The sequence below is a fragment of the Bos grunniens genome, chromosome 12 (assembly GCF_055505025.1).
Source record: "Bos grunniens cultivar Pamir isolate PY7600 chromosome 12, Bosgru_T2T1.0, whole genome shotgun sequence".
Classification (NCBI taxonomy): Eukaryota; Metazoa; Chordata; class Mammalia; order Artiodactyla; family Bovidae; genus Bos; species Bos grunniens.
In genome coordinates this window covers 41,817,437-42,105,794 of record NC_141176.1, presented here as the reverse complement: position 1 = coordinate 42,105,794, position 288,358 = coordinate 41,817,437, and positions in this window count along the sequence as shown.

Genomic DNA, 288,358 nt, shown 5'->3' with positions numbered 1-288,358 from the left:
CATTAATACCTTTTAATTCATATAATAAATTTAATATAAATAACAATTCATTCCAATTAAGCTATGAATTTGTCAGTGTCAGTTTAGTTATCTCTGACAATGCTGAGTGATTAATTAATTGATTAATTAATTAAATATCCATTCTTGCTACATGAAGTATTTGAAGCAGCATATAGCCTATATTCTAGTAATACAATTTCATAATGGAGGATTATAGATCATCTGGCTTCATGTCTCATGTGCAAAATTGAGGGAAAAAAAACAAAACATTGGCTCAGAGATTTTAATTGTTTTTTTCAGGTTTAGTTAGTAACAGAATGTCATTCGGAACCTAAGTCTTCTAACTTAAATCGGTGACATTTCAACACTGAATATTAAAAAAAAAATGACAATAGCAAATGGCAACAACAACAACAACAACAACTTTACTGTTATACACTCAACAAAACACATTAATGTGAAAATAAAAAATTTCAGAAGTATTTCCTGATGATGATGCTTAGTCATTTTTTTTTTTTATTTAATATGAGGTGGTGAAGAGTCATAAAACTATTTTTAATTCACTAGACGGTCTTTCTGTACTTATTTGTTTCCTTGAACGTTGTCCTGTGTACATATTAATATAGAGACAGTATAAATCTTTGGCCTAAAAGTAATGTCTACAAGATATATAAATGTTCTACTTTCATACTTCTGGACTTATTTTTCACCTAAGTGCTTTTTCAATGATTGTTGGAAATTAATATTATTCAATTTGAATATACATCGACTAGTTAATTAAGTGTTTCCCCTAGATTATAGTTCTATTAAATTCTGGGGAGGATTACATGTGGTCAAGATGTTGGTGAGCGACACAAAGTACTTTATAATCCACTGTTCATGCTTGGTATATAACCCACTTGTTTATGTTTGATGGTATTTGTAATTATAACTCATTTCTGCTGGTTTTATGGCATCTACTCACCCATGACTTTTTGGAAATCACTTGTGCAGTCCATATAGTTTTTGAGTTTGTGAGAAGTTTCAAAATCTGCTACAGGGATCTTTTTCTAATTGATACACCATATTCATTTTTGTGTCTGCTTTTCCACCTCAATTTCCAGTAAAACAAGGAATTTGCCTGTTTGCTTTATTAAAGGGACAAAAAATGTTTAGATATATTTTCTTTTCCCATTCTCTTTATCACACCAAATTTTATAGCTTTTATTAAAGAAATATTTACATGCCATAATATTCACCCATTGCAAGTGTGCAAGTCTATGACTTTTAGTAAATACTTTGATTAGTACAGTAAAAACCACAATAAAAAATTAGAATATTTTTATCACTCCAACAGATCTGTGTGTGTGGATTGGGGTGTGGATTCAAAGTTCAGGCAATTTTCAAGTTTTTCCCAGATTTGGTTTTCTGCATGACTCACGTCTCCTCTGCACAAGTCTTTAGGGTTCACAGAAAGCCAGGAAGGTGTGGAGACCTCCTCACAGCCTTTGATGGATTTCTCACTTCCTCACTTTTAAGTATTTGTATCAAGATTACAGCCTAAAGCTAGCTGAGTCACTTGTCATCCCTGTTTGTTAGGTACTGAAATCTTGGTGGCTATTCTTCTTCAATCTAAGTCAAGTAAACTCCATCCATCAGCAAAGTGGCTGGTTTTTCTAGCTTCTCTCACCAAGCTGTGGGAGGATGTTTAGCCAAGAATGCCGTGAGCACCCACTGATAAACCGTTTAGTAGATTTTTCAGAATAACATGCCTCAACCACTGTAAATTTTCCATCAACTTCAGAGCCCTGAAATTGTTCTTATTGACAGCTTTGTCTAAATTTATAGTTAATTTGGGGGGAGAAGTTTTGCTGAGATCCTCACTCTGCCATATGGGAAGTCTCAACTCTGAAAATATCTGCTGCAATTCAAAATCTGAGAATAGACACTTTGTTTTATTCTTATTGACCTTTACCTTGGTCAAGATTTAGGACATCCTGAGTATTGCCTGGATAGGGCAGAGGCACTAAGGTTGGGATTAGAATTCTAGAATTTAAGGAAATGGAGATTTAAAAAAAATTTCTGCCATGAACCTAACACTGAAACATCTGATGTTCCCTCTTTTGTGCATAGAGTCTTTTTCATTGTATTTGGTTGTATAACAAGTCTCACACTTGGTACCAATACATATCGGTGACCTAAATAGTGGAATTTCCCACTAGATGATGATTTTCACCTGACAATGAAACACCACCACACATTTGCCTCAGTCAGCATGGCCAACACACAGAAAGGAAAGAAAGTGAAGTCCCTCAGTCGTGTTCGACTCTTTGCGATCCCATGGACTGTAGCCTACCAGCTTCCTCCATCCATGGGATTTTCCAGGCAAGAGTACTGGAGTGGGTTGCCGTCTTCTTCAGGAGATCTTCCCAACCCAGGGATTGAACCTGGGTCTCCCGCATAGTAGGCAGACACTTTACCATTTGATCCACCAGGGAAGAGAAGACCCCTAGTCAAAGAAAAAAGAGTCAAGGAAAAAAGAGTTGTTTATAATTCGAGTGAAAATATTAAACAAGGAGGATAGGGGCAAGGGACTTCCCTGGTGGTTCATATGGTAAAAAGTCTGTCTGCAATGAAGGAGACTCAGGTTTGATCCCTGGGTCACGAAGAGCCCCTGAAGAAGGAAATGGCAACCCACTCCAGTACACTTTCCTGGTAAATCCCATGGGCAGAGGAGCCTGGTAGGCTACAGTCCATGGGGTCGCAGAGTCAGACATGATTGAGCGACTTCTCTTTCACTTTCATAAGGGTGCAGGTGGTCCTGATTTAATTTATTATGATAAATGTGAAAATTGACTTCAAAAATCTTTTAGCTTTATGTGCTTTTTGCATGTAATCCTTTAAAATATACTGGAAAAATATAAAAATACATTTTAACAAAATTAAAATTACAGGAAAGGCAGTAATACATGTAAAACAAGTGAACTCATGAATTAAACATCATTCAAATTTATTCTTCAGTTTCATAGTTCAATGAATCTGAACTTTCAGAAAGAATTTCAGAGAAATACTTTTGATAGAAATATTAATAGTGAATGAACTTTTTCTTAATAGTACATCAGGATATAAATGAGCATGGTGACCGTTTTATAGCTTTGTTTTACAAATATGCTTTTATGTTGTTACTAAATATTTTTAAGGACTGCAAATGGTAATACATTTTTCTATTTTAGATTTTAAGTTATCTAATCACCTAAAATTGTCTGTTTCCCAAATACATTGAAACAATATTTTCTAGAGTCTAAATGGGAAATGATGAATGTTTAGAAAATCATGCTGCTAGTCAAAAAATCTGGAGTTCTTTACAAACTCTCTCAAAGACTGCTGGGGCAAAGTCACAGCATCAGTTGGTTGGCAAAAACCTTTGTTTCATTCTTTTAGATAGTTTTAGATTAAGAAGTTCTATCAAAAAGCCCATGCTGTTTTATATTATAGATCATAGGAACAACAACAACAGCAACAAAAACAACAAAAAAACTTGATTTCTCTTTCTATTTTCCATTTATAGAAGAAAATTCTATAGTCTCTTATATACTTAGTTGCAGATATCACAGTAAATTTCTGAATAGCTTGCTAGCTTGTGTCACTAAACTGTTTTTTCTCACATTCTGACTTTTAAGTAGTTAAGCAGATAGCACAGCATTTGATGAATAAAAGAAATTTCTCCTTAGATTTTCTGTATTAGAAAAACAGCTTCATGCATATATTTAATTCAAAGGCCAATTTAGGCCCATTCAAAACCATTAGGTATTTTGAGCTGACATTTAGCTAAATAGAATAAATGAGCCTCTTTCCAAGTGAAAAGCACCTTTCTTTGCTTTTAAAAATCATCTAAGCAAAATTCACAGAAACTGAATTTTTTTAAATACATAGGAATTGCTTCATTGTTTTGTTTGCTTTTCTAATAAATATGAGAAGTACCCTGACACTTGTGTTACAACAGTACTAAACCTCTTTAAACTACCAATGTCCTTTGGTCTTGAAAGGCCATAAATGTTTATCTGTAATTGTACAGAACTGTTCTATAAGCATATAATATATGCATACACACACACACACACACACAAAATGCCCTGCCTTCAACCAATAGCCTATTTATTTTCATTGTTTCTGCTAGTATTAGAGTTGCCATGTGCACAAGACTGTTAGATTTTATTTTTGTTGGGTGGGAGAGTGCTCAACTTTTTTAAAAAATTTATTTATTTTTAACTAGAGGATAATTGTTTTACAATATTGTGTTGGTCTCTGCCATACATCGACATCAATCAGCCATAGGTATACATATGTCCCCTCCCTCCTGAATCTCCCTCCCACCTCCCACCTTCTCTCACCCCTCTAGGTTGTCATAGAGCACCTGATTTGAGGTCCCTGTGTTTTTTTATATATTGAGTAGGATAGTGATTTTTATCATTTGGGAAACATCTAAAAACCATAATTGCTTGGGCCCTATCCTCAGAAAGCTGGTTTAGGTTGGTCTGTGGGGGGACTCAGGAATTGGTAAAGAATATTTTTAAGACAGATTCTCAATGATTTGGGCCTTAGGAAAGCACCACTACAAGTGGGCCTGAGGAAGCATCACTATGAACAAAGCTAGTGGAGGTGATGGAATTCCAGTTGAACTATTTAAAATCCAAAAAGATGATGATATTAAAGTGCTGCACTCAATATGCCAGCAAATTTGGAAAACTCAACAGTGACCACAGGACTGGAAAAGGTGAGCTTTCCTTCCAATCACAAAGAAAGGCAATGCCAAAGGATGTTCAAACTACCACACAGATGCACTCATCTCACACGCTGTAAAGTAATGCTCAAAATTCTCCAAGCCAGGCTTCAACAGCACATGAACCATGCATTTCCAGATGTTCAAGCTGGATTTAGAAAAGGCAGAGGAACCAGAGATCAAATTGAAAGCATCCATTGGATCATCAAAAAAGCAAGAGAGTTCCAGAAAAACATCTATTTCTGCTTTATTGACTATGCCAAAGCCTTTGACTGTGTGGACCACAACGAACTGGAAAATTCTGAAAGAGATGGGAATACCAGACCACCAGACCTGCCTCTTGAGAAAACTGTATGAGGTCAGGAAGCAACAGTTAGAACTGGACATGGAACAACAGACTGGTTCCAAATAGGAAACGGAGTACACCAAGGCTGTATATTGCCATTCTGCTTATTTAACTTATATGGAGAGAACACCATGAGAAATGCTGGCTGGATGAACCACAAGCTGGAATCAAGATTGCTGGGAGAAATATCAAGAACCTCAGATATGCAGATGACACCACCTTTATGGCAGAAAGGGAAGAAGAACTAAAGAGCTTCTTGATGAAAGTGAAAAGAGGAGTATGAAGAAGTTGGCTTAAAACTCAATATTCAGAAAACTAAGATCATGGCATCTGGTCCTATCACTTCATGGCAAATAGATGGGGAAGCAATGGAAACAGTGAAATGCTTTATTTTGGGGGGCTCCAAAATCACCACAGATGGTGACTATAGCCATGAAATTAAAAAAAAAAAAAAACTTTCTCCTTGGAAGAAAAGTTATGATCAATCTATACAGCATATTAAAAAGCAGAGGCATTACATTGTCAAAAAAGGTCCATCTAATCAAAGCTATGGTTTTCCCAGTAGTCTTGTATGGGTGTGGGAGTTGGACTATAAAAAAGCTGAATGCCAAATAATTGATGCTTTTGAACTGCGGTGTTGAAGAACAGTCCATCCTAAAGGAATTCAGTGCAGAATATTCATTGGAAGGACTGATGCTGAAGCTGAAACTCCAATACTTTGGCCACCTGATGCGAAGAGCAGACTCTTTTGAAAAGACCCTAATGCTGGGAAAGATTGAAGGCAGGAGGAGAAGGGGACAACAGAAGATGAGGTGGTTGGATGTCATCACTGACTCAATGGACATGAATTTGAGTAAACTCTGGGAGTTGGTGATGGACAGGGAGGCCTGGTGTGCTGCAGTCCATGGGGTTGCAAGGAGTCAGACACAACTGAGCGACTGACCAGAACTAACTGATCAATGATTTTAATGTGGAGCCAGGTTGGAAACCATCAGTCTAGATTTTAGCTTGTTACAAATCCTAATTTCCTAACTACTTAATATTAGAATTGTATTTAAGGATAAGGAACCTGTTTTGTTACTTAGTTTGGCTTCATTCTAGAAACTTTCCTTTATATCCTTAGTAAAATAATTTGAATAATGTGTGGAGCTTAAAGCTAGCCTTTTTTTTTTTTTTTTTAATCACTTGAGTTTAATTCAGTGACCAGGACAGTACCAAAAAGAATGTTTCCCTTTCTTTGGCCTCTAATCTTGCTGCCATGTGATCCTTATTTCCCAAGCAAAAAACTACCCTAAATCTTTCCAAAGGAAGGAAGTGAAGTAAAAATCAGATAATTTATTCTACTTATTCCAGGCCCACTAAAAAACCCAGATACAATCCAAAAGGAAATGTATAGAAATTTCATTTTTAAGACAAGAATAACATTTACATTTCCTATCCTACCAAAGAAGAAATTACATGAGTAACTTATTAATCATATTACAATGAACATGGATTAGCAACATAAGATGTGTTTGAGTCAAAACTAACATGTGGAAATGTAACCAAATGATGAAAATTAGTAAAGTGGAAGTAACTGCCAGCTCTTAATGTGCATATACACATTCATGAAGTTACAAATAACGATCAGTAACTAACATTAAAACTTTGTTTATGCACATAATCAGCATTTAATAAATATTCATGATGTGAATGAACATAAACTTGAATATTAATCATCAGAATATCAATTCAGCAGTAAGCAGGAATAGCAAACTGGAACATGCATTTACTTCAGATATATTCATCAGATTCTAACTCTAGCACTTTTTAGGTGAGGAACTATAAGAAAATACTGAAATCACCAGCTTCTTCCAACTAGCCTTTCCAAACTGAGTATTGTTGTGCAGCTTAAGTAAAATCCAGAAATACAAGTAAAACCATTTTTGTGAATTGAAAAGTATTACAACCTTAAGATATTATTAATTTGCAGTAAAATGAATGCCTCAGTAATAATGAGTTTCAGAGATTTGTTCTCTTCTACATTCTCAACAGAAACTCTACCAATGGGGCAGTTACTCTCTTGAAACTTTTTTTAACCTGGGTTAAGAACATCAAATTTTAATGTTCACGTTTCTTTTATTTAGGTTATAAACTGTGTTGATTGTTATTTTTTTAAAGTATTTTGAAAATGTAAGTAAATAAAAGCTTATATTGAACTGTCATATTATATAGATCATAATCATAATAATAATGTTTAAAATCATGAATGAAAGTACAAGATTTGTGAAAAACAACAAATGAACACATAACTTTCATTCTCATCAAACTTACAATAATGATAATACACTGTTCTGTGCTGTGCTAAGACGCTTCAACTGTGTCAGACTCATTGCAACCCTATGGACTGTAACCGTCCAGGCTACTCTGTACATGGGATTCTTCAGGCAAGAATACTGGAGTGAGTTGCCATGACCTCCTCCAAGGGATCTTCCTGACCCAAGGATTGAGCCCGCACTTGTTACAGTTCTTGCATTGGCAGGCAGGTTCTTTACTAGTGCCACTGGGAAGCCCCAATGGTAATATAAAACCCGTTAAATAATAAGTATTATGGTAAAAAGTGCTTAGGCATTTTTCATAAATGACTACTTTGGTATCACTTCCAAATAGTGATACTTTTAAAATTTTTTTCTTCTTGATTTTCAATTCTTTTTCATTTTTCTATATCAGTAACTATCAGATATGTTATTGGTATTCACTGACAATATTTTCTGATAATAAATCAGATCATTATGATTTGTTCTCCATTACTGAATATAATAAAGAAAAAAAATACAAAACAGAAAAAACTACACCCTGTGTATTGATACACAAATAATCACTAATGATACAAAACATCAACAGATTTTATGAGTTTAAATCACTTCAGATAGTCTCTCTAAACGTAGTATAATTAAACTAGTAAAAATGTTGAAAAGATAACTAAAATTTTCAACCATCAGGTAATTAAAAAAGTATTTAAAACAATCAGAAAATATTTTAACATGATTAAAGATGCAAAGTATCAAAGCTTGGACAAATATAGCTAAACATCAAGGAAATGCATAGCCTTAAATATTACGGATAAAAAAGAAACACTGAAATATAATGAACTAATTTATATCTCAAAGATATCCTGAAAAAAAGGATAGCCTTAAACTCAAATAAACAAAATCAAAGTAGCAGCAGAAACTATCTAGATCTTCATAGTTTCACTAATAATTTCTTCTGAATATCTATGGAAGAATAACATCAGTTCAGCTCACTTTAGTTGCTCAGTTGTGTCTGAATCTTTGTGACTCCATAAGCTGCAGCTTGCCAGGCTTCCCTATAGATCAACAAATCCTGGAGTTTGTTCAAACTCATGTCCACTGAGTCAGTGATGCCATCCAACCATCTCATCTGCTGTCGTCCCCTTCTCCTCCTGCCTTCAATCTTTCCCAGCATCAGAATCTTTTCTAAGGAGTCAGTTCTTCACATCAGGTGGCCAGAATATTGGAGCTCCAGCTTTAGCATCAGTCCTTCCAATGAATATTCAGGACTGATTTCCATGGTTTCACCTTTTTTCACTGGTTTCACTCTCAATTCAAAAGCATCAATTCTTTGTCACTCAGCTTTCTTTATAGTCCAACTTTCACATCCATACATGACTACTGGAAAAGCAATAGCTTTGACTAGATGGATCTTTGTCAATAATGTCTCTGGTTTTTAATATGCTATCTAGGTTGGTTATAGTTTTCTTCTTCCAAGGAGCAAGCATCTTTTAATTTTATGACTGCAGTCACCATCTGCAGTGATTTTGGAGCCCAAAAATATAAAGTCAGTCACTGTTTACCCATCTGTCTGCCATGAATTGATAAGACTGGATGCCATGATATTAATTTTTTGAATGTTGAGTTTTAAGCCGGACTTTTCACTCTCCTCTCTCGCTATCATCAAGAGACTCTTCAGTTCCTCTTCACTTTCTGCCATAAGGGTGATATCATCTGCATATCTGAAGTTACTAATATTTCTGTTGGCAGTCTTGATTCCAGCTTGTGTTTCATCCACCCTGGCATTTTGCAGAGTGTACTCTCCATATAATTTAAATAAGCAAGATGATAATATACAGCCTTGATGTACTCCTTTCCCAATTTGGAACTAATCCATTGCTCCATGTCTGGTTTAAACGGTTGCTTCTTGACCTGTATGCAGATTTCTCAGGAAGTAGGTCAGGTGGTTTGGTATTCCCGTCTCTTGAAGAATTCTCCACACTTTGTTGTGATCCACATAGTCAAAGGTTTTGCAAAGTCAATGAAGCAGAAGAAAATGTTTTTCTGGACTTCTCTTGCTTTTCCTATGATCCAATGGATGTTGACAATTTGGTCTTTGGTTCTTCTGCCTTTTCTAAATCCAGCTTGAACATCTGGAAGATCTCAAACATCTGAATTAAATTCACCCATTCTGGTCCATTAGAGTTCACTGATTCCTAAAATGTCCATGTTCACTCTTTTCATCTCCTGTATGACCACTCCCAATTTATCTTGATTCATGGACCTAATATTCCATGTTACTATGGCAATATTGTTCTTTACAGCATCGAATTTTACTTCCATCACCATTATTGTTGCTTTGGCTCTGTCTCTTTATTCTTTCTGGAGCTAAATTTCCCATTGTTTCCAGTAGCATATTGGACACCTACATATTTTGGGAGTTCATCTTTCAGTGTCATATCGTTTTGGCATTTCCTACTGTTCATGGGGTTCTCAAGGAAAGAATACTGAGGTGGCTTGTCATTCTCTTCTCTAGTGGAGAATAGCATCAGTCTTACATGAACTCATCCAGAAACTATTAACAGAAGCAACATTTCCCAGATGCTCTTCAGAGTCCATCACATCCTTGAATAATAATAATAATGATAATAATAATAATATACACAAAAGTGTCACAAGAAAAGAAAATTGGAGTCTCTAATTGATGGCATATAGATATCTTAAACAAAATATAAACTCATTAAATCTGGCAATATATAAAATAATGTTGACCAAGGGGGGTTTATTGTAGAAATTCAAGTGTAGTTAACATTCAAATATTAACGGACAGTATTAATTATTATATTCTCAAATAAATTTGGAAACAATATGAATTTAAAGATGAAAACAAAAATATTTGATTTTTTAAAAGTTTATTCATTGTGTTTCTTTATTTACTTTGGCTGTGCTGGGTCTTCACTGCTGCACTTTGGTTGTTCTCTAGTTGTGGCAAGCAAAGTCTACTCTCTAGTTGTGGTGCATGGGCTTCTCATTGCACTGGTTCTTTTGCAGAGCACAGGCTGTATAACATGGGCTCAGAAATTAGGGTGCATAGCCTTAGTTATCCCATGGCATGTTGAATCTTTCTGGACCAGGGATCAAACTTATGTCCTGTGCATTGGCATCTGGATTCTTTACCACTAGAACACCAAGGAAGTCCAAAAAGATACTTAATTTAACAAAGTTTAACACTCATTTGGGCCTTCCTTGCTGGCTCAGCTGTATAGAATCTCCCTATAGTGCAGGAACCATGGGAGATGAGGGTTCAATCCATGGGTCTGGAGGATCCCCTGAATCAGGGAATGTCAACTCACTCCAGTATCCTTGCCTGAAGAATCTCATGGACAGAGGAACCTGGCAATCTACAGTCCATAGGGTCGCAAACATCAGACATAACTGAAGAGACTTAGCACACACACACCTCTCATTTATGATATATAAATCCTTAACAAATGAAAAATAAAAAGTACCTCATGAAAACACATGAAAAAATAACTCTAAAAGTCTTACAGCAAGCATCATACTATATGGTGAAATATTAAACACTTTTCTCAGATGATAAATGAGAAAATTATGCCCCTCCTATTAAATATTATACAGGAAGTCTAAAGCAGTGCAATAAGGGAAGAAAATCCTTTTAAAAGTGTCAGACTGAAATAGAAGAAATAAAACTCTGTGTAAAAAGAAAATCTAAAAGCAAATCTATAGCTATACCTCTTGAGGTTCAATGTAAATTCTTCCAAGTCTTCTCATGGTCAGAACTTTCAGAGCAAAATTACTGACTACATGGCTTAAAGGACACTTGAATGGGAAAATAAACCTTGGGTAATAGAGACAGTGAATAAAGTCAGAAAAATTTGCAGGTTAATCTCCCCTGGAGCCATTTATTTACATTTCAAAGGGTAATTGATTAAAGCTTGTGTGTGTGTGTGTGTGTGTGTGTGTGTTTCTTTCCTATTCTTAGAGAGACCCTGTAGATCTTGGAAAGATGAGTGACCATGATCCCTTGCAAGCTCACTCTTTCTCAGTCTCTCTTTCTCTCTCCTTTTCTCTTTAGGGGAGAAGGTGTAGCTGTACAAGCTGTCATATATTCATAATTATGAGCTTCAGCTTTCATAATACTGAGGTTCCTCTCCCATACAGCTTTCAGTTCAGTCACTCAGTTGTGTCTGATTCTTTGTGACTGCATGGACTGCAGCACACCAGGCTTCCCAGTCCATGACCAACTGCAGGAGCCTACTCAAACTCATGTCCATCTTGGTGATGCCATCCAACCATCTCATTTTCTATAGTCTCCTTCTTCTCCCACCTTCAATCTTTGCCAGCATCAGGGTCTTTTCAAATGAGTTGGTTCTTCGCATCATGCGGCCGAAGTATTGGAGTTTCAGCTTCAGCAACAATGCTTCCAATGAATATTCAGGACTTATTTCCTTTAGGATTGACTGGTTGGATCTCCTTGCAGTCCAAGGGACTCTCAAGAGTCTTCTCCAACACCACAATTCAAAAGCATCAATTCTTTGGCGCTCAGCTTTCTGAGATATAGTCCAAATCTCACATCCATACATGACTTCTGGAAAAACCATAGCTTTGACTAGATGGACCTTTGTTGGCAAAGTAATGTCTCTGCTTTTCAATATGCTATCTAGGTTGGTCATAACTTTCCTTCCAAGGAGTAAGAGTCTTTTAATTTCATGGCTGCAGTCATCATCTGCAGTGATTTCGGAGCCCAAAAAATAAAGTCTGACACTGTTTCCACTATTTCCCCATATATTTGCCATGGATTGATGGGACCAGATGCCACGACCATAGATTTCTGAATGTTCAGTTTTTTAAACCAACTTTTTCACACTCCTCTTTCATTTTCCTCAAGAAGGCTCTTTAGTTCTTCTTCACTTTCTGTCATAAGGGTGGTGCATCTGTGTATCTGAAGTTATTGATATTTCTTCCAGCAATCCTGATTCCAGCTTGTGCTTCATCCAGCCTGGAATTTCACAGGATGTACTCTGCAGATAAGTTAAATAAGCAGGGTGACAATATGCAGCCCTGATCTACTCCTTTCCCGATTTGGAGCCGGTCTGTTCTTTCATGACCAGTTTTAACTATTGTTTCTTGACCTACATTCAGACTTCTCAGGAGGCAGGTCAGGTGGTCTGATAGTCCCATCTCTTGAAGAATTTTTTGCAGTTTATTGTGAGCCACGCAGTCAAAGGCTTTGGTGAAGTCAATAATGCAAAAGTGTTTTTCTGGAACTCTCTTGCTTTTTTGATGATCCAGTGGATAATGGTAATTTGATCTCCGGTTCCCTGTTTCTTCTAAATCCAACTTGAACATCTGTAAGTTCATGGTTCACATGCTGTTGAAGCCTGTTTTGGAGAATTTTGATCATTAGTCTTTGCTAGTGTGTGAGATGAGTGCAATTGTGCAGTAGTATGAACATTTTTGTCATTGCCTTTCTTTGTGATTGGAATGAAAACTCACCTTTTCCACTCCCATGGCCACTGCTGAGTTTTCCAGATTTTCTGGCATATTGAGTGCAGCCCTTTCACAGCATCATCTTTTAGCATACTGACCCTGAACATGCACAGCTCAACTGATTCATACCAGGTCAACATTTGAGGTAAAATGGGCATGAATAATTGACAATAAAATATGCTGTAAGTAGAAAATTACCTGTTTCTGATCCAGAACACTCATATTTATTGTCAGAAATAGATTGAATGAGAGAGAAAGAAACCAAGTTGTATAAAAAAGTGAATTCAGCTATACTGTTAAATGCATGCACGCTAAACCACTTCAGAGGTGTGTCTCACTCTGTGCAACCCTATGTACTCATGGGTTCCTCTGTCCATGGGATTCTTCAGGCAAGAATAATGGAATAGTTTGCCATGACTCCACCAGAGGAACTTCCTGACCCAGGGATTGAACTCACATCTCCTATGTCTCATGCATTGGTAGATACATAATCAATAACTACAAATCAATTGTGCCTCTACATACCAATGATAAACTTCAGGTAGAATTTTAATCATATGTAGCATTAAAGTTACATGCGGAAGAGAGGAACTACCCCACATTCGAGGTCAGGGGCAGTGGCCAAGAGGAGCTAACCCACGTCCAGGGAGTGGCAGGTGCATGGGCGCAGGAGGACCGAGAGGAGTTAATCCACGTTCAAGGTCAGGAGGGGCGGCTGTGAGGAGATACCCCTCATTTGAGGTAAGAGAAACCCAAGTAAGATGGTATGTATTGCTAGAGGGCATCAGAGGGCAGACACACTGAAACCATAATCATAGATAACTAGTCAACCTGATCACACGGACGACAGCCTTGTCTAACTCAATGAAACTAAGCCATGACATGTGGGGCCACCCAAGATGGATGGGTCATGAGAGGTCTGACAGAATGTGGTCCACTGGAGAAGGTAATGGCAAATCACTTCAGTATTCTTGCCTTGAGAACCCCATGAATAGTATGAAAAGGCAAAATGATAGAATACTGAAATAGGAACTCCCCAGGTCGGTAAGTGCCCAATATGCTACTGGAGACCAGTGGAGAAATAACTCCAGAAAGAATGAAGGGATGGAGCCAAATTGTGGATATGACTGGTGATAGAAGCAAGGTCCGATGCTATAAAGAGCAATATTGCATAGGAACCTGGAATGTTAGGTCCATGAATCAAGGCAAATGAAAGTGGTCAAACAGATGGCAAGAGTGAATGTCGACATACTAGGAATCAGTGAAATAAAATGGACTGGAATGGGTGAGTTTAACTCAGATGACCATTATATCTACTACTGTGGGCAGGAATCCCTTAGGAGAAACGGAGCAGCCATCATGGTCAACAAAAGAGTTTGAAATGCAGTACTTGGATGCAATCTCAAAAACGACAGAATGATCTCTGTTCATTTCCAAGGCAAACCATTCAATATCACAGCAATCCAATCATATGCCCCAACCAGTAATGCTGAAGAAGCTGAAGTTGAATGGTGCTATGAAGACCTACAACACCTTTTAGAACTAGCACCCAAAAAAGATATACTTTTCATTATAGGGAACTGGAATGCAAAAGTGGGAAGTCAAGAAACACCTGGAGTAACAGGCAAATTTGGTCTTAGAATATGAAATGAAGCAGGGGAAAGACTAATAGAGTTTTGCCAAGAAAATGCACTGATCATAGCAAACACCCTCTCCCAACAACACAAGAGAAGACTCTACACATGGACATCACCAGATGGTCAACACTGAAATCAGACTGATTATAATCTTTGCAGCCAAAAATGGAGAAGCTCTATACAGTCAGCAAAAACAAGACAAAGAGATGACTGTGGCTCAGATCATGAACTCCTTATTGCCAAATTCAGACTTAAATTGAACAAAGTGGGGAAAACCACTAGGCCATTCAGGTATGACCTAAATCAAATCCCTTATGATTATACAGTGGAAATGATAAATAGATTTAAGGGCCTAGATCTGATAGACAGAGTTCCTGATGAACTATGGATAGAGGTTTGTGACATTGCACAGGAGACAGGGATCAAGACCATCCCATCTCTAAGAAAAAGAAATGCAAAAAAGCAAAATGGCTGTCTGAGGAGGCCTTAAAGATAGCTGTGAAAAGAAGAGAAGTGATAAGAAAAGGAGAAAAGGAAAGATATAAGCATGTGAATGCAGAGTTCCAAAGAATAGCAAGAAGAGATAAGAAAGCCTTCCTCAGTGATCAATGCCAAGAACTAGAGGAAAACTACAGAATGGGAAAGACTAGAGATCTCTTCAAGAAAATTAGAGTTACCAAGGGAACATTTCATGCAAAGTTGGGCTTGATAAGGACAAAAATGGTATGAACTTAACAGAAGCAGAAGATATTAAGAAGAGGTGGCAAGAATACACAGAAGAACTGTACAAAAAAGATCTTCATGACCAAGGTAATCAAGATGGTGTGATCACTGACCTAGAGCCAGACATCCTGGAATGTGAAGTCAAGTGGGCCTTAGAAAGTGTCACTACAAATAAAGCTAGTGGAGGTGATGGAATTCCAGTTGAGCTATTTCAAATCCTGAAAGATGATGCTGTGAAAGTGCTGCACTCAATATGTGGGGAAATTGGAAAACTCAGCAGTGGCCACAGGACTGGAAAAGGTCAGTTTTCATTCCAATGCCAACGAAAGGCAATGCCAAAGAATGCTCAAACTACTGCACAGTTGCACTCATCTCACACACTAGTAAAGTAATGCTCAAAATTCTCCAAGCCAGGCTTCAGCAATACATGAACCGTGAACTTCCAGATGTTCAAGCTGGTGTTAGAAAAAGCAGAGGAACCAGAGTCTGAAATGCAAACATCCACTGGATCATCAAAAAGGCAAGAGAGTTCCAGAAAAACATCTATTTCTGCTTTATTGACTATGCCAAAGCCTTTGACTGTGTGGATCACAATAAACTGTGGAAAATTCTGAAAGAGATGGGAATACCAGACCACCTGACCTTCCTCTTGAGAAACCTTATGCAGGTCAGGAAGCAACAGTTAGAACTGGACCTGGAACAACAGACTGTTGCAAATAGGAAAAGGAATACATCAAGGCTGTATATTGTCACCCTGCTTATTTAATGTATATGCAGAGTACATCATGGGAAACGCTGGGCTGGAAGAAGCACAAGCTGGAATCAAGATTGCCGGGAGAAATATCAATAACCTCAGATATGCAGATGACGCTACCCTTATGGCAGAAAGTGAAGAGGAACTAAAAAGCCTCTTAATGAAAGTGAAAGAGGAGAGTGAAAATGTTGACTTAAAGCTCAATATTCAGAAAACTAAGGTCATGGCACCTGGTCCCATTTTTCATGAGAAATAGATGGAGAAACAGTGGAAACAGTGACAGACTTTAATTTTTTGGACTCCAAAAATCACTGCAGACGGTGATTGCAGCCATGAAATTAAAAGACGCTTACTCCTTGGAAGGAAAGTTATGACCAACCTAGATAGCATATTCAAAAGCAGAGACATTTGCCAACAAAGGTCCGTCTAGTCAAGGCTATGGTTTTTCCAGTGGTAATGTTTGGATGTGAGAGTTGGATTGTGAAGAAAGCTGAGCGCCAAAGAATTGATGCTTTTGAACTGTGGTGTTGGAGAAGACTCTTGAGAAGTCCCTTGGACTGCAAGGAGATTCATCCAGGCCATTCTAAAAGAGTTCAGTCCTGGGTGTTCATTGGAAGCATTGTTGCTGAAGCTGAAACTCCAATACTTTGGCCACCTCATGCGAAGAGTTGACTCATTGGAAAAAACTCTGATGCTGGGAGGGATTGGGGGTAGGAGGAGAAGGGGATGACAGAGGATGAGATGGCTGGATGCCATCACCGACTCAATGGACATGAATTTGAGTAAACTCCAGGAGTTGGTGATGGACAGGGAGGCCTGGTGTGCTGATATTAATGGGGTCACAAAGAGTCAGACACAACTGAGCGACTGAACTGAAGCATGAAAATTGTAATGGTTAGGAATATATCTAACAAAAGGTATACCACTTTTTTGTACTGAAAACTATAAAATGTTTGTGATAGAACAATTGTAACACTCAAATGAAGGAACAGAGGTATAATGTTTCATGTTCTGAGAAACTAATAGTAAATATCTCATTTCTCTCAATCTACAGATTTACTTCAGTCTTAGTCAAAATTCAAGAAATTTTAATCAAATTTGATAAATGGATTTTAAATTTACATGGAAATTTGAGGTCCAAACGTCTAGATACCTTTGAAGAGTAAGAAGAAAACCTCACTTACATCATTTACCATATTAAGACCTTGAATGACTAAAAATTTCAATTGCAGGAATACAAAGTATAAAGTCTGCAATAAATATTGCAGTAATATTTAATTATTGCAGTAAAAAATAAATATTAAGTATAGCATAAAGTAGAAGTGAACAATGCAGGTTCTGGAAAACAGTGCCTAGATTTTGAATTCAGATTCTGTCATTTACTAATATTACGACCTTGGACAAATTCTTAACCCCTCAAAGCCTCAAATTCACTTTGCATAAAGTGCTGCCAGTAATAGTAGCTACCTTATTAGATTAGATTGTTGTGAGAAATGAATGAATTAAATCATACAAAGTGTTTTGAGCAGTGTCTGGAATATATTTAGCACCCAGTAAACATTAGATACCATTACTTAAGAATAGAGGAAATAAGAGCAGTAAGGAAGACGATTTTGATAGGAAAACTGTGGTAAAGGTAAGAGTGGGACAAGATAATGCAGTGGAGGAAGCCAGACACAGGGCAATGAGTGGTCCTGTTGAGCATGATGAATCTTTTGTAAATTAACCTAATTGTAATTGTGAACTAATGTGGGCAAAAAATGTCACCACCCATATCAGTAAACAAAAGACAATGTGGACATCAACCGTCCATCAGTGCAGCCACCCTTAACTGTGTACCCTGAAGGAATACAGGATGAAGAAAAGCAGAATACTGTGTTTATGCACCTACATATTCAAGGTGCATGTCAAAGACATGATTTCAAAAGTCCAGACTCCTATATCTTCCCATATACAGAAAAATGCCACATTCATTAACTTGAGATTCCTGGTTTCTTTAGCAGTAATATTTTGATGTTCCAACTATCTGGGTTTGTTTGTTTTTGCATAAACCCCTATATATCCTGGCTCCTGCCTTACATTTTCAGTCCCTAAGAACTATTTGAGAGATTGTCTCTCAGACTTAAGTCCTCAGTATGTCTTCAAAATAAAACATAATTCTCAAATGTTACATTGTGTATTTTTTTTCAGTCAACACTAATGGAGAGATTCAAGAAGGCAATGGCACACTAAAATGTACATTTTAGAAAATTCTCTGGCTTCTGCTGGAGAACAAAATGTAGCTGAGAAAAACTGCAAAGAATGATACTGGGTATAAAGTTGTTGCATGCACCGATGTGATATAGGCCTGGGTTAAAGGTTTTCTGTTGGAATAGTGAAATTTGATTTTAAATAGACTGTGTTTTGGCACCAGAGCTGATAGGATTTGCTGATAGATTAGATGTGGGTAATGAGAAAAAGGAAGCTCAAGGATCCCCCTGAGGTTCTGGTGTTAGCAAAATATGGAAATGATAGTGTCGTTCAGAAAAATGGGAAAAAGGAAGGAGATGAAAATAAGACAGGAATTGAAATATAATATGTAGAATATCTTCATAAGAATTATGCATTTTATACCCAAGTGGGCATGTTTGAAAAGACACTTGGATATTAAATTCTATATATAACTCAAGGGGCTTTTCCCAGTGACTCAGTGGTAATGGACTTGCCTGCCAATGGTTGGGAAGATCGTCTGGAGAAGAAAATACAAACCCATTCCAGTATTCTTGCCTGGATAATCCCATGGACAGGGGAGACTGGCAGGCTGCAATCCATTGGATCACAAAGAGTTAAACACAACTGAGCACATATGCACAATCACATACCTCAAAGGAGATATTAATAGTAGAGATAGAGATCTGTGTGTCAGAGGGATGAATGATATTCAAAATACTAATAATGTCAATTATGATTATAGATGTTTAGATATGTATAACTTCTTCTGGCCAATCTCCATGCTGGAAACCTTTAATGCATTATTTCATCCATCAATCAGAAATTATTTGAAGGTATAGGTCCTATTTACTGTCCATTTTACAATGAGAAAATTAAACCTGGAGCTGGAGTAATCAGCACATGATCACAAAAAATTAAGGAACAGAGCTATGATTCAAACAAGTGACAGTCTGACTAAAATTTTCTTTTCCAATTATGTTACAATTTTTTTAATGTCAAATTTCTTCCCTCTCATGACAGAATTAAAAACATGGGTTTCTAATAACATATAATTGTTTAAGTTTTTCACTTATGTGTTGTCTCTCATACATTTAACTCATGCCATATTATGCTAAAAACAGGTAACTCAGTTTGAGGCTTGAATCCACTTGGCCAGGACTAGAACCTGGCCAAAACCCACAGTCTTACAACTGAGATTACACATTTGGTTTCAGGACTTAAATTTAGGTTCCTGAAGCTCCAATACTTTGGCACCTGATGCAAAGGGTTGACTCATTGGAGAAGACTTTGACGTTGGGAAAGATTGAAGACGAAAGAAGGGAGCAGCAGAGGATGGGATGCTTAGATGGCATCACAGACTCAATGGACATGAACTGGAACAATAATGGAAAATAGTGTAAACTAGAGGAGCCTGGCATACTAGAGTCTATGGGGTTGCAAAGAGTTTGACATGTTAACAACTGAACAGAAACAACAAAATTCTTGTTGTCTCACTGAAGAAAGAATTAAGTGAGAGACAAAGTAGTAGGTAAGAAGTGGATTTATTTAGAGACAAACACTTCACAGACAGAATGTGGGCCATCTCAGAAAGAGAGAGCAGCCTCAAAGTATGATGTGGTTAGTTTTTATGGGCTGTGTAATTTCATAGGCTAATGAGTGGGAAGATTCTTTCAACTATTTTGGGGAAAGAGGGGAGATTTCTAGGAATTGAGCCACAGCCTACTTTTTGGTCTTTGAGAGTTGATCTTGGAGCCAACATGGTGCCTATGGGTGTATCATTTAGCTAGCTTATGTGTTACAATGAGTGTATACTGAGGTTCAAAGTCTAGTGGAAGTTGACTTGTTTACCACCTTGTACCTATTTGATTCTAATCAGTTTATGTTGTATCCTCAAGCTATGTCATTTTTTAAAAGTTTGTGCCATTTTGATATATGGTAAAACTAATACAATATTGTAAAGTTAAAAAATAAAATAAAATAAAAAGAATAAAAAAAAAAAGTTTATGCCCTGCCCTCTTCCCTTCTGTTTCAATACAGGAATATAAACATTTCTTTGAATTATTTTGTACTAAGATAACAATAGTGCCTCCCCATATAAGTTTATATTATGATACTACATTGATATTTTACAACATTATAATGCAGTGGCCATGATTTCTGTGTCTTTGAAGAAGAAAAGTGAATGAAACTGTATTTTTTGTTAAGGAGTCTATTGTAAGGAATGACAAAATAGCACCAATTGGGGGGGGGGCATTTATTACACTTACTGAAAGTTTTCTTCCTATGTTATGAAGCATTTAAGATTTTAGCTGGTTGTGAAATGTATAAGAATTTCCTCCTGTGAATTTCTCACCCTCTCACTTTAAAGTCATCTACTCCCTTTGCAGATTCTCCTTTGTAGTTTCTTTGGCACACATTTTTACTTTATCTGAATCTCTCCTGCAATTTATTTTTCCTGTGCATAACTGAACTTTATCTCAACTCTCCTTAAAATTAAATCAATAGTCGACTATACTTTCTACCAAAAATATTGACCAACCCTAATAAGCTGCAAACAGTTTGGAAAAAAATAAACTTCATACAGCACAACTGTAAGGCCAAAGACTGTCCTTTTCTTTGCCTCTTTACTCTCATCCTCTTCACCTTCTTCCCTGATTTTCGCCCTCCCCCTCCCCCCTTTCTCTAGTCATTCAGGAAAAAAAGAGTTTAATCCATGTCTTGGAAGTGAGAGCATGCAGCCAGAGCAAGGTCTGTTGAATAATCAGTTATCTATGCAGGGCTTTTCTGGTACTGAAAGATCCCACCGGGAGCAGAGGAATATAAGCTGATAGGCTGCTGTTAGCCTGGAGAAATGATTGTAACCTGGATACAAGCCTGAAGTTCTATATCTTAAATCCTTTAGATAAATACTCTTTCAAGGAGAAGTAACCAGAACACAAACCCCTGTAGACACAATACTTTTCTTTTTAAATCAGAAGGAACGCTGTGTCTCCCAGGTTTGAATCCCTTATCTAAGCAGGTTTGTTGATTTTATGGAATAATTTCTAGTATATCTTCATGGGCCTGATATACTCAGTACTTGGCAGGTCTTACACATACTAAACAGAGTAAATGGTACATTTTCTACAGTAAAATTTTATTTATTTTATTAACAAAATATTATGAAATAAATAAATATTTATTTGAGATTAAAGGGTTACTTTCAAATAGAAAGATATGTCAAAAATAGTTTCCATTTATGATATTGCAGAGCAATTGTTTTTATTTCAGTTTATCTAGGAAAAAAGTATTTCAGCTCAACTTTTGAATGCTATCATGCAATTGACTTTTATAGAGCTTTGTTAAACAGTGCATAGGTTAATGGGTTGTTTTCAGAGGTATTATATTACAAGTTGTTAATTGTAGAGGAGGAAATTTTTTTAAAAAATCACCATTCATTTGTGTCCTGCTTCAGAGTGTGAGAAATAAGCCTAATGTTGGGAAAATATTGTAGGCTTATAGTAAGAGATACCTGAGATGAAATTTTATGTCATTTATTAAGTGTATAGTTCTAGGTAAGTCACGCAACTCTAAATAATAAAAACATATATTTAAAAAATTTTGATTGATAAGGGTAAATCAGTTCAGTTCAGTTGCTCAGTCACGTCCAACTCTTTGTGACCCCATGAATTGCAATACGCCAGGCCTCCCTGCCCATCACCAACTCCAGGAGTTCACTCAAACTCACATCCATCGAGTTGGTGATGCCATCCAGACATCTCATCCTCTGTCATCCCTTTTTCTTCCTGCTCCCAATCCCTCCCAACATCAGAGTCTTTTCCAATGAGTCAACTCTTCGCATGAGGTGGCCAAAGTACTGGAGTTTCAGCTTTAGCATCATTCCTTCCAAAGAACACCCAGGGCTGATCTCCTTTAGAATGAACTGGTTGGAACTCCTTGCAGTCCAATGGACTCTCAAGAGTCTTCTCCAACACCACAGTTCAAAAGCATCTATTCTTCAGTGCTCAGCTTTCTTCACAGTTCAACTCTCACATCCATACATGAGCACTGGAAAAACCATAGCCTTGACTAGACAGACCTTTGTTGGCAAAGTAATGTCTCTGCTTTTGAATATGCTATCTAGGTTGGTCATAACTTTCCTTCCAAGGAGTAAGCATCTTTTAATTTCATGGCTGCAATCACTATCTGTAGTGATTTTGGAGCCCAAAAAAACAAAGTCTGACACTGTTTCCACTGTTTCCCCATCTATCTGCCATGAAGTGATGGGACCAGATGCCATGATCTTCATTTTCTGAATGTTGAGCTTTAAGTCAACATTTTCACTCTCCTCTTTCACTTTCATCATGAGGCTTTTTAGTTCCTCTTCACTTTCTGCCATAAGGGTGGTGTCATCTGCATATCTGAGGTTCTTGATATTTCTCCCAGCAATCTTGATTCCAGCTTGTGCTTCTTCCAGCCCAGCGTTTCTCATGATGTACTCTGCATATACATTAAATAAGCAGGGTGACAATATACAGCCTTGACGTACTCCTTTTCCTATTTGGAACCAGTCTGTTGTTCCATGTCCAGTATTAACTGTTGCTTCCTGACCTGCATATAGGTTTCACAAGAGGCAGGTCAGGTGGTCTGGTATTCCCATCTGTTTCAGAATTTTCCACAGTTTATTGTGATCCACACAGTCAAAGGCTTTGGCATAGTCAATAAAGCAGAAATAGATGTTTTTCTGGAACTCTCTTGCTTTTTCGGTGATCCATCAGATGTTGGCAATTTGATCTCTGGTTCCTCTGCCTTTTCTAAAACCAATTGGAACATCTGGAAGTGATGGACTAAATATTTGTGTCCCCTCAAAATTTGTATTTGTGAAATCTTCCATAATGAGATGATATCTGGGAGATTTGGAAGGTGATTAGGGTAATGAGGACACAGTTCTCAGGAATGAGTTTAGAATTTTCAAAATAGAAGCTTCAGAGAGTTCCTTTATCCCTTCTATCATGGGAGTTCTCACTAACTATCCTTTCTAACTAGGAACTGGGGTACCCTCACCAAACTCTTCCAGGACTTTGATCTTTAACTTCCCAGTCTCTAGGACTGTGAAAAACATTTTATTGTTTATAAGTCACTCAGTCTATGATAGTATCTTACAACAGCCCAAACAGACCAAGACAGAGATTGGTACCAGAAGTGGGTGCTTCTCTAAAAAAAGCCTAAATATGTGGAGGAGCTCTGGAACTGGGTAATGGGTAGAGAGTGAAAAATTTTGGAGGTGGATGCTAGCAAAAGCCTACATTGCTATGAATGAACCATTAAGAGATTCTGGTGAGAGTTCATTTGGAAAACAAAGAGCTATAGAGACAGCATTAATCTTTGAGAATATCTAAGGAATTCTGGGGGAAAAAAGGCTTGTAGGAATTTGAATAGTAAAGGGCATTTAAATGAGCTCTCAGATGGAAATGAGAGAAATGTTATTCAATGATGGAGGGAAGGTCATTTTTCTTATAAAGTGACAAAGAACTTGAATAGATTGCCATGCCCTAGGGTAGTGAGCAATGAAACTGGATAGTTAGCAAAAAAAATTCTAAACAAAATGTCTAGAAATTTAGACGGGGTGGCCTGTTTCTTCTGCAATGCTTATAGTAAAATGAGAGGAAAGAAAGTACTTAGAGATTGAACTGTTCATCAATAAGGAAGTAAAAATTAAAGATTTGGAAAATTATCCATTTATTCATATTGCAAAAACTGAGGGTATGTCCAAACAACTGTTTGATAAAGAGACTAGTCAGCCATCTCAACTGAAGCCAGCAGCTGTTGCTCAAGACAATTTTTGTTAGTTATAAGCTATCCAGTATAGAGCGGTTTGTTATAGCAACCTGAACTGATTAAGATAGTAATATATCTATCATATGGCATACAGCAATCATTCAATATATGGTTTCTCTCTTATCATTACCATTACCATATAGCAGTAACTATATTCACACATTACTTGCCCAAATGCTTTTCATCACGTATCAAAATATATATTATGATATTATGACACAGTTCTCAGAATATTTTGAAACAGGGCTTTTCAGTAAGATATTGAAATCAACAAATCTCCATACAATCCCCCGTTTAAAAATCAGGAAAAGACACATTAATAAAAATAAGGTAAGTGTCTGGCAAACCAGACTATGAATCCCAATGGCGTAGTCAGCCCTGGAAGTTTAGGTGCTTAGGACTTTCTCCCAAATGAGTCACTGCCTTGAGCAGATGAATATTGTATCAGTTCAGTTCAGTCGCTCAGTCATGTCTGACTCTTTGCGACCCCATAAACTGCAGCACACCAGGCTTCCCTAACCATCACCAACTCCCAGAGCTTACTCAAACTCATGTCCATCGAGTCGGTGATGCCATCCAATCATCTCATCCTCTGTTGTCCCCTTCTCCTCCCATATTCAGTCTTTCCCAGCACCAGGGTCTTTTCTAAAGAGTCAGTTCATTGTATCAGGTTGCCAAATATTGGAGTTTCAGCTTTAGCATCAGTCCTCCCAATGAACATTCAGGACTGATTTCCTTTAGGATGGACTGGTTGGATCTCCTTGCAGTCCAAGGGACTCTCAAGAGTCTTCTCCAGCGCCATAGTTCAAAAACATCAATTATTTAGCACTCAGCTTTCTTTAGTCCAACTCTCACACATGGTATTAGAAAAACCATAGCTTAGACTAGTCAGAACTTTGTTAGCAAAGAAATGTCTCTGCGTTTTAATATGCTGCCTAGGTTGGTTATAGCTTTTCTTAGCTTTTGTTCCAAGGAGCAAGCGTATGGACTGATACAATTTTTTGAACTGATAGACTTTGTTGACATACCTATGCCTTGCTTAATTTAGGCTCTGTCAGCAGTAGTAGTAACTGGACAAATAGCTTTATGAATGGCATTGATTTTTGGCCTAAGTGATCCAGTCTGGTTAGTGTAAAATATGTAGTACCTATAAGTAACATAATTCATGACACAAAAGTTTCTTAAAACTTTCAGAACAACAAAACTCTGAAAACTGATTAGATATGTAGCAACTTAATATAGTTGATTTTCTGTACCTCAAGTAAAAGCACTGTGACTTTGAGATATATGTAGATCTCTTTACACCATATCCAGTGGATTATTACACTTGATGATGTTAACCTATTATGATACTTGAAATAAGTGAAAATTCAGGAATAGGAAAACCCTGTAGCTTTCCACTCAGTAAGTCCCAGATACTATGATACATTAGGAAGTGGAAATTTAAGATAGTAAAAAGAAGGAAAAAAGGAAAAATTTTCACTGGTCTTTAGTATCTAAATATCTGTTGGGGTTTTAGGAGCTTTTTAGGCTCATTTCAGTGTGAGAGACATTTTATTAGTAAACATAAAATTTCATCATTATTAAAACCATCATAATGTCAAATCAAACATTTCTAATGAATTTTTTAGTGACTAGACTAGAAGGGTACCAATCTGCTCCTTACCTTCAAAATGATGCTTTTCTCGAACACCTGCCATCCAAGCCTGGCTTCTCATAATTCTCTGGTCAACCTTCTTATCATCAAGCATCATTTGAAAAAAATTTTGTGACTTTTTTTCTTCTTATCCCATCTATGCATCACATCATGATAAGCAAAATACTAAACCATTTATAGATTAATATGTGCAGGTCTTTGGCTTGGCAATAATTTGGCAGTTTAGCATGTTTAATAATCTAACTTCAAGAAGGCAGGCTTTGAAGGAGGAAAGGTTTTGAAAAAGAAAGCCAATATCAAATTTTTTGTTTTCTCTAACTAAGGCTTTTGGAGATATTAATATAATTTACCAAATCATTTCTACTTATTATTTGTCATCATCAATATCATTGCCATCCTCTTTCTCCTCATTATCTTTCCTTTTGTCTATATAGTTTTTGAGAAATTACCATTTTTAACATCTGTTTTCATTGACTTTTGCAATGGCACAAAAAATAACCATCTTACATAGAGCAAGAAAAGTGCAAGGAAATTTTAAAAAATTTGCAAGATAATATAACTAGTAACTAACTATGTTGTGTTTCAAGATCATGATTTCTAACTTTAAGTAGACAATATATTTCACACTGTTAGCTTTTTAATATCTATATTTATTATTAGTATCCTAAACATATGTACAAAATTTCTGGGGGCAAAGCAGATTGTCTACTTACAGTAAATAATTACCATGTGATTCCTCTGTGCCCCGTTTTTTATTAATGCAGTCGTATGATGAAACCAGATGTCATCCTATAAATACAGCTTCAGTATTGTAGGTGAAGGACCAAGTACACAAATCTGGACTTTTTACAGGAAAGTCTCCCATCTCCTTTAAAGAATCTTTTGAGAAATGTAAGAGGAAGGATGCTAAACCCTCACCCTTTGGAACGTAAGGAATAATAAATCTGTCCAGGGAAATAAAAGATCAGTGTCTCCAACTTTAGGGCTTCTCAGTTGGAACTAGTGGTAAAGAACCCGTCTGCCAATTCAAAAGAGTCAGATTTGATCCCTTGGTGGGGAAGATCTCCTGGAGGAGGGCAGAGCAACCCATACCAGTATTCTTGCCAGGACACCCAGTGGACAGAGGAGCCCGGTGGGGTACAGTCCCTAGGGTTGCAAAGAATGGGGCCCAAAAGAAGCAACTAAATATGCACCCATGTTCCAACTTTACAATCCAGGGACTGTCTCCTTCTTCCATGATACATCTTCCTTTGAAATACAGACTTATGAAGAAGTAAATCTCTCTCTCTTACTGCATAATGTGTTATAAATTAACTTCTAATGTGTTTTTTAGCCTAAGAAAATTCATCTAGCATTATTTCTTGTTAGCAATAATCTGATTTCTTGCCACTGGGATTAGTTTTTACATTTATTACATTTTTCGTGTTACATGAGCTCAGGCTGCATGGTTTTACTTTATGTGGCATAAGTGATTGAGAGAGGCATTTTCTCTTCTAAGTGTAAACCTTTTAGCCTACATACATAAAAACAAACAGAACAACAATAATAAAACAGAGTTTCTGATAACCTTTTAAACAGCCACAGGAGAAATCTTCCAAAACTAATGTTGAAAACATTTCAGAATGTTTGTCTATTTTTGTAAACATTTATTCATCTTCATATGTAATCTGGTGAATGAAATTTATTATGATACTTTGTTATTTAAAAAAAATAATTTTTGGGTTTCCATAAATGTCTCTTGGTTTCAAAGCATTTCTAGAATATCTATTGCTATTAAATCATACAGAATTATGTTCAGAAAGATATGTTTTTTAAAAAGTATCCATGGAATTAATTTTAAAATTCTGAGAAAAATTTATTTTACTAAAGCCTAAGATTTTCTAAAAATTGTTCATTACATTATTTCTTTAATCCAAGATTTGCATAATTATATGTCATTTTTCTGCTATGTGGTTTTACCTCTTTCAGGGAAATGGAACTTACCTTTTTGACTTAGGAATTCCTTTAGACTATATTTCTTATCCAAATGATCACAGCCTGATTTCTGTAAAGGTGTAAACTACTATTGTTTTATCTCCAAAATGCTACCAATTTTAAAACATCTTATTTAGCAAATACTCAATATAATCTATTTCACTTAATCTAATTCCTTTTCAAATGAAGTTGGAAAGTAGTAATTTATTCATCTTAATTGAGAATGAAATACTGTCTTTTTAGCAGCAAAATGAATTATAAGCAAAATTCAAAGACTCCAGTTCTGACTCTGATGGCCTGGGGTAGGTTGATTGCCCTAAGCAGAGATATATGTGTGATGACTCTTTTGACCATTTAACTTGAAAGTTTAAAAGTGGTAGAGCTTAACTGTCTCTCTCATTTAAATTCTAAGATCTCATTACTTACAAAAGTGCCTCATCAAAATGTGTAGCTGCTCCATTTTCTACTGGCAACATTTTGTAACTAAAAAAGAAGATAAAATTGCTGATAACTATTCCCAACCTATCTCTACTGTCTTCTGTTTAAAAATATTTCAGTTAAGTCCACTTTGGGTCACTTGAATTTTGCAATGAAGCAGGGTGGATTAATTTCCTTGACTTCACTTAATAGTGCCAAATGTGTGAGAAATTGATTGAAGAGCCAACATTTATAATGGGAGAAATCAGAGGGACAAGAGGTGTCAGAAGAAGAAGCTGCCTCTGCCAGCAGTACAGATTTATTAGATATCAGTGAACATGTTCCACTCATAATGAACTGCAAGTAAGCCGGGGAAAGGACTCTGGCTAGCAGTCTAACTGGCAACCAAAGTCACAAAGAAGAACAAGATTTGGCCCAAGGATGCATAACATAACAGGAAAGAAAATTTAGACAGGGCACAGTAGGTAGTACAGGAGAATCCTCTAAATTCATTAAGAAATAGAAACAGACTGTGTAACAATTGAGCTTAATAAGAAGAAATATTTTAAATGCAAGACAAAGAATATTTAAAAGGCAAGATATAATTATGAATGAATGAGGCAATAAAATGCATTTTAGTGGCACAACCTTAGAATGGCTGTCTGCCACATGAATTTGGCTGCACATAAGTGTATTCAGATTGACCCTCACAGTGTTAAAAAGAAAAAAAAAAAATGCCAACTTTTAAAAACTTGTGATTTCACATGAAAAAAAAAAAAAAAAAAAAAACACTATTCAGTGGATCCCCACTTCATTCAGAAACAAATTTCCTTACAGTGCTGTATGGGAATCTAAAATTGCCCACATCTTAACCTTACCTCTCTGAAAGTGAAAGTTGCTCAGTCATGTCTGACTTTTTGTGACCCCATGGACTATACAGTCATGGAATTCTCCAAGCCAGAATCCTGAAGTGGATAGCCTTTCCCTTCACCAGAGGATCTTCCCAATTCACTGCCTATTTCTCTTCCTCTGCTATAGCCACGTTGGCTTCCTTGTCTTTTCAGCAGACCATTTTGTACAATAACAGCTTCTACCTGCAGCTGTTATCCCCAGATACCAACATGACTTGTTCCTTCATATCCTGAAGTTATCATCACACTGACTACTCTCTTTAAAATTACAGCCCCACTGATTATCCTTTATCTATTTTACTGTCTCTTATTCTTTCTCCAGAGCTGTTATCATATTTTAAAAGATTATATAATTTGCTCATTTAGTAGGCATATTGCTGGTACTTTCCCCAGTACACTGAATTCTATGAGGTATGACTTTCTATCTGTATTGTTACTTAATCCCAAGTGCCTAAGACTATCCCTTTCCTCTCTATATGTTTCTAAAGTTTGAGAAGATCCTATAACACCAGACCCATATTCTCTCATAACAAATTGTTTCTGAATCTTGGGAGCACACACATCATTTATATGAAGCATTCATTCTGATGTTTAATATAGTATCCAATATTCCCTTCTGTGTCCCTGACGAAAAAGCTTGGAATCATCATTTATCACCAACCTTGCTCTGATCTCTTCTATTAATATTTTCTTTTTCAAACACTGAAGTTAAGAGGAAACTGAAGTATATTTTGTATCAATATATGGAAACATTAGTAAGAAAAAAAAAAAGAAGACATATTACTTCAGAGCAGTAAAATATATTTCTCTTTCTTCAGCTTTAATAAACACTTGAATCACCATTATGAAACAAACGTATGATTCACTTGTTAGATTACTTACTAACCTTGTGGGAATTTGCATTTGAGGTCTCTGAAGGTAAGTTAAATAAATAGAGTACCAGAAATTTCAATTGGCTTGTATATGAAGAGCTAATAATAATAATAATAAAACATACATACTGTATTAAGTTTACAATTGTTGGGGAGCAAGAAATTTTCCTCTGTTCTTCTACGTCCTTCTTGCTGGCTTAAGAATTAAATTGACATGAGACAAGTTGGGGGCTTCCCAGATGGCCCTAGAGGTAAAGAACTAGCCTGCCAATGGAGGAGACTTACATAAGAGACTCAGATTTGATCCCTGGGTGGGAAAGATCCCCTGGAGGAGTACATGGCAACCAACTCCAGTATTCTTGCCTGCAGAATCTCATGGACAGAGGAGCTTGGTGGGCTACCATCCATAGGGTCACAAAGGGTCTGACATGACTAAACTGACTCAGAACACAAGCATACATGGGAGAGACCCAGGAGAACTGAGTAACTCTCCAAAACAGCCATGGCAAATACCTCTCTGAGGTTTTTTCAGTTCAGTTCATTTCAATCACCCAGTCATGTCTGATTCTTTGTTAGCATATGGACTGCAGTAAGCCAGGCTTCCCTGTCCATCACCAACTCCTGGAGCTTGCTCAAACTCAAGTCCATTGAGTCAGTGATTTCATCGAGCCATCTCATCCTCTGACGTCCCCTTCTCCTCCTGTTTTCAATCTTTCCCACCATCAGGGTCTTTTCCAATGAGTCAGTTCCTTGCATCAGGTGGCCAAAGTATTGGCGTTTCAGCATCAGTCCTCCAGTGAATATTCAGGACTGATTTCCTTTAGGATTGACTGACTTAATCTCCTTGCCATCCAATTAGTCTCAAGAGTCTTCTCCAACACCAAAAGCATCAATTCTTCCAGCACTCAGCTTTCTTTATGGTCTAACACTCACATCCATACATAACTACTAGAAAAAACAGAGCTTTGATTAGATGGACCTGTGTCAGTAATGTCTTTGCTTTTTAACATGCTGTCTAGGTTTGTCATAGCTTTTCTTTCAAGGAGCAAGCATCTTTTAATTTCATGGTCTATGGTCACCATATGCAGTGATTTTGTAGCCAAGAAAATGAAGTCTGTCACTGTTTCCATTGTTTCCCCATCTGTTTGTTATAATGTGATGGGACCAGATGACATGGTCTTCATTTTTATGAATGCTGGGTTTTAAGAGAGCTTTTTCACTCTCCTCTTTCACTTTCATCAAGAGGCTCTTTAGTTCCTTTTCACTTTCTGCCATAAGGGTGGTGTCCTCTGCATATACGAGGTTATTAATATTTCTCTTGGCAATCTTGATTCCAGCTTGTGCTTCATCCAGCCTGGCATTTAATATGATGTATTCTGTTTATAAGTTATATCAGTTCAGTACAGTTCAGTCACTCAGTGGTGTCCGACTCTTTGCGACCCCATGAATCACAGCACACCAGGCCTCCTTATCCATCACCAATTCCTGGAGTTCACTCAAACTCATGTCCATCGAGTCGCTGATGCCATCCAGCCATCTCATCTTCTATCTCCTCTTCTCCTCCTGCCCCCAATCCCTCCTGGCATCGGAGTCTTTTCCAATGAGTCAACTTTTTGCATGAGGTGGCCAAAGTATTGGAGTTTCAGCTTTATTATCAGTCCTTCCAAAGAACACCCAGGACTGATCTCCTTTAGGATGGACTGGTTGGATGGCCTTGGAGTCCAAGGGACTTTCAAGAGTCTTCTCCAACACCACAGTTCAAAAACATCAATTCTTCAGCACTCAGTTTTCTTCACAGTCTAACTCTCACATCCATACATGACCACTGGAAAAACCATAGCCTTGACTAGATGGACTTTGTTGGCAAAGTAATATCTCTGCTTTTGAATATGCTATCTAGGTTGGTCATAACTTTCCTTCCAAGGAGTAAGCATCTTTTATTTCATGGCTGCAATCACCATCTGCAGTGATTTTGGAGCCCCCCAAAAATAAAGTCTTACTGTTTCCACTGTTTCCTCATCTATCTGTCATGAAGTGATGGGACTGGATGCCATGGTATTTGTTTTCTGAATGTTGAGCTTTAAGCCAACTTTTTCACTCTCCTCTTTCACTTTCATCAAGAAGCTATTTAGTTCCTCTTCACTTTCTGCCATAAGGGTGGTGTCATCTGCATATCTGAGATTATTGATATTTCTCCCTGCAATCTTGATTCCAGCTTGTGTTTCTTCCAGCCCAGAGTTTTTCATGATGTACTCTACATATAAGGTAAATAAGCAGGATGACAATATACAGCCTTGATGAACTCCTTTTCCTAATTGCAACAGTCTGTTGTTCCATGTCCAGTTCTAACTGTTGCTTCCTGACCTGCATAAGGTTTGTCAAGAGGCAAGTCAGGTGGCCTGGGATTCCCATCTCTTGAAGAATTTTCCACAGTTTATTGTGATCCACACAGTCAAAGGCTTTGGCATAGTCAATAAAGCAGAAATAGATGTTTTTCTGGAACTGTCTTGCTTTTTCGATGATCCAGCAAATGTTGGAAATTTGATCTCTGGTTTCTCTGCCTTTTCTAAAACCAGCTTGAATATCTGGAAGTTCATGGTTCAGGTATTGCTGAAGCCTGGCTTGGAGAATTTTGAGTACTACTTTACTAGCTTGTGAGATGAGTGCAATTGTGCAGTTTGAGCATTCTTTGGCATTGCCTTTCTTTGGGATTGGAATGAAAACTGACTTTTCCAGTCCTGTGGCCACTGCTGAGTTTTCCAAATTTGCTGGCATATTGAGTGCAGTACTTTTACAGCATCATCTTTCAGGATTTGAAGTAGATCAACCGGAATTCCATCATTTCCACTAGCTTTGTTCATAGTGATGCTTTCTAAGGCCCACTGAACTTCACATTCCATCATGACTGGCACCATCATGATTATTTGGGTCATAAAGATCTTTCTTGTACAGTTCTTTTGTGTATTCTTGCAACCTGTTCTTAATATCTTCTGCTTCTGTTAGGTCCATACCATTTCTGTCATTTATTGAGCTCATCTTTTCATGAAATGTTCCCTGGTATGTCTAATTTTCTGGAAGACATCTCTAGTCTTTCCCATTCTGTTGTTTTCCTCTATTTCTTTGCATTGATCACTGAGGAAGGCTTTCTTATCTCTTCTTGCTATTCTTTGGAACTCTGCATTCAGTTGCTTATATCTTTCCTTTTCTCCTTTGCTTTTCACTTCTCTTCTTTTCACAGCTATCTGTAAGGCCTCCTCAGACAGTCATTTTGCTTTTTTGCATTTCTTTTTCTTAGGGATGGTCTTGATCCCTGTCTCCTGTACAATGTCATGAACCTCTGTCCATAGTTCATCAGGCACTTTGTCATATCTAGTCCCTTAAATCTATTTCTCACTTCCACTGTATAATCATAAGGGATTTGATTTAGGTCATACCTGAATGGCCTAGTGGTTTCCCCCCACTTTCTTAAATTTAGGTCTGAATTTGGCAATAAAGAGTTCATGATCTGAGTCACAGTCAGCTCCTGGTCTTGTTTTTGCTGACTGTATAGAGCTTCTCCATCTTTGGCTGCAAAGAATATAATCAATCTGATTTCCGTGTTGACCATCTGATGATGTCCATGTGTAAAGTCTTCTCTTGTGTTGTTGGAAGAGGGTGTTTGTTATGACCAGTGCATTTTCTTGGCAAAACTCTATTAGTCTTTGCCCTGCTTCTTTTCATATTCCAAGACCAAATTTGCCTTTTATTCCAGGTGTTTCTTGACTTCCTACTTTTGCATTCCAGTCCCTTATAATGAAAAGGACATCTTTTTGGGGTGTTAGCTCTAAAATATATTGGAAATTTTCATAGAACTGTTCAACTCAGCTTCTTCAGCATTACTGGTTGGGGCATAGGCTTGGATTACCATGATATTAAATGGTTTGCCTTGGAAATGAACAGAGATCCTTTTGTCATTTTTGAGATTGCATCCAAGTACTGTATTTTGAACTCTTTTGTTGACCATGATGGCTACTCCATTTTTTTCTAGGAGATTCCCACTCACAGTAGTAGATATAATGGTCATCTGAATTAAATTCACCCTTTCCAGTCCATTTTGGTTTGCTGATTCCTAGAATGTCAGCGTTCACTCTTGCCATCTCCTGTTTGACCACTTCCAATGTGCCTTGATTCATGGACCTAACATTCCAGGTTCCTATGCAATATTGCTCTTTACAGCATCAGACCTTGCTTCTATCACCAGTCACATCCACAACTGGGTATTGTTTCTGCTTTGACTCCATCCCTTCATTCTTTCTGGAGTTATTTCTCCACTGATCTCCAGTAGCGTATTGGGCACCTACTGACCCGGGGAGTTCCCCTTTTAGTATCCTATCATTTTGTCTTTTTGTACTGTTAATGGGGTTCTCAAGGCAAGAATACTGAAGTGGTTTGCCATTCCCTTCTCCAGTGGACCACATTCTGTCAGACCTGTGCACCATGACCCTCCAGTCTTGGGTGGCCCCACAAGGCATGGCTTAGTTTCATTGAGTTAGACAAGGCTGTAGTCTGTGTATTCAGATTGGCTAGTTTTCTGTTATTATGGTTTCAGTGTGTCTGCCCTCTGATGCCTCTTGCAACACTTACCGTCTTAATTGGGTTTCTCTTACCCTGGACATGGGATATCTCTTCATGGCTGCTCCAGCAAAGCACAGCCACTGCTCCTTACCTTGGACGAGGGGTATCTCCTCACCGCCTCCCCTCCTGACCTGTAAGGTGGAGTAGCTCCTCTCGGCCCTCCTGAGTCCATGCAGCTGCTGCTCCTTGGATGTAGGGTTGCTCCTCTCGGCTGCTTCCCCTGACCTCAGGCATGTGGTAGCTCCTCTAGGCCGCCGCCCTTTACCACAACAATTTTAGACCCAAGGAGATCTAAAGGAGGAAAATTAATGATCTATCTCTTTACAATTCACCAAAAAGTGTTCCTCAAATTAGAAAAGCACTACAGAGCAAGTTTCCCAATCCTACAGCACAATATTGAACTGACTGCTGGGTTTTTCAACCCCTGAAATATCTCACTGACCATGATTTCATCACCATCTTGTTCTTGCTGATATATCTATCAGAAACAGCAAGGCTTCCATACAAAACATATGCCAACATTCCCTGATGTTTTTCCTGCTCTGGTTCCACATGCACCTGTCAGAGCACAGATGGATGAAGTCACTAGAGATGTGGACAAACAAAGTTAGGCCCACTGAGGGCTCCTGGATGGATATTGGTTCATGGCTTTCACATGCACAGTTAACTCCCCAGTTGTGGCTTAGAAGTTCCTTCAGAGAACAGCTTCAGGACCAGAGCTGTCTCCTTCTGGGGACATTGCAGCACTGTGACTGACTGGAAGGTTGAGGAGCCCAGTAGCACTAGGACTGAGTGATAGATGGTGTGAGCGGAGTTCCCTACTTATGAGTCCAAGAGAATAGGCCTTTCAGTGTGAGGGAACACAACTGCTGGTCCCTGTAGATAGAGGTCAGACTTCCTCTGGCAAGTATGGTTGTGGCAACAGTGTCTCTGACTTGATTCTGCCATTCTCTGAGTCTTCCCCGAGTTTCAGCACATCCTAGCTCATCCTCTCCCTGTCTCTCCATCAGGATCCACACTTAACAATGAAATCATGGGCTTGGCTTAGACGTTTAAGATTAATTCTCATTCCTGAAATTAAGTTGGAACCCCTATCAATCTATGTCTTCAAATGATACAGATCACACTTGAAAAGCTCTAAGAATTAAAGATACATGACTTCTTTTCAGAGTGATCATGTGCACAGTCAGGATGAATGTTTCGTATAAAACACAAGATATTAATTTGCCTTCCTGTTGGAAACATGATGATTTACTCCCTGGGTTGTAAAGATTTTGGTAAATAGTACGAGCAGATCATCAAGCCTTCAGATGACTGAAGAGACCTCTCCAAAATGAAGCTATTTATGGCAATTTAGTCAGTGTTCCTGGAAGGACAGCTAACGAATTATTAATGTGCAGTCTATGTAAAGGTATTCCTGTAGTGAGAGTCAACCAATTAAAAAGGTGTAATGGAATTTGTCCCTGACTTTAGATGGAATTTTAAGTATTAGGACTTTTGAACTGGAAGGGATTTAAGTCAGTCTCAACTCATTATCCAGGATTGTTATGAATGATGGAATTATCCCTCTTTTCTCTTTTCCAGATCAAGGTGGAGTCCAGGCATTTGCTAAAACAACCTTCTAAATGTGGATTAATGCCATGGGGAAGGTGGAAAGATCAGCACATAAACTCAACAAGAAGTCACATGATTTTTTAAAGATACACTGTGATGTTTTATAGAATTTATTCAGTTGATTTTGTTCAGAATGTTGAGGGGATGGTTGATGTCGTTACTTAAGTTGACCTAATCCTACTATTTGGGGACTGCTGATAGTAGCTTGTTACTCCAGGTGTTTCCTGACTTCCTACTTTGGCATTCCAGTCCCCTATAATGAAAAAGACATTTTTGGGGGGTGTTAGTTCTAAAAGGTCTTGTAGGCCTTCATAGAACCATTCAACTTCAGCTTCTTCAGTGTTACTGGTTGGGGCATAGACTTGGATTACTGTGATATTGAATGGTTTGCCTTGGAAACAAACAGAGATCATTCTGTCGTTTTTGAGATTGCATCCAAGTACTGCATTTCGAACTCTTTTGTTGACCATGATGGCTACTCCATTTCTTCAAAGGGATTTCTGCTTGCAGTAGTAGATATGGTCATCTGAGTTAAATTCACCCATTCCAGCCCATAAAGCTCAGGCGGCTGCTACGGGTGCCCTAAAGCTCAGGCGGCTGCGACGGGCTCGCTAAATTGCAGGCGCTAAAGATCAAGGGGGGGCTGCCAAGAGGAGATACCCAACATCCGAGGTCAGGGGTGGCCACGAGAGGAGTTACCTTGCGTCTGAGGTCAGGGGTGGTGGCCGGGAGGAGATACCCCATGACCCCACGCCCCCACACCCGAGGCCAAGGGCGGTGGCCAGGAGGAGCAACCTCACACCTGAGGCCAGGGGCGGTGGCTGGGAGGACCAACCCCAAGGAGCCATGGCTGCGTGGGCGCAGGAGGGCCTAGAGGAGCTATCCCATGTTGAAGGTCAGGAAGGGTGGCAGTGAGGAGATACCCCCTTGTCCAAGGTAAGGAGCAATGGCTGCACTTTGCTGGAGCAGCCGTGAAGAGATACCCCCACCCAAAGTAAGAGAAACCCAAATAAGACAGTAGGTGTTGCAAGAGGGCATCAGAGGGCAAACACACTGAAACCATACTCACAGAAAACTGGTCAATCTAATCACACTAGCACCACAGCCTTGTCTAACTCAATGAAACTAAGCCATGCCTGTGGGGCAACCCAAGATGGGCGGGTCATGGTGGAGAGATCTAACAGAATGTGGTCCACTGGAGAAGAGAATGGCAAACCACTTCAGTATTGCCTTAAGAACCCCATGAACAGTATGAAAAGGCAAAATGATAGGATACTGAAAGAGGACCTCCGCAGGTCAGTAGGTGCCCAATATGCTACTGGAGATCAGTGGAGAAATAACTCCAGAAAGAATGAAGGGATGGAGCCAAAGCAAAAACAATGCCCAGCTGTGGATGTGACTGGTGATAGAAGCAAGGTCCAATGCTGTAAAGAGCAATATTGCATAGGAACCTGAAATGTCAGGTCCATGAATCAAGACACATTGGAAGTGGTCAAATAAGAGATGGCAAGAGTGAATGTCGACATTCTAGGAATCAGCGAACTGAAATGGACTGGAATGGGTGAATTTAACTCATATAACCATTATATCTACTACTGCGGGCAGGAATATCTCAGAAGAAATGGAGTGGCCATCATGGTCAACAAAAGAGTCCGAAATGCAGTACTTGGATGCAATCTCAAAAACGACAGAATGATCTCTGTTCATTTCCAAGGCAAACCATTCATATCACAGTAATCCAAGTCTATGCCCCAACCAGTAATGCTGAAGAAGCTGAAGTTGAATGGTTCTATGAAGACCTACAAGACCTTTTAGAACTAACACCCAAAAAGGATGTCCTTTTCATTATAGGGGACGGGAATGTAAAAGTAGGAAGTCAAGAAACACCTGGAGTAACAGGCAAATTTGGCCTTGGAATATGGAATGAAGGAAGGCAAAGACTAATAGAGTTTTGCCAAGAAAATGCATTGATCATAACAAACACTCTCTTCCAACAACACAAGAGAAAACTCTATACACAGACATCACCAGATGGTCAACACGGAAATCAGATTGATTATATTCTTTGCAGCCAAAGATGGAAATGCTCTAGACAGTCCGCAAAAACAAGACCAGGAGCTGACTGTGGCTCAGACCATGAACTCCTTATTGCCAAATTCAGAATTAAATTGAAGAAAGTAGGGAAAACCACTAGACCATTCAGGTATGACCTAAATCAAATCCCTTATGATTATAAGGTGGAATTGAGAAATAGATTTAAGGACCTAGATCTGATAGATAGAATGCCTGGTGAACTATGGAATGAGATATGTGACAATGTACGGGAGACAGGGATCAAGACCATCCCCATGGAAAAGAAATGCAAAAAAGCAAAATGGCTGTCTGGGGATGCCTTAAAGATAGCTGTGAAAAGAAGAGAAGTGAAAAGCAAAGGAGAAAAGGAAAGATAGAAGCATCTGAATGCAGAGTTCCAAAGAATAGCAAGAAGAGATAAGAAAGCCTTCTTCAGTGGGCAATGCAAAGAAATAGAGGAAAACAACAGAATGGGAAAGACTAGAGATCTCTTCAAGAAAATGAGAGATACCAAAGGAATATTTCATGCGAAGACTGGCTCGATAAAGGACAGAAATGGTATGGACCTAACAGAAGCAGAAGATATTAAGAAGGGATGGCAAGAATACACAGAAGAACTGTACAAAAAAGATCTTCACGACCCAGATAATCACGATGGTGTGATCACTGACCTAGAGCCAGACATCCTGGAATGTGAAGTCAAGTGGGCCTTAGAAAGCATCACTACGAACAAAGCTAGTGGAGGTGATGGAATTCCAGTGGAGCTATTTCAAATCCTGAAAGATGATGCTGTGAAAGTGCTGCAATAATATGCCAGCAAATTTGAAAAACTCAGCAGTGGCCACAGGACTGGAAAAGGTTAGTTTTCATTCCAATCCCAAAGAAAGGCAATGCCAAAGAATGCTCAAACTACTGCACAATTGCACTCATCTCACACACTAGTAAAGTAAGGCTCAAAATTCTCCAAGCCAGGCTTCAGCAATATGTGAACCATGAACTTCCTGATGTTCAAGCTGGTTTTAGAAAAGACAGAGCAACCAGAAATCAAATTGCCAACATTCGCTGGCTCATCAAAAAAGCAAGAGAGTTCCAGAAAAACATCTATTTCTTCTTTATTGACTATGCCAAAGCCTTTGACTGTGTGGATCATAATAAACTATGGAAAAGTCTGAAATAGATGGGAATACCAGACCACCTGATCTGCCTCTTGAGAAACTTATATGCAGGTCAGGAAGCAACAGTTAGAACTGGACACGGAACAACAGATTGGTTCCAAATTGGAAAAGGAGTACGTCAAGGATGTATACTGTCACCCTGTTTATTTAACTTATATGCAGAGTACAGCATGAGAAACACTGGACTGGAAGAAACACAAGCTGGAATCAAGATTGTGGGGAGAAATATCAATAATCTCAGATATGCAGATGACACCACCCTTATGGCAGAAAGTTAGGAGGAACTAAAAAGTCTCTTGATGAAAGTGAAAGTGGAGAGTGAAAAAGTTGGCTTCAAGCTCAACATTCAGAAAATGAGGATCATGGCATCCGGTCCCATCACTTCATGGGAAATAGATGGGGAAACAATGGAAACAATGTCAGACTATTTTTTTGGTCTCCAAAATCACTGCAGATGGTGACTGAAGCCATGAAATTAAAAGACACTTACTCCTTGGAAGGAAAGTTATGACCAACCTAGATAGCATATTCAAAAGCAGAGACATTACTTTGCCAACAAAGGTCCGTCTAGTCAAGGCTATGGCTTTTCCTGTGGTCATGTATGGATGTGAGAGTTGGACTGTGAAGAAGGCTGAGTTCCGAAGAATTGATGCTTTTGAACTGTGGTGTTGGAGAAGCCTCTTGAGAGTCCCTTGGACTGCAAGGAGATCCAACCAGTCCATTCTGAAGGAGATCAGCCCTGGGTATTCTTTTGAAGGAATGATGCTAAAGCTGGAACTCCAGTATTTTGGCCCCCTCATGCGAAGAGTTGACTCATTGGAAAAGACTCTGATGTTGTGAGGGATTGGGGCAGGAGGAGAAGGGGACGACAGAGGATGAGATGACTGGATGGCATCACTGACTCAATGAATGTGAGTCTCACGTGAGTTCACATGAGTGAACTCCAGGAGTTGGTGATGGACAGGGAAGCCTGGCGTGCTGCAATTAATGAGGTCGCAAAGAGTCAGACACAACTGAGCTACTGAACTGAACTGAACTGATAGTAGGCTTAATTAAAGGTTAGATGAGGCAATTGGACAAATACGGTCCCAGTAGCTGTTGTTGTTCAGTCTCTCCATTTTGTTTGACTCTTTGCAACCCCATGAAATGCAGCATGCTAGTCTTCCCTGTCCTTCCCTATCTCCGAGAGTTTGCTCAAACTTATGTCCATTTAGTCAACAATGCCATCCAACCATCTCATTCTCTGTTGCCCCCCTTCTCCTCCTGCACTCAATCTTTCCCAGTACCCGTCTCTTTGCATGCATGCATGCAAAGTCACTTCAGTCATGCTGAACTCTGTGACCCTATGGATTGTAGCCCATCAGGCTCCTCTGTCCATAGGAATGATTCTTAGGGCAAGAATTTTAGCGTGGGTTTCCATGCCCTCCTTCAGGGGATTCCTGATCAGGGATTGAACCAACGTCGCTTATGTCTCCTGCATTGGCAGGTGGGTTCTTTACCACTAGTGCCACCTGGGAAGCCCACCTGTCTCTTTAGGACAGATTAATTAGAATGATTGACCAACCTGCAGGCTCATGAGAAAATGCTCCCTGTTTACCATGCTTCATGTTTATTCATTTCTTGTGCATAAGACATTAACTAATAATCTCCATTTTTTAGACTATCTTTTCAACAATGTTTGCAAAATGCAAAGCCTTAGAAGATACATCATCTCCCTTCAGAGGAAAAGACAAGTGTGCTTATTCTCTAGCTGATGATGTTGATGTCCTTCTTTAGAGAAGGAGGTAAGCATACTTGTGTGTGCGTGTGTGTCTGTGTGTGTATTAGTCACATTAGACTCCTTTCAACCCCATGTGCTGTAGCCTGCCAGGCTCCTCTGACCATGGAATTCTCCAGGCAGAAATACTAGAGTGGGTTGCCATTCCCTTTTTCAGGGGATCTTCCCAACCCAGGGATCAAACCCAGGCCTCTTTCATTGCAGGCAGATTCTTTACTACACACTAAAAGAAAACAGGTCCCCTAAGTTTATTATGCCTTTCTTGTAACACAGTCCAATATATGGGTTAGCATCCATCTGTGCCCCTCTCTTTGCCCCTTCAGGACGTGGGGAGAAGCTGAACTCATGCAAATATGCTTATGCTGCTTTCTGTGTCATGAGTAAGAAAGTCTTTGATCTCAGATCAGGAGTCTTATGTTTTCAGCCAACATCCATGAAAATGTTGCAGACAAAGATGATAGATGTAAGCATGGTAAATCCTCAGGCCCTTCATAATTCTTGACACTCTGAGGTCATTTATAGAGTATATGTTAAAATAACATGATTAAATCAAGTCTTTACTGAATATACAAATACATTTTGTGCTGAATATCTCTTACAACTCTGTATATGTGTGTGCATAAATATAAAAAAAAATGGTAAGATTGTCGGACTGAGTTATAAAGTTACAGAAGGCTTTCAAAATTCTAAGTCCATCAATCAGCAATAACAAAAAGACATGCTTCACCCTTATGCGGTGACACAATATTTAGTTACCTTGTTAAGACTGAATGTTAATAATAATCTTTCCCCAGGCAACTTCATTTAATATTAGGAGCCTTCTCTAGTTAAAACTTCAACTTGGTGGAAATTCCCAAGAAAGGGATAAAGTTGGTATTAACACAGGTCTATTAAAATGAAGGTCAAGTTTTAAGCCAGCCAAAGATTCATTAGGTACAGGCTGTGAGGGCCTGGAAACCTTCACTGCCTCGAACCCATTATGAAACTGATTAGTAGCAGGAACTCTAGGTAATGAGTCTCATTACCCCTATCTGCAGTATACCCTCCTACTTCACCTCCCCACAGTCCACATGTTTTGTTTCATAGAAATTGTCATTTTTGTTGGTTGACTGCCAATTTGCTACAGTAATTAAATTGTTCCAAATTAAATGCTACTACCAGGACAGGATGCCCAGATAAAAGATAGTGACTGTAGATTCTATCAGGTAGTTGGACAGCAGAACTAACAAAGGCATGCATTTCTAGGATTTCAGTGATTAAATTATTGTAGAGTGAAAGACAGTTTCATCCCTTCAGATGTCTTAGAAGGGAAAATTTACTGGAGCAGGGGATGGGGGGGGGTGTTTTGTTGTCAAGTTTTCACTTTTCCTAAATTACTATTCCTTGGAAGATCATGAAATATCAACATACACAAAAGTCTTCTTGTACTTCTAGGATTATAAATGAAAAGTGACTTTTATACTGTGTACATTTTCATGATATCTGGTCCATCATCCAATCCAAAGAAAACACTTTACTGTGTTGTAATTTATGTACTTATTGCTTTGCTGTCCTTGACAGAAATTGTCTTGAAACAAGACAGTATATGATTTTTTTTTTTGCATTTTTACTTCAAGTTTGATTAGAAATGCCAGGAATGATTTTTAAATGAATGAAGTCTTGAATTTAGAGACCTATAACTTGTTTACCCTTAGAGATTCTACTGCCACTGTACAGTTTCTGTCCAGGAGGCCAGCTGCAACAATGAGGAATGTTGTACGTTAAAATGAAAACAGAGTCTCAATACCTGTGTTGAGCTGAAAACAGTGCACCCCAGATTTGTTGTGGATACACAAAGCCATAATCAAAGGGAAAGACTGACAACAATAGCAACAACAAAAAGACAAAGGCAAACCAACCAGCAAGCAAATACAAACAACAGAGGAAACCAGTCTTTTTCTGTTCCCACTCAATCAAAAAATTTAAAACCAGGAGCCACAGGAATCAAAATTTAAACTGGAGAGAATGGAGGTGATACAAAGCAGTTAATATTTGTTAGCTGAGCTTTCAAGAAGGCTATATTTTTTCCAGTAGTCATGTATGGATGTGAGAGTTGGACTGTGAAGAAGGCTGAGCGCCGAAGAATTGATGCTTTTGAACTGTGGTGTTGGAGAAGACTCTTGAGAGTCCCTTGGACTTCAAGGAGATCCAACCAGTCCATTCTAAAGGTGATCAGTCCTGGGTGTTTTTGGAAGGAATGATGTTAAAGCTGAAACTCCAGTACTTTGGCCACCTTGTGCAAAGAGTTGACTCTTTGGAAAATACTCTGATGCTGGGAGGGGTTGGGGGCAGGAGGAGAAGGGGACGACAGAGGATGAGATGGCTGGATGGCATCACCGACTCGATGGACGTGAGTTTGAGTGAACTCCGGGAGTTGGTGATGGACAGAGAGGCCTGGCATGCTGCAATTCATGGGGTAGCAAAGAGTCGGACATGATTGAGCAACTGAACTGAACATCTTCTATTTATAGAAAGCTTTAGTGGAGCCTATCTTAGAGTGATCAAAATTAACCAATACCTATCCCTAGGTTCAACCAAAGACCTAGTAGGTTAACAATTAGTTTCTTCCAGCTCATTTAGCAGGCAGGATTCAAAAAACTCTTTGCTCTTGACAAAGAAAACTATGTTTGAGGGAACCTTAAAGAATATGAAGCAAAAATTAATAAGTATATTCAATTTTTTGTTAAACTTCCATAGTAAATGTTCAAAAAAAACTTTAAAAACTGAACTAAACATTGAAGGTTATGAATGAAATGTAATTTATAATTATTCATTTATCATAATCCCCTGATTCCTAAAATCCTTTCATATGCACAGATCATGGGATTCAGTGACTAAAATAACTTGTTAGGTTTGAATTAGGAAGTAAGATGGCTGTAGCACATACTAATTTTTCTAATAATAAAATTTCATAGTTTTGAAAAGCTAAAACCTACTACTTTAATTTTATAAGAACTTAAATCTATAAAAACTTGTATATTTTAATACCTTAAGTTATTTTTGTGCATATTCCCTAAACATTATTTTATAGTATACTATAATATGCATATTATAGTATATTTGTAACATATATGTAAATGTATGTAAATATCTGTATATGTTTACACTGTTATATGTAACGTATAATCACGTATATTATATATATAACATACATATATCTATATGTTCTTATTTTTCTTATTTCCACTTTTATTATTCTTTGATTTATTTTAAAAGACTAAATCTTAGGATGAAAATATTTAGATGAATTAGGAGTCTTGGTAGTTTTAGCCCAAAGTTATCAAAATGTACAAGAGATATTCTCAATTACATACATTTTTTATTACATAAATTGTTTTCTCTTGTCTTCCCAGAAATTTAAGATGGAAAATTTAAGGTTCCTGAATGACATATCCTATGAGGGTCAGAGCATGTAAATAAATTTATTTACTTTAAAGCTTAAATAAACAATATAAAAAGAATGTGAGGCAAAGTAAGGTAAAAATATCAATAGTGTTAAAAGAGAAAGTTGTTTTTAATAGTTAAATATCATTTATTTATTATTATTTAAAAGAAAGACATTAATCACAAACAATTATAACTAGGAACAAAATAGTCCTTCTGGAATTTCAAGTATACAGATTAAACTTTACACTGTTAACATCTATGTCTCATGCTCATATTTTCCACTCTCCTCTCTCTGTGGTTTAGTGCACCTGTTAACCTATTTTCCAGTTTACTTGTTCCTATTAGTTTTCATTTTAAATGAATCTGCTATTAAATACATCCATTGAGTTTTAAGTATTTCTCAGGTCTAGAATGTCCATTTGGTTATGTAGCATTGATTCCTGTTTACTGAAGAAAATCTCAAACTAGTCATCATTTCCTTGAAGACAGTAAACAATCATCTTAAAATCAATAAAAGTGAAGTCACTCAGTCATGTCCGACTCTTTGACACTATGGACTGAAGGCTACCAGGTTCCTCCATCCATGAGATTTTCCAGGCAGGAGTACTGGAGTGGGTTGCCACTACCTTCTCCAGAGGATCTTCCTGATCCAGGGATTAAATCTGGATCTCTGTAGGCAGGATCGAACCTGCCTACAATCTTCTGCATTGTAGGGAGATGCTTTACTGTCTGAGCCATGAGGGAAGTCTAAAAAAATCAATAAACCTATATATAGGTTGGAATCTTAGACAGGGCTTTCAGTCTCCAAAGAAGACACATGTCTGATTTCTAGTAGGTATCTAAGGGCTGTAGCAATACTGAATCCAATGAATGCTCAAATTATATCACAAATTAAAGAGGTTTAAGCCTCAGCCTTGGTTTCTGCAAAGCTGATTATTTCCAGTTCACCCTCACATTCATTTTATAACTTTTCAGGGTTAAAATTACAATTGTGTGAATGTGCGTGGGTGCACGTATCAAGAGTGGTCACTAGGCCTCTTGTTGGCAGTCTCTTCCTAACCCAGGTTAACATTAAAACTCTGCCCAGCAGCTCTATTTCTCCACTGTCTCTTAGCATATCTGCAGATGTGTATGGTGCAGAAGTGCCCTTCAAATCAGAGCTTATGCCTCTGAGTTTCTACCTTCTCCTGGATCCTATCTAATATTTCTTCATTGGCCTATGAGGTGAAGCTTTCCAAAATTGTCAGAGGGATTTTTAATTCCTGGTCTACTCATAGTTTTCCTCAGAATTATCTAAAGTGATATTAGCAAAAGTCCTGAATTAGACTTTAAAGCTAACTCCAAAAGAATAAATTGAAAATTTATAAATCTTATTATATACAATTACAAATAGTATTCTCTTTGAAAGTGAAAGTGATTTCCCTCAATCATGTCCGACTCCTTGTGACCCCATGGACTGTAGCCTACCAGGCTCCTCTGTGCATGGGATTTTCCAGGCAAGTATACTAGAGTGGGTTGCCATTTCCTTTTCCAGGAGATTTTCCTGATCCAGGGCTTGAAGCTGGATCACTTCAATGAAGCTCCCACATTGTAGGCAGACGGTTTACTGTCTGAGCCACCAGGGAAGTACAAAGTGTTCTCTTTGTTATATCATAAATGTTTAGATAAAACTGGACAATGAACTATATGATGGTGCAGTAATTTTCACTTGTGGCATAAGCATTCAACATTTCACAGGGCACACAAAGAAGGTGGCTTGGAGCAAGATGAATGGATAGGGTTTCCTTGATTCAATAAGAACAGTAGTTCCTTTATATGTTCATATATATAAAACTACCATTGAAGAAAGTGTTATTCTGTTTAAAAATATAAAAATAAGTGGTATTTGCAGAGGTGTTAAGAATTTCTAACTTGGATAATGACAAGAAAATGTCTATTTTATTGTTCTAATATCACTGTAGAAACTGACATGTTATAGGTTCTCAATCAATATTCATTAAGTCAATGAGTGGATTACTCAGAAAATTTGTAATCACATTGTTGTATCCAAAACTCAATATTGAAATAATTTACAGTATTTAATTGCTTTCCTATTACAATTTATTTAATTTTTAAAAATCTTATTTTTATATACTTTACTGATGTATATCTTAAATACCATAAGACCTTGCATCCCTTTGCCAACTCCTTTGCCAACCCCTTTGCCAACACTCCCTTCTCCCTCCATCAGCACCTACCCCTCTCCCAAACATAGTCAATCAGAAACCACTTTTTTTGTCACCTAGATTAGCTACTTGGGCATTTTATATAAATGGCACCCTACACTATATGGCCTTTTATGGTTGGCTTCTTTCTTCCACTTACTCTATACATTTATGGTTCACCCAAATTGTGGCATTACTTCATTCCTTTTTTGTATTGCTGAATAATTTCCCATATTATATGGATCTACTGCATTTCATTTATCCATTCCTCAGTTGATGGATATTTGAGATATACAAAAATCAAACTATAATTAGATGATTCATCGGAATACCCATAATGAAAAAGAATAACATGTTTTGATGAGAATGTGCAGAAATTAGACACCTCATAGGTTGCTGGTTTGTAATGATGCTTCCTGAGGCCCACTTGACTTCACATTCCAGGATGGCTGGCTCTAAGTAAGTGATCACACCATCATGATTAATGGTCATGAAGATATTTTTGTATAGTTCCGTGGATTCTTGCCACCTCTTCTCAATATCGTCTGCTTCTTTTAGGACCATACCATTTCTGTTCTTTATTGTGCTCATCTTTGCATGAAAATTTCATTTAGTATCTCTAGTTTTCTGACCTGCCTCTTGAGAAATCTGTATGCAGGCCAAGAAGCAACAGTTAGAACTGGACATGGAAAAACAGACTAGTTGCAAATCGGGAAAGGAGTATGTCACGGCTGTATATTGTCACCCTGCTTATTTAACTTATATTCAGAGTACATCATGAGAAACGTTGGGCTGGAAGAAACACAAGCTGGAATCAAGATTGCTGGGAGAAATATCAATAACCTCAGATATGAAGATGACACCACCCTTATGGCAGAAAGTGAAGAGGAATTAAAAAGCCTCTTGATGAAAGTGAAAGAGGAGAGTGAAAAAGTTGGCTTAAAGTTCAACATTCAGAAAGCTAAGATCATGGCATCTGGCCCCATCACTTCTTGACAAATAGATGGGGAAACAGTGACAGACTTTATTTTTGGGGGCTCCAAAATCACTGGAGATGGTGACTGCAGCCATGAAATTAAAAGATACTTGCTCCCTGAAAGAAAATTATGACCAACCTAGATAGCATATTAAAAAGCAGAGATATTACTTTGCCCACAAAGGTCCTTCTGGTTAAAATTATGGTTTTTCCAGTAGTCATGTGTGGATGTGAGAGTTGGACTATAAAGAAAGCTGAGCAATGCAGAATTGATACTTTTGAACTGTAATGTTGGAGAAGACTCATGAGAGACCCTTGGACAGTAAGGAGATTCAACCAGTCCATCCTAAAGGAAATCAGTCCTGAATATATATTGGAAGGACTGATGCTGAAGCTGAAACTCCAATACTTTGGCCACCTGATGTGAATAACTCACTCATTTGAAAAGACCCTGATGCTGGGGAAGATTGATGGTGGGAGAAGAAGAGGATGATAAAGGATGAGTTGGTTGGATAGCATCACCCACTCAATGGGCGTGACTTTGAGTATACTCCAGGAATTGATGATGGACAGGGAGGCCTAGCGTGCTGCAGTCCATGGGGTCACAAAGAGTTGGATAAGACTGAGCGACTGAACTGAACTGAACTGACAGGTTGCTGGTTGGTTTATACAATGATGTAGACTCTTTGGAAAACAGTTCTGCTGTTCTTCAAAATGTTACACGTAGGGTAGCTCTATTATTCGACAAATATATGCCTAGGTATCTACTCAGAAGAAATAAAAATGTCAATTCAAAGGTTATGCACAAATGTTCACTGCACTATTATTGAACAATCTGTTTGGTCTTTTACTTTGCATAATATTTAAGTTTTCATACTTTTCTAGATCTATATTCTTTAACATACAGACTTACTATTAATTATTTTTGTATTTTATGTATATATATATATATATATATATTTTACCATAAAGTAATTTTTGCTGATAATTGATCTACTATGACAATGTTGGATTTTCTGTTTTTTAAATTTCAGTCTACCACATCACCTTTACTCATTGGTGGCCATCACAAATATTTGCTGAGTATCTGCTATTCATCAAGACATGTGGCAGTTATAGTGGTTTCAAAATAAATCTAAAATTCTATTAAATCATCTATTAAGATGTCAGGTACATAGTGGGCACCTAATGAATGTTTATTAAATTTATAAATGTTACATGTATAGATGTTTAGTTCACATCTTAAAGAATTAAACAAAGATTTAGAAAGCAACTATACATATTAAATCTGCCTGCAATTGGGGAGACCTGGGTTTGATCCCTGGGTTGGGATGGTCCTCTGGAGAAGAGAAAGACTACCCATTCCGGTATTCTTGCCTGGAGAATTCCATGGACTGTAGAGTCCATGGGGTCGCAAAGTCAGACACAACGAGTGAATTTCACTTTCATACATATTACACTAAGGAATGTGTGCTATATAGTCACAGACATTTTCACTGTGATATTTTCTAAATCTCATTTCATTCTTAGTAGTGAGTATGCTATTTCACAGTTGGAGATTCTTTTTCAGTTTCAGTGTGATTCAAAACTCACTTAATTACTATTTTTGTAGGTTTTTATACTTTGCTTATTTCTGCTGCTGTGGCTAAGTCGCTTCAGTCGTGTCCGACTCTGTGTGACCCCATAGACCGCAGGCCACTGGACTTCCCCGTCCCTGGGATTCTCCAGGCAAGAATACTGGAGTGGGTTGCCATTTCCTTCTCCAATGCATGAAAGTGAAAAGTGAAAGGGAAGTCGCTCAGTCGTGTCCGACTGTTCGAGACCTCATGGACTGCAGCCCACCAGGCTCCTCTGTCCATGGGATTTTTCAGGCAAGAGTAGTGGAGTGGGTTGCTGTTGCCTTCTGTGACTTTGCTTATTATCTTAATGTATATGTTCATCTGGTAGTATCAACTCTGAAGTCTGATAATCAATATTTAATCAAAACATAATTCCTGTGCATATAACACTATTTTTGTTAAAATGTACCTATATTCTTATGTAGGGCATGGTAAATGGTTTGTTTTCTCTTTTATTTATGCTTTTGATCTTTTTATTTAGTTTAAACACTGACTGAATTTTTCCACATAACTGACATATATTGCAAAATATGATATTTCAAAACTGCAGTTGGCTCAGAGATTAAAAGGCAGTTCATTTATGAGGATCACACTGGTGGGATAAGCTGTATATTTTAACTTAAAAAAAAGAAGCATAATTAAAAGTAAGTTTTTATTCACAAATTGAGGTTTCAGTTTATAATCAGCCTATAGTATATTACATGGAAAATAGCTTATTAAATAATTTTGCTGGCATTGTAAATTTTTGAGTTGAGAGCTTAATATTAGTAATAGTGTTGCCTTTGTTTCCAGCACTGTACTCCATATGTTAATGGATCATATAATTTCATTTCAACGATCCTGTGAGATATTATTAGCTTCTTTTTACCAATAAGAAAATCAAAGCCTAAAGGAGCTTTATAAGTTTTCTGGTCACATAACAGTGAGAGGCATAGGCCAAAGCTGATGTTTCAAAGCACAGTGTTACACAGGGCTAGATTTGATGCTTTTGTTGAAGTAGCAAAAAAACAAAACAAAACAAAACAAAACAGATTCTTCTCCTATGCATACACTTTCTTAATTATTCTAATATCAATCACCATCAAATAAATTAAACTTAATTGAATGCCTGAAGATAAAGACTGTACTTTTCCCCTGTTTTTAGCTTCAGATTCCAGCACAATGTGTGCGTCTATTTATTACTCAAAACAATTTAATTGAATACATTTTAGATACAAATCATTTAGCTCCTTTTTAATATGGGATTTTGTAGCCAATCATAAATATCTCTTTTGAAAACAGCTCATGATTACTTTGAAAATAAGGAAATATCATGAGAACATTTTTCCAAACATTAGTTCTTCTATATTCACATATCATTTAATAGATTCTTGGTAATTAACTTTGCCTGAGGGGAAAGATCAGGATGAGGAAGTGGCTTATGAGAAAACTGTGCTTATTCTTATAATCTAATGTTTCCCCTAATATTACATTTTGTTACTTCAAATTTTCTAAAGGCTGGATTTATTTTCTAGATTCATAAAAATTTAAGTTGCTTTTGATAGGATTCCTCAGTGCAGGTATTAAATGTTTTAATTAGCATGGAAATTACATTTGAAATTAAATAGTAATGATGAACCAAAGGTCTTTAAAATTAACTGGAAACAAGTGTTTATTGCTTTTAGAGAACTTTACATCACAGCAAATGCCTAGTAACTAATTGCCTATCTTAAAACTGTAATTATTGTTTTCTGCTGAAATCATCTTCATTAAAATAATCTTCAAAGAAACAAAAAATAGCCATGATATTCAATATTTTACTTTCTAGTTTTTTAATACTACAAGATAATAGAAGCACTCAGACTTTACCCTCATTTTTTTTCTACATCTAATTACCAGAGTAAATTTGATATTTAGCATTTCCTTGTATGCTTTATACTATTTCTGCATGTGAATATTTTTTAAAAACTGAATTTTGCTGATTACTTATCACTGGTATAATTTTTCATCACTATCATGCTTTTTTAGAATTTGTCTATTCTGATCTATATTGCATATCATTTAATTTCTACATATGATTTATTATAAAGTGTATAATTTGGTCATCAATTAGTTTTTATTGTACTAAATTATTTATCACTTTTGATGTTACAGACAATGCCATGATGTCAATTTGGGTAGGTGACTGAGAATTTCTTTAGGGTTTTAACTCAGAAGGAGATATGTCTATTCAACATCATCCAGCATTAAAAACTCCTAGTTTTCTACCCAAAATAAGCTATACAAATTCTGAGTTCCACTGGTATTATTTAAGTGTGTTTCAAATACTTATTTTTATCATTAATTTTAAAGATTGTTAATTAAAAGTATGTGGAACAATATCTCAAGATTTTGATTTATGTTTTTCTAATTATTTGTGAGGCTGTGTATCTTTTCACATAAATCTTTCTCTTTGGGGAGAATTGTTTGTTTATTTCTTTACTTATCAGTAACTTGGATTGTTTGCCTTTTTGCTTGAATTTACATGTGAAAAAGTAAATTGTCAAATTCTGAGGCTTGTAATTTCTCTTTTCTTATGTGAAAAAAAAATAGTATATTCAAACTAAACTATTCTCACCTCATTGAGGTGCATTTTTCTCTATACTATTATTGAGGATATAAGGTGGTCTTCTATAAATTTTATGTTTCCAAGATTTGATCTTCATACTTAAGGCTCTTTCTATTTGTGTAGGGCATATGTTTAATGTAATCCTTGTCTATAGAGTCAATTGTACCAGTATTATATTTTTTAAAAAGCTATCCTTTCTCCACTGATTTTAAAAAACTCTGATACACTCATTGATTCATGCTGGGTAGTAGATTTATTAGAAAGCTTTTATGGACAATCATGTTGCTGTCTTTTCATATTACTCTTCTGTTTTGATTTCTTAAGAGGAGAAGTATCTGTAATCTGTTTCAACCTAAATGTTCTCTCCCAGATAATTTTCTTTCTCATTGTATTTATCAGAATATTTTTGGAAAAAAAAAAGAATATTTTTGTTAAAATAGCAGTCATAGAAGGCATCTACACTTTTTCACTATTTTGATGTGAAAGCTTACATAGTGTCATTATTAAGCATTAAAACTAATCTACTTTTTAAAAAAATATCTTATTTTGGTAAAAATACTTAAACATGAGCTCTACCCTTTTAGCTTTTTTAAAGTTTACATTATAGTTGACCATAAATGAAATATTGTTCAACAACTCTCTAGGGTTTCTTCATCCTGGGCAACTGAAATTTTATGGTCATTTTCCCCTGTCCTCAGCCCTTTGAAACCACCATTCAACTCTTTTAATCTATGGATTTGGTTATTTTAATTAGCTCAGATAAGTAGAATCATGAAATTATGTCTTTCTATGGACTGGTTTATTTCTCTAAGCATAATATCCTCAATGTTTATATGTAATGCCATGCATTGTAGAATTTTCTTTCTTTCTTTTTTTTTTTTAGGGCTGAATGATATTCTGCTGTTATGTATATTCTACATTTTCTTTATCCTTTCATCTGTTGGTGAACATTTTGGTTGTTTCCACATCTCGGCTATTGTGAATAGTGCTTCAGTGAACATAAGTATGCAAATATCTCACTGAAGCCTGCTTGCAATCTGGACAAGTAATTAGAAGTGGGATTGCTAGAGCATGTGATAATTCTATTTTTTAAAGTTTTTGTGGAACTCCCATGCTGTTTTCCATAATGGTTGCACCATTTTACATTCAGTGGTGTATAAGCATACTGATTTCTCCACATTCTTCTTAACACTTGTTAACACATTATTTAACAGATTTCTTCTCAAATGTCTTGTAAAATCTTATGACTTTGATTTTCATTTTTCTGACAATTAGTACTGTTTAACTTTAACTATATATATATATATATATATATATATATGGTAGTCATTTGTAAATCTTATTTTGAAAAAGCTTTATTCAAGTTATTAGTTGAATTTTATATCAGTTTATTATTTTTTGTGATATTCAGTTGTCAGACTTCTTTATATTTTGGAGGTTAACCTTTTACCAAATGCTTTTGATATCTGGCAGGTAATTATTTCTCTTTTATTCTTATTTTCCTAAGAGATTTTTTAAAAGCAACCTAACTAACCTGGAAATGAAGAGCTGAATATGACAAAGCCTAAATACACATACACATACATATACACACAGATGCACACACACACACACACGCACACACATATACAAGTCAAATAGTGGAAGAGAAAGAATTCTTCTTAATGAGGAATTAGGAAATAGTTGGATTATTTATTAACACTGGAAAAATAAAGACCACTGATAAGAGTACAGGAGATGTTCAGTATTGTTTTGTTATCACTGAAACTAGTTGAGTATAGTTATAACTAAATCTATATTATATTTTCTTTTGCCTAGTGAAACAAATTAGACTATCTTTTCTATATATTTGGGTTAATTTTACTGTCATGTAGATAGATTAAATTTAATTAAATTAATGAAGTAAAAAGAAAATATATTCAACCTCCAATGAGAGGTATATGCCAACCTATTTCTCTAGCTATAAAAAACTTAAATGACAGGATAATGCTGTACGTACGCTATGAGCACAAGTTCAATGAGAGAAAGAGAAATCACTGTTGGCATTTTGAGCAAAAAGCGATTTTTAGGAAATAGATGGGGAAACAGTGGAAACAGTGTCAGACTTTACTTTTCTGGGCTCCAAAATCACTGTAGATGGCAACTGCAACCATGAAATTAAAAAACGCTTACTACTTGGAAGGAAAGTTATGACCAACCTAGATAGCATATTGAAAATCAGAGACATTACTTTGCCAACAAAAGTCCGTCTAGTCAAGGCTATGGTTTTTCCAGTGGTCATGTATGGATGTGAGAGTTGAACTGTGAAGAAAGCTAAGCACCGAAGAATTGATGCTTTTGAACTGCGGTATTGGAGAAGACTCTTGAGAGTCCCTTGGACTGCAAGGAGATCCAACCAGTACATTCTGAAGGAGATCAGCCCTGGGTGTTCTTTGGAAGGAATGATGCTAAAGCTGAAACTCCAGTACTTTGGCCACCTCATGCGAAGAGTTGACTCATCGGAAAAGACTCTGACGCTGGGAAAGATTTAAGGTAGGAGGAGAAGGGGACGACAGAGGATGAGATGGCTGGATGGCATCACTGACTCGATGGACTTGAGTCTGAGTGAACTCCGGGAGTTGGTGATGGACAGGGAAGCCTGGTGTGCTGTGATTCATGGGGTCGCAAAGAGTCGGACACGACTGAGCCACTGAACTGACTAGATTCTAATAAAATTGTTTCAATGTTTCTAAGAACAGCAAAAACTATGTATGCAGGATAAATTCTGTAAAATCAAAACAACAGATCGACCTCAGAATCTATGATGCATGAAACTGCAACACAAGTTATGAAATCAGGAACATATACCTTTAACTGAAATCCCAAAGCTGGAATTAAGAATCTTTCCTTCTGATCCCAAACAGGATCAACTCAAAAAGAACCACACCAAATTACATTGTGATTAAAATGGAGAAAAAAAAATTAAAGATAAAATGTGAATACTAAAGGCAGCAAAGGAAAAACAAGAACTTACATACAGGGGAACTTCCATAAAGCTATCACTTGACTTTTCAGCACAAAGTCTGCAGCCAGAAGGGAATGGCATAATAAGTAATAAAGGGATACACAAATAAATATATAAAATATGATTTAAAAAGAGTAAACAGTGAGGGTGAGGAATTTAAAATGCAGGGCTGTTAAAATATGTTTGAACTTAATAAGTCAGCAACTTAAAATAATTACTTTACATATAGATTGCTATAAGCAGTGTGAGGAGTACAGTCAATAGATATGTAATATCTTTGATGACATGTTGTAACTAAATGTATCATGGTAATTAGTTTGAAATGTATAAGAGATAAAATAACTCTGTTTTGTAAAAAAAAAAAAAAAAGAACTAAGTGTTATAAATCAAAAACAAAAACAGAAAGATCAGATTTGTAGTTATTAGAGGTGGGGTGGGGCAGGAGAAATTGGATGGAGGTAAACAAAGGTACACATGTCCACTTCTAAGATAAATAGGTACTGGGAATGTACTCTGTGTGTGTGTGTATGTGTGTGTGTATGTGTGTGCTCAGTTGTGTCTGACTCTTGCAACCCCATGAACTACATGTAGCCCTCCAGGCTTCTCTGTTCATAGAATTTTCCCAGCAAGAATTCTGGCATGGGTAGCCATTTCTTACTCTGGAAGGGTAGTACTACACAATATGATAAATATGATTAACACGGTTTTATGTTATATATGAAAATTGTTAACAGAGTAAATCCTAAGAGTTTTCATCACAATAAAATTTTCTTTCTATTTTCTTTATTTTGTATCTATATGAGATGATGGAAGTTCACTAATAGTGGCATGCACTTCATAATGTATATAAGTCAAATTATTATATGTACATCTTACTTATACAGTGTTGGATGTCAATTATATCTCAATAAAATTAGAAGGAAAAAAGGAATATTTCTTTCTGCTGTTGCAATTGTCTCTCAACATCCAATTTTGAACTCAAATTCTGTAGAAAAACTTTCAACTTTCTTAACAGAAGAAAAAGAGCTAAAAAAAGAAGAGAACAGAAGATGGCTTTCATTTTATTTCTGATTCAAAATCTCATGAAAGTTCATCTAAGCAGAACACATTAGTTTTCACCTAGAATCCTAGCTACAGAGAGCATATAGCATATGGTTTTTAATATTTTAGCCTTTGCAATATGTGAAATACCTTAGAAAATAACTGAATAAGAGATCTACAAGAATGCAGTTAATTTTTCACTAGAATGTAAAGGGCATAAGGGTAGAAATATTTGCCTATTTTGTACATTCCATGTTCTCAACCTCAAGAACACTTAGGCACATGGTAGACACTCAATAAGTACTTGCTTAATTAGTGATTATTTCATCGAATCCCCAATGTCTAGTACATTATGTGGCGCATGTGACCCCAAGGACTGTAGCCAACCAGGCTGCTCTGTGCATGGAATTCTCCAGGCAAGAATACTGGAGTAGGTAGCCATTCCCTTCTTCAGGGGATCTTCCCACTCCAGGGATCGAATCCAGGTCTCCTACAATCCAGGTGACCTCTTTATCATCTGACCCACCAGGGAAGCCCTTTATGGTACATCCTCACTAGGTATTCAGTATTAATATTTCTCTTTGGGCTTTGTTGGTGACTCAGATGATAAAGAATCCCCCTGCAATGCAAGAGATCTGGGTTCAATCCCTGGAGTGGGAACATCCCCTGGAGAAGTGAATGGCTACCCATTAGAGTATTCTTGCATGAAGAATCCAAAGGACAGAGGAGTCTGGCAGGTTACAGTACAGGGGATTGCAAAGAGTTGGACATGACTGAGCAACTAAAAATAGGTGTTACTCTTTTACTAAATTTTATGTGAATTTCCCATAATCCATAACAAAAACACATAGCACATATATACACACAATTTTAAAACTAAACTGGGAATATCATTCTATTACTTATGGATGTACTGACTGGTCCTTTTATTTAACATCTATGATGTGTCAAAATCAATTTCTCATATCTCTTATGTTCACAATACCTTTATCTATTTCTTTCCCTGCCTGTGATACAGTGTTCCTGGAATATTTAATATGCCTCTCCACCTCTAAATTTTCATTTTCCTGCTTCTCTCCGCGTCTGTTCTTCTAAAATCTTAAAAGATCATGCTGTTAAAGTACTGCTCTCAATATGCCAGCAAATTTGGAAAGCTCAGCAGTGGCCACGGGCCTGGAAAAGGTCAGTTTTCATTCCAGTTTCAAAGAAAGGCAATGCCAAAGAATGCCCAAATTACCACACAATTGCACTCATCTCACGTGCTAGCAAAGTAATGCTCAAAATTCTCCAAGCCAGGCTTCAGCAATACATGAACCATGAACTTCCAGATGTTCAAGCTTGTTTTAAAAAAGGCAGAGGAACCAGAGATCAAATTGCCAACATCTGTTCGATCATCAAAAAAAGCAAGAGAGTTCCAGAAAAACACCCATTTCTGCTTTATTGACTATGCCAAAGCCTTTGACTGTGTGGATCACAATAAACAGTGGAAAATTCTGAAAGAGATGGGTATACCAGACCACCTGACCTGCCTCTTGAGAAACCTATATGCAGGTCAGGAAGCAACAGTTAGAACTGGACATGGAACAACAGACTGGTTCCAAATAGGAAAAGGAGTAATTCAAGGCTGTATATTGTCACCCTGCTTATTTAACTTATATGCAGAGTACATCATGAGAAACGCTGGGGTAGAGGAAGCACAAATTGGAATCAAGATTGCTGGGAGAAATATCAAGAACCTCAGATATGCAGATGACACACCCTTATGGCAGAAAGTGAAGAAGAACTAAAAAGCTTCTTGATGAAAGTGAAAGAGGAGAGTGAAAAAGTTGGCTTAAAGCTCAACATTCAGAAAACTAAGATCATGGCATCTGGTCCCATCACTTCATGGCAAATAGATGGGGGAAACAGTGGCTGATTTTATTATTTTGTGCTCCAAAATCATTGTAGTTACTGCAGCCATAAAATTAAAAGACACTTACTCCTTGGAAGGAAAGTTATGACCAACCTAGACAACATGGTAAAAACCAGAGACATTACTTTGACAACAAAGGTCAGTCTAGTCAAGGCTATGGTTTTTCCAGTGGTCATGTATGGATGTGAGAGCTGGACTGTAAAGAAAGCTGAGTGCCAAAAAATTGATGCTTTTGAACTGTGGTTTTGGAGAAGACTCTTGAGAGTCCCTTGGACTGCAAGGATATCCAACCATTCCATTCTAAAGGAGACCAGTCCTGGGTGTTCATTGGAAGGACTGATGCTGAGGCTGAAACTCCAATACTTTGGCCACTGATGCGAAGAGGTGACTCATTTGAAAAGACCTTGATACAGGGAAAGATTGAGGGCATGAGAAGGGGAACACAGAGGATGAAATGGTTGGATGTTATCACCGACTCACTGGACATGAGTTTGGGTAAACTCCAAGAGTTGGTGATGGACAGGGAGGCCTGGCATGCTGCAGTCCATGGGGTTGCAAAGAACTGGACACGACTGAGCGACTGAACTGAACTCCACTTCTGAATTCTTCTCTTCTCTGATAATGATATTACTTTCATTTTTAGATATGGTTATCCCACACAACCCTCTGATGATGCATTTTTGCTTTGTACCACCTCAAAATTTCAGATCACCAATGAGGCCCTACCTGAAACCTGTCATTAAGTGTTGATACTTCATTAAAGTGATACTGATCAGATAGAATACGTTCTAGAAATAGGTACCCTGCGGTTGTAGCCTCCTATTTTCACATCAGTAGTAGTTAGCAGTGTTTTAAGGAAAGACCTAGCAGTCAAAAATCTACTTTTATGTTAAATATAGTATGGAATATATGGTGTAGTGGATTCTTTCATGTCATATCTTCAGTATGGTACTTTTAGATTAAACTTTCCTTACTCATTTGCAGTGCTTTCTCAGACATATCCAAGTGTTCCAGGAAGTTGAAAAGAAGCAACAAGCCATATTTTCATTTTCTGTGCACAGGAAGCCATCTATATACTATTAAATTAGTATTTGAGATGCAGATTATCAAACAGGAATTTTATTTAGGATTTTGTTCTTGGGAAATGTATGTAAGAGAAGGAAAATAAAAAGATCTAGGCAGATAAAGAAGTTGGGCTGTAGCCTAGTCACTCTCATAATCCCATGGAAAACTCTGAAGACAGAATGATTCTACAGTATCATTCTGCTTTGCAGAGGGGCACATATAGATCCATTTTACATCTTCTATTTATTTGGGTATAGTTTCCCACAGCATAATATTCTGTCTTCAAAATTGGTACATTTAACTGTTATTTCCTGACTTTTTTCTTTTTTCCAATATTTATTTGAGGACATACAGTAAGTTATTGCTACATGCCACCTAAATCTCTATGCAAACCTGAAGGACTTAATTATGCAGTTGTTGGTACTGTCAGCAGACAATACTGCTGACAACTTTCATAAACTGGTCTTCACTAGTGAGAACTGCCTCCCTTACCTTCCCTGGATAACCTACTCTCTGTTCAGTGACAGAACGTACAGACTTACCTCTTGTTCCAACGTAAGACACTTCTAAACAGTCATCCCAAATTCAGAGCTCCCTGTGGGGTTATATGGGATCACTGTGAGACTAAATCTCACCGTTATTATTTTTTCCCTCCAATCTACCTCCCTCCTCTTCCACAGACATTTATCCTAAAATAGATGTTTCTAGTAAATACTCCTTATGATAATCTCTGAATCTGAGTTTGCTTTCCAGGGAATTCAACATACAAAAGATCAAAATATTTTCAGGCTTGAGAAGGTCAGATAATTTGGCATGAACTGCTATTATGCTAAACAAGACTATAGCACTATAAAAGAACTTGTAAGCAAAATTCATGATGAAATGCTAAATAAGATCATGAGAACTAGAATGGACATAGAAGTTTAGAAAAGGGAAAAAAATGTATTGAAGGTTGTCAGATTCAGAGAAATTTTTATGGAAAAGAAATATTGAGTTCAACCTTGGTAAGTGGACAGGATTTTGATAGATGAAAAGAATGAAGAGCATTCCAACCAAGGAATAAATTGATGAAATGATCAGTGGGCCAGGTGAATTTCTGGTATTCATTATCCTTCAGTCTAAGAGTAACTTGGTGATACTTGGAAAGATGGCAATCAAATAGCTCTTATTCAGTTGTTTTAAAGTATACTTTTATGATTTTTTTCCCCCTGAAAAGCTCTTAAGTTGATTGGGTCTCTTATCACAGTTTCTGTGAAATCTTTAGATTTAATGAGCTTATTACTGGTTTAAGTAAGCTGCCACTGGAGAGCTGTCAACCTAAAATAATCTCACATGTTCTCATTTGAGGAACTCTCCCAGGAAATAGATGATCAAGGAAATGATTACCCTTAAAATAAAAGTGTTTAGTGAAATTCTAAAGGGAGATTGTTTTCATAGCCCTTTATCAGTGTAATTTTCTCAGACTAGACTGTGTCTTGAGCAATTAAGCCATAACTAAATATATTCAGATTGACATTAATACACAGGTAATAACCAGAATAAGTTTTGACACAGTCTTTATAGATAAAACTTCAGTTTTGTGGGGAGTCCATATTTTCAGAAGAAAATCAGTGAAGCCAGTTCTATCTACAGGTACAGATAAAGGGAACAAATGGACCAATTCAATATTTGACATTTTTTAAATTATTTATCCCACCAGTTAAACAATCAATTTTAAGATCCATAAAATAAAAGGCATTATAGTTACCCTTTTTATAATTTAGGACATATGTAAAAAAAAAAAAAAAAAAAAAAAAAAACACCTGAGAAATTCTCAATCAAGAATGGTGTGATTATGACAAGCTTTCTTCAAAAGGACAAAAGAAATAAGTAGTTGCTGTGATAAGGCTTTTACATAATTCTTTAAGACCTTTATCATTTACTCAGTTTCTTCTTTGAACAGATGGTTAAAACATGACAGCCAAAATAAAGTTGAGCCCTGGTCCAAAATAAGTCATTACCACCTCATATATGATCAGCCAATACATACAAAAGAATTAAGAGAATCTTAGCCTAAGAATACAAAGCAAAGAATGACAGCTATTTATACTCCATTCTTTTTGTCAACTCCTCTGAAACAGCCTTTTGGCACTGCCCCTGCTTTGTTGAAGCCAAGTATGTGAATTAGGTAAGTATGAGAGTATGAGGTAACTATCCCTTATTATCCAATTTATCTAGCTAAATTTCAAGACCCCTGTATACCTTTGTTTGTCAAAACACATAAATGCAATCATCGTCTAACTTAACATAGGAATTTTAATTTCACTGAAGCCCATGTGGTACAATAAAAATTAATATGTATTCACAGTGTGCTACTGTTTGCACAGCATTCTCTAGGTATCATAGAGGGGGAAAAAAAGTAGAAATAAATGGAACATTTATAAAAAATTAAGACATTGTTTTATCCATACAATTCCATACTTTAGGCCTTCTGAAATGAAAAACAAACAAACAAACAAACAAAAAAACTAATTATGTACAGGTCTACTTCTGTGAAACCATATTGAAAATTGTCTTCAAATTATAACTATTTAAGACAACAAAAGTATTTTTTTAGGTAGTTCTTATAAATGTGGGGGAAAATGTATATAGTAATCATAGAAACAATGCTTAGAGTAAACTCCAAAATGCTCTTATCATATACTACCTACATCAATACTGTGAGCTAAATGTATTTGATGTTTTTTTTCCTTCACAGATGAGAAAACTCTAAGAACAGAATTTTAATAGCTTTCTCAATAGGACAGAACTAATAAGATACAGAGTTGGGATTCAAAACTCCTTTCCCCAGCTCCCTAAGTACACGCTCTTAACCTCTACTCTGTGTTGTCATTTTAGAATCTCTATATCATATAAATAAAGCTACAATATTAAGAAAGGAAGCTATGATTCTTTTGTTAAATGTAACTCTTTTTTGGGGACTGCAAATGATTAAATTCATTTAATAATTCTATTCAGCTAGATATAGGTATTTTAAAGCCTTAAAAGATGGTCTTATTTAACAATTATTTAGTGATCTATACATGTTGTAAGTTATCTGGTAAAAGAATCACTAATTTATAAAATACTAAAGAAATTTTAAAATGAACTAATGCATTTATATGCTATGCTATGCTAAGTCACTTCAGTCGTGTCTGACTCTATTCGACCCCATAGATGGCAGCCCAACAGGCTCCCCCGTCCCCGGGATTATCCAGGCAAGAACACTGGAGTGGGTTGCCATTTCCTTCTCCAATGCATGAAAGTGAAAAGTGAAAGTGAAGTCACTCAGTCGTGTCTGACTCCTAGAGACCCCTTGGACTGCAGCCTACCATGCTCCTCTGTCCATGGGATTTTCCAGGCAAGAGTACTGGAGTGGGGTGCCATTGTCTTCTCCGAATGCATTTATAGACTGTCCAAATAAATTAAGTGATTTACCAGAAGCTATGGTGTTTGTTAGTAGAATTGTTACTAGTTTTAGGTTGATTAACTCAATGATTTTTCTAGTTTGTTATGATAGTGCCATTAATATAGAAGCAATAAAAATTCAAAATATTCCTACATGTGTAAATTGACATTTAATGATGTTTGTTGTGATGAAGAAATGATAAGCAATGTTTCATGCCTTCTCTAATTTGCTTCTTGGGAGTCTATATCTCATGGCTGGAATTTTAAAGAAAAATTTTGAATACAAATTACTACTGCCAATGGCTTATCTTCTACGTGGATGGGTTATATTGATATGCTCAAGAACTGGGGTATCACTATTGAAATATGAGGAGAACAATTTTGATTATCTTGGCATAGAAGCCATTAATCATTTATATGAACATAAATCAGGTAACTATGTAGTTAGATATTATGTAACTTATCATCTCAGCAATATAATGATTTCTATACTATTGAAAATTCCCAGAGAAAAATCTAAGATTATTATCACTTAAATATGTGTTCAGAATAAAGATTATCCTGCAGTATTTAAATATTAGTTTCACTTGGTTTAACTTAAAGCATCTCTGAGTTTTCAAAATTTATTTAGTTTTGTTTACCTACTTCCAAAATTAACTTGTACATTGTTGTTGTTCAGACACCCAGTTGTGTCCGACTCTTTGGGACCTGATAGACTCAGCATGACAGCCTCCCTGTCCCTTAGCAAGTCCCAGAGTTTGCCCAAGTTCATGTTCATTGCATCGGTAGTAGTACTGTCCAGCCATCTCATTCTCTGATCCCCTCTTTTCTTCTGCCCTCAATCGTTCCCAGCATCTGGGACCTTTCCAATGAGGCATCTGTTCACATCAGATGACCAAAATACTGGAGCTTCAGCTTCAGCATCAGTCCTTCCAGTGAATATTCAGGTTTGATTTCCCTTAAGATTGACTGGTTTGATCTCCCTGCTGTCCAGGGGACTCTCAGGAGTCTTCTCCAGCATCACGGTCTGAAGGCATCAATTCTTTAGCATTCTGCCTTCATGGTCCAGTTCTCACAACCATATGGGACCACTGGGAAAACGATTGCCTTGACTATACATACCTTTGTTGGCAGAGTAATGTCTTTGCTTTTCAAAACACTAGGTTTCTGTATTTTAGTGTATTTTATTTGATAATAAAATTGAATTCTTTAGTTGCTAATTAAAATTTCAAATATCAATTTTTAATATGAAAACCTATGTGTTTCCCTTGATACAATTCTTTATCTGCAATCAATCCATGAATTCTAATATTTTGTGTAATATAGGACAATGTCACTTTATTTGGAAATAAACTTATTTTAATTTTCAAAGGTATCATTGAGACACATCCCCATTTCCTTTAAATATCAATCTTGATCTTGGATATAAAATATTATCATCATCTTTTGCCAGTCATAGCCTAGAAAATAACATCATCACAGTCTCAATGTTGTCTTAAATAGTGAAGGCCTATTGCATTTATTCTTATACTTTCACTGAGAAAGAACTATTGACCTTTTAACTTAATAACAAAAATTATTTCTTAAGCGAGTCAGAGAAATACATGTGAATATTTGAGTTTTGTAGATGAGCATCATTTTTGAAGTTGTAGGTCAGAAAAGCATTTTGGATTAGTTTCTTTCCTGAAAATTGATATAAACAGATGGCAGAAAACAAGCACTCTGTTTTATTTTGTTTGTTTGTTTGTTTGTTTTTTAAAAGACGGCAACTGATGTTTAAAATTAAACTCCACATCAAAATATCCTTCAAGAAAATGATAGATGACACATGATCCACAAGTTACCCCTCAGCCATCTTTTTGTTTCACAGCAAAGTTCAGTTCTCTTGGTCCCTTTCTCTTAGGTATATGCATAGCATTTACAAATATTCTGTAAACTAGGTTAAATATCATTCCTTTCTTCTCCCTTAAATTTCTTAGAAGATCATTTCTACTTTATATACCAGCATAGAATTATTGTACGGATACATTTTTGTGGAATGTGTAATACTTTTACAACTCAAATTTCCTAACATGATAATGTATACAATATTTGCAAGATTATTATATAGTACCATAATAAAGGGAATCTTTCATCTCTCACTAAAAACAAATATAATATTTTTTCTTTGAGAGTTTTTTTCTTGTCTCAATTGCAATGATGGCATTTTAAAATGAGATTTAAAAATGTATTGAATATACTTAAATATACTGACTTTACCATTAGTAAAATAATGAAACACCACTTTTGCAAAATCACTAGTGTTGGAAATTGTTCTCCAGATAATTTATAAAAAAAGAAATTTTTTTTTAAGTATAACGAATGCATATTTTGGTGATAATAGCCGTGTCTCCTAACTCTTGCTAACTTTCCATTTATATCATCGAAGTTTTGGTATTTTACTTATGCAGCTGGCAGCACTTTCACAATGTTTTTTTAACTATTACTCTGATATCTCAAGAATTCCTTGTATTTCACATGTATTTGTGACTCTGAGGTTGTATCTTTCTTTTTTTTTTTATTTTTACAAATAGCTTTTATTTATTTATTTGGAGGCTAATTACTTTACAATATTATATTGGTTTTGCCATACATTGACATGAATCCACCACAGGTGTACATGAACCCCCCTCCCACGGCCCTCCCTATCCTATCCCTCTGGGTCATTCCAGTACACCAGCCCTGAGCATCCTGTCTCATGCATCGAACCTTGACTGGCGATCTGTTTCACATATGATAATATACATGTTTCAATGCCATTCTCCCAAATCATCCCACCCTCACCCTCTCCCACAGAGTCCAAAAGACTGTTCTATACATCTGTGTCTCTTTTGCTGTCTCACATACAGGGTCATCATTACCATCTTTCTAAATTCCATATATATGCATTAGTATACTGTATTGGTATTTTTCTTTCTGGCTTACTTCACTCTGTATAATAGGTTCCAGTTTCATCCACCTCATTAGAACTGATTCAAATGTATTTTTCTAATGGCTGAGTAATATTCCATTGTATATATGTATCACAGCTTTCTTATCCATTCGTCTGCTGATGGACATCTAGGTTGCTTCCATGTCCTGGATATTACAAACAGTGCTGCAATGAACATTGGGATACACGTGTCTCTTTCAATTCTGGGTTTCTTGGTGTGTATGCCCAGCAGTGGGATTGCTGGGTCACATGGCAGTTATATTTCCAGTTTTTTAAGGAATCTCCACACTGTTCTACATAGTAGCTGTACTAGTTTGCATTCCAACAACAGTGTAAGAGGGTTCCCTTTTCTCCACACCCTCTCCAGCATTTAGTGCTTGTAGACTTTTGGATAGCGGCCATTCTGACTGTGAAATGGTACTTCATTGTGGTTTTGATTTGCATTTCCCTAATAATGAGTGATGTTGAGCATCTTTTCGTGTGTTTGTTAGCCATCTGTATGTCCTCTTTGGAAAAATGTCTGTTTAGTTCTTTGGCCCATGTTTTGATTGGGTCGTTTATTTTTCTGGAATTGAGCTGCAGGAGTTGCTTGTATATTTTTGAGATGAATTCTTTGTCAGTTGCTTCATTTGCTATTATTTTGTCCCATTCTGAAGGCTGTCTTTTCACCTTGCTTATAGTTTCGTTTGTTGTGCAAAAGTTTTTAATTTTAATTAGGTCCGATTTGTTTATTTTTGTTTTTATTTCCAATATTCTGGGAGGTGAGTCATAGAGGATCCTGCTGTGATTTATGTCAGAGAGCGTTTTGCCTGTTTTCCTCTAGGTGTTTTATAGTTTCTGGTCTTACATTTAGATATTTAATCCATTTTGAATAACAGCTAATCTTTCAATAGAAACTCTTCAGGCCAGAAAGGAATGGCAAGACATACTTAAAGTGATGAAAGAAAATAACCTACAGCTCAGATTACTGTACCCAGCAAGGATCTCATTGTAATATGAAGGAGAAATCAAAAGGTTTATAGACAAGCAAAAGCTGAGAGAATTCAGCACCACCAAACCAGCTCTCCAACAAATGCCTAAGGATCTTCTCTAGATAGGAGACACAGAAAGGGTGTATAAACTCAAACCCAAAACAATAAAGTAAATGGCAACGGGATCATACTTATCAATAAACCTTAAATGTAAATGGGTTGAGTGCCCCAACAAAAAGACAAAGACTGGCTGAATGGATACAAAAACAAGACCCCTATATATGTTGTCTACAAGAGACCCACCTGGAGACAAGGGACACATACAGACTGAAGGTGAAGGGCTGGAAAAAGATATTCTATGCAAATAGAGGCCAAAAGAAAGCAGGAGTCGCGATACTCATATCATACAAAATAGACTTTAAAACAAAGGCTATGAAAAGTGACAAAGAAGGACACTACATAATGATCAAAGGATCAGTCCAAGAAGAAGATACAACAACTATAAATATATATGCACCCAACATAGGAGCAACGCAATATGAAGACAAATGCTAACAAGTATGAAAGGGGAAATTAACAATAACACAATAATAGTAGGAGACTTTAATACCCCACTCACACCTATGGATAGATCAACTAAACAGAAAATTAACAAGGAAGCAAAAACTTTGTATGATGCAATAGACCAGTTAGACCTGATTGATATCTATAGGACATTTCACCCCCAAACAATGAATTTCACTTTTTTCTCAAGCTCACATGGAATCTTCTCCAGGATAAATCACATCCTGGGCCATAAATCTAGCCTTGGTAAATTCAAAAAAATAAATCATTCCAAGCATATTTTCTGACCACAATGCAGTAAGATTAGATATCAATTACAGGAGAAAAACTTATGAGTCTCTTTCATAAGCTCTTTAGCCTTCTGTTCTAGAACATTTTCTTTCTTTCTTTCTTTCTTTTTTAAATCTTCCTTCAAACTTATTTCTTTCATTTTTTTTTTTTTTTCCTTTTGTGCTACATGGCATGTGGGATTTTATTTCCTCAACCAGGAATCCAACTTGTGCCCCTTGCAATGAGCCATGGGACCACCATGGTAGTAACCTATGTTTATCTTTTTTTTTTTTTTTTTTTACTTTCTCCTTGAATCTAAGAAATACCTTACAATCAATTTAGTCAATAATCAGTTTACCTTGCATCTTTGAATACAGCTGCTTTATCTTTTATTTTCCTGCATTTCTTTCATAAGTGAAATGCTGTGGCAATCATTTATAGTTCTCAACAATGATCATGTACTCATCTATATTTCTCAGACTCCTTGCTTTTAGGTTGATCCCAAAAGACAAAATTTTGGCCCATTAAATTTGAGTGGGAGTAATTAAAGCCACTTCTAGCCATGGCTCTTAACCACTTATCTTAATGATAAGATTGCATCATATCATGCAATCTTTTTGTCTTCACTTTCTCTGCTAGAGATATCTTGGAAACAGCTTATTTTAGAAGGCAGAGTTAGAAGAAAGAAGACAGCCTAATCTGTATTGTGTGTGATAAGTCACTTTAGTTCTGTCCAACTCTTTGTGTCCCTATGGACTGTAGCCTGCCAGGCTCCTCTGTCCATGGTATTATCCAGGCAAGGATACTGGAGTCAGTTGTCATGCTTTCCTCTAAGGGTTCTTCCCAATCCAGGGATAAAACTTATGTCTCATGTCTCCTGAATTGTCAGGCAGGTTCTTTACTACTAGTGCCACCTGGGAAGCCCCAACTTGCATTAGACTTTATATTTTTCCCTCTGGGGTGGGGGATAATAAGCTGAAAATTATTATTTTTTTTAATTTGGTAATGCTGCTGCTGCTAAGTCGCTTCAGTCATGTCCAACTCTGTGCGACCCCATGGATGGCAGCCCACTGGGGTTACCCCCGTCCCTGGGATTCTCCAGGCAAGAACACTGGAGTGGGTTGCCATTTCCTTCTCCAATGCATGAAAGGCAAAAGTGAAAAGTGAAGTCGCTCAGTCGTGCCCGACTCTTAGTGACCCCATGGACTGCAGCCTACCAGGCTCCTCCATCCATGGGATTTTCCAGGCAAGAGTACCAGAGTGGGTTGCCATTGCCTTCTCCGTTGGTAATGCTAGCATTATGTAAAACAAAAATTGGTATCAGAAGAAAGATATAGTTATAGGAAAACTCTAAAAATATTTCTTATTTAATTGGGAGAGAAATATTAGGCAGTGAATAATCAATATTAGGGGCTAGAAAGATCATGACACATGTTGTATAGTGGAACACACACTTGGTAAAAGGGAAAACTGCAATCACTTGTGAGGCAGACAACATGCTTACTTTAACTTTAGAGAAAATGTTTCAAAAGCATGTTCCTAGTGTATTGTATTATTACTGGCTACATTCTCCAAGGTTGACAAGATAGAAATGAGCCAATCGGCAAGCAAAAATGCAAAAAATAACATATAGATTCAGAATTTTGCAGCTTTGGGAAAACTCACTGCTTTTTTGATAGAGTTTTAAACATCTTTTCAGTGATAAAGACCCAATAATATATTTTAGTTAGAAAACTGACAGGAGTCAAATAAAATATAACCTTATAATGCAAGACTCTTAGTTGCAAGGCAGCCACATCAAGATAGGAGAGAAACACATGGATGGTAAAGAAAGGAATCAAATGCTTTTGAGAACCACAGCAAAAGAACATTTGAGAATGATTAGTTGTTCGAGGAGCTGACTGAGAGTAAATAAATCAGAAGCCAATTATAAACCCATATTACCTAAGAAGCAATAAGTAAAGACTAAAAAGATAGTAGCTTTTTAGTAGCTTTCGGGCCACCAAACTATGGGACTGAGAGTTAACTTAGGCATGTTGATAGGAGTCTAAGCTGAAGGCCCCTTTAAGGAGGAGGTAGACATTTTCTCATTCTTTTGCCTTAGACAAGTAGACCTCAAAGGCAGCAATATCTCTTGTTCAAAGACATGCCATGCCTTTTTTTTTTTTTTTTTTTTTTTAGCTTTGAATGAATGTTATGGGAGAAGGCAGGAGTAAAACTTCCACAACCTGAAGCTCTGGGTTAACCTGTTCCTTCTGGCTAATCTTGTGCTGAGGTCATCCATCCCAGGATGTATGTTACCGGGAAAGGGTTTGGGTGAAGTTCTCACGGACTTGAGGTACTTTTTATCTACTCTCAGCAGCTAGTTGAGAAGTATATAAGGCACTGCCATGTCTATGTTAGAAGCTTTTTCTGTCACATCCACTTTAAATAAAATACACAAAGGTCTTAGTGACTGAGACTGTCTTTGGTTCTGGAGTTAAATCTTCTCCTTTGGAGACCATGATCTGGTGGCACCATTCAACATCAGCTATCAGGAGAGAAACAGTCTTCATTCAAAGACAGATGAGGTATTCTGTGTGAACCATTCCACATGTAGGTATATTTTTGATATATTTGTGACAGGAAGGTGAGCTCCATGTCCTATTACTTTACCATCTTGATTATTCTCCTACAAGGAGAGTGTGTTTTCCAACAGCTTTTCAGATGAGCCCAAATATAAGAACAAAGAAAAATCTCAAAGCATTGATCCAGAGCACTAAGGAAAACTATATAACAAAGTTCAGGAGAGGAGAATCAGGATCTGTTCAAGAAAACTCCTCAGTGAAAACCTGCTTTTATTTTTAGTATTTAGATCCAGTGAAAAGTTAAGGTTTAAATAAATAATCTTTTAAGCTCTCATTTGGTTTTATTTAGTTGATACTATAGGTATCCCTTCAGGTTATGACAGTTATAAGGTAGTAGTCATAATTTTTTTTATTGAAGGAAACATGAAATTCCTTGTTGTTTATCATTCTGAAATTTTTTACACTAAGCCTCTGATATGTTCCTCACCAAAATCACAATTTTTAGAAATGGACTCTTCAATTTTTTATGTATAAGCCAAATTGCTATGTATAAGAATATGAATTAATATCAGCATTAATGAAAATAAAGATGAGAAGATGAGCTAAAGCTATCACAAAGGTTTTCATCAGAAGACCCATCGCTTTTGAGGTGGCATTCTATACTGTGTAGTGAGATGACCCCATCACTTTGAGAACTGCTAAGAAAGACAAAAAAAAAAAAAGAGTCCTTGCTCAAGTTTACACTAATTTTATTCTTTTACATTATGAAATTAGCTGAACATATCAATCTTTGGTGGCACCCAAAGTGACAGCATAACTCAGACAACACCCCTTGATACTTCAGGTTCTAGAATAATTTATAATTAATATTGCAAGAACTGTATGGTAGACAAAACACTTTCATTATCATTGCACAAATGTATCAGCATTTTTGAAGGCCTTGGGAAGGCACTCGATGGTGAAAAATTGATATAACTTGATTCTTAAAGACAATCAAAAGCTAACTTTCTTCCTATAAATGTATGGCATCTGGGTGGAAATAGGGTCTGAAGAGATTCTAAATAAAATGTGTCACAATTTAATCTGTGGTAAAGGGAGCAGGACTATGGAATGAATTCTGTATCAAAGGCCATCTAGGGGTCAACAGAAGAAGACATCCCAAAGTTTTCTGTTTTTTGTTTGTTTGTTTTGACACAGATACTACAGGTTTTCACTTTATAAAACACAATTTTTAAGGGAATGATTAGTTATACTTGAATGTTCCTTTATTTACATCTTAATCACTGCATTTATAAGGTACTTCTCAGAAACACATTTGTAACATACTGAAAAAGAAGCATAGGATGTGTTCATCTGCTCATTAAAAACTACTTGGTATCACACACATTATGCCAGTGAGCTGAGTATTCTGGAGACAAAATTTATGAGAAGCAAATATAATAATCTAGAGTAATTTATGGGTAAAGAAACCTTTTTGAAAGAAAATATGCCTTCACATAAAACTCTGGTTTCTCTTCAGATAATTTTTACATCTAGGGATTAAGTTGGTTTAAAAGTGAAGAAGTTGCCCTAACTCAACCTAAGGTTGTTTTAAAAGCAATTATTAAATCCAGTAGTTATGGCATCCCATCATTAAGCAATAATTTCACTCATTTATTGAACAAATCTCATTCATTAATTAAATACCAATCGTATGCTAAGCATCATTCCAGGTGCTACAGGAACATGAATAAGTAGCATGGACAGAATTCTTGCCTTTAGTGTAATAATAAAAGCAGACAAAGCTATCAGCCACATTAGTATTATGCAGAAAAATGCAGTGATTAATGGGTAAAGGCATGCTCTGTGCTAGGTTGCAATGGATTGCTGTTTTATTTTGTGTTGTCAAGGAAGGATTTCTCTTTAAGGTAATATACGAATAGAGACACAAAGGATGTGAATGAGTGAGACTGGTGGATGAGGTACATGTGCAAACAGTTTCATAGCAGGTATAAAGCCTGTGAGGGAGGAATGTGTTTACAGAGGTCTAAGAAGAAGATTAGTAAAACTGAAGCAGAATGCACAAGGCAGGGGTAGCAGTGTTGGGTGAGCTGGTAGGAAAGTCAGAAAAAATTACAGGTGTGAAGTTCCTTGGCAGAAAAGGCCATGGTAATACAGGCCACAGTAAAATCTTTGCTCTTACACTCATGATGGTGGGAGATGGTGGTAGTTACCTGCACACAGAAGCAATACTGTCTGGTTTATGTTTAAAAAGAATCCCTCTGGTTGCTTAGTTTGAGAATACATTAGATAGGGACAGGAACAATGGCCTGAAAACAGTTTTGAGGCTATTCTAATAATCCAGGCTAAATATAGCAGTGGCTTGGACCTGGATGTGGCAGCACTAGTGGCAAAATATCAGATTCTGGATATGTTTTGACATATGGACAAATATTTTGTTGATAATATGAATATATACTACTCAAAAATGTCTTCAGAATTATATTCCTTTATCTATAAGATAGAATTCATCTATCCTCATTTATTTTCAAATTATAGTTCAGAAAAATGGGGAAACAGATAGGACATATCATCTATGAACAGCAGAACTTGTGTCATAGGAGAACACTCCCATCTCTAGCACCAGCGGTTTGTGCAAGAAGGAAAATAGAAGGAGATGGAGGTAATATAATGTGTGAGAAGATACTTCCTTACTGAAGCATTGATAGACAAATCTGAAAATCTTCATCTCAGTATATGTGATTCCATTAAAAAATATCCCACAACAGTTTGCATTAGTTGGTCATTCATTTCTGGGTCACGTGACTATTATAACTAAGTAGTGTTAGTCACTCAGTCAGTCATGTCAAACTCTTTGGGACCCCATGAACTGTAGCTTGCCAGGACCCTCTTTCCATAGAATTCTCTAGGCAAGAATACTGGACTGGGTAGTCATTCCCTTCTCCAGGGGATCGTCCTGACCTAGGGTTCAAACCCAGGTCTGCATTGCAGGGAGATTCTTTACCATGTGAGCTGCCAGGGAAGCCCCTTAGTAAGTGTACTCTACTGAATTAAAAGATTTAGCAGTGGATTCTCAGCCATTCTAGATTAGAATGGCCTGTATCTGGGAGATTCTTGAATTCATCATGCTTCTAAAACCTCACAAGGCTGAACAACATGAATTACATAATCTAGGTTTTCTACTATGTATTCATAATGTCAGTGGCCAGTCGTTTAGATGCAGTCTTGGATTCAGGCCACACTGACCTATTAGCTGTCATAAACGATTCATAGTTGTTCTGCTTTGGTTACAGTCTGAACTGGGGCAGGGTGTGTGTGGCAAATACATAGGAGAGTTTCTGATTCCTAAGCAAAAAATTATTGAGAAACTTCAAGAGCTAGATAGGACTTAAGACATTGTAGTAGGCAAAACAAACAGGGATGTAGATGTTTATTCAGAAAGGGCTAATTGTATTAATTCTATGTTGCAGAGAAATAAAGTTTCAAATAATACCCAAATACAATGATCAGTTTGGCACCAGTGAAAACAAAGTTTGGTCTTTCACTAACTGATATTGGGTTTACATTAGAAACTAGATTTCTCTCATGCTAAGCCAACATGCAGAGCTGTACCAATGAAATCTCTGAAATTGGTCCCATTGGGCAATATTGCTAACACAGGATGACAGCTTAGACTTATATCTAAGATAGGAACATTACTTCTACCAAGATGCATGAATTATGAGGTTGAGGAATTTATTTATTATGCATATTAAAAGAAACTCATTTCAAGAAAATTCTCATAAACTCTCTTCAATAAGTGTAAATGGTGGCCATAGATTTGTTTTAATCAAGTTCTGAGCTGCCAAAATAATTCCTGGCCCCTTGATATAACTATGTGTTTGCAATTGTATATATCATTAGAATGTAGAAGTTTTCAAAACTTTGTCATATTTCATATTTTTTCATATTGGTCTACAGGACCTTTTGTCCTATATCTGGCCTAACCTACTTCTCTGCCTAGCTTGTCAGTGGGCTCATAAATTGTAATCAGGTCATTATCAAGATCATTATGAAGTGTTACCTTATCTTCTACTAGTTTTTACCACATCAAGTAAAATGGGAAGTCCACAAATATACCTGGAGTCTTTCTTCAGACTTTTTTAGGATTTCAGTCTTGGTCTCAGAGAAGTTAGGATACAGTATACAAGCAGCTAATAGTAATATGACTTGAAATCTCTGAGAAAATTATCCTACATTTGCCTAGATGAAATGCTGCCAACTATAGCAATACATGCCATAAATGGCAACCTGCTGTTTGTGGTAAAGTTAAGTAATATTGGAGATTTTTCCAAGATTAACTCAATCACAGAATGAACATAGGTGATAGGAACACAAGAGCTGAAATTGTTTAAACATCAATTGAGGTCACTAGAGGAAAAATGAGTTTTAAAAATAAAGTAAAAGTGATTCATATCAGGAATGACTAACAAGTAAGTGTTGATCTGAGCATAGAAATTAAGCAGACAAAACAATTTCAATTTGAGGAACTTTTGATACTGTAAGAAATGCAAATAAGCAGAAAAGAATGGTACTCACCAGAAGCCATGGTGCTTTTTCAGATGCTATAACCACTCAGAATGCTGGCATCTCTTCTTCAGGACAATTTCAAATTCCAAAATTCAAATAAACTTCAGAGGAAGGACAGTCAGTAGAGATAGTATTGTGCATACATGTGTGTTAAGTTGCTTCAGTCATGTCCAACTGTTTGCAATTTTATGGACTGTGGCCCACCAGGCTCCTTTGTCCATGGGATACTCCAAGCAAGATTTACCACTAGCACCATCTGGAAAGCCCCAGAGATAGCTTTTCAATGTCCAAATGAAAGGCTTGATTTATTGAATTAGTTTCCCCTGGCTTACGCTTCAGAAGTAACAAGGTTCACTGTAAGAGCCTTTATCACTGACAAGATAGAATGTTTTTTGTGTTCCTTATTTATTTTGTTTTGTTTTGCTATTCCTGTTTTCTCAGAGAAAGAACTCTCATGTTTTCACTGAAATTGCTCTCTTTACAGAAGGTCTCTGACAGCATGAAATGAACATGAATTATTTTTCCATCTAGTTCTCACAAAAGGGAATTGCTATTTTCTTTTCCCAAACGTGAAAATAGAGCCCCCTCAAAAATTCTCCCTAGTTTCACATTTGCATAACCTCTTAATTACTTCACTTCTACTTTCTTAGATGTATTTTGGCAAATATTTCTTAACTACATCTTTACCTACCTTTTTCACTCCCAGTTTTTCCAATCAACTTTGCTAGTTTTCTCCCAAGGAATACTCTGCTGCTGCTGCAGCTAAGTCGCTTCAGTCATGTCCGACTCTATGCAACCCCAGAGAGGGCAGCCCATCAGGCTCCACCGTCCCTGGGATTCTCCAGGCAAGAACGCTGGAGTGGGTTGCCATTTCCTTCTCCAATGCATGAAAGTGAAAAGTAAAAGTGAAGTCACTCAATCGTGTCCGACTCTTCCCGACCCCATGGACTGCAGCCTACCAGGCTTCCCTGTCCATGGGATTTTCCAGGCAAGAGTACTGGAGTAGGGCGCCATCGCCTTCTCCGAAGAAATACTCAGATCATCCAAAATTAGCATTTTAAAATATCTATGCTTAAATTTATCCTACAAGGGCAATAGTAAGTTGTATTTGACAAGAATCTCCACTTTTAAGGAGCAGCACTTGCTCTTTCTGTAATATCACTTATTTTTTAAGACCCAGAACTACTAGCTATTTTTATGTACGGTTGAATTAATTCACATAATAGCAAAATATGATCAGTTTTGGTTTGCAATCTCATATAAATTGACCACTCTTAAAGCTTTGACACCTGATGACCTTGAGTATTCTAATTACTTTATGTGATCGATCTTATTTATAATGCTTTTAGTAAAGCAAAATCACAGAGAAAGAATAGCCAACAGTTTATGTCTTAGGAGACTAAAGTTATGGCAATTAGCTAACTTTCTGTAAAGATTGCCTGTGAGTTTCCAAAAAGCTATTTCTAGAAATCTATTCTTCAGAGTCTGGGTTTCACTTCCAGGAGAGAAAAAAAGCATGTCAATTTCTGATAACTGAGCTTTCTTGATAAATCAGTTCTTGGTAAAACTAAAAATGATGTTGAGAGACAAACAAGATGAATCAGAACCTAATTATTATTCATTAACTCTGCTAAAAGTCAAAAACTTTTAGATCCTTTTAAAAGGTTTTTGGTAAATAGCTGTGTTTTTCAGCTCACGTACACAAATTTTTCTCAACTCTGATTGCAAAGAGTTAAATGTGCATGAAGACCTAATTTTTACTGTTCGTACTTATCTTATGCATCTCAACCATTTCAGCTTCAAATTCTCCATGAACATATAATAGTGATGTCAGACTAGATGTTGATATGTTCAGTGCATTAAATCCAGGTGTAATGAACAATTGTTTTCCCTCACCTCACCTGTGAGAGTAAATAAAGTCTTATAATCAATGTTCCAAAGAGAACTCTAATACATTCATTTCTCTTCAGTTCCTCATTAACCTCTGGCTTTGAATTTTTGAAAATTTTCTTAACTTATTTTGCTGTCTCCATTCTTTATACGAAACCAATCTTTCCTAAATTTAAGCTGATTTTCTAAAATATGACACTAGTCCCAGTATACCACTACTGTGGAAATTGTCATGATCCTTCATGTCACAGATGAAAACTGCAGTGTATTTCTATGTAAAGAGTGCTTCCCATTCTGGTCACAGTTCTGTGTCCCTAGGCTCATCCCCTGCTGCTTTACCCCTCAGATTGTCTGCTTTAGTCAAGATATTCATGACATTTCCAGAAAGTGCCAGGAATCTTCACATTTCTGAATTTCTGTACATATTGTTGATTTCTATCTTTCTTTATTTTTTGTTGAAATATAAGAGATTTTATAATGTGTTAGCTTCAGGTGTACACCAAAGTGATTCAGTTTTATATATATATATATATATATATATATATATATATAATTTTCTTACATTTTTTCAATTAGAGGTTTTCAAGATGTTTAGTTCCCTTTGCCATACAGTAGATCCTTATTGGTTATCTATTTTATATATATATATATATATATATTTATATATATATCTCAGAGAAGGCGATGTACATATATTAATTCCAAACTCAAAATTTATCCCTCCCTACACGTCTCCCCAGTTTTCTTTCCAATCCCAAAGAAAGGCAATGCCAAGGACTGCTCAAACTACCGCACAGTTGCACCCATCTCACACACTAGCAAAGTAATGCTCAAAATTCTCCATGTTAGGCTTCAACAGTATGTGATCTGTGAACTTCCAGAGGTTCAAGCTGGATTTAGAAAAGGCAGAGGAACCAGAGATCAAATTGATCATTGAAAAAGCAAGAGTTCCAGAAAAACAGCTGCTGCTGCTAAATGGCTTCAGTCCTGTCCAACTCTGTGTGACCCCATAGACGGCAGCCCACCAGGCTCCGCCATCCCTGGGATTCTCCAGGCAAGAACACTGGAGTGGGTTGCCATTTCCTTCTCCAATGCATGAAAGTGAAAAATGAAAGTGAAGTCACTCAGTCGTGTCCGACTCTCAGCGACCCCATGGACCGCAGCCCACCAGGCTCCTCCGTCCATGGGATTTTCCAGGCAAGAGTATTGGAGTGGGTTGCCATTGCCTTCTCCAGAGAAAAACATCTACTTCTGCTTTATTGATTATGCCAAAGCCTTCAACTGTGTGGATCACAACAAACTGTGGGAAATTCTGAAAGAGATGTGAATACCAGTCCACCTGATGTGCCTCCTGAGAAATTTGTATGCAGGTCCAGAAGCAACAGCTAGAACTGGACATGGAACAACAGACTGGTTCCATATCAGGAAAGGAGTATGCCAAAGCTCTATATTATCACCCTGCTTATTTAATTTATATGCAGAGTACATCATGAGACATGCCAGGCTGGATGAAGCATACGCTGGAATCAAGATTGCTGGGAGAAATATCAATAACCTCAGATATGCAGACGACACCACCCTTATAGCAGAAAGTGAAGAAGAACTAAAGAGGCTTTTGATGAAAGTGAAAGAGGAGAGTGAAAAAGTTGACTTAAAACTCAATATTCAGAAAACTAAGATAATGGCATCTGGCACCATCAGTTCATGACAAATAGATGGGGAAACAATGGAAACAGTGACAGAATTTATTTTTTGGGGCTCCAAAATCATGAGATTAAAAGACGTTTGCTCCTTGGAAGAAAAGCTATGACCAACCTGCTACTGCTGCTGCTGCTAAGTCACTTCAGTCGTGTCCGACTCGGTGCGACCCCATGTAGTGCAGCCCAACAGGCTATTCTGTCCATGGGATTCTCCAGGCAAGAACACTGGAGTGGGTTGCCATTCCTTCTCCAGTGCATGAAAGTGGAAAGTGAAAGTGAAGTCACTCAGTCATCTCCAACTCTTAGCGACCCCATGGACTGCAGCCTACCAGGCTCCTCCATCCATGGGATTTTCCGGGCAACAGAACTGGAGTGGGGTGCCATTGCCTTCTCCCATGACCAACCTAGTTAGCATATTAAAAAGCAGAGACATAACTTTGCCAAAAAGGTCCGTCAACTCAAAGCTATGGTTTTTCCAATAGTCATGTATGGATGTGAGAGTTGGACTATACAGAAAGCTGAGTGCCAAATAATTGATGCTTTTTGTAATGTGGTGTTGGAGAAGACTCTTGAGAGTCCCTTGGACTGCAAGGAGATCCAACCAGTCCATTCTAAGGGAAATCAGTCCTGAATATTCATTGGAAGAACTGATGCTAAAGCTGAAACTGCAATACTCTGGCCCCCTGATGAGGATAACTGACTCACTGGAAAAGACCCTGATGCTGGAAAAGATTTAAGGTGGGATGAGAAGGGGATGACAGAGGATGAGATAGTTGCATGGCATCACCAAATCGGTGGACATGAGCTTGTGTAAGCTCCGGGGTTTGATGATGGACAGGGAAGCCTGGTGTACTGCAGTCTGTGGGGTCACAAAGAATCAAACACAACTGAGTGACTGAACTGAACTGAACTGAACTGCCACATCTCCCACCTTTGGTAATCATAAATTCATATTCTATGTCTCTGGGATTGTTTCTGTCTTGCATATAAGTTCATTTGCATCATTTCTTAAGATTCCACATAAAAGTGATCTCATATAATACTTGTGTTTGGTTTACTTCACTTACTGTCATAATCTCTAGGTCCATATATTTTGCTGCAAATAACATTATTTTATTCTTTTTTATGGCTGAGTAATATTTCATTGTATATATGGACTGCCCCTTCTTTATACATTCTGTCAATGGACATTTTGTTTCCATGCCTTTGTTATTGTGTCATAAATTAGTGCTGCAATAAAGAACCCATTTGAAATTATAATTTTCTCCAGATCTTTAAGTGTTTTTGGCAAATCCTTCACCACAATCATCCAGAGAATCCCTGAAAATCACGTAAGAGTAAAGATTTAACACATATCTGAAGCTCTCTGTGTCTTGGTAATATACTCAACACTCTAGCTTTTTGTTGTCTCTTAACACTTTAGGTAGACTTCAATTATAACAGACATCACACTGTACCATACTTTCATCTAGTACCAGTATTACTCTTACTTGAGAGAAGAAGCATGCCTTATTTATCTTTGTATGTAAATGCTCAGTTGCTTCAGTCGTGACTGGCTCTTTGTGACCATATGAACTGCAACCCACTAGGCTCCTCTGTCCATAGGATTCTCCAGACAAGAATAATAGAGGAGGGCTGCCATGCCCTCCTCCAGGGGATCTTTCTGACCCAGGGATTGAACCCATGTCTCTTGCATGGGTGAAATTTTTTTTAAGGCAATTTTTTTTACTGCTAAGCCATGGAGGAAGCCCATTTAGCTTTGTACACACAGCTCCTAAAATTATTACTGGAAATCTCTTAAAATTAAAATTGTGTTTGATGAATTAATAGAAGGATAAGAAAGTTTTTCTATAACTGAGTCCTTGCCTTACAATCTAGTTCTAATAATTGAGACATTTTTTAATCCCATAGCTGAGTGTTTTCCTTGTAACCTGTTCAATATTCCATTTTCTTCAATTCTGGGGCCCTTTTACTCCAATATTCCTTATAAATAAAGTTAATTTTGTATTCCCAGTATCTATGAACAGAATTATGTCTTCACATACTTATATATTTGCCTGTCATTACCTTTAGTGAGATTTTATTTTTATACTGGATGTCAGTGATACCCAGTTGTACACCTGCATGAATCTTCTTGTTGGAAGTCATTTCACGCCTGAAAACTTATGCAATACCTCAGTCATGGACTGTATTGTTTATGCTTTTTTTTTTTTTTTGCCATTTATGATGTGTATATTATTTAGTGAGTTGTGAGGAAGGATATGTGAGTAAATACTTCAGATGTGTATCTACATATATATTTACATAAGAAAAACCAAGTACTACACAATCAGATTGTTATAATGTTTTACAGTTTTGAGTTCTTTTGAAAGAAATTTGCCTTTAGTAACAAGATGATAGCTCTTAAGCAACAGCTACTTTATTTTGCTTAAATCACTTTGATTACTATGAAAACTTTATTATTCAATGTTAGTCAAACACATATATTTCAATTTAATTCTTCATTTTATGTCAGAAGATGAAGAGCAACAGTATTATCAGTTTATATAGTATCACATTTTATATTTCAAATTAGGGAAAAAATGGAGGGGATCAAATTGACAGTTTGAAATATTTAGCTAAAGAAAATTGTGTGATTGAGAACTGATATTTTTATTTATGATATGATTGATATAGTTGCAGTAGCTTTTAAAAACTAGCAAGCATTGATTAAAGAATTTATTATTTTTTGTTCTAATAGACAATTCAAGATGTACATTAAAATTGTATATCTTTAAAACAAGACCATTAGAATACCTTCTTCATAGAATCCAACAGTGGACATTTAGTTTTATTTATCATATAGTTCTTTAAATTTCTGCTAGTGAAATTTTGCTTAAACTGCAAAAGAATCACAGCATTTAAGTCCACCAAGAGATAATTCCTCTTTGAGAATTTAGGGAAGGTAGAAGAGAAAAATAAAAGTTGAAATTTCTTTCTAAACTTAACTCTGTGATTATGTTTATGATTTGTACATTATTATCATACCTAATTTTGTTTAACAATTAAATTTAAGTGATAGATGATAAAATTATATCATATAATCTGATATTTGGAAAGAATTTTAATGATATTGATACTATAAGATGTAAACATTCTATTAATATGCCCTAATTTATAAAGCATCTTGGTGTTTGATCTAGAAACTCCTAGACCAGTATTTTTATATTAATCTTAATGTCATGGAATGGAAAATATAAAATTAACTCTATGGAGCTTATTTTGCATTTACTATGTCTTGATTTAGACAAGCCCTTTATACTGAACCTTTCTTCTTTATTTTATGTTGATGTCTTATATTATTTCTAGCTTAATTAAAACCATAGAATATTTCTTAGTCACATATGAACCAACATATTTAACATCTACCACAAACTAGAATTTTCAATATATATAGCTGATGTCTGTGATTGTTTAACAATATATGATTTGTTGGATAGTTGAACAAAACTAGAGCCTGGGTATTAGCTCAAACCTCTTGAATATGTGGAAAGATGCAGAATTGACTATATTGGAAAGAAAATCATACATAAAATATTCTAATTTATGTGTGAGCATATTAGGTGGAGTATGCAAGGGGGGGTTTTAAAACTAGTTGAAAATTGAAGATAATTTCCTGTTTAGGGCTTTTTACTGTTCATGGAGTTCTCAAGGCAAGAATACTGAAGTGCTTTGCCATTCCCTTCTTCAGTGGACCACATTCTGTCAGACCTCTCGATCATGACGTGCCCATCTTGGGTGGCCCCACACAGCATGGCTTAGTTTCATTGAGTTAGACAAGGCTGTGGTCCATGTGATTAGATTGACTAGTTTTCTGTGATTATGGTTTCAGTGTGTCTGCCCTCTGATGCCTTCTAGCAACACCTACCGTCTTACTTGGGTTTCTCTTACCTTGGACATGGGGTATCTCTTCACGGCTGCTCCAGCAAAGCCCAGCCACTGCTCCTTACCTTGGATGAAGGGTATCTTCTCACTGCCGCCCTCACGTCCTGACCTTGAATGTGGAGTAGCTCCTCTCAGCCCTCCTGTGCCCGCGCAGCCACTACTCCTCGGACATGGGGTTGATCCTCTTGGCCGCCGCCCCTGACTTTACTTTTCTGGGCTCCAAAATCACTGCAGATGGTGATTACAGCCATGAAATTAAAAGACACTTACTCCTTAGAAGGAAAGGTGTGACCAACTTAGACAGCATATTAAAAAGCAGAGACATTACATTGCCAACAAAGGCCCTTCTAGTTAAGGCTATGGTTTTTCCAGTAGTCACGTATGGATGTGAGAGTTGGACTGTGAAGAGGGCTGAGCATCGAAGAATTGATGCTTTTGAACTGCGGTGTTGGAGAAGACTCTTGAGAGTCCCTTGGACTGCAAAGAGATCCAACCAGTCCATTCTGAAGGAGATCAGTCCTGGGTGTTTTTTGGAAGGAATGATGCTAAAGATGACACTCCAGTACTTTGGTCACCTCATGCAAAGAGTTGATTCATTGGAAAAGACTCTGATGCTGTGAGGGATTGAGGGCAGGAGGAGAAGGGAACGACAGAGGATGAGATGGCTGGATGGCTACTGACTCACTGACTCGATGGACGTGAGTTTGAGTGAACTCACTGACTCACTGACTCGATGGACTTGAGTTTGAGTGATCTCCGGGAGTTGGTGATGGACAGGGAGGCCTGGTGTGCCGCGATTCATGGGGTCACAAAGAGTCGGACATGACCAAGAGACTGAACTGAACTGAACTGAACTGAGGGCTTTTTAAGATGGTGCTTCCTAACATGTATTCACTTTTTCACTATTCAACTTCACTTTCACTTTTCACTTTCATGCATTGGAGAAGGAAATGGCAACTCACTCCAGTGTTCTTGCCTGGAGAATCCCAGGGACGGGGGAGACTGGTGGGCTGCTGTCTCTGGGGTCACACAGAGTCGGACAGGACTGAAGTGACACAGAAGCAGCATGTATTCTACTAAACTCCCTTATTATAGGTAGCTCTAAAGAAAAGGAATTCAGAATTGAGAACAATAACATAAAGATCTACATCTCATATCTCAATGTTTAGAATTCACAGTACATGTGAAAATTTTAAATGTGTCTCTGAAATCCTATATTAAAATAACCTATTTGGTTTTTTGAAACATGCTCTCCCAAATATTTTCTAACCAAGTTTTTGTGGAAGTAATAAATAGCTCTTGTATAATGGTTTTCATGGATCATAAATTGTTCATATATTTATGAAATTCATATAAATTCATATGATATAAATTTCATATATTTTAACATAATCTTATAAAAGTACATTTAATACTGTTAAAATCTAATTATGTGAATTCTGTATGTTTATATCTAAATTAGCATCAATAAAATCATGAGTTGAGTGCCATGCTCATAAATTTTATTCACTAATTATGTAACATAAACATGAGAAGTGAAAAAGAGAATTAAGGATTTTCCCTGACTTATGTATGTATGACCTAGAAATACTTATGAAAAATATTGAAAAGTCAATATAAATATAGAAATGAAATCCTAGAAAATAAAAAAGCTATATCTTCATTCAATAAACCTTGTTAGAATATCTATGTATGCCTGGCACAGAGTACAAAGATAATAAAATATATATATATATATTTATATATACAGCCCTTGAAGAACTGCAGTATGTATATTATGGTCTACATAATATACATTACATGTTTTAAGGTTAAATAGTTAAAATATATTTGTATCATGTGATAGGGAGATTTAGTATTTTTGCACATTTTGGCATTTGATCAGTCCATCCTTGCTTAGCGTCAACTGATCTGATGAGTCTAAGTACTTAAAATATTCTCAGTGTGTGGAGAGATGTATCACAAAACACTAGTGGCTGGAATCTGATCTGCTTATTGGTCATATAACTCTTCTGTGCTCTTGTTCTAAGGTATAGATGCTTTTCTTTAAATATAATCTTAAAGGCAAAAGAAAAAAAAAGGATGAGTCATAGATTGAGTATCAGTACAGTTCAGTTCAGTCACTCAGTAGTGTCTGATTCTTTGTGACCCCATGGACTGCAGCATGCCAGACCTCCCTGTCCATCAACCACTCCTGGAGTTTACTCAAACTCATGTCCATTGAGTCAGTGATGCCATTCAACAATCTCATCCTCTGTCGTCCCCTTCTCCTCTCACCTTGAATCTTTCCCAGCATCAGGGTCTTTCCCAATGAGTCAGTTCTTCACTTCAGGTGGCCAAAGTATTGGAGTTTCAGCATCAATCCTTCCAATGAATATTTAGGACTGATTTCCTTTAGAATTGACTGGTTGGATCTCCTTGCTGTCCAAGGAACTCTCAAGAGTCTTCTCCAACACCACAGTTCAAATGAATCAACTATTCAGCACTCAGCTCTCTTTATAGTCCAACTCTCACATCCATACATGACTGCTGGAAAAACCATAGCTTTGACTAGATGGACCTTTGTTGTCAAAGTAATTTCTCTGCATTTTAATATGCTGTCTAGGTTGGTCATAGCTTTTCTTCCAAGGGGCAAGTGTCTTTTAATCTCATGGCTGCAGTCACCATCTGCAGTGATTTGAGAGCCCCCCAAAATAAAATCTGTCATTGTTTCCATTGTTTCCCTATCTATTTGCCATGAAGTGATGGGACCGGATGCCATGATCTTCATTTTCTGAATGTTGAGCTTTAAGCCAAATTTTTCACTCTCCTCTTTCACTTTCATCAAGAGGCTCTTTAGTTATTCTTCACTTTCTACCATAAGGGTGGTGTCATCTGCATGTCTGAGGTTATTGATATTTCCCCTGGCAATCTTGATTCTAGCTTTTGCGTATACTTAGTTTGAGTATAGAAGGTATAAACTAAAATATTTCAAGTGTAAGAGTCAGGCAATGAAAAGTTTCACCCTCTTTCTGAAGAATGAGAAAGCAAATTTTCACTGGCAGCTTCAGCTTATGAAGGAAGATAAATAGGAAATCATTGAAAGGCACATGTTCTAATCACATCCCACTCATTTTTGCCAGAGTGGAGTGATCATACTTCTGTTCTCAAGATGGTTAATCTTTTCTGCCAGAGAAATGTAAGAAAATGCACCTTAGAGATTTCTGAAAACCAGAATAAATCTACCAGCTTTTCTCTATGGACTAAAGCAATGATACTAGATTTAATATAAATTATTTATTACCAAATCAAAACAATACAAGTCTATGATGATGGTTGAGGGTGTTCTTCTAGCCTAAATTTTTTCTCATGTGAATTATTACTAGTCAGTCTGTAGTCAAAGGTTTCCCTGGTGGCACAGAGGTTAAAGCGTCTGCCTCCAATGTGTGAGACCTGGGTTCGATCCCTGGGTCGGGAAGATCCCCTGGAAATGGAAATGGCAACCCACTCCAGTATTCTTGCCTGGAGAATCCCATGGATGGAGGAGCCTGGTAGGCTACAGTCCATGGGGTCGCAAAGAGTCAGACAGGACTGAGCAACTTCACTTTCTTTCTTCTTTCTTTTTGTATTCAAAAGATGTCCCAGACCTGAACTAGTCCAGTTAGCTCAGTATCCTTGATTCAAGTTGCCAAGATTTTGTTCATAAGATAGTCCTGACCCTTTAGTTCACATTTTGTTGCTCTCAAGTTTACTTTTTATGTTGTTGTTTTTTAGTCACTAAGTTGTGTCTGATTCTTTGCAACCCTATGGACTATAGCCCTGCCAGGCTCCACTGTCTATGGAAATTTTCCAGGTTAGAATACTGAAGTGAGTTGCCATTTCCTTCTTCAGGATATCTTCCAGGCCCAAGAATCAAATTTGTGTCTCTTGTGTCTCCTGCATTGACAGCCAGGTTCTTTACCAGTGAGCAACCTGGAAATTCCTTATACATTATTACCTTTCATTAGTTGCCTGACAGGAGACAGAGGTTTGATCCAGAAAAGGAGTCAAATGGATGGTTATGTGCTAATTAATTGGTCAGTGGAAAGAATTTCCTTGAGACTTACATCTCATTCACAAATATGAAGTGATATATGTGTATATATTGACATATGCATATACCTATATGTATATGTCTTCCCAGATGGTGCTAGTGGTAAAGAACCCACTTACCAATGCAAGAAACATAAGAAACATGGGTTCGGTCCCTAGGTTGGGACGATCCTCTGTAGAAGGGAATAGCAACCCACTCCAGTATTCTTACCCAGAGAATCCCATGGAAAGAGGAGCCTTCTGGGTTGCAATCCATAGGGTCACACCAAGTTGGACACAACTCAATATACAGACACACATATACTTTTGAGTGTGGATTGTATTGTTTAACCAAAGCATCTATGAAGACACAGAGGCAGCAGTGTCTAGACCTGCCTGAGATAGCCTCATGGTGGATTTTACACTTGATTCTGAAAAGAAAAATTAACAGGTGAAGATCTCTGATTATTATTCCAGGAAATGAAAATAATGTGTCTGGGCATTACATGGAAAAACATTGTACGAACAGGGAACACTTGGAATATAGCATAGGGAATATAGGATAGAATGGTTAGGGTCGGTCCTAAGATGGCAGAGGTATAGGACGGGGAGACCACTCTCTCCTCCACAAATTCATCAAAGAACATTTGAACACTGAGTAAATTCCACAAAACAATTTCTGAATGCTGGCAGAGGACATCTGGCACCCATAAAAGCAGCCCATTGTCTTTGAAAGAAGGTAGGAAAAAATATAAAAAATAAAAAGAGAGACAAAAGAGGTAGGGACAGAGATCCATCCTGGGAAGGGAGTCTTAAAAAAGAGAGGTTTCCAAACACCAGGAAACACTCTCACTGGCAAGTCTGTGGAGAGCTTTGGAACCTCAGAGGGCAACATAACTGGGAGGAAAAATAAATAAATAATTAAAGCCCACAGATTACGTGCCCAATGGTAACTCCCAGTGGCGAAGCAGTCCTGATGCCCACATCCGCCACTAGCAAGCAGGGGCTGGTCAGGGAGGCCTGGGCTGCATTGCTTAGAGTAAGGACTGGGCCTGAATGACCCAAGGGCAATCTGAGGAAACTAACTTGAGATAGCAACCCAGACTATGGGATAGCTATCAAGCGAAAAGCCCTAACCCAAGACACCACCAGGCCCGCTCATAGAACAAAGGACTGAGCAGAGCTAGCTGGCTGCAGACTGGCCCATCCCCCACCAGAGACAGGCAGGCAAGGGCAGCCAAGCTGGAAGGGGGCAATCGTGGCCCCAGAGAGGCATCATCTACCAAACTGCAAGCAGGCTTCATTGTTAACCAAGACTTCTTGGGATTCTGGATGGTCAACATCTGATGGGAGGGTCACAGCCAGAGATCAGCTCCCCAGAAGAGACACACGGCATACCCGAGAAAGTGTGCCAGTTGTACACCCAGAAAATCAAGTGGCAGGGATGGAGAAGGCGATAAGTCACAGCGATTGCGCTCACCAAGTACTTGGTCGCCTGAGCTGCTCGGACCTGGGAAGGGCACAAAACGCAGGCCCAACCAAGTCTGCACCTTTGTGGAGTACCCAAGTACCTGAACCTGAGCGGCTTAGACCTGGGAAGTGCATACAACCCAGGGCTGGCCTCAGACAGTCCCCAGCATAGCAACCTAGAGCCTAAGCAGTGTAGACAGGGAAAGCACACAAGCCATGACGGGGGCAAATGCAGTGTGGCCAAGACACTGTGAGCACATGCCAGTGTTATTTGTTTGCAGTGTTCCTCCCTCCACACAGCACGACTGAACAAGTGAGCCTAAAAGTGTGTCCACCACCACCCCCTTGTGTCAGGGTGGAAATTAGACACTGAAGAGACCAGCAAAAAGAAGAAGCTAAAACAAACAGAGGGAACCGTCATGGAAGTGACAGGTATAATAGATTAAAACCCCGTATTTAGCACCGACTACATAGAAAGGGGGCTATAGATCTTGAGAAGTATAGGCCGGATCAAGGAACTATCTGAAAATGAACTGACCCCACACTGTCCACAACAACACCAGAGAAAGTCCTAGATATATTTTAACTATTACCATTCTTTAAATTAAAAAAAAAATATATATATATATATATATTAAGTCCTCTATTACTCCTTTAATTTTCATTTTTATAACCTACTATTACTTTGCAAAAAAAAAACAACCCTATTTTTTAAAGCAAACTTCATATATATATATATATATTATAATTTTTGTGATTTTGATTTTTTTCTTTAATATTGTATTTGAGAATCAAACCTCTACTCTAGATTTTTAATCTTTGCTTTTTGGTATTTCTTATCAATTTTGTATCTTTAAGAACCCAATCTTCAGTATCCATTTTTACTTGGGAGTGAGATTACTGGCTTCACTGCTCTCTCCCCCTTTGGACTCTCCTTTTTCTATACCAGATCACCTCTATCTCCTCCCTCCCCCTTCTATTCTCTACCCAGCACTGTGAATCTCTTTGTGTGTTCCAGACTGTGGAGAACACTTAGGGAACTGATTAATGGCAGGATCTGTTTCTCTCTTTTTGATTCCCCCCTTTATCTTCCTGGCCACTTCTGTCTCCTTCCTCCCTCTTCTCTTCTCTGTATAACTCCGAGGACACCTCTGAGCAGTCCAGACTGTGGAGAGCAGATAGGGAAGTGATTACTGGCTAGCTTGCTCTCCTCTTTCAATTCCCCCTCTTCTCCTCCAGAAGTAACTTTGTGAACTTCTCTGGGTGTCCCTCACTGTGGAGAAACTTTTCATCTTTAAACTAGATGTTTTATCGGTGCTGTATAGATGGAGAAGTCTTGAGGCTACTGTAAGAATAAAACTGAAAACCAGAAGGCAGAAGGCTTAAGTCAAAATCCTGAGAACACCAGAGAACTCCTGACTCCAGGGAACATTAATTGATAGGAGCTAATCATATGCCTCCATACCTATACTGAAACAAAAAACCACACAGGGGCCAATAAGTTCCAGAGCAAGACATACCACACAAATTCTTCAGCAACACAGGAATATAGCCCTGAGCTTCAATATACAGGCTGCCCAAAGTCACACCAAACCCATTGATATCTCATAACTCATTACTGGACACTTCATTGTGCTCCAGAGAAAAGAAATCCAGATCCACCCACTAGAACACAGACACAAGCTTCCCTAACCAGGAAACCTTGACAAGCCACCCATCCAACCCCACCCACAGTGAGGAAACTCAACAATAAAGATAATTTCACTAACAGCCAGAATATGAAAATGCCACCCCAAACATAGCAATATAAACAAGATGAAGAGACAGAGAAATACCCAGCAGGTAAAGAAACAAGATAAATGCCCACGAAACTGAACAAAAGAGGAAGAGATAGGGAATCTACCTGATAAAGAATTCCAAATAATGATAGTGAAAATGATCCAAAATCTTGAAAACAAAATGCAGTTACAGATAAATAGCTGGAGACAAGGATTGAGAAGATGCAAGAAAGGGTTAACAAGGACGTAGAAGAAATTAAAAAAAAAAAGTCAATATATAATGAATAATGCAATAAATGAGATTAAAAACACTCTGGAGGCAACAAATAGTAGAATAACAGAGGCATAAGATAGGATTAGTGAGGTAGAAGATAGAATGGTAAAAATAAATGAAACAGTAAGAAAAAAGAAAAAAGAATTAAAAGAAATGAGAACAATCTAAGAGACCTCTGGGACAATGTTAAATGCCCCAACATTCGAATCATAGGAGTCCCAGAAGAAGAAGACAAAAAGAAAGACCATGAGAAAATACTTGAGGATATAATAGTTGAAAACTTCCCTAAAATGGGGAAGGAAATAATCACCCAAGTCCAAGAAACCCAGAGAATCCCAAATGGGATAAACCCAAGGTGAAACACCCCAAGACACATATTAATCAAATTAACAAATATCAAACACACAGACCAAATATTAAAAGCAGCAAGGGAAAAACAACAAATAACACACAGAGTATTCCCATAAGGATAACAGCTGATCTTTCAATAGAAACTCTTCAGGCCAGGAGGGAGTGGCAGGATATCCTTGAAGTGATGAAAATAATAATAATAATAATAATAACCTATGGTCCAGATTACTGTACCCAGCAAGGATCTCATTGTAATATGAAGGAGAAATCAAAAGCTTTATAGACAAGCAAAAGCTGAGAGAATTCAGCACCACCAAACCAGCTCTCCAAAAAACACCAAAGGATCTTCTCTAGACAGGAAACACAAAAAGGGTGTATAAACTCTAACTCAAAACAATAAAATAAATGGCAATGGGATAATACTTATCAATAATTACATTAAACGTAAATGGGTTGAATGCCCCAACCAAAAGACAAAGACTGGCTGAATGGATACAAAAACAAGACCGCTATATATGTTGTCTACAAGAAACCCACCTCTAAACAAGGGACACATACAAACTGAAGGTGAAGGGCTGGAAAAAGATATTCTATGCAAATAGAGGCCAAAAGAAAGCAGGAGTAGCAATACTCATATCATATAAAATAGACTTTATAACAAAGGCTATGAAAAGAGACAAAGAAGGACACTACATAATGATCAAAGGATCAATCCAAAAAGAATATATAACAACTATAAATACATATGCACCCAACATAGGAGCACCACAATATGAAGACAAATGCTAACAAGTATGAAACGGGAAATTAACAATAGGACAATAATAGTGGGAGACTTTAATATCCCATTCACACCTATGGATAGATCAACTAAACAGAAAATTAACAAGGAAACACAAACTTTAAATGATACAATAGACCAGTTAGACCTAATTGATATCTATAGGACATTTCAGCCCAAACCAATGAATTTCAGCTTTTTCTCAAGCTCACACGGAACCTTCTCAAGGATAGATCACATCCTGGGCCACAAATCCAGCCTTGGTAAATTCAAAAAATTGAAATCATTCCAAGCATCTTTTCTGACCATAATGCAGTAAGATTAGATGTCAATTACAGGAGAAAAGCTATTAAAAATTCCAACATATGGAGGCTGAACAATACGCTGCTGAATAACCAACAAATCACAGAAGAAATAAAAAAGAAATAAAAATATGCATAGAAAGGAATGAAAATGAAAACACAACAACCCAAAACCGGTGGGACACTGTAAAAGCAGTGCTAAGGGGAAGGTTCATAGCAATACAGGCATACCTCAGGAAATAAGAAAAAAGTCAAATAAATAACCTAATTCTACACCTAAAGCAACTAGAAAAGTAAGAAATGAAGAAACCTAGGGTTAATAGAAGAAAATAAATCTTAAAAATTAGGGCAGAAATAAAAGCAAAATAAAGAGACCATAGCAAAAATCAACAAAGCTGAAAGCTGGTTCTTTGAGAGGATAAATAAAATTGACAAACCATTAGCTAGAATCATCAAGAAACAAAGAGGGAAAATCAAATCAATAGAATTAGAAATGAAAATGGAGAAATCACAACAGACAACACAGAAATACAAAGGATCATAAGAGACTACTATCAGCAATTAAATGCCAATAAAATGTACAACTTGGAAGAAATGGACAAATTCTTAGAAAAGTAAAACTTTCCAAAACTGAGCCAGGAAGAAATAGAAAATCTTAACAGACCCATCACAAGCACAGAAATTGAAACTGTAATCAGAAATCTTCCAGCAAACAAAAGCGCAGGTCCAGACGGCTTCACAGCTGAATTCTACCAAAAATTTAGAGAAGAGCTAACACCTATCCTACTCAAACTCTTCCAGAAAATTTCAGAGGAAGGAAAACTTCCAAACCCATTCTAAGAGGCCACCATCACCCTAATACCAAGACCTGACAAAGATGCCACAAAAAAAGGAAAACTACAGACCAATGTCACTGGTGAACATTGATGCAAAAATCCTTAACAAAATTATAACAAGCAGAATCCAACAACACATTAAAAAGATCATGCATCATGAGCAAGTGGGCTTTATCCCAGGGATGCAAGGATTCTTCGATATCCGCAAATCAATCAATGTACTACAACATATTAAGAAAATTATCTCAAAAGATGCAGAGAAAGCCTTTGACAAAGTCAACATCCATTTATGATTAAAAAAACCCTCCAGAAAGCAGGATTAGAAGGAACATAACTCAACATAATAAAAGCTATATGTGACAAATGCACAGCAAACATTACCCTCAATGGTGAAAAACTGAAAGCATTTCCCCTAAAGTCAGGAACAAGACAAGGGTGGCCACTTTCACCACTACTATTCAACACAGTTTTGGAAGTTTTGGCCACAGCAATCAGAGCAGAAAAATAAATAAAAGGAATACAAATTGGAAAAGAAGAAGTAAAACACTCACTGTTTGCAGATGACATGATCCTCTACATAGAAAACCCTAAAGACTCCACCAGAAAATTACTAGAGCTAATCAATAAATATAGTAAAGTTGCAGGATTAAAATCAACACCCAGAAATCCCTTGCATTCCTATACACTAACAATGAGAAAACAGAAATTAAGGAAACAATTCAATTCACTATTGTAACGAAAAGAATAAAATACTTAGGAATATATCTACCTAAAGAAACAAAAGACCTATATATAGAAAACTATAAAACACTGATGAAAAAAATCAAATGGACACTAATAGATGGAGAAATATACTGGACCAGAAGAATCAATATAGTGAAGATGAGTATACTACCCAAAGCAATCTATAGATTCAAAGCAGTCCCTATCAAGCTACCAACGGTATTTTGCATAGATCTGGAAGAAATAATATCACAATTTGTATGGAAATACAAAAAACCTCGAATAGCCAATGCAATCTTGAGAAAGAAGAATGGAACTGGAGAAATCAACCTGCCTGACTTAAGGATCTACTACAAAGCCACAGTTATCAAGTCAGTATGCTATTGCCACAAAAACAGAAATATAGATCAATGGAACAAAATAGAAAGCCCAAAGATAAATCCACTCACCTATGGACACCTTATCTTTGACAAAGGAGGCAAGAATATACAGTGGAGAAAAGGCACTCTCTTTAACAAGTGGTGCTGGGAAAACTGGTCAACCACTTGTAAAAGAATGAAACCAGAACACATTCTAACACCATACACCAAAATAAACTTAAAATGGATTAAAGATCTAAATGTACCACCAGGAACTATAACACTCTTAGAGGAGAACAAAGGCAAAACACTCTCTGACACAAATCACAGCAGGATTCTCTATGACCCCCCTCCCAGAGTAATGGAAATAAAAGCAAAAATAAATAAATGTGACCTAATTAAAAGCTTCTGCACAACAAAGGAAACTATAAGCAAGGTTAAAAGACAGTCTTCAGATGGGAGAAAATAATAGCAAATGAAGCAACTGACAAAGAATTATCTCAAAAATATACAAGCAACTCCTGCAGCTTAATTCCAGAAAAACAAACGACCCAAGCAAAAAATGGGCCAAAGAACTAAATAGACATTTCTCCAAAGAAGACATACAGATGACTAACAAACACAGGAAAAGATGCTCAACATCACTCATTATCAGAGAAATGCAAATCAAAACCACAATGAGGTACCATTTTAACGCCAGTCAGAATGGCTGCTATCCAAAAGTCTACAAGCAATAAATGCTGGAAAGGGTGTGGAGAAAACGGAATCTTCTTACACTGTTGGTGGGGATGCAAACTAGTACAGCTACTGTGGAGAACACTGTGGAGATTCCTTAAAAAACTGGAAATAGAACTGCCATACGACCCAGCAATCCCACTGCTGGGCATACACAACAAGGAAACCAGAATTTAAGGAGACACGTGTACCCCAATGTTCATCGCAGCACTGTTTATAATAGCCAGGACGTGGGAGCAACCTAGATGTCCGTCAGCAGACGAATGGATAAGAAAGCTGTGGTACATATACACAATGAAGTGTTACTCAGCCATTAAAAAGAATACATTTGAATCAGTTATAATGAGGTGGATGAAACTGGAGCCTGTTATACAGAGTGAGGTAAACCAGAAAGAAAAACACCAATACAGTATACTAACACATATATATGGAATTTAGAAAGATGGTAATGATAACCCTATATGTGAGACAGCAAAAGAGACACAGATGTATAGAACAGTCTTTTGGACTCTGTGGGAGAGGGCGAGGGCGGGATGGTTTTGGAGAATGGCACTGAAACATGTATATTATCATATGTGAAACAAATCACCAGTCCAGGTTTGATGCATGAGACAGGGTGCTTGGGGCTGGTGCACTGGGATGACCCAGAGGAATGGGATGGGGAGGGAGGTCAAGGGGTGTTCAGTATGGGGAACACATGTACAACCATGACAGATTCATGTCAATATATGGCAAAACAAATACAATATTGTAAAGTAATTAGCCACCAGTAAAATATATAAGTTTATATTAAAAAAATGATGGAATGGCTAAAACTAAGACTGGAATGAGTGGTGGGTACTAATTATAAAATAACTGATGAGTTCTGTTGTTGCATTAAAAATGCATCTTGTCAGTGATATAGGAGTTTAATGGAATAAGTAGTATAAAGGTTAGTATACAGGTTATGGAACAGAGATGGAGAGGACATAGGCAATAAGGCATGTTAGGAAACTATTACAATTGTCACAAAGAAAAATAATAAAAAATATTATACTGAGTTAAAGGGGGGATGTAGGAAACTTTTATGGTGATGAAGAAGTATTTCAAGTTGTAAATTTGCTTAAATAAACCACAGACCACCAATCCATGACTGTGTCACTGTAAGCTTTTCTCTTCTACTACTTCATTTTATCCTTGCTTGGGAGCCTTTTTCTCCTGAGCTTTGGTTTTCTTCCCCCCCCCACCTTTTTTTTAGGTAAATCAAATTGATTTCCCTCCATTCTATTGAAAAGATAAAAAGTTGAGGCGTTTTAGGTGAAATAACAGAATGAAACCCAGAAATTGGTCCCCTGTTCCCAAGGCAGTCCTTGTGGCATTCCTGGAAGAAATGAATTCTCACACATCCAGTTAGAAAACCACTGGATTAGATAATTGCTAAGGTCCTTCCATCTCTATTATGCTGTTATTCCCTGAAGATATGATTACTCTAGTGATTGATTTCTATTTTTACGCATGGTGAATATTCCCAGAAATAATGTCACTCACTAACTACGAATTATGGTAACTTACAAAAGTGGGTGAAAAAAGGCAATATACAGTCGTTTCCTTTTTACATTTCTGATTGCACTCTATTATGATTTGTCAGTGAAAACAGTCCAAGTTGAAACTACAGCTGAGTTGTTTTACTGATTATAGATTCTAACGGTTTAGTCAAGTAAGGATTAAATGACCACTATGTGGTTTAATGGGCTTCCCTGGTGGCTCAGACAGTAAAACGTCTGCCTGCAATGCGGAAGACCTGGGTTCGATCCCTGGGTTGGGAAGATCCCCTGGAGAAGGAAATGGCAACCCACTCCAGTACTCTTGCCTGGAAAATCCCATTGACTGAAGAACCTGGTGGGCTACAGTCCATGTGGTCACAAAGAGTCAGACACGAGTAACTTCACTTTCATGTGGTTTAATAGGCAAACTGTGTGTAAAAGAGAGAGAGAGAGAGAGAAAAGCATAGTTTACAGAGCCATTCTTTCAGGTAATTATTATGTATTGAGATCCATTATTTATTAAAGTTTTTCCTAATTTTTGTCTAAACAAAGCTATGTCATTATCAAAGACAAGGCTTGCTGTTCTATTCTCAGAGCAAAATGATAAACTTTTTCAAGTGATAAGGATATAAGTATAGGGATCCCACACACAGTCCAAGTTCTTCCACTTGAATTTGTTTAACATGACATTTGGCTCATCCTAATTTTGATATTTCCATTGCTTTTAAAGTGCAAGCTATGTAGAAGTTTCTTTACTGGGATTTTTTTTTAATAACTCAAAATATGAAAGTGTTAAAGGTTTATAAAGAAGAAATGAATCAGAATAACTCCATATCATAAATTTAACATCTGTTCCTATTTCAGAAAATATGTTTTACACATAGTTTAAGCAAAATAATGAAAGCAAGCAAAAAGAAATACAAAGTTTAATGTACGTAATCATTTTGTTGAACAAATAGGATGCACAGAAAATGATGAGAAAAGAACCTGATATTTTTCTATCACTCTCCATTTATTTTATTCTGCAAGATGAAATTTTCTTTATCATTCTAGAAGAAAACTAGGATGGATTCTATATTCTTCTGATTATTTTCAGATGATAAAAGAGACTTTTTAGGCACTTCTATTCATAAAGACAAACAGTTCAGTAATTAACATGTGTTTCTTTTTTCTCATTTGTTGTTTTCAACTCCTTTGTTGACACCTAGATACTTGGAGGTATACCTCAGTGCTTTCTACTGAGGTCTTCTCATCCCCTTAGGAACCAAGCTATTTTGAAGAGTTCTGTGACAACCCATGCTAGTTTTGTAGTGTTCATAGCTCTTATCTGGTACATGGGGTATATGTTCTAAGCATTCTTTTCTCTGGAAACCATGGAGTATGGGAACAATTAGAACCCAGCCTCCTCTTCTTCTTTCATAGCCAGTTCATTTATAAAGCATTCAGATTCTTTAGGCTTCCCTGGTAACAGAGATGATAAAGAATCTGCCCACAATGTGGGACACCTGAGCTCTATTCCTGGGTTGGGAAGATTCCATGGAGAAGGAAGTGGCAATCCACTCCAGTATTCTTGCCTGGGAAATCCCATGGACAGAGGAACCTAGCAGGCTACAGTCCATGGGGTCCCAAAGAGTCAGATACTACTGAGAGACTTTCACTTCACTTCACATTCTTTAGTTATATTAGTTCAGAGGAAGACTAGTTCACTACATCTTTTAAGTTCAAGGAAACATGGGGATGTGCCACCTAGATCCCTGTTAAATTGCCCCAGGAACCAATATATTTTTCATTTGCTCTTTCATTTCTCTCAACTTCATAGAGCCACTTTTACCAATGAGTCCCCTCCCTAAACAGCCTGCATAAGCTATAGATATAAAAATGAAGCTATTTTGAGGCCCTGTAGGACACCTCTGACAGGCCTAACTGTTTCAGAGTTCTTGATGGGACTGACCGAGGGTTTGCAGAGCCTTCATTTCAGGATAACTTCTTCCTAATCCTGCTTTATTCCCTTTCTTTTCCTTGAGACTTATCCCTAACAAATATCCTGCCTGCTAAATTCCATCAGGGCATCTATTGGCAAGCAACAAACCCGAAGACATTCTGTGCAATAGTTTCACATTCATTTTGGATTTTAGCATCTATTGTTTTGAGGATCCAGCTAAAATTCATTGATAATAAAATGCTTTTCACTACTGTCACGTGTGTGTACACACATTTATAAGTATGTATTATATTACTGAAATGTTCAAAAATTCTGAGCATTCATTTCTTGGACAGAACATAATAAAATTTATCCTACCAAGTCTCAAATTTATCTGACTGCTGAGTTAGTTGGAGAAGGTGATGGCACCCCACTCCAGTACTCTTGCCTGGAAAATCCCATGGACAGAGGAGCCTGGTGGGCTGCCGTCTATGGAGTCGCACAGAGTCAGACACGACTGAAGCGACTTAGCAATGTAAGTGTGTAATTATGTCTTACAAGTTAGTAATTTACCAACAGCTAATAACAAATCTATACTTAAAGTTATCCCATTGGGAAGACCAGTTTTGGGGTTATTTGGTTGCACCACACAGAATTTCCCTGACCAGTAAGCAAACTGGTGCTCTCTTCAGTAGAAGCACAGAGTCTTAACCCCTGGACCACTAGGGAAGTTCTAAGCAGACAGTTTGAATATAGACTGTGAAATAGAGGTTATTGCAAAAACTAACTTGGGATTGTGAAATATATAAGTGATCATGTTGTGACCAGTTTTAGAAGTTTAAATCTATATTTTATATATTGTATTCATATATATATTATATTCATAATACATATATGGATGAATATATTATATTCATAATACATATATGGATGAATATATTATATTCATATATATATTATATTCATAATACATATATGGATGAATATATTATATTCACACATATATTATATTCATAATACATATATGAATGAATATATTATATTCATATATATGATATTCATAATACATATATGAATGAATATATTATATTCATATATATTATATTCATAATACATATATGAATGAATATATTATATTCATATATATTATATTCATAATACACATATGAATGAATATATTATATTCATATATATATTGTATTCATAACACTATATGAATGAATATATTATATTCATATATATTATATTCATAATACATATATGAATGGATATATTATATTCATATATATATTATATTCATAATATATAAAATATAGATCTAAACTTCTAAAACTGGTCACAACATGACCATTTATATATTTCACAATCCCAAGTTAGTTTTTGCAATAACCTCTATTTCACAGTCTATATTCAAACTGTCTCCTTAGAACTTCCCTAGTGGTCCAGGGGTAAAGACTCTGTGCTTCTACTGAAGAGAGCACCAGTTTGCTTACTGGTCAGGGAAATTCTGTGTGGTGCAACCAAATAACCCCAAAACTGGTCTTCCCAATGGGATAACTTTAAGTATAGATTTGTTATTAGCTGTTGGTAAATTACTAACTTGTAAGACATAATTACACACTTACATTGCTAAGTTGCTTCAGTCGTGTCTGACTCTGTGCGACCCCCTAGCTTAGGACTGCAAGGAGATCCAACCAGTCCATTCTGAAGGAGATCAGCCCTGGGATTTCTTTGGAAGGAATGATGCTAAAGCTGAAACTCCAGTACTTTGGCCACCTCATGCGAAGAGTTGACTCATTGGAAAAGACTCTGATGCTGGGAGTGATTGGGGGTAGGAGGAGAAGGGGATGACAGAGGATGAGATGGCTGGATGGCATCACTGACTCGATGGACGTGAGTCTGAGTGAACTCTGGGAGTTGGTGATGGACAGGGAGGCCTGGCATGCTGCGATTCATGGGGTCGCAAAGTGTCGGACGACTGAGCGACTGATCTGATCTGATCTTATCTGATTCTTGCAAAGATAGACTCTCAGTGTTCAGTAAACTGATAATAAGATTCTTATAGGGAGAGACTAAGTAGGCTCCCAAGTTCTAATTCTGGATATTTGTTTCTGTAAGTCTAAACTGAGGTCTGGGGATAATTAGTTCTCACAAGTACATAAGTGATTCTTATATATTCATTTAGGAAACAGTGTATGGATAATAAGAGAATCCCTCCCCTTCTCCAAAACCTCTTTTGTGCTATCTAGTTCCATAAGGATCAGTTCACTCAGCTGCACAGGTCAGGAAACTCAATACTATTATCCATAGTGGCTATACAAATTTACATTCCCACCAACAGTGTAGGAGGGCTCCCTTTTCTCCACATCCTCTCCAGCATTTATTATTTGTAGATTTTTTGATGATGGCAACTCTGTTGTGAGGGTTAGGGTTAACCTCTTTATAGTTTAGATTTATATTTCTCTAATAATTAGTGATGTTGAGTGCCTTTTCATGTGCCTTTTGGCCATCTGTACTCTGTCTTGTTTTGTCATAGGTTTCCTTCCAAGGAGCAGCATCTTTTAATTTCATGGCTGCGTTCACTGTCAGCAATGACTTTGGAGCCCAAGAAAATAAAACCTGTCACTGCTTCCAATTTTCCCCCTTCTATTTACCATTAAGTGATGGAACCAGATGCCATGATCTTCCTTTTTTGAATGTTGAGTTTTAAGCCAGCTTTTTCACTCTCCTCTTTCATTCTCATTAAAGGCTCTTTAGTTCTTCTCTACTTTACTCAGGGCATACTTAATAAACATTTTACAATAAATAATAAAGAAGCAAAACAAAACATGTTTAATTTACCTTATTTATTTAATTTATGTAAAACCAAAAATATTATTCTAGCATACATACAGACACACATCTTCATTATCATATGTTATGAAGTGTTAATAAGCTTCTTACTTAATAAGAGTTGATCTTTAAAGCTAAAAGGAATAAGGAATATTAGATAAATGATTAGTCTTAACCAGTCAATAACTGTATTTTTTCATAATTTATGCCTGAATGTATAATTATAAGAGCTTCATTGAGCTCTCCCCAATACAACTTTTTCAAAAAGATTTTGGAAGGAACAAAAGGCCATCTAATCAAGGGACTGTATGGAGACAAAAAAGTGTTGGAGGGTAAGACTTGGCAAACTCAAAGGTGGATGTTTGAATTAATGAACTACTTGTACGGATGAGGGTGAGTGCTCTATCTCACTGCACTGACTCTAAATATGAAAAGCATTGAGCCCAATACGTTGATTAGATTTTGAAGAATATTAGAATCAGTTATTGGAACTGAGTCATTTTATATAGTACCTCCAATTATGTTTCAACAAATTTTTCTAATTTGCATTTGTATTTCTGGGTGTTTGACTATTGTTGGGTATTTTTGTGCCTACTCTAGAGTGATAATTATTCCCATCACAAAGAGCAGCACTTTAATCAAGATTTTGTTACAGGCTCAGTGCTGCAATTCTTTCATTAAAACTGCTAAGTAAAGTTGTCAATACTTGCTTATCAACAAGGATTTTAAAGATGCCGGTTTTCACTTAGGAAAAGTTTTTCATTGTGAATAATCAACACTTTCTCAGAATTAAAATATCTGTACATATGAGTACATTAAAATAATATTGTTACAATTTCAATATTCCAAAATAATGAACTGGGACCCCTAGAAATTCTAAAAGAAAAAAAAGAAAAAAAAAAGAAAGAAAGAAAGAAAAAGTAATTTATCAAGCTGTCTCATAGACCTGACTTTGTCACTTAGGCAATTCAAACCATCTTGTGGAGTTGAAATGTTCCAAGACTATGGAACTAAATAAAACCCAAATCAGTGAGTAAGTGACCCATACTTAGGAGAAAGCAGGTAGATAATAAAAAAGATTTTATGGAAGCATTTTGAGTATAAAAAATATCTAAAAGAAATTCACTTATTAATTTTGCAATAAGTAACTATGTAGAAAATACTATGAGGATAAACTATTATTTTTTCAACAATATTTATACCTCTCTGCTGCTAGTTGCTGGGTAAACAATGGATAAAACACAGTCCTTTTCTTTGATGTCACCATTTCAATTTATGGTGTAATTATTATACCTCAGAAACTATAAATAGTTTCTTATTATTACAGTATAAAGAGGAAAGGATAGTGACAAGGACTCAGTTCAGTTCAGTTGCTCAGTTGTGTCCGACTTTTTGAGACCCCATGAATCGCAGCACGCCAGGCCTCCCTGTCCATCACCAACTCCCCGAGTTCACTCAGACTCACGTCGATCAAGTCGGTGATGCCATCCAGCCATCTCATCCTCTGTCATCCCCTTTTCCTCCTACCCCCAATCCCTCCTAGCATCAGAGTCTTCTCCAGTGAATCAACTCTTCGCATGAGGTGGCCAAAGTACTGGAGTTTCAGCTTTAGCATCATTCCTTCCAAAGAACACCCAGGGCTAATCTCCTTTAGAATAGACTGGTTGGATCTCCTTGCAGTCCAAGGGACAAGGACTGGGACTGCATAAAAGAGCAAGAACTCTATAATGAAAGATTTTGTATAGAATGAAACAATCTTGATGTGCATCTTGATACTTCTAAAAATGATGCACCCTTGCTCATTAAAAAAATATCATGATTAAGAGATATTTAGATTTGGGATCAAAAAGGGATATTCATTTTGAATTAGTCACTAGCAGAGACAGGGATTAGTGTAATATTTTAATTAAAGAAAACAGTTTATTATGTGTTTACTATAATATATAATATGAAGTCTACTCTTACATAGTCATAAATAACAAATTTATACATACACGAGTGTAGTATATAATATAAATCATAAGAAAATCAATAAAATGTAAAAATAAATAGTCAAAATCAAAATAAATAAAAATGTCACATGGAAATCCAGTCTTTATTTAAAAAATAAATGATTTAAAAGAGAAATGGATGCTACAAAAGTTGTAAAAATAAAGACTGGATTAGAGAATTCTTAATGTTCACTTTGTAACAACATAAAATCCAATAATAAAATCAATTTAATATAAAGAATGAAGAACTAAACTGTAGAAGTGGGAAAAGTCTTAGTAAGTAGCTAGAAAATATTCTGCAAAGGTTCTTCTGATGCCAGTTTTCTTGTATATGACATATGTGTGTCATGATGGTAAAGGAAGTATCATTCTGAACCTAAGGAACAGTTGATAAAAATTTTTGTCTATCAGTTCCTGTAAAAAAAAAAAAAAGCATAGAATGAATAATATCAAATCAATTTATAGAATAAATAAAATATCTAGAAGGGAATCATAGTAAAAAGAGTGATGGAGAATTGAAGTGTAACTGTAGAAATAGAGTTGATTGCACTGAAGATCTATATTATTACAAAACAAAATATTTAGCAGAGACATGACAACAAATTCATTAAATATAGAAGATTTGTGTAATTTTTGAATGCTTATGTATAACTGGATGATTAAAATGAACAGGACAACAAATAATAGAATCAGCATGATGCTGAAGATGCTTCTAAGAAAACTGTGCCACATCAAATGTCATGTGCACACTGTCTTCTATAGCAACCCGTGTTAGCTCAAACACAGCGTGCTGGTGCAGAAGCGATAGCACACGCCCAGGGGAACTGTGGAGATCATAGTGTGGAAATATGGCGAAGTGAAAGAGTGCTTCACAGTGATTAAGACAAACACCTGTACCTCTGTCAACAGAATGAGAATCAGTTGATTTGGCTGACATACCTCTTTCCTTTCTGTTAGTCCCCAGTTCCCATGTATTCTTCCTAGTTAAAGGAATATTAACTTTGAGAAAAAAGTTACACTTTCTTCATGATAAGTATTCATCTCTTGTTAAAACATCCATAATGAAAACAATTTAAGACAAGTTCAATAACAAGACATTTTCTTTAGATTGTAAATATTCCCGGGTGTTCTGATTTTCTTCCAGATATACTTTAGCTTTTTCCAAAAGGGAAAGATCTATAAAGGCACAATTCCAATTCCAATTCCTTGTACAATTCACAAAAAGGGCACAGTTCCAAAAGGGAGAGAGCCAAAAGGACACAACAGCGCAGGAAAAAGCTGTATAGTTTTAGGTCAGATCACCATGCCTAGAAACAATTTAATGTCCTTAATTAACTTACTCTTATTTGATGCCTCCAATTAATTTCCTGTATGTTCAATGTAGATACTTCTTGTATAAGTTTTCAGTCTTATATTTTTAGTAAAAGACATTGTACTTAATTTAGTTATTGTTCAACTCACAAAGAAAAGTATAATTATTAATTAAAAATTTGTTGAGGCAGACTGAATGAAGCATGGAATTAGAATTAAGAAACTAAAATTTAGTTTAGACACAGTCTGTAACTTTTTCACCCTAGTTGAGGTATGTCTATTCTTTAAGGTTGAGAAGCATCATAGCATAGAGGTTAAGAGTAGAGAGACTCAGAAATTCTCTGGTGGTTCAGTGGTTAAGACTGTGTGCTTTTACTGCAGAGGCTCCAACTCTGATCAGGGAACTGAGATCCCACGAGCTGTAGGATGTGGGCAAAAATAGATGCTTAAAGCTTCAAGTTAAACTGTGTATTTATACACTTTCCCCATAGCTAAATCGTCAAAGAAATTTGCAAAAATTACTTATTCTCTTTGAGCTTCAACTTTTTTATGTATGTAAACTTGAATTAATAGTAATAATTATGTTATAGAGTTTGGGGAAGTGATCTGTATATGTTAAGATCACTAGGGTACGTACCTCCACAATTTGTTAAGAGAGACAGATCAGTTTCTTCAGAGAAGTTGTTCTTGAAAGTTTTCCCATAAGCATCTGTTCAATGTTAACTGTTTTTATTACTGCGATAAAAACAAGAATATTTGAGAACTCCTCAGAGTAGTAAGCAATATTATGGCTGCAATATAGGGAAGACATACATGAAATTTCATCACAGTTTCAAAAGATGATATGCTTTTATTATTGTTGGATAAGGAACTACCCAAATTTAGTGGTATAAAAAGTTTCATAATTCTCATGGATTCTGTGGGTCAGGAGTTCTGACAGGGCATGGTAGGCATGGCTTGTTTGGTGCCATAATGCCTGGGCTTTAGCTGGGATGATCTGATAGACTGAGGGTGACCAACTGAGGCCACTCTGCTACTATTATTTTGCAACACGGTTTCTTGATCTTTTTGTGTAAAACAGCACATTTTTCTTTTTATTATTATTAAGTTCACAGTTTCTGTCTACTTGGAATTTAAAGATGGAACTATACCTGAAAAGATTCAGATGGCTAAGGAGTAGAAGAATTATACCTGAAGGAGCCACTTCTAAGGTGTCTATGTCATTCACATGTTGGGAACCAGGTCTGGAATGACTGTAGAGTGGGGTCAGCTGAGACTGCAACCCAAAGAGCCAACAGATTGCTTCATCATTGGCTTGTACTTCTAGATCATGGTGGTTGTTTTAGAGGGAGAGTATGTGAGAGAGTTGATGGAGAGAGATTATCCCAAGATTACCAAGTGGATTTGGCAGTCAGATAGTGTGTCTCCTGCTGTACTCTATATGTCAAACAGTCACAGAATAACCCAGATTCGAGGAGATGGCCCATACACTCCACATCTCAATGGGAGAGTGTCCAAAATTTCAGGGGAAATGTTTTAAAATGACCACAAAATTTGATACAAAATATGAAGAACCATTTTTTTGTTCTTCCTATGTCTGAGACTTTATGCATAATTGCTTCTTAAATTTACAGTCAATTTTGAACACTCAAGTTTATAAATAATTTTAATCTCCATCTAGCCTTAAATTCTTCTCATATTAAATTTCTAAACATGATGAAAACATCAATATTTTAAAAAATCAGATTATTCTCTGGACCTTATTTTTTATTTTTTTTTTAGAAAAGAAAAACAGCATCATGATTTTGTTAGGAAATTAAACTGGAGACATTATTGACATTTATCCAATTATCCACTTCCATATCTGTTCTATTATCAAATATTTTCAAATCTTTCTTCTTACATTCTTCAACATATTTTTTAATTCCATTTGCATTTAACACTAGTTCAAATCTGCATTGTATTTTATGTGGATTGCAAAATAATTTTTTCCTGATCATCCTGTTTTTGATCATTCACTCCTTTAATTGACCCTCCACCTTGCAAAACTCTTTGAACTGAAACAATGCAACATAAATATTAAGCATTGACTAAAGAGTTTCCTTTTATTCCAAAGTTTATAGAATGAATTCAGAATAACTTTTTCTCAAGGCACTCTTGTTGAAAACTTTGTATCTAACCTAAAGTTTTTGCTTTTAATCTATGATGTGAATGATTATTTGAATGGTCATTTGGGGACAGATACAGACACAAAACCAGAGAAATACAAGTAATAGCCTCAGGTTGCTGCAGAATTAAATTTACTCCCATTGATGTTTTAAGACTGCGTTGAAGTTGACCTTAAGTTGAAAGAGAAGTTACTCTCAAAATTGCAAAATCACAGCCAGATAGAGCCCAGTTGACAATAACGTTAAATTCCAGTAGTTGTCCAGATTAAACTTTTACACCCTTCCACACTAGTCAAGTTTGTCTACACATAGTTCTTCTTTCACAAAATAACCTATTCAAAATCCTTATATATTTTTCCTCACATTTTCAACATATATCAAAGTCTCTTCTTTCCCATTTTCATTTTAGCATTCAAAAGTCTTGTATTTGTATAAAAATCAGAAGTTTCTTAACCATGGAAACTTTTTTAATATAAATTTATTTATTTTAATTGGAGGTTAATTACTTTACAATATTGTATTGGAAACTTGTTAAGTTTGTTTAAAAATGCACATCTTTATACAAACCCAAAACCTGTTAATTCAGATATGGGACTGATGCTAAAAACCTGTATTTTATCAACTGAAAATTTGAGTTGTTGTTGATTTTGTTTTTTAATCAGCATCAGAAGATTCTAATGAAATGGACCAAAGCCAGAAATGGGCTTCCCTCGTAGCTCAGTCAGTAAAGGATCTGCCTGCAATGCAGGGGATCTGGGTTCGATTCCTGGATCAGAAAGATACCCTAGAGAAGGAAATGGCAACCCACTCCAGTATTCTTGCCTGGAGAATCCCATTAACAGAGAAGCCTGGCAGGCTATAGCCCATGGGTTTGCAAGTGTTGGACATGACTTATCAACTAAACCACCACCAGCAACATCACCAGCACCAATGCCAGATAGCTTCAGGAAAAAGAGTTCTAAAGATAACTTAATAGACCTTCACTCAAAATGAAGTTCAGATATCAATTTTGTAAGAATCCATCTCCATCTTAAAATGGTGAAATGGAATACTCAATTATATTATATTTTTAAATACTTTCTAAAATGTACCACTGTAGTAAAAGTGGCATAGGAAAAATTAGACAATTTTGCTTTTACTTCCATCTTGGTGCAAGCATGATGATTTAAATTCCTTTCTCAGCATTTTTTTTTTCACCTGAAATACAAGAATGATGACATATACCTCTTTATTTCCTAAATATGTTATGAACATGATTTGAGTTCATGGAGGTATAGACTTGAAAACTAGACTTATAAACATATATATTTTACATATATTTAGAAAACTATAATTATTGTTTTTTTACAGTTTTAATTATATATGCTCTGATTTGTTTGCTTATTTCTGTTTTTCTTTTTTTGGTTTATTTGTTGTTCTTATTCATATTCTCCCAATTAATTGTAAATTCCTCAAGGAAAAGGATTTAGACTCTTCAGCCTCCAGAAATTTCTCTTTTTCCAGTGTGTGCTAACTGTATAAACTTTTAATATTGATTATATGCTGACAAAACTAGGCCTGTTTATGTAGAATTCTTTCCCACACTTAGATCTTGGTGGACTGTGTATAGCCATGCTACTTAGTCCCAATGATAATTTGCTTCTTTTTTATTCTCTATTTTTAGGTCTTTCATCCCTTTTTATGAAATTTCTGAATTTAAAAGTAATACATACTTATTTTAAAAAATCAGAAATAGAGAAGTACAAAAAAAAAAAGTCAGTAACCTTCCCATGATCCCATTCTAATTATGCATCTTCTGAGAGAAGTATTAAGTCTGTTGCAAGTCTCCTTTAAGTAAATAAATAATTAGTATACATGCAAAATCTCCAAATACATGCACATACTTATACACCCAGCTAGGTGGCAAATGGATTCAAAGTGGTACAATATAATATACTGGGGAACATAAACTCAAGTATGTATGTAACCAGAGAAGTTACATATAAAAGTGAAGTGACTCCAAAGTAAAGCCATGGAAGTGGCAAGGACTGGGCCTCAGTGCAGAATTTTTCTGTCTAAAGAAGGCAGTTACCATGTGTAAATTCAAGCATAGGTTTTCAAAAGACCAAAAAAAGCACAAAATAAAGAAAAATTCCCAATTTATTATAAAATGTCTTCATTTTTAAAACTCAATGAAGATCACATAAACACATTTGTAAGTAGAATCATTGCTCTTAAATAATATTTATGGTTTTTCTTTAGGGTTTTCTGATGCAGAATTTATTACTGGACAGGAATTGAGATTCTCATTGTATGATATTCAAGATATGCTATGGAACACTTGGTGATAGATTTCCTTTTGTTAAAAATAAGCTTTTTTCAGGCATTGTTGATAGAGACTTGTATTAGATGTTTACCTTAAGCACCTGGTGCATTTGATGTCTAACATGTTTCTCAGTGGCAACATGAGTTACCATTTCTCTTGTGGTAGATGACAAATATCTTAGGATAGATTTTTGCAAATACTCTTTCTCCTCAAACTTTTGTCCCCTGGGTAACAGTGCAAGAAGGACATAAGACTCTGCACATTTTGGGGGGAGGCAATCTTTCTATAATTATAAAGTTAGTTCAAAATATAATGTTTTAAAAATTATCTTTCCTTTGTTTCATTTGAAATTAAAGCTAGCTTGCATTTTATATCTTTAATTTTTCTACTTGCTATTTATATTTTTTTGCAATTTCTTTTTTCAAAATTGTTTTTCTAGATAATATAATTTTTCTTAAATGACTTCTAACATGTAGGCATTAAAAAGTATTTTATTCATTCTTATAGGATAGAGAGGTATCAACACTACCTGAGATTCAAGGCATAGAGAGAGAAACTATCTAAAAAATGAGGTTATCATGATGTTGAACCAAAAAATTCAACTTGGTCTTTCCTTCAAGATTGAGTGTAACTACCAGGTTCTGGATCATCTTACTTCTCTACTATATTAAAAGGCAGATATCTGAAAGATGAATGGTTTGAGGCTCTTTTAGCTGTAAATTTTATCATGCCATTAAAAATAAAAAATATTCCCAGACAAAAGTTTTACCTTTGTTGCACACCTACTGAAAATTCAGATTATCAGTAACAGGATTGATGTTGTATTACAGGTATATTGATTTAATATTTTCATTTTATGCAATATGCATTTGGATGTGTTCTTCAATCCACTCTCACACTGCTGCTTTTAAAATAATTAATAGTTGTGAATCAGTTTTTTAGACAATGGATATCAACTAAGAGTTAGTACATTTTAAAATCATGAAATAACAAACAACTAACCTTCCCTTAAAAAATCAGTTTGTGACTTAATATGTCATTGACACAACAACAAAGAAAGCATATTGTTACCTACATACTTTTTGATATGAAATGTGTTAATAAAATAGGATATTTTTATGGTTTATTTAGAATTCCTTTTGCAGTTAGCAACTCTTCTGTTTGATTTCTTCCCTTTAGACTTTAAAAGAATAATTACAGAATGCATTTAGAGGATTTTCATCAAGGTGTCTTTGAAAGTAAAAATAAAAACCAATTCAAAATTTGTCAAAATGGTTTTCTACAAATTGATTCTGTATCCTGTGGCTCTGTTCTATACTGATTCTCTCTTTTCAAAGATCTCCTCTAGGCTACCTTGTAGCATGCTTTATGGATCAGTGACTCTGCTGATTGTTTTTCCTCACCAAGGTCGTTAGTGAGACCCTTTTTCTCAGTCTCCAATTTTCACATAGACTTTCATCTGTCTTGTAATTCATAATCTTAATAACTGTGTATTTCCTGGGATCCTCAACTAGAGGAGAGAGCCTGGGTAGTTAGGGTTGGTTTAATTTTTTCACATTGTTTCCTGTATTGTTGACTGTTCTAGTTCCATCTTTATTATTAAAGTGTAGAATAGCTAATATTTATTTAACATTTATTAAGTCCAAGGCACTGTGAGTTTTTTATAACTCTTATTTCATTGACTCTCTCCAACAACGACAAGTGGAAAAACTATTATTATTCCCTCCTTATGAGAAAGAAACTTCAATATGATCTCGTCCGAAGTCACAAGTTAGTAGGCATCAGAACTGAGACCTGATCAAGAATCTGAATTCAGACCTTGATTTCCTGTCAACTTCCCTTCACTGCTAAATTATCTTATTTCTTCTAAATAATTCTATTAAGGCCATGTAATTCATGTTTAAATGAATTCTTACCCACCATCAAATGTTAAAAGGTAAAGAAAATGCATGCTTTTTCAATAAGAATTCTTAAATTCAAGTATATTTGTTAGAAAATTTCCATATTTGCTGTTAATGAAAATACAGCATCAAACAAAGAAATGTGGGGAAAAAAAATGTACTGTTGTATGATGCAGTAAAATCTGAAGATGAAATCTTATTAAGGTACTTACTAATGAGCAGTATTCTAGGTAGTAGGAGTAAAATGATGAATAACACATAGCCTCTGCTGTCAAGTCTTTTACACTCAAGGCCAATGTTCTGAAAAGCTCTACCAAGCTGAAGTCTGAGAACTGCTTGAAAAAGGAAATTGATTATTCTGGAGGCGGGAGGGCAGGGGTGGGGGGTGGGAGGTAGGGTGGGCGGTGGGGGGGGGGGTGGGGTGGGCGGTGAGGGGGGTGGGGTGGGCGGTGGGGGGGTGGGGCCAGGGTGCAGATTTGTGATTATAATCACAGTCCTCAGATGGCCATAGATTACCTTAGAGCACAGCCAAAGTAAGGCACTGTATTATAGATGATTATATTCATATGATGACATGGAGAACCTGTAAGTGGAGGTTCTGAAGTACAAGAAAATTAAAATCTGGTGGGTCATCAGGAAAAGTGTGCCTAGTTTACAAGGCTTTTTTTTAGAAAGGGCAAAGAGATCCTGAAACTCAAACATTATTAATGTCATAGCACATCTACTTCTCTTCATATTTGAGTAACTCATTTTGACCTCTCAAAATATAAGGACATCAAGATCTCAAGATATGAAGTCAAAGCTGACATCTAAATTTTGATTTTATGGCATAGTTTTGAAAGTAGTATCGTGAAACATAATTCCAGGACCACTACATACCTGCCCTGGAAACTTAAATTATTTTTTCTTCATGCTTATTGAGATATAATTGACATGTAACACTGTGTAAGTGTAAAGTGCAAAGCATAGTGCTTTGATTTGTGTACATCATAAAATAATTACTACAATAAGTTTCAGTTCAGTTCAGTCACTGAGTTGTATCCGACTCTTAGCGACCCAATGAATTGCAGCACACCAGGCCTCCCTGTCCATCACCAACTCCCGGAGTCCACCCAAACCCATGTCCATCGAGTCGGTGATGCCATCCAACCATCTAATCCTCTGTCATCCCCTTCTCCTCCTGCCTTCAATCTTTCCCAGCATCAGGGTCTTTTCAAATGAGTCAGCTCTTCACATCAGGTGGCCAAAGTATTGGAGTTTCAGCTTCAGCATCAGTCCTACCAGTGAACACCCAGGACTGATCTCCTTTAGGATGGACTGGTTAGATCTCCTTGCAGTCCAAGGGACTCTCAACAGTCTTCTCCAACACCACAGTTCAAAAGCATCAATTCTTTGGCACTCAGCTTTCTTCACAGTCCAACTCTCATATCCATACATTACCATTGGAAAAGCCATAGCCTTGACTAGATGGACCTTTGTTGACAAAATAATGTCTCTGCTTTTTAATATGCTGTCTAGGTTGATCATAACTTTCCTTCCAAGGAGTAATTGTCTTTCAATTTCATTGCTGCAATCACCATCTACAGTGATTTTGGAACCAATACAAATAAAGTGAGCCACTGTTTCCACTGTTTCCCCATCTATTTCCCATGAAGTGATAGGACTGGATGCTACGATCTTAGTTTTCTGAATGTTGAGCTTTAGGCCAACTTTTTCACTCTCCTCTTTCACTTTCATCAAGAGGCTTTTTAGTTCCTCTTCAATTTCTGCCTTAAGGGTGGTGTCATCTGCATTTCTGAGGTTATTGATATTTCTCCCAGCAATCTTGATTCCAGCTTGCGCTTCCTCCAGTCCAGCGTTTCTCATGATGTATTCTGTATATAAGTTAAATAAACAGGGTGACAATATACAGCCTTGACGTACTCCTTTTCCTATTTGGAACCAGTCTGTTGTTCCATGTCCAGTTCTAACTGTTGCTTCCTGACCTGTATACAAATTTCTCAAGAGGCAGATCAGGTGGTCTGGTATTCCCATCTGTTTCAGAATTTTCCACAGTTTATTGTGATCCACACAGTCAAAGGCTTTGGCATTGTCAATAAAGCAGAAAGAGATGTTTTTCTGGAACTCTCTTGGTTTTTCGATGATCCAGCAGATGTTGCCAATTTGGTCTCTGGTTCCTCTGCCTTTTCTAAAACCAGCTTGAACATCTGGAAATTCACAGTTTATGTATTACTAAAGCCTGGCTTGGAGAATTTTGAGCATTACTTATCATATGATTTTGCTTATATGTGGAATCTAAAATAAAGGCTACAAATGAACTTATCTATAAAACTGAAATAAAGTTACAGATACAGAAAAAAAAAAAAAAAAACCTAACCTGTGAGATGAGTGCAGTTGTGCAGTAGTTTGAGCATTCTTTGGCATTGCCTTTCTTTGGGATTGGAATGAAAACTGACCTTTTCCAGTCCTGTGGCCACTGCTGAGTTTTCCAAATTTGTTGGCATATTGAGTGCAGCACTTTCACAGCGTCATGTTTCAGAATTTGAAATAGCTCAACTGGAATTCCATCACCTCCACTAGCTTTGTTCATAGTGATGCTTCCTAGGGCCCATTTGACTTCACATTCCAGGATGTCTGGCTCTAGGTGAGTGATCACACCATCGTGATTATCTGAGTCATGAAGATATTTTTTGTACAATTCTTCTGTGTATTCTTGCCATCTCTTCTTAATATCTTCTGTTTCTGTTAGGTCCCTACCATTTCTGTCCTTTATTGAGCTCTTTTTTTGTATGATAAATTTAGTAAACATAAATCATGACCTCCAGATATGAAATTAAAGAAATAGAAAGAGTCATTTTATGTTAATGAGAAGTCTTAGTATTTACTCTCTTAACAGCTTTCATGCATATCATATATAACATACATCAATGTTAGCTATACTTATCATGTTGTATGTTACAGCCCTTAGAAAAGTCAGGGGAACAAGAGATCAAATTGTCAGCATTTCGTTGTGTGCTAAGTTGTTTCAGTCATGTCTTACTCTTTACAACCCCATGGACTGTAGTCCATCAGGGTCCTCCATCCATAAGATTCTCTAGGCAAGAATACTGGAGTGGGTAGCCTGTCCCTTCTCCATGGGATCTTCCCAACCCAGGGATCGAACTGGGGTCTGCAGCATTGCAGGCAGGTTTTTTTTACCAGCTGAGCCATGAGGAAAGCCCAAGAATACTGAAGTGGGTAGCCTTTCCTTTCTCCAGTGGATCTTCCTGATGGAGGAATTGAATTGGAGTCTCCTGCATTGCAGGCAGATTCTTTACCAACTGAACTATCAGGGAAGCTCATCCAATATTCATTGGATCATAGAAAAAGCAAAGGAACTCTGGAAAAACATCTACTTCTATTTCATTGACTATGCTAAAACCTTTGACTGTGTGGATCACAACAAACTATGGAAAATTCATAAAGAGATGGGAATGCCAGACCACCTTAAATGTGTCTTGAGAAACCTGTATGCTGGTAAAGAAGCAACAGTTAGAACTGGAATGGAACAACAGACTGGTTCAAAATTGGGAGATGAGTACAACAAGTCTGTATATTGTCAAACTGTTTATTTAACTCATATGCAGAGTGAGTTAAATTGCAAAATTCCAGGCTGGATGAGTTATAAGCTGGAAATGAGATTGCCAGGAGAAATATCAACAACCTCAGATATGCATATACTACCACTTTAATGGCAGGAAGCAAAGAGAAACTGAAGAGCCTCTTTTGTGAGGGTGAAAAAGGTGAGTGAAAAAGCTGGTTTAAAAATCAACATTAAAAAACAAAACAAAACAAAACAAACAAACAAACAACAAAAAAAACTAAGATCATGGCATCCAGTCCATCACTTAATGGAAAATAGAAGAGAAAAGAGTGGAAGCAGTGACAGATTTTATCTTCTTGGGCTCCAAAATCACTTCGGATAGTGACTGCAGCCATGAAATTTAAAGATGCTTGCTCCTTTGAAGGAAAGCTATGGCAACCTAGACAGTGCATTAAAAAGCAAAGGCATCACTTTTCCAACAAAAGTCCATATAGTCTAAGCCATAGTCTTTCCAGCAGCCATGTATGGATGTGAGAGTTGTACCGTAAAGAAGTCTGAGAGCCAAAGAAATGATGCTTTTGAATTGCGGTCATGGAGAAGACTGTTAAGAGTCCCTTCGACAGCAGGGAATTCAAATCAGTAAATCCTAAAGGAAATGAGCCCTGAATATTCATTGGAATGATTGGTGTTGAAGCTGAAGCTCCAATACTTTGACCACCTGATGTGAAAAGCCAACTCAGTGGAAAAACTCTAATGTTGGGAATGATTGAGGAAAAGAGGAGAAGGGGAAGACAGAGAATGAGATAGCTGGATAGAATCACTGATTTCAGTGGACATGAACATGGGCAAACTCTGGAAAATAGTAAGAAACAGGGAGTCTTGGCTTGCTGCAGTCCACGGGGTTCCAAACAGTCAGAAATGACTTAGCTACTGAACATGTTAGATCCTTAGTAATCATTTATCTTATAACTGAAAGGTTGTACCTTTTAATTGCCTTCCTCCAATTTTCCCCATCCCCAATCCTACTTCTGGTAACCACAGATATGATCTCTTTTTCTACTAGTTTGTTTATTTTTGAAATTCAATTTACCTAGGACATTATGTTTTTCCAGTGTTCATGTATGGATGTGAGAGTTGGACTGTGAAGAAAGCTGAGAGCCAAAGAATTGATGCTTTTGAACTGTGGTGTTGGAGAAGACTGTTGAGAGTCCCTTGGACTGCAAGGAGATCCAACCAGTCCATTCTAAAGGAGATCAGTCCTGGGTGTTCATTGGAAGGACTGATGCTGAAGCTGAAACTCCAGTACTTTGGCCACCTCATGCAAAGAGTTGACTCATTGGAAAAGACCCTGATGCTGGGAGGAATGGGGGGCAAGAGGAGAAGGGGATGACAGAGGATGAGATGGCTGGACGGCATCACTCACTCAATGGACATGAGTCTGAGTGAACTCCGGGAGTTGGTGATGGACAGGGAGGCCTGGCGTGCTATGATTCATGGGGTCGCAGAGAGTTGGACACGACTGAGCCACTGAACTGAGGACATTATGTTACAGAACACAGTGATTTGATATTTCTATACATTTCAAACTCATCACCATGATCTTTAGTTACAATATGTCGTAGCATAAGCATATTACATAGTTACTGCCTCTACTCCCCACACTGTATATTTCATGTGTCTGACATTTATGTTACAACAGGAAGTTTTTATTACTTACTTAATCTTCCTCACCTGTTTTTCTTTCTTTCTTTTTTTTTTTCCTTCTTCTTCTTCTCCTCTCGGTTAAACACTTTTTTACTTTGTGTACCTATAACTCTGTTTATATTTGGTATTTGTTTTGCTTTTTATTATCTACATATAAATGAAATAATTCAGTATTTGCCTTTCTCTATCTGACTTATTTCCCTTAGCATAATACATTATAGGTCTGTCCATGGTGTCATAAATGGCATTTATTTTTTTTGTGACTTTTATTTCATTTTATAGAGTATATGGAAAATGTGAGACATATGTTTATATACATTAATCTATTGATGGCCACTTCAATTTCAGTATCTTTATTATTGTAAATAAGGTTGCAATGAACCTAAGGATATAGATAGCTTTTCAAATTAGTGTTTTTGTTTACTTTTTGGATAAATACCCAGTAGTGGTATTGTTAGGTCATATAGTAGTGTATTTTTAATTTTTTGAGGAATCTTCATATTGTTTTCCATAGCACATGCACCAACTTATAATCTCACCAACAGTGGTGAGAACTACCTTTTCTACATATCCTCAGCAATGATTACATTTGTTGTCTTTTTGATAATAGAGATCTTGAAAGGTATTAGGTGATATCTTATGATTTTGATTTGCATTTCTCTAATGATTAGTGAGGTTGAGCCTTTTTTTTTTTTTTTTTAATGTCCCCATTATCCTTATATAGGTCTTCTTTGGGAAAATGTCTGTTCTGATTCTCAAATTATTTTTTAGTTGGGTTTTTTGTTTGTTTTGTTTTGTTTTATTTGATGTTGAATTGTATGAGTTCCTCTTACATTTTGGATATAGCCCCTTATCTGATATATTGTCTGCAAATATCTTTTCTCATCCAGTAGGCAAACATTTTTTCTTGTAATTTCTTTCACTATGCAAATACTTTTCAAATTGATATAATCACATTTATTGATTTTTATTTCTGTTTCTCCGGCCTGAGAAAATGTATCCAAAAAATATTTTGAAGACCAACGTCAAAAAGCATGATGCCTATGTTTCCTCCTAGAAAGTTTATGGTTTCAAATCTTACATTTAAGCATTTAACTCATTTTGAACTTACTTTAATAAATAGATATATTTGTTAAGCTTATTCTTAATAAACATATAAATTAATTTTTAAACTTTAATTTCCTTATCTAAGAAAATAATATGAAACTATTGTGAAAAATAACAATAAACAATATAAATGTAAGTGCTCTACATTTGTATACAAGACAGAAAAACAGGCACATGATTTGCGTATTTGAGTTCATTCATTACAGAGATATGAGCCTCTTTTATGTACATACAGAGTTCACTTGCTATGGTGCTGTTCAGTGTTAAAAACAAAGTTCAGTCAGTTAATTCATTATATACTATGCTTTAGTGGAAAGATTTCAAATAAGGAGTTTTCAGGTATGGTTTTGCAAACACAGTCAAAGTTTTAAAAATGCCCTTGCCACTTCTTTTACCCCTCAGATTATGTGAATTGAAGAAATTTTTATTTTTATTTCCACAGTTTTGTAGCAGCTTCAATATAAGATGCAAAAGAGCAATCATGCATTTGAAATTTTCCCTCATAACTCTATTTCTCTTTAAAAAAAAAAAGCAGATTAGCTGCTTTTTTCCCCAATAAATGAGCACATAAATATAAAAGAACCAAAAGGGAAACACTACTTTGCTTTTATACCACCATCTGCTACATATCAGATTCTATGTGTTGTGTTAACTGAGGCAAACCATATACTGCTGAATTGAGCAATATTTTTCCACCGTCTTTAATAAAACCTCACTCAATTTACTGATTTTATTCAAATTATGTAGAAAATAATGTTTTACAAATATAAACATATATAAATATACTCAACAATTTCTCTGTGAATGAAGATAACTTAAAAAGAAAAAAAACTATGAAAAATATGGTGGATTATTTCCTGTTACAAGATAGTACAATATTAATACATATAAAATTTAGATTTTATGATTATTTGAAAGAAAACAAAAGTCTTTAAAATACTATGTCAACATTTTACTTTGTCTTGATTATTATGAAATGAGAATTTAATAATGGTAGTCAGGAGTTTATAGCTAAAATTTAATTAATATGTAATTTTGAGCATTTAATGTAAATGCAAAGTCTGTCATTAGTGTGATGTGAAGATTTCAAATTTGAATGCAAATATACACATAATAGACATAAGAGGGGCAGATTGTTTCTAAAAAGCTGTACATTTTATTATAATTGCTTAAAAGGAATTAATGGCATTTATGAACCCATTGTGGGCAATGTTGGAGAGTGATATAAACAAATCAGCTTCTTATTCTTGAAAACTGCATATTTGTGAAGCAGAATGCATGTGCAGGAAAAAAAAAAAAAAAAGATTTACCAAATAAAACAAAGTGTGGCAAAATAAAGAACTTCTCAAGAGCTTCAATTATGTGCAAGAAAATATTCAGAAAGAACATAGTGGATATAAGTTTACTTTAGGCTTTCTGTCTCACCAAACTTTTTCCTTCTTATAGAGTTTAGATACATTAAAAAAATGATTTGAGCCATAACCCATTCTTTTCCTTTTCCTCTATTCTGAAAATAACAGAGAAATATAAAGAATATGTAGGGCCCTGGCTCTGATACTTGGTTTAGTTGTCCTGAGGAAATCAACTAAATCTCGTTCCTTACATGTACATTACCTTTTTTATACATTATGTGTGAGAAAGACTGAGACTGATTTTGTTATACGGTATTGGATCATACAATCATGGAGAAGTCCTAAAATCCACCATCTGCAAGCTGGAGACGTAGGAAAACTAGAGATGTAGTTCAAAGGCCTAAGAGCCAGATGGTACTGATTTCTATCTGAGCCTGAGAAACAGGAACCTTGGAAGAAAGAGAATATCAATGTTCCACTCAGGCAGAGACAGAGTGAATCCTTCTTGCTCTTGCTTTACTTAGGTCTTCAGTGAATTGGATAATGCCCAACTACACTAGTTAAGGTAATCTGTTTTACTCTGTCTACTAATTTAAATGTGAATCTTCTCCAGAAATACCTTCCCAGACACACCCAGAAATAAAGTTAAATCAGGCATCTGTGATCCAGTCAAGAACATATACACACACAGGAGGACTACCCATGGTAATTACAGTCCTGATTGTGGTAACTTGGATGCAGTAATAGGACATGGTCAAGCAGGAGATGGCAAAATTGAATATCGTCATCTTAGGAAATAGTGAACTAAAATGGAAGGGAATGAAAGCAAAAGTGTTAGTTGTTCAGTCATGTCCAATGCTTTGGGATCCCATGGACTGTAGCCCATCAGGCTCCTCTGTCCATGGAATTCTTCAGGCAAGAATATACTGGAGTGAGTTGCCATTCCTTTCTCCAGAGGATCTTCGCAACCCAGGGATTGAACCTGGGTGTCCTGTATTGCAGGCAGATTCTTTACCATCTCAGCCACCAGAGAATGCTTGGAGGGAATAGGCAAATTTAATTCAGATGACTATTATATCTATTACTGTGGGCAATAACCCCTTTAGAAGAAACAGAATAGCACTTATAGTCAACAACAGAGTCCAAGATGCAATACTTGGGTGCAAGCTGAAAAAAATGATAGAATGATCTTGGTTCATTTCCATGGCAAACCATTTACCATCGTAGTAATTCAAGTCTATGCCGCAGTCACTGATGCTGAAAAAGCTGAAGTTGACTGTTTCTATGAAGATCTACAACACTTTACAGAACTAAAACCAAAAAACGATGCCTTTTTCATTGGAGGGGATAGGAAAGAAAAAGTAAGAAGTGAAGAGATAGCCAGAATAACAAGCAAGTTTGACCTTGGAGTACAAAATGAAGCAGGGCAAAGGCTAGCAGAGTTTTATCAAGAGAACATGCTAGTCATAGCAAACACCCTTTTCCAACAACCCAAGAGATGACTGTATACATTAACATCACCATATGGTAAATACCCAAATCAGACTGATTCTGTTCTTTGCAGAGAAAAATGGACAAGATCTATATAGTCAGCAAAAAATAATACATTAAGCTGACTGTGGCTTAAGATCATGAGCTCTTTATTGTAAACTGCAGGCTTAAATACCTTATGATTATACTGTGAAGATGGCAAATAGATTCAAGGAATTAAATCAAGTAGACAGAGTGCCTGAAGATCTATGAACAGAAGTTTGTAATATTGTATAGGACTCAGTGACCAAAACTAACCCCAAGACAAAGAAATGCAAGAAGACAAAATGGTTATCTGAGGAGGCTTTACAAATAGCTAAGAAGAGAAGAGAAACAAAAAGGGAAGCAAGAGAGAAAGGGAAGTATATACCCAACTGAATGCAGAATTCCAGAGAATAGCAAGGAGAGATAAGAAGACCTTCTTAAATGAGCAATGCAGAGAAATAGAGGAAAACAATAGAATGGGTAAGACTAGAGATCTCTTCAAGAAAACTTTACCTCCTCCCTTCAAGGAGGTAAAAAGGGAATATTTCAAGCTAGGATGAGCATGATAAAGGACAAAAATATTAAAGACTTAAATAGAAACAGAAGAGATTAAGAAGAGATGGCAAGAATACATGAAGAACTATACCAAAAAAAAAAAAAAAATCTTAATGACCTGGATAACCAAGATGGTGTGGTTATTCACCTAGAGTCAGACATCCTGGAATGTGAAGTCAAGTGGACCTTAGGAAACATTACTAGGAACAAGCTAGTAGCGGTGATGGAATTCCCGCTGAGTTACTTAGAATCCTAAAAGATAATGCTATTCAAGTACTGCACTCAATATGTCAGTAAATTTGGAAAACATAGCAGTGGCCACAGGATTGGAAAAGGCAAGTTTTCATTCTGATCTCAAAGAAGGGCAATGCCCAAGAATGTTTAAATTACTGTACAATTGCACTCATTTCATGTGCTAGCAAGATTATTCTCAAAATTCTTCAAGCTAGGCTTTAGCAATATGTGAAATGAGTACTTCCAGGTGTAAAACCTGGGTTTCAAAGAGATAGAGGAATCAGAGATCAAATTGACAATCTTCATTGGATCATGGAAAAAGCAATGGAGTTCCAGAAAAACATCTACTTCCGCTTCATTGACTATACTAAAACCTTTGACTGTGTGGATCGCAACAAACTGGAAAATTCTTGAAGAGACAGGAGTACCAGGAAACATTAACTATCTCCTGGGAAACTTATATATGGGTCAAGAAGCAACAGTTAGAATGGGACAGTGAGCAATGGACTGGTTCAATGGTGAGAAAGGAATATGACAAGGCTGTATCTTGTCACCCTGCTTATTTAACTTACACACAGTGTACATCTTGAGAAATGCCAGGCTGGAGGAATCACAAGCTGAAATCAAGATTGCTGGGAGAAATATCAACAAGCTCAGATATGCAGGTGACATAACTCTAATGGTAGAAAGTGAAGAGGAATTAAAGAATCTCTTGAGGAGGGTGAAAGAGAAGAGTGAAAAAGCTGGCTTGAAAGTCAACACTAAAATAATAATAATAATAAGATAATGGCATTATGTCCCATCCCTTCATGGCAAAAAGAATGGAAAAAATTGGAAGCAGTGATAGACTTTAATTTCTTGGGATCCAAATTTACTGTGGATGGTGACTGCAGCCATGAAATTAAAAGATGCTTGTTCCTTAAAAGGAAAACTGTGACAAACCTAGGCACTGTATTAAAAAGCAGAGACATCATTATGTAAACAAAGATCCATCTACCCAAAACTATGGTTTTTCCAGCAGTCATGTTCAGATGTGACTATAAAGAAGGCAGAATGCTGAAGATTTGATGCTTTTGAATTGTGAAGCTGGAGAAAACTCTTGAGAGTTCCAGACTCCAAGGTGATCAAATCAGTTCATTCTAAAAGAAATCAACAGTGAATATTATTTGGAAGGATTTATGCTGAAAGTGAAGCTCCAATAATTTGACCACCTGATGTGAAAAGCCAGCTTATTGGAAAAGACCTTGAGCCTGGGAAAGAGTGAAGGCAAAAGGAGAAGACAGTGGCAGAGGAAAAGTTGGTTAGAGAGCATCACCTATTCAATGGATGGGGCTTCCTAGGTGATTCAGCTGTAAAGAATATGTGCACAGTGTAGGAGGAGTGAGCTTCATCCCAGGTTGGTAGGATCCCCTGGAGGAGAGTGTGGCAACCCACTCCAGCATTCTTGCCTGGAAAATCCCATGGACAGATGTGTGTGGTGGACTTTGGTCCATGAGGTTGCAAAAAGTCCAAAATGATTGAAGAAGCTGAGCAGGCATGCACTCAATGGACACAAATTTGATCAAACTGGGAGATAGTGGAAGCAGAAAGGCCTGTGTACTGCAGTCCATGAGGTTGCAAAGAGTTGGACAACCACTTAGCAATTGAACTGCAATAATTGTAACTGTTCATGTGGTTTCAACTTCTCATTGTAATTACTTTTTCTATAACCCAGTTTGTAGTCTCTTTGCCTTCATCAAGCATCATTTTTAATCATGATTCTTTACCTGGTAAGGTGACCCACAAATTTATTCTCAAAGATCTGGGTCACTAGTGGCCCTTCTTGGATTGGTTTACATTTTTTCTCTGTTGATCTTAATCACATAGCATAGTAATACTGAGAGATACCCTCAAGAAATTTCTTGTACTCTGATTGTATTCTTTTTTACTCCACTGAGGAGTAGCAGTCCAATTTCCTCATTAATAGACAGAAGCCAGCACAGTAACTACTTTACATTCCTTACTTGATTCAGAGGTGTGATAAACCCAAAGTGACCAGGCAGCAGTCTTAAATTTCAGATTAATGGAATCATTTTTGTGTCTCTTGATGGAAAGCTTTTCTACCTTTGGAACTAAGACCTCAGGCTTAGTAGAGTATAAAGTAATGGAAACTTGAAGGAAAAATAATAATAGTAAATGGTGCAGCTCCAATTTCCATCACCTGATTCCTAAACCCATGGAGTCTGGCTATGAAATAAATAACACAATATATTAGATGCTGTTTCAGAGCATGCACTGCTCTTAGTCCCTCAGTCATATCCTACTCTTTGATACCCCACGGACTGTAGCCTGCCAGGCTCCTCTGTCCATGTGGATTCTCCAGGCAAGTAAACTGGAGTGGCTTGCCATGCCTTCCTCGATTCAGAGCATATACAACCCTACAGAGAACCTTGCCTCAGCCCTGTAATGTATTGCCACTTAGTTGATGCTGTAACTAACTATTCATAAGGTTATTCCATGCTTCTGTCAAACCAACTACTTCAACATGGTTCACATGGCAAGAACAGTGAATTCCATATGCATGGGTCCATTGCTGCAGGATTTTGTTTGTTTTTGCTGTGAAGTAAGTTCCTTGAACAGAAGTAATGCTGTTTGAAATAACTTGACATTGCATAAACATTCTGTAACTACATGGGTATTAGCTTTGGCAACAAAACATGTGTAAGGAAAGCAAGTCCATGTTCAGAAGTATCTATTACATTAAAAACAGAAGGCTGCTCCTTCCATGATGGAAGTGGTCCAAAGTAATCAACTTGCCACCAGGTAGCTGGCTGATCATCCCAAGGAATGATGTCATATCAGAGACTAGTGTTGATCTCTGCTATTGGCAGATTGGACACTCAGCAGTGGCCATAGTCAGGCGGCCTTGGTAAATGGAAGAATATATATATATTTTTTTGAATGGAAGAATATTTTGGTGAGCCAGTGCATTACTTTCATCCCTGTCACCATGACTACTTTGTTCATGAACACATTGGATGATGACGGGATTGATTTGAGAAAGGCTAAATTGGATCCACAAAATGGGTCATCCCATTTTGAGTGTACTTGATTATTAAGTACTTGATACTTGTACTTGATTATTAAGATCCTCCTCAGCTAGGATCATCCTTTGGTGAACATTCACAGAAAACACATACATACTCATACATTTTTTTAACCAATTCAGAAACATCAATCCACACATCTCTTTCCAAAAATCTTTTTCACCAGTTATCCAATCATGTTGTTTCAAAGTCTGTGACCATTCAACAAAACCACTGGTCAAAGTCCATAAATCAATATATACTTGCATGTTCGTCCATCCATTTTGCCGAATAAAATGAACAAAGAGGTGCACCACTTGGAGTTAGGCCTCTAATAGGAGTTCCTTTTAACAGTGTCCTTCAGAGATGTCCCAGAAAAAAGGCATAGGGATTTAGTTGTCCACTTTCAGGTGGTACCTGTATATAGTGTAAAACCATCTGTAAAGCAGATCTGAGTTTTCTCTTTTTCTGTCAAGTGGTCATAGGAAATCCCTCATGCAGCCATGTGTGCAGAATGGAAGAGGGAAGGTGGTAGGCTGGAGTGGGAATCATGGACACTTGGGACACTTCTTCATGTAACTTACTTACACTTTCAGGGCCTGCCTATTCCCCATTATATATGTACCATTTCCATTTGATCATGGAGTGTTGCTGTGCAAATGAGACTTTTGGCCTATAATTAAGCATTCACATTCCACTAAGGCCCAGTAGACAAGGAGCTGTTTATCAAAAAGTGTTATTTGCAGAGGATGGCAGGATTTTGCTCTAAAATTTGAAGGACTTAGTCTGAAAATCACCTAGAGGGTCCTTCCAAAGGCTCGAAATACTACCCTTATCTGCCACTCAAACTTCAGGCACCATTGGATCTCCTGGGTCATATGACCCAAGTTATACAGCAGCTTGTTTGGCAGCCTGGGCCTGATACGGAGCCTTCTTTCTAGGCACCACTCGAAGTTAGCAGCTTTTCACATCACTCATAAAACAGGTCAACATAACACACCCAGATATGTTGCCTCCAAAATTCAAAGAGATGCACTGTGCTTTTTTGGGGGAATAGAAGGGATTAAGTGTAGCAAATTTTCCTTTACCTTTGGGGAAAATCTTGTCAGGCCTTATACCAACAGATCCCTAGAAATTTCACAGACATAGTTGTCCCTGATCTCTGTCAGATTTATTTCTCACCCCATGATGCACAAATATCTTAGCAATAAGTACTACTACCAATATTCACTTAATTAATAAATTGTTACTTCTTGCTTACTAGGTTCAATCAGTGTAATGGATCAGCGTAACCCCTTGTGAAAAGAAAAGGTGATTAAGACTCCTGAAAGCTAATTTATGACAAAGGCTGAGAGTTGATACCTTTGGTATAGGACAGTGACAGTGTATTATTGTCCCTGCCCCCTGGGGGCGGGAGAGGGGAAGAACTGCTTCTGGCTGGTTTTATTGATAGGAAAGAAGAAAAAATTTAAAAAGCTATTTCACAGATCAATAGCTAAATTCTAGGTACTAGGGAGTGTATTATTTTTTTTCCAACAATGGAGCTACACCTGGTACAGCAGCTTCAATTGGAATTACCACCTGGTTAAGATTAGGAGAGTCATTGTCTTTATTGGAGATCCATCTATCATCTGCACAGTCCAACTAGGGAGGATGAATAGGAATGTGGTGGGAATTGGCACCACTACATCCTTCAAAACCGTGATGGTGACACTACTCTCTGTTATTCATCTAAGAATGTGGTATTGCTTTTTATTTATTATTTTCCTAATTAGAGCCAAGCTACTGGCTTTCATTTTACCCTTTTCACCATCATAGCCCTCACTCTAGAGGTTAGGGAACTGATGTGGACTTTCTACTAAATGCTAAGTGTGTCTTTTCCAATAATCCAGTTGGGGATTGAGTAAATAGCCACAGAATGGGTTTGGAGGCCATGCTGGGACTACTGTGAAATTAACCTGAGCTAAAACTCTATTGATTATCTAACCTTTTTAAGCCTCTACTCTGAGTAGTGAACCACAGGGATGTTTTTTGTTTTCTGGATTTAGTCAGTTCAGACCCAGTGTCTACTAGTCTCCAAAAGTTCTGATTATTTATTTTTCCTCAATGCACAGTTACCCTGATAAAAGATAGTAGTGCCCTTTGGAAAAGGCTGGGAAAAGGATTCACAGAATAAATATTGGGGCCTGAACCAGGGTCCTTCCTCAAGAAGACCGATTCTCTCCATCACTCAAGGGGTTCTGATTTTGTAAAGACTCAATTCTGGGAATTGACTGAAGGATCACAAATCATTATTTTTATGATTTAAGCTAGAATTTTGTCCACTTGATCTAGGATTTTTCTACTACAGATCGAATCAGAATTTAGTAGTTTTCATACTTATTTCACTTCTGGGAACATCATGATTGACTAACCAATGGCATAGGTTTATATGTGTCACACTTTTCTGATTTCTGCTTTGACCCTCCTATCTCTTAAGGTAACCATACCCAACTTTCCTTTAGTGGTTTAATGGCGCCACTTGGTATCTAATACCTGGGGATACAATAACTCTCTTTGCACTTAAGCTTCCCATCAAAAATTCTCAAAATCTTTGTGAAAGCCTTGTCTTTTGACCTCCCAATGTGGATTAGTAGGTTTTAAATGAAAAATGTCATCAAAATTTCAGTCTCCATAAGCCCATTTAACCTATATGTAGAGTACATCATGAGAAACGCTGGGCTGGAAGAAACACAAGCTGGAATCAAGATTGCCAGGAGAAATATCAATAACCTCAGATATGCAGATGACACTACCCTTATGGCAGAAAGTGAAAGGAACTAAAAAACCTCTTGATGAAAGTGAAAGAGGAGAATGAAAAATTTGGCTTAAAGCTTAACATTCAGAAAACAAAGATCATGGCATCTGGTCACATCACTTCATGGAAAATAGATGGGGAAACAGTGGAAACAGTGTCAGACTTTACTTTTCTGGGCTCCAAAATCACTGTAGATGGCAACTGCAACCATGAAATTAAAAGACACTTACTCCTTGGAAGGAAAGATATGACCAAACTAGATAGCATATTGAAAAGCAGAGACATTACTGTGCCAACAAAGGTCTGTCTAGTCAAAGCTATGGGTTTTCCAGTGGTCACGTATGGATGTGAGAGTTAGACTGTGAAGAAGGCTGAGCACCGAAGAATTGATGCTTTTGAACTGTGGTGTTGGAGAAGACTCTTGAGGGTCCCTTGGACTGTAAGGAGATCCAACCAGTCCATTCTAAAGGAGATCAGCCCTGGGTGTTCTTTGGAAGGAATGATACTAAAGCTGAAACTCCAGTACTTTGGCCACCTCATGCAAATAGTTGACTCATTGGAAAAGACTCTGATGCTGGGAGGGATTGGGGGCAGGAGGCAAAGGGGATGACAGAGGATGAGATGGCTGGATGGCATCACCGACTCAATGGACGTGAGTTTGAGTGATGTCCGGGAGTTGGTAATGGACAGGGAGGCCTGGCGTGCTGTGATTCATGGGGTCGCAAAGAGTCGGACACAACTGAGTGACTGAACTGAACTGAACCGAAGACCATACATCCCTTCCTCCACATTAACAAAGGTAGATTGGGCATTTCAAGTCTACTCACTGTGGGTCACATTTCAATCCATGCATCAGGCAACCAACCAACCAGTTACAAACCTATCTAACTCCTGGAGCTACCACATTAAATGCTGAATCTCTGCTCAGTAAACCACATCCATCAATTTAACGTGATCCAACTATAGCTTCCTTCTACTCTGTTGTCACATCCTTAGTATACATTCCTATGCATGATCTTTGTATCTATCTATATAAATTAGAAATGCAAATGATTACTTTGTAGTGTAATACACTTTGTACCTCACCTTTATAGGCCTGTTGGGATTTGAGTCTACTTAAAGGTCTAGGGAAAAAAAAAAAAAAAAGTTTTCTGAGGATAGGTCCTCAGGAGAATTAGCATTGTCTTGTGTGGCCACTGCCACTGATGAAGCCATAAGAGTTTCCTCAGACAATGCAGGTCGGGATGGAAAGGCAAATACCTAAAAGTCTGGAGGCCTCTTCCACTGGCAAAAATGTCTCATCAGAATTTAGGGACCTGATATCTCTAGGTTCATCAGGGTCTTCCCATATGTCATCATACTAATTTAAAAGATTATTTCCTAATCAATCCCCTCTCTTTAAAAGTAAACACCTGGGGTGACTTTCAAGATGGTGGAGGAGTAAGAAGGGGAGATCACCTTCCTCCTCACAAATATATAAAAAATAACTCTGCATTTGGAAAATTTCTACAGAACACCTGAATGCTAGCAGAAGATACTAGACTTCCAAAATGGCAATCCAATATCCTCAGAATGAAGTAGGCAAAAGATAAAGATACAAAAGGAGACAGGCAAAGGCTGTCAGGACAGGGACCTGTGCCCTTGGAAGGGAATCATTAAGAAGGAAAAGTTTTCTCATACTCGGAAACCTTCTCATGAGTGGGGACGGGGTGGTGGGGCTTTGGAACCTCAGAGGGGAAAGCAAATGCTTGGAAACCAAAATGGAGAGAATCCACCACAGGGATCATTGCCAAGCATCTTGCATGCCCGCTACAGTGAGTTGGGGCTAGATACTGAGAAGCAGGCTTCAGGGGTCAGACCCCAGGGAGAAGACTGGGATTTAATGTCATGGATACTCTGAGGGAGCTAGTGCAGCACATCTGAGGGAGTCCAGGAAAATACCTGGACTGAAATAAATTGTTGCAATGGGGGCCTTCTAACTCTCCTTGCTTTCATAAAACAAGAAGAAACTTTGTGAATGCCATAAGTGAGATGAGTAACAGCTATGAACTGTCAAATCTCAGAATTAGATATGCTTAGTCATCACCAAAGCCAGCATGAGTGCCAGAGATAGTACTGGATGCAATTGCAGTTTATGATCCCAGAGTGGGGAATGCAAACAAGATGGCCACTACCAAAATCAGGGCAAGAGCCAAAGGTAGGGAACAAAAGAGTGCTGCTGCAGTCCTGACCCAGAGGTAGCAGCTGCCACCAAGTGTTGAGCAGGCACAAGTTATGACCCCAAAATTCCTGGGAGCCTGTGCAGCTTGGCTGTGCCTAGGGACACAAGACCTTTGGATAATTCCTCTGGAAGAGTGTAAAACCCACCTCAAATATAGTGGTTTCCCATAAGCCTCAGCTGCAGCAAGCACTTCACAAACACCACAGTTGTGGCTGCCATATCCCTCCCTCTCCCTAGCCCAACTGAGCAAATGAGCCGTAATAAGCAGTTACTTTTATCCCCTCTGGTCTGGGTGGGAAACAAATACCAGACAGTGGGCTACAGTCAGAGGTAGGCTCAGAACCATAGCAAAGCACCAGGGGCTGTGTGAGAAGAGAAAGGAAATTGAATCCTGTAGCCACAGGTGCATCAGATTAAAACCCCACAATTATCTTGAAACTGTGGACTTTGGGGGCAATTTCAGACTTTTGGAGAAAGTACAAGCTGGAATAAGGCCAGATTTAACCTGAGTTGACACCGCACAGCACCCACAGCAGGCCCAGAGACCTTCCTAGAAATATTGGAGGACTTTCAGAGTAAGTAAACTGTCTGGCAGTGTGAAGAGGACAGTGGAGGAATTGGGAGGAAATTCTTCTTATTGCCACTCTATTTTTTCTTTCTTTCTTTTTTTTTTTTTTTTTTCATATTGTACTAATGTTGTTCTTTCTTTACTAATCCTTTAATTTGTATTTTAGCCTTATTTTTTCCTTTTCTAAAAAACATCTTATTTTTAATAAACTTATTTTTCCTATTTTTACAATATTATTTAGTTATATTGCAGTTTTTTTTTCATATTTTTGACTTTGTATTTTTGCTGATCTAGTTTTTAGTGTTCATTTTCACTTATGGGTTTGCTTATGGGCTTGATTACTCTCTTCATTTTTGATCGCTGTTTTTATTTTTTTCTCTCTCTTTTTACTCTCTTAATTTCTTTTTGTAGAAAGAAATATTTGGGTTTCTTTAGATGTTATTGGATATTGAGTAATGCTTTCACCATGAGTCTTGGAGTTTTGTCTTCTGTACTGCATGGGCTGTGAAGTCTTGGTGCTATAGTAAGGGGTTGGGTCTGAACTTCCATGGTGGGAGACCCAAGTCCAGGACTTTGGACCAGCAAATAATTCCTGACCCAATAGATCCTTAATCAGTGAAAGCTCTCCCAAAGGCCTCCTTCTCAACACTAAAACCAGACCCCACCCAAAGACCCACAATTTCCAGTGCTGGATGCATCATGCCAAACTTTCAGCAAAATAAGAACACAACCCTGCCCATTAGCATACAGGTGACCTGAAGCCCATAGACACTCCAGAAAATACTATTGGACTTGAAATTGCCTTTCAGAGAGACAAAATTAAGCTCCTTTCACAAGAACATAGGCACAAGTCACTCAACCAGGAAACTTTCACAAGGCACTGTCCAACTTTACCTATGAGGGGGCGGATTCCACTCATAAGAGGAACTACAATTCCCCAACTTGTAGAGAGGAAACCCTAAAGACAGTAAACCTACAAAAATGAAATGACAGAAACATGTAGCCAGTGAAAGAACATGGTAAAAATTCACAAGACCAAACAAATGAAGAGGAAGTAGGCAGTCTACCTGCAAAAAAGAATTCAGAGTAATAATAGTAAAGATGATGGAAAAAATCTTGGAAATAAAATGAAGGCAGAGATAAATAGAATGGACGCATGAATTGAGAAGATAAAGGAAATGTTTAACAAGGACTTAGAATGTATATATGACAATCAGCAATAAAAAACAGAATAACAGTTTAAAAATACACTAGAGAGAACCAATAGCAGAATAACTGAGGCAGGAGAATGGATAAATGAACAGGAAGACAGAATGGTAGAGAAGCACAAAATAAAGAAAAAAGAAACAGAAAGAAATGAGATCAGTTTCAGAGACCTCTAGTACAACATTAACTACACCAACATTCAAATTACAGAGGGCCCAGAAGAAGAAGAGAAAAAGAAAGGGTATAAGAAAATTTTGAGGAGATTATAGTCAAAAGTGTCCCTAACACGGGAAAGAAAATAACTACCCAAGTACAGAAAGCCCAGAGTATCCCATACAAGATAAACACAAAGAGAAACACACCAAAATACATATTAATCAAGCTAATGAAGATTAAGCACAGAGCAAAAATGGTGGCTCAGATGGTAAAAGCACCCTGGTTCGGGAAGATACTCTGGAGAAGGAAATGGCAACCCACTCCAGTACTCTTGCCTGGAAAATCCCATGGACAGAGGAGCCTGGTAGGCTACAGTCCATGGGGTCACAAAGAGTCAGACACGACTGAGTGACTTTACTTTCAAGGGAAAGTTAGCAAATAATATAAGGGGATCTTCATTAGGTTATCAGCTGATCATTCAATGGAAACTCCAGACCAGAAGGGAGTGGCAGGATATACTTAGAGTGATGAGAGGAAAAAAATCTACAACCAAAATTATTTTACCCAGGAAGAATATCATTCAGATTCAAAGGAGAAATCAAAAGCTTTGCAGATAAGTGAAAGTTAAGTGAATTCAAAGTAGCTTTACAATAAATGCCAAAGGGACTTCTCTAGACAGAAAAAAAAAAAAAAAAAAGAACAAGAAAATAAAAGGTCTAAAAAACATAGCCAAAACAATAAAGTAAATGACAATAGGATCATGTGAAGTGAAGTGAAATTGCTCAGTCATGTCCAACTATTTGTGACCCCTTGGACTATACAGTCCATGGAATTCTCCAGGCCAGAATACTGGAGTGGGTAGCTTTTTCCTTCTCCAGGGGATCTTTCCAACCCAGGGTTAAAACTCAGGTCTTCCACATTGCAGGTGAATTATTTACTAGCTGAGACACAGGGGAAACTCAAGATTACTGGAGTGGGTAGCCTATCCTTTCTCCAGCAGATCTTCCTGACCCAGGAATAAAATCAGGTTCTCTCGCATTGCAGGTGAATTCTTAACCAACTGAGCTATCAGGGAAACCCAATAGGAGCACACTTACCAATAGTTACCATAAATGCAGGTGGATTAAATGTTCCAATTAAAAGACACAGGTTGGCTGAATGGATATGAAAAAAGACCTCTATATATGCTGTCTACAAGAGACCCACTTCAGACCTATGGACACTTACAGACTGAAAGTGAGGGGCTGGAAAAAGATAGAGCATGCAAATGGAAATCAAAAGAAAGTGGGAAAATAAATGCTCTTATCAGATAAAATGACTTTAAAATAAAATCTGCTACAAAAGACAAAGGAAAACGTTATTTAATGATCAAAGTATCAATCCAAGAAGATATAACAACTATAAATATATATATGTACCCAACATTGGAGCACCTCAATACATAAGACAAATGCTAACTAATATTAAAGAGGAAATTGACAGTAACACAATAATAGTCGGGTTAAAAATCACTCCAACTAATGGACAGATCATCCAGACAGAAAATTAATAAGGAAACGGAAGCTTTAAATGATACATTGGACTAGATGGACATAATTGATATCTACAGGGCGTTTCATCCAAAAAAAGAGTATATTTCACTTTTTTTCTCAGGTGCACATGGAATATTCTCTAGGATATATCATATCTTGGGTCACAAATCAAGCCTTGGTAAGTTAAAAAAATATAATCGAAATTATTTCAAGGATCTTTTCTGCCCACAAGGCTATAAGATTACACATCAGCTACAGGAAAAATATAGGAGACATCGGAGATATGGATTTGATTCCTGGGTCAGGAGATTCCCTGGAGGAGGAAATGGAAACATTTTTCAGTACCCTTTCTGGGGAAATCCTATTGCCAGAGGAGCCTGGTGGGCTACATTTCATGGGGTCACAAGGAGTTGGACATGACTGAGCAACTGAGCACACACTCATAGGAAAAAAAAAAAAAAATAAAAAGTAGAAATACATGGAGGCTAAATAATATACTTCTGAATAACCAAGAAGTAATAAAGAAATGAAAGAGGAAATCAAAAGCTATCTAGACAATGAATTAAAGAAAATGTCAACTGGAAGGATATAGGATGTAATAAAAACAATGCTAAAAGGGAAATTTATAGCCATACAAGCTTATCTAAAGAAACAAGAGAAATGACAAATAAACAAACTAATGTTACACCTTAAGCAGCTAGAGAAAGAAGAACAAAAAAATCCAAAGGTAATAGAAGGAAATAAATCATAAAGATCAGTGTAGAAATAAATGAAAAAGAAACAAAGAAAACAATAGCATAGATCATTAAAACAAAACGTTGGTTCTTTGAAAGGATAAAATTGACAAATCATTAGCCAGACTCATCAAGGAAAAGGAAAAAAAAAAAAAAAAAGAAGACTCAAATCAATAAAATTATAAACGAAAAAGAAGTTACAGCAGATAACACACAAATTCAAAGGATCATAAAATAATAGTATGAGAAAGTATGCCAATAAAATGGACAACCTAGAAGAAATCAACAAGTATTTAGAAAAGTATAACCTGCCAAAAGTTGATGCAAGAAGGAATAGAAAATATGAACAGTCCAATCACAAGCATGGAAATTGAAATTGCAATAAAAAAATCTTCCCTAAAAAGCACATAGCCAGATGGTTTCACAAGCAAATTTTACCAAAAGTTTAGAGAAAAGTTAACACCTATCCTGTTCAAAATCTTCCATAAAATTGCAGAGGAAGGAAACCTCTCTAGGAAGACACCATCACCCTTGTATAAAACCAGACAAAGATACCACCAAAGAAAAATTACAGACCAATAGCCCTGATGAATATAGATGCAAAACTCTTCAGCAAAATTCTAGTGAAACAAACAGCATGTTAAAATGATCATATATCATGATCAAGTGGGAATTATCCCAGGGATCCAAGGATTCTTCAGCAAATGCAAATCAATGTGGTACACCATATTGAGAAATCAAAAGATTAAAACAAAAACAAAAACATTATTATCTCAATAGATGCAGAGATAGCTTTCAACAAAATTCAACACTGGTTAATGATAAAAATCTCTCCAGAAAGGAGGCTTAAAAGGAGCCTATCTCAACATAAGAAAGACCATATACATTAAACCCACAGCAAACATTATTCTCAATGTTAAAAACCTGAAAGCATTTCCTTTAAGATCAGGAACAAGACAAGGGTGCCTACACCCACCACTATTATTCAACATACTTTTGAACCTCATAGCTGAAGCAATTAGAGAAGAAAAATAAATAAAATTAATCCATATTGGAAAAAAAATGAAGGAAAACTCATTATTTGAAGATGACATGATACTCTACATAGAAAAACGTAAAGATGCCACCAGACATTTACTAGAGCTAATCAGTGAATAATGTAAAGTCACAGGATATAAAATTAATACACAGAAATCCCTTGTATTCTATACACTAACAAGGATAAATCATAAAGAGAAATTCAGAAAACAATTGCATTCACAATTGCAAAAAAAGAAGAAGAATAAAATATCTAATAATAAACCTACCTAAAGAGACAAAAAACCTGTATGCATAAAACTATAAGACGCTGATAAAGGAAAATACAGAGAATAGAAACAGATGGAGAGGTACACCATGTTCTTGGATTGGAAGAATCAATATCACGAAAATAACCACATTACCCAAAGCAATCTACAGATTGAATGCAATCCATATCAAACTACCAATGATATTTTTCACTGAACTAGAAAAAAAAAAATCACAATTTGTGTGGAAACACAAAAGATTTGGAATAGCCAAGGCGATCTTGACAAAGATATATAGAGCTGGAAGAATCAACATTCTTGACTTCAGACTAAACTACAAAGCTATAATTATTAGGATGTTATAATTTCAGTTCAGTCACTCAGTCGTGTCCGACTCTTTGTGACCCCATGAATCGCAGCATGCCAGGCCTCCCTGTCCATCACCAACTCCCAGAGTTCACTCAGACTCACGTCCATCAAGTCAGTGATGCCATCCAGCCATCTCATCCTCTGTCATCCCCCCCTCCTCCTGCCCCCAATCCCTCCCAGCATCTGAGTCTTTTCCAATGAGTCAACACTTCGCATGAGGTGGCCAAAGTACTGGAGTTTCAGCTTTAGCATCATTCCTTCCAAAGAAATCCCAGGGCTGATCTCCTTCAGAATGGACTGGTTGGATCTCCTTGCAGTCCAAGGGACTCTCAAGAGTCTTCTCCAACACCACAGTTCAAAAGCATCAATTCTTTGGCGCTCAGCTTTCTTCACAGTCCAACTTTCATGTCCATACATGACCACTGGAAAAACCATAGCCTTGACTAGATAGACCTTTGTTGGCAAAGTAATGTCTCTGCTTTTGAATATGCTATCTAGGTTGGTCATAACTTTCCTTCCAAGGAGTAAGCATCTTTTAATTTCATGGCTGCAATCACCAACTGCAGTGATTTTGGAGCCCCCCAAAAATAAAGTCTGACACTGTTTCCCCATCTATTTCCCATGAAGTGATGAGACCAGATGCCATTATCTTCGTTTTCTGAATGTTGAGCTTTAAGCCAACTTTTCCCTCTCCTCTTTCACTTTCACTAAGAGGCTCTTTAGTTCTTCTTCACTTTCTGCCAAAAGGGTGGTGTCATCTTCATATCTGAGGTTATTGGTATATCTCCCGGCAATCATAATTCCAGCTTGTGCTTCTTCCAGCCCAGCATTTCTCATAATGTACTCTGCATATAAGTTAAATAGGCAGGGTGACAATATACAGCTTTGACATACTCCTTTTCCCATTTGGAACCAGTCTGTTGTTCCATATAGAGTTCTAAGTGTTGCTTTCTGACCTGCAACCTCCTAAGTAATGCAAATAAAAACAAAAATAAACAAATGGAACTAGATAAACTTACAAGCTTTTTCATAGCAAAGGAAACAATAAACAGGGTTAAAAGACAACACTCAAAATGGGATAAAATAATTGCAAACTAAACAACTGACAAAGTCTCCAAAATGTGTAAACACCTCATACAACTCAGTATCAGAAAAACGAACAGCCCAATTAAAAAAAAAAAAAATGGGCAGAAGATTTATAGAGACTTTTCTCCAAAGAAGACATACAGATGGCTAATAAACACATGAAAAGATGCTCAAACTCACTCATTATTAGGGAAATGGAAATTAAAACTACAATGAGATATCACCTCAGAACAGAGAGAATGGACATCATCAAAAAAACCTGCAAACAATAAATGCTAGAGAAGATGTGAAAAAAGGGAACACTTTTGCACTGTTGGTGGGAATATAAGTTGATACAGCCACTATGGAGAACAGTATGGAGATTCCTTGAAAAACTAGGAATAAAACTACAATAGGACCCAGTAAGAGAGAAGGCAATGGCACCCCACTCCAGTACTCTTGCCTGGAAACTCCCATGGATGGAGGAGCCTGGTAGGCTGCAGTCCATGGGGTCGCTAAGAGTTGGACATGACTGAGAGACTTCACTTTCACTTTTCACTTTCATGCATTGGAGAAGGAAATGACAATCCACTCCAGTGTTCTTGCCTGGAGAATCCCAGGGACAGAGGAGCCTGGTAGGAGGCTGTCTATGGGGTCTCACAGAGTTGGACATGACTGAAGTGACTTAGCAGCAGCAGCAGGACCCAGTAATCCCACTACTGGGTATATACCCTGAGAAAGCCATAATTGAAAAAGACACATGTACCCCAATGTTCATAGCAACACTATTTACAATAGCTAGGAAATAGGTCTATCAACAGCTGAATGGATAAAGAAGATATGGTACACATATACAATAGAATATTACTCAGCTATAAAAAGGAATGGATTTGAGTCGATTCTAGTGAGGTGGATGAAACGAGAGCCTGTTATACAGAGTGAAGTAAATCAAAAAGAGAAAAACAAATAAAGTATATTAACACCTACATATGAAATCTAGAAAAATGGTATTGATGAACCTATTTTCAGAAAAGGAATTGAGAACTCATATATAGAGAATGCATTTGTGGACACAGTGAACAGGGAGAAGAGAGTGGAAAGAATGGAGAAAGTAGCATCAGCAAGTATATACTACCACGTGTAAAATAGGTAGCTTGTGAGAAGTTGTATAACACAGGGAGCCCAGCCTGGCTTTCTCACTGATTACCTAGAGGGGTGGAATCGGGAAGTGGAGGGAGGCTCAAGAGGGAAGTGATATATGAATAATTATGGATAATTTGCATTTTGTATTCCAAAAACCAATACAACTTTATAAAACAATTTTTCCCAAATTAAAGATAAATTGAAAAATAAATAAATAAAAATAAACACCCTGCCAAGCTTGGAGCTCAATTTGCATTGTATTTTACCAAGTTGCAGGATGAGACTCTGTTTGATTTTCAGCAATTACAGTATTGAAGCCATAGGAGATAGGGTTTTCCCTCTGGGCATGCACAGTCATTCATCTCCTTGTTTCTTATAAGTGACAGATTAGTGTTATGTAACATAAACATTTAGCATATCTATGACCAGTTCATACCATAAGCTGTTAGTGTTCTCTTTGCTATAGAATTAGTCACTGCCATCTTTTAATCTAGTCAGGATAGAGAGGCAATTCCACATACCTCAAAGCAAATTCAGAAAAATCATCTTAAAAATCCTGTTCTTTGAACCATCTTCAGTAATAAAATCTGTAACAAGATTTTTTGGAGAAACAGAATCACTATGATTCATATATAAAAATATAATTTCCATTATGGTAGTTTTAAATTTGGTCCCCAATTCTTGGAGACATTCATAAGCATAAATGAGTTCTCCACTGTCTGAGCCACACAAAACTGCATAAATTACTTCAGAGTCAGAAAGGTCATAAGAATTCTGCATTGTTTGGCAGAACATGAACCACCAGGAAAGATGGTCAACTACTCCGATGCTGCCATTCTTAAAATATTATATTTAACACTCTGTCAATAATACCAGGCTTCCCTGGTGGCTCAGCAGTAAAGATTACACCTGCAATGCAGGAGATGTGGATTCAATCTCTGGGTCAGGAAGATCCTCTGGAGAAGAAAATGGCAACCCTCTCCAGTATGTTTGCCTGGGAAGTCCCATAGGCAGAGAAGCCTGGCAGGCTTCTCAGTGTTTACTGCAGATAGCATTTCTACTTCCATGTGTAAATCTGAACAAACAGCTGCATAGGAAAGTTAATATTTAGGGAATATATTTAGGAATAATAATAATAGACCCTTCATCTACCCTTATGCCTTGGTACCCAGCAAGATGTACTCTTGACATGGGAGGAATACAATCATATGTAAGTTACAAATCTATTATAGCATATTATACATTCTGCTGGAAAGCCTCAAAAATCTCAATTTGTTGTCACATTGTTTATCCTGTGGCTTGATTTTCAAAGCCATACTAACATTTTATATTAAAATAACATGGCCTCCACTGTCAAGGTAAATGTTAGAAAACAAGAACTAGCTTTCTACTGTGATATGAATTATTTTTTAGGTACAATGCTACACATCATAATGATCTTCAATGGATGTCCAGATCTTAACAGTGCAAAAGAAATCAAAGTAAGTAAAATTACAAAATAATTACTTATTACATGTAAGACAAATCACTGACCACTATCATATATTGGGGGTTCATGTTTGAGGGAATTGTTTCAAGAAAACTGAAATTGTGCAAACTTTTTGAAGCAGAGTTAAAGATACCTGTCATAAAAGTATCCCATTAGTAGTTAAAATTCTTATCACAATTCACATTCTGTTCACAAGCTCATTAATCTAAGAATAGTCACATTCTCTAGCAGATTTTAAGAACATATTATGTCATTTAAATCTCTTGATACACATACTCAGTCAACTAGTTTTAATGCTGAGGTAATTAAAGAGGTCTATTTAGTTTATTTTTTTCCAAAACATCTTTGACATTAGTTATCTACTTTTGCTACAGACAGGTTACTTATCATCTGGCTGGATAATCAGCCACTGCCCAGGAATTACCATATTTGCCTCATTTCAGCTTTTGTTCCAGGTGAGTGTGAACAAGATTTTCATTTAAGGTATTAATTTTCAAGAATAGAGTGTACTAGAATATTTAAACCAAATCTCCTACTGAAAACAAATAGAAATGTGGATGGGCAATTTAAAAGTCTTCTTAAAATCATAGGGGCTTTATAAAAGGTTACAATTAAGAAAAAGCTAGATTACAGAGAGGAAGGAAAGACATAAAACCACATTTTTCCTGAGAGAACTTGCCAATATTAAAAGGAAATGTATTATAATTTTGATGGCCTTGTAGAGTAAGGAGTTTAGAAATCATAGTTCATATACTACCAAATTGAGTAGCCTAAAAGAGATTTTCCCCATATTTAGTCTGGATCCTCAAGGGATATGTGCTCTTGAGACAACTGGACTAGTAGTAAATACTTTGACACCTATATTTTTTGTTTTTATATACAGCAGGAAGAAGAAAACTGTTTTTAAGAAGTAGCAGATACTTTTGGCATGTGCACTGACTTACAGCTCAAGCTTGCATCACCAGGGTCCCATGAACTTCAAGTTATAAATTATAAACTAAATATGTATTGATTTGAGTCTACAAGAAGCATATCCAAATACTTTCTTGAAGACATTATCTTTATCCCAGCCCTCAAAGATATCTCATAAATAATAATTCAAAAATGATATGTCATAGGACTACATCAAACTAAAAATATTCTGCACAGTAAAAGTAACCACCAACAGAGTGAAAAGACAATCTAAAGAGCGGAAAATCATATATTTACAAGTCATATATCTGGTAAGAAGTGAACATCCAAAGCTTTTACAAATCAATAACAAAAAATTAAAAACAAAACCAAAAAAACAAAATAGTCCACTTAAAAATGGGCAAAAAGTCTGAAGAGGTATTTTTCCAAAGAAGCTATATAAAAGGCCAATGGATACATGAAAAGATATTCAACATCACTAGTTATTAGAAAAATGAAAATTAAGACCACAATGAGACATCAACTCAGTCTTGTTAGGAAGACCATCATTAAAAAGACAAGAGATGTGGATAATGGGAAATGCTACGTACTGTTGGTTGGATTGTAAATTTGTGCAGCCACTATGGAAATCAGTATGGATGATCCTCAAAAAATTAAAAATATAACTCCTATATGATCTAGCAATTTTACTTCTGGGAATATACCCAAAGTAAATAAAAATACCTTTCGAAAAGGTATCTGCCCCCTCATGTTTATAGCAACATTATTTGCAATAACCAAGACTTGGAAACAAGTGTTCATTGATGGATGAATGGGAAAGAAGCTGTGATATATATGCATACATGTATGTATATATACACATATAATAGAATATTATTCAGCCACAATATATGAGGTGGTGCTAGTGGCAAATTACTTGTCTTTTAATACAGGAGATGTAGGAGATGCAGGTTTGATCCCTAAGTCAGGAAGATCCCCTGGAGAAGGGCATGGCAACTCACTCCAGTACTATTGCCTGGAGAATCCCATGGATAGGGGAGCCTGGTAGGCATATATGCTTGCATATAAATATAAATATATATATATATATAATGAGAAGTATAATGACAGTCTATATCTATCTCACTATAGATATGGATATAGCTTCCCAAGTTGTGCAGCGGTGAAGAATCCACCTGCTAATGCAGAAGGTGCAACAGATGTGAGTTCAATCCCTGGGATGGAAAGATACCCTGGAGTAGGAAATGGTAACCTGCTCTAGCATTCTTGCTTGGAAAAATTTCATGGGCAGAGTAGCCTGGCAAGCTACAGTTCATGGAGTCACAAAGAGTCAGACATGACTGAGCAACTGAGCACACCCACACAGAGATATAAATACATACACAGAGAAAGAGACAAAGAATGAGAAAGAAATAGAGAGAGGGAGGAAAACAAGGAGCAAGAGAGAGAAACTATAAAGAGTAAGAGACAAATCCCCAATCATATTGGGAGATTTTAATTCATTTTTTGGTAATTGATAGAAGGCAAAATTATAACAGGATTGCACAATGCAAATTAAAGGTTGATCTAACATACGTATATGAAAAATGCCTCCAATTATGATAACATAGTTATTTCTTTCATGTACACATAAAGTATTTACAAAAACTGAACAAGCATTGGACTATGTAGAAAGGCCAAATTTTAATTAACTCAGCATCTTGCTCAAAAATGTCTTTGTAAAGCTGTGATAATACTAAAATTCTTTTTAAAAATAATGAAAATGACAGTGAATATACAAATATTAGCAACAAAAAATGGATATCAGAACAGATGGTAAAGACACAAAATCAGTTATTAAATATTAAATGAAATTTTATGCCAAATATTTTAATATCAAAATTAAGTGGACAAATACTAGAAACCAAAATTTGCATTACTGACACATGAATACATGTAAATGAATATGCCTATAAACTTCAGAAAACTGAAATCAGTAATGAACTTTTACACAAATAACTCTTAAAGTTAGAAAGCTTTAAGCAGAGATTTCTACAAGGCATTTATGGGAAAAAAAATTCCAATATTACCAAACTTTTCTAGATAATGTTAAGAGGTGTATATAGGATAGACTGTACTGCAATAAATGATAATAATGTGTACTCATTTCAAACTTTATGTAGCTATTCCAATGATGAGTAAGTCATTACCATAAATTTGAATGCTTAAAACAATATCCATAGACGAAAAACAGTCAGAAGACTGACACCACCTGACTTCAAATATTCCTATAAGTTTATAGAAATTATGAAATTGTCATATTAGGGAAAGAATAGCAAAAACATGAACAGAATAGACACCAGAAATAGACAAAAACAAACATAGTCAATTGATCTTTGACAAAAAAGTAAGACAAGTAATTCAACGAAGAAAAGATATTCTCTTAAATAATTGCTCCTAGAAAAAATGGACATCTACATGTAAGAAAATAATTCTAGACACAGCTCCCTAGACTTTAAAACATTCATAAAAATTAACTGAAAATGGAGCATAGATATAGCAGTAAAATAAAAAACTATAAAATGCCTGGAAGATTAAAATGGAAAAAATGTATGTGACCTCACATGTGATAACTTTTTAAATACTACACTAAAATCACAGCCCATGAAAAAATAAATTGAACTTGATTAAAATTAAATAGTCTTTTCTGTGGAAGTTACTCTTATGATGGAAAGATATGTCGTAGCCTAGGAGAAAATTGTATGCAAAACCTTTATCTGATAAGGACTTCTTTTCAAATATACAAAACACTTTTTAGGGTTGAAATGTCCTATAGATATCAATTAGGTCTAACTGGTCTATTGTATCATTTAAAGTTTGTGTTTCCTTGTTAATTTTCTGTTTAGTTGATGTATCCATTTTGTGTGAGTGGGTATTAAAGTCTCCCACTATTATTTTGTTATTGTTAATTTCCCCTTTCATACTTGTTAGCACTTGTCTTACATATTGCAGTGCTCCTATGTTGGGTGCATATATATTTATAATTGTTATATCTGTTTCTTGGATTGAACTTTGATCATTATTTTGTGTCCTTCTTTGTCTCTTTTCACAGCCTTTGTTTTAAAGTCTATTTTATCTGATATGATTATTGATACTCCTGCTTTCTTTTGGTTTCTATTTGCATGAATATCTTTTTCCAACCCTTCACCTTCAGTCTGTATGTGTCCCTAGTTTTGAAGTGGTCTCTGCAGGATAGATCACATCCTGGGCCATAAATCTAGCCTTGGTAAATTAAAAAAAAATGAAATCATTCCAAGTATCTTTTCTGACCACAATGCAGTAAGATTAGATGTCAATTACAGGAGAAAATTATTAAAAATTCCAACATATGGAGGTTGACAACACGCTACTGAATAACCAACTAATCACAGAAGAAATCAAAAAAGAAATCAAAATATGGATAAAAAAATAAATGAAAATGAAAACACAACAACCCAAAACCTGTGGGACACTGTAAAAGCAGTGTAAAGGGAAGCTTCATACCAACACAAGCATACCTCAAGAAACAATAAAAAAGTGAAATAAATAACCTAACTCTACACCTAAAGCAAGTAGAAAAGGAAGAAATGAAGAACCCCAGGGTTAGTAGAAGGAAAGAAATCTTAAAAATTAGGGCAGAGATAAATGCAAAGGAAACAAAAGAGACAATTGCAAAAATCAACTAAGTCAAAAACTGGCTTTTTTGAGAGGATAAATAAAACTGACAAACCATTAGCCAGACTCATCAAGAAACAAAGGGAGACAAATCAAATTAATAAAATTAGAAATGAAAATGGAGATACCACAACAAACAACACAGAAATACAAAGGATCATAAGAGACAATTATCAGCAATTATATGCCAATAAAATGGACAACTTGGAAGAAATGGACAAATTCTTAGAAAAGTACAACTTTCCAAAACTGAACCAGGAAGATATAGAAAATCTTAATAGACCCATCACAAGCATGGAAATTGAAACTGCAGTCAGAAATCTTCCAGAAAACAAAAGCCCAGGTCCAGATGGCTTCACAGCTGAATTCTACCAAAAATTTAGAGAACAGCTAACACCTACCCACTCAAACTCTTCCAGAAAATTGCAGAGGAAGGTAAATTTCCAAACTCATTCTATGAGGCCACCATCACCCTAATACCGAAACCTGACAAAGATGTCACAAAAGAAGAAAACTACAGACCAATATCACTGATGAACATAGATGCAAAAACCCTTAACAAAATTCTAGCAATCAGAATCCAACAACATATTAAAAAGATCAATCATCATGACCAAGTTGGCCTTATCCCAGGGATGCAAGGATTCTTCAATATCTGGAAATCAATGTAATACACCACATTAACAAATTGAAAAATAAAAGCCATATGATTATCTCAATAGATGCAGAGAAAGCCTTTGACAAAATTCAACATCCATTTATGAAAAAAATTCTCCAGAAAGCAGGAATAGAAGAAAAATACCTCAACATAATATAAGCTACATATTAGAAGTGGTCAAACAAGAGATGGCAAGAGTGAATGTCAACATTCTAGGAATCAGCAAACTAAAATGGACTGGAATGGGTTAACTGAACTCAGATAACCATTATATTTACTATTGCGGGCAGGAATCCCTCAAAAGAAATGGAGTAGCCATCATGGTCAACAAAATAGTCTGAAATGCAGTACTGGAATGCAATCTCAAAAACGACACAATGATCTCTGTTCATTTCCAAGGCAAACCATTCAATATCACAGCAATCCACTTCTATGCCCCAACCAGTAACGCTGAAGAAGCTGAAGTTGAACGGTTCTATGAAGACCTACAAGACCTTTTAGAACTAACACCCAAAAAAGATGTCCTTTTCATTATAGGGGACTGGAATGCAAAAGTAGGAAGTCAAGAAACACCTGAAGTAACAGGGAAATTTGGCCTTGGAATATGGAATGAAGCAGGGAAAAGACTAATAGAGTTTTGCCAAGAAAATGCACTGGTCATAATGAACACCCTCTTCCAACAACACAAGAGAAGACTCTATACATGGACATCACCAGATGGTCAACACCGAAATCAGATTGATTATATTCTTTGCAGCCAAAGATGGAGAAGCTCTATACAGTCGGCAAAAACAAAACCAGGAGCTGACTGTGGCTCAGACCATGAACTCCTTATTGCCAAATTCAGACTTAAATTGAAGAAAGTAGGGAAAACCACTAGACCATTCAGGTATGACCCAAATCAAATCCCTTATGATTATACAGTGGAAGTAAGAAATAGATTTAGGGGCCTAGATGTGATAGATAGAGTGCCTGATGAACTATGGAATGAGGTTTGTGACATTGTACAGGAGACAGGGATCAAGACCATCCCCATGGAAAAGAAATGCAAAAAAGCAAAATGGCTGTCTGGGGAGGCCTTTCAAATAGCTGTGAAAAGAAGAGAAACGAAACACAAAGGAGAAAAGGAAAGATATAAGCATGTGAATGCAGAGTTCCAAAGAATAGCAAGAAGAGATAAGAAAGCCTTCTTCACTGATCAATGCAAAGAAATAGAGGAAAACAACAGAATGGGAAAGACTAGGGATCTCTTCAAGAAAATGAGAGATACCAAAGGAATATTTCATGCAAAGATGGGCTCGATCAAGGACAGAAATGGTATGTACCTAACAGAAAAAGAAGATATTAAGAAGAGATGGCAAGAATACACAGAAGAACTGTACAAAAAAGATCCTCACGACCCAAATAATCATGATGGTGTGATCATTGACCTAGAGCCAGACGTCCTGGAATGTGAAGTCCGGTGGGCCTTAGAAAGCATCACTACAAACAAAGCTAGTGGAGGTGATGGAATTCCAGTTGATCTATTTCAAATCCTGAAAGATGATGCTATGAAAGTGCTGCACTCAATATGCCAGCAAATTTGAAAACTCAGCCGTGGCCACAGAACTGGAAAAGGTCAGTTCTCATTCCAATCCCAAAAAAAAGGCAATGCCAAAGAATGCTCAAACTACCGCACAATTGCACTCATCTCACACGCTAGTAAAGTAATGCTCAAAATTTTCCAAGCCAGGCTTCAGCAATATGTGAACCATGAACTTCCTGATGTTCAAGCTGATTTTAGAAAAGGCAGAAGAACCAGAGATCAAATTGCCAACATCTGCTGGACCATGGAAAAAGCAAGAGAGTTCCAGAAAAACATCTATTTCTGCTTTATTGACTATGCCAAAGTCTTTGACTGTGTGGATCACAATAAACTGTGGAAAATTCTGAAAGAGATGGGAATACCAGACCACCTGATCTGCCTCTTGAGAAATTTGTATGCAGGTCAGGAAGCAACATTTAGAACCGGACATGGAACAACAGACTGGTTCCAAATAGGAAAAGGAGTTCGTCAAGGCTGTATATTGTCATCCTGCTCATTTAACTTTTATACAGAGTACATCATGAGAAACCCTGGACTGGAAGAAGCACAAGCTGGAATCAAGAGTGCCAGGAGAAATATCAATAACCTCAGATATGCAGATGAAACCACACTTATGGCACAAAGTGGAGAGGAACTAAAAAGCCTCTTGATGAAAGTGAAAGTGGAGAGTGAAAATGTTGGCTTACAGCTCAACATTCAGAAAACAAAGATCATGGCATCTGGTCCCATCACTTCATGGGAAATAGATGGGGTAACAGTGGAAACAGTGTCAGACTTTATTTTGGGGGGCTCCAAAATCACTGCAGATAGTGACTGCATCCATGAAATTCAAAGACGCTTACTCCTTGGAAGGAAAGTTATGACCAACCTAGATAGTATATTCAAAAACAGAAACATTACTTTGCCAACAAAGGTTCGTCTAGTCAAGGCTATGGTTTTTCCTGTGGTCATGTATGGATGTGAGAGTTGGACTGTGAAGACGGCTGAGCAGCGAAGAATTGATGCTTTTGAACTGTGGTGTTGGAGAAGACTCTGAGAGTTCCTTGGACTGCAGGGAGATCCAACCAGTCCATTCTGAAGGAGATCAGCCCTGGGATTTCTTTGGAAGGAATGATGCTAAAGCTGAAACTCCAGTAATTTGTTCACCTCATGTGAAGAGTTGACTCATTGGAAAAGACTCTGATCCTTAGAAAGATTGAAGCAGGAGGAGAAGGGGACGACAGAGGATGAGATGGCTGGATGGCATCACTGACTCGATGGATGTGAGTCTGGGTGAACTCCAGGAATTGGTGATGGACAGAGGCCTGGCATGCTGCAATTCATTGGATCGCAAAGAGTTGGACACGACTGAGTGAATGAACTGAACTGAACTGAACTGAGCTGATGACAAACAAACAGCAAACTATATCCTCAATGTTGAAAAATTGAAAGCATTTCCCCTAAAGTCAGAAACAAGACAAGGGTGACCACTTTCACCACTACTATTCAACATAGTTTTGGAAGTTTTGCCACAGCAATCAGAGCAGAAAAAGAAATAAAAGGAATACAAATTGGAAAAGAAGAAGTAAAACTCTCACTGTTTGCAGATGATATGATCCTCTACGTATAAAACCCTAAAGACTCCACCATAAAATTACTAGAGCTAATCAATGAATATAGTAAGTTTCAAGATACAAAATCAACACACAGAAATCTCTTGCATTTCTATACACTAATAATGAGAAAGTAGAAAGAGAAATTAATGAAACAATTACATTCACCATGGCAATGAAAACAATAAAATACTTAGGAATATGTCTACCTAAAGAAACGAAAGACCTATATATAGAAAACTATAAAATACTGCTGAAAGAAATCAAAGAGGACACTAATAAATGGAGAAATATACCGTGTTCATGAATTGGAAGAATCAATATAGTGAAAATCAGTACACTACCCAAAGCAATCTATATTCGATGCAATCCCTATCAAGATATCAATGGTATTTTTCACAGAGCTAGAACAAATAATTTCACAATTTGTAAGGGAATACAAAAAGCCTTGAATAGCCAAAGCAATTTGAGAAATAAGAATAGAAATAGAGGAATCAACCTGCCTGACTTCAGGCTCTACTACAAAGCCACATTCATCAAGTCACTATTGTACTGGCACAAAGACAGAAATATAGATCAATGGAACAAAATATAAAGCCCAGAGATAAATCCACTCACCTATGGACACCTTATCTTTGACAAAGAAGGCAAGAATATATGGAGAAAAGACAATATCTTTAACAAGTGATGCTGTGAAAACTGGTTAACCACTTGTAAAAGAATGAAACTAGAACACTTTCTAACAACATACACAAAAATAAACTCAAAATGGATTAAAGATCTAAACATAAGTCCATAAACTATAATACTCCTAGAGGAGAACATAGGCAAAACACTCTCTGACATACATCACAGCAGGATCCTCTATGACACTCCTCCCAGAATATTGGAAATAAAAGCAAAAATAAACAAATGGGACCTAATTAAAATTAAAAGCTTCTGCACAACAAAAGAAACTATAAGCAAGGTGAAAAGACAGCCTTCAGAATGCAACAAAATAATAGCAAATGAAGCAACTGACAAAGAATTCATCTCAAAAATATACAAGGAACTCCTGTAGCTCAATCCAGAAAAACAAACAACCCAAGCAAAAAATGGGCCAAAGAACTAAACATACATTTTCCCCAAAGAAGACATACAGATGGCTAACAAACATATGAAAAGATGTTCAACATCACTCATTATCAGAGAAATGCAAATCAAAACCACAATGAGGTACCATTTCATGCCAGTCAGAATGGCTGCTATTCAAAAGTCTACAAGCAATAAATGCTGGAGAGGGTGTGGAAAAGGGAACCTTCTTACACTGTTGGTGGGAATGCAAGCTAGTAGAGCCACTATGGAGAACAGTGTGAATATTCCTTTAAAAACTGGAAATAGAACTGCCATATCACCTAGAAATCCCACTACTGGGCATACACACTGAGGAAACCATAATTGAAAGAGACACATGTACCCCAATGGTCATCGCAGCACTACTTATAATAGTCAGGATATGAAAGTAACCTAGATATCCATCAGCAGACAAATGGATAAGAAAGCTGTAGTACATATACACAATGGAGTATTACTCAAACATTAAAAATAATATATTTGGGGGAAATCTATACTAAAAAAAAAAAGTTTAAAAAACAGGTGAAATTAATTTTAATAATGTGTGTTGTTTCACTCAATATAGCCAAATATTGTCATTTCTACATGTACTCAATATAAAAATATTAATGAACAAAAAAAATAAAATAAAATAAAAAATAAAAATAATACATTTGAATCAGTTCTAATGAGGTGGATGAAACTGGAGCCTATTATACAGAGTGAAGTAAGCCAGAAAGAAAAACACCAATGCAGTATGAGATAAGATCAGTCACTCAGTCGTGTCCGACTCTTTGTGACCCCATGAATCGCAGCACGCCAGGTCTCCCTATCCATCACCAACTCCCGGAGTCCACTCAGACTCACGTCCATCGAGTCAGTGATGTCATCCAGCCATCTCATCCTCTGTCGTCCCCTTCTCCTCCTGCCCCCAAACCCTCCCAGCATCAGACTCTTTTCCAATGAGTCAACACTTCTCATGAGGTGGCCAAAGTACTGGAGTTTCAGCTTTAGCATCATTCCTTCCAAAGAAATCCCAGGGCTGATCTCCTTCAGAATGGACTGGTTGGATTTCCTTGCAGTCCAAGGAACTCTCAAGAGTCTTCTCCAACACCACAGTTCAAAAGCATCAATTCTTCGGTGCTCAGCCGTCTTCACAGTCCAACTCTCACATCCATACATAACCACAGGAAAAACCATAGCTAAACTAGAAGGTCTAGTCAAGGTTCGTTGACTAGACGAACCTTTGTTGGCAAAGTAATGTCTCTGCTTTTGAATACGCTATCTAGGTTGGTCATAACTTTCCTTCAAAGGAGTAAGCGTCTTTTAATTTCATGGCTGCAGTCACCATTTGCAGTGATTTTGGAGCCCAGAAAAATAAAGTCTGACACTGTTTCCACCGTTTCCCCATCTATTTCCCATGAAGTGATGGGACCGGATGCCATGATCTTCATTTTCTGAATGTTGAACTGTAAGCCAACTTTTTCACTCTCCACTTTCACTTTCACTTTCATCAAGCGGCTTTTGAGTTCTTCTTGACTTTCTGCCATAAGGGTGGTGTCATCTGCATATCTGAGGTTATTGGTATTTCTCCTGGCAATCTTGATTTCAGCTTGTGTTTCTTCCAGTCCAGCATTTCTCATGATGTACTCTGCATATAAGTTAAATAAACAGGGTAACAATATACAGCCTTGACGAACTCCTTTTCCTATTTGGAACCAGTCTGTTGTTCCATGTCCAGTTCTAACTGTTGCTTCCTGACTTGCATACAAATTTCTCAAGAGGCAGATCAGGTGTTCTGGTATGCCCATCTCTTTCAGAATTTTCCACAGTTTATTGTGATCCACACAGTCAAAGGCTTTGGCATAGTCAATAAAGCAGAAATAGATGTTTTTCTGGAAGTCTCTTGCTTTTTCCATGATCCAGTGGATGTTGGCAATTTGATCTCTGGTTCCTCTGCCTTTTCTAAAACCAGCTTGAACATCAGGAATTTCACGGTTCACATATTGCTGAAGCCTGGCTTGGAGAATTTTGAGCATTACTTTACTAGCATATACAATACAGTATACTAACACATATATATGGAATTTAGAAAGATGGTAATGATAACCCTGTATGCGAGACAGCAAAAGAGACATGATGTATAGAATAGTCTTTTGGACTCTGTGGGAGAGGGTGAGGGTGGGATGATTTGGGAGAATGGCATTGAAACATGTATATTATCATATGTGAAACGAATCGCCAGTCCAGGTTTGATGCAGGATACAGGATGCTCGGGGCTGATGCACTGGGATGACCCAGAGGGATGGTATGGGGAGGGATTTGGGAGGGGGGTTCAGCATTGGGAACACATGTACACCTATGGCAGATTCATGTCAATGTATGGCAAAACCAATACAATATTGTAAAGTAATTAGCCTCCAATTAAAATAAATAATTTTATACTAAAAAAAATTAAACTCAACAATAAAAAAGAATGAAGATCTGTACATATATCTCACCAAAGAAGGTATACAGATGTCACATAAGTAAATGAAAAGATGCTCAACATCATATGCCCTTAGGGAACTGAAGATGAAAATAACAAGTTACCACTACATGCCTATTAGACTGATTAAAATCTACAACACAGACATTATTTAATTTTGGCTAAGATGTGAAGCAATAAGAGCACTCATTCATTGTTCATGGGAATGCAAAATGGTACAACCACCTCAGAACAGCTTGACAGTTTCTCACAAAGTTAAATATTGTCTTAGAATTTGATCTAACAATCATATTCCTACATATCTATACAAATGGATTGAAAACTTACATCTACACAAGAAACCTCCACACAAATCTTTATAGCAATATTACTCACACTCGCCCCAAATTGGAAGCAACCAAGATGTTCTCCAATAGTCAAATAGATAAATGTTTGTAAATCCATAGAAAAGCAATATTATTCAATGATAAAATAAAATTAACTATCAAATCCCAAAAAATGTAGATGAAAAAAATTAATATTGTTAATTGAAATAAGTCCATTGGAGATAACTATGCTGTATGATTCCAACTAAATGACTTTCTGGAAGAGACAAACTATACAGACAGTAAAATAGATCACTGGATACTAGAGATGTAAGAGAGGGAGACATAAACAGAAGACAGAAATTTTAGAGCAGTGAATTTACTCTTTCCAGTACTGTAATGATGGATACATGATATTATGCATTTGTAAAAACATATGGAAACATACAACATAAAGAATAAACCCTAAGTAAACTTCAGTGTAGTGGTGTCTAGTTGCCAAGTTGTGTCTGAGTCTTGGCAACTCCATGGACTGTAACTTGCCAGGCTCCTCTGTCCACAGGATTTCCCAGGCACGAATAATGGAGTGGGTTGTCATTTCCTTCTCCAGGGGATCTTCCTTACCCAGAGGTCAAACCCACATCCCCTGCTTGACAGGTAGATTTTTTAACACTGCTTTACTTAATAATATTGTATCATAATATATCATCAGTTATAACAATTTACCACAATAATATGATACATTAATAGGAGAAACTCTGTAGAGAAAGAATTCCCGGAACTTTCTGCATAATGCTTTTGTCTGCTTAAAACTTTCATAAAATATAAAAAAGCACATTAAATTTTAAAAATTATACTTAATTTACCTGTGCATTAAATACAAAGAAAGACAACAGCAGATTAAAAATCACCACACTCTTATTACTCTGTACGGCAGAAATCAAGTTTCTATGTGGCCTCAATCTTTGCTTAGGACCATGTCAGGATGAAATTGAGGTTTTGGAAGTCTGTGTTGGCATCTGAACCTTGGGGAACTTTTCCAAGGTCATTCAGGTTGTTGACCAAATTCAGTTCCTTGCAGCTATAAAAATGGAATCCCCATTTCTTAGCTGGATGTCATCCAAAAGCCACTCTTAGGTCCTAAATGCCATATAGATTACTCTGCACAGCCAGCAAAGGAGAATATTCATCACATCAAATCCCTCTTATGCTGCAAATTTCCGTCTTTGAATATTTTTTTCAAAAGAAAGAGCCCCTTAGGCCCAGCTCACCTGTAATTGTCCTATATGAAAGTCGACTGATTTTGTAAACTATCAGCAAAATCTCATTTGTTATAAAATAGTAAAATCATGGAAGAAATATCTCATCATATTTATAGATTCTTTCCACATTCAACAAAAGGGAACTAGACAAAGATGATGATCATAGGATGTCTTAGTAGAATTCTATACACATTATACCTAGAAGAATCAGGATGAGGGTTTTATGTCATCAATGGATTGGTCTAATTCACACAATACAAAATGCTGTACATTTGTGCTCAGTTCACATGCTAGTAAGGTTATGCTCAAAATCCTTCAAGTTAGACTTCATCAGTAAGCAAACCCAAAACTTCCAGATGTACAGTGGGTTTTGAAAAGGGAAAGGAACCAGGGATCAAATTGCCAACATCCATTGGATCATAGGGAAACCAAGGGAATTAAAGAAAAAACATCTACTTCTGCTTCATTGACTATGCTAAAGCATTTGTGTTCAGTTCAGTAGTTCAGTTGTGTCTGACTTTTTGCGACCCCATGAATCAAAACACGCAGGCCTCCCTATCCATCACCAACTGCCAGAGTCTACCCAAACCAATGTTCAATGAGTCAGTGATGCCATCCAGTCATCTCATCCTCTGTCGTCCCCTTCTCCTCCTGCCCTAAATCTTTCCCAGCATCAGGGTTTTTTCCAATGAGTCAGCTCTTCACATCAGGTGGCCAAGTATTGGAGCTACAGCTTCAACATCAGTCCTTCTAATGAACACCCAGGGCTGATCTCCTTTAGGATAGGCTGGTTGGATCTCCTTGCAGTCCAAGGGACTCTCAAGAGTCTTCTTCAACAGCACAGTTAAAAAGCATCATTCTTCAGCACTCAGCTTTCTTTACAGTCCAACTCTTACATCCATACATGACTACTGGAAAAACCATAGCCTTGAGTAGGTGAACCATGGTTGGCAAAGTAATGTCTCTGCTTTTTAATATGATGTCTAGGTTGGTCATAACTTTCCTTCTAAGAAGTAAGCATCTTTTAATTTCATGGCTGCAATCATCATCAGCAGTCACTTTGGAGCCCAGAAAAATAAAGTCAGCCACTGTTTCCATTGTTTCCCCATCTATTAGCCATGAAGTGATGGGAATGGATGTCATGATCTTAGTTTTCTGAATATTGAGCTTTAAGCCAACTTTTCCACTCTCTTGTTTCACTTTCATCAAGAGGCTCTTTAGTTCTTCTTCACTTTTTGCCGTAAGGGTGGTGTCATCTGCATATCTGAGGTTATTGATATTTCTCCCAGCAATCTTGATTCCAGCTTGTACTTCCTCCAGCCCAGCGTTTCTTATGATGTACTCTGCATATAAGATAATAAGCAGGGTGACAATATACATCCTTGACATACTCTTTTTCCTATTTGGAAACAGTCTTTTCTTCCAAGTCCAAGTCTAACTGTTGCTTCCTGACCTGCATACAGATTTCTCAAGAGGCAGGCCAGGTGGTCTGGTATTCCCATCTCTTTCAGAATTTTCCACAGTTTATTGTGATCCACAGAGTCAAAGGCTTTGGTATAGTCAATAAAGCAAAAATAGATGTTTTTCTGGAACTCTCTTGCTTTTTCAGTGATCCAGCGGATGTTGGCAATTTTATCTCTTGTTCCTCTGCCTTTTCTAAAACCAGCTTGAAGATCTGGAAGTTCACAGTTTTCATATTGCTGAAGCCTGGCTTGGAGAATTTTGAACATTACTTTACTAGCATGTTAGATGAATGCAATTGTGCAGTAGTTCGAGCATTCTTTGGCATTGCCTTTCTTTGGGATTGGAATGAAAACTGACCTTTTTCAGTCCTGTGGCCACTGCTGAGTTTTCCAAATTTGTTGACATATTGAATGCAGCATTTTAGAGCATCATCTTTTAGCATCATCTTTTGACTGTGTGGATCACAACAAACTGTGGAAAATTCTTAAAGAGTTGGTAATACCAAACCACCTCGCTTGTCTGCTGAGAAACCTGTATATGAGTCACGAAATATCAGAACCAGACATGGAACAACAGACAGGTTCAATATTGGGAAAGGAGTATGAAAAGGCTGTGTATTGTCACCCTGCTTATTTAACTTATATGCAGAGTACATTACACAAAGTTCTGGACTGGATGACTCACAAGCTGGAATCAAGATTGCCAGGAGAAATTTCAACAACCTCAGATACGCAGATGATAACCACTTTAATGCAGAAAGTAAAAAGGAACTCTTGATGAGGGTGGAAAAGAGAGTGAAAAACCTGCTTTGAAACTCAATGTTCAAAAAATTAAGATCATGACATCTAGTCCCATCATTTAATGGCAAATAGATGGGGAAAATTGCAAATAGTAGCAGATTTTATGTTCTTTGGCTCCAAAATCACTGCTGATGTTGACTGCAGCCATGAAATTTAAAGACACTTGCTCCTTGGAAAAAAAGCTATGACAAACCTAGACAGTGCATTAAAAAGCAGAGACACCACTTTATGAACAGATGTCCCTATAGTCAAAGCTATGATTTTTCTGCTCCTGCTGCTGACAAGTTGCTTCAGTTGTGTCCTCCTCTGTGAGACCCCAGAGACAGCAGCCCACCAGGCTCCCCCAATCTCTGGGATTCTCAAGGCAAGAACACTGGAGTGGGTTGCCATTTCCTTCTCCAATGCATGAAAGTGAAAAGTGAAAGTGAAGTCACTCAGTCGTGTCCGACTCTTAGCAACTCCATGGACTACAGCTCACCAGGCTCTTCCATCCATGGCATTTTCCAGGCAAGAGTACTAATGATTTTTCTAGCAGTCATGAATAGATGTGAGAGTTGGACCATAGGAAGGCTGAGTGTTGAAGAATTGATGTGTTCAAATTGTGGTGGTGGAGAAGACTCTTGAGCGTCCCTTGGACTGCAAAGAGATCAAACCAGTCAATCCTAAAGAAAATCAACCCTGAATATTCATTAGAAAAACTGTTGGTGAAGTTCCAGTACATTGGCTACCTGATGTGAAGAGCAGACTCATTGGAAAAGGTCCTGATGCTGGGAAGGACTGAATGCAAAATCAGAAGAGGATAGCTTTAGATGAGATTTTTAGTTAGCATCACCTACTCAATGGCCATGGATTTGAGCAAACTCCAGAAGATATTGGAGACAGAGGAGCTTGCTGTGTTGCAGTTCATGGGGTTGAAAAGAGTCAGACATGACTTAGTGACTGAAAAGCAACAACAACAATCCACACACTCATTAAAAGACACAGAGTCACAGATTCTTTGGTCTTTAACATATTGTTGTTTCCCAGACTGCCCTGGGTATCACTGTCTTAGCCAACTAAAACCAGAATAAAAAAAAATGTGAGCAATAGCACAATGGAAATAATTAAGTATGGAAGTAGTAGACCCATTTCTAAGTTCATTCTACTATGTCAGTGATACAGTCAGTCCTAAAAGTTAAAGAAATTAGAAATACCTTCTGTGCCCCAAGTGAAATGGTAATGTATTTAGATGGTTACTCTTCCCATCCAGAATACTATAGGAAAACACCTTACTCTGCATAGCTTATAAGATTCAGAAATTCATTTCTCACAGTTCTGGATGCTGGAAGAGTGAGACCAGCAGAGTTGAGTGAGGGCTCTCTTCTTTGTCACAGAATTCTCATTGTATCCTTACATGATCAAATGGACAGAGGAGTTCTGTGGAGCCCCTTTATGAGGCATTAATCCCATCATGAGTGTTCCAGTCTTATGATTTAAGCACCTCCTAAAAGTCCCATGTCTCAATACCATCATGTTTGGTGACAAGGGTTTCAATGTATGAGTTTTGAGGGGACAAAAACATCAGACCATGGCAGTTATCTTTTGATCTCTTTCACAAGAGCAACCACTTCCTCAATCATCTTTTACAGACATGGTCACAACCATATGTTCATTCTTGTGTGCTATTATACTAAGTGGCATTATCATTCTTTCATCAAGAAAGTATGCTTATTTCTCCAATACCTTGAATATAAGCAGGCCTTGGGACTGCTTTAACAGATATGTCAGGAAAAATGTCACCTTGCCTGTTCTGGGGGTAGTCCTCAATCAAGTTTTCAGCTTCTCATAATTTGGGGTGTTAACTTTTGAGATACTCTCAGATGGAACAAGGGCTTCCTTGGTGGCTCAGACAGTGAAGAATCTGCCTACAATGCAGGTGACCTGGGTTCGATCCCTGGGCTTTGAAGATCCCCTGGAGAGGGGCCTGGCAACTGTCTCCAGTATTCTTGCCTGGAGAATCCCCATGGACAGAGGAGACTGGTGGGCTACAGTCCATCATGTTGCAAAGAGTTAGACATGACTGAATGACTAAACATAGAACAGCATAGTTGGAACAAAGATGCCATCCTGTTTCAAGACTAAGCCACATTAAGAAGATAAGTACTATGGCTGAAAGTTCCAGCTGAGATTCTTGAGTGACAAACAGCATCAAAGGCTATATCAGTGAGTCTACATGGTGGCTTCAGTCCTATCTGTCACCTAATGGATAAGAGAGCTAAGAAAAGCCTCTTAGCTAGACTGAGACAATTCATAGCAATACAGAAGATAATAATTGTTTTAACCTATTAAATTTTAGGGTAATTGGCATGCAATAATAGTTGGAAATTCCAGAAATTACATTCTGGAATGAGATGTTTTTATGAGATGTATTTAAAATGTATTTTAAAAAGATCAACAAATCATGTGAAATTTGTATTAGAATTATAGATATGGGTGGGATCTGAAAACCTTCAGAAGATTGGAAAAAAGAAAATCTTTCATTGGATGTTGGAGAAAAAATGTGACCCACTGTGATAGTCAATTTTATGTGTCAATTTGATTGGGCCAAGAGGTGCCCAGATTAAACTTTATTTCTGAGAATGTTTGTGAGTGTGTTTCCAGATCAGTTTAGTGTATGGATTTGTGGATCAACAAAGTACATTGTCCCTTCTTATGTGGGTGGGCATCCTCCAACTCATTGAGGCCTGAACAGGACAAAAAGGCAAAGAAAGGAGGTGTTTGCCCTTTATACTTCCTGCCTTTCTGCTGAGCTGGGACATCTGTCTTCTCCTGCCCTAGGGCCAGGATTTACAGCAGAGATTCCCTGGGTTCTCAGGCCTTGGGAATGGGATGAGAATTACACCCCAGCTTGTCTGAATCTACAGCTTAATGATAACAGATCATGGGACTTCTCAACCCTTATTATCATATGAGTCAGTTCTCTCTCTCTCTCTCTCCCTATCTATCTATCTATATATACACACACACACACTATTTATTCTGTTTCTCTGGAAAATCCTTACTAGTATACCAAAATTATATAGTATATAACAAGATAACATAGGATATGCATATGTATGTGTACATATATATTAATTAACTGGTATGACTAAAAGGATGTCCAAACAGTAGCTCTGATCTGATATGCTCTTCTGCAATGTGATTTTGCAACTCCTCCATCAAGATATGGCTCTTGCTTCTCAGCCCTCTTGAATCTGAGCAGGATTGTAACTGCTAAGACCAATTCCACATGGTATGAGTGGCACAGTAGTAGTTCTGAAATTAGCCCTTCATTTTCTCAGTAGCTGAGAGTTCTAATTTTCAAAACTCTTGTTCTTAGAACATGGATGCCCTTTTTCAAGTGCCTGGCTACACAGAGAGGCTATATCATGGTTAGCAAAAGTCCCATCCTATGACAAATATTGATGCTTTTGAACTGTGGTGTTGGAGAAGACTCATGAGAGTCCTTTGGACTGCAAGGAGATCCAACCAGTCCATTCTGAAGGAGATCAGCCCTGGGATTTCTTTGGAAGGAATGATGCTAAAGCTGAAACTCCAGTACTTTGGCCACCTCACACGAAGAGTTGACTCATTGGAAAAGACTCTGATGCTGGGAGGGATTGGGGGCAGGAGGAGAAGGGGATGACAGAGGATGAGATGGCTGGATGGCATCACTGACTCGATGGACATGAGTCTGAATGAAGTCCGGGAGTTGGTGATAGATAGGGAGGCCTGATGTGCTGCAATTCATGGGGTCGCAAAGAGTCGGACACGACTGAGCAACTGATCTGATCTGATGACAAATATTAATTATCAGTCTTTTCAACAAACCAACTGGCTTGTCCAGCATTAAGGTGCCTCTAGCGGCAGATTATTTGTAACAGCACGAAAAATCCAAGCAAGTACTGCAAGCTGTGCCAAGTCAACCCCCAGAATCTTTAGTGATAATAATGTTTTCATTTAAGACAAAAGTTTTATATGTGGTTTGGTCTGCAGAGTGAAGCCAAGCCTGCTGCCAAGGTCCCAGAAGACAGAGCATAAAGCCACAAAACATTATTCCAAAGACTTAAAATCTAATGGAATTTGCTTTGCTTGATTTTAAACTTGCTTTGGAGCATTAATCCCATTTTTTTTCTTTCATTTTCTCCTTTTCCTAATGGGAATGCCTACATTATGCCTGTTTAATTGTTAAATTTTGAATGCAGATGCTGTGCTTCCTAGAGTTTACAGGTCCACAGATGGAGAAACATTTTGCTCCAGGGTAGTTTATATCCAGAGTTTCATCCATATATGATATAGATGATGAAATTTGGAATATATTCAGTTGATGTCGTTTAGATTAGAGTTTGCAAGGATTAATGCTGTAATAGGCTAAGACTGGGAGACATTGAGCCAAAGTGAATGTATTTTGCACGTGGAATGCGTGTGGGAATTTTAGGGGAACCAAGAGTCTGTTGATTCTTTTCAACCAGTGGTCAAGAGTTCATGTTCACCTTTAACCTAAGAATTTTACCTTATTTGGAAATAGAATCTTTTCAGATGTAATTAGTTATAGTAAGATTGTACTGAATTAAGATAGACCTTAAATCCAGTTATTAGTGTCTATAAAGAGGAGGAAAGAACTGTTTAAAGATAGAGGCAGATGTTAGAAGGCAGCCACAAGTGAGAAAACGGCAAGGGTTACTGGAAGCTGCTAGAAGCTAGAAGAGAAAAGGAATGATTCTTTCCTAAAGCCTTCAGAGAGAGCATGACTCTGGCAACATCTTCATTTCACACCTTTAGTCTCTAGAATTATGTAAAAATAAATGTCTATTGATTCAAGGCACCTAGTGTGTTGTGATTTGCTATAGCAAAGCTAAGAAAGTAATATAAATCCTTAAGAGATTTGAGAAAAAAAATGTTTATAAGGCTATTTCCACTGATTTCAGGTCAAAAGATAAGGATGATGTTAAAAAAAGTAATGAAAGAGGTGATTCTTGCCACTCTAAGCAGAAAGTGTCTGCTGAATGCGGAGAGAGGCCACAGTGATGTGTTGTCAGATACCAAGTTGTGCCCATTTTTCATACAGCTGGCGCAGGTAGAATGCCTCTGACAATGTCTATTTACAGATGCTGTATCTTTACCATCAATTGTATGCATGTTCTGTTCTTTCACACTGTCCTGGAAAGACGGCTATTTGCTTCTTTATATTTATGAAGTTCATTGATAGTAGCACTGAATTTGAATTTTGGGAGTGACTTAGTAAGTAAACCATTAATTTTATACAAAACTAAAAGCCAATCTCACTCTTAATATTTAAAAAATATATATCTGTTTATTTGTACCAGATGTTTAGTTGTGGCAGTCAAACAGTTAGTAGTGGCATGTAGCTCTAGTTCCCTGAAAAAGGATTGAACCTGTGCCTCCTCCACTGGGAACATGGAGTATTAGCCACTGGACTGCCAGGGAAGTCCTGTCACTCTCAACATTTTAAACGGAAATGTCTTTGTCTACATTCAAATTGATATGTTACAATCAAGTTTTATCAAATATGTGTTTAAGCCATTTTTTTCAGTTAATTTCAAGTATGTTTTGTTCACCAAAAGAAAGCCTCCTTATAAAGTAGCTGTGCTAGTTACCCGTTGTCACAATAATGTTTATTAACCACTGGAAAATCAGTGATATTCAATAATAAGCATGTATCTTCTTTTCCATAGCTCTCTGGTTTAGCTAATATGATTCTCCTTCAAGTCACAAATCTGCAGGTTGGCTAAATTTTCATGAACTCAGCTGGCTTCAGCTGGGCTCAGCTGGCCTCAGCCCCAGATATCATGGATAGTGGCTGTCTGGAGTATTTCTTTCACTTTCCAGTAGCAGAAGCATGAGAGCACTAAGTCCAAACATCCACACGTATTTCATGTTGATGTGCACATTTCACTGGGCTAAAGCAAGTTAATGACCTCCCCAAAAGTATGGCTTGGGAAAATGGAAATGTGCTCCTCTCACAATGAAACCACTGCCAGTGTGTGGCTTATTGTAGTACTAAAGGGAAACAAAGAATTGGAAATGAAACTCAGTCTACCACAGTGTTATTTGTAAGTGTGATCCAGGCCACCAAGAGGGTTTATTTTAAGACTCCTAATTGGAAATCGAAATACCACATTTTTCAGATTCTATCAACAGTGTCATTAGCGTGATAGATGATTAGCAATTCTGCAGAACTGTACATATTCAAAGATTTAACATGTCTCTGAAACAGAATGGAAAAGAGCTATAGCAAATGTATGGTGTCTGACTGTGTAGTAGCTTTGTGCTTTGTCACCTTACTTAGTTGAAACTACATTTTCTTGAGTTATTTTCCCTGAATACTGCTGAAATAGGGTTTATAGTACAAAACATTGAGCAAGATTTGGAGAAAGAAGTGAAGCTGTGGCTGCTTTTATGCTCTGAAGGTCAGGGCAAGGTGTTCTGCTTACATCAGATCACATGTTGTTGCTGACTCATCCCCTTGATGGTGGGACCACCCAGGTTGCAGCTCCAGCTCCCACAGATTTTCTCCTTCAGCTTTTTGGAGTTCTGGGCTAAGCAGCAGTGTGGCTCTGTCAGTGGTAACACTGAAGTAGGAAGTGGTTGGAGGTAGATGCAGTGATATAGTAATAAAGTTTTGAAGTTTGATTTCCAGAAAATAAAATCTCTAATTAGAAGAATCTGCCAATTTCCATGGTGAAAAGTTTCTCACCATGGCCTATTTTATGTTAACTGCCTTAACAAATTCTTAGCGTTTACCATTCGGCCTTTCATGAGGTAATGAGTCAGTTCCATAACCCCACCAGTTATATGTAAATTCTAGTTTTTCATTCATCATCTTTTTTTGTGCTTAACAGTTCCATATTGTTATGTTTCAGTTTTCCCTTTTGCGTTTTGGTTTTCCATGCATTCTGCCATTTTACCCTATGACTACCAGCCTCATTTATCATGGTGACTTAAATTCTAACGTGGTATGCAGAAGTAACAGCCTTTTAGACTTCTCCAACAGCCTCCCCCCCAATTGCATATGTTTAGTATCTATAATAAACCCCATATTTGTGTATAACTGGCTCATCAATCTGCCAATATAGTGTATATATATTATACACATACACATTATTTTAATGTATACATGTGTTTATGTTTATATACGTTCCTTGCAGATTAAATCTCTGTCAAGCTGATAACCATATACCAGGAGACAGAGGTCTTATCAATTTATGAAAAGCCCATATCTGGAACAATAGTTGGAGTTGGAGCCACTGCCTTACTTCATTATGAAAGTCTTTACAGTTGAATGTTTCAAACAGTTATTCAGGAATGTGCATCATAGATAGAGATTCAAAATGTTCTATTAAGCTCTAAAAATCAAAATGACTATAATTTAATACTAGAATTTTTCTAGGAGCTGAGTATATGTTTTCTATTATGTACTCATAAATGGAGGAAATGACAATGTTTTGCTAAAGGATATCAATACAAAATCTAATTATATTTGTCATCTGATTCCTGTAATACATCAGTCTTCTTCAAGGATAGCAGATTTATGAAATATTTAAGTAAGCTCAGAACTGATATTTAGTGGAATCTCACTGTCTTTTATTCTTCCATCACATTACAGATTCGTCTACATTTCCCTGGTCGTCTATTCTGAGTATCCATTCTCTAGTAACAATTTCTGTATGATTAAAATTGATTGGAAATAGAAATAATTATACTGCATACTGTATACACAAAGGAATGTTTTGGAATTATGTGAATTATATGACAGAATTTAGGGAAAAAACATCTATTCTTAAATAGGAAATGAGCTATCTATGAGAATTTAACATGGCTTCTTTACAAACTGTAGAAATGGACTGCTTTCTCCTTTCACTCCTATGTATTACTTTACCACTGATTAAATTTAAGCGATAGAACATCTATTTAGTCCAGGCTTATCCAGTGCATGTAATTTTGTGGAAAGAAAGTTTATTAGGCCATTTGTTTAATAAATCAAAGTGCTCAACAATGGTATAGTTCTTCCCATACCAAGATAGAAATAATACAGGAGGCAGAAAAATAGAGGGATCTTAAATACTCCCTCAATAATTTTGGCATCGAATTTACTGAATAAATACTGAATAAATATTGAATTTACTGAATATATATTATTCAGTATTAAATAATACTGAATAAATTCAGTATTAAATAATAAATTAAATTAAATTAAATTAAATTCAGTATTATAAATCATTTTTTTTCTTGATGTTCATCTTTCCCTTCTCTTCCTCTCCAGATTTTAGTCAATATGTACTGCTAGACTAAAAAAAAAAAAAAAAGTTATGGGTCTTTCTGTGCTCCTTACATCCAGCAGCTAAATTTTGTTACAATTTTTTGACTATATTGTTTTGATTGTTAACTAGCAACTATGTATTTCTAATTACTGTATTTTGATATAATTATCGTCTATGTCCTCTTGAATTTTTTTTCTATTATAAACCATACTGACAAAGAGGAATCATGTTTCCAGACAATGTTGTCAGCAAAATTCCGGCAACATGTGAAAGGTGTGTGTGAGTGTGTTCAATCGTGTCTGACTCTTTGTGACCCCATGAACTCCTCTGTCCATGGCATTTTTCAGGCAAGAATACTAGAGCAGATTGCCATCTCCCAACCCAGGGATCGAACTTACATCTCTTGTGTCTTCTGCACTGCTCACTGTCAGGCATATTCTTAACACTAACACCACCTGAGAAGCCATATTTGAAAGGCAGAAAAAAATAAAAAAATTTATCCTCCTGGCTTGAAGGGTAGACATGTAGTCTAACAACAGACCTGAGGTTTATAGTTCCCAATAGAACACCTACCAATCAACAGTTACCCTGTTTAGGTGCTGAAGGAAGTTAGATCATTGATGATAATCTATTGTGCTTCTGTTACTTTTTGATTTTTCAAAAGCAAGACTCCCCAAACTAGAAGGTTTTACCTTTTAAAGTGATTTTCTGATGATGAAACTGAAGGTTCAAAAATCAATGATATAAGATAAGATGAGAGGAACCTGGTTTGTCTATATCAGAGACTGTCCTGAGAGTCAGGGAATCTTGACTCCTTTGATAATATGAATAAATAAGAGAAAATCTCTTTCCTTTGCCAACACCAACTATTTCCTGGTAGCTTTTTTGGTTGTTTCTTGACAGTCTTCTGATCTTGCTTTCAAAATATAATCCACCTGCATCCCTTAGGCTTTGGGGTGAAGTATAGATCAAAGACCCACTTTTCCCTCCAGAAATAGTTTACTTTCATGACTTCATTACAACAGTCCAGGGGGAACACTTTAACCACTTTACTCAGTAAACTTCGATTCTTCCTGAGCTTATGTGCTTGAACTCAGCTTATTGCGTTTTTTTTCCCCCTTCTCTTCTGTTTCTCTACATTCTTTAGAAAGAGCTGTTTTTATACTCTTTTTTTTTTTTTTTGTATTTGAGTGCTAACCTTAGTATGACTTTAATAATATTTCATATATTGATCCTCAAGCTCTACATAAAATTCACAGAAGTAAATGTAGAACTGTTCCACTGTAAATTTTCAAAATGACTGAAATTTTCACTAAATAGAAGCTGCAAGCATCTATTAAGATTTTGATCTGTTTCTATAGTCTCATAATCCCTATTTCCAAGTTGATTGTCTAGTGACTAGAAATTGTTAGGTATGATTGAATACAATAGATTCTATTTCTTCTTTTTTAAGAAGGAATAGATGAACAGATATGTTTTCAAATTTAATTGTTTAAACATTTGGATATTTCATACCATCATTTGGCAAATTTTGGCTTGTCTGGTGGTGGCTCAGATGGCAAAGAATCTGCCTGTAATGCCAGAGACCAGACTGTGTTTGATTTCTGGGTCAGGAAGATACCCCGGAAAAGGAAATGGCTATCCACTCCAGTATTCTTGCCTGGAATATCCCATGGACAGAGGACCATGGCAGGCCACAGTCCATGGGTTCACAAAGAGTCAGACATGACCGAGCACACGCACACTTACTCACATTGAGTATAATATATACAACTGTTTCAATCAGAGCAATTTGCAATCACACATTGTAGCATTAACTTACAATTTTTATTGACAAAATAGTTCTTTTATCGTCTTCTTTATTCAGTCTGTGTTATACAACTGGATTTTTAAAATATGCTTTTTCATTTTATCACAAATATTTTGCTTTTAGCTGTTAATTCATCATTGTAATGTATTGCTTTTTATGTTTGCACATTTTAAAGTATTTCTAGTAGGGTTAAATTCCAATCAATAGCAAAAAGGTTAGTCAGTAGCAGTATACATTTGCCTAGTTCCTATAACTTAGCCAGCCAGATTATGTACAGTATAACTATATGACATATATTAACCATGAACTGTGGAAGAATACTTACAGAAATAATCAAAGCTGCAATATGCCCCTTTTCATATTAATTATCTTTCATATTGTAGTTTATTTTGAATTTTTCCTCTTCTATTGAGCTAAATGCTTTAATTGCTGGTAGAAATGAATAATCATAAAATATAGCTTTTTATATTTCCTGGATTTATTTTAAAATATTTAATTTCCTAGGGAAAGTATTCTATCATCCTTTCTCTTGAAGAAACCCCTATTAGGTTGTAATTGTGTCTATTTGAATTAGACCTTGAAGTGATCTTTCACGCTTTTGTTATTTCAGGATTAGATTACTGCAATCCTTTCCTGGCTTCTGGCCCAGGAGGAGCCTGCATAAACGCCAGCTGGTACCTGATGCCACTGCCAGATTCTTCCTGCAAAAGACGTCAGTCTGAGGATATTTTCATGCTCCTTTCTCATTTTTACCCAATTATAAGTTAAACAATATATTGATTATAAAATGACCCCTTTTCCTTGAAATTTTTAGGGACATTAGGCTACTGAGTATTACCAAGATTTTTTTTTCCCCAAGTACTCTTTTTTTTTTTTAATTTTATTTTATTTTTAAACTTTACAATATTGTATTAGTTTTGCCAAATATCGAAATGAATCTGCCACAGGTATACATGTGTTCCCCATCCTGAACCCTCCTCCCTCCTCCCTCCCAAGTACTCTTAAGTAAACTATCCATTAATCTCAGGTTTAGCTTATAATCATCTAAAAATAAATTCTTGTAAAGTTTTTCTGCCCCTTCATCTGTAGAACACTTTCAATAAATGTGTGTTTTGGTATTCCAGATATATATATTTCTCAAAAAGTTACATCTTAACCTTTTGTAAATATGAAAAAAATAATTCAAAAATTATGTTTCAAGGTTATCACTCTTACATTCACATTGCTTTCTAAATTGTCATAATCCATTCACATAAAACTGGGAATACAACACAGTGCAGTATATACTCCACATTTAAATGTTAAGTTTAGGAGAAAAACAGGTCAAATTGTCTGATTTTCATCTGGAAACTGATTCACTTCTGTGAGCAGACATCTTTCAGATAAACTCATGCACATTATTACTCTTCAAGAAAAAAAAAACATTACTTATAAAATATACTTGAGGTTATGGTTATAAGGACATATAAGACAGTAGTGGGGCTTTCAAATATTTTATAATTTATAAAATGAAAAGAAAAGTTTATATAATTGAAACATAAAATAATTCATTATGCATGTTCTATAGATAATATACACAAAACAACAAAATAGGGAGGGAAAGATGAGTGTTAGTAAAAATTATATGCATTAATTTGCTGATACTTTAAAAAATAAATAATAAATTTCTATTGACCAGACCAGCAGTGAAGGAAAGGTAATCGAAAATGAGAAAACATTGACCTGGGTAAGGGCACAGAGGAAGAGTTATCTAAGAAATATGAAGTCATATAGTTTGATAGGAATCTATATTTTGGGATGGGAACAGGGGAAAGGTAAAAAAAAAAAAAATTAAGGTGAAGAATCAAGCACTTAAACACTTGATCAAAGAAATTAAGAGAAAACTTGCAAATAGGGTGGTGATACAATAAATAAGAAGCTCTAAAAGATTACATTAATAAGTAACTATGGAGTCATTATGAACAGCAATGATGAGATATGTTTTAGGGCAAGAATAAAAGTAAAACAGCAATCACGGATCTATTTACAGATGCATATGGTTTGAGGAATCTTAACTTATATGTAAAGTACATCATGTGAAATGCTGGGCTGGATGAAACAAAATCTGAAATCAAGATTGCCAGGAGAAATATCAATAACCTCAGATATGTAGATAGCACCACCCTTATGGCAGAAAGCTAAGAAGAACTAAAGAGCCTCTTGATGAAAGTGAAAGAAGAGAGTGAAAATGTTGGCTTAAAATTCAACAGAAAACTAAGATCATGGCATCCGGTCCCATCACTTCATGGCTAATAGATGGGGAAACAATGAAAACAGTGATGGATTTTATTTTTGGGGGCTCCAAAATCACTGCAGATGGTGACTGCAGCCATGAAATTAAAAGATGCCTACTTCTTGGAAAAAAAGCTATGACCAACCTAGACAGCATTTTAAAAGCAGAGACATTACTTTGCCAACAAAGGTCCAGTCAAGGCTATGGTTTTTCCAGTAGTCATGTATAGATGTGAGAGTTGGACTATAAAGAAAGCTTAACACCAAAGAATTGATACCTTTGAACTGTGGTGTTGGAGAAGACTTTTGAGAGTCCCTGGGACTGCAAGGAGATCCAACTAGTCCATCCTAAAGGAAATCAGTCCTGAATATTCATTGGAAGGACTGAGGCTGAAGCTGAAACTCCAATACTTTGGCTACCTGATGTGAAGAACTGACTTATTTAAAAAGACCCTGATGCTGGGAAAGATCGAAAAGGAGAGGAGAAGGGGATGAGAGAGGATGAAATGGTTGGATGGCATCACTGATTCAATGGATATGAATTTGAGTAGCTCCAGGAGTTGGTGATGGACCGGGAAGCCTGGCATACTGTAGTCCATGGGGTCGCAAAGAGTTGGACATGACTGAGCAACTGAACTGAACTGAACTGGATGCATATATGTTAAGGGTTTACATAAGATTTTGCTCATAATTATTATCAGAAATGGTTACCCCCATTTTACTAGATGAGCAAAAAAAAAATTTTTTTCATTTAGAATTTTTTTTTAATTTTTAAAATTTACAATATTGTATTTGTTTTGCCAAATATCGAAATGAATCTGCCACAGGTATACATGTGTTCCCCATCCTGAACCCTCCTTCCTCCTCCTTCCCCATATCATCCCTCTGGGTTGTCCCAGTGCACCAGCCCCAAGCATCCAGTATCGTGCATCGAACCTGGACTGGCGACTCGTTTCATATATGATATTATACATGTTTCAATGCCATTCTCCCAAATCATCCCACCCTCTCCCTCTCCCACAGAGTCCAAAAGGCTGTTCTATACATCAGTGTCTCTTTTGCTGTCTCGTATAATCACGTGCCCATCTTCACTTCCCTTAACAACATTAACTGTCAAATTCAGGTCTCTAACTTTTTCCCAAATGATGCTAATGAATTTTATGTTTACTTGAATTGCTAAAGATACATAAATCTCCAAACTTACTCTAATAAACTATCATTGTACCTCTTTAAAATACTTTTGCTGCTTTAATAGAATGTGTTTTACGCTGTTTTTCTATTTTTAAGATCTTTTGGGAAAAATAAATCCATAGTAGAGAAGAACACAGAAACACTTAAGGTCTAGGTATTATACAAGGTACTCAAAAATAATTGCTGCTTCTTTATTTTGTAAAATAAGTTGTAATCTCATATAATTATCTGTTCTTTAGTTTATTATGCATTTAAAGCCAAAAACATATTACATATCCACAATTATAAAATATAATTTTATAAAAATCCCATTTAGCCATCTACATACTTTTTAAAGTGTTTATGCTAAAATTTGCTTTTTTAGAACCCATACTTCTACTTAAATTCTGTTTATGAAAGAGTATTTTTGCTACCGTTGAATAGCAGATTTCAGTATGTCCCCAAGTTGGGGGTAAAAGTTCTACATAATTTATAGACTGAAGTTGGAGGATGTGCTTCAGTGTAAATCTTTTTCAGTGAACTAATGAGATATTGACTGCTTCCTCCTTGCTACACAGTGCCTTTATTTTGTACCCTACACTGGTGATAATGCATAACAATTGGGATTTTTTTTTTTATCCTTGACAATGTGGGAATAGTCATATCTTCAGGTAAAGAAAACTCTGCTTAGTGGATGCATCAACTGATATTTACATAAAAAGAACAACATTGCTGCATATAATTTAAGATACATTGCATTTCAATAAGCACAATTGTTTCTAATAAATTGTTAATGCATTCAATTACTTTGAAATGTCAACTAAAATTTTAAAATTATTAAAATGTAGAAAATAATTCTCAGGAATATAATAATTTACTAGATAATGTTAATCAATTTTATTTTTTATTTTTATTTTTTTTTTGTTAATCAATTTTAAAGTTCATTTTCTGGCAAGGAGCAAATTCCATTTCATGGAGAAATTCCTATATATTTATATTATAGTATAACTAATGATATTTTTTAAACAAGGTGTTTTGTAATTTCAGAATGTTTTCTGTTTACATACTAATAACAATGTTTTAAAGTGACCAACTTACTTAATTCTGAAATGTTTCATTAAAATTAAATGTTTTTATATTCTATTGAGGTAGATGCCCTACACCTACCCCCGAGGGTAAAGCAATTGGAGATTCATCCCCTATGGACTGAAACTTCAATATGAGAATATCAAGACAATTAAGAGAGTTGTCTGGGCCCTGCCCAGACCACATATTTCTCATTCCTGAAGTCAGGACATCTCCCACAAAGAAAGGCTCCTTGTAGGTCAAAGGTAGAGTAATTTTTATGGGATACTGTACCTATAAGCCTCTTTGGTATAATCTGTCTTGGCTAAAAGATGAATGTGCACACATGGAAGAATCCTGAGATATACCAAATATGAACTGTGAATCAGGCAAATTAAAATGATTGGCCAAAGGAAAACCAGAAGATACACCCAATAAAATAATTCCAACTGCCATGAGGATGTGACTCAGTAACTCAGGGGCTCTCCCTCTGAGTTTGCCCCTATTTCTATCCACACATACTGTTTCTTAAAAACACCAATACAGTATACTAACACATATATATGGAATTTAGAAAGATGGTAACAATAACCCTGTATACGAGACAGCAAAAGAGACACTGATGTATAGAACAGTCTTTTGGACTCTGTGGGAGAGGGAGAGGGTGGGATGATTTGGGAGAATGGCATTGAGATATGTATAATATCATATATGAAACGAGTCACCAGTCCAGGTTCAATGCACGATACTGGATGCTTGAGGCTGGTGCACTGGGACGACCCAGAGGGATGGTATGGGGAAGGAGGAGGGAGGAGGTTCAGGATGGGGAACATATGTATACCTGTGGCGGATTCATTTCAATATTTGGCAAAACCAATACAATATTGTAAAGTTTAAAAATAAAATAAAATTTTAAAAAAAATATAAAAATAAAATAAAATAAAAGTTTAAACGAATAAAAAAATAAAATAAAACGCTAAAAAAAAATAAAATTAAACACTTTATTTGCTTCACTAATTTCTGTCTTTGTGGAAATGCTTTTCTGCAAAACTCAATGGCTAGGGCCCTTGTCATTGATTTCTGGTCTAGTGATTAGTATCTGGTGCTTCTATCATCACCATGACCCAATTTCAGCCTATGGGAACCCAAACCCTCCTCCAATCTGTTGCAGGCCCAGGCCACCTGAGATTCTTACCATAATATTTTCAGCACGTTTAGAGCAATTAAGGACTTATCAGTTGCTGTTCATATAGCCTGTATTCACAGTAATGAAGACTGCTTAACTTGAAACATTGGTATTAAAATACAAATATATATATTTGCTTTAATAAATAATATATGACTATAAGAGACAGGTATGCATTTTTTCCCTAAAATTATTACTAATCAAAATGAGCAATACTTCTAAAATCCTGTCATATAAACTTAATTTGTGCAGTTAACACCTTGGAAATTCTTCCATTTTTATTTAAGTTATTTATAAATCATTCAGTTTATAAATCCAGCTAGGATGGAAGCCCATTTTTTAAAAATTCCCTTCACTGTGTGTGTTTATGAAGAAGATAAAATAATAGTGACATGTACTGAATTGGACCTCTGTAACTAGATTTTACTCTCTTCCCTTTTAATTTTGTATAAAAAGAAGCAGATTTACTAATAAGGAAATAACATTGCATGGGAAATATTTAACATACCTGAGAGAATATTCAAGTATTTTGTTTTTATTAATGTGCAAATAAAGTGCTAATGATATTTATCTATTCAGTAAAGAAGGACCTAGAAGACTTACACTTGTAGCACTTCGTTAGCATTGTTTGAAAAGGATGAGTACAACCGCAATGGAAATTTATTATCTTAAAAATTCTATAATTCATTTAAAATTTTGCATTCAGACAGGCTAACCTATGGTTTTATTTGGAGTTCTTAGACTACTATTAGGATGGAATTGAAAAGAATTTCAATTACAAATATATTTGTCAGTCATTGGAAATGTATAAAAGTAATAAGAATATATGGCAGTGTAGAGCTCCATTCTAATATTTTTATACAAATGATTGTACTGAATCTAAGTTAAGGAGACTCTAGATTAAACGTAATTAAACAATGCTAGTGGTTAAAGAAATGGCAGTTTGTTTTGTGTCAGACAACACAGAGAATGAAACACATGTGAGAACATTTCTTTGCTATAAGAAATATGTGTGGTCCTTCAGGCTGAGAAATGAAATATTTCCTCCATATCAGTAAACAAAGGATGGTACATCATCAGCAATTGCAACCACCATTTTGGTAAGCTGGTGAGCCCTGAGGGAATTCAGGAAGTAAAGAGTACCTGACATCTCACAGTTATCAAATTGCAGCCACTCCCCACAGTGAAACTTGAGGAAAGTGATGATGTGAAAACACAGGATCCTGGCTCCAGATAGCTGAAGTGCATATCAAAGGAATGATTTCAGTGAGTCCAGACTTTTGCATCTTCCCATAGATAGGAAAGAGCTAAATTCCTTAAAGTGAGATATCCAGTTTTCTTTCATTTACGATAATCTTTTGATATTCAGACTACCTGCCTTTTGTTGCAAAACTTTTATATAATCTGGTTTCCCCAGAGAAGTTCTCTCAGGGTTACTAGAGATGCTGCCTCTCAGGCTTGAAGTTCTAAAAATTCCAACTGAATAAAACTTAACTTTCAACTTTTAGGTTGTGAATGATTTTTTAAGTCCACGGACCTTTCCTCTCCAGTAGACTCGTGTTTTGATACATTTTATCGTGGAAACACCTTATATCTGGTAAAGAGCTGGGGACCAGAAGACAAGAACTTCTGATCAAGGCAATCCTTTAGACCCAGAATATATTTAAAAAAAAAAAAAAATAGACTAGAGACACTATTTAAGTTTCCTCTTCTTTTAAGACAAGGTTGAGAACAGAAGTGAAAAGGGAAACATTAGGAAAAAAGCATCTTTTCTTTTCTCTCTGCTTAGAAATTTTGTTTCCCAGGAATTCCCACCTCTTTGACATCACTGAGGTATCACCTCCTCATTTTCTTAAAATGCTTTCTAAACCAACTGTTTCCCATTATTCTCTCCTGTTTGCTTTCTCTTGACCAAGGTAGGCTTCACATTTCCATCAGCTTGACTAGACTTTATGTGGACTTCTTCCTCATTTCAGTTCACTGCCCTCTCTTCTCTCAAAGGGTTTTCTTCAGAAAAATTTTAGAGTTGGCCCATACACAATGTCGTGGTTCAGTTCAGTTCAGTTCAGTCACTCAGTTGTGTCCGACTCTTTGCGACCCCATGAATCGCAGCACACCAGGCCTCCCTGTCAACCACGAACTCCCGGACTTCAATCAGACTCACGTCCATCGAATTTGTGATGCCATCCGGCCATCTAATCCTCTGTCGTCCCCTTCTCCTCCTGCCCCCAATCCCTCCCAGCATCAGTCTTTTCCAATGAGTCAACTCTTCGCATGAGGTGGCCAAAGTACTGGAGTTTCAGCTTTAGCATCATTCCTTCCAAAGAACACCCAGGACTGATCTCCTTCAGAATGGACTGGTTGGATCTCCTTGCAGTCCAAGGGACTCTCAAGAGTCTTCTTCAACACCACAGTTCAAAAGCATCAATTCTTCGGCGCTCAGCTTTCTTCACAGTCCAACTCTCACATCCATACATGATCACTGGAAAAACCATAGCCTTGACTAGACAAAACTTTGTTGGCAAAGTAATGTCTCTGCTTTTTAATATGTTATCTAGGTTGGACATAATTTTCCTTCCAAGGAGTAACCGTCTTTTAATTTCATGGCTGCAGTCAGCATCTGCAGTGACCCCTGATCTTAGTTTTCTGAATGTTGACCTTTAAGCCAACTCTTTCACTCTCCTCTTTCATTGTCATCAAAAGGCTTTTTAGGTCCTCTTCACTTTCTGCCATAAGGGTGGTGTCATCTGCATATCTGAGGTTATTGATATTTCTTCCGGCAATCTTGATTCCAGTTTGTGCTTCTTCCAGCCCAGCGTTTCTCATAATGTATTCTGCATAGAAGTTAAATAAGCAGGGTGACAATACACAGCCTTGACATACTCCTTTTCCTATTTGGAACCAGTCTGTTGTTCCATGTCCAGTTCTAACTATTGCTTCCTGACCTGCATATAGGTTTCTCAAGAGGCAGGTCAGGGGGCTGGTATTCCCATCTCTTGAAGAATTTTCCACAGTTTATTGTGATCCACACAGTCAAAGGCTTTGGCATAGTCAATAAAGCAGAAATAGATGTTTTTCTGGAACTCTCTTGCTTTTTCCATGATCCAGTGGATGTTGGCAATTTGATCTCTGGTTCCTGTGCCTTTTCTAAGACCAGCTTGAACATCTGGAAGTTCATGGTTCACATATTGCTGAAGCCTGGCTTGGAGAATTTTGAGCATTACTTTACTAGCATGTGAGATGAGTGCAATTGTGCAGTAGTTTGAGCATTCTTTGGCATTGCCTCTCTTTGGGATTGAGATGAAAACTGAACTTTTCCAGTCCTGTGGCCACTTCTGAGTTTTCCAAATTTGCTGGCATATTAAATGCAGCACTTTCACAGCATCATCTTTCAGGATTTGAAGTAGCTCAACTGGAATTTCATCAGCTCCTCTAGCTTTGTTCGTAGTGATGCTTTCTAAGGCCCACTTGACTTCACATTCCAGGATGTCTGGTTCTAGATGAGTGATCACACCATCATGATTATCTTCATCATGAAGATCTTTTTTGTACAGTTCTTCTGTGTATTCCTGCCACCTCTTCTTAATATCTTCTGCTTTTGTTAGGTCCATACCATATCTGTGTTTTATCGAGCCCATCTTTGCATGAAATGTTCCCTTGGTATCTCTAATTTTCTTGACGGGATCTCTAGTCATTCCCATTCTGTTGTTTTCCTCTATTTCTTTGCATTGATCGCTGAGGAAGGCTTTCTTATCTCTTCTTGCTATTCTTTGGAACTCTGCATTCAGATGTTTATATCTTTCCTTTTCTCCTTTGCTTTTTGCTTCTCTTCTTTTCACAGCTATTTGTAAGGCCTCTTCAGACAGCCATTTTGCTTTTTCGCATTTCTTTTCCATGGGGATGGTCTTGATCCCTGTCTCCTGTACAATGTCACGAACCTCATTCCATAGTTCATCAGACACTCTATCTATCAAATCTAGGCCCTTAAATCTATTTCTCACTTCCACTGTATAATCATAAGGGATTTGATTTAGGTCATACCTGAATGGTCTAGTGGTTTTCCCTACATTCTTCAATTTCAGTCTGAATTTGGCAATAAGGAGTTCATGATCTGAGCCACAGTCAGCTTCTGGTCTTGTTTTTGCTGACTGTATAGAGCTTCTCCATCTCTGGCCACAAAGAATATAATCAATCTGATTTCAGTGTTGACCATCTGGTGATGTCCACGTCTAAAATCTTCTCTTGTGTTGTTGGAAGAGGGTGTTTGCTATTACCAGTGCATTTTCTTGGCAAAACTCTATTAGTCTTTGCCCTCCTTCATTCCGTATTCCAAGGCCAAATTTGCCTGTTACTCCAGGTGTTTCTTGACTTCCTACTTTTGCATTCCAGTCCCATATAATGAAAAGGACATCTTTTAAGTGAGTATAAGTAATGATAAAGGGAATCTCTATTCAGTATTGCCCATGCATATATAGGCCTGATCCTTTCATGACCCTAAAGTAAACCAAGTGTCAACATTCCATATCTTTTACAGAAATGAGCCTAGTTTTGTGCCTGCTGCAGTGATGTGGTACTGCAGCAATAATGACTGAGATGGATTTCCATTTCCTTTCTCTATGAAGTCAGTAAATGCTTTTCAAATCTTTTCCTAATTGGAAGATATTTTCTCCTTTGTGTCTATGATATTCCCATATATAGAGAGACTTTTCCTTTAGACACTTCATTGTGTGTCATATTATTTAATTCAGTCCCCAAATAAATTGTTATTGGAAGTCTTTGTTTCTCCTTCCCTATAAAGTGTCTTATGGGATCAGTCCAACAAGCCTACTGACTACCAATAAAATCAAGGTTTTAGGATGGGTGTTACCCACTTTAAGGGGGGGAAAAAAAAAAAAAACAACTCGAACGTGATTTTTCTTATAAAAGTGTATTAATTATTTAAAAATTCTTGGGCACAGCTATGTCATAACCAACTAGAATAAATATGAAATTTCCATTTATGTTTAAAATCTTGAGAAATTATTCTGTGTATATTAATATTTTGCATCATCACCATCCTAACACACAAATTCAGATGCTGAAAATATATTTTTGTTGGATGGAGGGTGCACTAGTATATATTTTCTTGTGGAAAAAATGTCTTACAAAAAAATGAGAAGTGCAAAATCTTGGATTTAATCTAATAAATAAAATTTTAATATAACATTTATGTTATAATTGTGAAATTTGGTAGAACATATTCAGAATCGGAAGTGATTCCATCTTTATTATTTACAATATGTCAAATTTATTTTAAAGGGAAAACTTCAAGTAGGCTAAAGGCATAGTTTTACCACTTGTTAAGAATAGTTTTGGTAATTAAAAAACAAAAACAAAACTTCCTGGACTAAGCTGTATTCAAGGAAAATATGTAATTGAAGGGCCAAACTACAGAGAACAAAGTAAAATGTGACTTAGTGCTATATACCTGAACATCTACAGAACACCACCACCAACCTAAATTTAAATTTAGGCTGATCAAAATATCACTGTGACTTAATTAAAATATTTTTGCCATTCTTTTATTTAGATGAGATTTCATTGTTTTGTTTCTATTTATTATATTTATAACAGATTTTTAAAAGATATTTATTTTGTATCTTCCTCTGGTATTTCTAGAACATGTAGCAATCCATGAAGTACAATAAACACCAGAATATCTAGCCTGTGACTCTCTCTCTTACCTATTTCTTATGGATTTCATCCCTTGCCCACTCAACAACAACAATATTTTTTACTAATCAGGGTTCCTGGCCCTCTGAATCAATAGATATTGATACAACGTGCAACAAGAAATTCAGGCAAACCTTTACTGAGACCGGTGCTGTAGTAAAGGATAGTGCAAAAACAAGTAACAAGTTTGCTTACTCACTCCCTGAGGTGGGGCAAACTGTTCCTTATATGGGATGAGGGTAGGCATGTTCCATGGATTGAAATGGAGGGATGACTTAGGTGGTCTCCCCACCCCTTGGTGGTGTTTCATGGGTTTTTGGTCTTCTTATATCCTGTTCATAATTTGCCCAAATTTCTCATGTGGGGCACCCTTATTGCAGAAAATGGAGAGGAACTAAAAAGCCTCTTGATGAAAGTGAAAGAGGAGAGTGAAAAAGTTGGCTTAAAGCTCAACATTCAGAAAACAAAGATCATGGCATCTGCTCCCATCAGTTCATGGGAAATAGATGGAGAAACAGTGGAAACAGTGTCAGATTTTATTTTGGGGGGCTCCAAAATCACTGCAGATGGTGATGGAAGCCATGAAATTAAAAGACGCTTACTCCTTGGAAGGAAAGTTATGACCAACCTAGATAGCGTATTCAAAAGCAGAGACATTACTTTGCCAACAAAGGTTCATCTAGTCAAGGCTATGGTTTTTCCAGTGGTCATGTATGGATGTGAATGTTGGACTGTGAAGAAAGCTGAGTGCCGAAGAATTGATGCTTTTGAACTGTGGTGTTGGAGAAGAGTCTTGAGAGTCCTTTGGATTGCAAGGAGATCCAACCAGTCCATTCTGAAGGAGATCAGCCCTGGGTGCTGTTTGGAAGGAATGATGCTAAAGCAGAAACTCCAGTACTTTGGCCACCTCATGCGAAGAGTTGACTCATTGGAAAAGACTCTGATGCTGGGAGGGATTGGGGGCAGGAGGAGAAGGGGACGACAGAAGATGAGATGGCTGGATGGCATCACTGACTCGATGGATGTGAGTCTGAGTGAAGTCCGGGAGTTGGTGATGGACAGGGAGACCTGGAGTGCTGCAGTTCATGGGGTCACAAGGAGTCAGACACGACAGAGCGACTGAACTGAACTGAAGTTATTGTTAGTCCTTTAGAGTTTCTTTATATTTTGTTACTGGAAAAGACATTTCATCAGGTGTAAACACTGCAGCATAGTGGCCCAGAGCCCAGGCCTCAGCTTGTCTAATATTAGCCTCTTGCTTCCCTGGTGGCTCAGACAATAAAGAATCTTACAGTGTAGGAGACCAGGGTCCCTGAGTCAGGAAGATCTCCTGGAGAAGGGAATAGCTTACCAGCTCTAGTATTTTTGCCTAGACAATTTTCTATAGACAGAGGAACTTGGCTTGCGACAGCCCATGGGATCTCAAAGAGTCAGACAGGATTGAGCGACTAACACTTTCTCTTTCCACTTTTAACCCTAAATACCAAGGATAGTCCTGTCTTTTCAGTTCCTTAGGCTCTGCCTTGAAAGATCTTCTTTCCATTTATCCTTCACTTTACAATGTCTTTGCTTAAATCACCTCTTTAAAAAGCCTTCAGTGATTTCTTTATCAAAAAGAGCCTCCCTACCAATCTGAACTCACAAAGTTTGCTTTAGTTATCTTTATAGCTCTTATATCAGTACCCTCACTGCATATTTATTTTTAATTATTTGCTTTCCCCCAGTTGGAATGAAACTATAGGAGAGATGGGCCCGTGTTTAGTTTATTGTTCTATCTTTAGTACTTATAATAATACTCTCAAAAAGTAGCAACTCAATATATATTTAAGAATTAATAACTGAATGTTTGAACAAATCATCAACATCTTTCAATCACTGAGCTTTTATTGGTATGAATGAATAATGCTAATATTTTGTATCATTTAAAATTCATAGAAATAATCTAGTGTTAGTTCAGTTCAGTTCATTCGCTCAGTCGTGTCTGACTCTTTGTGACCCCATGAATTACAGCACACCAGGCCTCCCTGTCCATCACCAACACCCGGACTTCACTCAGACTCACGTCCATTGAGTCAGTGATGCCATCCAGCCATCTCATCCTCTGTCATCTGCTTCTCCTCCTGCCCCCAATCCCTCCCAGCATCAGAGTCTTTTCCAATGAGTCAACTCTTAGCATGAGGTGGCCAAAGTACTGGAGTTTCAGCTTTAGCATCATTTCTTCCAAAGAAATCCCAAGGCTGATCTCCTTCAGAATGGACTGGTTGGATCTCCTTGCAGTCCAAGGGACTCTCAAGAGTCTTCTCCAACACCGCAGTTCAAAAGCATCAATTCTTCGGCGCTCAGCCTTCTTAACAGTTCAACTCTCATATCCATACATGACCACAGGAAAAACCATAGCCTTGACTAGAATACTATTATTTCTATTTTATAAATAAGAAAATATATTTAGAGACATGAAAGGATACTATATAGCAGCAAAGACAATTTAGGATGGAAACACTTTGAGTACAGATTAAGAGATATTGAATGAACTCACCAGTGGGAAATATAGTTGGAGAGGTTTAATAGGGAGTTGGATTTAAGAGTATGAATCTTGCCATATGGCACCCACCTCTGTCTGTAGTAATACCACCTTGAATGTGCACAATCTCATCAAGAGTATAAATTTAGGAGGAAAAACCAAGATAAGTATATTACATATATTATATTATTTCATTTTATATTATAATTATTCATTATGAGTATATAAGTTCTAGTTTAAACCACAAAAATCCATGGAATATCCTAAGAATCTGAGTGTGAGAGAGAAGTTAGCAAGGAAATAACATTGTATGTGTGAATATGTATACATAGACTCAATTTTAAAGGACTGAGCAAGTCAAATTTTCCATTTTTTCTTTCTTAAGAGTCATTACAGTGGAAAACTCAGAAATATAGAAGTAATGCTACATTCTTCTGTTTTCATTTATACTTAGTTAGTCATTAAGTGTTTGATTGTATTTTCTAAGTATTTTCCTATCCAACTTCATCCTGTATCCTTTATTTTGGCTGGACTCATCATTTCTTATTTTGCTCTCAGCAGTGACCTTCCAACTTAATTTTCAATTGATATTTAGTCTTGTCTCTTTAGATTTCTTTCCTACACTAAGTATAAAGATGTATTTGTACTAAATAAGGTTCAAACATTTTTCTAAATTAGAGTACTCTCCTGGTACATGTTGTTCTGCAGCCTTCTCTCCAGCAGCACAGTCACGAGAAACTCAATGCCCACCACTAGCATATAAAACTTTTAGCTTTACAATCTAATTTCAAGTACAGCATTCAATTTTTGCAAAGAAGATTCACTACAAGTAGAGTGAATATGGTACAACCAGCATGTAAACCACACTTCAAGAATAAAAGAGATTCAGGGGAAAAACAAACAAAAACAAAAAACAAAAAAAACCTATAGATATCTCCATCTGTGAATCAGCTGCATTGTGCCCCTACTGGGACTTGGGTCTAAGATCTGGAGAGAAATTCGATGACAGCAAGAATATACTAGTGATCACAGGTGGTAATAATACTTCAGGTGGGCTAGGCCGAGGTGATAGAGAGCCTTCATCTACAAGAAAAAAATGGCCTGGTATGGAAAGACTGAAGTGAAAGAAGACTGCTTTATTTATTGGTCTACTCTGTATGTGTTATTTATTGTTCTACTCCATATGAAATGCAAAAATTGGAAGTCAAGAGATACCTGGAGTAACAGGAAAGTTTACCATGGAATACAAAATGAAGCATGTCAAAGGCTAACAGAGTTTGGACAAGAGAATGTACTGGTCAGATCAAATATCCTCTTTCAACAACCCAAAAGATGACTGTACACATGGACATCACAAGAGGTCAATACTGAAATCAGATTGATTTTATTCTTTGCAGTTAAAGATGGAGAAATTTTTTATGGTCAGCAAAAACAAGATCTGCAGCTGGCTGTAACTTAGATCAACTACTTATTTCAAAATTCAGACTTAAATCAGAATAAGGAGGGAAAAATCACTAGGCCATTCAGGTATGACCTAAATCAAATCCCTTATGATTATACAGTGGAGGTGAACAATAGATTTAGGGACTAGATCTGTTAGACAGAGTGCCTGTAGAACTATAGATGGAGGTTCACAACATTGTACAGGAGGTTGTGACCAAATCCATCCCCAAGAAAAAGAAATGCAAGAAGATAAAGTGGTTGGCTTAGAAGACTTTACAAATAGCTGAGAAAAGAAGAGAAGCAAAAGGTAAAGGATAAATGGAAAGACATGACCAACTGAATGCAGAGTTACAGAAAATAGCAAGGAGAGATAAGAAGGCCTTATTCAAGGAACAATGCAAAGCAATAGAGGAAAACAATAAAATGGGAATGATTAGAGATATTTAAGAAAATTGGAGATATCAAGGGAATATTTCATGCAAAGATAGGCACAATAAAGGAAAAAAGCAGCAAGGACCTAACAGAACCAGAAGATATTAAGAAGAGGTGGCAAAAATACACAGAAGAATGGTACAAAAAATCTCTTAGTGACTCAGATAACCATAAATGTGTGCTCACTTACCTAATGCCAGACATCCTGGAGTGTGAAGTCAAGTGAGCCTTCAGAAGCATTACTAGTTACAAACAAAGCTAGTGGAGGTGATAGAATTCCAGCTGAGTTATTTCAAATCCTAAGAGATGATGATGTTAATGTACTGCATTCAACATGCCAGAAAATTAGGAATACTCAACAGTGGCCATAGGACTGGTCAGTTTTCATTCCCATCCCAAAGAAAGGCAATGCAAAAAATGTTCAAATTATAGTACAATTGCACTTATTTCACATTCTAGCAAGATAATGTTCAAAATCCTTCAAACTAGGGTTCAGTAGTACATGAACCGATAACTTCCAGATGTACAGCTGTATTTAGAAAAGGCAAAGTAGCCAGAGATCAAATGGATATCTGCTGGATAAGAGAAAAAGCAGGAAAATTCCAGAAAAAATCTACTTCTTCTGCATTGACTACACTAAAGCCTTTGACTGTGTAGATCACAACAAACTGTGGAATATTCTTAAGGAGATGGGAATATCAGACCACTTTACCTGCCTCCTGAGAAGCCCGTATGCAAGTCAAGAATCAATATTTAGAATTGGACATGGAACAATGGACAGATTCAAAATTGGAAAAGGAGTACTTTAAGGCTGTATACTGTCACCCTGCTCGTTTAACTGATATGCAGAGCACATCATGTGTAATGTTGGACTGAATGACTCACAAGTTGAAATCAACAACTTAATACATGCAGATAATAACACTTTAATGGCAGAAAGTGAAGAGAGACAAATGATCCTCTTGATGGAAGTGAAAGATGAGAGTGAAAAACTGGTTTAGAACTGAACATTCAAAAACCTGAGATCATGGCATCCTGTCCCATCAGTTAATGGCAAATAGGTGGGGGAAAAGTGTCAGATTTCATTTTCTTGGGCTCCAAAATTACTGTGGATGGTGACTGCAGCCATATAATAAAAAAAAAAAAAAATAAAGCACTTGTTCCTTGGAAGAGAAGCTATGACACACCTAGACAACATATTAAAAGGCAGAGACATCACTTTGCCAACAAACGTCCTTATAGTCAAAGTTATGGTTTTTCTAGTAGCCATGTATGAATGTGAGAGTTGGACCATAAAAAAGGCTGAATGCCAAAGAATTGATGCTTTCAAGCTGTGGTGCTGGAGAAGACTCTTGAGAGTCCCACAGACAGGAAATCAGTCCTGAATATTCATTGGAAGGGCTGATGCTGAAGCTCAAACTTCAATTCTTTGGCCACCTGGTGGGAAGAGTCAACTCAATGGAAAAGACCCTGTTGCTAGGAAAGATTGAAGGGAAGTGGTAAAGGAGGTGACAGAGAATGAGATGATTGGATGGCAACACTGACTCAATGGACATAGTTTGAGCAAACTCAGGGAGATAATGAACGACAGGGAAGCCTGGCATGCTGCATTTCATGGGGTCAAAAAAACATAAACAACTTGGCAACTGAACAACAACAGCAACAACAGCTCCATATGTCCAGCACGGTACCTGATACTCAATGGCTGCTTAACAAGTGTTACATTGAGAGGAATCTGCTTGCATCTCCAGCTCTTCCTCAGTGCAAGACTGAGAAAGTAACCTGAAGCCTCTAAACTTTCCTTGCTTTCTCTAAAAGTGAGCATTCTCTGAGATCTCACATGTGCACCTACAGGGCAAATTCTAAGGCAAATCACAAACGAGAAGAATGAATGATAAGGCTGCTTCTGTTGCTGTTTGTTCTAACATATCTCTAGATATTAATATTAGCTTTCATTATTAAAGAGCAATGCCAGTTTCTCAGTAATATTCTTCTATTCAATAAAATAGATCATCCAAGTTATAAGAATTTATATTATCCATGGGCTTCAACAAAGCCCTCTTAATTTGCAGAAGAAAAATGCCAACCATGAACATTTTATTTTTCCTATTATTCTCTCTATATAAAGCCTTCTTTTCATTGATTATATGTCATATTCTAAATCTTTGCCTTTGCAGGCAAAACATTTCGTGTTCTGACCATTGCCTCTTTTTTCGTCTTTATCTCCCTTCTATACTACACATTAGATCAGCAGACACGGTAGCCTCCATCTGTGTTGAGCCGTCCATACTCCCTTGAAATTTCAATGTTCCTTCTCACCTGTGAGAGCACTTTGAATCTGTAATATCTGTAATCCCCTTTCTGCTGTCCTGTGACTCACATCACTGTGATATTAATATTTCAGACATAGAAAGATTATACTGTGATCATAATATGTTGCTTTCCATGAGCTGTATGTACTGTAAAATATTGTGGGTAGGATATAAATATGGGAGTAGCTATTATGAACATATAAAATAATTTAACATGGCAACATGACATCATTTTATATCCAATGTTAATTAACTCTATACATTTTAAAAAAAATCTTAATACATCTTACCATGCCTTCATTCCTTAGAAAAATATGTTGGTTTAAATATAATCAATGTCCTTTTCTAGATCAGTATTGTTACAGTGTTTCATAGAAAGTTATACAAATTCCATTGAAACAATTTCATGGTCATACTTATTTAGGAAAGCTGTATCAAACAAGAATATATTTTGTAAACTCTAGATAATTCAGTATACTGAAGTACACCGAAGATACTACAAGAGAGATACTATCAGGCAGTGTTTCCCAAACATTTTTATCATGTATATGTATAAATAATATCTTACAGAAATACTGATGTAAATCTATCAATTTATCTCTATAGGAAAAGACAGAATAATTCTACCTTGAGAAATATATCCCCAAATAATCTTATTTATTCTAATGCTTAAACTTCTAATTAAAGTGTCTTTGGATTAAGACTTTGGTTTCTGTTAAAATACCGTTATCTAAGAGAGCAACTCTAGTTTATTCCTTACTAGTTATATATAGTCTGTTTTAAAACAGTCTCTGAAAGTTAATGTAGAAAATCATTTAGATGCATTATGTAAACCTTAGACATTTGAGAAGATGCTGCTACTCTAACAACAACAGCAGAAATTCAGCAGTAAGAAAAGGGTCAAACAGCAATACTTCAACATTTTTCTTAGGGTCAAAATGTTACAACAGTAGAAAATTACAAGGCAACTAGCTAGTTTCACCATCAAACCTTCCTTAAAAATTGCTATCTGTAATCTGCCTCAAGAATGAAGTCATTTGGTGTTAACCATCATCTAAAATCTATTTACAAGTTAAGAGCTCTCTAAGCCTCCAGCTATGGAATCATGACATTATAACAGATGGTGTGCATTGCCTTTGGAAAAATGAGGGTTACTTACCTATAAGCCTGCTTTTCTGACTATGTATCATTAGAACCTCATTCACTGCCCCAGAGCAGTTAACTTGCTGATTGGTTTCTGATTATTATATTTCCTTGGGCAATTGATTGATTATTATCATTTTTTTTCCTTCTATGTTGCCTGAAAAAAGATTTATATACTAGGGATCATTTTCTCAGTACTTTCTGCTAGCGGGCAGTGGCGGGGAGGGGGGAGTTGTAGTTTTCATTCAAACATTGACAATATTGCAAGTTCTTTCCCAGGAGACATAAATTGTGTTTCAGTGTTAATAGTGATTATGGTTCCTGTGCACTAAGAAGGAATTTCTGGGTACACTTCTAAAAGGCCTTACATATAAAGGACATCTTTACATCATAACAGCAATGTTTTTTTCATAAGCTTGGCACTATCATTGCAGTATCGGTGATAACTGCAACATGACTTAGAATAGTCATTTTAAACACAGCTATCATTATTTTTATTCCTAAAATGATGGCAGAAGATGACTTTTTAAAAAAGTCTATATACTTGCTCAAAGGATTAATAAGTGCAACTACTGAATGATATTTTTATAATAAATCAAATGATGTATAAAAATAGTGTAGGCAACTAGAACACAGAATTTTGTTCAGCCTAGTATGCCTTAAATCCACCTACAAAATGCTTCTATATTTGTCTGATCATTGCTACACTAATTTGAGTTAAGCTATTGACATGTCTACACATTTACTGTTAAAATAAGTATACAAAGGCACAAGATAATAAAACACCTCATCAGCTGTCTGTGACTTAGTTTATTAGACTACTATGTTTCATGACAATAGCTGAGAAAATAAACTAGAATATGGAGCACTGAATGTGGAACTTGGAATAAATACTTTGGATCATAAGTCAGGGGAGATAACAATTCTGTGGTGTGCTGAAACAAGGGGCAGTCTACCACAAAAAGGAATCGCCAATGACAAGGACACTCATGGAGGTCACATGAGAGGAGGTGCTAAGAAAGAGAAATTTGAATGAGAAGCTAAGAGGAAAAAGAAGCACACAGTACTCATCTCGCATCTTTGCATAAAAACAATAAAATTCTAACACTCTCATGGATATTCAACAATTATCATTCACTGACAGGACACCTTTGTCATCAGTTTTCTAAATATTACCAATAAAATATTTGCCATGTTTTTGTGCCCTATTGGCAATAAAGATGACATTTCTTTTCTCTTTTCATAAAGGTTACCTTGCTCTTCATATTTTCAACTGTTGAAAGGCAATATAATTCTAGTTGAGAGGACAATGAGTTTAAAGTTTTATAGAAAACTAATTAAGAGTTGTTCCTTTATCTTTAACTATATGATTTCTTCCCTAAAATTAGTATACCCTATTTTGATAACTAATAATAGCTTTTAAAACATAAATTTAATTTAAGGAAACATATAAAAGGCTGGTAATCTGATATATGCAAAATTAGAATTAAGTAAATTAACTTAATTGCAGATTAGTGAGCTTTATGACTTTTAGATTTTGAGAAGGGAGCGAGGCATCACATAAAACCTATAATTTTACACTTCTAATATAGTGTAGCAATATTACCAAAAACACTGTGAAATTGACTGAGGTTTCTATTAGTGAGCACAGTAATTTCTTAACTAATTTAATTAAAATTTTCTGAGTTATTAATATTGCATCTGGGAAAATTATATTTAGCAGAGACAAACTGATAAACTTTGTATTCTATCTTTATGGGCCTTATAGTTTATAAGACAAGACAGAAGGTAAAATAATAAAGCTACTTAATACCTAGCAAATACAGCAATATTGTAATTGCCACGTTAAGATACTACGAGGCATTACTGGAGCATTTACCAAGGGAATTGATCTGTGTAGGAAAGTTGCTTGAGGCCCAATCTAAAACAAGCTTAAAAAAGAATATTATCTGCTTTCCCACAAAATCTTTTTTAAAAAGACAAATTTTGGAAATTATTTATAAAAGACATAGTCAATGAGTAGCTAATATGCATTATAAAAAAATTTTGTGCTATGTGCTAGAAATATATCAATGAACAATTTGGAGAAGTCCTTCCTTTCATAGAGCCTATAGTCTAGTAATGAGTAAAGAGCAGACCACTATCAGTCATATAGCTCGTGCTTAGTTTAGAAATCATTATTTCTGCCTGAAATGCACGTTTTAAAATTCTATAATAATTAAATTAATTAATAATCAAAATTCTATAATATGGATGAATATCATTCATAAATGAATGATACTCTTTTTTGAGATATATTGAAGACTTATTTCTTCATTTTTCCCCCTTATATCTATAAATTGTGATCTGTGCCCCTATTACAGATATGTATTTTTAAGAGAGAGAAATACATAGACATATAAAGGGAAAAAGAAGAATAGATGTCTGATTTCTCTATGATGCACTGATTAATTTTTAGGTATTCTTAGACAATCTTCCAATCGACAGTAAACCTACAGAAAAGTTGCTACCACATTGACACTAACAAGGGGATATTTGTATGGGAGACTCTCATGCAGAAAGTTCACATATAAAATACACAAAATGGTAATGCAATAAATTATTTTGAGCAACTTCAATGTGCTAAATATTGTAGTAAGTGTCAGTCAGTCAGTCAGTCAGTCAGTTCAATCGCTCAGTCATGTCCGACTCTTTGAAACCCCATGAATCACAACATGCCAGGCCTCCCTGTCCATCACCAACACCCGGACTTCACTCAGACTCATGTCCATCAAGTCAGTGATGCTATCCAGCCATCTCATCCTGTGTTGTCCCGTTCGCCTCCTGCCCCTAATCCCTCCCAGCATCAGAGTCTTTTCCAATGAGTCAACACTTCGCATGAGGTGGCCAAAGTACTGGAGTTTCAGCTTCAACAGCATTCCTTCCAAAGAAATCCCAGGGGCAATCTCCTTCAGAATGGACTGGCCAGATTTCCTTACAGTCCAAGGGACTCTCAAGAGTCTTCTCCAACACCACAGTTCAAAAGCATCAATTCTTCGGTGCTCAGCTTTCTTCACAGTCCAACTCTCACATCCATATATGACCACTGGAAAAACCATAGCCTTGATGGACCTTTGTTGGCAAAGTAATGTCTCTGCTTTTCAATATGCTGTCTAGGTTGGTCACAACTTTCCTTCAAAGGAATAAGCGTCTTTTAATTTCATGGCTGCAGTCACCATCTGCAGTGGTTTTGGAGCCCCCAAAAATAAAGTCTGACACTGTTTCCACCATTTCCCCATCTAAATCCCATGAAGTGATGGGACTGGATGCCATGATCTTCGTCTACTGAATGTTGAGCTTTGAGACAACTTTTTCACTCTCCTCTTTCACTTTCATCAAGAGGCTTTTTAGTTCCTCCTTACTTTCTGCTGTAAGGGTGTTGTCATCACATATCTAAGGTTATTGATATTTCTTCCGGCAATCTTGATTCCAGCTTGTGCTTCTTCCAGCCCAGCGTTTCTTATGATGTACTCTGCATATAAGTTAAATAAGCAGGGTGACAATACAGCCTTGATGTACTTCTTTTCCTATTTGGAACCAGTCTATTCCATGTCCAGTTCTAACTGTTGCTTCCTGACCTGCATATAGGTTTCTCAAGAGGCAGGTCAGGTGGTCTGGTATTCCCATCTCTTTCAGGATTTTCCATATTTTATTGTGATCCACACAGTCAAAGGCTTTGGCACAGTCAATAAGTAGTAAGTGTAGTACAGAAAAAAAATCAAGGGAATTTATCTCAGCACATTCTTTTATAGCAAGAATCTCATAAATGTCTATTTGATTTAGACAGGGAGGAATGACATCTTTTTATTTGCACATTTCCAGATTCTCCCCTACAAGCTCATTGAGGTCAGAAATTTTTGCCTCATTTGGATTTATAACCTTGGTAACAAGCTGAATTTTAGTATATATTTTGTGTTTAATAAATATTGCTTGATATTTGAAGGAAAAAACGGGGTAAAAGAGAGAAAAATAATTCATTACTTACTTTTATTATTTTTTTATTAAGTAAAGTCAACATGGGCTTCCTTTGTGTTTCAGCTGTCAAGGAATCTGCCTGCAATGTGAGAGACCTGGGTTCGATCCCCAGGTCAGGAAGATCCCCTGGAGAAGCAAAATGGAACTCACTCCATTACTCTTGCCTGGAGAATTCCATGGACAGCCGAACGGGACAGGCTGCAGTCCATGGAATCGCAAAGAGTCAGACACAACTGTGTGACTAACTTTCACTTTTCAGTTTTCAAAGTCAACATAGTTTGATTTCTCTATTGAATTCACTAATAGAAAACTTTCTAAACTATGAAATTTCCAGGCTAACCTAAAAGAAAAAAATATGGTCATAATTTTAAAAATTAATGATGAGAGAGACTTACTGTAAAATTGATTAGTAACATAGTCCTTTTTAGTTATAGAAGTAATTTAGCCCTATAATAAATTGCCTCAAGTGTCTGGATAATAACCTTCTGCTTCTTTTCTATCTCCTACAGCTACTTGAAGTCTTATTTCTTCATGTTGCAAAGATCTGTCTAAGTTACAGCCTGTCTATAACTGCTTCTCTCATAGTCTGGAGTTTTGTTTTTCTCTAGTTGTAGTATCATATTCTACCCTAAGATTAAGGCTGTTGGAGATACAGGCCTTCTTGAAACTAGAATTTTAGTCTTAAATATCTAATTCATGTCAGACTAATTTATGTTCTAGACTAAACTGCCTCAACAATTGTTTTTTTTTTTTTTTTCCATAGTGTGGGGCTTGTGGGATCCTAGTTCCTGATCAGGGATTGAACCTGGGCACTTGCAGTGAAAGTATAGAGTCCTAACTAATACACCGCAAGGAAATTCCCAGCTTTTCTAATGCTGAAGCTATGTGAACCCATGTTTAATAAAATTACATTTTAAGTCACATTCTTCACATGAAAATATGAAGAAAATATTACATATAGAGGCAATGAATTAGAAAACATTATGTTGATTAAAGCAAAGATGTTAAGCAGTGAACCAAAATAAAAATTAAAACAGTGATGCAGAGTTTTGGTAAGAGAGCTCTCTCTAGTAAGTTTAGAAAATGAAAACTATGTTTATATAGTCTTATAATAAACAGTGAACTTTATCATTACAGGTAGATTAAAAATATTGATTGTGATCTCAGTGATCACCCAGTGTATCAGACAATCAATAAATTATTTAATATTCTCTTGAATTCTTTTGACTATTTTTTCAAGACATATAGAGAATAAAGATAATTAATTATTTTGTGTCAAAACTGGTTATTGACAAATTTTTATCTTATAGAGAAATAATATACACTATAAAAAATGACAATAACATCAAAAAATTTTCACCTTTCACCAGACAATCTAGCACTACACTTACCTTTAATTGTTCTCTGGATCCTATGGTTTCATAACATTCTAAACTATATTTTTCTGTCCAAGATAGCTAATTAAAGAACATCTAGGTGCTACATATACACAGAAAACCATTGAATAATACATGAAGTTTGACTGAAGTCAGTCTCTTTATATTTTTATCTTTTATTCATTAGGAAATTCTAAAAAGAAAAGAAAAAACAGAAATAAATCCCACAAAACTAGCAATCACCTACAATGCAACTTTAGAAGTCAAAAAGTAGTACTCACTTTAAAAGTACATATGGACTGTAGGATAACAAGCCACTAAAAAAAAAAAAAAAGAGAGAGAGAAAAAGTTTTGCTTTTCTATAAAATGACTGTGTACTGTGGGTTCTCCTTGATTCGTTTGTCACTACCTATTTAAAACTTTTGCATTTGCCCTGTGGATTGATTATGTCTGGAATTAGAAATAATATGCATTAGTGAAGGGGTGTTACTGTTAACATTTTAGTTTAATTAAAATTGTGGTTTTCATCTCAAGTTTCATCTATTTACTTATTCATTCAGAAAATATTGTCAAAAGTTGAATATGTGTCAAACTGTTGGGGGCACTGGGAACACAGCAATGAATAAAATCAGTAAAAATCTGTACATTTATAAAACTAAATTCTTGTAAAGACTACAGGGTATGGACAATAGATAAAACACAAAGCAAAACATATAGTATGTCAAAGAGTATTGATTGCTAAGTGTAAAATAAAAGAAAAGAAATGGGAAATATTGGCAATTGAATACCTTATTACTCAAAATTGGGAGGTGAAACAAACAATGACTATATAAGAGAATGAGGTTTTGTTTCTTTATGTCTGTTTGCTTACAAATACATAGCTTCATTCTAACTGGTAATCCATTCAAAACAAGTATTACAAAACACATCAACAACAAAATAAGAACACATATGCATAGAAAAGAATAATTAAACCACAAATGTAATTTTTCATTTTCCTGATTCCCAGAAATTAAACAATTGTGCATAGTAGAAAAAGAAACAATTGTCAGAAAATATGGATACAATTCTCATCAAGAAATATCTGTGATTCTCTAAATGGAAATCAAAACACAATAAGATATCACCTCACATCAGTCAGAATGGCCATCATAAAAAAAAATCTACAAACAATAAAGCCTGGAGAGGATGTGGAGAAAAGGGAACTTTCTTGCTGTTTGTGGGAATGTAAATTGATACAGACACTATGGAGAACAATATGGAGATTCTTTGGAAAACTAGGAATAAACCTACCTTGTGACCCAAAAATCCCACTACTGGGCATATACCTTGAGAAAACCACAACTTTGAAATATACATGTACCCCAGTGTTCATTGCAGCATGGTTTACAATAGCCAGGACATGGAAGCAACCTAGTATCAATTGACAGATGAATGAATAAAGTTGTTGTGCATATATACATTGGACTATTACTCAACCATAAAAAGGAATGCATTTGAGTCAGTTCTAAAGAGGTAGGTGAATCTAGAGCCTATTACACAGAATGAAGTAAGTGAGAGAGAAAAACAAGTATCATATATTAATGCACATATGTGGAATCTAGAAAATTTATACTGATGAACCTATTTTGTAGCACAGCAGTAGAGACTCAGGTGTGGAGAACAGACTTGTGGACACAGTATGGGAAGGAGAGGGTGGGGCAAACTGAGAGAGTAGCACTAAAACCTATGAATTACCATATGTAAAATAGATAGCCAGTGGGAATTTGCTGTATGATGCAGGGAGCTCAACCTAGTGCTCTGTGACAATGTAGAGCCATGGGATGGACTGGGAGGTGGGAGGGAGGTTCAAGAGTGATGGGACATATGTATATATATGGTTGATTCATGTTGATGTATGGCAGAAACCAATATAACATCATAAAGTAATTATCCTCCCGTTAAAAATAAATTAATTGAAAAAGAAATATCTGTGTTTCTCTAAGAAAATAATATTCTATCATCAGTTCCCTGATAGGATGGAGGGCTTGACTTCAAAGGGCTGAATATTATCTAAAATGCAAAATTAAAATACCTTACAGCTTAGATTCCCCTCCTCCTTACCTTGTTTCTCTTGGCCTTTATGTTGGTCATCTAACCTCCTGAGAACATGTAATTGTTCTCTGGCTACTACATGAGTGACTTCCCTTTGCTCCCAGGTATGATCTTGCCAATATGGCTGGCTTCAAGGACCACCTCCTTATCCTCTTTATGTTTCATACTTAAATTCCATGACAGGAAAGACTTCCCTGAAATAGAAAAATAGTTCTTTAGGTGGATGTAAGAAGGGATGTCCTTCCTGAATCTCCAGATGAGCTCTCAGAAAGCATTTGTAAAAGAGAAGAGTCAAACTTCAAAGAATTGAGTAAAAACTAAAGTTAAAACCCCAAGAGATTTCTAAAGATGAAATTTCATACACGGAGAAAGATAATGAGGAAAATAGTTTATTTTAAGTAAAAATAATTTCCCAGTGCTTTCAAATCATATGACATATTTGACTGCCTACTTTGACTCTTCATAAGGCCTACTCATGAATAAGGCTTGACAACTGGATTTAAGAATGCCACATTTGATTGCAGTTTCTGTGATTACAGAGAGAACAATGAGTAATGGATCAATTTACCCAGTTTCAAAAATTCACAAGTCAGACTTACCAAATTTATTTGTGAAGAAAGTTTGCATAAGAAATAATTAATTAGATAGTTAAAATCAGTATGATATATCAGAGTACCATAATCCTCTTTTGGGCTTTCATTTTACATGCTTTTGAAATAGCTATATTTAACTAAATAACAGCAAAGCTATTTGATTCCATCAAAGGGGAGAATTTATAAAGACATGTGACTATTTTAAGACTTATTAAGGGGATATTTTCTTGAGTGGATGTTATGATTTCATATCTTTCAGAGTCCTTTGTATTAAATAGGTTTTACATTTGAAACATTAGATTATAAAAGGGGGGTTCTTTTTAAATGTTCAGTTCAGTTCAGTTCAGTCGCTCAGTCGTGTCCGAATCTTTGTGACCCAATGAACCGCAGCACGCCAGGATTCCCTGTCCATCACCAACTCCTGGAGTTTACCCAAACTCATGTCCATTGAGTCAGTGATGCCATCCAACAATCTCATCCTCTGTCATCCCCTTCTCCCCCTGCCTGCAATCTTTCCCAGCATCAGGGTCTTTTCAAATAAGGCAGCTCTTCGCATCAGGTGGCCAAAACATTGGAGTTTCATCTTCAACATCAGTCCTTCCAATGAACACCCAGGACTGATTTCCTTTAGACTACTGGAAAAACCATAGCCTTGACTAGACAGACCTTTGTTAACAAAGTAATGTCTGCTTTTTTTATATGCTGTCTAGGTTAGGGTTAGTGGTCATATATTAGCTTCTTTAAAATAATTACCATTGAGTGTCAGTACTGTAATAACATTTTATATGCAGAGTAATTTTACAGTCACAGACTCAGGCTTCCAAAAATTTATTTTTATCTTTGTAAAACTTGATGTTGTGTCCCATCTCTAAGCTCTATTCTGTGTGATGCAGACATTTAATCCAGTGGCTTCTACATGAACTCAGTCTGTTTAAATGACTTGTTGAAATCCTCTTCTCACTATTCCCTTGCCCTTGCTCTCCTGGAGTTATCTGTCTGTAGGGTGAGAGCTGTCAGCTCTTTAATCGAAGTCAACAGTTCCCAACCCTGGTGGTCCATTACCATCTACCAATGTGCTTTCGAAATATGGCAGAGCCCAAGTCTGTCATCCATGTGGCTAGAAGTCACTAATCTAAGGCCCAGGGGTATCCTCTACGGCAGATCTCATCTGGTTCTCAGCCCTGACTGAACAGCAGCCTTCTTTAACCTTAATGTGTATATGTGATCCCTGAGAATATTTTTTTTTTAATTGTTGATTCCAGTACAGAAGTTCTTGGGCCCAAGACTCCACATTTCTAACATACACCCAGGTGATGTTGACGCAGCTGGTCTATGGATCCCACTTAGAGTAAGTACCGAGAGTGTACAGAACAAACTGAATCAATGCTTCCCAATCTTGATTCCATGTGGAAATTACACAAGAAACTTTAAAGCATAGTCATCCCTGGATATCATTATTTGTTCAAGATTGTGATTAATTGTACTGGGATGTAGTCCAGGCATTGAGAAGTTTAGAAGCCCTCAAGATTGAGAGTGTGAATGGTAGGTCATTTTTAGTTGTGTCTGATTCTTTGTGTCCCTGTGGACTGTAACCCACCTGGCTCCTCTGTCCATGGGTTTCTCCAGGCAAGAATACTGTTGACTTAAAAAATATTGTTGACTTAAAAAAAATGCACAATGTGAGACTTGCAAATTACATTTTATTTGGTGTGATATGCCATGGAGAGGGGAAAGGCTACCCACTCCAGTATTCTGGCCTGGAGAATTTCATGGACTGTATAGCCCATGGGGTCACAAACAGTAGGACACAGCTGAGCAACTTTCACTTTCACTTTGGTGTAAAATGAGGACTGCAGCCCAGGAGACAGCACCTCAGATAGCTCTAACTGTCTGAAGACCTGTCCTGTCATTTTTTCCAGAGCACAGAGTGACTCATTTCTGCTCTCCATCCTGAGTTCCTTCAGAGGGTGTGTTTGAGGTCAGCAGCTGCAGCAGCACATGATGTAGTCCTTGTAGAGGTAGATGACAAGCACCCATGGCAAGTGCCAATGTGTAGCTGACAATATTAGCTCAGATAATTATATTTGAACAATGAAACTCAAGTAGAAATGAATTTGCATAATCAGTGTTTACTAGATTATTTTTTTTCTCTCTCTGGTTTGTGTAATCTCAATACTTAATATTATAAGAAAATGATGATAGTGATACTACTTATTTACTCATTTTACCTATTCATTCATAGACTTTCTGAGCCCTACTGGTAGATCCATTTCTAGATCAAAATGCAGTAGTCAAAAACAGAAACAAGACCTTATATGTGGAGTTGACATTATATTGGGAAAAATAAATATATGCAAGGTAATAAAATCATATAAATTATTGAATATTTTCTTTAGTCAGAAAACAGGCTACAATGTAATGCACAGTGCCAGGTTAGAAGCAACTGCAATAAAGTGGGTGATGGAAGGTTTCTATAAATAAGTAGCATTAGAACCAAAATATGACTGACAATGATTAAGCTAGAAAACCCCTAAACTTTCAACCACATCGACATGATCATGTCATTCTAAATCTGATTATATTTTAAAAACATGTTGAGTCATTTCTATCTTGTGCCCTGACATTTCACAAAATTGAGAACCTTTCAAACTATGTACACACACACACACACAAAAATTATAATGCAGTATAATAAAACCAAAAGAGCATAGATTCATGCTCAAAAGAACCTACAGTAACATAAATAGCAAAGTTGCCCATAGATATGTTAAACCTGAAGAACACATTATAGAAACTCTACATAAACATGCATATATCTTCTTCAAAATATTGACAGCAGCTGTGGAAATTTTATTGTGTTTTAGATTCTGAATAGAAAACCAATTTTCACCAAATCATATCAATATTTTATACCACACAAAAGAGGAAAGCAAAAACAAAAATACTGTGCTTTTAAATTTTGCATTCTTAGATAAAGCTTAGGTCTGGTGCTGAACCAAAACCAAAATCTCTTTGTCTTTTAGTTTCTCTCATTTGATTTCATTTGAAAAGTTATTCTTTCTGAGTAAGATATTTGAATTGTCTATGCTATAAGACGGAGAAGGCAATGGCACCCTACTCCAGTACTCTTGCTTGGAAAATGCCATGGACGGAGGAGCCTGTTAGGCTGCAATCCATGGGGTCGCTAAGAGACAGACACGACTGAGCGACTTCACTTTCACTTTTCACTTTCATGCATTGGAGAAGGAAATGGCAACCCACTCCAGTGTTCTTGCCTGGAGAATCCCAGGGACGGGGGAGCCTGGTGGGCTGCCGTCTATGGGGTCGCACAGAGTCGGACACGACTGAAGTGACTTAGCATAGCTTAGCATGCTGTAAGATGGGAAATAAAACCATCAGACTCATCAGTTCAAGCCTTTAAAAAAGTTGTTTGTGTGTGTGAACAACTCAAGACGACTTCAAAAGAGAGCAACAATTTAAAGAATGCATAGGCTAGATTGAGGAATGTCATTCAAAAGATGGATGGAATGGGATTCTACGTGTGGGAGTATTTACCCTTGTACATATGTATGTATTCCTGTTGTTTTGGTCACAGCTGCAGTTCCATTGTTTTGAAGCATAAGCTTATATACCTATTCATCCTATAAGTCTTGTAATTTTTTTATGGTGAGAACTGGACTAATATAATTTTTTTCAAAGAAGATATATGTATAGTGATATTGGTGAAATGACTGTACTTTTAGTTCCTCTTTTAGTTTCATTCTCTGAGAATTTTCTGCAGGAACATAAGTCTAATAATTTCTACTTTCAAACTAAAAGCTAACTTATTAAAATAAAGGCATTCCTCCTCTCACATCTAAAGTAGGAACACAAATCATAATTCACCTTTTTAGTATGCTGATGAATTAGTATTATTTTTCCTAATTTTGACTTAAAGTTGTTTGTGTCCTACACAGATAAACCTCTTATCTTTATAACCTAACAGCTTACAGGTAGAGAGCAACTATGCTGCTTACTTTGTATGAAATTGCATATAAGTATATAGGAAAGGCACACACACACACACACATATATATATATATGAGTTTGAGCAAACTCCAGGAGCTGGTTATGGACAGGGAAGCCTGGCACGACCATGGGGTCACAGAGTCCGAAATGACTGAACAACTGTACTGAACTGATATAGGAAAGGTGAAAGATAAACCGAGAACAAAGAGAGGATATATATGAAAAAATATTCATAGAATTCAAACAATGTTATTTTCTGAACTACTGACAATGATATTAAAATATGACCAAAAGGATAGTTCATAAAAAATGACTCAGACTACACAACTAAAGACAGTATTAATAATAGTATGTATTTACTGTCTACTATATATAAGAAAACAAGTTAATACTTTAACGTGCATAGTGTTATTTAATCCTCCTAATATATGCATGAGGATTGATGGTTTGAGATATTTATATAACAGTTGTTATTGTTGGTAATTAGTAATCTAGTCTTTTACTGAATAATATAAAACATGTAAAATATTTTTAAAAGTATCTGACACATATTAAGTTCTTAGAAGAAAGAAACTATATTTGTAAGAGTAGTGAAGCACAATGGTTAAGAATGTAAACTCTAAAGTTAGTATCTAGGCTCTGTTACTTCTTCATCCTGTGATGTAGGAAAGTGACTTTACTTATGAATGCCTCTAGTGCTTCATCTGAGGAATATAATAATGTTTGTAACTTAAAAGGCTATTCTTTTAATAATATAATTTAAAGTCATTATTAGATCTAGATATTTTCTGTTTTTAAATTAATCAATTTTCCACAATTTTAAAAGGTGTTTTAAAAAAATAAATAAAAGGTGTTAATCCGTTTTCACAATCAATAGCTAAAAAATAAGTAGTAATTACAACTGCAAGCCATAATGGAAACATGACTAACCTAACAATATAAAATAATTACATACAATTTGGGGAGGGCTTCCCTTGATTGTTCAGTTGGTAAAGAATTTGCCTGCAATGCAGGAGACCACAGTTTAACTCCTGGATCAGGAAGATGTGCTAGAGAAGAGATAGGCTACCCACTCCCATATTCTTAGGTTTCCCTTGTGGCTCAGCTGGTAAAGAATCTGTCTGCAAGGTGGGATGCCTGGGTTCTATCCCTGGGTTGGGAAGATCCCCTGGAGAAGGGAATGGCTATGACTTCAGTATTCTGGCCTGGAGATTCCATAGACTGTATAGTCCATAGGGGTCACAAAGAATCAGACACAACCGAATGACTTTCACTCACTATTTTGAGGAGTTAAGTAGAGTGACGTGGTAAGTGGAAGTGCATACATGCACATGTTTTCATCTGCCCAGCCAGTCTATCTTTTGCTTGGTGCATTTAATCCATTTACATTTAAGGTAATTATAGATATGTATGATCCTATTGATCTTCCATGTTGGCTCAATAGTAAAGAATCCACTTGCAATGCAAGAGACGCAGGAGACACAAGGTTGATCCCTGGGTTGGGAAGATCTACTGGAGGAAAGCATGGCAACCCATTCCAGTTTGATGGTGCTGAATTCTCTTAACTTTTGCTTCTCTGGAAAGCTTTTGATTTCTCCATCACGTCTGAAGGAGAGGCTTGCTGGGTAGAGCATTCTTGGTTGTAGGTTTTTTCCTGTCATCACTTTAAATACATTGTGTCATTCCCTTCTGTCTTATACAGTTTCTGTTGAGAATTGGCTGATAACCTTATGGGAGTTTCCTTGTATGTTGTTGTTTTTCCATTGTTGCCTTTAATGTTTTATCTTTGTCTTCAATTTCTGTCAGTTTGATTACTATGTGTCTTGGGGTGTTCCTCCTTGGGTTTATTCTGCCTGGAACTCTCTGCTTCCTGGACTTGATAGACTATTTCTCTTCCCATGTTACAGAAGTTTTCAGCTGTTAACTCTTCATATATTTTCTCAGGTCCTTTCTCTTCTCCTGGAACTCCTATAATGCAAATATTGAAGAGTTTAATGTTGTCCCAGAGGTCTCTTAGGCTGTGCTCACTTTTCTTTCATCCTTTGTTCTATTTTTGGTTCTACAGCAGTGATTTCCCCCATTCTATCTTCCAGGTCAAGTATCTATTCTTCTGCCTCAGATATTCTGCTATGGATTCCTTCTACTATATTGTTCATCTCTGTTTATTTGTTTTTTAGTTCTTCTAAGTCTTTGGTAAACACTTCTTGAACCTTCTCCATTTTTTTTTACCAACGTTCTGATTCATCTTCACTATCATTATTTTAAATTCCTTTTCTGGAAGGTTGCCTATCTCTATTTCATTTAATTATTTTTCTGGGGTTTTATTTTGTCCCTTCATAATCCTCAATTAACTTAATCCTCTGATTAACTCTCTGTGATGTGGTTTTTGTTATAGCCACTGTGGGATTGTAATTCTTCTTGCTTTTGTCCCTATGTTCATTTTTAGAAAAATAATTATCTGTTATATGTTAATTTGGTTTAATAATATATGCACTGTTTTACATTTTATTCATTTCTTTTAACATTTTACTGCAGCAAAATATAAAAAATGAAACATATCCTTTTATTCATTTTTAAGTGTACGTTTTAGTGCTGTTAAGTACATTCACATTGTTGTGTAACGACTGACACCATTTATGTCCAAAACTTTTCTCATCTTCCCAAACTAAAACTTTATACTCGTTGCAATAACTCTCCATCCTCCACTCCCGTCACCACTGGTGACCACCATTTTGCTTTCTGTCTCTATGAATTTGCCTGTTCTATGTACCTCATATTCTTTTTAAACAGTTTTCTTAGCTATTGCCTAGATTTTGCATTTTTTGCCCACTCTTTAGTTTTAATAATATTTTCTCATTTAAGATAAGCTTTAAAGAGAAAAAGGATAAATGTCGTCAAGCATCCATTCTACAAGGTCACTTATCATAGGTTCCTCTTTTCATTTAGAAAACATTTCCCTTTAAGATACTATTCTCCATTTATTTAGGTTCATATTAAAATACACATAAGAAAAGCCCACTGCTATATTTGAGGAGGCAATATACTAATCAATATGTTAAAAACTTGATTTTTTTGACAATATTTCCAGTGCAAATTAGGCCAAAAAACTACCATAAATATATTGAAATTAACAGAAGAACAACAAGGATATATACTGCTGAATTTAAATTAGTTAAGCATGTGTGTCTCAAGTCTTGCCAAATGATACATTATTATTGGACTTTTTATCATTGTAATAAATTGTTTTTTGAAAAAAAAAGTACATGATGAAACATCACACATTTGCTAATCCTATGGCAAAAAATCTATGGCAAACCTATAAAATTTTTCCTCCCCTCTGGTTTAAATATATATGTTAGCTCCCAGAAATCCATTGTATATTAAAACCAATAACATATGAGTTTCTTTATTCACTAAGTCACATTCACTAAGTCTGGACCTCCAGCCTCTGGTAGGTCCAGAAAATTTGTTTGAGGAGACAGCCTTCTGAATATAGGAGACTAAAGAACTAGGGTATAAATTTGCTGTCCTGTCCAGATTCCATAATCTAGCATTTAAGGAAGCTGGATTTGGGTAGCCATACATTTCCCTGGGATTTCTTTGGAGGGATGATGCTGAAGCTGAAACTCCAGTACTTTGGCCACCTCATGTGAAGAGTTGACTCATTGGAAAAGACTCTGATGCTGGGAGGGATTGGTGGCAGGAGGAGCAGGGGACGACAGAGGATGAGATGGCTGGATGGCATCACTGACTCAATGGACGTGAGTCTGAGTGAACTCCAGGGGTTGGTGATGGACAGGGAGGCCTGGTGTGCTGCGATTCATGGGGTGGCAAAGAGTTGGACACGACTGAGCGACTGAACTGACTGACTGACTGACTGACATATCTCTACTCAAGGAAGAGGAAAATTTCACCAATTCAAGGTAACAGTTTGGTTGATGGTTTGCTGCTAAGCAACTCAGAGTATATATGGAAGAGTGTTGCTAGGCAGCAACCTCATCTTTCCACTGCTGAGAAGTGCAGTGAGAAATGAGAAAATAGCCCAACATTTATCTCTCATAAAGCTTTTATATGTGCAGGAAAGTATACACAAAGTAGAATCTTGTTAAGTATGAAAGAGATATTAGATATTAAAAATAATATTAGAGATATTAAAACATATTAGAAAATTCTACCACAATTTAGAAACTGGTAATATTGCATGGCTGAGTGATTCACATCTATAAAGGTCAATTTGCACATCATGAAAAATCAACGATGATTGACAAAAAGTAGAGTTGATATTCTTAATACACAAAGGTTGGTATATATAGATATGAGAATCTTTAAAATTTCATCAAGGATTAAAAAACCAAAGACATGCTCAGACATAATAGGAGAAGTAAAAAAGGCAAATGGAGACAAAAGCATATTCACAATGTTGATGTTCCTCAGGTTCTGTTGCAATGCTTCGTCTCAGTTTTTTCATTTAACCATATTTCTGAGATTCTTGCCTGGAGAATCCCATGGACAGAGAAGCCTGGTAGGCCACAGTCCACGAGGATGCAAAGAGTCGGACACGACTGAGCGACTTCACTTTCACTTTTCTGAAATATAGAATCTGTGCTAGGCACTTTGAGCTGCCATAATGAAATGCCAGAGACTGGGAAGCATAAAGACAGACATTTCTTTTCTCAAAGTTCTGGGAGATGAAAGTCCAGGACCTGGATACTAGCATAATTGGTGAATGCTCTCTTTCTGATTTGCAGACAGCCAAATTCTCACTATGTGAGACTGGCCTTTCCTCAGTGCAGGCACATTAAGAGAGAGAGACAGAGACAGAGACAGACAGACAGAGGGAGCATCCTCTTCTTATAAACCCATCAATCCTACTGGATTAGGACTCTATGCTTGTGATTTCATGTAACTTTAATTGCTACTTAAAAAGTTTATATCCAAGTACAGTCACATTAGGGGGTTAGAGCTTCAACATATGAATTTTGTGGCAACATGGTTGAATTAATAGCAGAATCTCTTTGCGAGAGAATGGATCAGTTTAACTCCTTTTATTTATTCAGCACAGTCTCAATATATGTAATACATACTTACAAAAGCAAACACATTGACTTTGTAAATGGTCAATTTAATGTGAAACAAGAGAGCAAGTTGTTTACATATAAAAGAAAATACTCTACAATTTTATCATTAAATGAAAGTTCAAAATGGCATTATCTTACCACATTGTAATTAACTTTTCTGGAACATTTAATATTTTCAGGAACTTTAAAAGAACTATTCTTAAAGTAACTTCCTTTAGAATAAATCTATCCTAAGGAAAAATAATCAAATGCATGTAAAGTTTTTAGACAAGTCTATTTTGTTATCATTTATAATAAAACACAACAAAAAGAGAAGCACATATGTATTAAACTAAAGGAAAGTTTAAGTAAAAGTTGATATATTTATATATATATCATATATATATATATATATATATTTTTTAAGTAATTCTCAGTCTCTTTATTGTGCAAAACCATCAACTGGGTGTGGGGAGGATGCAGGAGGGTTAAATGAGCCATCGTCCAGGGCCCACCACACAAAGGAAGTCTCCAACTTCTATTCCCCTTCTTCCCAATCTTCATAAAATACGTAGATTATTCAGTAATCTTCAAAGAGAAAAGTCTGTGGTTGAAGGTTTTTCCTTGGGACCGGTCACAGGCTTACACTTTTTTAAGTACAGGCCAGACTAAGCCAGAAGGGCCTAAAGGAGTAAGATTCCTTGAGGGGAAAATCTCAGCACTAACTCTGCACCTTGGCCTGTTTGTTAGGGTTTAATCTAGGCTAAGTAGGCTGCATGGCGCCACCGTGAGGAATGAGACCAGAGCCTGATGGAGACGTCGGGCAGCACATGGTGGTTGACGCACTGGCCCCGCTTGGAGGGCAAGCCTTCTCCCTCCACCAGACAAGATCTTTCCCTCCCTCCAGTGAAACAGCGGGCCGCAACAGTGGGGGCCTTCCGAGAGGGTGCCTGTCATTGCCCTGGATGCCTCTTAAAAGTCAGAAGCGATACCCTCCCCATCTAGGCATAGCCAAACAGGGGAAACATAAATAAAAGGCCCGGGTCTCAGGCAAGGCTTGTGGTTACACAAGGGCAGGGCCCCTGAGGTGCCAGGGACACAACATAGAAATTATGTTTTAGAATAATGTTTACTGTACTTGACAAAATATTGACTTAGGATACAAAATTAAATCTAGTTTTTAAAATAAATGTGTGTTGTAAATGTATACATATGGGTACATATGTAACATACATATAAACATATTCCTTGAAAGTTTTTTTAAAAGGACCAGAAAGAAGATATAATATTAATAGGTGTGTTTTGTTAGTAAATTATGAATTTATTATGTTTTCTTTATAATTTTTTGTTTCCTAGTTCTCTATAGCATAATGAACTTGTATTAATTCTTACTGTAAAACATAAGAGAAGATAAAAATGAGCTTTTAGAAATCTGTCTTTATGAAAAAACTCTGAGCATGAATAGTATCTTAATTTAATGGAATAGCCTGCTGTTCAGGTGCCACATCCCACTCAAATTCTTACAGGGCTGGTATACATTTCTACCACTTGAAAACACAAACTTGAACCTCCAACCTGACTTGATCTATCAAATACTTTGAATTGTAAATCAGTAAGGAATGGCAAAAACACATCACTTGTCAAATTACTCCTACTCATGCCAAAGCAGCCTGTGCAGGTACTTGGTGGTAGTATCAAGGGTAGACTGGTTACTGAGCACCTGGCAGCAGGTCCTGGGCTGGGATTCATTCTGAACTATTCTCTTTTTTTCTTTCATCCTCATTACCATTCATTTTCTACAGTTGTTTCCTCTTTTGCCCCATCAATTAATTCTGCAACTACCAGGTGTCTTCACAAATAATTTCATCTATATTTCAGATTTCTAGAACTTTTACTTGTAACCCAAAACCCTGATTGATAACCTTATTTTGATGATTTCAAACAGACATATATCCAAATAGGATGAAATATAGGAAAATCAAATAGAATCATTGTAAATAACAACAAATTTACTACAAACATTTTCAAAAACTTACTCAAGTCATATAAATACATTAATAGTTGGAAATAATTTTTCAACACAGAGATATTTTTAAAATGATCAAATGAGCTAACACAAAACCTTTGCGCAGTTTTCAGGTTCTAGAAATTGTGTACTAGAATGTATGATAAATCTACTGCAGATTTCTGCATGACTTAAAATATTAAGCAATCTTAATTAGCATAATTTCCCTACTCTATTTAGTAACATTTTCACTTAAAACGTATGTTCAGTAAGAGGTAATATACAATACTATATTTCCTAGTTAAATTATATGCCTGAAGAAGGAAAAACATCAGGAAATTTATCAGGTTGAGATTTATATCAAGTCAGGTTGAGATTTATATCAAATCAAGGAAAAATTATAGCTACCTCAAAGCAAAAAGAGTTAACACACTGTTTTACTTTAAGCTGATGTCTGTTGAAATCTAGATCTTTCGATCTCTTTTCTAAAGCAATACAGTACATAAATGAAGAAGTTAAAGGGTAAAAGTGAAAGTGTTGATTGCTCACTTGTGTCCAACTCTTTGCAATCTCATGGACTGTAGCCCACCAGGCTCCTCTGCTTATGGAATTTTCCAGTCAAGGATTCCAGAATGGGTAGCCATTCTTTCTCCAGAGGATCTTCTTGACCCAGGGAAAGAACCTGGGTCTCCTGAGGTTCAGGCAAATTCTTCACCATCTGAGCCACCAGGGAAAATAGAAGTTAATTTCTAGAAAGAATAAATATCAATTCAGTTACATTTTGTGTGGTTGTGTCATTATTATCATTTTATCCTTCCCTTTATCCAGTTAATTTTATCTCAAGGTACAAGGCACTGACAAAATTTGTTGGTAATGAGACAGATGAATACAAGTGAAAGATATGTTAGAGACAAGAAATTACCCATATAGGTTAACTACATCTATAGAAATATGCTGAAAATAAAATTATTAAATCAGAGTATGGTCTTCTCTAGTGAAGGATAAGGTAATACAAAACAGCAAACATTATGTTTTTAAACTACATTAAGAAAAACAAATCTGAGGACTGTAATAACCAAACACCTTTCTTTAATTCACAATAACATATTGTAAGCTTTCAAGATATTTTAAAAATTAATAATTTTCCTTTTTTAAGTGCAATTTTATTAGGAATAGATAACTTCATTGTTTCTATCTTTTAGGATATCTTGAAATGAGACAAAGTTTTAAAAAATGATAATTATTTATGGTGAATAAAATGACTAATAACTTTGTAGTAATTAGGAGAGACATTTACAAAACAGGGCTAACATCTATAAATAGGACTTACAGGGTCCTGATTTCTTTCAGTATCAAAAATAAGGTCTGTATTTCTCATAAATATCATCTAAGTATTTGTCCTTACACTTGTAAAGATCTTTAACATAGTATAGGTTTTATATCCACTTCTGTAATTTTGACAAGTGTGTCCTGTAGGTCTTATCCAATAAACTGTTTAATAAGTTAGTGCTAAAACTTAGTTCCTTTAAAACTGAGTTCTCTGCTGAACTTATGATTAATCACTCTGTCCAAAACTTTATTCCCTGCCTTGTCCTGCTCCTGTACTGGTCAGAAATGAGAAGTACCAAAAAAACAAAGATTAAAAAGGGAGGTTGAGATGGATGAAACTGGAACCTATTATACAGAGTGAAGTAAGCCAGAAAGAAAAACACCAATACAGTATACTAACACATATATATGGAATTTAGAAAGATGCTAACAATAACCCTGTGTACGAGACAGCAAAAGAGACACCGATGTATAGATCAGTCTTATGGACTCTGTAGGAGAGGGAGTGGGTGGGGAGATTTGGGAGAATAGCATTGAAACATGTATAATATCATGTATGAAACGAGTTGCCAGTCCAGGTTCGATGCACCGTACTGGATGCTTGGGGCTGGTGCACTGGGACGACCCAGAGGGAGGGTAGGGGAGGGAGGAGGGAGGAGGGTTCAGGATGGGGAACACGGGTATACCTGTGGCGGATTCATTTCGATATTTGGCAAAATTAATATAATATTGTAAAGTTTAAAAATAAAATCAAATTTAAAAAAAATAAAGTATAAATATGAATATAAAAAAAAAAAAAGCAGGTTGAAACCAAGGAAACTCTATGAGGCTTTCCCAAGTAAAAATCTTTGCTGTGTCCTCTGTTCTTGTTTGTAGAAAAATATATGTTCATCTCATAGGTCTTGTCTACATTCCAAAGAATAGGCTCCAGCAGCCAATTATTAGGACAATAGAGTCACAGGGCAACTAGTTCCTCATGAAAGGATATAAATAACAATGTAATGAATATTTTTCAGTTGTTTAGTAGAAAGCAAGACCCCAACCACCCACCCACTCAGGTGGAGAATGGTGATTACATGCTGACCACAAGCATTAGACTCCAGACTGCACCCTCTCCCCAAACACTGTCTTTAAAAGGTTTTGTGGACACAGCGAGGGAAGGAGAGCGGGTGTGATGAACTGAGAAAGTAACATTGACATATATACATTACCATATGTGAAAATGCTAGTGGGAAGCTGCTATATAACTCAGATAACCCAGCCTGGTGTTCTGTAATAACCTAGAGGAGTGGAATATGAAGGGTGGGAGGAAGGCTCAAGAAAGGAGGGTATATGTATATATCCCTGGAGAAGGAAATGGCAGCCCATTCCAGTACTCTTGCCTGGAAAATCCCATGGACAGAGGAGCCTGATAGTCTACAGTCCATTGGGTTGCAAAGAGTTGAACATGACTCAGTGACTTCAGTTCACTTCTTCACTTTATAGATATATACATGTATTTATAGATATATATACACATACATCAGAGAAGGCAATGGCACCCCACTCCAGTACTCTTGCCTGGAAAATCCCATGGATGGAGGAGCCTGGTAAGCTGCAGTCCATGGGATCACTAAGAGTTGGACACGACTGAGCGACTTCACTTTCACTATACACATACATACATATATGTACATGTATATAGATAAATAGATATAGATATGACTGATTCATGTTGTTGTACCACAGAAACTGGCACAACACTGTAAAGTAATTATCCTTCAATTAAAAAATAGATTAAAAAAAAAAAGCCTTGCCTGAAATCCATCCAAAAGACTTCAGGTCTTTAGAGCATGAGCTGCCCATTTTCCTTGCTTGGCACCCTGTAAATAAACCCTTACTTTGCTACAAACACTCTCAGTCAGAGTTAGGCTTTCTGTGCTGAGGGTGAACAGTCCCTTTCTTGCTAAAAGCGTTGCAAACAGATACATGTGTTATCTATGCTTAAAGTCTGTATTTATTAAAACTAGGATTAAGTTTTTAATAATCCTGATTTCCCAGGTAGTGCTAATATTAAAGAACCCACCTGCCAATGCAGGTGATATAAGAGACGTGAGATCACTCCCCAGATCAGGAAGATCCCCTGAAGAAGAACAAGGCAACCCACTTCAGTATTCTTGCCTGGAGAATCCCATGGATGGAGGAACCTGGTAGTCTATGGTCTATGGCGTCACAAAGAGTCAGACACAACTGAAGCGACTTAACACAGCACAGGATTAGTTTTTAGTTCTCAATCATGACATGCAATGTAATTTGAATAAAATTCCTTTTTTTAGGTACAGGGCAGACAAAAATTATTCATTGTGTACTTTGTATATGTCGGGAATTGTGGTAATGGAATAAAGTTACTGTAAAATGAATCAATTTGATTGCTTAGATTGACTGCAAGCTGTCCCTTTCATAAAGGAAAAAAAAAAACAAACTATTATTGCTTTTTTTCTTCTATTTGCTATCTAACCTTTGGCCATTTCACTGACCACTAACTCTTCAATTAGCACTGCAAATGAAATAAAACAAAATAAAGGAAAAGAAATAGCAAAGTCTTGACTACCATGGAAAACTAATACAAAAAATTGACTAAGACCAATAAATTTTATCAAGATGAACAATTTACCCCAAAATTTTGCAGCTTGGAAGTATATTTGTTCCTCAGTACTAGAGACAATTTACTCTAAAATTCTATGCATAATTATCTCAATCATGTACTCTTTGCATTTAATTAGGTAATAATACAGTATTCTTGGACATCATGCAGTCTAGATACTGCTTACTTTCCATTTGGAAAGTACATAAATCTTTGCTACCAATATAAATATCACCTTGGTAATAAGTTTGTTTGCTCCCAATAACAATTTTTTTACCTGATTTATTATCATAATTGCTTAAAGATTTTTTTTTTTTTTTTTTTGGCCAGGCAGTACAAGCAGATTGGCTAACAAAAGATAACAGAAAAAAAATTATTTTTCTTTTGAAAATCTCAGATGATAGAGCTTAAATGAATGGATAAGATAATGTATATTTAAATATATTAATTTTGGCTATTTTATGACATTATTGCTATTTACATAAAACGATAATTAAAGGACTTGGGGAGAAGGCAGGAGAGGGTGCGATGTATAGAAAGAGTAACATGGAAACGTACATTACCATATCTAAAATAGATAGCCAATGGGAATTTGCTGTATGGTTCAGGAAAGTCAAACAGGGGCTCTGTAACAACCTAGAGGGGTGGGATGGTGAGGGAGATGGGAGCGAGGTTCAAAAGGGAAGGGATATATGTATACTTAGCAATGGCAAGCCACTCCAGTACTCTTGCCTAGAAAATCCCATGGATGGAGGAGCCTGGTGAGCTACAGTCCATGGGGTCGCCACGAGTCGGTCGCGACTGAACGACTTCACTTTCACTTTTCACTTTCACGCAAAGGAGAAGGAAATGACAACCCACTCCAGTGTTCTTGCCTGGAGAATCCCAGGGATGGCAGAGCCTGGTGGGCTGCTGTCTATGGGGTCGCACAGAGTCGGACACGACTGAAGCGACTTAGCAGCAGCAGCAGCATGGCTGATTCATGTTGAGGTTTGACAGAAGACAACAAAAGTATGTAAAGCAATTACCCTTCAATTAAAAAAATAAACACCAGAAAATGTTTTAAAAAATATTTATTTTACTGTAAATTGAATCATGTGAAAAATTAAGAATGCAGGTAGACAGCTCTTTACAACTGCTTTGAGATTTTGAGAGAGAGAAAATTTGCTAATAAGCCATTTCAATTACAAAGTTTCCCTATTAGAGATGATAAGGTAGAAATAAAACTTCTTTCATTAAAAGTATCATAAGCATGATTATTATTAATGAGCATTTTCTGTGTAGTAAGAAAAACAGTGTATTCAAGGACATGGTTGCTTCTCTAAGGTCATGCCATTAAGTTACAGATGATATAATGTGGATATAAAATATACCAGATGAGAAGGCAGTTAAATCTCTGAGGTGTGGTGTAGCTTAAATCTCTTCTTAGACAAAGAACCCTGTTGCAATGTCCAAATATGAGATTTTTATTGATTAAACACTATTCTGTGTTTTTTTTTAATAGTTTCTGAAATGATATGATGTTTCACTGAATGAAAGAGAAAAAGAAAATACAGTAAGGAAGAAGGCCTCCCATGAATATCTTAGAAGCCAAAATTAAAAAAAAATGAATAATTTGCAAAAATACAATTATAGGCTTTTTAAAAACTGTTTATATGTTTTATATGTATAGAGGACTTTACTTTTAGTAGCCTTCAATATAATACGGACTATATGACATCAGTTTTTATATATGCATAAATATTTGTTAAGAAAATATTCAAAATGAACAATTACAGTTCAATTTATTCATCCAAATTCATCGATTGCCAACTGTTTGTTAGCTACTGAAGATGCAGTGGCAAACAAAATAGACAAAGTCATTGGCCTTACAAATTATGGTCACCATATACACTTGATGTCCTTCACCCATTTCCTCCAACATTTCCAACCCACTTTCCTTCCAGTACCGATCAATCCGTTTTCCATTTTTATGACTTTGTTTCTGCTTTTTTTGATTGTTCATATTTTGTTCTTTGGATTGCACATATGAGTGATATCACATTGCTTTGATCTTTTACCTTCTGGTTCATTTAGCATAATACCCTCAGGGTCCATTGGATTTGTCCAGATTATAAGAGTTCATTCTTTCTTTAAATGATTAATAGTCTAATGGTGTATAAAAATCATATCTTGATCCTTTATCAACTAATGGACACATATTGTTTCTATATCTTGGCTACTATAAATAATACTATTATGAGTTAAAGAGTGCATATAACTTTTTCAGATTCGTATTTTGCATTCATTGGATAAATACTCAAAAGTGGAATAGCTGAATCACAAGCAGTTCTGTTCTTAACTTTGTGAAGAATCTCTGTAATGTTTTACAAAATGGCTGTACTAATTTATATTTCCACCAATTGCATGCTAGAGTGCCTTTTTCTCCACATCTTCTCCAACACTTGCTACTTTTTGTCTTTTTAGCTAATTAATTAGTTTTGTCTTTTTTAAAAGAAATTTATTTATTTATTCTTGCATTTGCCTAGTATTTAGTGATGTCAAACATGTGTTAATATTCTCATTGGTCATCTGGATATGTTATTTGGAAAAATATCCATTTAGATTTTCTACCCTTTTTAAAAACTGTGTTGGGACTTCTGTTGTTAAGTTGTATACATTTTTAATATATTTTAGGCATTAATTTCTTGTTCAGTTCAGTTCAGTCACTCAGTTGTGTCCAACTCTTTGCTACCCCATGGACTGCAGCACACCAGGCCTCCCTGTCCATCACCAACTCCCTGGAGCTTACCCAAACTCATGTCAATTGAGTTAGTGATGCTATGCAAACATCTCATCCTCTGTCGTCCCTTTCTCCTCTTGCCTTCAATCTTTCCCAGCATTAGGGTCTTTTCAAAAGAGTCTGCTCTTCTCATCAGGTGGCCAAAGTATTGGAGTTTCACCTTCAACATCAGTCCCTCCAATGAACACTCAGGACTGATCTACTTTAGGATGGACTGGTTACATTTTCTTGCAGTCCAAGGGACTCTCAAGAGTCTTCTCCAACACCACAGTTCAAAAGCATCAATTCTTTAGTGCTCAGTTTTCTTTATAGTCCAACTCTCACATCCATACATGACTACTGGAAAAACCATAGCCTTGACTAGATGGACCTTTGTTGACAAAATTATGTTGTCTAAGTTGGTCATAACTGTTCTTCCAAGGAGTAAGCATTTTTTAATTTCATGGCTGAAGTCACAATCTGCAGTGATTTTTGGAGCCCCCCCTCCAAAAAAAAAGAAAAAACAAAACAAAGTCAGCCAGTTTTCACTGTTTTATCATCTATTTCCTATAAAGAGATGGGACCAGATGCCATTATCTTAGTTTTCTGAATGTTGAGCTTTAAGCCAAGTTTTTCACTCTCCTCTTTCACCTTCATCAAGAGGCTCTTTAGTTCTTCTTCACTCTCTGCCATAAGGGTGATGTAAACTGCACTTCTGAGGTTATTGATATTTCTCCTGGCAATCTTGATTCCAGCTTGTGATTCATCCAGCCCAGTATTTCTCATCATGTACCCCGTGTAAAAGTTAAACAAGCAGGGTGACAATATACAGCCTTGACATTCTCCTTTTCCTATTTGGAACCAGTCCGTTGCTCCATGTCCAGTTCTAGCTGTTGCTTCCTGACCTGCATACAGATATCTGAAGACGAAGGTTAGGAGGTCTGGCATTCCCATCTCTTGAAGAATTTTCTACAGTTTATTGTGATCCACACAGTCAAAGGCTTTGGCATAGTCAATACAAAAGAAATATATGTTTTTGTGGAACTCTCCTGCTTTTTTGATGATCTAGCGGATTGGCAATTTGATCTCTCATTCCTCTGCCTTTTTGAAACCAGCTTGAACATCTGAAAGTTCACGTTTCTCGTATTGCTGAAGCCTGGCTTGGAGAATTTTGAGCATTACTAGAGTGTGAGACGAGTGCAATTGTGCAGTAGTTTGAGCATTCTTTGGTATTGCCTTTCTTTGGGACTATACTGAATATTGACCTTTTCCAGTTATGGCCACTGCTGAGTTTTCCAAATTTGCTGGCAATTGAATGCAGCACTTTCACAGCACCATTTTATGATTTGAAATAGCTCAACTGGAATTCCTTCACCTTCACTAGCTTTGTTTGTAGTGATGCTTCCTAAGGCCCACTTGACTTCACGTTCCAAGATGTCTGGCTCTAGGTGAGTAATCACACCATTATGTGTCATTTTCTGGGTCATTAAGAAATTTTTTGTACAGTTCTTCTGTGTATTCTTGCCACCTCTTCTTAATATCTTCTACTTCTGTTAGGTCCATACTATTTCTGTCCTTTATTGAACCTGTCTTTGTATGAAATGTTCCCTTGGTATCTCTAATTTTCTTGAAGAGATCTCTAGTCTTTCCCATTCTATCGTTTTCTTTGCACTGATTACTGAGGAAGGCTTTCTTATCTCTTCTTGCTATTCTTTGGAACTCTGCATTCAAATGGGTATATCTTTCCTTTTCTCCTTGGCTTTTGCCTTCTCTTCTTTTCTCAGCTATTTGTAAGGCCTCCTGAGACAGACATTTTGCCTTTTTTGCATTTCTTTTTCTTGGGGATATTCTTGATCCCTGTCACCTGTACAATGTCGGGAACCTCTGTTCATAGTTGATTAGGCACTCTGTCTATCAGATCTCGTCCCTTAAATCTATTTTTCACTTTCACTGCATAATCATAAGGGATTTGATTTAGGTCATACCTGAATGGTCTAGTGGTTTTCCCTACTTTCTTCAATTTAAGTATAAATTTGGCAATAAGGAGTTCATGATCTGAGCAACAGTCAGCTCCTGGTGTTGTTTTTGCATATATGGATTTGCAAACATCTTCTCTCACACGTTAGTTTGCCTTTTGAGATGGTTTCATGTTCTGTGCTAAAGCTTTTTAGTTTCATATATTACCATTTGCTTATTTTTGCCTTTCCCTTGCCATAAATCCCATCCAACAACAACCAAAAATAATCTCTAATAAATATCAATGTTTTACACCAGGGATTTTATGGTTTCATGTCTTACCTTCAAGTCTTTAATCTGTTTCAAGTAAATTTTTGTGTATGGGGTTGGAAGTGATCTAGTCATTCTTTCATATGTGGCTGACTACATGTGCAGTTTTCCCAGCAGAATTTATTGAAGAGACTATCCAATCTTTGCTCAAAGTTCTCCATGCCAGGCTTCAGCAATATGTGAACTGAGAACTTCCTAATGTTCAAGCTGGTTTTAGAAAAAGCAGAAGAACCAGAGATCAAATTGCCAACATCCGCTGGATCATAGGGAAAAAAAGAGAGTTCCAGAAAAACATCTATTTCTGCTTTATTGACTATGCCAAAGCCTTTGACTGTGTGGATCACAATAAACTGTGGAAAATTCTGAAAGAGATGGGAATACCAGACCCCCTGATCTGCCTCTTGAGAAATCTGTATGCAGGTCAGGAAGCAACAGTTAGAACTGGACATGGGACAACAGACTGGTTCCAAATAGGAAAAGGAGTACGTCAAGGCTGTATATTGTCACCCTGTTTATTTAATTTATATGTAGAGTACATCATGAGAAACGTTGGACTGGAAGAAACACAAACTGGAATCAAGATTGCTGGGAGAAATATCAATAACCTCAGATATGCAGATGACACCACCCTTATGGCAGAAAGTGAAGAGGAACTCAAAAGCCTCTTGATGAAAGTGAAAGCGGAGAGTGAAAAAGTTGGCTTAAAGTTCAACATTCAGAAAACGAAGATCATGGCATCCGGTCCCTTAACTTCATGGGAAATAGATGGGGAAACAGTGGAAACAGTGTCAGACTTTATTTTTCTGGGCTCCAAAATCACTGCAGATGGTGACTGCAGCCATGAAATTAAAAGACGCTTACTCCTTGGAAGGAAAATTATGACCAACCTAGATAGCATATTGAAAAGCAGAGACATTACTTTGCCAACAAAGGTTCATCTAGTCAAGGCTATGGTTTTTCCTGTGGTCATGTATGGATGTGAGAGAGGACTGTGGAGAAAGCTGAGCGTCAAAGAATTGATGCTTTTGAACTGTGGTGTTGGAGAAGACTCTTGAGAGTCCCTTGGACTGCAAGGAGATCCAACCAGTCCATTCTGAAGGAGATCAGCCCTGGGATTTCTTTGGAGGGAATGATGCTGAAGCTGAAACTCCAGTACTTTGGCCACCTCATGCGAAGAGCTGACTCATTGGAAAAGACTCTGATGTTGGGAGGGATTGGGGGCAGGAGGAGAAGGGGACACCAGAGTATGAGATGGCTGGATGGCATCACTGACTCAATGGACTTGAGTCTGAGTGAACTCCGGAGTTTGTGACGGACAGAGAGGTCTGGCGTGCTGCAATTCATGGGGTCGCAAAGAGTCGGACACGAAGGAGCGACTGATCTGATTTGATCTTATCTTCATTGTATATTCTTGGCCTTTTTGGCATAAATTAATTTTTTTAAATGTGTGAGTTTATTAGAGGGCTTTAAATTCTGTTCTATTATCTGTATATCTGTTCCTTTGCCAATAACATACTCTTGATTACTATAGTTTTGCAGTATGGTTTCACATCTGAAGATGTGATGACTCCAGCTTTATTATTTTCCCCTGAAGTTGATTGGGCTCTTTGGAATCATTTGTGGTTCCATACAATTTTTAGAAATACTTGTTTTATTTCTGTGAAAAACTCCATAGGAATTTTTATATGGACTACATTAAATCTATAGTTTGCTTTGGATAGTATAGATGGTTTAGCAATATTAATTCTTCCCATTATGAGCATGAAATATATTTCTCTTTATTTTTGTCTTCTTCAATTTCATTTATTAGCATCTTAGAGATTTCACTGTAAAAGCATTTTGCCTCCTTTGTTAAATTTATTCCTAGGTTTTTATTCATTGTGATGCAATTGTGAATGGGATTATTTTCTTGAATTTCCCTTTTGACTGTTATTACTGTACAGAAATTTCACTGATTTCTGCAGATTAATTTTGTACCCCACAACTTTACTAGATAGAATAAATTCATCTATTAGTTCCAACAGTTTTTGGTAGAGTCCTTAAAGTCTTTTTTTAATATGAAGTATATTTTATGCAAATGTGTCAGTTTTACTTTTTTGTTTCTAATTTTGAGGACTTCTTAACTATTTGCTGTGGCTAGGACTCCTGAATGCTTTGTGATGAACACAGATGCTTAATCATAAAGTCACACACCTGAAATTTATACAATGCTGTTAACCAATTTTACCTCAACTTAAAAAAAAAATGCTCAAAAATGGAAATAAGTGTAGTATAAATGTTGAGAATATAAACCATACCTATTTTTCCTGGCCTATAATTTTTAGTAAGTATATTTACTAGACATTTTGAGTTCTTATCTCTCAGGGTTAAATTTTAGGGTATATTAAAATGAATAATCAGACTATTTTTGTGCTTATCACTTGCATGGCAGGGTTTCAAATTATACATTTTATAAAACACTTTTATATTCGATTCTCTAAGTAATTCTATCAAAATCATTTCTGAATAACTATAAAGATAGAGGACAATTTAATATTTTTAAAATGTAGACTCAAGGATCTTTACCATTTTTATAAGACAGTGCTTCTTCAGAGACCTCATTGTTGTAGTTGTTCAGTCACTAAGTCGTGTTCACCTCTTTGCAACCCCGTGGACTGCATCATGCTAGGCTTCCCTGTCCTTCACTATCTCCTTGAGCTTGCTCAAAATCATGTTCATTGAGTTGGTGATACCATCCAACCATCTCGTCCTCTGTCACCCCCTTCTTCTGTCCTTAATCTTTCCCAGCACCAGTGTCTTTTCCAATGAGTCGACTTTTCACATCAAGTGGTCAAAGTGTTGGAACTTCAGCTTCCCATCAGTCTTGCCAATAAATATTCAGGATTAATTTCATTTAGGATTGACTGACTAGATCTTGCTGTCCAAAGGGCTCTCAAAAGTCTTCTCCAAAACCGTAATTCAAAAGCATCGATTCTTATATGCTTAGCCTTCTTTATGGTTCAACTCTCACATCCATAAGAGGTTAAATAAAATACAATTGGCATGTTTTGAAATGTCAATATATTATTGACATTTGTATTGTATCAAGTATAGTCTGAATTTATATATGTATATACAAGTAACTATATTATGCATGTTATTTTAAAATTAATCACTCTGTTTTATAGTACTAAGAAAATAGAAACCAATATGCCTGTCTTCTCTTCCTGCTGTAAAGCATACTTTTCTTTATCCACTTTTCTTATTTCCTTGGTGTACAAGAGCAAACATTATCTAAAAGCTAATATCTCTTAACATCTTCTGGAAGCATTTCTCAATAAATTGGTCTATCTTCCTTCTTCTATATCCAAATATGCTAAAATATTTCCATCTTAAGAAATAAAACCATTTCTTCCTATATTCTTCTCCACCATCACATTTCTTCACTTTCCTTCTTAACATTTTTTTTTTGTATGTTTCCTTATACTCTTTTCACCACATAACCTATTATATTTTGGTTACTTCCATGAGGTGTGTAAAAACTATTTATGATAAAATTTTAAATGATCCTCTTGTTATCAAATACAATGCTCACTTAATGCCAAAATAATTTCACTTTGTAAAGCCCTTTCTTCTTAAATTATTCCTTTCTTTCTGTATCTCCAAACCCTTTGGATTTTCTGCTTCTCTCCATACTGTCTCTTAAATATGTATATATTTCTGCATTTTGCTTTTTAAAGGACTTCTAATCAGTTTAGTCTTTCTCTCTGAAATGTGTCATATCATTTTATTTATTATATCATAATCTGAAAATCTTTAATATTTTGTCTATCTCCTTGTCTATAGATCTGCATATTCAACCATCTACCATGTTTATCTTCTTGTGTATGCTTTATATACTTTTAATTTAACATTTGTAAAACATACCTTATTTTTTTCTCTTTTAAACACATACTTCATCCTGTATGTCCTATCTCAGTGATCTTGAATTGCACAAGTTAGAAACCATTAAATTATTCCTGGCTCCTTTATTTAACTACTGTAAGCAACTCTGAAGGGTCTTGGGGTTAATTTACAAGATGACAAATTGGTCTGTTAATGCTTCATGGATATTGGCCAATGATGTATGACTCTTGGGTCAGAGACAAAACACTTATTACTCAAGACAAAGTAACCAAAACTTCAGGTGTTAAACCAATTCTCCATGACACTCTAAATTCCATAGGGACAATATATTTTGGTCTACCTGCATGCAGTGGATGTTCAAGCACAGAAGAAAACTGAGTTTTATAGTGAATGGTAAGTATATTCTGTGTCCTGGGAAGATTTTATCTCATACATACATGTTGCTTTCTGCAAACACAATCCTCAGAACCCAAAGTGAAATAACTCTCCTAACAATCAGTATCTACATGCAATCAGTTATCAATTGCTATCAACTCCAAAGCCTAAGCATATTTTAAATTAATCCACTAGTCTCAATATCCACTGTTACTAAGCTAGTACAGGACGTGTTGCCTTATCTCTCAATAGAAGTATATAAAAAGTTCTAATAGATTTGCTTGCTTATCAGTATCCTACCTCCTTCTCTCCCATCCACCTCCCACCCCCAGTGAATCTCAAAATAGAACCAGACTATCACTGTAAAAGCACGGTAAGTGAAGTGAAATCGCTCAGTCGTGTCTGACTCTTTGCGACCCTGTGAACTGTAGCCCGCCAGGCTCCTCTGTCCATGGGATTCTCCAGGCAGGAATACTGGAGTGGGTTGCCATTTCCTTCTCCAGGAATCTTCCGGACCCAGGGATCGAATCTGGGTCTCCTACATTGGCAGCAGACGCTTTAACCTCTGAGCCACCAGGGAAGCCCATATATATATATATATATATATATATATATATATATATATATATAATTACCCAGTCATGAGACATTTAATTTTATTGTTTTCATTGACTTAGAAAGAATTAACTTATATTAATACCTTTCACCATCAACCTCTATTTACATTTCTAGATAAATTTATTTCACTTCTTTACCATTTCCTTTTCCACTCAATAATAATTCTTGCACATTAACTGCCATTTCTTCCCACTGCCAACTGCTGTTCTAAGCTATTTTCTATTTCTCTTAACAGCCAAGTTTTTGGGTATGGATTTTCATTTGCTTTGTTTGTGCCACAGTTTCTACTTGGTAATGTTTTTAATTCACATTTCTTCAAGTTTTAACTTTTAAGTCATGTCCACTAGGGCATTATTATTAACCTGTAAAAAATCAGCACATGACACCTCTTCCCAATGTCCCTGTGCTTAAGGTTTTCCAATTTGGGTACAACAGGCAAGCAGTCTTTTCACTGGCCCACATCTCTCTGGGATCTCTGTGGTGACCAGGGACCACATCTTTATATATTTATTTATTGATCCTTGCTATATGCCCAACAAATAACAATGATTAACATATTCCTTTTTTAATAAATATATGTGTAAATGTAAAGAGTGAAGGAAATAAGTTACAAAATATTTGTGACAGTTGAATTTCCCTTGTTCTCAAAGATTAATGTTCTAGGAAGGAATGGACCAGGTCTTGATTTTGTCTTTGCACCAAGAAAGATAGTGCCTAACACATGCAGTGGATCCTCATTATTTGAAAATTTTGTATTTATGAATTTACCTATTTGATAAAAGTTATTCATAAGTCAGAAGTCAATACTGTATTTTTGGGTCATTCATGGGCATGTGCATGTGAAGAGAGTAAAAATATTTGAGTCCTGCAACTCACATGTTCTCAATATGTTGTGTCTTCCTCATTAAAGTTTCATATGGTAAATGTATCATTTTCATGACCATTAGTGTCACATTTTCGCACTTTTATTTTTTTCCATTTAAAATAGACCCCAAATGAATACCAACTAGAGTTATTAAAGTGTATATAGCCAGTTTTGTCCCTTACCAAGAAAGTGTGTTTTCATTCTTTTGGCTTGCATTATAGTGAATTCAATGTTATTAAATCAACAATTAATATTAAACAAAGTGTCTTTAAACAGGAACATGCATAAACGAAGTTTATTTATTGGTGGGTCAGTAGAAAATGTCATGACCCACAGGAAACTAATTTTGTATTTTCCTTAAGGACAATGAAACAATATTTGCTAATTCAGTGTCTACATTAACTTTATAGAACATCATTATAGTAAATAATGAGAACAGATTCTAATCAGCTTCTCATAAGTATTTTACAAGTAATAGCTGAATGAAAAGAAGTAAGGGATGAAGAAGGAAGATGCTGAAATAATGTCTCTGAATTTATAAGATATATAACTTGTTCTGTATTTTTTTTAATTATTAGGGTGAAAATCAAAACACATATTTGTGTAAATAATGGACAATGCTTATTTGTGCCATATAGTTATGCAGAATTGAAATTAGCTTATTAGGTTGAGGGAATTCATTGAAATTCAGTGAGACAAAATTTAACAAGGAAGCCATGCTTCACAATTTAAAATCTGCATATTAGTTATCTAAGAAAATAAAAATCTTAGTTGTTTTAATAAAAAATTACTTGAAAGTTTCATTTTACTTAATCATAGGATATACATGAAGAAAACATGTTGAAATCGTGTGTCAAAATTTAAAATCAAGAGACCAAAATAAAAGATGTAAATAACAATTGCAACTTAGCTTTATTGACCATGTGCTAGGGCTTTAATTTTTAAAATAAGTACCAAATGGATAGATTGAATTACTCAACCATGTTTTGCTTTTTTAACTGGATATATGTAATTTTTATCCTATTAATTGTAAAATCCTGATATCTATTATTGAATTTCTCATTCTCTATTTTACAGGACTAAACTCTACAAGAAACATGTCAACTGATCACAAATCACAAGTGAATCAACCCCCAAAACACATCTAATTGTGCAAAGTGAAATTCTAGTTCCCTTGGAGCCAATATTACCTTATCTAGGTATAGTTTAAGATAATGAATTGATTATTAGAGCATAATACAATAAGCATATTCTAAACTGTATACCCATAGCACAATATAATTTCAGAGGAATTTATAAGCTGTATCTTAAATAACCAACACTTTGTGAAAACTACACCGAATTGATTCAAGTAACATTGATAAATTTAGTTTACTGTGATGCTATTTGACTTGGTGATAAAAATTATAATGAAGTGCACTATTTGTCCTAATAATCAAAATCTTTCAAGTTTATCTAAATTTTCACTGATCTATGGAGCAAGCCTTTGATATTAGATTTTATTACACTGTTAATACCATTCATGTTTTGCTTCAAAGTTAGCACAACCCTGAAAATATTTTGCTTGCCCTGCCACTTCCAGGCCTCCTGTTAGATTATTTTAAACTTCTAAGTCTCTTAAATAAAGTTAAAAGTTTAAAGCTGTTTAACTCTCTCTGACGTCATGCTGAGAGTACAGATAGTATACATCACTTACTTCAAAACTGAACCTCTTGAGAAGCATGCCTAAGATTCTTTAAAAGATACTTCAGCTTCTCTATCCCTGGATTAACCATCATATTTGATTTCAGAGAAGTCCAGCCATTTCAATAAAGATGGGACTTTTTTGGAGAACATCTGGCATGCTCTTTAAACCTCTAGATCATTTGTTGTTTTGAGCTACAGATTATTTCTACCTTGAGAAAGACAAAGTAACTCTTAAAGTGATATTGTTCTTCCTTTAAGGTACATGGATCTTGAGGGAATGATGCCCATTATCTAGCATATGTAATGTTCATAAGAGGATGATAAGTATTATTAATTTCTTAATCTTTTTAAAATCAGTATTTAATGGTTATGATGACTACATTATCTTTTGATTCTCATTAATGTAAATTAAGTCAATATTAGGGATTCCCTGGTAGTTCAGATAGTAAAGAATTCCCCTGCAATGCAGGAGACCCAGGTTTGATCCCTGGATTGGGAAGATGCCCTGGAGAAGGGACTAGCTTCCCATTCTAGTGTTCTTGCCTGGAGAATCCCATGGATAGAGGAGCCTAGTAGACTACAGTCTCTGGGTCACAAAGATCAGACATGACTAAAACTAAGTGCAAGATAAATGAATGCTTAGTGGAATAACTGAAACATGACATTAGCAGCCTGCAAATCATAAAATATAAAAAATATAATTTATATCAATATTAGTGCTTAATTTAGAAATTCTTAAAAAAGACTTAGCTCCTTATTAAATTATAACAATTGCATTGAACATTATTCTAAAAAGTTATTTATTAAAATATTATTTTGATATTAGTTTGAAAATTTATCCAAAGGTATATTTTCTAATATGTATTATCAGTCAATATAATATAACTATACTTGTACGTATAGCTGTATTGATGATTTGGAAATTTTAGAAAAATGTTTGTTAGTGTTAAAAGACTTTTACATATAATAATGTGGAAGTGATTTAATGATTTCTTTCAAAACTCTTGAAAGTAGTTGAATAATTTTGCACAAAAATATGGCTGGTATTTTTTGAAGAATATATTAATATAGATCATTCCAGAATAAATTAAGACAAAATATATCATTTTAAAATTCTAAAATTCTGCTAATATGAATTATTCATCCAAAGTTTGAGAACATATAAAATTAATGGTATTTCCAAATAGTGGGTATATTCATTATAACAAGCAGACTCTGGGATTACTATGAATAAGCTCTTATATTTACATCTAATATCAACATATTTATTCTCTGATTACTTTTTAATCAAAATATAGCTAAAATACTTGATTATTAAAGCTGTGCTTATTGATATACATCATCATTTTTGCTTAGATTTTTAAGAGTAAATTATGGGAAATAAGCATAATCTAAAGATCTTTTAAGATGTAAAAAATATATAGAAAAATATGTAGCTATATATATTTCTCAAGTTAGTCTTTAATAATTAAGTGCAATGAGGGTTTAGGCAGGTTTACCTAAATATCATAGAGTTGAAACATTAAAACAGGGTCATCAAAGAAAAAAGAGATAAAAGATTAAATCATATATTTTCAATCTTAATTCAAATATATTTAGGAATTCAATATATCACAAAAATAATTAATAAAAATAATATGAATAGTATGAATAATCTAGCAAATGGCTCTAAGCTCATCCACTTCATTAGAACTGACTCAAATGTGTTCCTTTTAATAGCTATGTAATATTCCATTATGTATGTGTACCACAACTACTTTTTCCATTCATCTGCCAATGGACATCTAAGTTGTTTTTATGCCCTAGCTATTGTAAATAGTGCTGCAATAAACATTGGCATACATGTTTATTTTTAAATTCTGGCTTCCTCAGGGTATATGACCAGTAGTGGGATTGCTGGGTTGTATGGTACTTTTCTTTCTAACTTTTTAAGGAGTTAGAGGTTGTTTACATTCCCAGGAATAGTATAAGAGAGTTCCCTTTTCTTCACACCCTCTCCAGTATTTATTATTTATGGACATTTTTTTGATGGCCATTCTGACTGATGTGAGATGATACTTCATTGTGGTTTTGATTTGCTTTTCTCTAATAATGAGGGATTTTGAGCATCTTTTCATGTGTTTATTAAGCATATGTTTGTCTTCTTTGGAGAAATGTCCATTTAGGTCTTCTGACCACTTTGTGATTAGGTTGTTCATTTGCTGGTATTGAGCTGCATGAGTCACTTGTATATTTTGGAGATTAATTCTTTTGTCAGTTTCCTCATTTGCTATTATTTTCTCCCATTCTAAGGGCTGTATTTTCATCTTGCTTATAGTTTCCTTCATTGTGCAAAAGCTTTTAAGATTAATTAGGTCCCATTTGTTTATTTTTATTTTCATTTCAATTACTATGGGAGGTGGATCATTGAGGATCTTGCTATGATTTATGTCAGACTGTGTTCTGCCTATATTTTTCTTTAAGAGTTTTATGATCTTAAATTTAAGTCTTTAATTCAATATAAGTTTATTTTTCTTCATGGTGTTAGAAAATGCTTTAATTTCAGTCTTTTATACTTAGTTGACCAGTTTTCCCAGCACTATTTGTTGAAGAGACTGTCTTTTCTCCATTGTATATTTTTGCCTCCTTTAGCAAAGATAAGATGCATATAGGTGCATGGATTTATCTCTGGGTTTTCTATTTTGTTCCATTGATCTATATTTCTGTAATTATGTATTTCTGCTCAGAATGAGCATAACTGAGCAAGTGAGACTGAATCAGTGGTCACTGATTCAGGGAATGCCAGGGCAGAGATCAGACAATGAAGAGATACTTGCAAGCAGAGGTTGCCAATGTGAGCAAAGAAAAGAAAGAGTAACTTCCCCAGAAGTGGCATATGCAACAGATTAAAGTCCCGCAGTTAACACTGACACTGTACACTTTAAGGGCAACTGTAGAATTTCAGAGCAAATACAAGCTGGAAGAAGAGAATAGCTGAGATAAAACTGACTCCACATTGCCCACCCACAAGTCTAGAGACCTTCCTAGATATATTGAAGGACCTTCTGAATAGGCAACTCAACTGGAGTAGGAAAATGGAAGAATCACATGAACATTCATTTCACTATCACTGTATATATATACTCCACATAATAGAGTATTACTTGGCCTTGAAGAAGAATGAGATAATGCCATTTGTAGCAACTTGGATGGACCTAGAGATTATCATACTATGTGTACTATGTGGAGTACGTCAGACAGAGAAAGAAAAATATATATTACACCCATGTGTGAAATTTAATTTAAAAAAATGCAAAAAATGAACCTATTAATAAGACAAAAAGACATTGAAAAACAAAGAAAATACAAACAGGTATTGAAAATAAACGTATAGCTACCAAAGGGGAAACATGGCAACAAGGATATATCAGGAGCTTGTGATTAACACATACACACTACTATATATAAGATACATAACCAAAAAGGACTTTCTGCATATTCTGCACTGTTTATGGAAATGTAAATTGGTACATGGAACACAATATTCTGGGGTAATCTTTTCTTTCTATATGTATATGTGTAACTGAATCACTTTGCTGAATACCTGAATCTACCATGATATTGTAAATCAATTATTTTCCTATAAATTAAATAACAAATAAAATATTTTGTTAGATAATTTTCATACAGAATTATAATTTGATACCTGCATATATTACAAAGTGATCACCATCATGAACCTAATTGCTGTCAATCAGCATACAGCTGACTCCCTTGATCTTTTCACCTATCCCATAACCCCCTTCCCATCTGGTAACTACCAATCTATTCTCTGTATCTTTATTATTGTTATATTTTGTTCATTTGTTTTTGTTCTTTTAGATTTCACATTTTAGTGAAATCATATGGTATTTGTCTTTCTCTGTATGGTTTATTTCACTTAGTATAATAATTTCAATATCCATCCATATATTGCAAACAGTAGGATTTCATTATGTTTTAGGACTCAGTTCAGTTCAGTTCAGTTCAGTCACTCAGTCATGTCTGACTCTTTGTGACCCCATGGACTGCAGCACACCAGGCCTCCCTTGTCCATCACCAACTCCTGGAGTCCACCCAAACACATGTACATTGAGTCGGTGATGCCATCCAACCATCTCATTTTCTGTTGTCCCCTTCTCCTCCTGCCATCAATCTTTCCCAGCATCAGGGTCTTTTCTAATGAGTCAGCTCTTTGCATCAGGGGGCCAAAGTATTGGAGTTTCAGCTTCAACATTAGTCCTTCCAATGAACACCCAGGACTGATCTCCTTTAGGATGGACTAATTGGATCTCCTTGCAGTCCAAGGGACTCTCAAGAGTCTTCTCCAACACCACAGTTCAAAAGCATCAATTCTTTGGCACTCAGCTTTCTTTATAGTCCAACTCTCACATCCATACATGACCACTGGAAAAACCATAGCCTTGACTAGACTGTCCTTTGTTGACAAAGTAATGTCTCTGCTTTTTAATATGCTGTCTAGGTTCATCATAACTTTCTTTCCAAGGAGTAAGCATCTTTTAATTTCATGGCTGCAATCACCATCTGTAGTGATTTTGGAGCCCCACAAAATAAAGTCAGCCATGGTTTCCACTGTTTCTCCATCTATTTGCCATGAAATAATGGGACCAGATGCCATGATCTTAGTTTTCTGAATGTTGAGCTTTAAGCCAACTTTTTCACTCTCCTCTTTCACTTCATCAAGAGGCTTTTTAGTTCCTTTTCACTTTCTACCATAAGGGTGGTGTTATTTGAATATCTGAGGTTATTGATATTTCTCCCAGCAATCTTGATTCAAGCTTGTGCTTCATCTAGTCCAGTGTTTCTCATGATGTACTCTACATATAAGTCAAATAAGCAGGGTGACAATATACAGTTTGATATGCTCCTTTTCCTATTTGGAACCAGTCTGTTGTTCCAAGCCCAGTTCTAGCTGTTGCTTCCTGACCTGCATACAGATTTCTCAAGAGGCAGGTCAGGTGGTCTGGTATTCCCACCTCTTTCAGAATTTTCCACAGTTTATTGTGATCCACACAGTCAAAGGCTTTGGCATACTCAATAAAGCAGAAATAGATGTTTTTCTGGAACTCTCTTGTTTTTCTGATGACCCAGCAGATCTTGGCAATTTGATCTCTGGTTCTTCTGCATTTTCTAAAACCAGCTTGAACATCAGGAAGTTCATGATTCACATATTGCTGAAGCCTGGCTTGGAGAATTTTGAGCATTACTTTACTAGTGTGTGAGATGAGTGCAATTATGCAGTAGTTTGAGCATTCTTTGGCATTGCCTTTCTTTGGGATTTAATGAAAACTGACATTTTCCAGTCCTGTGGCCACTGCTGAGTTTTCCAAATTTGCTGACATATTGAGTGCTGCACTTTCACAACATCATCTTCCAGGAGTTGAAGTAGCTCAACCGGAATTCCATCACCTCCACTAGCTTTGTTCCTAGTAATGCTTCCTAAAGTATTCCACTATTTACAAATATCACTTTTTTTTAATGCATTATACCAATAATGGGTATTTAGTTGCTTCCATATCTTGGATATCATAAATAATACTGTAGTGAACATAAGGATTCTTTCAAATTAGCTCCTTTGTGTTCTTTGAATAAACACCCAAAAGCGGAATAGCTGAGTCATATGATACTTCTGAGTCATATGATACAGAATTTACTTCTAGTATTTCTACAGATTTCTACAAAATCTTCATACTGTTTTCCATAATTGCTGCACCAATTTACATTCCCAACAACAATGTATGAGAGTTATCTTTTCTTCACATTCTTTCCAACATTTGTTACTTTTGTGTTTTCTAAAATAGTCATTCCAACAGATACGAGGTGACAATAATTGTGATTTTGATTTTCATTTCTTTAATGATTAGTGATGTTAAATATCTTTTCACACCATCTATATTTTTTTCAGCAAAATTTCTATTCAGATCTTCTGTCCATTTTTTAAAATCTGCTTTTTAAAAATTAATTTATATATATATATATATAATTTTATTTTTAACTTTACAATATTTTATTGGTTTTGCCATATATCAACAGGAATCCACCACAGGTGTACACGTGTTCCCCATGCTGAACCCTCCTCCCTCCTCCCTCCCCATACCATCCCTCTGGGTCCTCCCAGTGCACCAGCCCCAAGCATCCAGTATTGTGCTTTGAACCTGGACTGGCAACTCGTTTCATATATGATATTATACTTGTTTCAATGCCACTCTCCCAAATCATCCCAACCTCTCCCTCTCCCACAGAGTCTAAAAGACTGTTCTATACATCAGTGTCTCTTTTGCTGATTATTTAAGGTTTTAAATTAATTTTTAAAACCTTTAAACTCATAATGTAATCTTTCATTTATAGTAATACATTTTTAAAAAGCTGAGATGAGTATTTTTTATTTTTCATAACATCCCATATTCAAATAACACTGATATTACAAAGAATTTGCTGTTCAAATAATTATTTAATTAAAGTTCAAAATGGCAAATACTTCATGCAGTTATCAATGAATACATGTGTGCCTGCTACATCACTTCAGTCATGTCAAACTCTGCAACCCTATGGACTGTGGCTAAGCAGGCTCTTCTGTTCACGGATTCTAAAGACAAGAATACTGGAATGGGTTGCCATGCCCTCCTCCAAGGGATCTTTCTGACTCAGGGATCAAACCACAATCTCCTATGTTTCCTGCTTTGGCCGATGATTATTTACCACTAGCGCCACTGGGAAGCCTCATCAAAGAATGGGGGTAGTTTAGTCACTAAGTCATGTCTGACACTTGCGACCCTAAGGACTGTAAGCTTCCAGGCCCCTCTGTCCATGGGATTCTTCAGGCAAGAATATGGGAGTGGAGTTGCCATTTCCTTCTCCAGGGGATCTTCCCAACACAGGGATCAAACCCACATCTTCCGCATTGCAGGCAGATTCTTTACCAACTGAGCTACAAGGGAAGCCCATCAAAGAATGATTGAAGTTAAATTCTTGCTTGCACATATGAGAACTCAGTTTATATAGTTTCAAATGTAAATGAAGAAATGGAAAGCATATCAAAGAATATTTAGTGCAGTTCCTTCTATTTAAGAGAAAACTGAAAGTCAGTGGGGGTGAAGCAATTCATCCAATAAGACTCAGCTAAGAAGTGACACAAATGGGAGTGAAATGTAAATTTCTACACTCTCAGATTAATACTCCACCCTCTTTTATGAAAGTAGCACAATGGTTTTAAGTATTTGCAATGCAATATATTTTTTATGTCTAGTTCAGTTCAGTTCAGTCACTCAGTCGTGTCCGACTCTTTGCGACCCCATGAATTGCAGCACGCCAGACCTCCCTGTCTGTCACAAACTCCCGGAGTTCACTCAGACTCAAGTCCATTGAGTCAGTGATGCCATCCAGCCATCTCATACTCTGGTGTCCCCTTCTCCTCCTGCCCCCAATCCCTCCCAGCATCAGAGTATTTTCCAATGAGTCAGCTCTTTGCATGAGGTGGCCAAAGTACTGGAGTTTCAGCTTCAGCATTATTCCCTCCGAAGAAATCCCAGGGCTGATCTCCTTCAGAATGGACTGGTTGGATCTCCTTGCAGTCCAAGGGACTCTCAAGAGTCTTCTCCAACACCACAGTTCAAAAGCATCAATTCTTTGGCACTCAGCCTTCTTCACAGTCCAACTCTCAAATTATTTTCAGCATAAATTTCTTCAGAAAAAAATGTTTGCAAAATCTTTTGATTTAAACTTACAGGTAACTGGAGTTTGCAACAAAAAGCAATTCTGACTTTAGTATCAAATTGCTATTATTAAAGCAGAACCTGTATAGAATCATAAGTGAATATGATTACATATAATTTTATTTAGGAAGGAACTTAAAGAAATATAAAAAAAAAAGATTCTGGATACTATACACTTTTTCTGCTTCACAATATTGTTTAAGTAAATGTGCATTATAATGTATTTTGAGATGCAAATGTCACTCAGTTTAATTATTAGCCTAGATAAACCGCAAGACAATTATAATTTCCCTTGCAGCCTAGAAATGGTTTTATAGAGTCTTTGTAATTTTATTCAAATTCTAGATTTTAGTGTTATTAAATTATTACCTAAAATATTAGAATAGTTTAAAATTCTCATATTGAATAGCATTTTTATGTGTACCATTTTGAGGTTCTGATGTAAAATTTACCAACAAAGTATAAACTAGCTTTTTAACTTCTCTAATCTAAGATCTAGTATAAAATAAGCATTGAAAAATGTGTTTTAAAAATATTAATTTTGAAAAAAAAAAGTTCCTAATCTATTAAAGTATTCAATCAGAGGTATATTCAATAAAGGTATACTAAACTTCTCTTCATTTTGTTTTAAAGCTAATGCCTTGAAAGTGAGAGATATAAAAGCTCGTATCATTTGTGTTCATTGATAATACACAGATATACAAAAATGTGTTTTGGTATTTTAAACTTTCTCCTTTTATCTATTTATGAGACAAAAAAAGACACTGTTGTAAACAACTGTAATTAATTTATTATAATGTAGAAGTAGTTAGGGTGAGAAGAAAATAAAAGCAGTTCACAGAAAAAGGAGGTTTGAATTTGACTTGTCAATAACCTAAAAATTTTATAAAATTTAATCTTGATAAAAATAAACAAAAATTCATATTGTCATTCATAAAATGAATTCAATTGAATTTATGCAGAAATCTGAAAATGACCTGGGAACAATTGAAACTCTTCTTTAAATGTATCTAGACAGAGAAAAGGGGAGCTTAACCAATGAGAAAACGTTGCAATAGAGAGTGGTGGAATATGAGCTATAATCAGTATCCCACCACCATCATGCTAGCTTCTGTTAATAGAGCTTTACATTTACAAATCATTTCTCCACCAACTTCCAAATGATTCTTATGCTCAGGTTTGTTGTAACCATATATTCACACTATCAATTGAATTAGCATGAAAAGGTAAAAACCTAAAACAAAATAGCACATTCTTTTAATATAATTAAAAAGACTACCATTAAAATTCATACCATGTACATGATGTTTCATTTACTTGAATTTTTTCAAAGAGCACTAAAGCACTTGAAAGTCACAAGGAACCTTATTGTGATATGCCTCTGAGAAAATATTGTATTTCAGCCCTGACTTCCTTCAGGAATAGAACTTCACCTTTGTGGATGAAGTTTGAAGTGGACAAAAGGTAAAAAGGGTCTTTTTCTTAGAAAGGAACAGAAAAGACACATGAATGAGGTATAAGAAAATACAATACTCAGTTGTTTTCTTTTGAATACACAGTTACACCTTCTTTAAGTTTTACCATCTTCACCTATAAAATGATGAAGTGGGATAAGTGATATCTAATGACTTTCCAAGAAATAAATTCAATGGTGTCCCCAGTCTTCTCATATAGCTGCAGAATGGTGGTTATTTATCCCCACAATACAGAGAGAAAAACTTTCTGAACTGACACTAGCCAGAAGGTATGTACAGCTGATGTGTCATCACACTTATTATAAATGCATTATGAGTCACATAAATGAAGATTCCAGAGACTCCTGCTTTCTTAAGATGGAAAGAATGAATTCTTATTTTATTTTGCTTTAAAGAGAAAACCTCAATCAACATTTGATTATAATGAATGTTGTTCTTATCTGAGTTTTTTTTTTTTTTTTTTAATTACTGTTTAATAGAAGGATTCTTACCTTAAAGTAATTCTTCAGAGATTTCCGTGGTGGCCCAGTGGTAAAGAACCTGCCTGGCAATTCAGGGGTTACTGTTTCAATCCCTAGTTAGGTAATTAAGATCCCACATGTCATGGAACAACTAAGCCCACACATTGCAAATACTGAAACCTGTACACTCTGGAGCCTATGACACAACTAGAGTGCCCACATGCCACAACTACTGAAGCATGTGCCACACAACTAAGAGTTTGTATGCCTCACTGAAATGATACAGCATGGTGTAACAAAAATCCTGCATGTCACAACTGACTTCAACAAGTCAAATAAATAAATAAATAAATTTAAACATGATTCTTCAATTTCTATTCTTTATTTTAGTGTTTATAAGCTATTTATGGAACTCTTTATTTGATTGCATAATCAAATAACAGGTTACCCTGACTTCATACGTGCTGCTGGAGAATAAAGAACATGTTTCAGAAGGATGGGAAGAGAGCATGTGATGTCCATGACCCACATGACTGGGTCAGTCCAATCCTCCTGTACAAGTTCTGACAGCTTTATGGCTCCAATGACATGTGAATTTGTATAGGACACCAGGAGGGCCAGCCTTCAGTTCTTCCCACTCCATGCTTTCCCCATGCAGTAGTATTAACTAATTAGGAGACAAGCATGTCCATATGGATATGTAGCAGTATGCTTTCAACAGTATTGGATGTTATTAGTGGAGAAGATGATCTGTGGGCCCTAAATGTCACAACAAATTTTTATTGAATTAAAACACAGGTGTACAAAAGAGATCCTCATTTTCTTGTTTCCTTTCTTACTCCTACCATGTATCTACCCATTTCCTCTCTGGATGATAATGGAAGTTTCCATTGTATTACCAAGACCTACCTTGCTACAAAGTTCTGTACATAGATTACACCTGAACATTCATATCCTCATATTATTAAGCTATTATTTTATAAAGAATTCGTGTGATGTTTTAAGTCATCCTGACTCCTATATATATAGTACTTCTTTAGAGAAAGCCTTAAAGCTTACTGGCTTTACTCTCAAGTGGTGTGCCTAAAAGGATATATATGTTTCTGTGATTAAGCTCATACAAAGAACTAGAGTCTTATTTTTTTACTTTATCTAATTGTTCAAAGCTCAGTATAAAAACCCTACTTTTTCTATAAATTTTACTTTTCTCATATTTATACTTAGTGAATTATTAACTTTATTTTTTTTTGTCTTGGGCATGTTAATATATTTTTCTCACTTTTTTACCTTACAATTGAATTCTAAGGAAGGAGGTTTAAGGAAACTTCACATAATTAGAAACAAAGCATCATGCTTTGGAAAAGCACACCTCCATAAATGGCTGATATTCCTTAATATAAGATCCAAAATACAAAACATTAACCAGTAACTATAACAGTATGCCTTTTAAAGTACCTTTTTAAATAAAAGATATGGGACCATATCAGTTCTAACTTGCATTGAATTCTTTCTTCTTGTCTAAGATGGTAAACCATGACCCCATCACTTCAATTACGAATTTTTTAAAAAATCACATTTTTATATTTGTTAGTCTTTAGGAGATTTACCCTTCTTCACAATAGAATCATATTGCTGCAGATGTAGAAATATGTATTCTTCTGCAAGCCACCAGACAATCAATAGAAAACTCCACTGAGTGTTTCACTGGCCGTTTGCCAATCTCTCAGATGAAAAAAAAGAAAATGTTACTGATGAGCAGTGTGATATCAGATTCTTCTCTTGAAGAATATGAGAAGCTCTCCTCCAATCAACATTGATAAAAGACTCAGCCATCTCTCAATCTAACTTTATAATATACTGTCTCCTGGGGCATCAAGAGGCTTTATCATACATACATTTGAGAACAGAAAATTAATGGCAAAAAAAAAAAAAAAAAAAACCAGAAATACACTGAGTGCTGAAAAGAAAAACAGAACTTAAAAGAGAAATAACTAAAGAATTTTTCACAGCAAATGACTCCCAGATAGAGATACTGGGTAATGAAGGCTAGAAAATTTAAATATTGACCAGATATCATATACTTTTCAGTTTGCTCAAAGTGCTGAACTATGTACAAATAGAGTAATTTATTGTTTTCCAAAAATCCTGCAAGAGCACATGTAGACAAATGGAGCAAACCAAGCAAGAATATTATTTGCCTTCTAACCAATCATTGCCTATGGTCTGGGAAGTGAGATGGACACCTATGTGCCAATAGTCAAAACACTGCATGCCATCTTGCCACTTACACTTGAATTTTTAAAAATCCGAAAACTGAAGAGTGAAAATAGATGTCCCATGTAGTCTAATAAATCAATATAGTTGACCTGCTCCATCCTGACTACTCAGTGATCATTTGAGAATTCATATTCATTTTCCTTCATAAAAAACTTGAATTTTTATTTAAGCTTATTAATGTATAGGGTATACATTTTTTATATTCTGAAATGAGTCATAACTTTTTATTAAAAATAACCTCCTACAAAGTACTTTTTTCTTAAGATGTGGCATACTACATAATCTTCTAGGAGTTTATATATATATATATAAAACAGAAAGTTAAGGAAAGGGAAAGGAGGGAAAGAAAGAAGGAAAGGAGTTTTTGAGGTGTTTAGGAAGTAGGTGTTAATCACAAGTTCCCAGATAGCTAAATATAATAATTTATTTTCTTACTTGAAACTCATTTTGTTTTGTGTTATACCACAGGATGCCAAACACAGTGTGATCTATTTTGACTTGTATAGTTCACAGGTAATCTGGAGTCTCCAGAAAAACTCACACTAGATAAGATAGGCTTAAACATCATTAATATGCTGTCCGTTTGGTGGCCAAAGGCTCAATAGGGTAGCCAAAGAAATCCCCACAATCTCAGATTCTCTGAGAGATTAAATTCATCACTACTACCTTTTCTCAGGTACTGCATTTCAGATTTCTTTGTTGACTATGAGGGCTACTCTACTTCTTCTAAGTGATTCTGGCCCACAGTAACATCTATAATGGTCATCTGAATTAAATTTGCCCATTACCATCCATTTTAGCTCAGTGATTCCTAAAATTGTTCCATACAACATCGTTTGTTGTTTTCACCACCAGACACATCCACAACTAGGCATCATTTCCACTTTGGATGAACTTATTCATTCTTCCCAGAGCTATTTCTCAGTTCTTCTCCAATAGCATCAGTTCAATTCAGCTCAGGCACTCAGTCATGTCCAACTCTTTGTGACCCCATGGGCTGCAGCACACCAGGCTTCCTTGTCCATCACCAACTCCCAGAGCTTGCTCAAACTCATGTGCATTGAGTTGATAATGTCATCGAACCTTCTCATCCTCTGCCATTTCCTTCTCCTCCTACCTTCAATCTTTCCCAACATCAGGGTCTTTTCCAATGAATTGTCTCTTCACATCAGGTGGCCAAAGTATTGAAGTTTCAGCTTCAGTCTCAGTCTTACTAATCTCCAATAGCATATTGGACACCTACTGACCTAAGTGCTTCATCTATCAGTGACATATTTTTTTGCCTTTGCATATGGTTTGTGGGGTTCTCAATGAAAGAATGCTTAAGTGGTTTGTCATTCCCTTGTTCAGTGGACCATGTTTTGTCAGAACTCTCCATCATGACCTGTCCATCTAGGGTGGCCCTCCACAGCATGGCTTATAGCTTCATTGAGTTACACAGGGCTCCAAACTTATTGCAGTGACTGCAGCTAAAAATTAAAAGACATTTGCTCCTTGGAAGAAAATCTATGACAAACCTGGACAACATATTAAAAAGCAAACATCATTTTGCTGACAAAGATCCATCTAGTCAAAGCTATGGTTTTTCCAGTAGTCATTATGGATGTGAGTTGGGCCATAAAGAAAGCTGGGCTCTGAAGAATTGATACTTTCCAACTGTGGTGCTGGGGAAGACTCTTGAGAGTCCCTTGGATAACAAGGAGCTCAAATCAGTCCATCTTAAAGAAAAACAATCCTGAATATTTATTGGAAGGACTGGTGCTAAGGCTGACAGTCCAATACTTTGGCCACCTGATACTAAGAGCCAACTCATTGGAAAATACCTTGATGCTGGGAAAGATTGAGGGCAGGAGGAGAAGGGGGCAACAGAGGGTGAGATGGTTGGATGGCATCAGTGTCTTGTTGGACTTGAGTTTAAGCAAGCTCCAGGAGATGGTGAAAGACAGGGAAGCCTGGCATGCTGCAGGCCATGGGATTGCAAAGAGTTGGACTAGAGTGAACAAAACCACTACCTGTTCCCGGGCGTGTTTTCATTGAAATCTTTCAGCTTAATCATCTCAACATTTAATGTGTATTGTTAATTATAAGCCATATAGACATTCATAAAACTAAATTCCTTCAAAAGCTAGTAGACACATGAAAACTTGCCTGGTTACCTTGAGAGGAGAGTAATTAAGCTCATAATAAAAGAAAGAGTATTAAAAATACCTATTGTGAAAATGTCTCTTTAATATAACAATATCGGGGCTGGTTGCTTATCTCAACAGTACTCCCAAACATAATTTTTTGTAGGCCGTTCAGTACACACTTTGCTGAGGGCTACTTCTCAACCTCTAATGTTATTCCCAGGAGATCATTCTTCTTTTCTTCTTCTTCTCTCCTAATATAGTAGTTTAGCCTTAAGGCCCTCAAAATGCTAGGTCCATTTTCTCTTTAATATACAAAGTTATCAAGTTTCTTAGCATGACAGGAAAATCCCATCTAGCAAATTTATCCTTCTAAACAGGTATTTCTAATATTACTTTCTGCATTTCCCTTCAGGTACTTTTAACATAGCTTTCACCAAGAGAAATAGAAAGAAGAGATTAACAAAATTATATGAACAGAGCGGAGGCTAGCTAGAGAAAGCCCATGCACAGCAATGAAGACCCAGTGCAGTCAAAAAAATTAAAATAACTAACCTTTTAAAAAGAAACATTCAGTTCTGTGTTAAGTATTGTAATATTTACCTTTTTACAACAATGTTTTAATAAAGAAAAGATAAGCTGTAAAAAAAAAAATTATATGAACATATTTGTTAAACTTTCTAGTAATAAAGCTATCTTTATATAAAACCTCCAAATTTTCATCAGCAGATTTATCCTAATGGTTTTTATTCAGGAAAGGGGACACTTAATGATGGCTAGAGACATTTTTGTTTGCCACAACTGAGGTGGGAGGTGATAGTGGTCTTTCTGGTTTCATGGCAGAGATGTTGCTAAATGCCTGGAAATGCACAGGGCCATTCCCTATGATGACAAGGAGCTATCTGGATCAAAATGGCATTAATATTGATGTTGAGAAACTCTGTGCATTGTACTGAGGGTCAACATTGAATGGGTGACCTATACTTTAAAGAAATTATCACACAGTAAAAGTTTGATTTAAAAGCATGATAAAATTCTGACTTGTGAAAAATGATAGTACTACATTCAATATTAATTGAAATTTATATCTGTTGGTTCTTCAACAACCCACACTCCCCCTGGAATTTTCCCCTCATCATCCACGAAGTCTCCCCACTCATACCTCATGCTCTGTTCCATCTGTAGAAACTGAAGATCCTCAATTTCATGCATGCTAGTAACAAGGTCCTTAAGTCTTACTGTTTTCTCTGACTAGAACAGGTTTTTCACTATTCTCCATAATATTAAAATACAAGTTATTATTAAAAGCCTCATATAACTTTATCTCCTCCAGGAAACTTTTCTAAACCTTCTCTTCTCTAGGGAAGATACTTGTTATCCTCTCCTTTATGTTCTCATCATTATTTTTAATAGCTCAATTACAGCACACATTATGAAACATTTGGTAGCTCTTTATACTTCTGTCCTTCTAGATTGTACATTTATTTATTTGCTATTTAATGATGATATATACATTTAAATGTATTTTTATTAAATCCTTTTTGACTACACTCTGTTGGATAACAGTAATGAAATCATGGCAAGAACTTGAAAGAGTTGATAAGCATAATGACATAGTTGGCCTTTACATATGTTCATGGTGTGCTCTGTCCCTTACATGCATGTCTTTATTAATTTATTTCAGAAACCCTATGAGAAAGTTACTATTGTTACCTCCATTAAACATGTGAGAAAATTGAGGCACTGGCAAGTCAGACATTTACCAAAGCCAGAATTCTCAATCACATTTGGAGAGTCTCCATTCCATAGTCTGAAATATTGGGTTGTGATACTTATTTTAATAAAGATAAGACAAAAAGACACTACATGAATGCTGAAAAAACAATGACAACCAGCTTTACTGATGTCTTATAAGTAACTTTGAAGAATTGGAAACACATACTAACTTTGGGCCTTCAAGTTGTAGGAACACTGGGGAGAAGAGTCATACTATATCATTCTTAATATTTCTAATACCTTCAGAATGCAGGTATATGTGATGGTCTTGTATGTGAAAGTGGGGACGAGCTGTTCATCACTGAAAAATTAATAAAGAGGCAAGGTTTATTGAAAGTTGGCTTTATTTTGGATACTGACCATCAAGGGTGGAGACGTAGGCATCTATCCAAAATCTGAGTCCCCTCACTGGTAATTACTGGGCAAGAGTTTTTAGAGATGAAGTGAGGGGGGCTACCTGCAGGAACAGTACAGTTAGCTCTGACAGTCATCTTGAAATTGGTTGTGCAGTGGTCTGCTCAGTGTCATGCTAATTGTTTTAAGTACCATTAGTCTTTAGTTCCAGGGTCCATTTGCTCCCGTTTGCTTGAGGACAATTCTCTGAATTGTGGCAGCTTATGCCTAGGAAATCCCATGGAGAGAGGGGCCTGGATGGCTACAGTCCATGAGGTTGTAAAAGAGTCACATACAACCTAGCAAATAAACAACACAACATGTCTTGGCTACAGTCTGGTCATCATGTAGTTAATTTCTTTCTCCAAGTGTGGGTTCCAGTGCCAACAGACATCTCACAGTGTGTGACTCAGAATAATATCTTTAGCCCTTGAGGAGAAACTAAAGGTCCTTGATTTTGCTTAATGATTAAACTGTTATTATTTACTCTTATTGGACTATTTTCTTTAGCTTCTGCTTTAGCTCTCTTCTCTGATTATACTTTTTTTTTTTTTTTTGCTAAGGTTTCTCAGGAGTAAAAGACAGATGGAGGACATAGGGGGCAAGGACCACAAGGCCCTGCTCCATTTCAGTCTTAAAAATGCTAATAGATGTTAGCACTAAATAACATTTCCTGTATACCAGGAGACTTTATGTTTTATGTGTTGAATCATTTAATTCTCATGATAACTCTATAAGATATATATTATCCTTATTCCTGACATACAAGGAAAGAAATTAAATAATAGAGGTTAAGTAAATTTTAAAAGGGTATATAACTAATAACCTGTATAAACAATTTATTCTAGATTCTCATCTGTAACAAAGAATTTATGAGGGAAGGAATTATCAATGTACAGATGCTGCACCAGAATGTGCAATGTTAAACATGTTGGAAATTATGAAGAATGAAAAGTCCAGTTGCAACTGAAATAAAGGCAGGAAGAATATATGAATCACAAAGAAATATTTTTATACAAATATTTAATAATTATAGTAATTACTTTTATATCTTACTGTATATTGAACTACCATAGTGTCTATATACATACATATAAAATAAACTATTAATAATCATTCCTTAAATAAGGATTTTGGGTGGAAGAAATCATTAGGTCTCCTACACAGAGACTATAGTCCTTATTTGGAGAAGAAATCATTAGGTCTGCTACACAGGAAGAGCTGTTAAATTTCTTCTGATGTACAATAGCATGAATAAGGTGTGTGTGTATGTGTATGTATGCATGTGCACACACGCGAGATCTACCATATTCTGCAAAAATATGAACAGAAGACAAGGAAAAAATAAAAACAAGTATAAAAGTGGAAATAGAGCTAAGACGATTTCTCTTCTTGTTTCTCTATGGGGGGAGGGGGGTTAATTATATGTTTTTTCCAAGAGACCAATCACTGAACTGATATGTCAGAGGTCATTGAACCGAATGTGGCTTCTGCTTCAGATGAAACAGAGTGTACAGCTGTATTTGATGTTTCCTGAAGACAGGAGTCATGTCCATTTGTTCACTAATGTGTCCCTAAAGCCTGACACAGTGCTTGGCACTCCAAAGTAAAAAAACAAAAACAAAACAAAACAAAAAAAATAAATATAACCCTTGAATTAATGGAATAAAAAACTAAAAGAAGTTTGAGATTCAGAAATATGGTTATTAGTGCATGTGCTCTATAAAAATTAGGTTAGAAAATACGTAATCTATGTTACTCTCTAGTTAATATGGTTGGGCAGAACCATCACAAGATTCAGTTTCTGTCATTACAGCCATCCTCTTCTAAAACTTTCTTCTGAAAATGCTACACACAGGTACACACTTATATGTAATTAAATTTTAAAAATATAGATGCTTAAAAAGATGTATCAGAGAAGGCAATGGCAACCCACTCCAGTACTCTTGCCTGGAAAATCCCATGGATGGAGGAGCCTGGTAGGCTGCAGTCCACGGGGTCACTAAGAGTCAGACACGACTGAGCGACTTCACTTTCACCTTTCAGTTTCACACATTGGAGAAGGAAATGGCAAACCCACTCCAGTGTTCTTGCCTGGAGAATCCCAAGGATAGTGGGGCCTGGTGGGCTGCCATCTATGGGATTGCACAGAGTCGGACACGACTGAAGTGACTTAGCAGCAGTAGCAGTAGCAGCAAAAAGGTATATATCACACATAATTATATATATATATATAGACCCCACCACACACACACACACACACACACACACACCTGTATGTATTTTAGTGGTTGTTGAGGAGCAGGAACATTTTGTAGAAAATAAGACAACATAAATAAACAATTTAGAGAAAAGGATGTTAACATTTGTTTAGTTAAATCATCATATGAATAACATATAAAAAATAAAGTTCAAAGAGAAAAGAAGTAGTCATTGGTAGAGAAATGTAAAAGACATTGTTTTACAAATGAAATGTAAGAGGTTGATGTTTAATTTTCCCAATTTCTGATTTGTTATTCAGTGTGACTTATTTTCATCTCTGTTTCCTTCTTTGCCATTGCACATTTAAGAATAAAATCTCTATTTTTGCTTCTTTCTCACCCCTAATAATTGATGAATTAAAAAAAAAAAAAAGGCACTACTTATTTCCCACAGTTGATAATCCCTACAGATTTCTTTTGCCTCTGCTTATGTCATGCTTCTCCCTGAGGCTGAATTGTGTATAGAGGGATCAATTACAGAGAAAAGCTGCAATGACAGTCTAAGTCTTCTGTGGCTTGATTATATCTCAAGTTTCTTAGTTAAGTCAATGAGACACTCCCTCCAGGCATGGATCATTGTATCATGAGCATTATTGGAAGAGAGAGAGAAAGAGGAAAGAGAGAGGGAAAGCGAGAAGGAGAAAGAGCAGTGATACTTGTGCTTAATGCATAGTTTGGTAATTCTACAAATAGTAGACTCCATCATTTTAAAATAGGTCATACATGTTCCTTTGTGCTTGGCAGTATTGCTTAGAAAGAAAACATACATAAAGATATATTCGATGTGGTAAATAATGTTGAATCATGCTCTCTTTTTGAAAATATTAACAGAAAGATAAAGAAAAAATGTGCATAGTGATGTAAAGAAATATACATTAATCTTTCTGAGGTTTTTAAAAAAAATTCTCTATTTTATAAAATAAGAGAGAAATTAAAGAATAATTTGCATCTGGATTTTTCCAGTTCTTATTCTCATTCAACTATTAAGTCAGTTTTACTCAAGTGTCTATGTGTTTTATGAATCTTAAAAAGCATTTATATCGAGTATCATACAAAGTAAAGTCTAATATACTGTCATTTGAAGTCATATAAAGTCATTTTCAGTTCTAAATCATCTTCTTATTGACATTTTCTAAAAGTAAGTTAAGTGAAGCATAAAGAAAGACATAGAAATGCCATATACAGACATTAAAATGAATGGCTGAACTGATTATTATGAGCAAAAGCAAAAAAATTAAATAAATAAATAAAACTACTTAAATGAGGGGAATCTGTTGGTTTCTATTTCTTAACATCATAAAAAGATTTTAGCAAAGCACATGGCTTTCTGAACCTGTCAAAAACATTATCCAGAAAGTGAGAAACTACAGCTAGCAGCTTATGTCAATGAGAATGACAACAAGAGAAAGAAAATCTCCAGCTGTTGTGTATATTACATTTGTAACGGGATAATTTGTTATGGCTTATTTTTTACAGCAGTCACCTAATTCAGACAATGGGTAATGGATGTCAGAATTCTAGTAAGAGATTCAAAGACTCAAGTAACATGAAAATTGAATTCTACTAGTTTATCAGACTCTGAAATTATAAAAATATTTTAAAAGGTTTATGAATGATTTAGGTTATCCAAACAGTGTTAACCTATTAATGCTGCAAGTCTTCCATAACAAAAAGCTTTGGATTATAATACTGTATTTGATATCACCTGGGAGCTAAAATTTGCAGAAAGAATTACATCTAAAAATTCCAAATGCAATTGACTTCAGTGGTTGAACCTAAAATGAACTCAAAATCTTTGGTTAACTGTACTATTTGTTCTTCTTCCTTTCTTCTGAGGATCTTAAAAATTCAATACTTTAAAATATATTAGTTTTTAAAGCTCCTTTTAAAAACTGTTTTCCCACAATCCAGATGACAATCTATGGGATTCAAATGTGAAGTTCAGTCATTTGACTGTAAAAAATACAAACAGTCATTTTTTTCTGTATTTTTAGGTTGAAATAAAATCAATTCAATCCAATAAGATAGAAATGACTATAAACTACAGACTTGATAACAAAACTTATTTATGTTAATTATGAAAAAATGTTAATATATTAACAGAATAATATGCTTATTCTACTAACAAATGTATAAAAACTACTTTTCTGTGCTCTTAGGATAATTTTGTTGATTTAAAAATACTGAATTTACAAGATAATTAGTTGAAGGCAGTTCAGTTCAGTTCAGTCACTCAGTCTTGTCCGGCTCTTAGCAACCCCATGAATCGCAGCACGCCAGGGCTCCCTGTCCATCACCAACCCCCGGAGTTCACTCAGACTCAGGTCCATCGAGTCAGTGATGCCATCCAGCCATCTCATCCTCTGTCGTCCCTTTCTCCTCCTGCCCCTAATCCCTCCCAGCATCAGACTCTTTTCCAATGAGTCAACCCTTCACATGAGGTGGCCAAAGTACTGAAGTTTCAGCTTTAGCATCATTCCCTCCAAAGAAATCCCAGGGCTGATCTTCAGAATGGACTGGTTGGATCTCCTTGCAGTCCAAGAGACTCTCAAGAGTCTTCTCCAACATCACAGTTCAAAAGCATCAATTCTTCGGTGCTCAGCTTTCTTCACAGTCCAACTCTCACATCCATACATGACTACTGGAAAAACCATAGCCTTGACTAGATGGATCTTTGTTGGCAAAGTAATGTCTCTGCTTTTGAATATGCTATCTAGGTTGGTCATAACTTTCCTTCCAAGGAGTGAGCATCTTTTAATTTCATGGCTGCAGTCACCATCTGCAGTGATTTTGGAGCCCCAAAAAATAAAGTCTGACACTGTTTTCACTGTTTCCCCATCTATTTCCCATGAAGTGATGGGACCGGATGCCATGATCTTTGTTTTCTGAATGTTGAACTTTAAGCCACCTTTTTCACTCTCCACTTTCACTTTCATCAAGAGGCTTTTCAGTTCCTCATCACTTTCTGCCATAAGGGTGGTGTCATCTGCATATCTTAGGTTATTGATATTTCTCCCGACAATCTTGATTCCAGCTTGTGTTTCTTCCAGTACAGCTTTTCCCATGATGTGAAGACAAGTATTATATTAAAATGCTTTTATTGGTAAATATTTATCCTGTTTGTACCCAACTAATCATAGCATGTTGAGAACATGTAAATATCCTCCTTCATTTATGGAACACTTAACCAGAGGCTTACAAAGTTTTAACAAGTCTTGGCTTTGTAAGAATTTTAAAAGCCTAAACTTCTACATGCAGGAACATCCTGAAGATACTGTAGGCACATTTGAAGACAAGACTAAAATTGTTTACACAAATTTGAGATTTGTCAAAATGCTGTGTAAGAGCTTTTTAGCAAAATGTAGGTTCGTTTGAATTTTATCAGTACTCAAATATGAAGCATTGCAATTTGAATTAGCCCTTCATACTATATGTTTATATGTAGAAGAAAGGATCTTCCCAGGTGGTGCTAGTGGAAAAGAACTCTGTCTGCCAATGTAGGTGACATAGAGGACGTGGGTCTGATCCCTGGGTTAGGAAGATACCCTGGAAATGGCAACCCACTCCAATATTCTTGCCTGGAGAATCCCATAGACAAAGGATCCTTCTGGGCTACAGTCCATGGTGTCACAGTAGTTGGACAAAACTGAAACAACTTAGCAAGCTTGTGCAGGAAAAAAAAAAAAAATCAGTTCATCTGATGGCCATGACAGAGGAAAAGGACTCCATTACTCAAAACATGAGCTGAGTGCTTTCCTCTCAAAAGTCAATCATAAGAACTAATATGTTGAAATTAAATCTGACTATGGGCTGTCAAGAGACTTATGAGGAAAAATAATCACATGAACTAAGATCTTGAGAAGTTTAACTGTTACTTCTCACTCATTTTTCTATTCAAAATTTTATTTAATCAAACCTTGAAAAATAGATTTCATTCATCTTAACAGTAAAGTATTTTTATTACTTTAAAAATACAGTTATGTCACTGTTCCAAAACTGTTATCAGAAATTCCTTATTCACCCCACCTTTAATAACATAGTTTTATTTTTTAAAAGCATACATTGCTATTTAAAAAGATCTTATGAAACTACGTGTTTTCTTCTTTACTGCCTGTGTCTCTTCGTTCTCTTCAGGTGTTAGTAAGAAGAACTCCATGGGTCTCATTTACTCAATATTCATATTCTTACTTTGAGATTATTTTTGTTGTAGTTGTTTGAATGAAACAGGACTTCATAAATATTTGTTGAATGGATGAGTAAATAAAAAATACCTTAAAATGTTCTTGCCTAATTACATTTATTTCTATGTATACAGATTTAGAAATAAATATGTAAGTTAATTACTCCATAATTATTATATGGTAAGATTCATAAAAGCTTATTCATCATTTATATACACATATATTTATGGTGTTCTCTTTAAAAAGCTACAAAAAGTGCTGTAAATATTGAAAGTGGAGCTACAATTACTCCTCCTCATATATCTTTTTTTTTTTTTTTTTATCTTGGAGTCTAGATGATTAACAATGCTGTTATAGTTTCAGGTGGAGAGCAAGGGGACTGAGTGTTAACATATACCTATATTCATTCTCCCTCAAACTCGTTCCTACCCAGGTTGCCACATAGCACTGAACAGAGCCCCTGTGCTATAAAATAGGTCCTTATTGGTTATCCATTTTAAATATGTCAGTGTGCACTTGTCCATCCCAAACTTTCTAACTATCCCTTCTCCCCTTCCTTCCTACTGGCAACCATAAGTTTGTCCTCTGAGTCTGTGAGTCTCTTTTTATTTTGCAAATAAGTTCATTTGTGTCGTGTTTTTTAGATTACTCATAAAAGGGATGCCATATGAGGTTTATGCTTCTCTTCATACTTCATTAAGTATGACAATCTCTAGGTCCATCCATGTTGCTACAAATGGTATTATTTCATTATTTGTAATCGATGAGTAATATTCCATTGTATACGTGTATCACATTTTCTTTACTCATTCCTTTGTTGATGGTCATTTAGGCTGCTTCCATGTCTTGGCTACTGTAGAGTGCTGCAATAAACACTGGGGTGCATGTATCCTTTTGGACCATGTTTTTCTCTGAATATATGCCCAGGAGTGGGATTATAGTATCATTTGTTAAATCTATTTTTTTAATTTTTAAGGAACATCCAAGTTGTTCTCCATGGTGGTTGTACCAGTTTATATTCCCACCAAAAGTGTATGGGCATTCACTTTTTTCCACACCCTCTAGCATTTATTGTTTGTGGATTTTCTGAAGATAGCCATTTTGATTGGTGTGAATTGATATTTCATTGTAGTTTTGGTGTATCTCTAGTAATTAGTAATGTTGACCATCTTTTCATGTGTCTCTTGGCCTTCTGTGTGTCTTCTTTGGAAACATGATCATTTAGGTCTTCTGCTCATTTTTGATTGGATTATTTTGGTAATGTGCTTCATGAGCTGTTTGTAGATTTTGAAAGCTAATCCTTTGTTGGTCACATCATTAGCAATATGTTATCCCAGTCTCTGTGTTTGTTTGTTTGTTTTTGCTTGTTAACTCTTTCCTTTGCTGTGCAGATGTTTTAAGTTTAAGTAGGTTCTACTTGTATATTTTTGTTTTTATTTCCATTATTCTAGAAGATGGATAGAGAAAAATGTTGATGCAATTTATGTTAGATTGGGTTCGACCTATGTTTTCCTCTAGCAATTTTATAGTGTCTGTTCTCATTTTTAGGTTCTTAATCTACTTTGAGATTATTTTGTATATGATAGTAAAGAATGATCTAATTTCGATTTTTTAACACATTGCTGTCCAGTTTTCCCATCACCACTTGTTGAAGAAACTATATTTCCAATATTATAGAGTCTTGCATCCTTTGTCATAGATTAATTACCCATAAGTACATGGGTGTATTTTAGGAATTTCTATTTGTTCCATTGATCCATGTTGCTATATATATTTTTTCTTTCTTTCTTTATTTTTTTTTTTTTTGCCAGTTTCATAATTTTTTGATGGCTATAACTTTGTCATATAGTCTGAAGTCAGGGAGTCTGATTCTTCTGGCTCTGATTTTCTTTCTGAAGATTGCTTTCACTATTCAAGTTCTTTTGTGTCGCCATACAAATTTTAAGTTTTTTTGTTCTAGTTATGTTCTAGTTCCATTGCTAATTTGATAGGTATTGTGCTGAAACTGTGAACTTCCTTGGATATTATAGTCATTTTGATGATATTGATCCTTCCAATCCATGAAAGTGGTTTATCTTCCCATCTGTTTGTGTCTTCTTCAATTTCTTTCATCAGTATCTTTTAGTTTTCATAGTAAAAGTATTTGTCTCCTTAAGTAGGTTGATTCCTAGATATTTTATTATTCTTGAAGCAATGGAATATGAAACTGTTTCTTTAATTTCTCTTTCTGATCTTTTTGAAATGCAACTTTCTGAGTGTTGATTTTGTAACCGGCAATGTTACCTAATTTACTGATGAGCTTTAGTACTTTTCTGTTAGAGTAATTAGGATCTTTTCTATATAGTACCCAGGTCAGCAGGTGCCCAATATTCTACTGGAGAAGAGTAGAGAAATGATCCAGAACAGATTAAATGGCTGAGCCACAGCAGAAACAACACCCAGCTGTGGATGTATCTGGTGATGAAAGTAAAGTTTATGTTGTAAAGAATAACATGGCATAGGAACCTGGAATGTTAGGCCCAAGAATCATGGTAAATTGGAAGTGGTCAAATAAGAATGGCAAGAATTAACATCAACATTTTAGATATGAGTGAACTAAAATGGACTGGAATGGGCAAATTTAATTCTGATGACCATTATATCTACTACTGTGGACAAGAATTGCTTAGAAGAAATGTAGTAGCCCTCATAGTCAACAAAAGATTCTGAAATGTAGTACTTGGCTGCAATCTCAAAAAAATCAAGCTGACCTTGGTTCACATCCAAGACAAACCATTCAGTATCACAGTAATCCAAGTCTATTCCCCAAACACTAATGGTGAAGAAGCTGAAGTTGAATGGTTCTATGAAGAACTATAAGACCTACTAGAACTAACACCAGGAAAAAATGACCTTTTCATTTTAAAGACTAGAATACAGAAGTAGGAAGTCAAGAGATACCTGGAGTAATAGGCAAGTTTGGCCTTCGAGTACAAAATGAGGAAGGACAAAGGCTAAAAGAGTTCTGCCAAGAGAACACACCGTTCACAGCAAACACCCTCTTCCAACAATACAAGAGATGACTTTACATATGGACGTCACCAGATGGTCAATACCGAAATCAGATTGATTATATTCTTTGCAGCCAAAGATGGAGAAGCTCTATACAGTCAGCAAAAACAAGACCAGGAGCTGACTGTGGCTCAGATCATGAACTCCTTATTTCCAAATTCAGACTTAAAATGAAGAAAGTAGGGAAAACCACTAGACTAATCAGGTATGATCTAAATCTAATCCCATATGATTATACGGTGGAAGTGACGAATAGATTCAATGGTTTAGATCTGAGACAGAATGCCTGAAGAACTATGGACGGACATTCGTGACATTGTACAGGAGGCGGTGATCAAAACCATTACAAAGTAAAAGAAATGCAAAAAGGTTGTCTGAGGAGGCCTTACAAATAGCTGAGAAAAGAAGAGAAGCAAAAGGCAAAGGAGAAAAGTAAAGATGTTTCCATTTGAAATCAGAGTTCCAAAGAAAAACAAGGAGAGATAAGAAAGCCTTACTAAGTGACACATGCAAAGAAATAGAGGAAAACAATAGGATGGGAAAGACTAGAGATCTCTTCAAGAAAAAATAGTGATACCAAGGGAATATTTCATGCTAAGATGAGCACGATAAAGAATACAAACAACATAGACTGAAGAGAAGCAGAAGATATTAAGAAGAAGTGGTAACTATACACAGAAGAACTATACAAAAGAGATCTTAATGACCCAGATAACCATGATGGTGTGATCACTCACCTAGAGCCAGACATCTTGGAGTGTGAAGTCAAGTGGGCCTTAGGAAGCATCACTATGAACAAAGCTAGTGGAGGTGATGGAATTCCAGCTGAGCCATTTCAAATCCTAAAACATGATGCTGTTAACATGTTGCACTCAATATGTCAGTAAATTTGGAAAACCTGGCAGTGGGCACAGGACTGGAAAAGGTCAGTTTTCCTTCCAATCTCAAAGAAAGGCAATGCCAAACAATGTTCAAAGTACTGTATAATTGCACTATTTCACACACTATCAAATTAATGCTCAAAATTCTCCAAACTAGGTTTCAATAGTACATGAACTGAGAACTTCTGTATGTTCAAGCTGGATTTAGAAAAGGCAAAGGATACAGAGATCATTTTGCCAACATCTGTTGGATCATAGAAAAAGCAAGAGAGTTCCAGAAAAATATCTACTGCTGCTTTACTGACTATGCCAGGGCCTTTGACTGTTTGTATCACAACAAACTGTGGGAAATTCTTAATTAGATGAGAATACCAGACAACCTTATCTGTCTCCTGTGAAACCTGTGTGTGGGTCAAGAAAGAATAGTTAGAACTGTACATGGAGGGGGAAGGGGAGAAGATGGCGGAGGAGTAGGACGGGGAGAACATTTTCTCCCCCACAAATTCATCAAAAGAACATTTAAACGCTGAGTAAATTCCACAAAACAACTTCTGAATGCCAGCAGAGGACATCAGGCACCCGGAAAAGCAACCCAAGTCTTCGAAAGGAGGTAGGAAAAAATATAAAAGACAAAAAAAGAGACAAAAGAGGGAGGGATAGAGTTCTGTCCTGGGAAGAGAGTCTTAAAAAGAGAGGTTTCCAAACACCAGGAAACCTTCTCACTGCTGAATCTGTGCCGAGCCTTGGAAGCACAGAGGGCAACATAAAAGGGAGGAAAAATAAATAAACAATTAAAACCTGCAGATTACGAGCCCTACGGTAACTCCCCCAGCGGAGAAGCAGCGCAGACACCTGCACATGCCACTAGCCAGCGGGGGCTGGGCAGGGAGGCGCGGCGCAGGATGCTTCGCTTAGAGTAAGGATCTGGCCTGAATACCCCGAGCGCTATCTGAGTGAAATAATTTGGGCTAGCAAACCAGACTGTGGGATATCTACCACGCGAAAAGCCAGCCCTAACCTAAGACACCGCCAGGCCCACGCACGGAACAAAGGACTGAACAGAGATAGCCAGCTGCGGACCATCCCCCTCTGTTGACAGGCAGCCAGAGCCGGAAGGAGGCAATCGCAGCCCCAGAGATACATTATCTATAAAACTGTAAGCAGGCTTCTTTGCTAACTAAAACTTCTTGGGGAGTCTGGATGGTCAACATCCGCCTGAGAAGGTGCGCCAGTTGTAGACCTAGATAACCGAGCGGCGGGGAGGCGATAAGTCGCAGCAGTTGCGCTCACCAAACACCTCATCACCTGAGCTGCTCGGACCTGGGAAGGGCACAAAACGCAGGCCCAACCGAGTCTGCGCCTCTGAAGACTACCCGAGTGCCTGAACATGAGCGGCTTGGACCTAGGATGTGCAAGCAGCCCAGGGCCGGCCACGGATGGTTCCCGGCGGAGCAACCTAGAGCCTGAGCAGTGTGGGCAGGAAGGCTACACACGCCGTGAGTGGCGGCAGACCCAGTGTGGTTGAGGCCCTGCGAGCACACGCCAGTGTTATTTGTTTGCAGCATCCCTCCCTCCCCACAGCGCGACTGAACAAGTGAGCCTAAAAAAAAAAGTGTCCACCACAGTTCCCTTTGTGTCAGGGTGGAAACCAGACACTGAAGAGACCAGCAAACAGAAGAAGCTATAACAGAGGGAACCGCCTTGGAAGCTACAGGCAATAGATTAAAACCCTGTGGTTAGTACCGACTACATAGGAAGGGGCCTATAGATCTTGAGAAATATAAGTCAGACCAAGGAACTAGCTGAAAATGAACTGACCCCACAATACCCACAACAAAACCAGAGAAAGTCCTAGATATATTTTTACTAATTTTATGATCATTCTTTTTTTTCTTTTTTTTTAAAAGTTTTTTAAAAAATTTTAAGTCCTCTATTATTCCTTTAATTTTCACTTTTATAAACTACTATTACTTTGCAAAAAAAAACCTATTTTTTAAGCAAACTTCATATATATATTTTTTATAATTTTTGTGACCTTGTTTTTTTTTCTTCTTTTCTTTAAAATTGTATTTTTGAAATTCCAAACTGTACTCTAGATTTTTAATTTTAGCTTTTTGGTATTTGTTATCAATGTTGTACCTATATTTTTTTATATAATTTTTGTGACTTTTTTTTCCTCTATCTTTCTTTCTGTTCTTCTTTTATATAACATTGTATATCTGAAATTCCAAACTCTACTCTAGATTTTTAATTTACACTTTTTGGTATTTGTTATCAATTTTGTACCTATATTTTCTTTATAATTTTTGCGACTTTGTTTTTTTTTTTTTTTTCCCTCTCTTTCTTTTCCTTCTCTTTTCTTTAACATTGTATTTTTGAAATTCCAAACTCTACTCTAGATTTTTAATTTTTGCTTTTATGTATTTGTTACCAATTTGGTACCTTTAAGAACCCAATCTTCAGTACCCATTTTTCACTAGGGAGCGAGATTACTGGCTTGACTGCTTTCTCTCCCTTTGGACTCTCCTTTTTCTCCACCAGGTCGCCTGTGTCTCCTCCCTAACCCCACTCTACTCTACCCACCTCTGTGAATTTCTGTGTGTTCCAGAAGGTGGAGAGCACTTAGGGAACTGATTACTGGCTGGATCTGTCTCCCTCCTTTTCATTCCCCCCTTTTATCCTCCTGGCCACCTCTGTCTCTTTCCTCCTTCTTTTCTTCTCTGTATAACTCTGTGAACATATATGAGCGGTCCAGTTGTGGAGTGCACATAAGGAAGTGATTACTGGCTAGAACACTCTGTCCTCTATTGATTCCACCTCATCTCATTCAGGTCACCTCTAAATCCCTCCTCCCTCTTCTCTTCTCCATGTAAATCTATGAACCTCTCTGGATGACCCTCACAGTGGAGAAACTTTTCATCTTTAACCTAGATGTTTTATCAATGGTGCTGTGTAGAAAGAGAAGTTTTGAAACTACTGTAAAAATAAGACTGATAACTGGAAGCAGGAGGCTTAAGTCCAAACCCTGACTCCAGGGAACTTCTGACTCCAGGGATCATTAATTGACAGGAGCTCATCAAACACCTCCATACATACACTGAAACCAAGCACCACACAAGGGCCAACAAGTTCCAGGGCAAGACATACCAAACAAATTCTCCAGCTACACAGGAACACAGTCCTGAGCTCCAAGATACAGGCTGCCCAAAGTCACCCCAAAACGATAGACATCTCATAACTCATTACTGAACACTTCGTTGCACTCCAGAGAGAAGAAATCCAGCTCCACCCACCAGAACGCTGACACAAGCTTCCCTAACCAAGAAACCTTGACAAGCCACCTGTACAAACCCACACACAGCGAGGAAATGCCACAATAAAGAGAACTCCACAAACTGCCAGAATACAGACAGGACACCTCAAACTCAGCAATTTAAACAAGATGACGAGACAGAGGCATAACCAGCAGATAAAGGAACAGGATAAATGCCCACCAAACCAAACAAAAGAGGAAGAGATAGGGAATCTACATGATAAAGAATTCCGAATAATGATAGTGAAATTGATCCAAAATCTTGAAATAAAAATGGAATCACAGATAAATAGCCTGGAGACAAGAATTGAGAAGAAGCAAGAAAGGTTTAACAAGGACCTAGAAGAAATAAAAAAGAGTCAATATATAATGAATAATGTAATAAATGAAAAAACACCCTGGAGGCAACAAATAGTAGAATAACAGAGGCAGAAGATAGGATTAGTGAATTAGAAGATAAAATGGTAGAAATAAATAAATTAGAGAGGATAAAACAAAAATGAATTAAAAGAAATGAGGACAATCTCAGAGACCTCCAGGACAATATTAAACGCTACAACATTCGAATCATAGGAGTCCCAGAAGAAGAAGACAGAAAGACCATGAGAAAATACTTGAGGAGATAATAGTTGAAAACTTCCCTAAAATGGGGAAGGAAATAATCACTCAAGTCCAAGAAACCCAGAGAGTTCCAAACAGGATAAACTGAAGGCGAAACACCACAAGACACATATTAATCAAATTAACAAAGATCAAACACAAAGAACAAATATTAAAAGCAGTAAGGGAAAAACAACAAATAACACACAAGGGAATTCCCATAAGGATAACAGCTGATTTTTCAATAGAAACTCTTCAAGCCAGGAGGGAATGGCAAGACATACTTAAAGTGATGAAAGAAAATAACCTACAGCCCGGATTATTGTACCCAACAAGGATCTCACTCAAATATGAAGGAGAAACTAAAAGATTTACAGGCAAGCAAAAGCTGAGAGAATTCAGCACCATCCAACCAGCTCTCCAACAAATACTAAAGGATATTCTCTAGACAGGAAACACAAAAACGGTGTATAAATTCAAACCCAAAACAATAAAGTAAATGGCAACGGGATCATACTTATCAATAATTACCTTAAATGTAAATGGGTTGAATGCCCCAACCAAAAGACAAAGACTGGCTGAATGGATACAAAAACAAGACCCCTACATATGCTGTCCACAAGAGACCCACCTCAAAACAGGGGACACATACAGACTGAACGTGAAGGGCTGGAAAAAGATTTTCCATGCAAATAGGGACCAAAAGAAAGCAGGAGTAGCAATACTCATAGCAGATAAAATAGACTTTAAAACAAAGGCTGTGAAAAGAGACAAAGACAGTCACTACATAATGATCAAAGGATCAATCCAAGAAGAAGATATAACAATTATAAATATATATGCACCTAACACGGGAGCACCACAGTATGTAAGACAAATGCTAACAAGTATGAAAGGAGAAATTAACAATAACACAATAATAGTGGGAGACTTTAATACCCCACTCACACCTATGGATAGATCAACTAAACAGAATATTAACAAGGAAACACAAACTTTAAATGATACAATAGACCAGTTAGACCTAATTGATATCTATAGGACATTTCATCCCAAAACAATGAATTTCACCTTTTTCTCAAGTGCACACGGAACCTACTCCAGGATAGATCACATCCTGGGCCATAAATCTAGCCTTGGTAAATTCAAAAAAAATTGAAATCATTCCAAGCATCTTTTCTGACCACAATGCAGTAAGACTACATCTCAATTACAGGAGAAAAACTATTAAAAATTCCAACATATGGAAGCTGAACAACACGCTGCTGAATAACCAACAAATCACATAAGAAATTTGCATAGAAATGAATGAAAATGAAAACTCAACAACCCAAATCCTGTGGGACACTGTAAAAGAAGTCCTAAGGGGAAAGTTCATAGCAATACAGGCTTACCTCAAGAAACAAGAAAAAGTCAAATAAATAACCTAACTCTACACTTAAAGCAACTAGAAAAGGAAGAAATGAAGAACCCCAGGGTTAGTAGAAGGAAAGAAATCTTAAAAATTAAGGCAGAAATAAATGCAAAAGAAACAAAAGAGACCATAGCAAAAATCAACAAAGCCAAAAGCTGGTTCTTTGAAAGGATAAATAAAATTGACAAACCATTAGCCAGACTCATCAAGAAACAAAGGGAGAAAAATAAAATCAATAAAATTAGAAATGAAAATGGAGCAATCACAACAGACAACACAGAAATACAAAGGATCATAAGAGACTACTGTCAGCAATTATATGCCAATAAAATGGACAATGGGGAAGAAATGGACAAATTCTTAGAAAAGTACAACTTTCCAAAACTGGACCAGGAAGAAATAGAAAATCTTAACAGACCCATCAGAAGCACGGAAATTGAAACTGTAATCAAAAATCTTCCAGCAAACAAAAGTCCAGGTCCAGACAGCTTCACAGCTGAATTCTACCAAAAATGTAGAGAAGCGCTAACACATATCCTACTAAAACTCTTCCAGAAAACTGCAGAGGAAGGTAAATTTCCAAACTCATTCTATGAGGCCACCATCACCCTAATATCAAAACTTGACAAAGATGCCACAAAAAAGAAAACTACAGGCCAATATCACTGATGAACATAGATGCAAAAATCCTTAACAAAATTCTAGCAATCAGAATCCAACAACACATTAAAAAAGATCATAAACCATGACCAAGTGGGCTTTATCTCAGGGATGCAAGGATTCTTCAATATCCGCAAATCAATCAATGTAAAACACCACATTAACAAATTTGAAAACTAAAAACCATATGATAATCTCAATAGACGCAGAGAAAGACTTTGACAAAATTCAACATCCATTTATGATAAAAACTCTCCAGAAAGCAGGAATAGAAGGAACATACCTCAACATAATAAAAGCTATATATGACAAACCCACAGCAAACATTATCCTCAATGCTGAAAAGTTGAAACATTTCCTCTAAAGTCAGGAACAAGACAAGGGTGCCCACTTTCACCATTACTATTCAACATAGTTTTGGAAGTTTTGGCCACAGCAATCAGAGCAGAAAAAGAAATAAAAGAAATACAAATTGCAAAAGAAGAAGTAAAACTCTCACTGTTGGCAGATGACATGATCCTCTACATAGAAAACCCTAAAGACTCCACCAGAAAATTACTAGAACTAATCAATGAATATAGTAAAGTTGCAGGATATAAAATCAACACACAGAAATCCCTTGCATCCCTATACACTAAAAATGAGAAAACAGAAAGAGAAATTAAGGAAACAATTCCATTCACCATTGCAACGGAAAGAATAAAATACTTAGGAATATATCTACCTAAAGAAACTAAAGACCTATATATAGAAAACTATAAAACACTGGTGAAAGAAATCAAAGAGGACACTAATAGATGGAGAAATATACCATGTTCATGGATTGGAAGAATCAATATAGTGAAATGAGTATATTACCCAAAGCAATTTATAGATTCAATGCAATCCCTATCAAGCTACCAACGGTACTTTTCACAGAGCTAGAACAAATAATTTCACAATTTGTATGGAAATACAAAAAAACCTCAAATAGCCAAAGCTATCTTGAGAAAGAAGAATGGAACTGGAGGAATCAACCTGCCTGACTTCAAGATCTACTACAAAGCCACAGTCATCAAGACAGTATGATACTGGCACAAAGACAGAAATATAGATCAATGGAACAAAATAGAAAGCCCAGAGATAAATCCACACACATATGGACACCTTATCTTTGACAAAGGAGGCAAGAATATACAATGGATTAAAGACAATCTCTTTAACAAGTGGTGCTGGGAAAACTGGTCAACCACTTGTAAAAGAATGAAACTAGAACCCTTTCTAATACCATACACAAAAATAAACTCAAAATGGATTAAAGATCTAAACGTAAGACCAGAAAGTATAAAACTCCTAGAGGAGAACATAGGCAAAACACTCTCCGACATACATCACAGCAGGATCCTCTATGACCCACCTCCCAGAATATTGGAAATAAAAGCAAAAATAAACAAATGGGACCTAATTAAACTTAAAAGCTTCTGCACAACAAAGGAAACTATAAGCAAGGTGAAAAGACAGCCTTCAGAATGGGAGAAATTAATAGCAAATGAAGCAACTGACAACTAATCTCAAAAATATACAAGCAACTCCTGCAGCTCAATTCCAGAAAAATAAATGACCCAATCAAAAAATGGGCCAAAGAACTAAATAGACATTTCTCCAAAGAAGACATACAGATGGCTAACAAACAAATGAAAAGATGCTCAACATCACTCATTATCAGAGAAATGCAAATCAAAACCACTATGAGATACCATTTCACACCAGTCAGAATGGCTGAGATCCAAAAGTCTACAAGCAATAAGTGCTGGAGAGGGTGTGGAGAAAAGGGAACCCTCTTACACTGTTGGTGGGAATGCAAACTAGTACAGCCACTATGGAGAACAGTGTGGAGATTCCTTAAAAAACTGGAAATAGAACTGCCTTATGATCCAGCAATCCCACTGCTGGGCATACACACTGAAGAAAGCAGAATTGAAAGAGACACATGTACCCCAATGTTCATCACAGCACTGTTTATAATAGCCAGGACATGGAAGCAACCTAGATGTCCATCAGCAGATGAATGGATAAGAAAGCAGTGGTACATATACACAATGGAGTATTACTCAGCCATTAAAAAGAATACATTTGAATAAGTTCTAATGAGGTGGATGAAACTGGAGCCTATTATATAGAGTGAAGTAAGCAGAAAGAAAAACACCAATACAGTATACTAACACATATATATGGAATTTAAAAAGATGGTAACAATAACCTTGGATATGAGACAGCAAAAGAGACACTGATGTATAGAACAGTCCTTTGGACTCTGTGCGAGAGGGAGAGGGTGGGATGATTTGGGAGAATGGCATTGAAATACATATAATATCATATATGAAACGAATTACCAGTCCAGGTTCCATGCACAATACTGGATGCTTGGAGCTGGTGCACTGCAACGACCCAGAGCAATGGTATGGGGAGGGAGGATGAAGGAGTGTTCAGGATGGGGAACACATGTATACCTGTGGTGGATTCATTTCGATATTTGGCAAAACCAATACAATATTGTAAAGTTTAAAAATATAATAAAATTTAAAAAATAAAATAAAAGCAGTAATAATTAAAAAAAAGAACTGTTCAAGGAACAATGGAATGGTTCCAAATGGAAAAGAATATGTCAAGACTGTATATGGTCACCTTACTCATTTAACTTACGTGCAGTAGGCATTATGCAAAATGCTGGGCTGGATGAAACACAAGCTGGAATCAAGATTGCCAGGAGAAATATCAATAACCTCAGATATGTAGATTACACCATCTTTATGACAGAAAGACATGAGGAACTAAAAAGCCTCTTGATGAAGGTGAAAGAGGAGAGTGAAAAAGCTGGCTCAAACCTCAACATTCTAAAAATGAAGATCATGGCATCTGGTCCCATCACTTCATGGTGGGAAACAATGGAAACAGTGGCAGACTGTATTTTCTTGGGCTCCAAAATCACTGCAGATGGCGACTGTACGAATAGAATTGAAAGACACCTACTCCTTGGAAGAAAAGCTATGACAAACCTAGAAAATGTTTTAAAAAGCAGAGACTTTACTTTGCTGACAAAGATCTGTCTACTCAAAGCTGTATTTTTTTCCAGTAGTCATGTATGGATGTGAGAGTTGGACCATAAAGAAGGCTGCAAACTGAAGAATTCATACTTTCAAACTGTACTGTTGGAGAAAGGTCTTGAGAGTTCCTTGGGCTGCAAAGAGATCAAATAAGTCAATCCTAAAGGATATTAATCTTGAATATTCATTGGAAAGACTGATGCTGAAGCTGAAGCTCCAATACTTTGGGGTACCTTGCCGGGGACCAGCCCCGGCTGATCCAGGGTATTCGAAGCGGGGACAGCGTTGGCGACCTATTTATTTAAATATTTTATCAAAGATATAAAGAGTAATAGGATGAGGATAGCTCAGTTGGAAAATTCAGTGGAGAAAAGAGGCTGAGTAGCTTGGTTTACGCGGGAGACCAAAAAAACTTCAAGACAAGAAGTTTGCACCACTTATGTAGGCCGCAGGCGTCCTTCTGTTCTCCCGAAGGAGAGGAGACACTGAGGCCTCCCCAGTTGGATCTTAAAAACCCAGGCATAATTAGTAAGCATGGCGGGTTCCGCGCTCCAGATGGAGACTCAGCCAGAATTTGGGAGAGAGAGCGACATGGGAGACCAAGTTTCGGTGAACAAGGCCCGCACTTTATTTTCCAAAGTAGTTTTTATACCTTAAGTTATGCATAGAGGATAATGGGGGAAGAGATAGAGTCATGCAGCAAACCAGGCTTTCTTCCTGAAAACTTATCATATGCAAAAGCTTAGGTGATTTGCATCATCTTCTGGCCCGGATGCCTGTTAACATTTTAAGACCCTTTCTTCAGAAAACTTATTTTTTTCTAAAGGTGATTGGTCAGGAGCCACCCTCCAAAAGCATTAGATAAAGTTGCATTCCTACAGAGCAAAGGTGTGATGGGCTGTAACAAGAAAAAGAATTAACTCAAGGGTCCCAGGTTACAAACATTAAAGCTACTACTTACACCAATTATATTAATCAGCACACTGCCAGGGACACAGCAGGTAAGGGATGTGGAAACTTAGCAGCAAACATTGGCCCAACAAGTGAAAATCCCTTCACCAATACAATTTCTAATCAATCTTTTAACTGCTCAAAGGAATCTGTATTTAGACAGTTTAGAACATCTCATGCCTCTCACAGTTGGGAGGATCTGAGCAATCACATGTGACCGGAAAAACCTATTCAGGCAGGCTACAGGACTTCCAAAGGAGTTTGTAGGTTGAAACACTGTCACACCCAGGAATTATTAACTGGAGCTGTAAGCTAACTCTTTTTTCAGAGAGAGGTAGTGGGGGACAGCCCCCTGTAAAGTCAGAGGTGTAGGTGAAAGCACAAAGCAGAAAGTAGGCAGACTGTGGTTTTGGGGATAGATGCTCAAGAATTTCCAGGGGGACTCCTGAGGCTCGATCCTGCCTTTGCGTATGCTGAGCCTCCTTCCTCATGACCTTTGTCATGGGTGGAATTCCTCACGCTGGCTCCCGGCAGTGATAGAATTCCAGTTGAGCTATTCCAGATCCTGAAAGATGATGCTGTGGAAAGTGTTGCACTCAATATGCAATATGTACTCAGTATGCAATATGCCAGCTCCTGGCAGAACCTGATGCAAAGAGCTGACTGTTTGGGAAAGACCTTAATGCTGGGAAAGATTAAAAGCAGCAGGAGACGGGGATGTCAGAGGACGAGATGGTTAGCTGGCATCACTGACTTAATGGACATGAGTTTTCACAATTCCCAGGAGATGGTGAAGGACAGGGAAGCCTGGTGTGCTTCAGTCCATTGGGTTGCAAAAAGTCAGACATGACTGAGCAGTTGAATAACAATATTTAGTATCATGTCATCTACAAACAGTGATGGCTTAACTTCGTCTTTTCCAATTTTATTCCCTTTGTTTCTTTCTCTTTTATGATTGCTATAGCTAAGACTTCCAAAGCTATACTGAATAAAACTGGTGAAACAGGACATCCTTGTCTTGTTCCTGATCTTAGAGGAAATGATTTCAGCTTTTCACCACTGAATATGATATTAGCTGTAGGTTTGCAGTTTATGGCCTTCATTACATTGAGGTAGATTCCTTCTATGCCCACTTTCTGGAGAGTTGTTATCATAAATGGTTGTTCTATCTTGTCAAAAACTTTTTCTGCATCTGCTGAATCTATCATATGGTTTTCATTCTTCAATTTCTTGATGTCATGTATCACATTAATTGATTTATGTACATTGAAATGATCTTGTATCCCTGGGATAAATCACATTTGAGTGTGGTGTGCAATCCTTTTAAAACATTGTTGGATTTGGATTGCTAGTATCTTTTGAGGATTTTTGCATCTATGCTCATCAGTGATATTGGCCTGTAATTGTGTATGTGTGTGTGGTATCTTTCTCTGGTTTTGGTATCAAGGTGATGGTGGCCTCATGGAAAGAGTGTGTGAGTATTCCTTCCCCTGAAGTTTTTTAGAAGAGTTTTAGAAGGATAGGTGTTCATTTGTATCTAAGTGTTTCATGTGCAGTTTAGGAAAAAGTATAACCTACTACTATTAGGGGGCATGCTATATAAATACCAGTTAGGTTTATCTGGTCTAATGTGTCATGTATGGTCTGTGTTTCCTTATTAATTTTCTGTCTGGATGATCTGTGCAATGATGAAAGTATGGTGTCAAGGTTCTCAACTATTATTGTGTTACTGTCAATGTGTCCCTTTACAGTGGTTAGTATTACACTACTTCCATATTGAAATGTTCCTGTGTTCAGTTCAGTTCAGTCACTCAGTCGTGTCTGACTCTTTGCAATCCCATGAATCACAGCACGCCAGGCCTCCCTGTCCATCATCAACTCCTGGAGTTTACCCAAACTCATGTCCATCAAGTTGGTGATGCCATCCAGCCATCACATCCTCTGTCGTCCCCTTCTCCTCCTGCCCCCAATCCCTTCCAGAATCAGGGTCTTTTCCAATGAGTAAACTCTTCTCATGAGGTGGCCAAAGTATTGGAGTTTCAGCTTTACAATCAGTCCTTCCAATGAACACCCAGGACTGATCTCCTTCAGAATGGACTGGTTGGATCTCCTTGAAGTCCAAGGGACTCTCAAGAGTCTTCTCCAACAGTTCAAAAGCATCAGTTCTTTGGCACTCAGCCTTCTTCACAGTCCAACTCTCACATCCATACGTGACCACTGGAAAAACCATAGCTTTAACTAGATGGACCTTTGTTGGCAAAGTAATGTCTTTGCTTTTTAATATGCTGTCTAGGTTGGTCATGACTTTCCTTCCCAGGAGTAAGTGTCTTTTAATTTTATGGCTGCAATCACCATCTGCAGTGATTTTGGAGCCCCCAAAAATAAAGTAAACCACTGTTTCCCCATCTATTTCCCATGAAGTGATGGGACCAGTTGCCAAAATCTTCATTTTCTGAATGTTGAGCTTTAAGCCAACTTTTTCACTCTCCACTTTCACTTTCATCAAGAGACTTTTTAGCTCCTCTTCACTTTCTGCCATAAAGTTGGTGTCATCTGCATATATGAGGTTATTAATATTTCTCCTGGCAATCTTGATTCCAGCTTGTGCTTCTTCCAGCCCGGAGTTCTCATGATGTACTCTGCATATAAGTTAAATAAGCAGGTTGACAATATACAGCCTTGACATACTCCTTTTCCTATTTGGAACCAGTCTGTATCCCCTTGATAATTATGTAGTGTCATTCTTTGTCTCTTTTAGTAGTCTTTATTTTAAATTCTATTTTGCCCAAGTATTGCTACTCCAGCTATTTTCGATTTCCATTTGTATGGAATACATTTTTCCAAACCCTCAGTCTCGATTTGTATGAGTCCAAGGTGGGTCTCTTTTATACAGCATATATACAGGTCTTATTTTTATATCCACTCAGCCAGTTGATGTCTTTTGGTCAGTGCATTTAGTCCTTCTACGTTTAAAGTAATTATCAATATGTATGTTTCTATTATTATCTTCTTAAAAGTTGTTTTTTTTTTTTTTTTTGTAGGTCTTTTACTTCTTTTGTGCTACCTGCCTAGAGACGTTCCTTTAACATTTGTTGAAAAGCTCACTGGTAGTGCCGAATTTGTTCAACTTTTGCTCATATGTATGTTTTTTTTTTTTTTTTTTTTAATTTTCTCATTAAATCTGAATGAGAGTCTCCCTGGGTAGAATTTTCTTGGTTGTAAGTTTTTTCTTTCTTCATTTAAAAAATATGCCATTCCCTTTTGGCTTGCAGAGTTTCTGATGACATGTCAGCTGATAACCTTATGAGAGTTTCCTTGTATGTTATTTGTCATTTTCCCCTAGTTGTTCTTAATATTTTATCTTCATCTTTAATATTTGTCTATTTGATTACTATGTATCTCAGCATGTTCCTCCTTGTGTTTATCCTGCCTGGGGCTCTGTGCTTCCTGGACTTGGCTGACTGTTTCCTTTCCCATGTTAAGAAAGTTTTTAGCTATTATCTCTTCCAATATTTTCTAGCATATTTTCTCTCTCTTCTCCTTCTGTGACCCCTACAAGGAAAATATAAGTGAATTTAATGTTGTCTGGGTGCAGTGGCTGTGTGGCACTGGAGTGGCCATGAGGAGATATCCCACATGCAAAGTCAGAGAAGCCCCAGGAAGATGGTAGGGGCTGGAGCGGTTGTGAGGAGATACCCACATACAAGGGCAAAGGAGAAGCCAGAAAGATGGTAGGAGGGGCATATTCACATTTAGAATCAAACATCATTTCTGCCAGAGACTTTCAAAGTGCTCAAACAAACCTTGTGCACACCAGGACCCAGAAACCCCACAGAGACTGAGACAAAACTGTGTTTGAACATCTCCTTTGGAGGTATGGGTCAGCCATGGACTGATGCAGGGGCAGGGGCTCGGGGTGCAGCAGACTTCGGTGTGGCATAACCCCTCTTGGAAGAAGTCGCCATTAACCCCACCATAAAGCTGCCAAAACTTACACAGGAATGGGAAATAGACTCTTTGAGGGCACAAATGGAAACTTGTAAGCACCAGGACCCAGGAGAAAGATCAGTGACCCCACAAGAGGTTGACCCAGACTTCCCTTAGAGTGTCCAGAGAAGTGCCCCAGAGGTATGGGTTGGTGGTGGCCTGCTGCCAGGTTGGGAGCACTGAGTGTATAAGTACATGCATAGGACCTTTCGAAGGAGGTCACCATTATCTTCATTACTTCCACCATAGTTTGGCACTGGGTAAATAACAGGGAGGGAACACAGCTCCACCCAACAACAGAAAATTGGATTAAATATTTACTGAGCATGGCCTGGCCCATCAGAACAAGATCCAGTTTCCCCCTCAGTCAGTCTCTAGAATCAGGAAGCTTCCATAAGCTTCTTATCTTTCTCCATTGAGGGCAGACAGACTGAAAACCACAATCACAGAAAACTAACCAATCTGATCACATGGATCACAGGCTTGTCTAACTCAATGAGACTATGATCCATGCTGTGTAGGACCACCCAAGAAGGACTGTTCCTGGTGGAGAATTCTGACAAAATATGGTCCACTGGAGAAGGGAATGGCAAACCACTTCAGTATTCTTGCTTTGAGAACTGCATGAACAGTATGAAAAGATAAAAAGGTAGGACACTGAAAGATGAACTCAAGGTCAGTACGTGCCCAATGTGCTACTGGAGATCAGTGAAGAAATAACTCCAGAAACAATGAAGAGATGGATACAAGGCAAAAACAACACCCAGTTGTGGATAGGACTGGAGATAAAAGAAAATTCTGATGCTGTAAAGAGCAATATTGCATAATAACCTGGACTGTTAGGTCCATGAATCAAGGCAAATTGGAAGTGGTCAAACAGGAGATGGCAAGAGTGAACATCAACATTCTAGGAATCAGCGAACTAAAATGGACTGAATTAGTGAATTTAACTCAGATGACCCTTATATCTACTACTGTGGGCAAGAATTCCTTAGAAGAAGTGGAGTAGCCATCATAGTCAAGAAAAGTCTGAAATGCAGTACTTGGATGCAATCTCAAAACGACAGAATGATCTCTGTTCGTTTCCGAGGCAAGTCATTCAATATCACAGTATTCCAACTCTGTGCCCTGACCAGTGATACTGAAGAAGCTGAAATTTAACGGTTCTAAGAAGATCTATAAGATCTTCTAGAACTAACACCCAAAAAACTTGTCCTTTTCATTATAGGGGACTGGAATGCAAAAGTAGGAAGTCAAGAACCACCTTGGAGTACAGAATAAAGCAGGGCAAAGGCTAACAGAGTATTGCCAAGAGAAAACAATGATTATAGCAAATACCTTTTTTGAACAACACAAGAGAAGACTCTACAGATGAACATCACCTGATGGTCAACTCTGAAATCAGATTGAAAGATGCAACCAAAGATGGAGAAGCTCTATACAGTCAGCAAAAACAAGACTGGGAGCTGACTGTGGCTCAGATCATGAACTCCTTATGGCTAAATTCAGAATTAAAATTAAGAAAGTAGGGAAAACGACTAGACCATTCAGGTATGACCTAAATCATATCCCTTATGATTATACAGTGGAAGTGGGAAACAGATTAAATGGTTTAGATCTCATAGACAGAGTGCATGAAGAACTATGAATGGAGGTTTGTGACATTGTACAGGAGACAGGGAGCAAGACCATCCCCAAGAAAAAGAAATGCAAAAAAGAAAAATGGCTGTCTGAGGAGGCCTTATAAATATCTGAGAAAAGGAGAGAAGCCAAAAGCAAGGAGAAAATGAAAAATATACCCATTTGAATACAGAGTTCCAAAGAATATCAGGGAGAGATAAGAAAGCCTTCCTCAGTGATGAGTACAAAGAAAGAGGAAAACAATAAGATGGGAAAGACTAAAGATCTCTTCAAGAGAATTACAGATACCAAGGGATCATATCACAGAAATATGGGCTCAATAAAGGAGAGAAATGATATGGACCTAACAGAAGCAGAAGATATTAAGAAGAGGTGGCAAGAATATACAGAAGAACTGTACAAAAAAAAAAAAAAACTTAATTACTTTAATCACAATGGTATAATCACACACCTAGAGCCAGACATCCTGGAATGTAAAGGCAAGTCGACCTTAGCAAGCATCTCTATGAACAAAGCTAGTGAAGGTGAAGGAATTCCAGTTGAGCTATTTCAAATCCTAAAAGATTGTGCTGTGAAAGTGCTACATTCAATATGCCAGAAAATTTGGGAAACTCAGCAGTGGCCATAGGACTTTAAAAAGTCAGTTTTCATTCCAGTCCCAAAGAAAGGCAATATCAAAGAATGCTCAAACTACCATACAATTGTACTCATCTTGCACACTAGGAAAGTAATGCTCAAAACTCTCCAAGCCAGGCTTCCACAATACGTGATCCATGAACTTCCAGATATTCAAGCTGGTTTTAGAAAAGACAGAAGAGCTTGAGATCAAATTGCCAACATCTGTTTGATCACTGAAAAAATGAGATTTTCAGAAAATATCTATTTCTTCTTTATTGATTATGCTAAAGCCTTTGACTGTGTGGATAAGAAACTGTGGAAAATTCATAAAGAGATATGAATAACAGACCACCTGACCTGTCTCTTATGATATCTGCATGCAGGTCAGGAAGCAACAGTTAAAATTGGATATGGAACCACAGTCTGGTTTCAAACCGGGAAAAGAGTGCTTCCATTTTTCAGATATGTAGCTTCATTTTGACAAATTATATGCTCGATAAGGCTTTCTAAGCCGCTTGATGAATGTTAAAGAACAGAGTGTAAAATTGACTTAAAACTCAACATTCAGAAAACTAAGATCATGGCATCTGGTCCCATCACTTCATGGCAAATAGACGGGGAAACAGTGGAAACTGTGATAGATTTTATTTTGTTTTGGACTCCACAATCAGTGCAGATGATGATGGCAGCCATGAAATTAAAAGAGGCTTACTCCTTGGAAGAAAAGTTATGGCCAACCTAGATAGCGTATTAAAAAGGAGAGACATTACTTTGCCAACAACGTTCCGTCTAGTCAGGCTATGGTTTTTCCAGTAGCCATGGATGGATGTGAGAATTGGACTATAAAGAAAGCTGAGTGCTGAAGAATTGATGCTTTTGAACTGTGATGTTGGAGAAGACTCTTGAGAGTCCCTTGGACTGCAAGGAAATGCAACCAGTCCATCCTAAAGGAAATCAGTCCTGAATATTCATTGGAAGGACTGATGCTGAAGCTGAAGCTCCAATTCTTTGGTCACCTGATGTGAAGAACTGACTCATTTGAAAATACCCTGATGCTGGGAAAGATTGAAGGTGAAAGAAGGGGACGACAGAGGATGAGATGGTTGCAGGGCATCACCGACTCAATGGACACAAGTTTGAGTAAACTCTGGGAGTTGGTGATGGACAGGGATGCCTGGCATGCTGCAGTCCATGGGGTTGCAAAGAGTCGGATAAGACTAAGCAACTGAACTGAAGTGAGGCATCTCTTATATTACTTTCATTTCTTTTCATTTTGCTTCTTTATTTTGTTTTGTGGCAGTGATTTCCACCAATCTGTACTCAAGGTCACTTATCCATTCTAACTCCTCAGTTATTCTGCTATTGATTCCTTCTGTTTTGTTTTGTTTTTTAGTTACTGTTTTGTTCTTGCCTGTTTGTTCTTTAGTTCTAAGTCTTTGTTAATTCTTCCTTACATCAGTTCAGTCTTTCCTCCATTGCCCTCCGTTTTTTTCAAAATTCTAAATTGTCTTCACTATCATCATTCTGAATTTTTTTCTAGTAGATTGTATATCTCTACTTCATTCAGTTGTTTGTCAGGGTTTTATCTTATTCCTCTGCTTTCTGAAACATAATCCCCTGCCTTTTCATTTTGATTAAGTTTCTGTGATTGTGTTTTTCATTCTGGAGGCTGCTGGAATATAGTTCTTCTTGCTTCTGCTATCTTGTCTCTCGTCAATGAGGCTCTCTAAAAGAGGCTTATGCAAGCTTCTTCATGGTAGGGGTTGTTGATGGATAGAACTGGGATGTGGTCTTGTGGGCAGGGCCATGCTCACTAAAACTTTAATCCACTTGTTCGCTGATGGATGGGGATTGTGCTCCCTCCCTGTTAGTTCTTTGACCTGAAATGATCCTGTCCTAGAGTCTACACATTCTATGATAGGGCTAAAGGTGACAACCTCCAGGAGGACTCAAACCAGTTAGTACCTCCTAGGAATGATGCTTCCAGGGCCCTTATCTCTACAGTGAGCCACAGCCAACACATGCCTCTGTAGGGGACCCTCCAGTGCTAGCAGACAGGTCTGTTTCACTCTCCTGTGGGGTCATTGATCCTTTCCCCTGGTGTATACAAAATTTTGTGTGTGTCCTTCAAGAGTGGAGTCTCTGTTTCCTCAAATCTTATGAATCCCTGCAATCAAATTTCACAGGCCTTCAAAATCAGATTCCCTGGGGATTCCTAGTCCCTTTGTTGGATCTATAGTCTGAGAAGCCTGTAAAGGGCTCAGAAGCTTCACAACTGTGAGAGAATCTCTGTGATAAAATTTTTCTCTAGTTTGTGGTCACCCACCCAGCAGTTACAGGATTTGATTTTAGTGTGATTACATTCTTCTGACCATTTCGTTGTAGCTTCTACTTTGTTCTTGGACATGGAAAGTCTTTTTTGGTGGGTTCCAGCATTCTCCTGTTGGCAGCTGTGATTTCAGTACTCTTGCAGGAGCACATGAACACATTTCCTTCTATTCCACCATTTTGAATCAATCCTCTTACATTTATGTCTACCATGAGCATTTCTGCTACAATTCAATGTACAAAAAAGTTACTAAAAAATGAATTGCATCCTGTAAATTTGCAGTCCTAACTTATGAGGTCTAATGCGAAAAGTGGTTTTGGAACATTTCATTCAAAAACTATGTGATTATATAACCATAAAGCTAACAAAAGCAATAATTATCCTAAAAGAAATACTAGCATAGTTAGAATAGGTTAAGTGTCTACTGGATATAGAAATATTTAGTAAATGTAAGATTTATATCTTTAAAAAGATAAGTGGCTATGATGAAGAATGTCAGCTGTGGAGTTATGGATACCCAGGCAAAATACACAAGGAAAAGAGAGATCTCCAGAATAAACACTTTAAGGTCCAAGAAGGCCAAACAGGAAGAACAGAGCATGAATGACTTTTGAGTGTGATATGGCCTTTTTTGATGTTTTCTTGAGCTCATCATTGTGAGTAGAAGTATATTTGGATGCAACTGGCACTACTTGGTGGTTCAAAATATTAATGGATGTGGACAAATAATACGTGAATCAAAATGATATCTTCATTACCTTAATTCATCATTTATATATTTGCAGATTCTGTCCCTGAATTATAGTCTTGTGATAGAGGTTAGAACAGTTTTAGACATTTGATGCAGACAATTTTGTTTTATTAAATAGCAAAACATGCATTTTACTGATGTATCAATTTTAATATTCAAATAAAACCAACCATCTTTTATACTCCTGGCCTTAGAAAAAAATTCCAAAAAACTGAACTGAATGGAATTTAAAAAATACAATATTTAATGTTATGCTTAGCCTGTAACACCTGGAGAAGGAAATGACAACCCACTCTAGTATTCTTGCTTGGAATATCCCATGGACAGAGGAACCTGGCAGGCTACAGTCCATGGAATCACAAAGAGTCAGACATGACTGAATGACTAACTATTACTTACTTAGGCTATAACATGTTATTTTTACATTAAAAGTATAAGCAAAAATAAAAGTGATAAGATGTCTAGATAATTAGGTGTTTTCTTAAAGCATTTTATATTTATTTGACAAGATACTCAATTAAAGAATGATATAATCATAGGCTTCAATACAGATAAATGGCAAATTTTAAAAAGGAAAGATTCTTAGAAAAGATTGATAATATTTTTATTAAATATATATCAGTTTTTTTTTCTTTCATGTTTTCTCTATTACTAGCATATACCCATTTCTGATTGAAACTACATACTCATTTTTGTACATGTTCTATTTGCTAGTTTCTCAGAATTTCTACTTCACTATCTTTCACTCTAAATTTATAAATTCACTGCTTTAATCACTGAATGTATATGTTCAGTGAATGTTCCTAAACATTTCTAGTTAAACCTGAATGGTAGAATAAAAACAAACAGAAAGCAAGAACTTTTCTTTAGTAGAAAAATAATCTTTCATTTTAAAAATAATGGCAAATACAAATCCTTAGTTATATTATATAATTAAGAATTATAACTCAAAGTTATATTAAAGTTCATTCTCAATTATATACAGCTTTTGCCCATTTTTATTTTATATAAAATTATTATTTTTTTTTTACTGTGGGAAATTTAAGATGTGAATTTTTTTTTATTATTTGTGATTTTTTAGTAATATTTAGTGTGTTTGCCAATAAATGTTTCAGACATCAAATCCATCATATGATTTAACAAATATATGCATAGTAAAAATTAGATTTACTAGGTATCTGTACAGTAAGTTTCTTTATATATTTATTTCTTACTGCAAAAATGTTTTAATTCTTTCTTTTCAGTATTTTCTCACACCCACATTCACCATATTTCATTTTAGTCAGTAAATTTTTATAAAAGTAGTATAGTCAAATTGCTTTTCTAAGGCATTTAAATATTTTCATATGCATCTTCTTGAACATAAGTTTGAAGCAAATTTTGCATGTCTACTTGCATATCATTGATTAGCACTGGTGTCTGTTGTTGCTGTTGTTTTTATACATTGAGAATTTGTTCTAGACTAAATTCTAAGACTAAATATATAGGCAATAGTCATGGTATAATCTGTAATTCTCTTCATCAAGAAAAATATACTACTTAGAAATGAATAAAGACAGAGCATCTAGAACAATTCAAGCTGTGAAATCAAAGAAGATATGGAAAACAACCAATTTTATATTTTTTAAAATTAAATAAGTCAATTTCAAGGAATGTTGGTATAGTGGTCTTAGTTGTTCAAATTCTTTGAAAAAGACAAGTTTAATTGATTAGGGAGTATGGTCAGGACAAAGTCAAAAAAAGTGCCAATTGATTTCCTGAGAAATACTATGAAGAGTGAGTCATAACATCAGTTGAAGCTTAGTCAATACACATGAAGCAAATGTTTAGAGAAATTCTCTACTGTGATGATAGAGGAGGAACTAAAGCTTTATTTATTTATTTAATTAAAATCTCTTTGAGGGTATTTTTTTTTCTTAAATAGCAAATGAATTAAATATACTTGTTTCTATCAGACTTATTCCTGCTAAATGTGTTAATTAATTTACCAGAAAGTTGCTTGAATGGATATGTAAATAGATTCTATTACTGAATGACAAATAATCAAAGGATCATTTTAAAGCTCAATTAATGAAGATGGACTTTAAATCCCTATATCCTGGTTTCAAACTTAGACTTTATGTTGTATGACTATTTGAGCTTGGATAAAATGCTTCATCTTCTTGAGCTGTGACGTTCTTATTGAAACAAAAACAAAAGCAAAAACAATGACACAATGGTGTTAATGTTACCATTATATAATATATATATATATATATATATACACACATGTTATAAGAATAATTTAATACTAACAATAATGCTTAATATTTGTCAGAAACCAACCTGTATACTTACTTTTCATAATAGCCCTACAAATAGGTACTATTATTTTCCCTACTGTGTACATGCTGAAATCAATATACAGAACTTCTCCAGTTTCAAATACTATTTGAAAAGGCCAAAAGTGAATTAGAAGGCTCATCCCAAGCCTGTCGAGTTTTTCGCTGGGTAACTAGTTTTATTAAGGGCCTTGCCTAGGCCTGTCAAATTTTAAATGTTTAAAGAATTTTAGTTCAAAAAATCAAGATTAGGTAGCACAATTCTGGAAACAGGGTAACATGGTATCCTGCGTTTTCTTCTTCTTTTTCTTCCACTTTCAAACTACTTTATTTCCTAACTCAAAAGACCCCACGGGTTTTTATGCAGCATGAAAGTCCTTGGATTTTAAGGAATTTTATGCCAAAATAATTGATATATATGTTCTACTCAATATGCTGCTGCTGCTGCTGCTAAGTCACTTCAGTCATGTCCGACTCTGTGCGACCCCATAGATGGCAGCCCACCAGGCTCCCCCGTCCCTGGCATTCTCCAGTCAAGAGCACTGGAACGGGTTGCCATTTCCTTCTCCAATGCATGAAAATGAAAAGTGAAAGTGAAGTCGCTCAGTCGTGTCCGACTCTTAGCGACCCCATGGACCGTAGCCTACCAGGTTCCTCCATCTTTGGGATTTTTCCAGGCAAGAGTTCTGGAGTGGGTTGCCATTTCCTTCTCCAACTCAATACGCTGAGCAAAGGCTTAAAACAGGAAGAGAGGACTTCCCTGGTGGTCCAGTGGCTAAGCATCCACCTTCCAAAGCAGGGGACATGGATTCAGTCCCTGGTTGGAAACTTAGACCCACATGCCACAGGGCAACTAGAGAACCCACATACAGCAACTACTGAGCCTGAGCACTACAACTAGGGAGAAACCAGTGCACCACAAGCAAGAACCTTTGTGCTGCAAGTAAGATTTGATACAGATCTTAGTTATGATAAGTTAATATTTCAAAACAGAACAAAGCAAACAAATTAAGACCAAATACAGGTCTTAGTTATAATAAAGTGAAAAGTGAAAGTGAAGTCGCTCAATGTGTCCTACTCTTTCTGACCCCTTGGACTGTAGCCTACCAGGTTCTTCTGTCCATGGGCTTTTCCAGGCAAGAATACTGGAATGGGTTGTAATTTCCTTCTCCAGGAGATCTTCCCTATCCAGGGACTGAACTCAAGTCTCCTGCATTGTAGTTTTAATAAATAAATATTTTAAACAGAACAAAACAAAAAACCAACGAAAAAAGGAAGTTAGTAGATTCTAAGAATGGTTTGACTATCAGGGATGCTGCACATTTCTAGATTACAATCAGTATTACCAGTTGCTATTATTTCAAGCCATTTTTTGTGATAGAGTTTTATTTTACTGAGTTTGTATTTAATTTGTTCTAGCTATTACAATAGGAGTTGCTTAGGTCATTTGTAATTTTCCTTAATTGATTTAGTGGGTCTCACTGAAGTCTGATGGGATGGTGATGGTAAAAGAGTTGATGAAAAGAAAACGTCCTATATCTGGGCCAAAGAATGTTAACTACCAGGCCCTCCTAAACCTTAAGAAGCCTCCTTGATTTCTGATATTTGGGTATTCATCCAGTTGAGCAATTAGGAAAATTCAACTTCTTTCATTTTCTTCATTTTTGGGGGGTCAGGAACACAAGAACACACACACACACAAAAGCATTTGAAATAAATTAATGATGGTTATTATTAGTCTGATAATTATAATTGTATCACTATAAAATATTCAAATTCTGCACCAAATTATATTTCTATAGCAAATAATGTAATCTATTAATTAAATAATTAAGTGCATGAATAATGGAAGAGATAGCCACTATTGAGTCCTACCTAAGAAACCTACATTACCTAATACAACAAATATCTTAAAAAATTGATAAAACATATTGAGAATAATATTCTAAAAAAATTATAAGATAGATATACCAACAAGTCATTAAATATATTAAATATGAAATTTATCCAGATTGAAGAATGTGTCAGTTAAAAGGACTACGTGAATTTAAAGAAATAGAGAAACAAAGACACTTTTTAAAGTAAGCTTCTGAAGTCTATATCAAAAGATAAAGGATTATAGTAATATACATAAACAAAAAATTACATACAAGGAATATCAGGTGGCATCAGGTTAACATGCGTGAGAAGATAAAATAGAAATAAGATTATATATTCAGATAACAGGGACATTTATACCCTCATCTAAAATACCATTCAATTGCCATAGCAAAAGAAACTTATCTGAGAATATGAATAACTCAGAGACAAATAATCCCATTAGAGGAAATGCCAGTATCTCATTAGAGGAAAATATAACTACACTTAATTATTTGAATACTTTTACTCCTGAACTTAGATTGTAAGTGATGCTACATTATTTAAATCTGTTTGGTTCCTAAGTTCCATATGTTAAGTAGTCAGAATTATCTTATTTAGGTTCTGTGGTAGCAAGAATAACACCTATCTCTCCAACACAAAGTAGCCCATGCTATCCTAATCCAAACTTACAGAAAGGGATTTTGAAAATCTAGAGATGGGGAGAAAACCTAGGAACATCTAAATGGGGCCAATGTAATTAAAGGTCCCTATAAGCGAAAGAGGGAGGAAGGAACATTGTATAAAGAGATGTGGCAAAGAAAGCAAAGATTTGAGTGATTAAGTTGCTAGCTTTGAAAATGGAAGGGGCCACAACTCAAGGAATGTGGGCAGCTACTAGAACCTGAATAAAAATTCTCTCTCAAAGCTTCAAAAAGTAATGCAGCCTTTCCCAAACCTTGACTTTGACCCAGTGAGACCATTTCAAAACTCCAGCCCTTCAGAACTATTAAAAAGTTTGTATTAAGCTATTAAATTGAGGTGTGTGTGTGTGTGTGTGTGTGTGTGTGTGTGTGTTTACAACAGCCACAGAAACTAATGTAAGGATCATCATTAAATAACGTACTCTAATCAACTCAGTTGCTGAGTTCAACTAGAGAGAATTTACATAATGAAGGATCAGCTCAGTTCAGTTCAGTCACTCAGTGGTGTCCAATTCTTTGTGATCTCATGAACTGCAGCACGCCAGGCCTCCCCGTCCATCACCAACTCCCAGAGTCCACCCAAACCCATGTCCATTGTGCCAGTGATGCAATCCAACCATTTCATCCTCTATCGTCAATTTCTCGTCCTGCCCTTAATCTTTCCCAGCATCAGGATCTTATCAGATGAGTCAACTCTCTGCATCAGGTGGCCAAAGTATTGGAGTTTCAGCTTCAATATCAGTCCCTCCAATGAACAACCAGGACTGATCTCCTTTAGGATGGACTGGTTGGATCTCCTTGAAGTCCAAGGAACTCTCAAGAGTTTTCTCCAACACCACAGTTCAAAAGCATCGATTCTTTGGCACTCAGCTTTCTTTGTACTCCAACTCTCGCATCCTTACATGACCACTGGAAAAACCATAGCCTTGACTAGACGGACCTTTGTTGGCAAAATAATGTCTCTGGTCTTTAATATGCTGTTTAGGTTGGTCATAACTTTCTTTCCAAGGAGTAAGTGTCTTTTAATTTCATGGCTGCAGTCACCATCTGCAGTGATTTTGGAGCCCAGAAAAATAAAGTCATCCACTGTTTCCACTGTTTCCCCATTTATTTCCAATGAAGTGATGGGACCAGATGCCATGATCCTAGTTTCCTGAATGTTGAGCTTTAAGCCAACTTTTTCACTCTTCTCTTTCACCTTCATTAAAAGGCTCTTTTTAGTTATTCCTCACTTTCTGCCATGAGGGTGGTGTCATTTGTATATCTGAGGTTATTGATATTTCTCCTGGCAATCTTGATTCCAGCTTGTGCTTCCTCCAGCCCAGCGTTTCTCATGATGTACTTTGCATATAAGTTAAATAAGTAGAGTGACACTATATAGCCTTGATGTACTCCTTTTCCTGTTTGGAACCAGTCTGATGTTCCATATCCAGTTCTAATTGTTGCTTCCTGACCTGCATACAGGTTTCTCAAGAGGCAGGTCAGGTGGTCTGGTATTCCCATCTCTTTCAGAATTTTCCACAGTTTATCCCACACAGTGAAAGGCTTTGGCATAGTCAATAAAGCAGAAATAGATGATTTTCTGGAACTCTCTTGCTTTTTTGATGGTCCAGTGGATGTTGGCAATTTGAGCCCTGGTTCCTCTGCCTTTTCTAAAACCAGCTTGAACATCTGGAAGTTCACAGTTCACATATTGCTTAAGCCTGGCTTGGAGAATTTTGAGCATTACTTTACTAGAATGTGAGATGAGTGCAATTATGCAGTAGTTTTAGCATTCTTTGGAATTGCCTTTCTTTGGGATTGGGATGAAAACTGACCTTTTCCGGTCCTGTGGCCATTGCTGAGTTTTCCAAATTTGTTGGCATATTGTGTGCACCACTTTCACAGCATCATCTTTCAGGATTTGAAATAGCTCAACTGGAATTCCATCACCTCCACTAGGTTTGTTCATAGTGATGCTTCCTAAATCCCACCTGACTTCACATTCCAGGATGTCCAGCTCTAAGTGTGTGTGAGTGATGACACCTTCGTGATCATATGGGTCATGAAGATCTTTTTTGTACAGTTCTGTGTATTCTAGCCACCTTTTCTTAATATATTATGTTTGTTAGGTCCATATCATTTCTGTCCTTTACTGAGCCCATCTTTGTATGAAATGGTTCCCTGGTATCTCTAATTTTCTTGAAGAGATCTCTAGTCTTTCCCATTCTATTGTTTTCCTCTATTTGCATTGGTCATTGAGGAAGGCTTTCTTATCTCTCCTTGCTATTCTTTGGAACTCTGCATTCACATGGGTATATCTTTCCTTTTTTCCTTTGCTTTTGCCTTCTCTTCTTTTCACATCTATTTGTAAAGCCTCCTTAGACAACCATTTTGCTTTTTTGTATTTCTTTTTCTTGGGGTTACTCTTGCTCCCTGTCTCCTGTACAATGTCATGAACCTCTGTCCATAGTTCATCAGGCACTCTGTCTATCAGATCGAGTTCCGTAAATCTATTTCTCACTTCCACTGTATAGTCATAAGGGATTTGATTTAGGTAATACCTGAGTGGTCTAGTGGTTTTCCCCATTCTCTTCAATTTAATGAAGGATATCTGTACTCAAATTATTCTCAAAACCAAAAAAGGAAAAAAAGAAAAAAAAAAAAAAAAAAGCACATGTCTCGCCACCAGAGAATAAAGAGAAACAGAGCTAGCAGTAATCGGAATATATCTTTCCTCTCTCTCCCCCCCAATCTGTCTATGAAACTCTTTTTTTATCTTATTTTGATACACACATATTTGTCCAAAAAGATAGAGCAAATACATGTAATATCAGTGTCAAATGATAGATTTTGACAAGGAAGATAAATACTATAAGGGAAATTCTAATATTGTAATTTGCTTTCTTTATCAAAGCCAAAAAGCCCTTACTCTAACATACAATTATTAACATTTTGTATGACTCTAGGAAAACATATTTCTTTCCATGTAAAGAGTGACAAGTTATCAATAGTACAATTCATTTTAACTTTGAGATAGTGACTCTTTTGGTATAGTAACAGAAGTGAAATTAAAGGATGGATTGTAGTTCTGTTTTTAATCTTTGGGAAACTTCCATGTTGTTTTCCATAGTGGCTGCAACAAATTTATATTTCTACTAGGAATGCTCAAAGGGTGCTGTAGTTAACAATACTGTGTTACACTTTTGAAAGATGCTAAAAGAGTAAAAGTCATGAGTACTTAAAACTTCTCATCATGAGAAAAAAACGTGTAACTACATGTGGTGATGGATGTTAACTAATTTACTGCAGTAATCATTTTGAAATATGTAACAAATTATGTCATACACATTAAGGTAATACATATAAGATAATCTTATATGTCAATACAGTTCAATAAAACTGGGAAAACTAGACACTTTTCAATATCAAACAGGTTAAAATAAGAAAAAAATTGTGTAAGAATTAATAACACTGGATAATACTCTAAAATCAGTTTTTTAATGTTACAAAGTGACTTATAAAAATTATCCAAGCTAGGCTTCAACCGTATGTGAACCAAGAACTTCCAGAGTTCATACGTGATTTAGAAAAGGCAGAGGAACCAGAGATCAAATTTCCAACATCCATTGAATCATCAGAAAAGCAAGAGAATTTCAGAAAAGCATCTACATCTGCTTCATTGACTAAACTAAAGCCTTTGACTGTGTGGATCACAACAAACTGTGGAAATTCTTAAAGAGATGGGAATATCAGACAATCTGACCTGCTTCCTGAAAAAAATTGCATGTAGGTCAAGAAGCAACAGTTAGAAGTGGACATGGAACAACAGAATGATTCCCAATTGGGAAAAGAGTACATCAAAGCTTCTCACCCTGCTTATTTAACTTATATGCAGAGTATATCATGCCAAACACTGGGCTGGATGAAGCACAAGCTGGAATCAAGATTGCCAGGAGAAATATCAATAACCTCATATATGCACATGACACCACCATTAGGGCAGAAAGTGAAGGGGAACTAAAGAGCCTCTTGAAGTAAATGAAAGAGGGGAGTGAGAAAGCTGACTTAAAACTCAACATTAAAAAAACTAATATCATGGCATTTGGTCCCATCACTTCATGGCAAGTAAATGGGGAAACAATGGAAATAGTAACAGACTTTCTTTTCTTGTGCTCCAAGATCACTGCAGATGGTGACTGCAGACATGAAATTAAAAGGTGCTTGCTCCTTGGAAGAAAACCTATGACCAACCTAGACAGCATATTAAAAAGCAGAGACATTATTTTGCCAAAATAGGTCCATCTAGTCAAAGCTATGGTTTTTCCAGTAGTCATGTATGAATGTGAGAGTGGACTATAAAGAAAGCTGAATGCTGAAGAATTGATGCTTTTGTACTGTGGTGTTGGAGATTCTTGAGAGTTCCTTGGATTGCAAGGAGATAAACAAGTCAGTCATAAAGGAAATCAACCCTGAATATTAATTGGTAGGGCTTATGCTGAAGCTGAAGCAGCAATACTTTGCCCACTTGATGTGAAGAACTGACTCACTGGAAAAGACCCTGGTGCTGGGAAAAAATTGAAGGCGGAAGGAGAAGAGGATGACAGAGAATGTGATGGTTGGATGGCATCACCGATTCAATGAACATGAGTCTGAGCAAGCTCTGGGAGTTGGTGATCGACAGGGAAGCTGTAGTCCATGGGGTCAGAAAGATTTGGACATGACTGAGCAATTAAAGTGAACTGAACTGAAAGTAGCTTATGAGTTGATGGGTAGGAAGGGTAAGGAAAATAAGAGTTATTAAAAATTATAATTAAGAAGATAATAGAGATACTAAAATAAAAGTAGAGAAGAGACACAATTCTAAATTTGAGCAATCAAGAGCATCATAATGATGAAAAGTATATCTCTTGCCTGCAGGAAGTTTATTAATCCTATCTTGGAATAATAGAAGGATGGTGGTGGTTTAGTCACTAAGTTGTGTCTGACTCATTGTGAGCCCATGGACTGTATATAGACCACCAGGTTCTGCTGTCCATGGGATTCTCCAGGAAAGAATACTGGAGTGGGTTTCTATTTCCTTCTCCATTTGCAGGAGATAGCATAAATGCTTACATAAGAATGCTGCTTCTGCTGCTAAGTCGCTTCAGTCCTGTCTGACTCTGTGCGACCCCAGAGACAGCAGCCCACCAGGCTCCCCTGTCCCTGGGATTCTTCAGGCAAGAACACTGGAGTAGGTTGCCATTTCCTTCTCCAGTGCATGAAAGTGAAAAGTGAAAGTGAAGTTGCTCAGTCGTGTCTGACTCTTAGCGACCCCATGGACTGCAGCCCACCAGGCTCCTCCATCCATGGGATTTTCCAGGCAAGAGTACTGGAGTGGGTTGCCATTGCTTTCTCCATATATATAAGAATAAATATACGTAAATCATATATTTGCAATACATATATATACATAGATTAGATTTTACAGTTTAAAGATATTGATTGATTTCAGTTATGTAAAATTGAATAAAATCAGGCTATATGCCAATTTTAAAGAATGCATATTAAAATACATTATCCAAGGGGTGGTCCCAAGATGGTGGAAGAATAGGACAGGGAGCCCACTTTCTCACCAACAAATTCATCAAAAGATCATTTGAAAGATGAGCAACTTCCACAAAACAACTTCTGAATGCTGGCAGAGGACACCAGACACCCAGAATGGCAGCCCATTCTCTATGAAAAGAGGTAAGACAAAATATAAAGGACAAAAAGAGAGACAAAAGAGTTAGGAATGTAGATCCATCCTGGGGAGGAAATCGTGAGGGAGGAGAAGTTTCCAAACAGCAGGAAACCCTCTCACTGGCAGGTCTGTGGGAAGTTTTGTAATCTCAGAGGACAACATAACCTGGAGGGGAAAAAAAAAAAAAAAAAAAACAACAGAATACATGCCTTAATGCCACTGCCAGCTGAGAAGTATCCCAGACCCTCGAATCTGCCAACACTGAGTGGGGGCTGGACAGGGAAGTGCAGGCTGCACGTTTAGTGTAAGAACCGGGCCTGAATGCCCTGAGGAACATCTGACGGAGCTGATGTGAGATAGCAACCCAAACTGTGGGATAGCCAGAGAGAAAATGAAAAAAAAAAAAAAAAGAGAGAGAGAGAGAACTTTCCTGTGAAAGTTTCTAACCTAATCTGTGACCTGACCTGCTCATAGAACAATGCTGCTGCTGCTGCTGCTAAGTCGCTTTAGTTGTGTCCGACTCTGTGCGACCCCATGGACTGCAGCCTACCAGGCTTCTCTGTCCCTGGGATTCTCCAGGCAAGAACACTGGAGTGGGTTGCCATTTCCTTCTCCAATGCATGAAAGTGGAAAGTGAAAGTGAAGTCGCTCAGTCGTGTCTGACTCTTAGCGACCCCATGGACTACAGCCTACCAGGCTCCTCCATCCATGGGATTTTCCGGGCAACAGTACTGGAGTGGGTTGCCATTGCATTCTCCCCTCGGTATACATAACTCCATGTAAATAAATGCAAAAGATAAGTTTCCAAAACGTATTTCATGCCAGTTTTCGATAGCACTGATACTACTGACCATTCTCTTCAACTTCCCTTGAAATATTCTTCTCTACACATACATACTATTTCCACTGAAGTCATTCTTGCTAGGTTTTCTTTTGGAACCTGATTCTTCTTAAAGCAGGTAAATGTTACAGAGTTTAAGACTTTTAAAGCTTTCTTCTTCTTTTATTTGATACTTTCTACCTACACAATTTTGTCCATGCCCATGGCTTTGAATGACCCCCCGTCTACTGAGAATTCCCAAATGATTACATCAAACTTTGAGTTCTTCTCTGAGCATCAGACCAGCCTGGCACGTCCACTTGCATGACTCAAAGGCACTATCCGAGCTAAACATAATCTTCTCACTTATCTGCTGTTCCTTCTTCTCAAAGTATGGCTTCACTAGACATTATTCATCTTTATAGCTTCTGCTTTAAAATTCTGACCTTTTATTATTCTTAGAATAACAACAACAAAAATCTTGAACACTCTCTAATTCAAACGTTATCTCTTGAACTGCAAATCAGTAGCTGAGAGTAGCCACTGGCCTTCTTTCATTTCCTTGTATGTGCCACATTCTGCTCCCAAAGAAGTTTTTTGTTCTTTATTCATTTTATAAGCATAAGGTATGTGCATGCAAGGGTGCCAGGTGGCACAATGGTAAAGAATCTGCCTGCTCATGCAGGAGACACAGAGATGCAGGTTCAATCCCTGGAGTAGGAAATGGTAACTCACTCCAGTATTCTTTGCATGGAAAATTCCACAGAGGAGCCTGGTGGGCTATAGTCCTCACACACGACTGAGTGAGCACGTGTGTGCACATGCATGCACACACACACTTGCAAAGTAATCTCACAAATAAAAGTGTGAAGAAAAGCATTTTTATCAGCAATGCTTACAAGGGAGTCCAGACTTGAGAAAACCTAACTAAAAACACAGCTGGTATTTAAGGGAAAAAAAAAAAAAAAAACTCACCAGGTTACCAAGGTTACATTTTATCTGTTCATGGGAAGAGGAAAAGCAGTTTTCCTTCATGATTATCTTATCTATAAAGGTTATCATGTTTGTATTCAGTGGCATTGTAGAGTCAAAGGTAAATTATTTTTAGTAGAGTTAATGTGATGAAGTATAGAGCTCAAGCTTCATTAATTTTGAAAATTATATTTTTCTTTATCTCAAAAAGCTTTTGTCCCCCCTTAATTCTGGTATGTGATATACACAGGGGCTAGGTGTTAGTTTTTGCTTTTAGTTATACAACAAGAAAAATGTAAACTCATAATGAGACGTGAATTCTGACATGTCAACTATGCTCACCCACCGATGAAGCTATATATCCACTACACATCAGTTTCCCAGCAAGGGTGATATATATTCACACCACAGCAAAAATCCAATTAATACATTGCTCAGAATATCAGTCAAATCCATGAATCCTACAAAGATCTTCATTCACTACCTATAAGTCAGATCTTTACATGAGCAAATAACCTTTCATTGTACCAATATATGACTCATTACTAGCAAAGACAATTTATAATAGCACAAATCTTAGTATCATATTTCCCAACTACAAGAGACACATTCTGAGCAATCTTAAAATGGCCAAAGAAGCCACACTGTATAACTCATCATTGAGCAAATACCAAAGGAGAGCTAGCCAGATGTGTACAGGCCCCTCCCTTCCACTGTAGGCAGAGAGGTAGGTGTTTGACAGCCAGAGCTGAAAGGCAAGAGGTAATCTCATCCCCAGAGACCGGCATCCTCCAAAAATCTGTGAGCAGGCTCCCAGTTGCTAACCATGTCTTCCTGGGATCCTGGATGGTTGACATCTGCCAGGAGGGTCACAGCCTGAGATCAGCTCCCCAGAGGAGACACATGGCACACCTGCGATAGTGCTATCATGGCACACTTAGGAAGCAGAGCGGCTAGGACCAGGGAGGTGATTAAGACTCGCAGTCTCCGTAGGACAGTGCACTCACAAAGCACTTGGTTACCTGAGCTGCTCAGACCTGGGAAGGGCACAAAACACACACCCAACCAAGTCTGTGCCCTTGATGAGTACCCAAGAAACTGAACCTGAGCAGCTTAGACCTGGGAAGTGCATGAAACGTAGGGCCCACTTTGGACAGTACCCCTGCAGAGCAACCTAGTACCTAAGCAGTGTAAACCCAGAAAGCACATTCTGCCAGAGCCGGAACAAATCCAGTGTGGTCCATACACTACAAGCACTCCCCACAAACACGAGCGATATTTGTTTGCAGTGTTCCTCCTTCCCACAACACAACTGAACAAGTGAGCCTAAATAAGGGACCACCTTCATCCCTTTGTGTCAGGGTGGAAGTTAGACAGTGAAGACACTAGCAAATAGAGGAAGCCAAAATAAACATAGAAGAGGGAAGTGACAGATGTCACTCTGGAAGTGACAGATGCAGCAGATTAAAACCCTATAGTTAACATTGACTAAGATTGGAAGGAGCCCATAGACCTTGAGAAGTAAAAGCTGGAACAAGGAACTATCTCAAACTGAACTGACCCCATGTTGCCCACAACTCCATAGAAATTCCCACATATATTTTTACTACTATCATTTTTAAATTTTCTTTTTACTTTTAAGTTCTTTATTGCTTCTTTAATTTTCATTTTTATAACCTACTATTACCTTACAAAAAACACCTTATTTTTAAAGCAAATTATATATACATACATATATTATATTTGTATTTATATATATATATTATAATTTTTGTGATTGATTTTGTTTTGTATTTTTACTATTGTATTTCTGAGAGTCTAATATCTACTCTAGATTTTTGATCTTTGCTTTTTGGTATTTGTTATCAATTTTATACCTTTAAGAATCTAATCTTCAGTATCCATTTTCACTTAGGGGAGTGATTACTGGCTTGATTTCTCTCTCCCCTTTTGACTCCCCCTTTCCTCCCCCAGGTCACCTCTATCTCCTCCGTACCCCCTTCTCTTCTCTACTTAACTCTGTGAATCTCTCTGGGTGTTCCAGGCTGTGGAGAACACATAGGGAACTGATAACTGACTATATTGGTCTCTCCCCTTTTGACTCCTCCTCTGCTCTTCCTGGTCACCTCTATCTCCCTCCTCCCTCTTCTCTTCTCCATGTAACTCTGAATCTCTCTGGGTGTCCCTCACTGTGGAGAATTTTTCCACAATTAACCTAGATGTTTCATCATCTGTGCTCTATGGATAGGGAAATCTTGAGGCTACTGTACGAAAAAGACTGAAAGCCCAAGGCAGGCGGCTTAACTCCAAAATTTGAGAACATCAGAGAACTCCTGATTCCAGGTAACACTAACAGACAATAGCTCATCCAAAAGCCTCCATACCTACACTGAAACTGAGCTCCACCCAAGAGCCTACAAGCTCCAGAGGAAGACATACCACTCTAATTATCTACCAACACAGGAACACAGAACTGAGCATTAAAATACAGGCTGCCCAAAGTGATGCAAAACCCATAGACACCCCAAAACTCACTACTGGACAATTCTTGCACTCCAGAGAGGAGATCCAGCTCTATCCACCAGAACACAGATGCAAGCTCTCCTAGCCAGGAAGCCTTGACAAGACACTAGTCCAACCATACCCACAGAGAACAAGCTCCACAATAAAGAGGAACCACAAACTTTCAGCCTACAGAAAGGCCACCCTGAACACAGCAATATAAATAAAATGAAAAGGCAGAGAAATATTCAGCAGGTAAAGGAACATGATAAATGCCACCAAACCAAACCAAAGAGGAGGAGATAGGGAGTCTACCTGAAAAGAATTCAGAATAATGATAGCAAAGATGATCCAAAATCTTGAAAACAAAATGGAGCTACAGATAAATAGACTAGAGACAAGGATTGATAAGATGCAATAAATATTTAACAAGGGACTAGAAAAAATAAAAAAGAGAATCGATAATGAATAATGCACTAACTGGGATCAAAAACACTCTGGAGGGAAACAACAGTAGAATAACTGAGGCAGAAGATAGGATAAGTGAAGTGGAAGATAGAATGGTGGGAATACATGAAGCAGACTGGAGAAGAATTTAAAAAAAAAAAAAAAAATGAGGACTACCTCAGAGACCTCTAGGACAACGTTCAATGCCTCAACAGTGGAATCATAGGAGTCCCAGAAGAAGAAGACAAAAAGAAAGGGCACAAGAAAACACTTGAGGAGATAATAGTTGAAAACTTCCCTAAAATGGGAAAGGAAATAGCCACCCAAGTCCAAGAAACCCAGAGAATCCCAAGCAGGATAAGCCCAAGGCAAAACACCCCATTACATACATTAATCAAATTAATGAAAATCAAACACAAAGAACAAATATTAAAAGCAGCAACAAATAACACACAAAGGGATCCCCATAAGGATAACAGCTGATCTTTCAATAGAAATGCTTCAGGCCAGAAGGGAATGGCAAGATATACTTGAAGGGTTGAAAGAGAAAAACCTACAACCCAGATTACGATACCCAACTAGGATCTCATTTAAATATGAAGGAGAAATCAAAAATATTACAGCCAAGCAAAAGCTGAGAGAATTCAGCACCACCAAACCAGCTCTTCAAAAAATGCTAAAGGATCTCCTCTAGACAGGAAGTACAGGAAAGGTTTATAAACTCAAACCCAAAACAACTAAGTAAATGACAATGGGATCATACTTATCAATAATTACCTTAAATGTAAATGGGTTGAATGCCCCAATCAAAAGACAAAGACTGGCTGAATGGATAAAAAAAAAAAGACCCCTATATATGTTGTTTACAAGAGACCCACCTCAAACCAAGGGACACATACAGACTGAAAGTGAAGGGCTGGAAAAAGATAATTCATGAAATGAAGACCAAAAGAAAGCAGGAGTAGCAATACACATATCAGATAAAATAGACTTTGAAATGAAGGCATGAAAAAAGACAAAGAAGTGTACTACATAATGATCAAAGGATCAATCCAAGAAGAAGATATAGCAATTATATACATACATGTACCCAACATAGGAGCCCCACAATACGTAAGGCAAATGCTAACAAGTATGAATGGGGAAATTAACAGTAGCACAATAACAGTCGGAGACTTTAATACCCCACTCACACCTATGGACAGATCAACCAAACAGAAAATTAGCAAGGAAACACAAACTTTAAATGATACAATGGACTAGTCAGACCTAATTTCTGTCTATAGAATATTTCATCCCAAAACAATAAATTTCACCTTTTCTCAAGTGCACACAGAACATTATCCAGGATAGATCACATCCTGGGCCATAAAACTAGCCTTGGTAAACTAAAAAAAACTCAAATCATTTCAAGCATCTTTTCTGATCCCAATATGGTAAGATTAGATGTCAGCTACAGGGGGAAAAAAAAAAAAAAAAAAACTATTGACAATATAAGCATATGGAAGCTAAACAACACACTTCTGAATTACCAACAAACCACAAAAATATGCATAGAAACAAATTAAAATGAAAACATGACAACCCAAAACCTATGGAATTCAGTAAAAGCAGTGCTAAGGGGAAGGTTCATAGCAATACAAGCTTACCTTAAGAAAGAAGAGAAAAATCAAGTAAATAACCTGACTTTATACCTAAAGCAACTAGAAAAAGAGAAGTGAAGAATCCCAGGTTTAGTGGAAGGAAAGAAATGATGAAAATTATGGCAGAAATAAATGAAAAAGAAACAAAAGAGACTATAGCAAAAATCAACAAAACTAAAAGCTGGTTCCTTCAGAAAATAAATAAAATAGACAAACCATTCGCCTGAATCATCAAGAGAAAAAGGGAGAAGAATCAAATCAACAAAATTAAAATGAAAATGGAGAAATCACAACAGACAAAGTACAGAAATACAAAAGATCATAAGAGATTACTATCAGCAACTACGTGAAAATAAAATGGAAATTTTTATTTCTTCCATGGAAGAAATGGACAGATTCTTAGAAAAGTATAACCTTCCAAAACTGAACCAGGAAGAAATAGAAAATCTTAACAGAACCATCACAAGCACAGAAATAAAAACTGTAATCAGAAATCTTCCAACAAACAATAGCCTAGGGCCAGATGGCTTCACAGGTGAATTTTACCAAAAATTTAGAAAAGAGCTAAAACCTATCCTAATCGAAGTATTCCAGACAATTGCAGAGGAAGGTAAACTGCCAGACTCATTCTATGAGGCCACCATCACCCTAATACCAAAACCAGCAAAGATGCTACAAAAAAAGAAAACTACAGGCCAATATCACTGATGAACATAGATGCAAAACTCCTCAACAAAATTCTAGCAAGCATAATCCAACAACATATTAAAAAATCATACATCATGACCAAGTGGGAATTATCCTAGGGATGCAAGGATTCTTCATAATTCACATATAAATGTGATATAACAAATTAACAAATCGAAAGATAAAAACCATATGATTATCTCAGTATATGCATAGAAAGTCTTTGACAAAATCAGCATCCATTTATGATTTTAAAAAAAACCCTCCAGAAAGCAGGCATAGAAACAACATTCCTCAACATAATAAAAGTCATATATGATAAATCCACAACAAATATTATCTTCAATGGTGAAAAATTGAAAGCATTTAACCTAAAGTCAGGAACAAGGCAAGGGTGACCACTCCCACCATTACTATTCAACATGATTTTGGAAGTTTTTCCATAGCAATCAGAGAAGAAAAAGAAATAGAAAGAATCCATATTGGAAAAGAAGAAGTAAAACTCTCACTGTTCACAGATGGCATGATGTAAAACCCTAAAGACACCACCAGAAAATTACTAGATCTAATCAATGAATATAGTAAAGTTGCAGGATATAAAATTAATAAACAGAAATCTTTGCATTCCTATATATTAACAATGAGAAAACAGAAAGATAAATTAAGGAAACAATTCCATTCACAATTGTAATGAAAAGAATAAAATACTTAGGAATAAATCTACCTAAAGAAACAAAAGACCTATATATAGAAAACTATAAAGTACTGATGAAAGAAATTAAAGATGACACAAATAGATGGAATAACATACTATGTTCATGGATCAGAAGAATCAATATAGTGAAAATGAGTATACTACCCAAAGCAATCTATAGATTCAATGCAATCCCTATCAAGCTACCAATGTTATTTTTCATAGAACTAGAAAAAATAATTTCACAATGTGTATGGAAATTAAAAAAAAAATTCAAATAGCCTAAGAAATCTTGAGAAAGAAGCATAGAACTGGAGGAATCAACCTACCTGAATTCAGACTATACTACAAAGCTACAATCATCAAGACAATATGGTACTGGCCTAATGCCAGAAATGCAGATCAATGGAACAAAATAGAAAGCCCAGAGACAAATCCATTCACCTATGGACACCTTATATTTGACAAAGGAGGCAAGAATATACAATGGGAAAAAGAGAATTTCTTTAACAAGTGGTGCTGGGAAAACTTGTCAACCACCTGTAAAATAATGAAAGTAGAACACCATCTAACACCACACATGGATTAAAGATCTAAATATAAGACCAGAAACTATAAAACTTCTAGAGGAAAACGTAGGCAAAACGCTCTGACATAAATCACAGCAGGATCCTCTATGACTTACCTCTCAGAGTAATAGAACAAAAGCAAAAATAGACAAATGGGACCTAATTAAACTTAAAAGCTCTTGCAAAATGAAGGAAACTGTAAGCAAGGTGAAAAGACAGCCTTCAAATGGGAGAAAATAATAGCAAGCAAAGCAAATGACAGAGAATTAATCTCAAATATATACAAGCAGCTCATGCAGCTCAGTACCAGAAAAATAAATGATCCAACAGAAAATGGGTCAAAGAACTAAACAGACATTTCTCCAAAAAGACATACAGACAGCTAACAAACATGTGAACAGATGCTCAACACCACACATTATCAGAGAAATGAAAATCAAAACCACAATGAGGTACCATCTCAAGCTGATCAGAATGGCTGCTATCAAAAAATCTACAAATAATAAATGCTGGAGAGGATTCACAGAAAAGGGAACCCTCTTACACTATTAGAGGGAATGCAAACTAGTACAGCCATTATGGAGAACAGTTTGGAGATTCCTTAAAAAACTGGAAATAGAACTGCCATATGACCCAGCAATCCCACTGCTATGCATACACATCTAGGAAACCAGAATTGAAAGAGACACATGCACCCCAATGTTCATCACAGCACTTTTTACAATAGCTAAAGCATGGAAGCAACCTAGATGTCCTTTGGCAGGTGACTCGATAAGAAAGCTGTGGTACATACACACATGGAATATTAATCAGCCATTAAAAAGAATACATTTGAATCAGTTCTAATGAGGTGGATGAAAGTGGAGCCTATTATCCAGAGTATAGAATGTCAGAAAGAAAAACACCAGTACACTATATTAACACATATATGGTAGGCTGCAGACTATGGGTTCACGAAGAGTTGGACACGACTGAGCAACTTCACTTTCAGTTTTCCCTTTCATGCGTTGGAGAAGGAAATGGCAACCCACTCCAGTGCTCCTGCCTGGAGAATCCCAGGGACGGGGGAGCCTGGAGGGCCACCATCTATGGGGTCGCACAGAGTCAGAAATGACTGAAGCGACTTAGCAGCAGCAGCAACATATGGAATTTAGAAAGATGACAACAATGACCCCGTATGGGAGACATCAAAAGAGAGACAGATATAAAGAACAGACTTTTGGACTCTGTGGGAGAAGACAAGGATGGGATAATTTGACAGAATAGCATTGAAATATGTATATTCAGTTCAGTTCAGTCACTCAGTCATGTCCGACTCTTTGCGACCCCATGAATCACACCACGCAGGCCTCCCTGTCCATCACCAACTCCCGGAGTTGACTCAAACTCATGTCCATCGAGTCAGTGATGTCATCCAGCCATCTCATCCTCTGTCGTCCCCTTCTCCTCCTGCCCCTTATCCCTCCCAGCATCAGACTCTTTAACAATGAGTCAACTCATCGCATGAGGTGGCCAAAGTATTGGAGTTTCAGCATCATTCCTTCCAATGAACACCCAGGACTGATCTCCTTTAGGATGGACTGGTTGGATCTCCTTGCAGTCCAAGGGACTCTCAACAGCCTTCTCCAACACCACAGTTCAAAAGCATCAATTCTTCGGTGCTCAGCTTTCTTTACAGTCCAACTCTCACATCCATACATGACCATTGGAAAAACCAGAGCCTTGACTAGACGGACCTTTGTTGGCAAAGTAATGTCTCTGCTTTTCAATATACTATCTAGGTCGGTCATAAATTTCCTCCCAAGGAGTTCAGTTCAGTTCAGTCGCTCAGTCGTGTCTGACTCTTTGCGACCCCGTGAATCGCAGCACGCCAGGCCTCCCTGTCCATCACCAACTCCCAGAGTTCACTCAGACTCACATCCACCGAGTCAGTGATGCCATCCAGCCATCTCATCCTCTGTCCTCCCCTCCTCCTCCTGCCCCCAATCCCTCCCAGCATCAGAGTCTTTTCCAATGAGTCAACTCTTTGCATGAGGTGGCCAAAGTACTGGAGTTTCAGCTTTAGCATCATTCCTTCCAAAGAAATCTCAGGGCTTATCTCCTTCAGAATGGACTGGTTGGATCTCCTTGCAGTCCAAGGGATTCTCAAGAGTCTTCTCCAACACCACAGTTCAAAAACATCAATTCTTCAGCACTCAGCCTTCTTCACAGTCCAACTCTCACATCCATACGTGACCACAGGAAAAACCATAGCCTTGACTAGACAGACCTTTGTTGGCAAAGTAATGTCTCTGCTTTTGAATATGCTATCTAGGTTGGTCATAACTTTCCTTCCAAGGAGTAAGCGTTTTTTAATTTCATGGCTGCAGTCACAATCTGCAGTGATTTTAGAGCCCCCCAAAATAAAGTCTGACACTGTTTCCACTGTTTTCCCCATCTATTTCCCATGAAGTGATGGGACCAGATGCCATGGTCTTCGTTTTCTGAATGTTGAGTTTTAAGCCAACTTTTTAACTCTCCTCTTTCACTTTCATCAAGAGGCTTTTTAGTTCCTCTTCACTTTCTGCCATATGGGTAATCTCATTTGCATAGCTGAGGTTATTGATATTTCTCCCGGCAATCTTGATTCCAGCTTGTGCTTCTTCCATCCCAGCATTTCTCATGATGTACTATGCATATAAGTTAAATAAGCAGGGTGACAATATATAGCCTTGATGTACTCCTTTTTGTTACCATATGTCAAGTAGATCACCAGTCCAAGTTTGATGCATGAAACAGTGTTCTCAAAGCCGGTGCACTGGGACAATCCTGAGGGATGGGATAAGGAGGGAGGTGGGAGGGTAGTTCAGAATGGGGGACACGAGTGCATCCATGGCTGATCCATGTCAATGTATGGCAAGAACCACTACAATATTGTAAAGCAATTAACCTCCTATTAAAAAAAAATATTTAAAAAATACATAGTAAGGAAAATGGCCAATGGGAGGAATAAAACCTTACAGAAAAAAAAAAAATGATCTGTATATATAACCTTACAGATGGAAAATTTATTTTACAATTTTTACCTTATAACTTTTATTTTAAAGTTTAAAATTGATAATATAATAGCTGAAAATTACAATGATAACTTTGGTTGGTAAATATCCAGTTTAGTGAAACAATAAATAACTGAGAATAGATTCTACAATGTAGATATTTATTTAGTGAATAGAAAATGTGAAAGTTTATCTCAGTAGGAAAAAGTTGGATAATTTAATAAAGGTTAACACAGCTGGTTGTCTGGGAGAAGATAAAAATACACCCATATCACATGTCTCATGAAACATAGTACTTACATATCAAATAATATGTTAAAAATACAAAAACACTGCTGCAATTTATACATGAAATTTTTAAGAGAATAAATCCTAGGAGTTCAAATCACAAATCCATTTTTCTTTTATTTTGTTCTATATGAGATAATGGATATTCACAATACTAAAACTGATATTCATTTCATGATGGGAATAAGTCAGAATATTATGCTGCACAGAAGCTGTAAATAAACATAAGAGAAAATTGTTCAACCTTATTAGTATTTAGAACGTTAATTAAAGTAGGCTAAAAGTAAGAAAAGCATAGGTTTTAATCTCCCAGGAATTTATACCAGTGGTAGAAGTAAAAACTAAAGCATTTTTCTATACCTATAAACAATTAAAAAGAAATCACTCTTTGACCAAATAACCCCTTTTGATGAATCTGTGCTTAGAAATAAAACTGTTTTTTGTATATAGGCCTGCAAACATGCATATTTATCAAAGAATTGTTTACATTGAAGAAAGCCCTTAGAGATAAATAGGTGTCCAGAAAAAGTAATGGCTCAGTAACATTATGTCAAATCATATCAGATCAAATACTACATTGATTAATATTTTATTACTTAATAATATAACAGAAGATAATTAAAAGGACTGGATTAAAGTTTAACCAGTTGGGAGAACAATAATGAAGTTCCTCAAAAACTAAAAATAGAAGTAACATATGATCCAACAATTCCACTCTTGGGTATATATCTAAAGAGAACAAAAACATTAGTCTGAAAAAATACTTTTAACCCAATATTCATAGTAGCAGTTTTTACAATAACCAAGATAATGAAGCAACCTAAGTGTCCATCAATAGATGGATAGATAGGGAAGATGTGGTAATATATACACAATGGAATATTGTTCAGCCATGATAAAAGACATTTTGTCATTTGTAACAATATGGATAGACTGGGTGGGTGTCCTGCTAAATGAAATATTTTGGACAGTGAAATATACATACAATATATTATCACTTATATGTGGAATTTGAAAAACAAACAAATGAATATAACAAAACAGAAATAGAGTCACAAATATCTAGAATCAGTTGTGGTTACCAGTGGGGAAAAGGAAGCAGGGAAGGACAAGATAGGGACAAAGTATTAAGAAGCACAAACACCTATGTATAAAATAAATACACTACATACATATATCAATATTATGTAGGACAGGGAATATAGTAAACATTTTATAGCTTTTACACTTTATGTGGAATATAATATATAAACATTTTGAATCATTATGCTGTACTCCTGAATTAATATATGGTAATTCAACAAAACCTCAATAAAAATATTGAAAAGAATTTCTGAGTTAAAATCTATTTTAATATGTCTCCAAACTGAGAATACTGCAAGCTCTAGTTTGCAGTGTAATTGATGTTTCATAATCCCTTAACTAATGTTGCTTAGTTTCTTAACTCTTAGCTTGAAAAGTTGGCCTTCATAACTGTTTCCTGCCTGGACCTGACTCATTATTATCATTATACTGTGATTAATAATTAATGTACAGCATGACGATTCCAGTTAATAATGCTACTGTGTATTTGAAAGTTGCTGAGTGTAAATACTAAAAATTCACATCACAAGTAGAAATATTTTGTAAATATATGAGGTGATATATGTTAACAACATTTGTTGTAATGAACATTTCAAAAAATATACAAATATTAAATCATTGTCATACACCTGAAATTTAATATAGTATTAGATATCAGTTTAAAACTAAATGAAAATTAAAAATGAAAAAATATAATTACTAATGTAAAAATAATGATTCATGAAAGTTAGAAAACTGGATACCCAATAATCTTCACATTTCTGAATACCATAATCCATCAAAAGAGTCAGAAGAAGCATGTCAGCATTAAGTCTGATACAGTTAGGCAGTATATCTATGCAATTCAACCACATTTATATCTAGTTTTTTCTCAAAGGCAATGTAAGAAATGATCATGTAGAATAATTGAAATGGAAAATAATAAAACTAATAACTTCAGGGATTTATCAGATCAGTTCACCTTTTTCTATTTCTTTCTTAACTGAATTTTTAAGTATAGAATGCATTGTGCATTTTTTAAAAATTTAACTATAAAGGACTAGCTAAAGAGACATCCTGAAAACTAAGAATTTAAAACAAAATTATATTGGTAAAACTGCATCTTTGTGTGTTGAAACTTTCACAAAAATTTCTATTTCCTATGATAAATTTGTACACAAATGAAAACGCA